The sequence below is a fragment of the Oncorhynchus gorbuscha genome, linkage group LG22 (genome assembly GCF_021184085.1).
Source record: "Oncorhynchus gorbuscha isolate QuinsamMale2020 ecotype Even-year linkage group LG22, OgorEven_v1.0, whole genome shotgun sequence".
Taxonomy (NCBI): domain Eukaryota; kingdom Metazoa; phylum Chordata; class Actinopteri; order Salmoniformes; family Salmonidae; genus Oncorhynchus; species Oncorhynchus gorbuscha.
Window position 1 is genome coordinate 48,578,253 of NC_060194.1, and position 288,358 is coordinate 48,866,610.

General features: G+C 45.8%; 5 protein-coding genes across 15 annotated transcripts in view; 1 reads left to right on the forward strand and 4 right to left on the reverse strand.

Moving 5' to 3' along the window:
• LOC124009950 (twisted gastrulation protein homolog 1-A-like) overlaps positions 1–23,719 on the reverse strand; it is a 71,476-nt gene extending 47,757 nt beyond the window's left edge. The window contains exon 1 of the mRNA XM_046322210.1: positions 23,396–23,719. The gene's annotated coding sequence lies outside the window, so the exon portion shown is untranslated. The remainder of the gene's footprint in view (positions 1–23,395) is intronic.
• An 8,145-nt stretch (positions 23,720–31,864) lies between these two features.
• LOC124010040 (ankyrin repeat domain-containing protein 12-like) lies at positions 31,865–121,585 on the reverse strand. 5 transcript variants are annotated; one of them, XR_006834350.1, is made up of 15 exons: positions 121,440–121,585; positions 79,975–80,131; positions 75,514–75,670; positions 67,908–67,991; positions 60,635–60,781; positions 60,023–60,226; positions 58,540–58,682; positions 57,555–57,702; positions 47,856–52,417; positions 46,346–46,579; positions 45,909–46,007; positions 44,519–44,695; positions 44,153–44,251; positions 33,719–35,773; positions 31,865–33,681 (listed from the first exon to the last, which is right to left on the reverse strand). XR_006834350.1 is itself a non-coding variant. In XM_046322362.1 (14 exons), exons 2-14 carry the CDS (start codon positions 80,032–80,034, stop codon positions 35,588–35,590), a joined length of 6,267 nt encoding a protein of 2,088 aa, XP_046178318.1. In that variant the 5' UTR covers positions 80,035–80,131; positions 121,440–121,585; the 3' UTR covers positions 31,865–35,587. The 5 variants fall into 5 exon arrangements, 4 of the variants coding, with proteins under 4 accessions (XP_046178318.1, XP_046178317.1, XP_046178319.1 ...); XM_046322362.1 differs by having other exon boundaries at positions 31,865–35,773; positions 44,552–44,695; XM_046322361.1 differs by having other exon boundaries at positions 31,865–35,773.
• Positions 121,586–122,096: 511 nt separating this feature from the next.
• On the forward strand, positions 122,097–217,395 carry LOC124010170 (acetyl-coenzyme A synthetase, cytoplasmic-like). Of its 7 annotated transcripts, XR_006834374.1 has the most exons (20): positions 147,771–147,929; positions 153,112–153,277; positions 153,391–153,586; positions 158,909–159,000; positions 159,251–159,354; positions 162,575–162,647; positions 165,146–165,221; positions 165,919–166,003; positions 167,371–167,508; positions 168,398–168,568; positions 169,671–169,804; positions 170,210–170,342; positions 171,845–171,901; positions 172,216–172,296; positions 209,413–209,521; positions 209,678–209,746; positions 210,600–210,776; positions 215,061–215,135; positions 215,247–216,969; positions 217,022–217,395. XR_006834374.1 is itself a non-coding variant. In XM_046322559.1 (19 exons), exons 2-19 carry the CDS (start codon positions 153,154–153,156, stop codon positions 215,372–215,374), a joined length of 2,022 nt encoding a protein of 673 aa, XP_046178515.1. In that variant the 5' UTR covers positions 122,097–122,166; positions 153,112–153,153; the 3' UTR covers positions 215,375–217,395. The 7 variants fall into 7 exon arrangements, 6 of the variants coding, with proteins under 6 accessions (XP_046178515.1, XP_046178512.1, XP_046178510.1 ...); XM_046322559.1 differs by lacking the exon at positions 147,771–147,929 and adding an exon at positions 122,097–122,166 and having other exon boundaries at positions 215,247–217,395; XM_046322556.1 differs by having other exon boundaries at positions 147,756–147,903; positions 215,247–217,395.
• LOC124010171 (NADH dehydrogenase [ubiquinone] flavoprotein 2, mitochondrial-like) lies at positions 123,406–147,632 on the reverse strand. The gene is made up of 8 exons (XM_046322561.1): positions 147,308–147,632; positions 146,744–146,806; positions 136,676–136,738; positions 136,307–136,423; positions 131,243–131,411; positions 127,873–127,982; positions 125,502–125,578; positions 123,406–123,594 (listed from the first exon to the last, which is right to left on the reverse strand). Exons 1-8 carry the CDS (start codon positions 147,410–147,412, stop codon positions 123,501–123,503), a joined length of 798 nt encoding a protein of 265 aa, XP_046178517.1. The 5' UTR covers positions 147,413–147,632; the 3' UTR covers positions 123,406–123,500.
• Positions 217,396–256,696: 39,301 nt separating the features above from the next.
• The window catches only part of LOC124009837 (microtubule cross-linking factor 1-like), a 271,598-nt gene continuing 239,936 nt past the window's right edge, over positions 256,697–288,358 (reverse strand). Inside the window, 1 exon segment of the mRNA XM_046322025.1 lies at positions 256,697–257,629. Coding sequence (XP_046177981.1) covers positions 257,138–257,629 — 492 coding nt within the window. The 3' untranslated portion in view covers positions 256,697–257,137.

Here is a 288,358-nt window from a genome sequence, read left to right on the forward strand (position 1 = left end):
CATATACCAGACAGGGGGGTCTATAGACATATACCAGACAGACAGGGGGGTCTATAGACATATACCAGACAGACAGGGGGGTCTATAGACATATACCAGACAGACAGGGGGGTCTATAGACATATACCAGACAGACAGGTCTATAGACATATACCAGACAGACAAACAGGTCTATAGACATATACCAGACAGGGGGTGTCTATAGACATATACCAGACAGACAGACAGGTCTATAGACATATACCAGACAGACAGAAAGGTCTATAGACATATACCAGACAGACAGAAAGGTCTATAGACATATACCAGACAGACAGACAGGGGGTCTATAGACATATACCAGACAGACAGACAGACAGGTCTATAGACATATACCAGACAGACAGGGGGTCTATAGACATATACCAGACAGACAGGTCTATAGACATATACCAGACAGACAGGTCTATAGACATATACCAGACAAACAAACAGGTCTATAGACATATACCAGACAGACAGGGGGTCTATAGACATTTACCAGACAGACAGGTCTATAGACATATACCAGACAGACAAACAGGTCTATAGACATATACCAGACAGGGGGGTCTATAGACATATACCAGACAGACAGACAGGTCTATAGACATATACCAGACAGACAGACAGGTCTATAGACATATACCAGACAGACAGGGGGGTCTATAGACATATACCAGACAGACAGGTCTATAGACATATACCAGACAGACAGGTCTATAGACATATACCAGACAGACAGACAGGTCTATAGACATATACCAGACAGACAGACAGGTCTATAGACATATACCAGACAGACAGACAGGTCTATAGACATATACCAGACAGACAGACAGGTCTATAGACATATACCAGACAGACAGGTCTATAGACATATACCAGACAGACAAACAGGTCTATAGACATATACCAGACAGGGGGGGTCTATAGACATATACCAGACAGACAGGGGGGTCTATAGACATATACCAGACAGACAGGGGGGTCTATAGACATATACCAGACAGACAGACAGGTCTATAGACATATACCAGACAGACAGACAGGTCTATAGACATATACCAGACAGACAGACAGGTCTATAGACATATACCAGACAAACAAACAGGTCTATAGACATATACCAGACAGACAGGGGGTCTATAGACATATACCAGACAGACAGGTCTATAGACATATACCAGACAGACAAACAGGTCTATAGACATATACCAGACAGGGGGGTCTATAGACATATACCAGACAGACAGGGGGGTCTATAGACATATACCAGACAGACAGGGGGGTCTATAGACATATACCAGACAGACAGGGGGGTCTATAGACATATACCAGACAGACAGGGGGGTCTATAGACATATACCAGACAGACAGGTCTATAGACATATACCAGACAGACAAACAGGTCTATAGACATATACCAGACAGGGGGTGTCTATAGACATATACCAGACAGACAGACAGGTCTATAGACATATACCAGACAGACAGAAAGGTCTATAGACATATACCAGACAGACAGAAAGGTCTATAGACATATACCAGACAGACAGACAGGGGGTCTATAGACATATACCAGACAGACAGACAGACAGGTCTATAGACATATACCAGACAGACAGGGGGTCTATAGACATATACCAGACAGACAGGTCTATAGACATATACCAGACAAACAAACAGGTCTATAGACATATACCAGACAGACAGGGGGTCTATAGACATTTACCAGACAGACAGGTCTATAGACATATACCAGACAGACAAACAGGTCTATAGACATATACCAGACAGGGGGGTCTATAGACATATACCAGACAGACAGACAGGTCTATAGACATATACCAGACAGACAGACAGGTCTATAGACATATACCAGACAGACAGACAGGTCTATAGACATATACCAGACAGACAGGGGGGTCTATAGACATATACCAGACAGACAGGTCTATAGACATATACCAGACAGACAGACAGGTCTATAGACATATACCAGACAGACAGACAGGTCTATAGACATATACCAGACAGACAGACAGGTCTATAGACATATACCAGACAGACAGACAGGTCTATAGACATATACCAGACAGACAGACGGGTCTATAGACATATACCAGACAGACAGATGGGTCTATAGACATATACCAGACAGACAGATGGGTCTATAGACATATACCAGACAGGGGGGGTCTATAGACATATACCAGACAGGGGGGTCTATAGACATATACCAGACAGACAGACGGGTCTATAGACATATACCAGACAGACAGACGGGTCTATAGACATATACCAGACAGACAGACGGGTCTATAGACATATACCAGACAGACAGACAGGTCTATAGACATATACCAGACAGACAGACAGGTCTATAGACATATACCAGACAGACAGGGGGGTCTATAGACATATACCAGACAGGGGGGTCTATAGACATATACCAGACAGACAGACAGGTCTATAGACATATACCAGACAGACAGACGGGGCTATAGACATATACCAGACAGACAGGTCTATAGACATATACCAGACAGCCAGGTCTATAGACATATACCAGACAGACAGACAGGTCTATAGAAATATACCAGACAGACAGACAGGTCTATAGACATATACCAGACAGACAGATGGGTCTATAGACATATACCAGACAGACAGATGGGTCTATAGACATATACCAGACAGACAGATGGGTCTATAGACATATACCAGACAGGGGGGTCTATAGACATATACCAGACAGACAGGTCTATAGACATATACCAGACAGACAGACAGGTCTATAGACATATACCAGACAGACAGAAAGGTCTATAGACATATACCAGACAGACAGACAGGGGGTCTATAGACATATACCAGACAGACAGACAGACAGGTCTATAGACATATACCAGACAGACAGGGGGTCTATAGACATATACCAGACAGACAGGTCTATAGACATATACGTAAGTCGCTCTGGATAAGAGCGTCTGCTAAATGACTTAAATGTAAATGTAAATGTAATATACCAGACAGACAGGTCTATAGACATATACCAGACAAACAAACAGGTCTATAGACATATACCAGACAGACAGGGGGTCTATAGACATATACCAGACAGACAGGTCTATAGACATATACCAGACAGACAAACAGGTCTATAGACATATACCAGACAGGGGGTGTCTATAGACATATACCAGACAGGGGGGTCTATAGACATATACCAGACAGACAGACAGGTCTATAGACATATACCAGACAGACAGACAGGTCTATAGACATATACCAGACAGACAGGTCTATAGACATATACCAGACAGACAGGTCTATAGACATATACCAGACAGACGGGGCTATAGACATATACCAGACAGACGGGGCTATAGACATATACCAGACAGACAGGTCTATAGACATATACCAGACAGCCAGGTCTATAGACATATACCAGACAGACAGACAGGTCTATAGAAATATACCAGACAGACAGACAGGTCTATAGACATATACCAGACAGACAGATGGGTCTATAGACATATACCAGACAGACAGATGGGTCTATAGACATATACCAGACAGACAGATGGGTCTATAGACATATACCAGACAGGGGGGTCTATAGACATATACCAGACAGACAGGTCTATAGACATATACCAGACAGACAGACAGGTCTATAGACATATACCAGACAGACAGAAAGGTCTATAGACATATACCAGACAGACAGACAGGGGTCTATAGACATATACCAGACAGACAGACAGACAGGTCTATAGACATATACCAGACAGACAGGGGGTCTATAGACATATACCAGACAGACAGGTCTATAGACATATACGTAAGTCGCTCTGGATAAGAGCGTCTGCTAAATGACTTAAATGTAAATGTAAATGTAATATACCAGACAGACAGGTCTATAGACATATACCAGACAAACAAACAGGTCTATAGACATATACCAGACAGACAGGGGGTCTATAGACATATACCAGACAGACAGGTCTATAGACATATACCAGACAGACAAACAGGTCTATAGACATATACCAGACAGGGGTGTCTATAGACATATACCAGACAGGGGGGTCTATAGACATATACCAGACAGACAGACAGGTCTATAGACATATACCAGACAGACAGACAGGTCTATAGACATATACCAGACAGACAGGTCTATAGACATATACCAGACAGACAGGTCTATAGACATATACCAGACAGACGGGGCTATAGACATATACCAGACAGACAGGTCTATAGACATATACCAGACAGCCAGGTCTATAGACATATACCAGACAGACAGACAGGTCTATAGAAATATACCAGACAGACAGACAGGTCTATAGACATATACCAGACAGACAGATGGGTCTATAGACATATACCAGACAGACAGATGGGTCTATAGACATATACCAGACAGACAGATGGGTCTATAGACATATACCAGACAGGGGGGTCTATAGACATATACCAGACAGACAAACAGGTCTATAGACATATACCAGACAGGGGGGTCTATAGACATATACCAGACAGACAGGGGGGTCTATAGACATATACCAGACAGACAGGGGGGTCTATAGACATATACCAGACAGACAGGGGGGTCTATAGACATATACCAGACAGACAGGTCTATAGACATATACCAGACAGACAAACAGGTCTATAGACATATACCAGACAGACAGACAGGGGGTCTATAGACATATACCAGACAGACAGACAGACAGGTCTATAGACATATACCAGACAGACAGACAGACAGGTCTATAGACATATACCAGACAGACAGGGGGTCTATAGACATATACCAGACAGACAGGTCTATAGACATATACCAGACAAACAAACAGGTCTATAGACATATACCAGACAGACAGGGGGTCTATAGACATTTACCAGACAGACAGGTCTATAGACATATACCAGACAGACAAACAGGTCTATAGACATATACCAGACAGGGGGGTCTATAGACATATACCAGACAGACAGACAGGTCTATAGACATATACCAGACAGACAGACAGGTCTATAGACATATACCAGACAGACAGGGGGGTCTATAGACATATACCAGACAGACAGGGGGGTCTATAGACATATACCAGACAGACAGGTCTATAGACATATACCAGACAGACAGGTCTATAGACATATACCAGACAGACAGACAGGTCTATAGACATATACCAGACAGACAGACAGGTCTATAGACATATACCAGACAGACAGGTCTATAGACATATACCAGACAGACAGGGGGGTCTATAGACATATACCAGACAGACAGGGGGGTCTATAGACATATACCAGACAGACAGGGGGGTCTATAGACATATACCAGACAGACAGGGGGTCTATAGACATATACCAGACAGACAGGGGGTCTATAGACATATACCAGACAGACAGGGGGGTCTATAGACATATACCAGACAGACAGGGGGGTCTATAGACATATACCAGACAGACAGGGGGGTCTATAGACATATACCAGACAGACAGGGGGGTCTATAGACATATACCAGACATGTCTATAGACATATACCAGACAGACAGGGGGGTCTATAGACATATACCAGACAGACAGACAGGTCTATAGACATATACCAGACAGACTGTTCTATAGACATATACCAGACAGACAGACGGGTCTATAGACATATACCAGACAGACAGGGGGGTCTATAGACATATACCAGACAGACAGGGGGGTCTATAGACATATACCAGACAGACAGGTCTATAGACATATACCAGACAGACGGGTCTATAGACATATACCAGACAGACAGGTCTATAGACATATACCAGACAGACAGGGGGTCTATAGACATATACCAGACAGACAGGGGGTCTATAGACATATACCAGACAGACAGGGGGTCTATAGACATATACCAGACAGACGGGTCTATAGACATATACCAGACAGACGGGTCTATAGACATATACCAGACAGACGGGTCTATAGACATATACCAGACAGACAGGGGGGTCTATAGACATATACCAGACAGACAGGGGGGTCTATAGACATATACCAGACAGACAGGGGGGTCTATAGACATATACCAGACAGACAGGTCTATAGACATATACCAGACAGACAGGGGTGTCTATAGACATATACCAGACAGACAGGGGTGTCTATAGACATATACCAGACAGACAGGTCTATAGACATATACCAGACAGACAGACAGGTCTATAGACATATACCAGACAGACAGGGGGGTCTATAGACATATACCAGACAGACAGGGGGTGTCTATAGACATATACCAGACAGACAGGTCTATAGACATATACCAGACAGACAGGGGGGTCTATAGACATATACCAGACAGACAGGGGGGGTCTATAGACATATACCAGACAGACAGGTCTATAGACATATACCAGACAGACAGGGGTGTCTATAGACATATACCAGACAGACAGGTCTATAGACATATACCAGACAGACAGACAGGTCTATAGACATATACCAGACAGACAGGGGTCTATAGACATATACCAGACAGACAGGGGGTGTCTATAGACATATACCAGACAGACAGGTCTATAGACATATACCAGACAGACAGACAGGTCTATAGACATATACCAGACAGACAGGGGGGTCTATAGACATATACCAGACAGACAGGGGGGTCTATAGACATATACCAGACAGACAGGTCTATAGACATATACCCGACAGACAGGGGGGTCTATAGACATATACCAGACAGACAGGGGGGTCTACAGACATATACCAGACAGACAGACAGGTCTATAGACATATACCAGACAGACAGGGGTGTCTATAGACATATACCAGACAGACAGGGGTGTCTATAGACATATACCAGACAGACAGGTCTATAGACATATACCAGACAGACAGACAGGTCTATAGACATATACCAGACAGACAGACAGGTCTATAGACATATACCAGACAGACAGGGGGTGTCTATAGACATATACCAGACAGACAGGGGGGTCTATAGACATATACCAGACAGACAGGGGGGTCTATAGACATATACCAGACAGACAGGGGGGTCTATAGACATATACCAGACATGTCTATAGACATATACCAGACAGACAGGGGGGTCTATAGACATATACCAGACAGACAGACAGGTCTATAGACATATACCAGACAGACTGTTCTATAGACATATACCAGACAGACAGACGGGTCTATAGACATATACCAGACAGACAGGGGGGTCTATAGACATATACCAGGCAGACAGGGGGGTCTATAGACATATACCAGACAGACAGGTCTATAGACATATACCAGACAGACGGGTCTATAGACATATACCAGACAGACAGGTCTATAGACATATACCAGACAGACAGGGGGTCTATAGACATATACCAGACAGACAGGGGGTCTATAGACATATACCAGACAGACAGGGGGTCTATAGACATATACCAGACAGACGGGTCTATAGACATATACCAGACAGACGGGTCTATAGACATATACCAGACAGACGGGTCTATAGACATATAGACAGACAGACAGGGGGGTCTATAGACATATACCAGACAGACAGGGGGGTCTATAGACATATACCAGACAGACAGGGGGGGTCTATAGACATATACCAGACAGACAGGGGTGTCTATAGACATATACCAGACAGACAGGGGTGTCTATAGACATATACCAGACAGACAGGGGTGTCTATAGACATATACCAGACAGACAGGTCTATAGACATATACCAGACAGACAGACAGGTCTATAGACATATACCAGACAGACAGGGGGGTCTATAGACATATACCAGACAGACAGGGGGGTCTATAGACATATACCAGACAGACAGGGGGTGTCTATAGACATATACCAGACAGACAGGTCTATAGACATATACCAGACAGACAGGGGGGTCTATAGACATATACCAGACAGACAGGGGGGGTCTATAGACATATACCAGACAGACAGGTCTATAGACATATACCAGACAGACAGGGGTGTCTATAGACATATACCAGACAGACAGGTCTATAGACATATACCAGACAGACAGACAGGTCTATAGACATATACCAGACAGACAGGGGGGTCTATAGACATATACCAGACAGACAGGGGGTGTCTATAGACATATACCAGACAGACAGGTCTATAGACATATACCAGACAGACAGACAGGTCTATAGACATATACCAGACAGACAGGGGGGTCTATAGACATATACCAGACAGACAGGGGGGTCTATAGACATATACCAGACAGACAGGTCTATAGACATATACCCGACAGACAGGGGGGTCTATAGACATATACCAGACAGACAGGGGGGTCTACAGACATATACCAGACAGACAGACAGGTCTATAGACATATACCAGACAGACAGACAGGTCTATAGACATATACCAGACAGACAGGGGGTCTATAGACATATACCAGAGAGACAGGGGGGTCTATAGACATATACCAGACAGACAGACAGGTCTATAGACATATACCAGACAGACAGACAGGTCTATAGACATATACCAGACAGACAGACAGGTCTATAGACATATACCAGACAGACAGACAGGTCTATAGACATATACCAGACAGACAGACAGGTCTATAGACATATACCAGACAGACAGGGGGTGTCTATAGACATATACCAGACAGACAGACAGGTCTATAGACATATACCAGACAGACAGACAGGTCTATAGACATATACCAGACAGAAAGACGGGGTCTATAGACATATACCAGACAGAAAGACGGGTCTATAGACATATACCAGACAGACAGACAGACAGGTCTATAGACATATACCAGACAGACAGACAGACGGGTCTATAGACATATACCAGACAGACGGGGGGTCTATAGACATATACCAGACAGACAGGGGGGTCTATAGACATATACCAGACAGACAAGGGGGTCTATAGACATATACCAGACAGACAGGGGGGTCTATAGACATATACCAGACAGACAAGGGGGTCTGTAGACATATACCAGACAGACAGGGGGTCTATAGACATATACCAGACAGACAGGTCTATAGACATATACCAGACAGACAGACAGGTCTATAGACATATACCAGACAGACAGACAGGTCTATAGACATATACCAGACAGACAGACAGGTCTATAGACATATACCAGACAGACAGACAGGTCTAGACATATACCAGACAGACAGGGTCTATAGACATATACCAGACAGACAGACAGGTCTATAGACATATACCAGACAGACAGACAGGTCTATAGACATATACCAGACAGACAGACAGGTCTATAGACATATACCAGACAGACAGACAGGTCTATAGACATATACCAGACAGACAGACGGGTCTATAGACATATACCAGACAGACAGACAGGTCTATAGACATATACCAGACAGACAGACAGGTCTATAGACATATACCAGACAGACAGGTCTATAGACATATACCAGACAGACGGGGCTATAGACATATACCAGACAGACAGGTCTATAGACATATACCAGACAGCCAGGTCTATAGACATATACCAGACAGACAGACAGGTCTATAGAAATATACCAGACAGACAGACAGGTCTATAGACATATACCAGACAGACAGACAGGTCTATAGACATATACCAGACAGACAGATGGGTCTATAGACATATACCAGACAGACAGATGGGTCTATAGACATATACCAGACAGACAGATGGGTCTATAGACATATACCAGACAGGGGGGTCTATAGACATATACCAGACAGACAGGTCTATAGACATATACCAGACAGACAGACAGGTCTATAGACATATACCAGACAGACAGAAAGGTCTATAGACATATACCAGACAGACAGACAGGGGTCTATAGACATATACCAGACAGACAGACAGACAGGTCTATAGACATATACCAGACAGACAGGGGTCTATAGACATATACCAGACAGACAGGTCTATAGACATATACGTAAGTCGCTCTGGATAAGAGCGTCTGCTAAATGACTTAAATGTAAATGTAAATGTAATATACCAGACAGACAGGTCTATAGACATATACCAGACAAACAAACAGGTCTATAGACATATACCAGACAGACAGGGGGTCTATAGACATATACCAGACAGACAGGTCTATAGACATATACCAGACAGACAAACAGGTCTATAGACATATACCAGACAGGGGGGTCTATAGACATATACCAGACAGACAGGGGGGTCTATAGACATATACCAGACAGACAGGTCTATAGACATATACCAGACAGACAGGGGGGTCTATAGACATATACCAGACAGACAGGGGGGTCTATAGACATATACCAGACAGACAGGTCTATAGACATATACCAGACAGACAGACAGGTCTATAGACATATACCAGACAGACAGACAGGTCTATAGACATATACCAGACAGACAGACAGGTCTATAGACATATACCAGACAGACAGACAGGTCTATAGACATATACCAGACAGACAGGTCTATAGACATATACCAGACAGACAAACAGGTCTATAGACATATACCAGACAGGGGGGGTCTATAGACATATACCAGACAGACAGGGGGGTCTATAGACATATACCAGACAGACAGGGGGGTCTATAGACATATACCAGACAGACAGACAGGTCTATAGACATATACCAGACAGACAGACAGGTCTATAGACATATACCAGACAGACAGACAGGTCTATAGACATATACCAGACAAACAAACAGGTCTATAGACATATACCAGACAGACAGGGGGTCTATAGACATATACCAGACAGACAGGTCTATAGACATATACCAGACAGACAAACAGGTCTATAGACATATACCAGACAGACAGGGGGTCTATAGACATATACCAGACAGACAGGGGGGTCTATAGACATATACCAGACAGACAGGGGGGTCTATAGACATATACCAGACAGACAGGGGGGTCTATAGACATATACCAGACAGACAGGGGGGTCTATAGACATATACCAGACAGACAGGTCTATAGACATATACCAGACAGACAAACAGGTCTATAGACATATACCAGACAGGGGGTGTCTATAGACATATACCAGACAGACAGACAGGTCTATAGACATATACCAGACAGACAGAAAGGTCTATAGACATATACCAGACAGACAGAAAGGTCTATAGACATATACCAGACAGACAGACAGGGGGTCTATAGACATATACCAGACAGACAGACAGACAGGTCTATAGACATATACCAGACAGACAGGGGGTCTATAGACATATACCAGACAGACAGGTCTATAGACATATACCAGACAGACAGGTCTATAGACATATACCAGACAAACAAACAGGTCTATAGACATATACCAGACAGACAGGGGGTCTATAGACATTTACCAGACAGACAGGTCTATAGACATATACCAGACAGACAAACAGGTCTATAGACATATACCAGACAGGGGGGTCTATAGACATATACCAGACAGACAGACAGGTCTATAGACATATACCAGACAGACAGACAGGTCTATAGACATATACCAGACAGACAGGGGGGTCTATAGACATATACCAGACAGACAGACAGGTCTATAGACATATACCAGACAGACAGACAGGTCTATAGACATATACCAGACAGACAGACAGGTCTATAGACATATACCAGACAGACAGACAGGTCTATAGACATATACCAGACAGACAGGTCTATAGACATATACCAGACAGACAGACAGGTCTATAGACATATACCAGACAGACAGACAGGTCTATAGACATATACCAGACAGACAGACGGGTCTATAGACATATACCAGACAGACAGACAGGTCTATAGACATATACCAGACAGACAGACAGGTCTATAGACATATACCAGACAGACAGGTCTATAGACATATACCAGACAGACGGGGCTATAGACATATACCAGACAGACAGGTCTATAGACATATACCAGACAGCCAGGTCTATAGACATATACCAGACAGACAGACAGGTCTATAGACATATACCAGACAGACAGACAGGTCTATAGACATATACCAGACAGACAGACAGGTCTATAGACATATACCAGACAAACAAACAGGTCTATAGACATATACCAGACAGACAGGGGGTCTATAGACATATACCAGACAGACAGGTCTATAGACATATACCAGACAGACAAACAGGTCTATAGACATATACCAGACAGGGGGGTCTATAGACATATACCAGACAGACAGGGGGGTCTATAGACATATACCAGACAGACAGGGGGGTCTATAGACATATACCAGACAGACAGGGGGGTCTATAGACATATACCAGACAGACAGGTCTATAGACATATACCAGACAGACAAACAGGTCTATAGACATATACCAGACAGGGGGTGTCTATAGACATATACCAGACAGACAGACAGGTCTATAGACATATACCAGACAGACAGAAAGGTCTATAGACATATACCAGACAGACAGAAAGGTCTATAGACATATACCAGACAGACAGACAGGGGGTCTATAGACATATACCAGACAGACAGACAGACAGGTCTATAGACATATACCAGACAGACAGGGGGTCTATAGACATATACCAGACAGACAGGTCTATAGACATATACCAGACAGACAGGTCTATAGACATATACCAGACAAACAAACAGGTCTATAGACATATACCAGACAGACAGGGGGTCTATAGACATTTACCAGACAGACAGGTCTATAGACATATACCAGACAGACAAACAGGTCTATAGACATATACCAGACAGACAGACAGGTCTATAGACATATACCAGACAGACAGACAGGTCTATAGACATATACCAGACAGACAGACAGGTCTATAGACATATACCAGACAGACAGACAGGTCTATAGACATATACCAGACAGACAGGGGGGTCTATAGACATATACCAGACAGACAGGTCTATAGACATATACCAGACAGACAGACAGGTCTATAGACATATACCAGACAGACAGACAGGTCTATAGACATATACCAGACAGACAGACAGGTCTATAGACATATACCAGACAGACAGACAGGTCTATAGACATATACCAGACAGACAGACAGGTCTATAGACATATACCAGACAGACAGACAGGTCTATAGACATATACCAGACAGACAGACAGGTCTATAGACATATACCAGACAGACAGACAGGTCTATAGACATATACCAGACAGACAGACGGGTCTATAGACATATACCAGACAGACAGACAGGTCTATAGACATATACCAGACAGACAGACAGGTCTATAGACATATACCAGACAGACAGGTCTATAGACATATACCAGACAGACGGGGCTATAGACATATACCAGACAGACAGGTCTATAGACATATACCAGACAGCCAGGTCTATAGACATATACCAGACAGACAGACAGGTCTATAGAAATATACCAGACAGACAGACAGGTCTATAGACATATACCAGACAGACAGACAGGTCTATAGACATATACCAGACAGACAGATGGGTCTATAGACATATACCAGACAGACAGATGGGTCTATAGACATATACCAGACAGGGGGGGGGGGGGGTCTATAGACATATACCAGACAGACAGGTCTATAGACATATACCAGACAGACAGACAGGTCTATAGACATATACCAGACAGACAGAAAGGTCTATAGACATATACCAGACAGACAGACAGGGGGGTCTATATACATATACCAGACAGACAGACGGGTCTATAGACATATACCAGACAGACAGACAGGTCTATAGACATATACCAGACAGACAGACAGGTCTATAGACATATACCAGACAGACAGGTCTATAGACATATACCAGACAGACGGGGCTATAGACATATACCAGACAGACAGGTCTATAGACATATACCAGACAGCCAGGTCTATAGACATATACCAGACAGACAGACAGGTCTATAGACATATACCAGACAGACAGACAGGTCTATAGACATATACCAGACAGACAGACAGGTCTATAGACATATACCAGACAAACAAACAGGTCTATAGACATATACCAGACAGACAGGGGGTCTATAGACATATACCAGACAGACAGGTCTATAGACATATACCAGACAGACAAACAGGTCTATAGACATATACCAGACAGGGGGGTCTATAGACATATACCAGACAGACAGGGGGGTCTATAGACATATACCAGACAGACAGGGGGGTCTATAGACATATACCAGACAGACAGGGGGGTCTATAGACATATACCAGACAGACAGGGGGGTCTATAGACATATACCAGACAGACAGGTCTATAGACATATACCAGACAGACAAACAGGTCTATAGACATATACCAGACAGGGGGTGTCTATAGACATATACCAGACAGACAGACAGGTCTATAGACATATACCAGACAGACAGAAAGGTCTATAGACATATACCAGACAGACAGAAAGGTCTATAGACATATACCAGACAGACAGACAGGGGGTCTATAGACATATACCAGACAGACAGACAGACAGACAGGTCTATAGACATATACCAGACAGACAGGGGGTCTATAGACATATACCAGACAGACAGGTCTATAGACATATACCAGACAGACAGGTCTATAGACATATACCAGACAAACAAACAGGTCTATAGACATATACCAGACAGACAGGGGGTCTATAGACATTTACCAGACAGACAGGTCTATAGACATATACCAGACAGACAAACAGGTCTATAGACATATACCAGACAGACAGACAGGTCTATAGACATATACCAGACAGACAGACAGGTCTATAGACATATACCAGACAGACAGACAGGTCTATAGACATATACCAGACAGACAGACAGGTCTATAGACATATACCAGACAGACAGGGGGGTCTATAGACATATACCAGACAGACAGGTCTATAGACATATACCAGACAGACAGACAGGTCTATAGACATATACCAGACAGACAGACAGGTCTATAGACATATACCAGACAGACAGACAGGTCTATAGACATATACCAGACAGACAGACAGGTCTATAGACATATACCAGACAGACAGACAGGTCTATAGACATATACCAGACAGACAGACAGGTCTATAGACATATACCAGACAGACAGACAGGTCTATAGACATATACCAGACAGACAGACAGGTCTATAGACATATACCAGACAGACAGACGGGTCTATAGACATATACCAGACAGACAGACAGGTCTATAGACATATACCAGACAGACAGACAGGTCTATAGACATATACCAGACAGACAGGTCTATAGACATATACCAGACAGACGGGGCTATAGACATATACCAGACAGACAGGTCTATAGACATATACCAGACAGCCAGGTCTATAGACATATACCAGACAGACAGACAGGTCTATAGAAATATACCAGACAGACAGACAGGTCTATAGACATATACCAGACAGACAGACAGGTCTATAGACATATACCAGACAGACAGATGGGTCTATAGACATATACCAGACAGACAGATGGGTCTATAGACATATACCAGACAGGGGGGGGGGGGGTCTATAGACATATACCAGACAGACAGGTCTATAGACATATACCAGACAGACAGACAGGTCTATAGACATATACCAGACAGACAGAAAGGTCTATAGACATATACCAGACAGACAGACAGGGGGTCTATAGACATATACCAGACAGACAGACAGACAGGTCTATAGACATATACCAGACAGACAGGGGGTCTATAGACATATACCAGACAGACAGGTCTATAGACATATACGTAAGTCGCTCTGGATAAGAGCGTCTGCTAAATGACTTAAATGTAAATGTAATATACCAGACAGACAGGTCTATAGACATATACCAGACAAACAAACAGGTCTATAGACATATACCAGACAGACAGGGGGTCTATAGACATATACCAGACAGACAGGTCTATAGACATATACCAGACAGACAAACAGGTCTATAGACATATACCAGACAGGGGGGTCTATAGACATATACCAGACAGACAGGGGGGTCTATAGACATATACCAGACAGACAGGTCTATAGACATATACCAGACAGGGGGTGTCTATAGACATATACCAGACAGACAGACAGGTCTATAGACATATACCAGACAGACAGAAAGGTCTATAGACATATACCAGACAGACAGACAGGGGGTCTATAGACATATACCAGACAGACAGACAGACAGGTCTATAGACATATACCAGACAGACAGGGGGTCTATAGACATATACCAGACAGACAGGTCTATAGACATATACCAGACAGACAGGTCTATAGACATATACCAGACAAACAAACAGGTCTATAGACATATACCAGACAGACAGGGGGTCTATAGACATTTACCAGACAGACAGGTCTATAGACATATACCAGACAGACAAACAGGTCTATAGACATATACCAGACAGGGGGGTCTATAGACATATACCAGACAGACAGACAGGTCTATAGACATATACCAGACAGACAGGTCTATAGACATATACCAGACAGACAGACAGGTCTATAGACATATACCAGACAGACAGGGGGGTCTATAGACATATACCAGACAGACAGGTCTATAGACATATACCAGACAGACAGACAGGTCTATAGACATATACCAGACAGACAGACAGGTCTATAGACATATACCAGACAGACAGACAGGTCTATAGACATATACCAGACAGACAGACAGGTCTATAGACATATACCAGACAGACAGGTCTATAGACATATACCAGACAGACAGGTCTATAGACATATACCAGACAGACAGGGGGGTCTATAGACATATACCAGACAGACAGGGGGGTCTATAGACATATACCAGACAGACAGGGGGGTCTATAGACATATACCAGACAGACAGGGGGGTCTATAGACATATACCAGACAGACAGGTCTATAGACATATACCAGACAGACAGGTCTATAGACATATACCAGACAGACAGACAGGTCTATAGACATATACCAGACAGACAGGGGGGTCTATAGACATATACCAGACAGACAGGGGGGTCTATAGACATATACCAGACAGACAGGGGGGTCTATAGACATATACCAGACAGACAGGGGGGTCTATAGACATATACCAGACAGACAGGTCTATAGACATATACCAGACAGACAGGTCTATAGACATATACCAGACAGACAGACAGGTCTATAGACATATACCAGACAGACAGGGGGGTCTATAGACATATACCAGACATGTCTATAGACATATACCAGACAGACAGGGGGGTCTATAGACATATACCAGACAGACAGACAGGTCTATAGACATATACCAGACAGACAGTTCTATAGACATATACCAGACAGACAGACGGGTCTATAGACATATACCAGACAGACAGGGGGGTCTATAGACATATACCAGACAGACAGGGGGGTCTATAGACATATACCAGACAGACAGGTCTATAGACATATACCAGACAGGGGGGTCTATAGACATATACCAGACAGACAGGGGGTCTATAGACATATACCAGACAGACAGGGGGTCTATAGACATATACCAGACAGACAGGGGGTCTATAGACATATACCACACAGACGGGTCTATAGACATATACCAGACAGACGGGTCTATAGACATATACCAGACAGACAGGTCTATAGACATATACCAGACAGACAGGTCTATAGACATATACCAGACAGACAGGGGGGTCTATAGACATATACCAGACAGACAGGGGGGGTCTATAGACATATACCAGACAGACAGGTCTATAGACATATACCAGACAGACAGGGGTGTCTATAGACATATACCAGACAGACAGGTCTATAGACATATACCAGACAGACAGACAGGTCTATAGACATATACCAGACAGACAGGGGGGTCTATAGACATATACCAGACAGACAGGGGGTGTCTATAGACATATACCAGACAGACAGGTCTATAGACATATACCAGACAGACAGGGGGGTCTATAGACATATACCAGACAGACAGGGGGGTCTATAGACATATACCAGACAGACAGGGGGGTCTATAGACATATACCAGACAGACAGGTCTATAGACATATATCCGACAGACAGGGGGGTCTATAGACATATACCAGACAGACAGGGGGGTCTACAGACATATACCAGACAGACAGGGGGTCTATAGACATATACCAGACAGACAGACAGGTCTATAGACATATACCAGACAGACAGACAGGTCTATAGACATATACCAGACAGACAGGGGGGTCTATATACATATACCAGACAGACAGACGGGTCTATAGACATATACCAGACAGACAGACAGGTCTATAGACATATACCAGACAGACAGACAGGTCTATAGACATATACCAGACAGACAGACAGGTCTATAGACATATACCAGACAGACAGACAGGTCTATAGACATATACCAGACAGACAGACAGGTCTATAGACATATACCAGACAGACAGACAGGTCTATAGACATATACCAGACAGACAGGGGGTGTCTATAGACATATACCAGACAGACAGACAGGTCTATAGACATATACCAGACAGACAGACAGGTCTATAGACATATACCAGACAGACAGACAGGTCTATAGACATATTACACTCAACTGAACGACTTGATTAGTGTAGTGTTAGCTAGCTACATAGCTGTCTTTGCTGTCTTCGTATCATCGTATCCAAGATAATTGTGTTGTTTAGGTTTAGAGTGTGTAGTCTTAGAGTGATTATCTTAATTTACCGAGGTTAGCTAGCCAGCTATTTGTCGTCCTTAACGTAGGTGACTCTGCTAGCTAGCCAACGCTAGCCAACGTCTTCTGTATAGAACTCAACTACCCGGTCGCATTCACAGGTAGTATCACATTTTCACTTCATTTCATTACAGTACAACGGTTTGATTTGTTTGATCGTAGCTAGCTACTTAGCTAGCTACATAGCCGTCTTTGTATCAAAGATAATTGTGTAGTCTAGAGCGATTTTCTAGGTTCGCTAGCCAGCTATTGTCGTTCTTTTAACGCAACGTAACGTAAACAACACTGCTAGCTAGCCAGCTAGCCCCCGAATAGCAACACTGCAGAAACTATTACACTCAACGGAACGACTTGATTAGTGTAGTGTCAACAACGCACCCACTGCCAGCTGGCCTACTTCAGCAGTACTGTATCATTTTAATCATTTTAGTCAATAAGATTCTTGCTACGTAGCTTAACTTTCTGAACATTCGAGACGTGTAGTCCACTTGTCATTCAATCTCCTTTGCATTAGCGTAGCCTCTTCTGTAGCCTGTCAACTATGTGTCTGTTTATCCCTGTTCTCTCCTCTCTGCACAGACCATACAAACGCTCCTCACCGCGTGGCCGCGGCCACCCTACTCTGGTGGTCCCAGCGCACACGACCCACGTGGAGTTCCAGGTCTCCGGTAGCCTCTGGAACTGCCAATCTGCGGTCAACAAGGCAGAGTTCATCTCAGCCTATGCCTCCCTCCAGTCCCTCGACTTCTTGGCACTGACGGAAACATGGATCACCACAGACAACACTGCTACTCCTACTGCTCTCTCTTCGTCCGCCCACGTGTTCTCGCACACCCCGAGAGCGTCTGGTCAGCGGGGTGGTGGCACCGGGATCCTCATCTCTCCCAAGTGGTCATTCTCTCTTTCTCCCCTTACCCATCTGTCTATCGCCTCCTTTGAATTCCATGCTGTCACAGTTACTAGCCCTTTCAAGCTTAACATCCTTATCATTTATCGCCCTCCAGGTTCCCTCGGAGAGTTCATCAATGAGCTTGATGCCTTGATAAGCTCCTTTCCTGAGGACGGCTCACCTCTCACAGTTCTGGGCGACTTTAACCTCCCCACGTCTACCTTTGACTCTTTCCTCTCTGCCTCCTTCTTTCCACTCCTCTCCTCTTTTGACCTCACCCTCTCACCTTCCCCCTACTCACAAGGCAGGCAATACGCTCGACCTCATCTTTACTAGATGCTGTTCTTCCACTAACCTCATTGCAACTCCCCTCCAAGTCTCCGACCACTGCCTTGTATCCTTTTCCCTCTCGCTCTCATCCAACACCTCCCACACTGCCCCTACTCGGATGGTATCGCGCCGTCCCAACCTTCGCTCTCTCTCCCCCGCTACTCTCTCCTCTTCCATCCTATCATCTCTTCCCTCCGCTCAAACCTTCTCCCACCTATCTCCTGATTCTGCCTCCTCAACCCTCCTCTCCTCCCTCTCTGCATCCCTTGACTCTCTATGTCCCCTATCCTCCAGGCCGGCTCGGTCCTCCCCTCCCCGCTCCGTGGCTCGATGACTCATTGCGAGCTCACAGAACAGGGCTCCGGGCAGCCGAGCGGAAATGGAGGAAAACTCGCCTCCCTGCGGACCTGGCATCCTTTCACTCCCTCCTCTCTACATTTTCCTCCTCTGTCTCTGCTGCTAAAGCCACTTTCTACCACGCTAAATTCCAAGCATCTGCCTCTAACCCTAGGAAGCTCTTTGCCACCTTCTCCTCCCTCCTGAATCCTCCTCCCCTCCCCCCCCCCTCCTCCCTCTCTGCAGATGACTTCGTCAACCATTTTGAAAAGAAGGTCGACGACATCCGATCCTCGTTTGCTAAGTCAAACGACACCGCTGGTTCTGCTCACACTGCCCTACCCTGTGCTCTGACCTCTTTCTCCCCTCTATCTCCAGATGAAATCTCGCGTCTTGTGACGGCCGGCCGCCCAACAACCTGCCCGCTTGACCCTATCCCCTCCTCTCTTCTCCAGACCATTTCCGGAGACCTTCTCCCTTACCTCACCTCGCTCATCAACTCATCCCTGACCGCTGGCTACGTCCCTTCCGTCTTCAAGAGAGCGAGAGTTGCACCCCTTCTGAAAAAACCTACACTCGATCCCTCCAATGTCAACAATTACAGACCAGTATCCCTTCTTTCTTTTCTCTCCAAAACTCTTGAACGTGCCGTCCTTGGCCAGCTCTCCCGCTATCTCTCTCTGAATGACCTTCTTGATCCAAATCAGTCAGGTTTCAAGACTAGTCATTCAACTGAGACTGCTCTCCTCTGTATCACGGAGGCGCTCCGCACTGCTAAAGCTAACTCTCTCTCCTCTGCTCTCATCCTTCTAGATCTATCGGCTGCCTTCGATACTGTGAACCATCAGATCCTCCTCTCCACCCTCTCCGAGTTGGGCATCTCCGGCGCGGCCCACGCTTGGATTGCGTCCTACCTGACAGGTCGCTCCTACCAGGTGGCGTGGCGAGAATCTGTCTCCTCACCACGCGCTCTCACCACTGGTGTCCCCCAGGGCTCTGTTCTTGGCCCTCTCCTATTCTCGCTATACACCAAGTCACTTGGCTCTGTCATAACCTCACATGGTCTCTCTTATCATTGCTATGCAGACGACACACAATTAATCTTCTCCTTTCCCCCTTCTGATGACCAGGTGGCGAATCGCATCTCTGCATGTCTGGCAGACATATCAGTGTGGATGACGGATCACCACCTCAAGCTGAACCTCGGCAAGACGGAGCTGCTCTTCCTCCCGGGGAAGGACTGCCCGTTCCATGATCTCGCCATCACGGCTGACAACTCCATTGTGTCCTCCTCCCAGAGCGCCAAGAACCTTGGCGTGATCCTGGACAACACCCTGTCGTTCTCAACCAACATCAAGGCGGTGGCCCGTTCCTGTAGGTTCATGCTCTACAACATCCGCAGAGTACGACCCTGCCTCACACAGGAAGCGGCGCAGGTCCTAATCCAGGCACTTGTCATCTCCCGTCTGGATTACTGCAACTCGCTGTTGGCTGGGCTCCCTGCCTGTGCCATTAAACCCCTTCAACTCATCCAGAACGCCGCAGCCCGTCTGGTGTTCAACATTCCCAAGTTCTCTCACGTCACCCCGCTCCTCCGTTCTCTCCACTGGCTTCCAGTTGAAGCTCGCATCCGCTACAAGACCATGGTGCTATAGACATATACCAGACAGACAGGGGGGTCTATAGACATATACCAGACAGACAGGGGGGTCTATAGACATATACCAGACAGACAGACAGGTCTATAGACATATACCAGACAGACAGGGGGGTCTATAGACATATACCAGACAGACAGGGGGGTCTATAGACATATACCAGACAGACAGGGGGGTCTATAGACATATACCAGACAGACAGGGGGTCTATAGACATATACCAGACAGACAGGGGGGGTCTATAGACATATACCAGACAGACAGGTCTATAGACATATACCAGACAGACAGGGGTGTCTATAGACATATACAGTTAGACAGAATATAGTGCAGTCTGAAGGCACATTGGACTTACAGACAGACAGGGGGTCTATAGACATATACCAGACAGACAGACAGGGGGTCTATAGACATATACCAGACAGACAGGGGTGTCTATAGACATATACCAGACAGACAGACAGGTCTATAGACATATACCAGACAGACAGACAGGTCTATAGACATATACCAGACAGGGGGTGTACAGTTAGACAGAATATAGTGCAGTCTGAAGGCACATTGGACTTACAGACAGACAGGGGGTCTATAGACATATACCAGACAGACAGACAGGGGGTCTATAGACATATACCAGACAGACAGACAGGGGGTCTATAGACATATACCAGACAGACAGGGGTGTCTATAGACATATACCAGACAGACAGACAGGTCTATAGACATATACCAGACAGGGGGTGTACAGTTAGACAGAATATAGTGCAGTCTGAAGGCACATTGGACTTACAGACAGAACACAGACGGCTTTCATGGTGCTAAATTAACGTGGTGAATTTTAATTTTCTATAACAAGAGACAAAAAAAGGATCTATGACAACCTTTATAGGGGAAAGATAAAAGGTTATATATATATATATATATATATATATATATATAAGTTCAATAACTCAAACAGGATTGTTTTGAAATCCAATCGTGCTGCAACACATTGATAATAATGTTGCCTGTATTATATGTAACAAATAATCATTTCTTAGCTGTGGTGACCTCAAATATGTTGTGTTTTCAGCATTTCAATATATTGTAGTTGCCTACAGGAAAACATCGGTCCTAAGTTCACATGCATTCTTTTCTAACAGGAGTGGTTTGACTAACGTTAGTCATTTTTGTCACAACGGACAGAGGAAAAGACCGTTGTTGAAAACCACAAAGTTAGAAATTGTGTTAATTACACTGAAAACCACAAGTTAGAGTCATTTCGTTAATTACACTGCACTAGCAGTAGATTTAACCTACGTTTCTCTACCTCCGCACAAAAACGCTCCCTAACGTTTTCCTCGCAAACACACATAACACCGATTCATCAAGTAGCGCACGCCACAAGAGTCAAAACGAGATTATTCATATTTACCGTTACAATGGTTCGAATCCTTCCGTTTGATTGACGGCTGTACCCCCTTTAAATCCAACACCGCCGCTTTCCTCACAAGGTCCAGGATGAAACTATGCCGTCTATAATAACCGTGCAGTCGGAGGGCGTCAGTTTCTCAGCCACAACGCCGCAGACAGTCGGGCGCCTTACAGATACAGGCGTCCTTTTCAACATGATCCACGAACTAAGCAGTTAGTTGGACTGGAGACGGCTGGCTGGACCAGTAGCTTAGGCAGAACGAAGAGACACAAATCAGTGAGGCGTGGCGGGGCTGGGCAGCTCTTCAAGATAACAGAAGCCAGCCACTCAGGGGTCAGGAGGAGGAGAAATATAGACTCCCCTTACGATACCGTTAAAAACCCGATGCAAGGAGGTGAATGTGTGTTCAAAACACTCCTGTCTTGTTTCACAATATTGTCAAGTCAGAGTCCAGATACTATGGGCAACGTTGAATTGATAAAATAATCATTCCCCAATGTCCTCACTGACTTCTAATGTATAGAAACTGAACCACTGAGTCAAATCTTAACCATTGTCAAGCCTGACACAAACCTTTCCCACAGCCATAACACTCCCCATTCGGCAGCTATTTGTTGTTGTAGTCATCGTAGTGAGCAGGTCCAGCCTACGGTGCTCTTTAGGTGTGAAAGGGCCAGAAGCCATCAAGTAGCGGTATAGGCTATGACGGCCTATAGACCGGCCAAAACCGGACAACGCTAGGCCAATTATGCACTGCCCTATGGGACTCCCAATCACAGCCGGTTGTGATACAGCCTGGATTCGAACCAGGGTTTCTATTGTAGGGGAAGGTAGGCAATCTAACAACTCAGTATGTGACAGATGCATCCAGGAGCACAACATCTGGTTGAACCCACTATAACAGAAACGTCTGGTTGAACCCACTTATAACAGCAACGTCTGGTTGAACCCACTTATAACAGCAACGTCTGGTTGAACCCACTATAACAGCAACGTCTGGTTGAACCCACTATAACAGCAACGTCTGGTTGAACCCACTTATAACAGCAACGTCTGGTTGAACCCACTTATAACAGCAACGTCTGGTTGAACCCACTATAACAGCAACGTCTGGTTGAACCCACTATAACAGCAACGTCTGGTTGAACCCACTATAACAGCAACGTCTGGTTGAACCCACTATAACAGCAACGTCTGGTTGAACCCACTTATAACAGCAACGTCTGGTTGAACCCACGTATAACAGCAACGTCTGGTTGAACCCACTATAACAGCAACGTCTGGTTGAACCCACTTATAACAGCAACGTCTGGTTGAACCCACTTATAACAGCAACGTCTGGTTGAACCCAATATAACAACAACGTCTGGTTGAACCCACAATAACAGCAACGTCTGGTTGAACCCACTATAACAGCAACGTCTGGTTGAACCCACTATAACAGCAACGTCTGGTTGAACCCACTTATAACAGCAACGTCTGGTTGAACCCACGTATAACAGCAACGTCTGGTTGAACCCACTATAACAGCAACGTCTGGTTGAACCCACTTATAACAGCAACGTCTGGTTGAACCCACTTATAACAGCAACGTCTGGTTGAACCCACTATAACAGCAACGTCTGGTTGAACCCACTTATAACAGCAACGTCTGGTTGAACCCACTATAACAGCAACGTCTGGTTGAACCCACTTATAACAGCAACGTCTGGTTGAACCCACTTATAACAGCAACGTCTGGTTGAACCCACTTATTACAGCAACGTCTGGTTGAACCCATTTATAACAGCAACGTCTGGTTGAACCCACTATAACAGCAGCGTCTGGTTGAACCCACTATAACAGCAGCGTCTGGTTGAACCCACTATAACAGCAACGTCTGGTTGAACCCACTATAACAGCAACGTCTGGTTGAACCCACTATAACAGCAACGTCTGGTTGAACCCACTATAACAGCAACGTCTGGTTGAACCCACTATAACAGCAACGTCTGGTTGAACCCACTATAACAGCAACGTCTGGTTGAACCCACTATAACAGCAACGTCTGGTTGAACCCACTTATTACAGCAACGTCTGGTTGAACCCACTTATTACAGCAACGTCTGGTTGAACCCACTTATAACAGCAACGTCTGGTTGAACCCACTTATAACAGCAACGTCTGGTTGAACCCACTTATAACAGCAACGTCTGGTTGAACCCACTATAACAGCAGCGTCTGGTTGAACCCACTATAACAGCAGCGTCTGGTTGAACCCACTATAACAGCAGCGTCTGGTTGAACCCACTATAACAGCAGCGTCTGGTTGAACCCACTATAACAGCAACGTCTGGTTGAACCCACTATAACAGCAACGTCTGGTTGAACCCACTATAACAGCAACGTCTGGTTGAACCCACTATAACAGCAACGTCTGGTTGAACCCACTTATAACAGCAACGTCTGGTTGAACCCACTATAACAGCAACGTCTGGTTGAACCCACTTATAATAGCAACGTCTGGTTGAACCCACTATAACAGCAACGTCTGGTTGAACCCACTATAAAAGCAACGTCTGGTTGAACCCACTATAACAACAACGTCTGGTTGAACCCACTTATAACAGCAACGTCTGGTTGAACCCACTTATAACAGCAACGTCTGGTTGAACCCACTTATAACAACAACATCTGGTTGAACCCACTTATAACAGCAACAGGAGTACAATACCAGGGGCAGGCTACCCACCATTGCGACCTGTACGCTCTCGTTGGTTGGCCCTCGCTTCATACTCGTCGCCAAACCCACTGGCTCCATGTCATCTACAAGACCCTGCTAGGTAAAGTCCCCCCTTATCTCACCTCGCTGGTCACCATAGCAGCACCCACCTGTAGCACGCGCTCCAGCAGGTATATCTCTCTGGTCACCCCCAAAGCCAATTCCTCCTTTGGCCGCCTCTCCTTCCAGTTCTCTGTTGCCAATGACTGGAGCGAACTACAAAAATCTCTGAAACTGGAAACACTTATCTCCCTCACTAGCTTTAAGCACCAGCTGTCAGAGTAGCTCACAGATTACTGCACCTGTGCACCTGTACACAGCCCATCTATAATTTAGCCCAAACAACTACCCTGTACTGTATTTATTTATTTAGCTCCTTTGCACCCCATTATTTCTATCTCTACTTTGCACATTCTTCCACTGCAAATCTACCATTGCAGTGTTTTACTTGCTATATTGTAGTTACTTCGCCACCATGGCCTTTTTTTTGCCTTTACCTCCCTTCTCACCTCATTTGCTCACATTGTATATAGACTTGTTTATACTGTATCATTGACTGTATGGTTAAATAAAATAAAAAAGCTTCCTGCCATCCAGGACCAGGCGGTGTCAGAAGAAAGGCCCTAAAGGACCAGGCGGTGTCAGAAGAAAGGCCCTAAAGGACCAGGCGGTGTCAGAGGAAGGCCCTAAAGGACCAGGCGGTGTCAGAGGAAGGACCTAAAGGACCAGGCGGTGTCAGAAGAAAGGCCCTAAAGGACCAGGCGGTGTCAGAGGAAGGCCCTAAAGGACCAGGCGGTGTCAGAGGAAGGCCCTAAAGGACCAGGCGGTGTCAGAGGAAGGCCCTAAAGGACCAGGCGGTGTCAGAGGAAGGCCCTAAAGGAGGAAGGCGGTGTCAGAGGAAGACCCTAAAGGACCAGGCGGTGTCAGAGGAAGGCCCTAAAGGAGGAAGGCGGTGTCAGAGGAAGGCCCGAAAAGACCAGGCGGTGTCAGAGGAAGGCCCTAAAGGACCAGGTGGTGTCAGAGGAAGGCCCTAAAGGAGGAAGACGGTGTCAGAAGAAGGCCCTAAAGGACCAGGCGGTGTCAGAGGAAGGCCCTAAAGGACCAGGCGGTGTCAGAGGAAGGCCCTAAAGGACCAGGCGGTGTCAGAGGAAGGACCTAAAGGACCAGGCGGTGTCAGAGGAAGACCCCAAAGGAGGAAGGCGGTGTCAGAGGAAGGCCCTAAAGGAGGAAGGCGGTGTCAGAGGAAGGCCCAAAATGAGGAAGGCGGTGTCAGAGGAAGGCCCTAAAGGACCAGGCGGTGTCAGAGGAAGGCCCTAAAGGAGGAAGGCGGTGTCAGAGGAAAGCCCTAAAGGAGGAAGGCGGTATCAGAGGAAGGCCCTAAAGGACCAGGCGGTGTCAGAGGAAGGCCCTAAAGGAGGAAGGCGGTGTCAGAGGAAGGCCCTAAAGGAGGAAGGCGTAGTAGACCTTACATTGGAATGCTGAATACAACAGGTGTTGGACTCTGTACCAGTACCCCCTGTATATAGCCTCCACATTGACTCTGTACCGGTACACCCTGTATATAGCCTCCACATTGACTCTGTACCGTAACACCCTGTATATAGCCTCCACATTGACTCTGTACCGTAATACCCTGTTTATAGCCTCCACATTGACTCTGTACTGGTACCCCCTGTTTATAGCCTCCACATTGACTCTGTACCGTAATACCCTGTATATAGCCTCCACATTGACTCTGTACCGTAATACCATAGGTGGTGGAAAGAGATATCCCTCTAGTGGTGTGGGGGCTGTGCTTTGACAAAGTGGGTGGGGTTATATCCTGCCTATTTGGCCCTGTCCGGGGGTATCATCGGATGTGGCCACAGTGTCTCCTGACCCCTCCTGTCTCAGCCTCCAGTATTTATGCTGCAGTAGTTTATGTGTCGAGAGGCTAGGGTCAGTTTATTATATCCGGAGTATTTCTCCTGTCTTATCCGGTGTCCTGTGTGAATTTAAGTATGCTCTCTCTAATTCTCTCTTTCTTTCTCTCGGAGGACCTGAGCCCTAGGACCATGCCTCAGGACTACCTGACATGATGATTCCTTGTTGTCCCAAGTCTACTACACCTGTTGTATTCAGCATTTAACTGTAAGGTCTACTACACCTGTTGTATTCAACATTTCACTGTAAAGTCTACTACACCTGTTGTTTTCAGCATTTCACTGTAAGGTCTACTACACCTGTTGTATTCAGCATTTCACTGTGAGGTCTACCTACACCTGTTGTATTAAGCATTTCACTGTGAGGTCTACTACACCTGTTGTATTCAGCATTTCACTGTGAGGTCTACTCCACCTGTTGTATTCAGCATTTCACTGTGAGGTCTACTACACCTGTTGTATTCAGCATTTCACTGTGAGGTCTACATACACCTGTTGTATTCAGCATTTCACTGTAAGGTCTACTACACCTGTTGTATTCAGCATTTCACTGTGAGGTCTACTACACCTGTTGTATTCAGCATTTCACTGTGAGGTCTACTACACCTGTTGTATTCAGCATTTCACTGTGAGGTCTACTACACCTGTTGTATTCAGCATTTCACTGTAAGGTCTACTACACCTGTTGTATTCAGCATTTCACTGTAAGGTCTACTACACCTGTTGTATTCAGCATTTCACTGTGAGGTCTACTACACCTGTTGTATTCAGCATTTCACTGTGAGGTCTACTACACCTGTTGTATTCAGCATTTCACTGTGAGGTCTACTACACCTGTTGTATTCAGCATTTCACTGTGAGGTCTACTACACCTGTTGTATTCAGCATTTCACTGTGAGGTCTACTCCACCTGTTGTATTCATGTAACAAATACAACTCGATTTGAACAGCAGCTAGATTTTTGTACGCCATTAGTGGAATGATTTGTCGCCACCTACTGGAGAGACACAGTTCTGCCATCGGCAGAAATTTTGCTCAAAAGAATAAACACTCCTTCGCTGAACACATGAAACACCAGCCGGACGACTCATCAACATCGCTGCGGCCAAACGCCACGCCCACTAGCGTTTATTGCACGGAGATTTGAGGGTTTATTTAGTCGCAAAAGAAGCGAAAGACAAAACAGCACAGATATGTCTTAAAACAGTGTTGCAGGTTGGAAGACCTAAAGGGTTGATATGACAATCACACCACATATAGTTGTACACAAATATAAAACATTTGTTCAATCAGTTTAACAAATCATATTCATTATAAAATTGTACATTAGTATACAAGAAAAAAAAACTGTTTGATTATGTGTGTGTGTGGGAGTGTGTAAATCAGGCTAGATGGAGGGGAATATTGGGTAGTTTGGTTCATCAGGCTGACCCCCAGTCTCCATGGAGATTACTGAGTAGCTTGGTTCATCAGGCTGACCCCCAGTCTCCATGGAGATGACTTAGTAGCTTGGTTCATCAGGCTGACGCCCAGTCTCCATGGAGATGACTGAGTAGCTTGGTTCATCAGGCTGACCCCCAGTCTCCATGGAGATTACTGAGTAGCTTGGTTCATCAGGCTGACCCCCAGTCTCCATGGAGATTACTGAGTAGCTTGGTTCATCAGGCTGACCCCCAGTCTCCATGGAGATTACTGAGTAGTTTGGTTCATCAGGCTGACCCCCAGTCTCCATGGAGGAGATTACTGGGTAGTTTGGTTCATCAGGCTGACCCCCAGTCTCCATGGAGGAGATTACTGAGTAGCTTGGTTCATCAGGCTGACGCCCAGTCTCCATGGAGATGACTGAGTAGCTTGGTTCATCAGGCTGACCCCCAGTCTCCATGGAGATTACTGAGTAGCTTGGTTCATCAGGCTGACCCCCAGTCTTTGCTTGAAGTTCGAGGGATGATGATGTTTTGGCGATATGAAGATAAGAATGGTACCTCTGTATGTATCTAATAGAGAATTGACCATGTGAGGTGCAGCATTGTGAAGGTTTTCACAATGTCTCGTGTTACACAGATGGATTTCAGAATTAACCTGGAAGAATCCATTAAAGGGTAAACTGCCTGCGGTGGTATAAGTATTTGTAGATGAAAGTGCAGCAATTAATAAAACGCTATATCGCAACGGTTTGGCAATACGACACTAGAAAAAGGTTGAGACACAAAAAAAAAACCAGCAAGACATTATTTGGATTTACAGCCAATAAAATTTATTCAATTATATATTACAAATATGTACATGTCATGTAACGAGTAAAATATTAAAATAGACATTTTTTAGAACGATCGTTCAAAAGGCAATATGTTGAAAAAATAGTTTTTCTGTTGTGATCTCACATCGAAACTGTAAAAGTTTAGCTTTTTTTTTTCTCTCTCTAATCTCCTATTTCTATAGAAGAATTTTTGCCACAACAAAATGGGTATTCTTTTAACGTGTGCGAGACACCACCTAAAAAGAACAACACACAGGAGGTTGAGGAACTGTACAGTGACGTGTCCGAAACAGTACCCTAGTCCCTATATTAGTTTAGACCAGGGCCCGCGCATAGTTCACTACAACTTGGAATATTTTAATATTTTTTAAATGAGTACCACTTCAGCGCTGTGGCGACACTCTAGACCCCAACGGCACCCAGACTGCTCAAATCATAGGCCTAACAAATCCGATTTTAGCCTAATAATGATGTAAAATGCCTCAAGAGGAATTGTAGGCTATAGCCAGCTATGGGTTACTTGGTAATTAGCTGTTTTCTTTCACTAGCTAACTAGAAATACATTTAAAAATGTACAAATCAGGGCTTTCTGACAAGGTGGGACTGATGTAGGACTACGGTTGGGGTGGTGGTGGGGGTCAGTCAACTTCCCCCTCAGGAAATTGGAGCATTTTTGAAAAACCTGTAACTGTCATCTCCCGAAACCTGGTCTTAAATTATAATCAAACAAGAAGTCTTGTGTTTGCTCTTAATTTAAATTGTGGTGGTCTCAGTAACACATTTTTCTAGGTTCAATTTAGGGGTAATGACTATTATTTTATTTGTAAATCTAATTTTCTTCTTTTCCCCAATTTCATGGTATCCAATTGGTAGTTAGTCTCATCCCTGCAACTCCCGTACAGACTCGGGAGAGGCGAAGGTCGAGAGCCGTGCGTCCTCCGAAACACAAACCAACTAAGCCGCACTGCTTCTTGACATAATGCCCACCCAACCCGGAAGCCAAACCGCACCAATGTGTCGGAGGAAACACCGTACACCTGGCCACCGCGTCAATGTGCACTGCGCCCGGTCTGCCAGAGGAGTCGCTAGAGCGCGATGGGACACGGACATCCCCGCCCGGCCAAACCCCTCCCCTAACCCGGACGACACTGGGCCAATTGTGCGCCGCTCCATGGGTCTCCTGGTCACAACCGGCAGCGACAGTCTGGATTTGAACCCAGAAGCCTTAGACCATTTACACTGCGCCACCCCAGTAATGACTATTCTAACAAATAACTGTTTTTATGTCCATAGTCAGTCAAATGTAAACTGGCTTCTTCATTTTGTTGTTTGTGGAGAAAATTCAGAATAATGAAATTACTGGATGCAATGTAGTCGTTAACATAATGCCTGCTAATGTTTAACAGTCTGAGTAGTTAGCTCCTTCGCTAAGGGGTTACTGGATGCTAATGTTTAACAGTCTGAGTAGTTAGCTCCTTCGCTAAGGGGTCTGCTAAATGACTTAAATGTAAATGTAAATGTAAATGGGTCACTGGATGCTAATGTTTAACAGTCTGAGTAGTTAGCTCCTTCGCTAAGGGGTTACTGGATGCTAATGTTTAACAGTCTGAGTAGTTAGCTCCTTCGCTAAGGGGTTACTGGATGCTAATGTTTAACAGTCTGAGTAGTTAGCTCCTTCGCTAAGGGGTTACTGGATGCTAATGTTTAACAGTCTGAGTAGTTAGCTCCTTCGCTAAGGGGTTACTGGATGCTAATGTTTAACAGTCTGAGTAGTTAGCTCCTTCGCTAAGGGGTTACTGGATGCTAATGTTTAACAGTCTGAGTAGTTAGCTCCTTCGCTAAGGGGTTACTGGATGCTAATGTTTAACAGTCTGAGTAGTTAGCTCCTTCGCTAAGGGGTTACTGGATGCTAATGTTTAACAGTCTGAGTAGTTAGCTCCTTCGCTAAGGGGTTACTGGATGCTAATGTTTAACAGTCTGAGTAGTTAGCTCCTTCGCTAAGGGGTTACTGGATGCTAATGTTTAACAGTCTGAGTAGTTAGCTCCTTCGCTAAGGGGTTACTGGATGCTAATGTTTAACAGTCTGAGTAGTTAGCTCCTTCGCTAAGGGGTTACTGGATGCTAATGTTTAACAGTCTGAGTAGTTAGCTCCTTCGCTAAGGGGTTACTGGATGCTAATGTTTAACAGTCTGAGTAGTTAGCTCCTTCGCTAAGGGGTTACTGGATGCTAATGTTTAACAGTCTGAGTAGTTAGCTCCTTCGCTAAGGGGTTACTGGATGCTAATGTTTAACAGTCTGAGTAGTTAGCTCCTTCGCTAAGGGGTTACTGGATGCTAATGTTTAACAGTCTGAGTAGTTAGCTCCTTCGCTAAGGGGTTACTGGATGCTAATGTTTAACAGTCTGAGTAGTTAGCTCCTTCGCTAAGGGGTTACTGGATGCTAATGTTTAACAGTCTGAGTAGTTAGCTCCTTCGCTAAGGGGTTACTGGATGCTAATGTTTAACAGTCTGAGTAGTTAGCTCCTTCGCTAAGGGGTTACTGGATGCTAATGTTTAACAGTCTGAGTAGTTAGCTCCTTCGCTAAGGGGTCACTGGATGCTAATGTTTAACAGTCTGAGTAGTTAGCTCCTTCGCTAAGGGGTTACTGGATGCTAATGTTTAACAGTCTGAGTAGTTAGCTCCTTCGCTAAGGGGTTACTGGATGCTAATGTTTAACAGTCTGACATACCTTCCTTCATAGAAAGTTATCAACGGGAAACAGCAGCTCTCTGCCATGTCTGTTTCCATCCACACTGCGACGCGCACTGAACTTCAGCAACACGGTTCCCTTTTCTCGTTAATGCCGACTTACTACCACGACGGAAATCAAAATGTGCAGGCAAGAAAGTGATCTCGCTTAGTTGTCTAAATGCTGTAGCTAACTACATTCGCCGTAGTGACCCCTTAGCGAAGGAGCTAACTACCTTCGCCGTAGTGACCCCTTAGCGAAGGAGCTAACTACCTTCGCCGTAGTGACCCCTTAGCGAAGGAGCTAACTACCTTCGCCGTAGTGACCCCTTAGAGCGAAGGAGCTAACTACATTCGCCGTTGTGACCCCTTAGCGAAGGAGCTAACTACCTTCGCCGTAGTGACCCCTTAGAGCGAAGGAGCTAACTACATTCGCCGTAGTGACCCCTTAGCGAAGGAGCTAACTACATTCGCCGTAGTGACCCCTTAGCGAAGGAGCTAACTACATTCGCCGTAGTGACCCCTTAGCGAAGGAGCTAACTACATTCGCCGTAGTGACCCCTTAGCGAAGGAGCTAACTACCTTCGCCGTAGTGACCCTTAGCGAAGGAGCTAACTACCTTCGCCGTAGTGACCCTTAGCGAAGGAGCTAACTACCTTTGCCGTAGTGACCCCTTAGCGAAGGAGCTAACTACCTTCGCCGTAGTGACCCCTTAGCGAAGGAGCTAACTACCTAAAAAAAACTCATTCTGCAAACTAGAAGCCTGTTCAAATGTATTTATAAGGTTGTTTTTCATAGCAGAGTACTTTGACTAAGTTACGCAAACTGCACGCAGGTTGGCAGGTCTGCAATACTTTTTGACAAGAGCCTGCATAGGGCCCTGGTCTAAAGTAGCGCACTATATAGGGAATAGGGTCCCATTTGGCGTCAAAAGTAGCGCACTATATAGAGAATAGGGTCCCGTTTGGGGTCTAAAGTAGCGCACTATATAGGGAACAGGGTCCCGTTTGGGGTCTAAAGTAGCGCACTATATAGGGAACAGGGTCCCGTTTGGGGTCTAAAGTAGCGCACTATATAGGGAACAGGGTCCCGTTTCAGACAAACTTTGTTGAAAGGACAGAACAAAACAAAAAGGGAAAGAGCTGAGTGACTTCAGTTAAACCTCCATCACAACAGTCCACGGTAGAGCTTCTTCTGGGATCAGGAAATAAGAACTACAAACGGCAACAGCATAAAATAGAATAAAAACAAAAACAAACATGATAGAACCAAAAGGAACAACAGAATCTGACCCCGACATTCTCAAAGAGTTACGCCAACAACATTGATTTCAACAACAGTAACAACCACAAGGACCTTGACAGAGAGAAAGAGCACACGGACTCAATAAAAATTTAAAAAATAAAACTTTCGGTCCATTAAAAACAGACGAAAACTTCTAAAAAAAAAGTAAAAAAAAAAAGTTTTACAATCAAAATATTTATTAGTTATTTTTTTTCTGTACAAGTTTCAAACCATCATTACATGGGTTATTTACAAATGCACAATCTGTCTGTAGAAAATAAGTTAAAAAAGCAAAGTCTGTGTACGATGTAATAAACTTAAAAACAAAAGCTGAATTTAAATGTTTTTTTCTTTTTTTCTTCTCCTGTTGTTTTGTAACCCTGCTCGACGAGGGAGGTGCAGGGGGCAGAGAGATGGTCGACTCCATAGAGAACATCAGGAGGTGTAGAGAGATGGTGGACTCCATAGAGAACATCAGGAGGTTTAGAGAGATGGTCGACTCCATAGGGAACATCAGGAGGTGTAGAGAGATGGTCGACTCCATAGAGAACATCAGGAGGTGCAGAGAGATGGTCGACTCCATAGGGAACATCAGGAGGTGTAGAGAGATGGTCGACTCCATAGGGAACATCAGGAGGTGTAGAGGGCAGAGAGATGGTCGACTCCATAGGGAACATCAGGAGGTGTAGAGGGCAGAGAGATGGTCGACTCCATAGAGAACATCAGGAGGTGTAGAGGGCAGAGAGATGGTCGACTCCCTAGGAAACATCAGAAATGGAATCCTATTTTCTATACACTTCACATAGTGCCCTATATAGGGAATAGTATCCATGCTTGGTCTCTCTCTGGCGCGCTCTCTTCTCAGCAGACAGCAGCAGTTGGCGCTGCCCCAACCTTTACCCAGCCTCGGGCCCTAGCTCCTGGGGTAAGTGAATGGTCTGGGCCCCCGAGCCTTGGTGGAGCTCCAGGCCTGTCCAGAACAGAACAAGCAGTCAGTTTGCCACTAGGGAGGATAAGGCCAGGCCTCTTGGTGTAGAAAGGAGGGAGGTCTGTGGTAAAATAGCCACATGTCGAGAAGTGCTGCTCAAACACACAATAGTGGTGCTCTCTACACATATCCATGTTCCAAGTGCCTCACGTTTTCCATCCCGCCATCTCCTCATCACCGGTAGATGGGCCACTAGATGATTCTTCCTAATCATCGGTCCCCTGACTGCCGGTCCTATCCTAAAGGTCACGGGTCATATGGGCGTGAGGTCAAAGTCATCGTTGACCTCTACCAGTGGGATGTAGAACTCGGGTATCTCGAAGATGGAGGTGGACTTGTACACGACTGGATCCAGCTCCTGGAGCTTCAGCTGCCAATGGAGACGCTGGACAGCATTAAGAGCTGCTGCCTCGTGCTGCTGTCTCATCAGAAGACATGTCTGGGGGGGGAGACACAGCGAGAGAGAGAGAGACACAGCGAGAGAGAGAGAGAGACACAGCGAGAGAGAGAGAGAGACACAGCGAGAGAGAGAGAGACACAGCGAGAGAGAGAGAGAGAGAGAGAGAGAGAGAGAGACACAGCGAGAGAGAGAGAGAGACACAGCGAGAGAGAGAGAGAGAGAGAGAGAGAGAGAGAGAGACAGAGAGAGACACAGAGAGAGAGAGCGAGAGACAGCGAGAGAGAGAGCGAGAGACAGCGAGAGAGAGAGCGAGAGACAGCGAGAGAGAGAGCGAGAGACAGCGAGAGAGAGAGCGAGAGACAGCGAGAGAGAGAGCGACAGCGAGAGAGAGAGCGACAGCGAGAGAGAGAGCGACAGCGAGAGCGACAGCGAGAGCGACAGCGAGAGCGACAGCGAGAGAGAGAGCGACAGCGAGAGAGAGAGCGACAGCGAGAGAGAGAGCGACAGCGAGAGAGAGAGCGACAGCGAGAGAGAGCGACAGCGAGAGCGACAGCGAGAGAGAGCGACAGCGAGAGCGACAGCGAGAGCGACAGCGAGAGCGACAGCGAGAGAGAGAGCGACAGCGAGAGAGAGAGCGACAGCGAGAGAGAGAGCGACAGCGAGAGAGAGAGCGACAGCGAGAGAGAGAGCGACAGCGAGAGAGAGCGAGAGAGAGAGAGAGACAGCGAGAGAAAGCGAGACAGCGAGAGCGACAGAGAGAGCGAGAGAGACCGCGAGAGCGACAGCGAGCGAGCGCGACCGACAGCGAGAGAGAGGGAGCGACAGCGATAGCGAGCGACAGCGATAGCGAGCGACAGCGATAGCGAGCGACAGCGATAGAGAGCGCGACAGCAGAGAGAGAGAGCGCGACAGCAGAGAGAGAGAGCGCGACAGCAGAGAGAGAGAGCACGACAGCAGAGAGAGAGAGCGCGACAGCAGAGAGAGAGAGAGAGCGACAGCAGAGAGAGAGAGAGAGAGCGACAGCAGAGAGAGAGAGAGAGCGACAGCAGAGAGAGAGAGAGCGACAGCAGAGAGAGAGAGACAACAGAGAGAGAGACAGAGAGAGAGAGCGACAGAGAGAGAGACAGAGAGAGAGCGACAGCAGAAAGAGAGACAACAGAGAGAGAGAGAGACAGCAGAGAGAGAGAGAGACAACAGAGAGAGAGAGAGAGACAACAGAGAGAGAGAGACAACAGAGAGAGAGAGAGCGACAGCAGAGAGAGAGAGAGCGACAGCAGAGAGAGAGAGAGCGACAGCAGAGAGAGAGAGAGCGACAGCAGAGAGAGAGAGAGAGAGAGAGAGACAGAGAGAGAGAGACAGCGAGAGAGACAGCGAGAGAGAGAGAGAGAGAGACAGCGAGAGACAGAGCGAGAGAGACCGCGAGAGAGACCGCGAGAGACAGAGCGAGAGACAGAGCGAGAGAGACAGCGAGAGACAGAGCGAGAGAGACAGCGAGAGAGAGAGCGAGAGAGACAGCGAGAGAGAGAGCGAGAGAGACAGCGAGAGAGAGACAGCGAGAGAGAGACAGCGAGAGAGAGACAGCGAGAGAGAGACAGCGAGAGAGAGACAGCGAGAGAGAGACAGCGAGAGAGACAGCGAGAGAGAGAGACAGCGAGAGAGAGACAGCGAGAGAGAGACAGCGAGAGAGAGACAGCGAGAGAGAGACAGCGAGAGAGAGACAGCGAGAGAGAGACAGCGAGAGAGAGAGAGAGCGAGAGAGAGCGAGAGAGAGAGAGCGAGAGAAAGCGATAGAGAGCGACAGCGATAGAGAGCGACAGCGATAGAGAGCGACAGCGATAGAGAGCGACAGCGATAGAGAGCGACAGCGATAGAGAGCGACAGCGAGAGAGAGAGAGAGAGAGCGACAGCGATAGAGAGCGAGCGACAGCGATAGAGAGCGAGAGAGAGCGACAGCGATAGAGAGCGAGAGAGAGCGAGCGCGACCGACAGCGAGCGAGAGAGAGCGACAGCGATAGAGAGCGACAGCGATAGAGAGCGACAGCGAGCGCGATCGACAGCGAGCGACAGCGATAGAGAGCGATAGAGAGCGAGAGAGAGCGACAGCGATAGAGAGCGACAGCGATAGAGAGCGACAGCGATAGAGAGCGACAGCGATAGAGAGCGACAGCGATAGAGAGCGACAGCGACAGCGATAGAGAGCGAGAGCGACAGCGATAGAGAGCGAGAGCGACAGCGATAGAGAGCGATAGAGAGCGAGAGCGACAGCGATAGAGAGCGAGAGAGAGCGAGAGAGAGCGACAGCGATAGAGAGCGATAGCAGAGAGAGAGAGAGCGACAGCAGAGAGAGAGAGAGCGACAGCAGAGAGAGAGAGAGACAACAGAGAGAGAGGGAGAGCGACAGCAGAGAGAGAGAGAGAGAGAGAAACAGAGAGAGCGAGAGAGAGAGCGAGAGTCAGCGAGAGAGAGAGCGAGAGACAGCGAGAGAGAGAGCGAGAGACAGCGAGAGAGAGAGCGAGAGACAGCGAGAGAGAGAGCGAGAGACAGAGAGAGAGCGAGAGACAGCGAGAGAGAGAGCGAGAGACAGCGAGAGAGAGCGAGAGACAGCGAGAGAGAGAGCGAGAGACAGCGAGAGAGAGAGCGAGAGACAGCGAGAGAGAGAGCGAGAGACAGCGAGAGAGAGAGCGAGAGACAGCGAGAGAGAGAGCGAGAGACAGCGAGAGAGAGAGCGAGAGACAGCGAGAGAGAGAGCGAGAGACAGCGAGAGAGAGAGCGAGAGACAGCGAGAGAGAGAGCGAGAGACAGCGAGAGAGAGAGCGAGAGACAGCGAGAGAGAGAGCGAGAGACAGCGAGAGAGAGAGCGAGAGACAGCGAGAGAGAGAGCGAGAGACAGCGAGAGAGAGAGCGAGAGACAGCGAGAGAGAGAGAGACGAGAGACAGCGAGACAGCGAGAGAGAGCGAGAGACAGCGAGAGAGAGAGCGAGAGACAGCGAGAGAGAGAGCGAGAGACAGCGAGAGAGAGAGCGAGAGACAGCGAGAGAGAGAGCGAGAGACAGCGAGAGAGAGAGCGAGAGACAGCGAGAGAGAGAGCGAGAGACAGCGAGAGAGAGAGAGAGCGAGAGACAGCGAGAGACAGCGAGAGAGAGAGCGAGAGACAGCGAGAGAGAGAGCGAGAGACAGCGAGAGAGAGAGCGAGAGACAGCGAGAGAGAGAGCGAGAGACAGCGAGAGAGAGAGAGAGCGAGAGACAGCGAGAGAGAGAGCGAGAGACAGCGAGAGAGAGAGCGAGAGACAGCGAGAGAGAGAGCGAGAGACAGCGAGAGAGAGAGCGAGAGACAGCGAGAGAGAGAGCGAGAGACAGCGAGAGAGAGAGCGAGAGACAGCGAGAGAGAGAGCGAGAGACAGCGAGAGAGAGAGCGAGAGACAGCGAGAGAGAGAGCGAGAGACAGCGAGAGAGAGAGCGAGAGACAGCGAGAGAGAGAGCGAGAGACAGCGAGAGAGAGAGCGAGAGACAGCGAGAGAGAGAGCGAGAGACAGCGAGAGAGAGAGCGAGAGACAGCGAGAGAGAGAGCGAGAGACAGCGAGAGAGAGAGCGAGAGACAGCGAGAGAGAGAGCGAGAGACAGCGAGAGAGAGAGCGAGAGACAGCGAGAGAGAGAGCGAGAGACAGCGAGAGAGAGAGCGAGAGACAGCGAGAGAGAGAGACAGCGAGAGAGAGACAGCGAGAGAGAGAGCGAGAGACAGCGAGAGAGAGAGCGAGAGACAGCGAGAGAGAGAGCGAGAGACAGCGAGAGAGAGAGCGAGAGACAGCGAGAGAGAGCGAGAGACAGCGAGAGAGAGAGCGAGAGACAGCGAGAGAGAGCGAGAGACAGCGAGAGAGAGAGCGAGAGACAGCGAGAGAGAGAGCGAGAGACAGCGAGAGAGAGAGCGAGAGACAGCGAGAGAGAGAGCGAGAGAGAGAGCGAGAGAGAGAGCGAGAGACAGCGAGACAGAGAGCGAGAGACAGCGAGAGAGAGAGCGAGAGACAGCGAGAGAGAGAGCGAGAGACAGCGAGAGAGAGAGCGAGAGAGAGCGAGAGAGAGAGCGAGAGAGCGAGAGAGAGAGCGATAGAGAGCGACAGCGATAGAGAGCGACAGCGATAGAGAGCGACAGCGATAGAGAGCGACAGCGATAGAGAGCGACAGCGAGCGCGACCGACAGCGAGAGAGAGCGACAGCAATAGAGAGCGAGAGAGCGACAGCGATAGAGAGAGAGACAGCGAGAGACAGCAGAGAGCGACAGCGATAGAGAGAGAGACAGCGAGAGACAGCAGAGAGCGACAGCGATAGAGAGAGAGACAGCGAGAGACAGCAGAGAGAGACAGCAGAGAGAGACAGCGAGAGACAGCAGAGAGAGACAGCAGAGAGAGAGAGAGAGAGACAGCAGAGAGAGAGAGACAGCAGAGAGAGAGAGACAGCAGAGAGAGAGAGACAGCAGAGAGAGAGAGACAGCAGAGAGAGAGACAGCAGAGAGAGAGACAGCAGAGAGAGAGAGCGACAGCAGAGAGAGAGAGCGACAGCAGAGAGAGAGAGAGAGAGACAGCAGAGAGAGAGAGACAGCAGAGAGAGAGAGACAGCAGAGAGAGAGAGACAGCAGAGAGAGAGAGACAGCAGAGAGAGAGAGACAGCAGAGAGAGAGCGACAGCAGAGAGAGAGCGACAGCAGAGAGAGAGAGACAGCAGAGAGAGAGAGACAGCAGAGAGAGAGCGACAGCAGAGAGAGAGAGACAGCAGAGAGAGCGACAGCAGAGAGAGAGCGACAGCAGAGAGAGAGCGACAGCAGAGAGAGAGCGACAGCAGAGAGAGAGCGACAGCAGAGAGAGAGCGACAGCAGAGAGAGCGACAGCAGAGAGAGAGCGACAGCAGAGAGAGAGCGACAGCGAGAGCGACAGCGAGAGAGAGAGCGACAGCGAGAGCGACAGCGAGAGAGAGAGCGACAGCGAGAGAGAGAGCGACAGCGAGAGAGAGAGCGACAGCGAGAGAGAGAGCGACAGCGAGAGAGAGAGCGACAGCGAGAGAGAGAGCGACAGCGAGAGAGAGAGCGACAGAGAGAGAGAGACAGCAGAGAGAGACAGCAGAGAGAGAGAGAGAGAGACAGAGAGAGACAGCAGAGCGAGAGCAGAGAGAGAGAGAGAGACAGCAGAGAGAGACAGCAGAGAGAGAGAGAGAGAGACAGAGAGAGAGACAGCAGAGAGAGAGACAGCAGAGAGAGACAGCAGAGAGAGACAGCAGAGAGAGACAGCAGAGAGCGAGAGAGAGACAGAGAGAGAGACAGCAGAGAGAGAGACAGCAGAGAGAGAGACAGCAGAGAGAGAGACAGCAGAGAGAGAGACAGCAGAGAGAGACAGCAGAGAGAGACAGAGAGAGAGACAGAGAGAGAGACAGCAGAGAGAGAGACAGCAGAGAGAGACAGCAGAGAGAGAGAGAGACAGCAGAGAGAGACAGCAGAGAGAGACAGCAGAGAGAGACAGAGAGAGAGACAGCAGAGAGAGAGACAGCAGAGAGAGACAGCAGAGAGAGAGAGAGACAGAGAGAGAGACAGCAGAGAGAGAGACAGCAGAGAGAGACAGCAGAGAGAGAGCGACAGCGAGAGCGACAGCGAGAGAGAGAGCGACAGCGAGAGAGAGAGCGACAGCGAGAGAGAGAGCGACAGCGAGAGAGAGAGCGACAGAGAGAGAGAGACAGCAGAGAGAGACAGCAGAGAGAGAGAGAGAGAGACAGAGAGAGACAGCAGAGCGAGAGCAGAGAGAGAGAGAGAGACAGCAGAGAGAGACAGCAGAGAGAGAGAGAGAGACAGAGAGAGAGACAGCAGAGAGAGAGACAGCAGAGAGAGACAGCAGAGAGAGACAGCAGAGAGAGAGAGAGAGACAGAGAGAGAGACAGCAGAGAGAGAGACAGCAGAGAGAGAGACAGCAGAGAGAGAGACAGCAGAGAGAGACAGCAGAGAGAGACAGCAGAGAGAGACAGAGAGAGAGACAGCAGAGAGAGAGACAGCAGAGAGAGACAGCAGAGAGAGACAGCAGAGAGAGACAGCAGAGAGAGAGACAGCAGAGAGAGACAGCAGAGAGAGACAGCAGAGAGAGAGACAGCAGAGAGAGACAGCAGAGAGAGACAGCAGAGAGACAGCAGAGAGAGACAGCAGAGAGACAGCAGAGAGAGAGACAGAGAGAGAGAGACAGCAGAGAGAGCGACAGCAGAGAGAGACAGAGAATACATAAAATATTAAACAATTGGATGACACTGGATATGTGTGACTCTAAAGGAATACATTTGAAATTTGAGGTTGTTTCTGAAATTTTGATGGATCAAATCATCTTAAAACTCATGTGGTTATATAGGATGAATGACCCATGCCATTGGCTACATGGTTATAGAGGATGAATGACCCATGCCATTGGCTACATGGTTATATAGGATGAATGACCCATGCCATTGGCTACATGGTTATATAGGATGAATGACCCATGCCATTGGCTACATGGTTATATAGGATGAATGACCCATGCCATTGGCTACATGGTTATATAGGATGAATGACCCATGCCATTGGCTACATGGTTATATAGGATGAATGACCCATGCCATTGGCTACATGGTTATATAGGATGAATGACCCATGCCATTGGCTACATGGTTATAGAGGATGAATGACCCATGCCATTGGCTACATGGTTATATAGGATGAATGACCCATGCCATTGGCTACATGGTTATATAGGATGAATGACCCATGCCATTGGCTACATGGTTATAGAGGATGAATGACCCATGCCATTGGCTACATGGTTATATAGGATGAATGACCCATGCCATTGGCTACATGGTTATATAGGATGAATGACCCATGCCATTGGCTACATGGTTATATAGGATGAATGACCCATGCCATTGGCTACATGGTTATATAGGATGAATGACCCATGCCATTGGCTACATGGTTATATAGGATGAATGACCCATGCCATTGGCTACATGGTTATATAGGATGAATGACCCATGCCATTGGCTACATGGTTATATAGGATGAATGACCCATGCCATTGGCTACATGGTTATATAGGATGAATGACCCATGCCATTGGCTACATGGTTATATAGGATGAATGACCCATGCCATTGGCTACATGGTTATAGAGGATGAATGACCCATGCCATTGGCTACATGGTTATATAGGATGAATGACCCATGCCATTGGCTACATGGTTATATAGGATGAATGACCCATGCCATTGGCTACATGGTTATATAGGATGAATGACCCATGCCATTGGCTACATGGTTATATAGGATGAATGACCCATGCCATTGGCTACATGGTTATATAGGATGAATGACCCATGCCATTGGCTACATGGTTATATAGGATGAATGACCCATGCCATTGGCTACATGGTTATATAGGATGAATGACCCATGCCATTGGCTACATGGTTATATAGGATGAATGACCCATGCCATTGGCTACATGGTTATATAGGATGAATGACCCATGCCATTGGCTACATGGTTATATAGGATGAATGATCCATGCCATTGGCTACATGGTTATATAGGATGAATGATCCATGCCATTGGCTACATGGTTATATAGGATGAATGACCCATGCCATTGGCTACATGGTTATATAGGATGAATGACCCATGCCATTGGCTACATGGTTATATAGGATGAATGACCCATGCCATTGGCTACATGGTTATATAGGATGAATGACCCATGCCATTGGCTACATGGTTATAGAGGATGAATGACCCATGCCATTGGCTACATGGTTATATAGGATGAATGACCCATGCCATTGGCTACATGGTTATAGAGGATGAATGACCCATGCCATTGGCTACATGGTTATATAGGATGAATGACCCATGCCATTGGCTACATGGTTATATAGGATGAATGACCCATGCCATTGGCTACATGGTTATAGAGGATGAATGACCCATGCCATTGGCTACATGGTTATATAGGATGAATGACCCATGCCATTGGCTACATGGTTATATAGGATGAATGACCCATGCCATTGGCTACATGGTTATATAGGATGAATGACCCATGCCATTGGCTACATGGTTATATAGGATGAATGACCCATGCCATTGGCTACATGGTTATAGAGGATGAATGACCCATGCCATTGGCTACATGGTTATATAGGATGAATGACCCATGCCATTGGCTACATGGTTATATAGGATGAATGACCCATGCCATTGGCTACATGGTTATAGAGGATGAATGACCCATGCCATTGGCTACATGGTTATATAGGATGAATGACCCATGCCATTGGCTACATGGTTATAGAGGATGAATGACCCATGCCATTGGCTACATGCTCAAAAATGAATTACAGATATTCTTTTTCAGAGAAATCTTACCTTGAGTTTCTCAAACTTGTCGTCCACATCTTGTAACCAGGACATGAACTGGCGGGCGTTGAAACGATCCCGCACCGACGTCTTGCCATCTTGGTCACCCTGGAAACCAAAACAAAACACACAAACGTAAACAACGTTACTCAGAACTGTCAGTGTTTGAACGTTTAGAGTTACAGTTACAGTCCCCATCATGGTCTAAAAACACAAGCAAGTCTGTCTGAATGAAAGAGAAAAGACATTGAATGGAAACGTAACTGCTGTTGTCAAAATAATTTACAAATACATTTGATGGGTTGATTGTGGCCAACTTCTCCATTCTACAGTACATTATAAATTCTAAATAAATGTGATTGATGCCAAACTTACTGATTCTACAGTGCGTGACATCATGCCACTTGCCTGGGCATCCTGAGGCATGTTGTACACCTCGGCGTCCAATAGCACGGTGCACGCACTAAACGGGAGCGTCTGATTGGCTAGCGTTCTGGCGGCCCGGTAGTGGACTCGTAACACTTCCTGCTCGTTGGAAACAATCAACTTTTCCTGAAGGAGAAAAAAAGAGGGAGTTGAGTTCATTAGGACGAAGGGGCATTTTGAGTTAGAATAAGGAATGAATGAGTTGGGTTTAATAGTTGAGACAGAATGATGGTTTGGGATGAGTTAGACAGCAGAGTGAAGGAAAAGCAGCCAACATCTAGTGGAAAGCCTTCCCAGAAGAGTGGAGGCTGTTATAGCAGCCATGTTCCTACATCTAGTGAAAAGCCTTCCCAGAAGAGTGGAGACTGTTATAGCAGCAATGTTCCAACATCTAGTGGAAAGCCTTCCCAGAAGAGTGGAGGCTGTTATAGCAGCAATGTTCCTACATCTAGTGGAAAGCCTTCCCAGAAGAGTGGAGGCTGTTATAGCAGCAATGTTCCTACATCTAGTGGAAAGCCTTCCCAGAAGAGTGGAGGCTGTTATAGCAGCAATGTTCCTACATCTAGTGGAAAGCCTTCCCAGAAGAGTAGAGGCTGTTATAGCAGCAATGTTCCTACATCTAGTGGAAAGCCTTCCCAGAAGAGTGGAGGCTGTTATAGCAGCAATGTTCCTACATCTAGTGGAAAGCCTTCCCAGAAGAGTGGAGGCTGTTATAGCAGCAATGTTCCTACATCTAGTGGAAAGCCTTTCCAGAAGAGTGGAGGCTGTTATAGCAGCAATGTTCCTACATCTAGTGGAAAGCCTTTCCAGAAGAGTGGAGGCTGTTATAGCAGCAATGTTCCAACATCTAGGGGAAAGCCTTCCCAGAAGAGTGGAGGCTGTTATAGCAGCAATGTTCCAACATCTAGTGGAAAGCCTTCCCAGAAGAGTGGAGGCTGTTATAGCAGCAATGTTCCTACATCTAGTGGAAAGCCTTCCCAGAAGAGTGGAGGCTGTTATAGCAGCAATGTTCCTACATCTAGTGGAAAGCCTTCCCAGAAGAGTGGAGGCTGTTATAGCAGCAATGTTCCAACATCTAGTGGAAAGCCTTCCCAGAAGAGTAGAGGCTGTTATAGCAGCAAAGGGGGGGCCACCACCTCATATTAATACCCATGATTTTGGAATGAGAAGTTTGACATCCATATACTTTTGGTCATGTAGTGTAGCTCAGTATGTGTGTTATTTCTTTGTCCTTTTTGCTCGTTTTTAAAATCAAGAAACACAATAATTTTGGACCTGACTGTAGATCAAGCTGTCAAGGGAGATTGAAGAGGCTTTTGAGTTACATTACTCCACATACCCGTTCAATGCTGTGTTGCAAGCGTAGCTTCATACGAACAACTTCCTGTTGTCTAAACATCTCCTTCAGTTGGTCCGGTAGAGACGGAGGGGGAGTTATCTGTTAACGAGACACAAATAAACATAACAAATAAGTTCAACATCATGAAACTTTAAAAGATTTGTTTAATAAAACCCTTTTTTTAATGCTGATGTCTTGAGTCGAAGGACTTTAGCAATTAAAATAAAACGTTTCCCAGAAATCTACTTTTTTTATTTATTTATTTATTTATTTTTTTTTAATGGAGGAAACAACCAGAAGAGTGGAGAAGAGTGGAGATGCACTCAAGTGTCCGTAGAGCTTTTTAGTCAAAGAGCAAAACGAATAAGTCCTGGACACTGAACCCTGACTCATATAAGAGGAGACGACTAAATGACAGTTAACAACTCCAGACTCACAGTTGGAATACAGAGTTTGCTGAGCGGGTTCCCGTCCAGCAGGTACGAGCCTGTAAACATCCTGTATTCGTCGTAATACTGCGGCGGCTGGGGGGCGACGCTCAGCAACACTTTACGCTTCTCCTCGATCTTCTTACGGATGTGCAGGAACTCGTAGTAAGGGTTGGCCCTCTCCGTCTGGTACGGCTGAATCTCCTCCAGCTTCAGAGAGTCAACGATGGACGCCAGAGACTCCTGATGAGGAAGGAGAGAAGAGATGTATGGTAAGGTAGAGGAGATAACTTTCCTGTCCCCCAAGGTAAGATATGTTGTCCCGAATGTCCACTCTCACAACTAGACCGGCCTCTCCTTATCCCTGTCCCTCCTCCCTTTCACCTACCCACTCTCCCCCTTCTCTTCAAAGGGCAATACTCCTCTACTTCCCTTCCCTTTCCCTCCCTCCCTCCTTCCTTTCTCATTCCTATTCCTTTCCTGTATCCTTCCCCCCTTCCTTTCCCTTCCCTCCCTTTCCTCCATCCTTTCTCATTCCTATTCCTTCCTTCCCTCCTTCCTTCCTTTCCTTTTCCTCTATCCTTTCCTCCTTCCCTCCTTCTTTCCTTTCCCTTCCCTCCCTTTCCTCCATCCTTCCTTTCCCTTCCCTCCCTTTCCTCCATCCTTCCTTTCCCTTCCCTCCCTTCCCTCCATCCTTCCTTTCCCTTCCCTCCCTTTCCTCCATCCTTCCTTTCCCTTCCCTCCCTTTCCTCCTTCCTTCCTTTCCCTTCCCTCCCTTTCCTCCTTCCTTCCTTTCCCTTCCCTCCCTTTCCTCCATCCTTCCTTTCCCTTCCCTCCCTTTCCTCCATCCTTCCTTTCCCTTCCCTCCCTTTCCCCCATCCTTCCTTTCCCTTCCCTCCCTTTCCTCCATCCTTCCTTTCCCTTCCCTCCCTTTCCTCCATCCTTCCTTTCCCTTCCCTCCCTTTCCTCCATCCTTCCTTTCCCTTCCCTCCATTTCCTCCATCCTTCCTTTCCCTTCCCTCCCTTTCCTCCATCCTTCCTTTCCCTTCCCTCCCTTTCCTCCATCCTTCCTTTCCCTTCCCTCCCTTTCCTCCATCCTTCCTTTCCCTTCCCTCCCTTTCCTCCATCCTTCCTTTCCCTTCCCTCCCTTTCCTCCATCCTTCCTTTCCCTTCCCTCCCTTTCCTCCATCCTTCCTTTCCCTTCCCTCCCTTTCCTCCATCCTTCCTTTCCCTTCCCTCCCTTTCCTCCATCCTTCCTTTCCCTTCCCTCCCTTTCCTCCATCCTTCCTTTCCCTTCCCTCTCATTCCTTTCCCTTCCCTCTCATTCCTCTTCCTTCCCTCCCTCCTCTCCCTTCCCTCCCTCCTCTTCCTTCCCTCCCTCCTTTCCTCCCTCCCTCCATCCTTTCCTCCCTCCCTCCATCCTTTCCTCCCTCCATCATTCCCTCCTAAAAACATCTCCTCACCCTTCTGAGATGTACCCTTTTCCCTCTCCCTTTTCCTATCTACCAGAAGAGCCCACCTGCTGCATGCTGCCTCCAGCCTGGTTGGAGGTAGACAACCTGGGCATCTTCCTCTTCCTGGGGTGGGTCTGCTGGAAGTCCTGGTCCTCTTCCATGGTTAGGGAGAGGACCTTGGCCTTAGCCCCGGAGGAGTCAGAGTCTCTGTCCCCAGAAAGGGGGGAAGAGCTAGCAGAAAACCCACTGCAGCTGTAACTACCACTACTACCACTCTGGTCTGTCCGGGAGCCCTGCTGGAAGTTACAACTCTGTCCAGAAACACTCTGGGTCTGGTCTGATCCAACAATCGAGGGTGTCTGTCCTTCTGGTCTCTCCTCGGAGGTAGGCTCTTGGCGTGGCTCTGACTTCAGCTCGAGGATGGTGACCATACTACTGCCCTCTGATGAAGACCAACAGCTAGCCTTTTCTGTTGACATGGCCTCAGGACCTCTCCACTTCTCAGGAGCGTCAGAAGGTTCTACTTCTTCCTTGTGTTCAGGGCTCGAGCAGCGCGACACAGTGGATGATGTAAGCTGGCCAGTAGGATGGTTTTCGTCCGGCTGAGGATCGCTATGACCCACAATGTCACTGGGGAATCTGGATTTATTACAGTCTTTACTGGTCCCGTCAGTGTCCGTCTCCTCTTGAGAGTCCTTGGGTTTGCTGGTGGTCATCGTGGAGTCCTCTGAGCTAGCGCTGGGTGGTGGGTGTTTGCTGGTGGAGGCTACTGGGTTGTCCAGCCATCCGGGTCTAGACGCTCCTAACGCACTCTGAAGGCTCTCTACAGCTGCTCTGTTTTCAGCGCTGCTAGCTCCACTCTCAACTGGAGTTTTATCGTTAGAATCAAGAACCAGATCTCCATCAATATCCGTCTTCGTCGGCTGTGAGGTCACCGTACTGGTGTTTGGAAGGGTTTCCCGTGACTGGCTCGCAGAGAGATATGAGGTGGTTTCGGTGCTGGAGAACGGCAGTTGACAGGACAGAGAAGATAATGTCACCAGTGGCGTCATGTCCTCAGAGGGAAGGTCTTTCATGCTACATTCAGGCACCGCACTGGAGGTCTCCACAGGGATACACTGGATGTCCCGTATTAGGAGAGGATCAGAGGTGGAAGAAAACCCTCTCTGTTCTGGTGTAGCTAGCTGTTGGACACTAGCCTGTTGATGTGTTGAGGAGTCCTTTACGTGAGGATCTCTGGTGTTGGACGCTTGAGGTGGGAGATAGACACCTGAAGCGGTGTTCCCTTCACGCTCAGTGTTGAGATCTGCATCTGTTATTGCATTAGGAAGATTCGGAAGCATCTGAATTGGATCACTTCGACTCTGGCTCTCCTCTGGATCCGCACAGGTTTCTAAGGGCTGAACACTTGTGGACTCTTCACTGGGTTGAGCAGCAGCAGGCACCACGGCGACCTTGGACAGAGTTTCGTTAGGTTTGCACTCAGACGCCGTCGCACAGTTAGCGTCTTCGTCCAGAATAGCCCTAAGGCAAGGGGAAGCGTGTCTGCTCTGCAGTGGAGTCTGGTTGCCTTGCCCCGGCTCTTCTGGAAGACTGTTGTCGTCTTTGTCGTGAACGGCAGGATATGGGAGGAAGGAAGACAGGAGGAAAGGCAGCTGAAAGTCCTGGGAGGTTTCCAGGGTCATATCCGAGTCGTACTCAATAGGTCTCTGTGTCAGCAATGTAGCCTGACAGGAGTCTTCAGAGCTGGCCACAGAGATCATAGACACAGACCTGGACATAAGACCCGACCGCTCGCTTTCTGGCCTGGGTGACCTGCTCAAGCTGTTCTCCATACCAGCCATCAGCTTCCCACTGAGGCAGGAGAGTGTCTTCCCGTCCAGAGACATGGTTCTGGAGCTGGAGCTGTCCTTAAGTGGTTTGTCTCTGTCCCGACAGTGAATGTCGGTGGAGCCTTCAGAGCTCTTGGAGCGAAGCAATTCTTTGCTCAAGCACAGTTCTCCAGAAGACGAGGACGTAGTCTTGGCTTTGGCTTTGCTTTTAAGCTTCCCTGTGTCCGTCATCGTAGAGGAAGGCCGTTGTTTCATCCTCTCCCGCTCCTTCTGTTTGATCTTTTCTAGATGCTTCCGGTGCCACTGTTCAATCTCCTGGTCCTTCAGACTCAGCATGCGTTCGAAGCTGGTCTGCCTCAGGTCTTCGTTGACCAGACGTTTCTCTTTGGGCTTCTGCTCTTCCCGGGTGGCAGGCGAGGCTTTAGCTTTGGACCGGTTGTCTCGGTCAGTCTCCGTCTCGTTGGGTTTGGTCTTACTGGCCTTGCCACCCTCCTTGGAACGGTCCTTGGAACGGTCTTTGTCCCGATCTCGGTGCTTGTCCGAGTCTCTGGATTCTCGGTCTCTCCTGTCTCGGTCTTTCTCTGGCGTCTTTGGGAGGTCCTCTGTCTTTAGTAGTTTTGCTGGCAATGTCTTGCAACTTTCAGACACATAGCCCTTCTCCTCCAAGAGGAGCTTCAGGTTAGAAGAGGAGGAGGAAGATGAGGAAGCGCTGTCTTTAGATTTTTCCCTTTTCCTCTTATCGCAGTCTTTGTCTTTCTCCTTTTCCTTAGAGCGATCGGCTTTACTGTGGTCCATGGAATTCTCTAAAGGTGGTTTTCCTTTCTTATCAAAGCTTGTCCTGTCTTTGTGTTCTCCCGCGTTGTACTCCCTCTCCTGCCTCTCCCTGTCACTCCTCTTATCTGGCTTGTCTTTGCTCTTCTTGTCCTTGCTCTCCTCGTATTTTTTAGTCGAGGACAAGGCTCTGAGCTTCTCGATCTCTTTATGGTTCTTGTCACCAGGGGATGCCATCCTTTCCTTCTCCCTCTCTTTCCAGCGATCCATGGAATTCTGTGAATTCTCTGATTTCTCAGGGTGCTCAATCTTGACTTTCTTTTCTCTGTCGGGATGCTTTTTAGCAGTCTTGTCAACCTCACGTTCCTTTACAGAAGGCCTCCTGTCGTATTTGTCCCGGCGGCATTTCTCAGAGGCATCCAGCTGGTCTGAATCAGCTGTAGACATGGTCCCCGTTGACGGTTTCTCCTCCGGTTCGTCATTCACACTGGTGGAGTTACGCTGCGTCTCCTCAGGAACCGAAACCCGTACAGAGCTTAGGCACTCAGTCCTTTCCTCACGCTCACTGAGCTTCCCGTCCTTTCCCGCCCTCTCCTCTTTACAGACAGCCGAGGTCTCTTTCCTCTCCTTCTTCAAGCGTTCCTCTTCTCTTCTCGGCCTTTTCTCCCTGCTGCTGATGCTTGTGGGGTGTTTTTCTTTCGTCTCTTTTCTCTCTTCCTTCACAGGAGAGCTGCCCGACGTTGAAGTATTCTGAGGAGATCCGCAGTCCTCCCTTTCCATTTTCCCTGGAGGCAAAGGGTCGTCGTCGTTGAAGAAGTTCTCTTTCCAGAACTCCCGGTCGAACTCCAGGTTCCTGTGGCCGTCCTTTCTGCCGCCCTCCTTCTGCCGGTGGCGGTTCCTCTCTGGCTCATACTCCCTCCTGGGCTTGTCCTTCTCCTTGTGTTTTAACTTGTGCTTCTTGACCACCTTGCCATCCTTATCCGTCTTCCGTAAGGCACCACCTTCAGAGATGTCCACGCTGTTGGCAACGCCGCCATCTTTATTATACGGACTGGAGCCTCCATCTTCCACCCCCGCACCACCACCAGCGTCCATGATGACGTCATTCTGGTGGTGCTTGCTCTTCTCCTTGTGCTTGCATCCTTTACTACTGGAGCTCTCCGTGCAGAACTCAGACTCTGGGTTGTAGTGGTTGTACTTGACACCATCCGGCGGACAGGGGCCTTCGGCAATCGAGACGCACGTCATCTTGGCGTTCTCCTGTTTGAGCGGGTTGGAGGACGGCTGCTTGTCGGCCAGGCCGTGGTTGAGCTTGGGGGACTTGACGGTGGCAGACAGATGGAATAGGTGGACGGATGAGTCATCCTTGGGACTGAAGGACATCTTGAACGAGTCTTCGTCCCCACAGAGTCCCCGGTTGTTCTTGTCCGCGTGCGTCTCCGACACAGACACGGTGGCTACGGAGAACACCAGAGCTTTGCTGTTTTCCTTCCCATCCTCCTGGTTCTCCTTGTTCTTACTCTTGCTCTTGTTCTTCTTCTTTACTTTGCTTCCTTTGTCTTTCTTTTCGGAAGTCGTGAGGTTCTCTTTCTTCGTCCTGCTGGCGTCTGACGCCTTGTGTCCCTCCGAGCCGTGGGAACAGGTCGGAGAGCTCTTTCGCTCTGACGGCATCTCCATCTCATCACTGGAACTATCCGAGGTGCAATACAGGACACGGGAGGACGTCTTCGTCTTCTTAGACTTCGAGGACTGGACTGAGACGCTTCCGTCTCTTTTACCGCTCTCCTTCTCTTCCTGCCTCAGCTCTCTCCGGAGGATGTGTCTGTCGTTCAGGGCTTTACTCAGGTCTTCTTCTTCTTCCTCCTCGTCGTCTTTGAACTCATACTCGTCCAGGCCAGACATGGGGGGTGAGGCCTTCACGGTGCTCCGTTTGCCTTCGGAGACTTTCTCCATGTCAGAGTCATCCATGTTGTCATCATCCACGTCCACACTTGAGGGGTTAACCGAAGGAGGGTCTTCAGACTCTGTAGAGGAAAAGAGAATCATAATTCAAATCTTGAAAAACAGAATAAAAAGCCTTGTTTTCTAATCAAGTTTGATTACAAGTAGGGACGGGCACTTGAATTGATTTCACCATGCGAATAATATAATATTTTTTCTCCAGATATCCAGATTTTGGAAATACATGCATTTTACAGAATGGGGACTTGCTCACGTAGCTCAGGAGGCAGTGCACTCTGCTTGTTGTTTCAGCACAGACTTGTGGGGGAAAAGCCCACAACTCACTTCACCCCTACCTACATGTACAAATTAACTCGACACCCTGTATATAGCCTCTATTGGAAAAGCCCTACTCACTTCACCCCTACCTACATGTACAAATTACCTCGACAACCTGTATATAGCCTCTATTGGAAAAGCCCTACTCACTTCACCCCTACCTACATGTACAAATTACCTCGACAACCTGTATACAGCCTCTATTGTAATTTTCTTGTGTTACTATTTTTATTTATTTTTTTTAGTTAATTTAGTAAATATTTTCTTACATTTTCTAAAAACGGCATTGTTGGTTAAGAGCTTGTAAGTAAGCATTTCACGGTAAGGTGACGAATATAATTGGATTTCAGAGAAAGTTAGACAAACGTGTTCCTGCGATAGGTAATCTCATCTGGTAAGTGTCGGTCTTGGCCTCATCAAATTGATGTAAATAAGCTAGTTAGTGAGCAAGCAACACTACATTGCCAAAAGTATGTGGACAAAACTTCAAATGAGTGGGTTCGACTATTTCAGCCACACCCCGTGGCCGACAGGTTTATAAAATCCATGCAATCTCCATAGACAAACATCGGTAGTACAATGGTCTTACTGAAGAGCTCGGTGACTTTCCATGTGGCACCGCCATTTGATTGGCACCTTTTCAGATGTTCAAATTTCTGCCCTGGTCATCTGTAAGTGCTGCTATTGTGTAGTGGAAACGTCTAGGAGCAACAACGGCTCAGGCGCAAAGTGGTAGGCCACACAAGCTCACAGAACGGGGCCGCAGAGTGCTGAAGCGTGTAGCGATTAAAAATAGTATGTCCTCCGTTGCAAACTCACTACCGAAATCCAAAATGCCTGTGGAAGCAATTTCAGCACAATAACTGTTCATAGGGAGCTTCATGAAATCAGTTTCTATGGCTGAGCAGCCGCACACAAGCCTAAGATCGCCATGCGCAATGCCAAGCGTCAGCTGGAGTGGTGTAAAGCTCGCCGACATTGGACTCTGGAGCAGTAGAAACACGTTCTCTGGAGGGATGAATCACGCTTCACCATTTGGCAGTCCGACGGAGGAATCTGGGTTTGGCGGATCCCAGGAGAACACTACCTGCCCCAATGCATAGTGCCAACTGTAAAGTTTGGTGGAGGAGGAATAATGGTCTGGGGCTGTTTTTCATGGTTCGGGCCCCTTAGTTCCAGTGAAAGGGAATCTTAACGCTGCAGCATACAATTAAATTCTAGATTATTCTGTGCAACCCCATCCAACAAATTTGGGATGAATTGGAACGCAGACTGTGAGACAAACCTAAATCTCCCAACATCAGTGTCTGACCTCACTAATGCTCTTGTGGCTGAATTGAAGCAAGTCCCTGCAGCAATGTTCCAACATCTAGTGGTCCTTCTGTAGCTCAGTTGGTAGAGCATGGCGCTTGTAACGCCAGGGTAGTGGGTTCGATCCCCGGGACCACCCATACGTAGAATGTATGCACACATGACTGTAAGTCGCTTTGGATAAAAGCGTCTGCTAAATGGCATATATATATATATATATATATATATATATATATATATAGTGGAAAGCCTTCCCAGAAGAGTGGAGACTGTTATAGCAGCAATGTTCCAACATCTAGTGGAAAGCCTTCCCAGAAGAGTGGAGGCTGTTATAGCAGCAATGTTCCTACATCTAGTGGAAAGCCTTCCCAGAAGAGTGGAGGCTGTTATAGCAGCAATGTTCCAACATCTAGTGGAAAGCCTTCCCAGAAGAGTGGAGGCTGTTATAGCAGCAATGTTCCAACATCTAGTGGAAAGCCTTCCCAGAAGAGTGGAGGCTGTTATAGCAGCAATGTTCCAACATCTAGTGGAAAGCCTTCCCAGAAGAGTGGAGGCTGTTATAGCAGCAATGTTCCAACATCTAGTAGAAAGCCTTCCCAGAAGAGATTTTATAGCAGCAAAGGGGGGAACAAACTCCATATTAATGCAGATGATAATGGAAGGAGATGTTGGACGAGCAGTGGCCATGTAGTGTAAGTTCGTTAAAACGATCGCAAACTAACTGAGGATATTTTGCTGTGCTCTCTGTCCCCTATAGTAACTCCATTCAGATTTTTTTTAACCTTGATTTAAATAGGCAAGTCAGCGAAGAACAAATTCTTATTTTCAATGACGGGTTTAGGAACAGTGGGGTTAACTGCCTTGTTCCTGGGGCAGAACGACAGATTTGTACCTTGTCAGCTCGGGGATTCGAACTCCCAACCTCTCGGTTACTAGCCCAACGCTCTAACCACTAGGCTACCTGCCGCCTCTACACTCTAACCACTAGGCTACCAGCCGCCCCTACACTAACCACTAGGCTACCAGCCGCCCCTACACTCTAACCACTAGGCTACCAGCCGCCCCTACACTCTAACCACTAGGCTACCTGCCGCCCCTACACTCTAACCACTAGGCTACCTGCCCCTCTACCCTCTAACCACTAGGCTACCTGCCCCTCTACCCTCTAACCACTAGGCTACCTGCCCCTCTACCCTCTAACCACTAGGCTACCTGCCCCTCTACCCTACACTAACCACTAGGCTACCTGCCGACCCTACACTAACCACTAGGCTACCTGCCGACCCTACACTAACCACTAGGCTACCTGCCGACCCTACACTCTAACCACTAGGCTACCTGCCGACCCTACACTCTAACCACTAGGCTACCTGCCGCCTCTACACTCTAACCACTAGGCTACCTGCCGCCTCTACACTCTAACCACTAGGCTACCTGCCGACCCTACACTCTAACCACTAGGCTACCTGCCGCCCCTACACTCTAAACACTAGGCTACCAGCCTCCTCTACACTCTAACCACTAGTCTACCTGCCGCCCCTACACTCTAACCACTAGGATACCTGCCGCCCCTCCACTCTAACCACTAGGATACCTGCCGCCCCTCCACTCTAACCACTAGGCTACCTGCCGACCCTACACTCTAACCACTAGGCTACCTGCCGACCCTACACTCTAACCACTAGTCTACCTGCCGACCCTACACTCTAACCACTAGTCTACCTGCCGACCCTACACTCTAACCACTAGTCTACCTGCCGACCCTACACTCTAACCACTAGTCTACCTGCCGCCCCTACACTCTAACCACTAGGCTACCTGCCGCCCCTACACTCTAACCACTAGTCTACCTGCCATCCCTACACTCTAACCACTAGTCTACCTGCCGACCCTACACTCTAACCACTAGGCTACCTGCCGACCCTCCACTCTAACCACTAGTCTACCTGCCGACCCTCCACTCTAACCACTAGGCTACCTGCCGACCCTCCACTCTAACCACTAGGCTACCTGCCGACCCTCCACTCTAACCACTAGGCTACCTGCCGACCCTCCACTCTAACCACTAGTCTACCTGCCGACCCTACACTCTAACCACTAGTCTACCTGCCGACCCTACACCAACATGTATTAAACAGAAGAACAACCCGGCTCGTGGGAAGTGACAAAGATCTCTTATAGGACCAGGGCACAAATAAAAACAACAAATGAAGTCCTCCACAATAGTATGGGTCTATAAGACTCTTCTAGCCCCTTCTTATTAATGGTATCTGTTGCTTTTATACATGTCTTACTACTCAAAAGTCATCTTTATTCTCGCTCAAAAAAAAACAACGTATCCTCTACAGGACACCCTACCCGAGGAGCTGTCCTCTACAGGACACCCTACCCGAGGAGCTGTCCTCTACAGGACACCCTACCCGAGGAGCTGTCCTCTACAGGACACCCTACCCGAGGAGCTGTCCTCTACAGGACACCCTACCCGAGGAGCTGTCCTCTACAGGACACCCTACCCGAGGAGCTGTCCTCTACAGGACACCCTACCCGAGGAGCTGTCCTCTACAGGACACCCCACCCGAGGAGCTGTCCTCTACAGGACACCCCACCCGAGGAGCTGTCCTCTACAGGACACCCCACCCGAGGAGCTGTCCTCTACAGGACACCCCCGACCCGGAGGAGCTGTCCTCTACAGGACACCCCACCCGAGGAGCTGTCCTCTACAGGACACCCCACCCGAGGAGCTGTCCTCTACAGGACACCCCACCCGAGGAGCTGTCCTCTACAGGACACCCCACCCGAGGAGCTGTCCTCTACAGGACACCCCACCCGAGGAGCTGTCCTCTACAGGACACCCCACCCGAGGAGCTGTCCTCTACAGGACACCCCACCCGAGGAGCTGTCCTCTACAGGACACCCCACCCGAGGAGCTGTCCTCTACAGGACACCCCACCCGAGGAGCTGTCCTCTACAGGACACCCCACCCGAGGAGCTGTCCTCTACAGGACACCCCACCCGAGGAGCTGTCCTCTACAGGACACCCCACCCGAGGAGCTGTCCTCTACAGGACACCCCACCCGAGGAGCTGTCCTCTACAGGACACCCTACCCGAGGAGCTGTCCTCTACAGGACACCCTACCCGAGGAGCTGTCCTCTACAGGACACCCTACCCGAGGAGCTGTCCTCTACAGGACACCCTACCCGAGGAGCTGTCCTCTACAGGACACCCTACCCGAGGAGCTGTCCTCTACAGGACACCCTACCTGAGGAGCTGTCCTCTACAGGACACCCTACCTGAGGAGCTGTCCTCTACAGGACAACCTACCTGAGGAGCTGTCCTCTACAGGACACCCTACCTGAGGAGCTGTCCTCTACAGGACACCCTACCTGAGGAGCTGTCCTCTACAGGACACCCTACCTGAGGAGCTGTCCTCTACAGGACACCCTACCTGAGGAGCTGTCCTCTACAGGACACCCTACCTGAGGAGCTGTCCTCTACAGGACACCCTACCTGAGGAGCTGTCCTCTACAGGACACCCTACCTGAGGAGCTGTCCTCTACAGGACACCCTACCTGAGGAGCTGTCCTCTGGGTCTGAGAGGGGCACCTCTCCCTTTAGGAGGAGCTCCAGCTCGTGGGAATCAGCGATGTCCACGGGCCGCTCCCCTCTCTTGTTGGCCTGGAACGCATTGCCTCCATGTCTCAGCAGCAGCTTCACAATCTAGACGAAGGGGGATAGGACAGGTGATTAACTCTCTCTCTCAGGGGATAGGACAGGTGAATATCTCTCTCTCTCAGGGGATAGGACAGGTGAATATCTCTCTCTCTCAGGGGATAGGACAGGTGATTATCTCTCTCTCAGGGGATAGGACAGGTGATTATCTCTCTCTCAGGGGATAGGACAGGTGCTTATCTCTCTCTCTCAGGGGATAGGACAGGTGATAATATCTCTCTCTCTGGGGATAGGACAGGTGCTAATATCTCTCTCTCGGGGGATAGGACAGGTAATAATCTCTCTCTCTGGGGATAGGACAGGTAATCATCCCTCTCTCTCGGGGGATAGGACAGGTAATAATCTCTCTCTGGGGATAGGACAGGTGTTCATACCTCTCTCTCGGGGGATAGGACAGGTACATCTCTCTCTCTCTCTCAGGGGATAGGACAGGTAATAATCTCTCTCTGGGGATAGGACAGGTGGTCATCCCTCTCTCTCAGGGGATAGGACAGGTAATAATCTCTCTCTCTCTCAAGGTCCAGCTTGTTCGTCTTTGTGAATATTTATGTCAGTGTGATTTAAAAAAATGTTTTTTTTTAAAATGTCAATCGTCTCTGATCTCCAAGAGCTCAAGGATCCCAGATAATTCCTGAATAAAGTCAATAGAAAGGGTAAGTAAGGCCGGGGGGTCAGGCCGGGGTGGGAGGTCAGGCCGGGGGGAGGTCAGGCCGGGGGAGGTCAGGCCGGGGGGTCAAGGCCGGGGGGTCAGGCCGGGGGGGAGGTCAGGCCGGGGTGGTCAGGCCAGGCCAGGCCGGAAGGGTCAGGCCGGGGAGGTCAACCTACGTCTGTATGTCCACTACTGGAGGCATCGTGGAGCGGTGTGTCGTCATCCAGACCCTGGGTGTTGACTTCTGCGCCGGCCGCGATCAGAACCTTGGCCACGTCGTAGTAACCGAGGTTACACGCCTCGTGAAGAGGGGTCCAGCCTGATGGAAGGAAGAAGTTGTCTTTTGAGTGAGAAACTAGAACAGTTCAGCGCCTAACGAGTTGCAGCCTTATGGGTCCACAGGGAGAGGAGTAAGAATTTGGGTTGAAGCATTACAGCAAGCCATTCTGGATAAGAGTGCCTGGTAATTGACCCCCCGCACACTGACTCTGTACAGGTAACCCCCCGCACACTTACTCGGTACAGGTACCCCCCCCCCCCCCCCCTGCATATAGCCTCGTTATTGTTACATCAATTTCTTGTTATTTTTATATTTATATAAATATTTTCTTAAATTATTTTTCTTGAAATGCACTGTTGGTTAAGCATTCCACGGTAAGCATTCCACGCTAAGCATTCCACGCTAAGCATTCCACGCTAAGCATTCCACGCTAAGCATTCCACGGTAAGCATTCCACGGTAAGCATTCCACGGTAAGGTTAGCCAACACCTCATTCGGCCGCCTTTCGTTCCAGTGCTCAGCTGCCTGTGACTGGAACGAATTGCAAAAATCGCTGAAGTTGGAGACTTTTATCTCCCTCACCAACTTCAAACATCAGCTAGCTGAGCAGCTAACCGATCGCTGCAGCTGTACATAGTCGATCGGTAAATAGCCCACCCATTTTCACCTACCTCATCCCCATACTGTTTTTATTTATTTACTTTTCTGCTCTTTTGCACACCAGTATCTCTACCTGTACATGACCATCTGATCATTTATCACTCCAGTGTTAATCTGCAATATTGTCATTATTCGCCTACCTCCTCATGCCTTTTGCACACATTGTATATAGACTCCCCCTTTTTTTTCTACTGTGTGATTGACTTGTTAATTGTTTACTCCATGTGTAACTCTGTGTTGTCTGTTCACACTGCTATGCTTTATCTTGGCCAGGTCGCAGTTGTAAATGAGAACTTGTTCTCAACTAGCCTACCTGGTTAAATAAAGGTGAAATAAAAAATAAATAAATAAAAAGGTAATGTGAAATGTGTGTTTGGGTTTAGCTGTTATAAGCAAGCCACTTGGGATAAAAGTGCCTGGTCAATAATTAAAATGTGTATGTACATCTTTAAAAAGTTACCCTGATCTTTCTAGTTCATAACGATCGGTCAGGTGTTCCTTTACCTGATCCTTCTAGTTCATAACGATCGGTCAGGCGTTCCTTTACCTGATCTTTCTAGTTCATAACGATCGGTCAGGCGTTCCTTTACCTGATATTTCTAGTTCATAACGATCGGTCACGCGTTCCTTTACCTGATCTTTCTAGTTCATAACGATCGGTCAGGCGTTCCTTTACCTGATCTTTCTAGTTCATAACGATCGGTCAGGTGTTCCTTTACCTGCGAAGTCTTTGACGTTGACATCTGCTCCCAGGCTGATGATCTCCTTGACATGCTTGGCATCCCCTCGTATGGCGGCCATGTGTAGCGGCGTCTCGCCACGCTCGTTCCTCTTGTTCACCTTGTCCCTCGCTCTGGAGGCCGTGCTGCTGGGGAGCTTCTTCTGCACCGGGGGGGCCTGGGACGGGTGGTTGGGCGTTGAGTCTGAGGAGGAGGGAGGGAGGGGGGGGGGGAGAGAAATAACTCAAAGAAAGTGTTTATTTTTTAAATCTGATAACCGGGCGGCCCGTTATCAACAAGGCCGTTGTACCGGGCGGCCCGTTATCAACAAGGCCGTCGTACCGGGCGGCCCGTTATCAACAAGGCCGTCGTACCGGGCGGCCCGTTATCAACAAGGCCGTCGTACCGGGAGGCCCGTGATCAACAAGGCCGTTGTACCGGGCGGCCTTGTACCGGGAGGCCCGTTATCAACAAGGCCGTCGTACCGGGAGGCCCGTTATCAACAAGTCCGTTTATCATTATGACCCTGAATCCTGATCAATATATTAACCACCCACATCTAACAGGTTATGAGAGGGAGAGGAGACAGGGCATGAATGTGTTCTGACTAACCTGGGCTGTTGTCCCTGGCGGTCATCTGCATCAGGAGGGCCATCTGCTTGCGTTCCGACAGCGGGTAGCCAAACAGGAGATTAACCGGGGCCTTCTTACTCCCCCCAGACTCCTTCTTGACTTTCTTCTTATCCGGGCCATCTTTATCTACAAACAAGAGGTAGGGCAAGAAACAGGGTTAGACTTAGAAACCCCCCCCCCCCCCCCTCCCCCCCCCCAAAAAAAAACACACACACGCCTCCAATTCTGCCAAATGAGCCCGGTGTGAATCCCAAAATGCATCTCATTCCCTATATAGCACAGTCTCTACGGACCCTAGTCAAAAAGAGCACACTATATAGGAGACAGAGTGTCATTTGGGATGCATCCAAGATGATCAACAACAGTAGTAAGGTGATGAAGCCCCCCCCCCCCCCCCCCCCTTTTGTACCTCTCAATCACGCCACGCCCCCCCCCCCCCAAAAAAGGTTATCGAGCACAGCATTCTTAAAGGGGGGCGAGCACAGTGTGTAAGGTTGGTATAACCAATGCATCACTCATAACACCATCAAGCCAACATACAGACATGCGTGAGGTGAGCTAGCGAGCTCTAGAGAGCAGGCAGAGAGTGTTGAGTGGAACATAACAGGATAGGAAGACTGGGATTAGACTAACATAGGAAGACTGGGATTAGACTAACATAGGAAGACTGGGATTAGACTAATATAACAGGATAGGAAGACTGGGATTAGACTAACATAACAGGATAGGAAGACTGGGATTAGACTAACATAACAGGATAGGAAGACTGGGATTAGACTAACATAGCAGGATAGGAAGACTGGGATTAGACTAACATAGGAAGACTGGGATTAGACTAACATCACAGGATAGGAAGACTGGGATTAGACTAACATAGGAAGACTGGGATTAGACTAACATAGGAAGACTGGGATTAGACTAACATAGGAAGACTGGGATTAGACTAATATAACAGGATAGGAAGACTGGGATTAGACTAACATAACAGGATAGGAAGACTGGGATTAGACTAACATAACAGGATAGGAAGACTGGGATTAGACTAACATAGCAGGATAGGAAGACTGGGATTAGACTAACATAGGAAGACTGGGATTAGACTAACATAACAGGATAGGAAGACTGGGATTAGACTAACATAGGAAGACTGGGATTAGACTAACATAACAGGATAGGAAGACTGGGATTAGACTAACATAACAGGATAGGAAGACTGGGATTAGACTAACATAGCAGGATAGGAAGACTGGGATTAGACTAACATAACAGCATAGGAAGACTGGGATTAGACTAACATAACAGGATAGGAAGACTGGGATTAGACTAACATAGGAAGACTGGGATTAGACTAACATAGGAAGACTGGGATTAGACTAACATAACAGGATAGGAAGACTGGGATTAGACTAACATAACAGGATAGGAAGACTGGGATTAGACTAACATAACAGGATAGGAAGACTGGGATTAGACTAACATAACAGGATAGGAAGACTGGGATTAGACTAACATAACAGGGCTGGAAGACTGGGATTAGACTAACATAACAGGATAGGAAGACTGGGATTAGACTAACATAGGAAGACTGGGATTAGACTAACATAGGAAGACTGGGATTAGACTAACATAACAGGATAGGAAGACTGGGATTAGACTAACATAACAGGATAGGAAGACTGGGATTAGACTAACATAACAGGATAGGAAGACTGGGATTAGACTAACATAACAGGATAGGAAGACTGGGATTAGACTAACATAACAGGATATGAAGACTGGGATTAGACTAACATAACAGGGCTGGAAGACTGGGATTAGACTAACATAACAGGATAGGAAGACTGGGATTAGACTAACATAACAGGATAGGAAGACTGGGATTAGACTAACATAACAGGGCTGGAAGACTGGGATTAGACTAACATAACAGGATAGGAAGACTGGGATTAGACTAACATAACAGGATAGGAAGACTGGGATTAGACTAACATAACAGGGCTGGAAGACTGGGATTAGACTAACATAACAGGATAGGAAGACTGGGATTAGACTAACATAACAGGATAGGAAGACTGGGATTAGACTAACATAGGAAGACTGGGATTAGACTAACATAACAGGATAGGAATACGGGGATTAGACTAACATAACAGGATAGGAAGACGGGGATTAGACTAACATAACAGGATAGGAAGATGGGGATTAGACTAACATAACAGGATAGGAAGATGGGGATTAGACTAACATAACAGGATAGGAAGACGGGGATTAGACTAACATAACAGGATAGGAAGACGGGGATTAGACTAACATAACAGGATAGGAAGAATGGGATTAGACTAACATAACAGGATAGGAAGACTGGGATTAGACTAACATAGGAAGACTGGGATTAGACTAACATAGGAAGACTGGGATTAGACTAACATAGGAAGACTGGGATTAGACTAACATAGGAAGACTGGGATTAGACTAACATAGGAAGACTGGGATTAGACTAACATAACAGGATAGGAAGACTGGGATTAGACTAACATAACAGGATAGGAAGACTGGGATTAGACTAACATAACAGGATAGGAAGACTGGGATTAGACTAACATAACAGGATAGGAAGACTGGGATTAGACTAACATAGCAGGATAGGAAGACTGGGATTAGACTAACATAGGAAGACTGGGATTAGACTAACATAACAGGATAGGAAGACTGGGATTAGACTAACATAGGAAGACTGGGATTAGACTAACATAACAGGATAGGAAGACTGGGATTAGACTAAAATAACAGGGCTGGAAGACTGGGATTAGACTAACATAACAGGATAGGAAGACTGGGATTAGACTAACATAACAGGATAGGAAGACTGGGATTAGACTAACATAACAGGGCTGGAAGACTGGGATTAGACTAACATAACAGGATAGGAAGACTGGGATTAGACTAACATAACAGGATAGGAAGACTGGGATTAGACTAACATAACAGGATAGGAAGACTGGGATTAGACTAACATAACAGGATAGGAAGACTGGGATTAGACTAAAATAACAGGGCTGGAAGACTGGGATTAGACTAACATAACAGGATAGGAAGACTGGGATTAGACTAACATAACAGGATAGGAAGACTGGGATTAGACTAACATAACAGGGCTGGAAGACTGGGATTAGACTAACATAACAGGATAGGAAGACTGGGATTAGACTAACATAACAGGATAGGAAGACTGGGATTAGACTAACATAACAGGATAGGAAGACTGGGATTAGACTAACATAACAGGATAGGAAGACTGGGATTAGACTAACATAGGAAGACTGGGATTAGACTAACATAACAGGATAGGAATACGGGGATTAGACTAACATAACAGGATAGGAAGACGGGGATTAGACTAACATAACAGGATAGGAAGATGGGGATTAGACTAACATAACAGGATAGGAAGACGGGGATTAGACTAACATAACAGGATAGGAAGACGGGGATTAGACTAACATAACAGGATAGGAAGACTGGGATTAGAATAACATAGGAAAACTGGAATTAGACTAACATAACAGGATAGGAAGACTGGGATTAGACTAACATAGGAAGACTGGAATTAGACTAACATAACAGGATAGGAAGACTGGGATTAGACTAACATAGGAAGACTGGGATTAGACTAACATAACAGGATAGGAAGACTGGGATTAGACTAACATAACAGGATAGGAAGAATGGGATTAGACTAACATAACAGGATAGGAAGACTGGGATTAGACTAACAAAACAGGATAGGAAGACTGGGATTAGACTAACATAGGAAGACGGGGATTAGACTAACATAACAGGATAGGAAAACTGGGATTAGACTAACATAACAGGATAGGAAGACTGGGATTAGACTAACATAACAGGATAGGAAAACTGGGATTAGACTAACATAACAGGATAGGAAAACTGGGATTAGACTAACATAACAGGATAGGAAGACTGGGATTAGACTAACATAACAGGATAGGAAGACTGGGATTAGACTAACATAACAGGATAGGAAGACTGGGATTAGACTAACATAACAGGGTAGGAAGACTGGGATTAGACTAACATAACAGGGTAGGAAGACTGGGATTAGACTAACATAACAGGGTAGGAAGACTGGGATTAGACTAACATAACAGGGTAGGAAGACTGGGATTAGACTAACATAACAGGATAGGAAAACTGGGATTAGACTAACATAACAGGATAGGAAAACTGGGATTAGACTAACATAACAGGATAGGAAAACTGGGATTAGACTAACATAACAGGATAGGAAGACTGGGATTAGACTAACATAACAGGGTAGGAAGACTGGGATTAGACTAACATAACATGATAGGAAGACTGGGATTAGACTAACATAACAGGGCTGGAAGACTGGGATTAGACTAACATAACAGGATAGGAAGACTGGGATTAGACTAACATAACAGAATAGGAAGACTGGGATTAGACTAACATAGGAAGACTGGGATTAGACTAACATAACAGGATAGGAAGACTGGGATTAGACTAACATAACAGGATAGGAAGACTGGGATTAGACTAACATAACAGGATAGGAAGACTAGGATTAGACTAACATAACAGGATAGGAAGACTGGGATTAGACTAACATAACAGGATAGGAAGACTGGGATTAGACTAACATAGGAAGACTGGGATTAGACTAACATAACAGGATAGGAATACGGGGATTAGACTAACATAACAGGATAGGAAGACGGGGATTAGACTAACATAACAGGATAGGAAGATGGGGATTAGACTAACATAACAGGATAGGAAGACGGGGATTAGACTAACATAACAGGATAGGAAGACGGGGATTAGACTAACATAACAGGATAGGAAGACTGGGATTAGAATAACATAGGAAAACTGGAATTAGACTAACATAACAGGATAGGAAGACTGGGATTAGACTAACATAACAGGATAGGAAGACTGGGATTAGACTAACATAACAGGATAGGAAGACTGGGATTAGACTAACATAACAGGATAGGAAGACGGGGATTAGACTAACATAACAGGATAGGAAAACTGGGATTAGACTAACAAAACAGGATAGGAAGACTGGGATTAGACTAACATAGGAAGACGGGGATTATACTAACATAACAGGATAGGAAAACTGGGATTAGACTAACATAACAGGATAGGAAAACTGGGATTAGACTAACATAACAGGATAGGAAGACTGGGATTAGACTAACATAGGAAGACGGGGATTATACTAACATAACAGGATAGGAAAACTGGGATTAGACTAACATAACAGGATAGGAAAACTGGGATTAGACTAACATAACAGGATAGGAAGACTGGGATTAGACTAACATAGGAAGACTGGGATTAGACTAACATAACAGGGTAGGAAGACGGGGATTAGACTAACATAACAGGATAGGAAGACTGGGATTAGACTAACATAACAGGATAGGAAGACTGGGATTAGACTAACATAACAGGATAGGAAAACTGGGATTAGACTAACATAACAGGATAGGAAAACTGGGATTAGACTAACATAACAGGATAGGAAGACTGGGATTAGACTAACATAACAGGGTAGGAAGACTGGGATTAGACTAACATAACAGGGTAGGAAGACTGGGATTAGACTAACATAACAGGATAGGAATACGGGGATTAGACTAACATAACAGGATAGGAAGACGGGGATTAGACTAACATAACAGGATAGGAAGATGGGGATTAGACTAACATAACAGGATAGGAAGACGGGGATTAGACTAACATAACAGGATAGGAAGACGGGGATTAGACTAACATAACAGGATAGGAAGACTGGGATTAGACTAACATAACAGGATAGGAAGACTGGGATTAGACTAACATAACAGGATAGGAAGACTGGGATTAGACTAACAAAACAGGATAGGAAGACTGGGATTAGACTAACATAGGAAGACGGGGATTATACTAACATAACAGGATAGGAAAACTGGGATTAGACTAACATAACAGGATAGGAAAACTGGGATTAGACTAACATAACAGGATAGGAAGACTGGGATTAGACTAACATAGGAAGACGGGGATTATACTAACATAACAGGATAGGAAAACTGGGATTAGACTAACATAACAGGATAGGAAAACTGGGATTAGACTAACATAACAGGATAGGAAGACTGGGATTAGACTAACATAGGAAGACTGGGATTAGACTAACATAACAGGATAGGAAGACTGGGATTAGACTAACATAACAGGATAGGAAGACTGGGATTAGACTAACATAACAGGATAGGAAAACTGGGATTAGACTAACATAACAGGATAGGAAAACTGGGATTAGACTAACATAACAGGATAGGAAGACTGGGATTAGACTAACATAACAGGGTAGGAAGACTGGGATTAGACTAACATAACAGGGTAGGAAGACTGGGATTAGACTAACATAACAGGATAGGAATACGGGGATTAGACTAACATAACAGGATAGGAAGACGGGGATTAGACTAACATAACAGGATAGGAAGATGGGGATTAGACTAACATAACAGGATAGGAAGACGGGGATTAGACTAACATAACAGGATAGGAAGACGGGGATTAGACTAACATAACAGGATAGGAAGACTGGGATTAGACTAACATAACAGGATAGGAAGACTGGGATTAGACTAACATAACAGGATAGGAAGACTGGGATTAGACTAACATAACAGGATAGGAAGACTGGGATTAGACTAACATAACAGGATAGGAAAACTGGGATTAGACTAACATAACAGGATAGGAAGACTGGGATTAGACTAACATAACAGGATAGGAAGACTGGGATTAGACTAACATAACAGGATAGGAAGACTGGGATTAGACTAACATAACAGGATAGGAAGACTGGGATTAGACTAACATAACAGGATAGAAAGACTGGGATTAGACTAACATAACAGGATAGGAAGACTGGGATTAGACTAACATAACAGGGTAGGAAGACTGCATAGTAGCATGCAAGGGAAACTAAGGCCACTGCACAAGTGTGTGTGTTTACAGCATGGCAGAGGGTGTTGGGTACATGACATGGAGTTGCTGCAGTTACTACAAGACACCTACACACCTACACACAACACATGTGTGTATATGTATATATGTGTGTGTGTGTGTGCATGTGTGTGTGTGTGTTAACTTCATAGCAGCATAGCGTAGACTCGAGGACCCAGGCTGCAGTGACAGTTACCTGCTAAACACATCCTGCAGGGAGCCACTAACCTCCCTTCAGACTCTCCCCAGGACTCAGTGGACTGGCCTGGGTCTGACTCATCTACTGGGCAAAGCAGAGACACGGGCGGTGGGGGGGTAAGAGGAAGGGAGGGAAGGAAGTGAGGGAAGAGGAATGGAGGAAAGAGAAAGGGAGAGAGGGAAGAGAAGGGGAGATGAGGAGGAGGAGGAGGGAGGGAGAGGAGAGCAGGGGGAAAGCAACGCATTAATGCACGCCGCTCTCTCACACACACACACACACACACACACACACACACACACACACACACACACACACACACACACACACACACACACACACACACACACACACACACACACACACCTCAAAACATATGAGTCAGTACAGGAGACGGTGAAGATCCAGGGTGGAGTGGGCTGTTGCTTTCCTTCACTACTCAAAAGCACACAACTAGCTCCTCCGTGGTAGAGATGTTCAATTCAGACGCTCACGTCAGGATGTGACCTTGAAACTCCAACCAACTGGCAGGTGTCTTCACTGACGTTTTACATTTCTCACCTGTGCCCAAGAACACTAAGGTAACCTGCCTAAATGACTACTGACCTGTAGCACTCATGTCTGTAGCCATGAAGTGCTTTGAAAGGCTGGTCATGGCTGACATCAACACCATTTATCCCAGCAACCCTAGAGCCACTCCAATTTGCATACCGCCCCAACAGATCCACAGATGATGCGATCTCTATTGCACTCCACTCTGCCCTTTCCCACCTGGACAAAAGGAACACCTATGTGAGAGTGCTGTTCATTGACTACAGCTCAGCGTTCAACACCATAGTCCCCTCCAAACTCATCACCAAGCTAGAGACCGTGGGACTGAATCCCTCCCTCTGCAACTGGATCCTGGACTTCCTGACGGGCCGCCCCCAGGTGGTGAGGATAGGTAACAACACATCTGCCACGCTGATCCTCAACATGGGGGCTCCTCAGGGGTGCGTGCTCAGCCTCCTCACCCTGTTCACTCATGACTGCATGGCCAGGCACAACTCCAACACCATCATTACGTTTGGCGACGACACAACATTATCATCAACAACAACGAGAGCCTATAGGGAGGTGGTCAGAGACCTGGCCGTGTGGTGCCAGTGTAACGGATGTGAAACGGCTAGCTTAGTTAGCGGTGTGCGCTAAATAGCGTTTCAATCGGTTACGTCACTTGCTCAGACCTTGAAGTAGTGTTTCCCCTTGCTCTGCAAGGGCCGTGGCCTTTGTGGAGCGATGGGTAACGATGCTTCGTGGGTGACTGTTGTTGATGTGTGCAGAAGGTCCCTGGTTCGCGCCCGGGTATGGGCGAGGGGACGGTTTAAAATTATACTGTTACACCAGGACAACAACCTCTCCCTCAACGTGATCAAGACAAAGAGGATGATTGTGGACAACAGGAAAAAGAGGACCGAGCACACCCCCATTCTCATCGACGGGGCTGCAGTGGAGCAGATTGAGAGCTCCAAGTTCCTTGGTGTCCACATCACCAACAAACTAGAATAGTCCAAACACACCAAGACAGTCGTGAAGAGGGCACAACAAAGCATATTCCCCCTCAGGAGACTGAAAATATTTGTCATGGTTCCTCAGATCCTCAAAAGGTTCTACAACTGCACCATCGAGAGCATCCTGACCAGTTGCCTGGTATGACAACTGCTCGGCCTCCGACCGCAAGGCACTACAGAGGGTAGTGCGAACGGCCCAGTACATCACTGGGGCCAAGCTTCCTGCCATCCAGGACCTCTATACCACACAGTGTCAGAGGAAGGCCATAAAAATTGTCAAAAACTCCAGCCACCCTAGTCATCGACTGTTCTCTCTGCTACTGCACGGCAGGCGGTACCGGAGCACCAAGACTAGTCATTGACTGTTCTCTCTGCTACTGCACGGCAGGCGGTACCGGAGCACCAAGACTAGTCATTGACTGTTCTCTCTGCTACTGCACGGCAGGCGGTACCGGAGCACCAAGACTAGTCATTGACTGTTCTCTCTGCTACCGCACGGCAAGCGGAAAGTGGAGCTCCAAGTCTAGGACCAAGAGGCTTCTAAACAGCTTCTACCCCCCCAAGCTATAAGACTCCTGAACATCCAATCAAATGGCTCCCAGACTATTTGCATTGCCCATTTAACACCACTGCTACTCTCTGTTGTTATCATCTATACATAGTGACTTTAATAACTCTACCTACATGTACATATTACCTCCATTACCTCAACTAACCAGACTATATAGTCTCTCTGTTGTTATCATCTATACATAGTGACTTTAATAACTCTACCTACATGTTCATATTACCTCCATTACCTCGACTAACCAGACTATATAGTCTCTCTGTTGTTATCATCTATACATAGTGACTTTAATAACTCTACCTACATGTACATATTACCTCCATTACCTCGACTAATCGGTGCCACCGCACATAGACTCTGTACCGGTACCCCCTGTATATAGCCTCCACATTGACTCTGTATCGGTACCCCCTGTATATAGTCTCCACATTGACTCTGTATCGGTATCCCCTGTATATAGCCTCCACATTGACTCTGTATCAGTACCCCCTGTATATAGTCTCCACATTGACTCTGTACCGGTACCCCCTGTATATAGTCTCCACATTGACTCTGTACTGGTACCCCCTGTATATAGCCTCGCTATTCTAATTTTAATGCCACTCTTAAATAACTTGTTTATTTTATTACTTTTTAGTTCTGTTTTTTTTTTTTTTTACTGCATTTTTGGTTAAGGGCTTTAAAGTAAGATTCATTGTGCTGTATTATTAGATTATGGGGTATTGTGTGTAGATTATGGGGTATTGTGTGTAGATTATGGGGTATTGTGTGTAGATTATGGGGTATTGTGTGTAGATTATGGGGTATTGTGTGTAGATTATGGGGTATTGTGTGTAGATTATGGGGTATTGTGTGTAGATTATGGGGTATTGTGTGTAGATTATGGGGTATTGTGTGTAGATTATGGGGTATTGTGATGTCATTATGGGGTATTGTGTGTAGATTGATGAGGGGGGAAAAGTATGTAATACATTTTAGAATAAGGCTGTAACGTAACAAAATGTGGATAAAGTCAAGGGGTCTGAATACTTTCTGAACGCACTACACCACGTCAGCTCGAACCAGAAGCCAGGATTTGACTTAACTTACGATTTAACCAAAGACTTATCCTTTAACACAATTAGGAATTGTCACAGTGCAACTCAAACTTCTACTCAATAGTTTTTTTTAACGTATTGTAGACTCAATACACTTCATCTGAGATAAAAATGGGGAGGAGAGTACGACCAGGGACAGGGCCAGAGCCAGGGACAGGGTTTACTCCATGGGATTATGGGAAAACATTCAGTATAAAATGTATTCAGAGCTAAAAACGTGGAGGAGACGGAGTAACGGTTCACCGAGTGTGTGTGGGTGAAGGAGTACGGTTCACTGATTGTGTAGGCCTAAGTTTGTCCTGTTTAGGCCACCTTACCCAGGGCCCTCCTTCCTTCATAGTAATTACAGATTCAACCTCCAGTTTCAACCCCGTTTCAGATCCAGGATCTGACTGAAAATGACTGGTTAAAGACTTCAAAAGAATAGCAGCACTGTGTGTGTTGTTGGGAAAGTTGCAATAAGGGGTTTCAATATCCAAACCATGGGTTGGTTGGATACAGGGGACTGTGTGTGTGTGTGTGTGTGTGTGTGTGTGTGTGTGTGTGTGTGTGTGTGTGTGTGTGTGTGTGTGTGTGTGTGTGTGTGTGTGTGTGTGTGTGTGTGTGTGTGTGTGTGTGTGTGTGTGTGTGTGTGTGTGTGTGTGTGTGTGTGTGTGTGTGTGTGTGTGTGTGTGTGTGTGTGTGTGTGTGTGTGTGTGTTTACAGGGAAGCTCAACACAGAAAGTATAAGGCCATTACACCAGATAAAGGCTTAATTATACCGGCAATGAGCAGTGCTACTATTGCCTCAGTACACCCCTCTGGCTGTTCCAGATTCGAGTAGAAGTGAAAACAAGAAGCTGAATATCTTGGTGTTGTAGAAGAACAAGGCAACCCCCCCCCACGTCAGATTCTGACTGCAGCATTTAACGTTCATATTTTAGTCATTTAGCCGACGCTCCAGTCAAGCAACGACCTTACACACTTTCAGATCATGTTGTTTACTTAACATTACTGTGAACATGTTTACATACAGTTGAAGTCGGAAGTTTACATACACCTTAAACCAAATACATTTAAACTTAAACTTTTCACAATTGCTGACATTTAATCCTAGTAAAAAATGCCCCGTTTTAGGTCAGTTAGGATCACCACTTTATTTTAAGAATGTGAAATGTCAGAATAATAGTAGAGAGAATGATTTATTTGATTTCTTTCATCACATTCCCAGTGGGTCAGAAGTTTACATTACACTCAATTAGTATTTGGTAGCATTGCCTTTAAATTGTTTAACTTGTGTCAAATGTTTTGGGTAGCCTTCCACAAGCTTCCCACAATAAGTTGGGTGAATTTTGGCCCATTCCTCCTGGTGTAACTGAGTCAGGTTTGGCCCATTCCTCCTGACAGAGCTGGTGTAACTGAGTCAGGTTTGGCCCATTCCTCCTGACAGAGCTGGTGTAACTGAGTCAGGTTTGGCCCATTCCTCCTGACAGAGCTGGTGTAACTGAGTCAGGTTTGGCCCATTCCTCCTGACAGAGCTGGTGTAACTGAGTCAGGTTTGGCCCATTCCTCCTGACAGAGCTGGTGTAACTGAGTCAGGTTTGGCCCATTCCTCCTGACAGAGCTGGTGTAACTGAGTCAGGTTTGGCCCATTCCTCCTGACAGAGCTGGTGTAACTGAGGCAGGTTTGTTGGCCTCTTATACTACTAGATATACACTCCTACACTAGATATACACTCCTACACTAGATATACACTCCTACACTAGATATACACTCCTACACTAGATATACACTCCTACACTAGATATACACTCCTACACTAGATATACACTCTTACACTAGATATACACTCTTACACTAGATATATACTCTTACACTAGATATATATACTAGATATATACTCTTATAGATATATACTAGAAATATACTCTTATAGATATATACTCTGATACATACTCTGATACTAGATATATACTATTACACTAGATATATACTATTACACTAGATATATACTAGATATATACTATTACACTAGATATATACTAGATATATACTATTACACTAGATATATACTAGATATATACTATTACACTAGATATATACTAGATATATACTATTACACTAGATATATACTAGATATATACTATTACACTAGATATATACTAGATATATACTATTACACTAGATATATACTAGATATATACTATTACACTAGATATATACTAGATATATACTATTACACTAGATATATACTAGATATACACTAGATATATATACTATTATACTAGATATATACTATTATACTAGATATATACTATTACACTAGATATATACTAGATATTACATTACATTTAAGTCATTTAGCAGACGCTCTTATCCAGAGCGACTTACAAACTATTACACTAGATATATACTATTATACTAGATATATACTAGATATATACTATTATACTAGATATATACTAGATATATACTATTATACTAGATATATACTAGATATACACTAGATATATACTAGATATACACTAGATATACACTAGATATACACTAGATATACACTAGATATACACTAGATATACACTAGATATACACTAGATATACACTAGATATATACTATTATACTAGATATATACTAGATATATACTGTTATACTAGATATATACTAGATATATACTAGATATATACTATTATACTAGATATATACTAGATATATACTATTATACTAGATATATACTAGATATATACTAGATATATACTATTATACTAGATATATACTAGATATATACTATTATACTAGATATATACTAGATATATACTGTTATACTAGATATATACTAGATATATACTATTATACTAGATATATACTAGATATACACTAGATATATACTAGATATACACTAGATATACACTAGATATACACTAGATATACACTAGATGTACACTAGATATATATACTATTATACTAGATATATACAATTATACTAGATATATACTAGATATATACTGTTATACTAGATATATACTAGATATATACTATTATACTAGATATATACTAGATATATACTATTACACTAGATATATACTATTATACTAGATATATACTAGATATATACTATTATACTAGATATATACTAGATATATACTATTATACTAGATATATACTAGATATACACTAGATATATATACTCTTATACTAGATATACACTAGATATACACTAGATATATACTAGATATATATACTATTATACTAGATATATACTCTTATACTAGATATATACTAGATATATATACTAGATATATACTGTTATATACTATTATACTAGATATATACTATATATACACTAGATATATACTCTTATACTAGATATATACTAGATATATATACTAGATATATACTGTTATATACTATTATACTAGATATATACTCTTATACTAGATATATACTAGATATATACTAGATATATACTGTTATATACTATTATACTAGATATATACTATATTTATACTAGATATATACTCTTATACTAGATATATACTAGATATATACTAGATATATACTGTTATATACTATTATACTAGATATATACTATATTTATACTAGATATATACTCTTATACTAGATATATACTAGATATATACTAGATATATACTGTTATATACTATTATACTAGATATATATACTATATTTATACTAGATATATACTATATATACACTAGATATATACTATTATACTAGATATATATACTATTATACTAGATATATATACTATTATACTAGATATATATACTATTATACTAGATATATATACTATTATACTAGATATATATACTATTATACTAGATATATATACTATTATACTAGATATATATACTATTATACTAGATATATACTATTATACTAGATATATATACTATTATACTAGATATATACTATATATACACTAGATATATACTATTATACTAGATATATATACTATTATACTAGATATATATACTATTATACTAGATATATATACTATTATACTAGATATATATACTATTATACTAGATATATATACTATTATACTAGATATATATACTATTATACTAGATATATACTATTATACTAGATATATATACTATTATACTAGATATATACTATATATACACTAGATATATACTATTATACTAGATATATATACTATTATACTAGATATATACTACTATTTCTGAAGGTACAGCACATGATTGATTGTATGATAGTATCATGCAGCCGGCATCGGCTTTATAAGACACCGTTTGTTGTGTTCAAATAAAATACAAAAGTACATTAAATGTTTTTTTGTTAAATATACCCCATCACTATCTCTCTCACACACACACACACACACACACTTGTGAAATAGCCATGTGAGACGTGGGATGTTGGTACCTGTGTCTGATTCCCTCTCCTTGTTGCGAGGGGGGCTCACGGTGAAGGACAGTTTGCGTTTCATGATAGACTTGGGTGGTTTCCCTTCCTTCCCCCCCAGAAACTCACTGCGGTCAAGCTTCGGAGTCTTGGTGAAGAGGGAAATCTCATCTTTGCTCTGGAAAAGAAAAGGGGGGGGGTGAATTACAACAGGGGTTACATTAACGCAGAATTCAGTGCCCCCCCCCCCATGCAGAAAAATTGTATAATTATTTTTTTTAAACGCTGAATGAATATATCTTACTGCGTTTTGTAAACGGAGATCTGAAAGTGTTAGATTGTACATTTCTGCTCGGCTTCAGACAAAATGTTGTGCTTCAGTTACACATCTCCACTGGGATGAGAAATCTTTGCTATCGTCTTCAGGACACACGAAAGGCACTCTTCCTCTCCGATGGCAGAGGGGAAGAGGCAACGGTTGCTTTTCTCCAGTAGATGTAGATTTAACGGCAAGCAAAACACGAGGAAAATGTAGCTGGCTACATTCCATCTAGAACCATAAGGAACCTGATGGCCATGCATCGTTCATGCAGAAAAATTTGACTTGCACTTTTCATTGTAAGCTAATTTACTTTACTTGGGGCGGCAGGGTATCCTAGTGGTTAGAGGGGAGGGGCGGCAGGGTATCCTAGTGGTTTAGAGCGTTGGACTAGTCACCGGAAGGTTGTAAGATCGTATCCTCCGAGCTGACAAGGTAATAAATAAATAAAATCTGTCGTGCTGTTCCCTGTTCCTAGACCAGTTAACCCCCTGTTCCTAGACCAGTTAACCCCCTGTTCCTAGACCAGCTAACCCCCTGTTCCTAGACCAGTTAACCCCCTGTTCCTAGACCAGTTAACCCACTGTTCCTAGACCAGTTAACCCCCTGTTCCTAGATCAGTTAACCCCCTGTTCCTAGACCAGTTAACCCCCTGTTCCTAGACCAGTTAACCCCACTGTTCCTAGACCAGTTAACCCCCTGTTCCTAGACCAGTTAACCCCCTGTTCCTAGACCAGTTAACCCCCTGTTCCTAGACCAGTTAACCCCTGTTCCTAGACCAGCTAACCCCTGTTCCTAGACCAGTTAACCCCCTGTTCCTAGACCAGCTAACCCCCTGTTCCTAGACCAGTTAACCCCCTGTTCCTAGACCAGTTAACCCCACTGTTCCTAGACCAGTTAACCCACTGTTCCTAGACCAGTTAACCCACTGTTCCTAGACCAGTTAACCCCCTGTTCCTAGACCAGTTAACCCACTGTTCCTAGACCAGTTAACCCCCTGTTCCTAGACCAGTTAACCCCCTGTTCCTAGACCAGTTAACCCCCTGTTCCTAGACCAGTTAACCCCCTGTTCCTAGACCAGTTAACCCCCTGTTCCTAGACCAGTTAACCCCCTGTTCCTAGACCAGTTAACCCCCTGTTCCTAGACCAGTTAACCCCTGTTCCTAGACCAGTTAACCCCCTGTTCCTAGACCAGTTAACCCACTGTTCCAAGGCCAGTTAACCCCCTGTTCCTAGACCAGTTAACCCCCTGTTCCTAGGCCAGTTAACCCCCTGTTCCAAGGCCAGTTAACCCCCTGTTCCTAGACCAGTTAACCCACTGTTCCTAGACCAGTTAACCCACTGTTCCTAGACCAGTTAACCCCCTGTTCCTAGGCCAGTTAACCCCCTGTTCCTAGGCCAGTTAACCCCCTGTTCCTAGGCCAGTTAACCCCCTGTTCCTAGACCAGTTAACCCACTGTTCCTAGACCTGTTAACCCCCTGTTCCTAGACCAGTTAACCCCCTGTTCCTAGACCAGTTAACCCACTGTTCCTAGACCAGTTAACCCCCTGTTCCTAGACCAGTTAACCCACTGTTCCTAGACCAGTTAACCCACTGTTCCTAGACCAGTTAACCCACTGTTCCTAGACCAGTTAACCCACTGTTCCAAGGCCCGTCGTTGAAAATAAGAATTTGTTCTTGCCTGGTTAAATAAAGATGAAATAAAAAGCAAACGTGTGTGGCTGCTAGCCAAAAAGCGTTGCACTTCTGTTTCAATCTGATGAAAACTAAGACATTTTCTGCTGAATGTTTTTTCAGTAAAATTTGTGTGATGAAAAACTAGTTGCCCGTCCCATATAATAAACATTAAAAGCAAACAAAAAAACATATGATATAAAAACTCGAGGTGAAATTGTTTTGTTTTTTTAAACGCAGCTTTATTGATGGTGTTTGTTTTGAAAAAAATGCTGATTTCTGCAGTACAATTGAATTTCAGTGGCTAGGTTAAAAAGAGTAGTTCCCGTTGTCGTCTGGAGTTGGATGCATTTATCTAGATGAGTTCCACTGATATCTTCATATCGGAGTATGTGAGCAGAGTTGAAGGGGTCGGGAAATCTCGCTTATCGCTCAGGGATAAATAAAAACCGCCGTTCCAAATGAGCTCCATTCATAAAAAATGTAAATATAAATATATTTTTTTAAATCACCATTTAACCAACACCAATCTATTTACGTGACAACCTGGACCTACCATTTGGTTTTGAAATATTGAAACCAAACCGTAAGATGTGAAAGTATTCTAATTAATATGCCAGCAGCTGAGAAACCCCTCTCTCCGTGCTTGCAGAGCCACTGGGAATTTCACGGTAAGGTTGTATTCCTGTTATATTCGGCGCATATGACATATACAATATGATTTGGACACTAAACACCCTGCAGGCCACTCTTGCCAGGCTGGGCAGGGACGTAGTTTATTTTTCTACGGGAAGCCTGAAAAAGGTTTTTAGGCAAAATGACCCTATCAGAAACAGAAACCTCCTTGAAAATGAAATTGTTAATATATAAAAAAAGGTCCAAATCAAAGTATAGCCTGTGTGTCCTTATGGGGATGTGGTGGTCCTTCTGTAGCTCAGTTGGTAGAGCATGGCGCTTGTAACGCCAGGGTAGTGGGTTCGATCCCCGGGACCACCCATACGTAGAATGTATGCACACATGACTGTAAGTCGCTTTGGATAAAAGCGTCTGCTAAATGGCATATATTATTATTATTATACTATACTATTTCTGATCGTCTTAACTCAACAAGACTTTGAGAAGCTCCACAGTGATGGTTTCTTCGCCTCCAACAGCATAAAGTGTGTTTTTAAATCCATTGAGAATGACAATAGAACCTCAACGTGGCCTATCTGGACAATCCCCTCCCAGAACCACTCAGCATGGAAAGAGGGGGAAAAATGTCATGCTCTGATCCGGAGGAAACGTCATAATTTTTATTTTATTTTAAATAGGCCTACCTGATTACTAAGTATCCCTTTGCGAAAAATATCCTACAGCTGCGCTGGAAACTGAGGGCCCAGAATATTTTATACAATATTGCAAGTATTGCTAGCATGAGTTCTGGGCCAGACCAAGTTGATACAGACAGGCCATGTGTAGCCAGAGAGGCTAGCATGAGTTTTGGGCCAGACCAAGTTGATACAGACAGGCCATGTGTAGCCAGAATGGCTAGCATGAGTTTTGGGCCAGACCAAGTTGATACAGACAGGCCATGTGTAGCCAGAGTGACTAAAAGGAAAATTATTTTTACAATCCGGATATTTTCTACCTGCAGGCTGCAAAGTTTTAATTTGTTGGCTTCATGGAGCCTATTTTTTACATATTGCCAATGGAAGTTATCATATTTTAGCTTTGTATCATTATTATTTAGATATAATGTTGATTAACCACATGACATTGATTTTGAGATATGACTTATAAATGAAACGAAACTCTTCCATGAAAACAGGCATGAAAATTACAGCTAAGATAACTTTGCACTTAAAATGGAAAAAAGGGTCGTTGGCCGCTGGTGCAGCCTAGTGCCGGTGCAGCCTAGTGCCGGTGCAGCCTAGTGCCGGTGCAGCCTAGTGCCGGTGCAGCCTAGTGCCGGTGCAGCCTATTACCGGTGCAGCCTATTACCGGCGGAGCCTATTACCGGCGGAGCCTATTACTGGCGGAGCCTATTACCAGTGTAGCCTATTACTGGTAAGTTCAGGAGAAAAGTGCTAGAATCTTATTTTCTTCTCATTAGGCTATATTGATCTCTGGCTCCATCTTTAATAATTTGTGTGTCTTCATCTGTAATATCAGTGCTTAAAGCATCAGACAAGCTCAGTAACCAACATATAGTTGATTTATTAACACATGGGGTGTGTGACTATATATGGAAGTTTTTTTAATTTTTTAGATTGGTCTAAAGAACAGACGACTCTTGGTCTGCCATTTTTTTGTTTTGTTGTCAGAGACCGATCACATGCTCTGCTTAACATCTTGTAGATCTGACCATGGACTACTTGCTAACCCAGAAACTTTATATTGTATATATAGTATTGTTCCCAGGGGGCTAGGACATAGAGATATCAAGAGAAGCCAGACCAGATGGTGCCGGACGGGTGTAGAATATATGCTGTGTGTATAAGGGTACCTTCTTCCCAGTCGGTTTGTCCACCATGGATCCATCTCTGTCGGCCCCGGGTTTCGCCATGGTGCAGTGTTGCTGGTGGTGCGGATGGACTCCCCTCCCCTCCCACCCACCGTGTGACTAGCTACGACAGCTACAGCCCAGCACACTCATCATGCTCCTACAACAGAAGACATGTTATGAAGACAACATTAACACTACATGTTATGTTATGTTAGCCGTGTGACTAGCTACGACAGCTACGGCCCAGCACACTCATCATGCTCCTACAACAGAAGACATGTTATGAAGACAACATTAACACTACATATGTTATGTTATGTTAGGTTAGCCGCGTGACTAAGCTACGGGTTAATAAGGCTCCTATAATACACAGGAAGAGAACATCGACAATTCTCACATGATCTCAATTAGCCTATCAGAAGCTTCTAAAGCCATGACATCATTTTCTGGAATTTTCCAAGCTGTTTAAAGGCACAGTCAACTTCGTGTATGTAAACTTCTGACCCACTGGAATTGTGATACAGTGAATTATAAATGGAACAATCTGTCTGTAAACAATTGTTGGAAAAATGACTTGTGTCATGCACAAAGTAGATGTCCTAACAGCCTTGCCAAAACTATAGTTTGTTAACAAGAAATTTGTGGAGTGGTTGGAAAAACGAGTTTTAATGACTCCAACATAAGTATGTAAACTTCCAACTTCATCTGTATATAGTGTTTGTCATGTTAGTTGTGCGATGAGCTATGACAGCTACGGCTCAGCGCGTTCATTATGCTCTTACAACAACACAGGAGGCCATGGTGAGAATTTCAAGTCATTCACTTAAGACATATCTCCCCCCCCCATACCAATATGATGCTTAAACTTAAGAGCCTACAATTGAGCCAAACACGTCACCTCCAAAATGAAACATTTAAATTGTATTTTATTCAAACTTCCTGGGGTCTGACAATTACAAAACCATGAAAAATAACTGCGAGAGATCAGAGGGTAATGTATTCTGTAATAGTGGTTAAAAAAAAAAAAACAGAAAGCTCATTGGCCGATACCACTTTGTATGCATTGCTACACGGTTCACGTGGAAATTTCCACAACTGTTGAAAGTGGCATTACTGTGACATGTAGAGAAATACAGTGCAACATCTATGGGGGGGAAAAACGGTGTGATTCATTAGGTTAGGGGCTCTCTCACTCTCACAGGGAAATCTCCCTCACACACACACCCACACACACCAACCTAAGTCTATGGTCATGTGTTGTCCTACGGATCATACATAGACTGACTTTCGGTTTCAGCTTCAAAACAGCTGGGGAGAAGAAAAAAAAAATACTACATTTTTTGGTTATAAAAAAATATACATTTCACAGCAGTTCAGATGGTACAATGACGAGCTACACTATACTTGCTTGTTTTGTCCTATAAACTGAAACGATTAGAATTATAGCTTCTTTAAAATTTAACTTCGAAGGGGATAGGAACGTCCCAAGGATCCCGGATAAAGCCCTTTAAAAAATAAAAAATAAACTTTTTTTTTTATACATCAGCTGATATCTCAAAGTGCTGTACAGAAACCCAGCCTAAAACCCCAAACAGCAAAGCAATGCAGATGTAGAAGCACGGTGGCTAGTAAAAAACTCCCTGGAAAGGCCAAAACCTAGGAAGAAACCTAGAGAGGAACCAGTTGTGTTTTCCACAAGCATACAGACAAATAGAAAAAACACTAGAGTGTATTTGTGGTGCTGCACCGACCAGACCGTGCTGCACCGACCAGACCGTGCTGCACCGACCAGACCATGTGGTACTGCGGAGGTCTTTACTGGGGCCTTACAAGAGAGATGAGTGTGTGGGTGAGAGCCACGTTACAGAGTGTGTGTGTGTATATATAGAAGGGAGGAAGTGGACTAGTTATGTTACAGAGCAGTACAGCTCACCTAGAAATGTATTGTATCGTGTACAGTACAGGACTGATATGAAGTCAGTGACTCTTACAGGCTTCTATATCTATGGATCCCAGACTTCTATATCTATGGATCCCAGACTTCTATATCTATGGATCCCAGACTTCTATATCTATGGATCCCAGACTTCTATATCTATGGATCCCAGACTTCTATATCTATGGATCCCAGACTTCTATATCTATGGATCCCAGACTTCTATATTATGGATCCCAGACTTCTATATTATGGATCCCAGACTTCTATATTATGGCTGTACTGTCTATTATCCCCAATAGCTGCAGCTACTCCTCCAGGGGTAAAGGCAGTTATATTCAACGTTAAAAACATTTTAAAACACACCAGATTTTACAACACATTAAGTCTCTCAGGCCACTACTCTACAACACTAAATCCATTTGTACGTGTGTGTTTAGTGTGTATGTTAACGTGTGTGTGTCCTCACAGTCCCCACTGTTCCATAAGGTGTATTTTTCATCTGCTTTAGATTATCTGATTCTACTGCTTGTATTAGTTACTTGATGTGGAATAGAGTTCCATGTGGTCATGGCTCTATGTAGTACTGTGGATTAGAGTTCCATGTGGTCATGGCTCTATGTAGTACTGTGGATTAGAGTTCCATGTAGTCATGTCTCTATGTAGTACTGTGGAATAGAGTACCATGTGGTCATGTCTATGTAGTACTGTGGAATAGAGTACCATGTGGTCATGGCTCTATGTAGTACTGTGGATTAGAGTTCCATGTAGTCATGTCTCTATGTAGTACTGTGGAATATAGTTCCATGTAGTCATGGCTCTATGTAGTACTGTGGAATAGAGTACCATGTGGTCATGGCTCTATGTAGTACTGTGGATTAGAGTTCCATGTAGTCATGTCTCTATGTAGTACTGTGGAATATAGTTCCATGTAGTCATGGCTATGTCGTACTGTGGAATAGAGTTCCATGTAGTCATGGCTCTATGTAGTACTGTGGAATAGAGTACCATGAGGTCATGGCTCTATGTAGTACTGTGGAATAGAGTACCATGTGGTCATGGCTCTATGTAGTACTGTGGATTAGAGTACCATGTAGTCATGGCTCTATGTAGTACTGTGGAATAGAGTTCCATGTGGTCATGGCTCTATGTAGTACTGTGGAATATAGTTCCATGTAGTCATGGCTCTATGTAGTACTGTGGAATAGAGTACCATGTGGTCATGGCTCTATGTAGTATTGTGGAATAGAGTTCCATGTAGTCATGGCTCTATGTAGTACTGTGGAATAGAGTTCCATGTAGTCATGGCTCTATGTAGTACTGTGCACCTCCCATAGTTTGTTCTGGACTTGGGGACTGTGAAGAGACCTCTTGTGATACATCTTGTTGGGTATGCATGGGTGTCCGAGCTGTGTGCTAGTAGCTTGAAAACACAGACACCTCGGTGCATTCATAGTAGTGATGAAGTCAAATTTCTCCTCGCTGTTGTACATTGACGGGCCAGTCGTCCTTCCCCTTGAATTTTCCTAAGTCCCTCGTTGTGGCACCTGACGACACGACAGGAGAAGCAGTCCAAGTGTTGGCTTGGTCGGTATCAAACCCTACTGGTCTTCTGTAATCTGAAGGTTAGCAATGTACATGTAAAACAATTACATGTAAAATCCCATAGAGAATGCTAACGAGAGCATAGAGAATATCTTATACGGTCTCTGAAACCATTTTCAGGACAGACAAGGTCATAAAGTTAAACAACTAAAAAAAGTTTGACAGCAAGGCTCTTGATCCAGGAGGGGATTCTCTGCTGTTTGTATTTATTATGGATCCCCATTAGTTCCTGCCAAGGCAGCAGCTACTCTTCCCGGGGTTTATTATGGATCCCCATTAGTTCCTGCCAAGGCAGCAGCTACTCTTCCCGGGGTTTATTATGGATCCCCATTAGTTCCTGCCAAGGCAGCAGCTCCTCTTCCTGGGGTTTATTATGGATCCCCATTAGTTCCTGCCAAGGCAGCAGCTACTCTTCCCGGGGTTTATTATGGATCCCCATTAGTTCCTGCCAAGGCAGCAGCTACTCTTCCTGGGGTCCAGCAACATTAAGGCAGTTATAGTGCATTCGGAAAGTATTTAGACACCATCACTTTTTCCACATTTTGTTACGTTACATCCTTATTACAAAAATGATTCAATTAAATGTTTCTCATTAATCTATACAAAACACCATCATGACAAAGCTAAAATAGGTTTAGAAATGTTTGCAAATGTATACAAAATAATACCTTACATTCAGACCCTTCCATGCCACCCATTCTGAAACTAACAGCAGTGCTTTGTTAAGTTTGCAGTAATTTCACTCGCTGAAGTAGCTAACAAAACAACTCCAAAAACAATTTGCTATTCTTAATAGTTTTAAATCTAGACATGGTGTCTTTACCAAGATGAGAAACAATTAGAAACCTCTGCATTCCAAGACCATTGGAGTGGACAGGTATTCATTGATGCAGAGAGAGAAGAACACGATCAGGGTTGAGGGCTATCATCGAGATAATACCGACACGCGGGGGACCCGATGCTGGCTGACACGCGGGGGACCCGATGCTGGCTGACACGCGGGGGACCCGATGCTGGCTGACACGCGGGGGACCCGATGCTGGCTGACACGCGGGGGACCCGATGCTGGCTGACACGCGGGGACCCGATGCTGGCTGACACGCGGGGACCCGATGCTGGCTGACACGCGGGGGACCCGATGCTGGCTGACACGCGGGGGACCCGATGCTGGCTGACACGCGGGGGACCCGATGCTGGCTGACACGCGGGGGACCCGATGCTGGCTGACACGCGGGGGACCCGATGCTGGCTGACACGCGGGGGACCCGATGCTGGCTGACACGCGGGGGACCCGATGCTGGCTGACACGCGGGGGACCCGATGCTGGCTGACACGCGGGGACCCGATGCTGGCTGACACGCGGGGACCCGATGCTGGCTGACACGCGGGGACCCGATGCTGGCTGACACGCGGGGGACCCGATGCTGGCTGACACGCGGGGACCCGATGCTGGCTGACACGCGGGGACCCGATGCTGGCTGACACGCGGGGGACCCGATGCTGGCTGACACGCGGGGACCCGATGCTGGCTGACACGCGGGGACCCGATGCTGGCTGACACGCGGGGGACCCGATGCTGGCTGACACGCGGGGGACCCGATGCTGGCTGACACGCGGGGACCCGATGCTGGCTGACACGCGGGGGACCCGATGCTGGCTGACACGCGGGGGACCCGATGCTGGCTGACACGCGGGGACCCGATGCTGGCTGACACGCGGGGGACCCGATGCTGGCTGACACGCGGGGACCCGATGCTGGCTGACACGCGGGGGACCCGATGCTGGCTGACACGCGGGGACCCGATGCTGGCTGACACGCGGGGACCCGATGCTGGCTGACACGCGGGGACCCGATGCTGGCTGACACGCGGGGACCCGATGCTGGCTGACACGCGGGGGACCCGATGCTGGCTGACACGCGGGGACCCGATGCTGGCTGACACGCGGGGGACCCGATGCTGGCTGACACGCGGGGACCCGATGCTGGCTGACACGCGGGGGACCCGATGCTGGCTGACACGCGGGGGACCCGATGCTGGCTGACACGCGGGGACCCGATGCTGGCTGACACGCGGGGACCCGATGCTGGCTGACACGCGGGGACCCGATGCTGGCTGACACGCGGGGGACCCGATGCTGGCTGACACGCGGGGGACCCGATGCTGGCTGACACGCGGGGACCCGATGCTGGCTGACACGCGGGGACCCGATGCTGGCTGACACGCGGGGACCCGATGCTGGCTGACACGCGGGGACCCGATGCTGGCTGACACGCGGGGGACCCGATGCTGGCTGACACGCGGGGACCCGATGCTGGCTGACACGCGGGGACCCGATGCTGGCTGACAAGCGGGGACCCGATGCTGGCTGACAAGCGGGGGACCCGATGCTGGCTGACAAGCGGGGACCCGATGCTGGCTGACAAGCGGGGACCCGATGCTGGCTGACAAGCGGGGACCCGATGCTGGCTGACAAGCGGGGGACCCGATGCTGGCTGACAAGCGGGGGACCCGATGCTGGCTGACAAGCGGGGACCCGATGCTGGCTGACAAGCGGGGGACCCGATGCTGGCTGACAAGCGGGGGACCCGATGCTGGCTGACAAGCGGGGGACCCGATGCTGGCTGACAAGCGGGGGACCCGATGCTGGCTGACAAGCGGGGACCCGATGCTGGCTGACAAGCGGGGGACCCGATGCTGGCTGACAAGCGGGGACCCGATGCTGGCTGACAAGCGGGGGACCCGATGCTGGCTGACAAGCGGGGACCCGATGCTGGCTGACAAGCGGGGGACCCGATGCTGGCTGACAAGCGGGGGACCCGATGCTGGCTGACAAGCGGGGGACCCGATGCTGGCTGACAAGCGGGGGACCCGATGCTGGCTGACAAGCGGGGGACCCGATGCTGGCTGACAAGTGAGGTACAAGATGCTGGCAATAATATCAGGGATAGAAGATCCACAGTGGTGGACAAGATGCTGACAATAATATTAGTGATAGAAGATCCACAGTGGTGGACAAGATGCTGACAAATGAGGGACAAGACGCTAACAAAGGAGGGACAAGATGCTGAGTATTAGATGACTACTCATGCAGTTTGGGCCGGGACATTGTCATAATATTGTCCTTCCTTCCTCCAGGTGATTCTACTGTTCGGGTCACCACCTGTTGAGTGTTATGGTCGTTGTTGCATGGCTTCTTATCCAGAGGACCAGTGTGGTGTTATGGTCGTTGTTGCATAGCTTCTTATCCAGAGGACCAGTGTGGTGTTATGGTCGTTGTTGCATGGCTTCTTATCCAGAGGACCAGCGTGGTGTTATGGTTGTTGTTGCATGGCTTCTTATCCAGAGGACCAGCGTGGTGTTATGGTTGTTGTTGCATGGCTTCTTATCCAGAGGACCAGTGTGGTGTTATGGTCGTTGTTGCGTGGCTTCTTATCCAGAGGACCAGTGTGGTGTTATGGTTGTTGTTGCGTGGCTTCTTATCCACAGAGGACCAGTGTGGTGTTATGGTCGTTGTTGCATGGCTTCTTATCCAGAGGACCAGTGTGGTGTTATGGTTGTTGTTGCATGGCTTCTTATCCAGAGGACCAGTGTGGTGTTATGGTTGTTGTTGCATGGCTTCTTATCCAGAGGACCAGCATGGTGTTATGGTTGTTGTTGCATGGCTTCTTATCCAGAGGACCAGTGTGGTGTTATGGTTGTTGTTGCATGGCTTCTTATCCAGAGGACCAGCGTGGTGTTATGGTCGTTGTTGCGTGGCTTCTTATCCAGAGGACCAGTGTGGTGTTATGGTTGTTGTTGCATAGCTTCTTATCCAGAGGACCAGTGTGGTGTTATGGTCGTTGTTGCATAGCTTCTTATCCAGAGGACTAGTGTGGTGTTATGGTCGTTGTTGCATAGCTTCTTATCCAGAGGACCAGTGTGGTGTTATGGTTGTTGTTGCATGGCTTCTTATCCAGAGGACCAGTGTGGTGTTATGGTTGTTGTTGCATGGCTTCTTATCCAGAGGACCAGTGTGGTGTTATGGTTGTTGTTGCATGGCTTCTTATCCAGAGGACCAGTGTGGTGTTATGGTTGTTGTTGCATGGCTTCTTATCCAGAGGACCAGTGTGGTGTTATGGTTGTTGTTGCATGGCTTCTTATCCAGAGGACCAGTGTGGTGTTATGGTTGTTGTTGCATGGCTTCTTATCCAGAGGACCAGTGTGGTGTTATGGTTGTTGTTGCGTGGCTTCTTATCCACAGAGGACCAGCGTGGGTGCAGGGTTGTGTTCTTACCAAGCAACAACAAACCTGATTCAACTAATCATGCCCTTCGAAGTACATGGTTATCTAGTCAACACCGCATGGCAAGTAGTCGTTAACACAGCTCTCTCTCACAGAACGAGAGAGGAGGGGGACAGAACGAGAGAGGAGGGGGACAGAACGAGCGAGGAGGGGGACAGAACGAGCGAGGAGGGGGACAGAACGAGCGAGGAGGGGGACAGAACGAGCGAGGAGGGGGACAGAACGAGCGAGGAGGGGGGACAGAACGAGCGAGGAGGGGGACAGAACGAGCGAGGAGGGGGACAGAACGAGCGAGGAGGGGGACAGAACGAGCGAGGAGGGGGACAGAACGAGCGAGGAGGGGGACAGAACGAGCGAGGAGGGGGACAGAACGAGAGAGGAGGGGGACAGAACGAGAGAGGAGGGGGACAGAACGAGCGAGGAGGGGGACAGAACGAGCGAGGAGGGGGACAGAACGAGCGAGGAGGGGGACAGAACGAGCGAGGAGGGGGACAGAACGAGCGAGGAGGGGGACAGAACGAGCGAGGAGGGGGACAGAACGAGCGAGGAGGGGGACAGAACGAGAGGAGGGGGACAGAACGAGAGGAGGGGGACAGAACGAGCGAGGAGGGGGACAGAACGAGAGAGGAGGGGGACAGAACGAGAGAGGAGGGGGACAGAACGAGAGAGGAGGGGGACAGAACGAGAGAGGAGGGGGATAGAAACATTTATTTTTTTGCATGTTAAAACAAGAACAATGCTGCTCTTACCCATAATCTGATGTTGGCAAGACGAATACGTTGCTGTGTTATCTCCCCACACACACGAGCTGAAGCCAACTGCAGCGCAGATACTTCCTATCATAACACATTCGGTTTCACAACCCGATTCACACAACTGCTGCACTTAGCCAAATACACTCCGCTGAAGGGTTGGGTGATGTCTGGAATGACATTGTCCCACCACCCTTATCCAAAACGTTGCTGATATAGGACAGTATTTTTCTTACCCTTTTTTTGTTGTTGCACTAATTTAGGTTATTTTCATACTTATTTTAGTTTTGCCAACAGTTTGATAGGCAAAAGGCCTATTAGTTTATAGCACAAGCCAACATCCATTATTTTTTAAAGTCTCATAAAGAATGTTATAAATTAGTGATGCACCAATATGACATTTTCGGCTGATACCGATATTACATTTTTTTTTTTGAGGCCTTTTAAAGCATTTTAGTACAGTTAAATAGTTAACACACACATGGTGGTCTAAGGCACTGCATCTCAAGAGGCGTCACTACAGTCCCTGGTTCGAATCCAGCCTGTATCGCATCCGGCCCCGGTGATTGGGAGTCCCATAGGGCGGCGCACAATTGGCCCAGGGCTGTCCGGGCCGCCATTGTAAATTAGAATCGGTTCTTAACTGACTTCCTTGACCAATCAGAAGCTGAATATGACTCCACGTCACATAATAATTGAACACGTTCATACATTTTTCACCTAGTTATTACACAAATTACTCGTACTTCACATATCACAACGATTCATTGATAGGTAATATAATAATATATAATAATACGTGTGCTATGATGCTGGTAAAGTTGTCTCACGCACCTACAGTGCTGGTCATTAAATAGCTAGCTAGCTGAGGGATGCAAACAATGTTCTTCCCTAAAAACATAACAAAACGACAATCTGTTTCAGTCGTTATAGTAGCTAACTATCTGGCTAGCTGTCATCATCTAAAATAACCCTGATTTATAGGACAGTTCTTATTTGATTAATGGTGGTCGGTCCCCATCTATTTGAAACTAGCCACAACAAGGATTAGCCACAATCGTGGACTTTGCGGTTAGCCTTCAAAATAAAAGTATGTCATTGACAGATACGCAAATCAATTCAAATAGTAGAATTATGCCATAATTTAATTGATCACGCTAAACGAGGTTGGAATGTTGTTATATAAAAATCAATAAAAGACAATTATTTGTTAATATGACAAAAATCTGTTGAAATTTCACTGTACAGCCTTAACCTATGGATTGTGGATCAACGACATGGGGTATCAGTCTACTCAATGACACCCAGAGAACATTAGTGTCGTAGCGCTTATTGCGGGATTCTGAAACAACTGTGAATTGAGCCACATTTATTGTTATCCTGTCAGGTAGTCCCAGGACCATGTCCCAGGACTACCGGACATGATGACTCCTTGCTGTCCCCAGTCCACCTGGCCATGCTGCTGCTCCAGTTTCAACTGTTCTGCCTTACTATTATTCGACCATGCTGGTCATTTATGAACATTTGAACATCTTGGCCATGTTCTGTTATAATCTCCACCCCGCACAGCCAGAAGAGGACTGGCCACCCCACATAGCCTGGTTCCTCTCTAGGTTTCTTCCTAGGTTTTGGCCTTTCTAGGGAGTCTTTCCTAGCCACCGTGCTTCTACACCTGCATTGCTTGCTGTTTGAGGTTTTAGGCTGGGTTTCTGTACAGCACTTTGAGATATCAGCTGATGTACGAAGGGCTATATAAATACATTTGATTTGATATTTTCATACTTATTTTGGTTTTGGCTACAGTTCGATAGGTAAAAAGCTTATTCGTTTATAGCATAAGCCCCCCATTCTCATGGACGGGGCTGTAGTGGAGCAGATTGAGAGCTCCAAGTTCCTTGGTGTCCACATCAACAACAAACTAGAATGGTCCAAGCACACCAAGGCAGTCGTGAAGAGGGTATGACAAAACCTATTCCCCCTCAGGAGACTGAAAATATTTGTCATGGTTCCTCAGATCCTCAACAGGTTCTACAGCTGCAACAGAAAGCTGGTTGCATCACTGCCTGGTATGGCAACTGCTCGGCCTCCGACGGCAAGGCACTACAGAGGGTAGTGCGAACCTGCCATCCAGGACCTCTATACCAGGCGGTGTCAGAGGAAGGCCCTAAAAATTGACAGAGACCCCAGCCATAGACTGTTCTCTCTTCTACCGCATGGCAAGTGGTACCAGAGTGCCAAGTCTAGGATAAAAAAGACTTCAACAGTTTTTACCCCCAAGCCATAAGACTCCTGAACAGGTAATGAAATGGCTACCCGGACTATTTACATTATGTGCCCCCCCCCCCCCCAACCCCCCCAAAACCCTCTTGTTACGCTGCTGCTACTCTGTTTATCATATATGCATAGTCACTATTACTATACACTCATGTACATACTTCCTCAATTGGGCCGACCAACCAGGGCTCCCACACATTGGCTAACCGGGCTATCTGCATTGTGTCCCACCACCCACCCGCCAATCCCTCTTTTACACTACTGCTACTCTCTGTTCATCATATATGCATAGTCACTTTAACCATATCAACATGTACATACTACCTCAATCAGCCGGACTAAGCAGTGTCTGTATGTAGCCTCGCTACTTTTATAGCCTCGCTATTGTATATAGCCTGTCTTTTTACTGTTGTTTTACTTCTTTACTTACCCATTGTTCACCTAACACCTACTTTTGCACTATTGGTTAGAGTCTGTAAGTCATCATTTCACTGTAAGGTCTACCTAGACCTGTTGTATTCAGCATTTCACTGTGAGGTCTACTACACCTGTTGTATTCAGCATTTCACCGTGAGGTCTACTACACCTGTTGTATTCAGCATTTCACTGTAAGGTCTACTACACCTGTTGTATTCAGCATTTCACTGTAAGGTCTACTACACCTGTTGTATTCAGCATTTCACTGTGAGGTCTACTACACCTGTTATATTCAGCATTTCACTGTGAGGTCTACTACACCTGTTGTATTCAGCATTTCACTGTGAGGTCTACTACACCTGTTGTATTCAGCATTTCACTGTAAGGTCTACTACACCTGTTGTATTCTGCATTTCACTGTAAGGTCCACTACACCTGTTGTATTCAGCATTTCACTGTGAGGTCTACTACACCTGTTGTATTCAGCATTTCACTGTAAGGTCTACTACACCTGTTGTATTCATCATTTCACTGTAAGGTCTACTACACCTGTTGTATTCAGCATTTCACTGTAAGGTCTACTACACCTGTTGTATTCAGCATTTCACTAAGGTCTACCTAGACCTGTTGTATTCAGCGCACGTTTGTATTGAACACTATTCCAGAGGAAACCCACTGTGTGGGTGTTTTGAAGTCTGATAACTGAGGACGTTGGAAAAAAAAAAATCTTGTGTATGGAGTAGACTGACATCCCATTTCATTGATCCTCAATCCTTAGGTAAAGCTGTACAGTGCAATATGAATGTCAATACACTCAATAGGCTGAGTGAGGAGGTGACAGTCACAATGCTAATATACGTAAACTCTTCAGTTGTGTTCTGTGGGTGTCACCGACTAGACTGATACCCCATTCCATTGCTTCACATTCCAACCTTGTTTAACATCTAGTCTAAATATGACATGTTTCCACCAATTGTAACCTTCTGCATCACTTTCAAAAGAGGGACTTTTATTTTGAAGGCAAACCGCCAATTCCAAAATTGTGACTAATCCTTAGTGGCTAGCTTCACAACACACATTAAAAGAAAATTATTTATATATATTCTGCGAGATCCCAAAAGGCCGAAATCCATTAAAAAAAGTCAATGGAATTCATTGGCCTTGACCAATCGACTGGTCGAGCCCTGCTACATGCTATTTTTCAGACATTACACAGTATTGTTCAAACGTACAAAGCTAAGCTAAGCATAGCTACTAAGCTACTAGTAGCGTCCTTGCTATTAGCTTCGCGACTGACATTTTCCCCATGAGCATACGGAGTCTGAGAGCACTGTGGATCGACCGGAGGATTTCGTACTGGGGAAAGCCGTATTGCTCAAGAATGTTACTGGTTCTCATACCGTTGCTGCCAGGTCAGAACATGGTTTGAAACATGAAAACACACTCTTAGCGCCATTCGGACAACTGACTGGAGAAACAAGCTCATCGACGTGATACTCAACAAAACTGCCAACACAAGACTGTAGGGTTAACACGTACAAAAAAAAGTACTCGATGCTGTGAACAAGTGATTCTCTGAGCCTCCTTACGGGGTCGCCACCGTGCTCTATGCTAGGTACAAGGACCGCTACTTCGATGCAAACAGCTGGACAAAATGGAAACGGACACTGAGGAAAGAGGTCAAAGACAGACAGAGCTGAAACTTCTTTGCTTGACATGTATGATAAAATCCTGGTTGAGAATGAAACGACTGAACAATGAAACAGCACAGCAAGTAAGTGAAAGAAATAGGTTGTGATGATGTTTTACTGGTAATGGGGACATACGTAAATGCCAACAAAATACCTTTTTGGTCAGTGTGGTGTGTGTGACCTTTATTTAACTAGGCAAGTCAGTTAGGAACAAATTCTTATTTACAATGACGGCCTACCCGGGGCCAAACCCTTACGACGCTGGGCCCAATTGTACGCCGCCCTACGGGACTCCCAATCACGGCCGGATGCGATACAGCCTGGAATCGAACCAGGGACTGTAGTGACTGAGATGCAGTGCCTTAGACCGCTGCGTCCGTGTGTGTTAATTATTTAACTGTACTAGAATGCTTCATATCGGCCAAAAACACCATATCGGCGCATCACTAGTGTGTCTGGGGAGGGGAACAGTGTGTCTGGGGGGGGGGGGGGGGGACAGTGTGTCTGGGGAGGGGGACAGTGTGTCGGGGGGGGAACAGTGTGTCTGGGGAGGGGGGAACAGTGTGTCTGGGGGGGGGACAGTGTGTCTGGGGAGGGGGACAGTGTGTCTGGGGAGGGGGACAGTGTGTCTGGGGAGGGGGGACAGTGTGTCTGGGGAGGGGGGAACAGTGTGTCTGGGGAGGGGGACAGTGTGTCTGGGGAGGGGGACAGTGTGTCTGGGGAGGGGGACAGTGTGTCTGGGGAGGGGGGGACAGTGTGTCTGGGGAGGGGGGGGACAGTGTGTCTGGGGAGGGGGGGGACAGTGTGTCTGGGGAGGGGGACAGTGTGTCTGGGGAGGGGGACAGTGTGTCTGGGGGGGGGGGGCAGTGTGTCTGGGGAGGGGAACAGTGTGTCTGGGGGGGGGACAGTGTGTCTGGGGGGGGAACAGTGTGTCTGGGGGGGGGGGGACAGTGTGTCTGGGGGGGGGGGAACAGTGTGTCTGGGGGGGGAACAGTGTGTCTGGGGGGAACAGTGTGTCTGGGGGGGAACAGTGTATCGGTGCATCACTATTCAATTTTATTTTATTTTTTAAATTCTTATTTTCAATGACGGCCTAGGAACTGTGGGTTAACTGCCTGTTCAGGGGCAGAACGACAGATTTGTACCTTGTCAGCTCAGGGGATTTGAACTTGCAACCTTTCGGTTACTAGTCCAACGCTCTAACCACTAGGCTACCTGCCGCCCCTCCCCTCTAACCACTAGGCTACCTTCCGCCCCTCCCCTCTAACCACTAGGCTACCTTCCGCCCCTCCCCTCTAACCACTAGGCTACCTTCCGCCCCTCCACTCAAACCACTAGGCCACCCTGCCGCTGGGGGGGGGGACAGTGTGTCTGGGGGGGAACAGTGTGTCTGGGGGGGGGGGGAACAGTGTGTCTGGGGGGGGGGAACAGTGTTTCTGGGGGGGAACAGTGTGTCTGGGGGGGGACAGTGTGTCTGGGGGGGGGGGGGGGGGGGGGGGGGACAGTGTGTGTGTGTGTGTGTGTGTGGTCAAAAAATGGTCCACCTGAACTCCTGGGCCATAAGGGGAGTGATGTTATTTCAGAATATTTTGTATTTTACCTGCTTTTTCTTCCCCTACTTTCGATCTCGTCTCATTGCTACGAAAACATGACCCACCAAACTGCACTTAACACCCGCCCACTTAACCCGGAAGTCAGCCGCACCAATGTGTCGGAGGAAACACCGTTCACCTGCCGACCGAGGTCAGCCTGTGGGGAATTGAACCCAGGTCTGTAGCACTGCCTTGAGACCGCAAGCGCCATTCGGGAGGCCAATTAGGTGAGAACTAAAAATAAAATAATAAAAACACTTCTATTCAAACTATGCGGACGGAGATCAACAAATTCCTCTGGTTCAGTTGTGCTTTTGACCCGTGTCGTCTCTCAGAAGTGGACTAAGACAAAGAGTCTCCGTCGACTCGTTTTCAATCTCCAAGTTATGTTTGAAGCCCAGTAAGACAGACAAATAGTCTGCAATCAAATGTTACTTGGGTGTGTTGGTTCAAAAAAAAAAACTGTTGTTGTTTGACAAATGTGCATAATAGCCTTCACGTAAGACTTAGAATATAGAGAATTAGACATGTATGTCTAGTCAATGATATAGAAAGAACCAGAAAAAAAAGAGCAGGCTAACTTGACAAAAAAAAAAAAAAAAACGGAGTTTCATGGGATTTCCCTCAGAAGCAAAAACCACGTGTTCAAAAACCTTGTAAGCTGTTATGTCATCAGAGAGAAACTAGGGAATGAGACAGAGGCTCGAGTTTCTTTCCTGTGTGTAACAACTAAACATCACAGGAAACGACTGCTTGGTGAGACCGCGTGAATGTATCACTCTGAGTTGCTTACAGCTACTTCATCGTCATCACTTAAATGAATCAGCCCAAATGTCATGAATGTGGTCTCAAAAACAAGAGCTGGCTGAGAGTGTCATGTAGAAATATATCATGTAGAACAGATGATTCTTCTTAGGAGAGAGAAACTTGGTCCAAGCCACGGGCCTAGATCTACATTACTTAGAAACTTGAACAGACAGATTTTAGATTTCCACACACACACGCAGTCGTTTTGTCCACACACACACACACACACGCAGTCGTTTTGTCCACACACACACACGCGCAGTCGTTTTGTCCACACACACACACACGCGCAGTCGTTTTGTCCACACACACACACGCAGTCGTTTTGTCCACACACACACGCGCAGTCGTTTTGTCCACACACACACACGCGCAGTCGTTTTGTCCACACACACACACGCGCAGTCGTTTTGTCCACACACACACACACACACGCAGTCGTTTTGTCCACACACACACACGCAGTCGTTTTGTCCACACACACACACGCAGTCGTTTTGTCCACACACACACACACACACGCAGTCGTTTTGTCCACACACACACACACACAGTCGTTTTGTCCACACACACACACACACACGCAGTCGTTTTGTCCACACACACACACACGCAGTCGTTTTGTCCACACACACACACACACACGCAGTCGTTTTGTCCACACACACACACGCAGTCGTTTTGTCCACACACACACACACGCAGTCGTTTTGTCCACACACACACACACGCAGTCGTTTTGTCCACACACACACACACGCAGTCGTTTTGTCCACACACACACACACGCAGTCGTTTTGTCCACACACACACACACACGCAGTCGTTTTGTCCACACACACACACACACGCAGTCGTTTTGTCCACACACACACACACGCAGTCGTTTTGTCCACACACACACACACGCAGTCGTTTTGTCCACACACACACACACGCAGTCGTTTTGTCCACACACACACACACGCAGTCGTTTTGTCCACACACACACACACGCAGTCGTTTTGTCCACACACACACACACACGCAGACGTTTTGTCCACACACACACACGCAGTCGTTTTGTCCACACACACACGCAGTCGTTTTGTCCACACACACACGCAGTCGTTTTGTCCACACACACGCAGTCGTTTTGTCCACACACACACACAGGCAGTCGTTTTGTCCACACACACACACACGCAGTCGTTTTGTCCACACACACACACACGCAGTCGTTTTGTCCACACACACACACACGCAGTCGTTTTGTCCACACACACACACACGCAGTCGTTTTGTCCACACACACACACACGCAGTCGTTTTGTCCACACACACACACGCAGTCGTTTTGTCCACACACACACACACGCAGTCGTTTTGTCCACACACACACACACACAGTCGTTTTGTCCACACACACACACACACAGTCGTTTTGTCCGCACACACACACACAGTCGTTTTGTCCACACACACACGCAGTCGTTTTGTCCACACACACACACGCAGTCGTTTTGTCCACACACACACACGCAGTCGTTTTGTCCACACACAAACACACGCAGTCGTTTTGTCCACACACAAACACACGCAGTCGTTTTGTCCACACACAAACACACGCAGTCGTTTTGTCCACACACACACACACACACACACACACACACACACACACACACACACACACACACACACACACACACACAGTCGTTTTGTCCACACACACACACACACAGTCGTTTTGTCCACACACACACACACACACACACACAGTCGTTTTGTCCACACACACACACACAGTCGATTTGTTTTCACTTGGCTACACATGCCTCTCTAATATCAATATGCCTCGTCCATTATTGTCCTGGTTAGTGATTACTGTCTTAATTCACTGTCGAGCCTCTTGCGCTGCTAGCGTTGTTCCACCTCCTACATATGTGATGACATCACCTGGTTTAAACATCTCTAGAGACTATATCTCTCGCATCATTACTCAATGCCTAGGTTTACCTCCAATGTACTCACATCCTACCTTACCTTTGTCTGAATCTATTCTCTCGTGCCCAGAAATATGCTCCTTTTACTCTAAGCTCTGAAAGCGCTAGACGACCAGTTCTTATAGCCTTTAGCCGCACCCTTATCTTACTCTGTTCCTCTGGTGGTGTAGAGGTTAATCCAGGCCCTGCAGTGCCTAGCTCCACTCCTACTCCACACGTGCTCTCATTTGTTGACTTCTGCAGCCGTAATAGCCTTGGTTTCATGCATGTTAACATTAGAAGCCTCCTCCCTAAGTGTGTTTTACTCACTGCTTTAGCACACTCTGCCAACCCAGATGTCTTAGCCGTGTCTGAATCCTGGCTTAGGAAGACCACCAAAAACTCTGAAATCTCCATCGCAAACTATAACATTTTCCGCCAAGATAGAACTGCCAAAGGGGGCTGTGTTGCAATCTACTGCAAAGATAGAACTCTGCAGGCTACTATCCAAGTCTGTACCCAAACAAGCAAGCTTCTACTTCTAAAAATGACCTTTCCAGAAACAAGTCTCTCACCTTTGCAGCTTGCTATAGACACCCCTCAGCCCCCAGCTGTGCCCTCGATACCATATGTGAATTGATTGCCCCCCATCTATCTTCTGAGCTCGTGCTACTAGGTGACATAAACTGGGACATGCTTAACACCCCGGCCATCCTACAATCCAAGCTTGATGCCCTCAGTCTCACACAAATTATCAATGAACCTACCAGGTACAACCCCAAATCCGTAAACACGGGCACCCTCATAGATGTCATCCTAACTCACTCGCCCTCCAAATACACCTCTGCTGTTTTCAATCAAGATCTCAGCGATGCCTGCATCTGTAATGGGTCTGTAACCAAACGACCACCCCGCATCACTGTCAAACGCTCCCTAAAACACTTCTGCGAGCAGGCCTTTCTAATTGACCTGGTCGGGGTATTCTGGAATGACATTGACCTCATCCCGTCGGTAGTTGATGCCTGGCTATTCGTTAAAAGTGCCTCCCTCACCATCTTAAATAAGCATGCCCCATTCAAAAAATTTAGAACTAGGAATAGATATAGTCATTGGTTCAACTCCAGACCTGTATGCCCTTGACCAGCACAAAAACATCCTGTGGCGTTCTGCATTAGCATCGAATAGCCCCCGTGATATGCTGTTTGGCCCTGTCCATATCCTTCCTGTTTGGCCCTGTCCGGGGGTGTCCTCGGATGGGGCCACAGTGTCTCCTGACCCCTCCTGTCTCAGCCTCCAGTATTTATGCTGCAGTAGTTTATGTGTCGGGGGGCTAGGGTCAGTTTGTTTATCTGGAGTACTTCTCCTGTCCTATTCGGTGTCCTGTGTGAATCTAAGTGTGCGTTCTCTAATTCTCTCCTCTCTTTCTTTCTCTCTCTCGGAGGACCTGAGCCCTAGGACCATGCCCCAGGACTACCTGACATGATGACTCCTTGCTGTCCCCAGTCCACCTGGCCATGCTGCTGCTCCAGTTTCAACTGGCCTGGGCCCTAGGACCATGTCCCAGGACTACCTGACATGAGGACTCCTTGCTGTCCCCAGTCCACCTGGCCATGCTCCTGCTCCAGTTTCAACTGTTCTGCCTTACTATTATTCAACCATGCTGGTCATTTATGAACATTTGAACATCTTGGTCCTGTTCTGTTATAATCTCTACCCGGCACAGCCAGAAGAGGACTGGCCACCCCACATAGCCCGGTTCCTCTCTAGGTTTCTTCCTAGGTTTTGGCCTTTCTAGGGAGTTTTTCCTAGCCACCGTGCTTTTACACCTGCATTGTTTGCTGTTTGGGGTTTTAGGCTGGGTTTCTGTACAGCACTTTGAGATATCAGCTGATGTACGAAGGGCTATATAAATAAATTTGATTCGATTAGATTTGATTTGATATGCAACTTTTCAGGGAAGTTTGGAACAAATATACACAAACAGTTTGAAAAAGCTAGCCTTAGCTTTCATAACAGAAATTTGCGTCCTGTAGTACTGACTCAAAAAAGTTCTGGGACACTGCAAAGTCCATGGAGAATAAGAGGACCTCCTCCCAGCTGCCCACTGCTCTGAGGTAAGGAAACACTGTCAACACCGATAAATCCTCTATAATTGAGAATTTCAATCATAATCTCTCTACGGCTGGCCATGCTTTCCACCTGGCTGCCCCTACCCCGGTATGTTGCCCTGCACCCACACAGCAACCCGCTGGTCATGGGTGCACCTCAGCCACGCTCAAAGTCCTAAATGACATCGATAAGAGACATTACTGTGCAGCAGTCTTCATCGACCTGGCCAAGGCTTTCGACTCTGTCAATCACCACATTCTTATTGACAGACTGGACAGCCTTGGTTTCTCAAATGATTGCCTCGCCTGGTTTACCAACTACTTCTCTGATAGAGTTCAAATCGAAGGGCCTGTTGTCTGGACCTCTGGCAGTCTATGGGTGTGCCACAGGGTTCAATCCTCAGGCTGACTCTTCTCTGTATACATCAATGATGTTGCTCTTGCTGCTGGTGAGTCTTTGATCCACCTCCATGCAGACGACACCATTCTGTAGACTTCCGGCTCTTCTTTGGACACAGTGTTAACTAACCTCCAGACGAGCTTCAATGCCATTACAACTCTTCTTCCGTGGCCTCCAACTGCTCTTAAATGCAAGTAAAACTAAATGCATGCTCTTCAACCGATCACTACCTGCACCTGCCTGCCTGTCCAGCATCACGACTCTGGACGGTTCCGACTTAGAATACGTGGACAACTACAAATACCTAGGTGTCTGGTTAGACTAAACTCTCCTTCCAGACTCACATCAAGCATCTCCAATCCAAAATTAAATCTAGAATTGGCTTCCTATATGCAACAAAGCATCCTTGACTCATGCTGCCAAACATACCCTCGTAAACCTGACCATCCTCGACGTCGGTGATGTCTATAAAATAGCCTCCAACACTATACTCAACAAATTGGATGCAGTCTATCACAGTGCCATCCGTTTTGTCACCAAAACCCCATATACTACCCACCATTGCGACCTGTACGCTCTCGTTGGTTGGCCCTCGCTTCATACTGGTCGCCAAACCCACTGGCTACAGGTTATCTACAAGTCTCTGCTTGGTAAAGCCCTGCCTCATCTCACTGGTCACCATAGCAGCACCCACTCGTAGCACGCACTCCAGCAGGTATATCTCACTGGTCACCCCCAAAGCCAATTCCTCCTTTGGTCGTCTTTCCTTCCAGTTCTCTGCTGCCAATGACTGGAACGAACGGCAAACATCTCTGAAGCAGGAGACCCATACCTCCCTCACTAGCTTTAAGCACCGGCTGTCAGAGCAGCTCACTGCACCTGTACATAGCCCATCTATCTACCTACCTCATCCCCATACAGTATTTATTTATTTATTTATCTTGCTACTTTGCACCCCAGTGTCTCTACTTGCACATGAATCTTCTGCACATCTACCTTTCCAGAGTTTAATTGCTATATTGTAATTAGTTTGCCACCATGGTTGCCACGGTGGTTTTGTCCACACACACACACACGGTGGTTTTGTCCACACACACACACACGGTGGTTTTGTCCACACACACACACACACACACACACGGTGGTTTTGTCCACACACACACACACACACACACACACGGTGGTTTTGCCCACACACACACACACACGGTGTTTTTGCCCACACACACACACACACACGGTGGTTTTGCCCACACACACACACACACGGTGGTTTTGCCCACACACACACACACACGGTGGTTTTGTCCACACACACACACACGGTGGTTTTGTCCACACACACACACGGTGGTTTTGTCCACACACACACACGGTGGTTTTGTCCACACACACACACGGTGGTTTTGTCCACACACACACACGGTGGTTTTGTCCACACACACACACGGTGGTTTTGTCCACACACACACACAGTGGTTTTGTCCACACACACACACAGTGGTTTTGTCCACACACACACACAGTGGTTTTGTCCACACACACACACAGTGGTTTTGTCCACACACACACACACACACACACGGTGGTTTTGTCCACACACACACACACACGCACACACACACACACACACACAGTGGTTTTGTCCACACACACACACAGGGTGGTTTTGTCCACACACACACACGGTGGTTTTGTCCACACACACACACGGTGGTTTTGTCCACACACACACACGGTGGTTTTGTCCACACACACACACACGGTGGTTTTGTCCACACACACACACACACACACACACACACACAGTGGTTTTGTCCACACACACACACACGGTGGTTTTGTCCACACACACACACACGGTGGTTTTGTCCACACACACACACACGGTGGTTTTGTCCACACACACACAGGGTGGTTTTGTCCACACACACACAGGGTGGTTTTGTCCACACACACACAGGGTGGTTTTGTCCACACACACACAGGGTGGTTTTGTCTACACACACAGGGTGGTTTTGTCCACACACACAGGGTGGTTTTGTCCACACACACAGGGTGGTTTTGTCCACACACACAGGGTGGTTTTGTCCACACACACAGGGTGGTTTTGTCCACACACACAGGGTGGTTTTGTCCACACACACAGGGTGGTTTTGTCCACACACACAGGGTGGTTTTGTCCACACACACAGGGTGGTTTTGTCCACACACACAGGGTGGTTTTGTCCACACACACAGTGTGGTTTTGTCCACACACACAGGGTGGTTTTGTCCACACACACACAGGGTGGTTTTGTCCACACACACACAGGGTGGTTTTGTCCACACACACAGGGTGGTTTTGTCATTTACATTTACATTTAAGTCATTTAGCAGACGCTCTTATCCAGAGCGACTTACAAATTGGTGCATTCACCTTATGACATCCAGTGGAACAGCCACTTTACAATAGTGTTTCTAAATCTTTTAAGGGGGGGGGGGGGTGAGAGGGATTACTTATCCTATCCTAGGTATTCCTTAAAGAGGTGGGGTTTCAGGTGTCTCCGGAAGGTGGTGATTGACTCCGCTGTCCTGGCGTCGTGAGGGAGTTTGTTCCACCATTGGGGAGCCAGAGCAGCGAACAGTTTTGACTGCGCTGAGCGGGAACTGTACTTCCTCAGTGGTCGGGAGGCGAGCAGGCCAGAGGTGGATGAACGCAGTGCCCTTGTTTGGGTGTAGGGCCTGATCAGAGCCTGGAGGTATTGAGGTGCCGTTCCCCTCACAGCTCCGTAGGCAAGCACCATGGTCTTGTAGCGGATGCGAGCTTCAACTGGAAGCCAGTGGAGAGAGCGGAGGAGCGGGGTGACGTGAGAGAACTTGGGAAGGTTGAACACTAGACGGGCTGCGGCGTTCTGGATGAGTTGTAGGGGTTTTGTCCACACACAGGGTGGTTTTGTCCACACACACACAGAGGGTGGTTTTGTCCACACACACACACACACAGAGGGTGGTTTTGTCCACACACACACACACACACACACACACACACACACACACACACACAGGGTGGTTTTGTCCACACACACACACACACACAGGGTGCTTTTGTCCACACACACACACACACACAGGGTGCTTTTGTCCACACACACACACACAGGGTGCTTTTGTCCACACAAACACACACAGGGTGCTTTTGTCCACACACACACACACACACACGGTGCTTTTGTCCACACACACACACACGGTGCTTTTGTCCACACACACACACACGGTGCTTTTGTCCACACACACACACACGGTGCTTTTGTCCACACACACACGGTGCTTTTGTCCACACACACACGGTGCTTTTGTCCACACACACACACACACACACACACACACACACGGTGCTTTTGTCCACACACACACACACACACGGTGCTTTTGTCCACACACACACACACACACACACACACACACACACACACACACACACACACACACACACACGGTGCTTTTGTCCACACACACACACACGGTGCTTTTGTCCACACACACACACACACACACACACACACACACACACACACACACACACACGGCGCGTTTGTCCCCCGCACGCGGCGCGTTTGTCCCCCGCACGCGGCGCGTTTGTCCCCCGCACGCGGCGCGTTTGTCCCCCGCACGCGGCGCGTTTGTCCCCCGCACGCGGCGCGTTTGTCCCCCGCACGCGGCGCGTTTGTCCACACACACGCAAACGGCGCTTTTGTCCACACACACGGTGCTTTTGTCCACACACACGGTGCTTTTGTCCACACACACGGTGCTTTGTCCACACACACGGTGCTTTTGTCCACACACACGGTGCTTTTGTCCACACACACGGTGCTTTGTCCACACACACGGTGCTTTGTCCACACACACACACACGCAAACGGTGCTTTTGTCCACACACACGGTGCTTTGTCCACACACACGGTGCTTTGTCCACACACACGGTGCTTTGTCCACACACACGGTGCTTTGTCCACACACACACACACGCACACGGTGCTTTTGTCCACACACACACACGCACACGGTGCTTTTGTCCACACACACACACGCACACGGTGCTTTTGTCCACACACACACACGCACACGGTGCTTTTGTCCACACACACACACACACACACACACACACACACACACACACACACACACACACTGTGGTGGTGGGGGACTGGTGGTAAGGTGGAGGACTGGTGGTAAGGTGGAGGACTGGTGGTAAGGTGGAGGACTGGTGGTGGTGGGGGACTGGTGGTGGTGGTGGAGGAGGACTGGTGGTGGTGGTGGAGGAGGACTGGTGGTGGTGGTGGAGGAGGACTGGTGGTGGTGGTGGAGGAGGACTGGTGGTGGTGGTGGAGGAGGACTGGTGGTGGTGGTGGAGGAGGACTGGTGGTGGTGGTGGAGGAGGACTGGTGGTGGTGGTGGAGGAGGACTGGTGGTGGTGGTGGAGGAGGACTGGTGGTGGTGGTGGAGGAGGACTGGTGGTGGTGGAGGACTGGTGGTGGTGGGGGACTGGTGGTGGTGGTGGAGGACTGGTGGTGGTGGAGGACTGGTGGTGGAGGACTGGTGGTGGAGGAGGACTGGTGGTGGTGGAGGACTGGTGGTGGTGGAGGACTGGTGGTGGTGGAGGACTGGTGGTGGTGGAGGACTGGTGGTGGTGGAGGACTGGTGGTGGAGGACTGGTGGTGGAGGACTGGGACTGGTGGTGGTGGAGGACTGGTGGTGGGGGACTGGTGGTGGGGGACTGGTGGTGGGGGACTGGTGGTGGTGGTGGTGGGGGACTGGTGGTGGTGGTGGTGGAGGACTGGTGGTGGTGGTGGTGGTGGAGGACTGGTGGTGGTGGTGGTGGTGGAGGACTGGTGGTGGTGGAGGAGGACTGGTGGTGGTGGAGGAGGACTGGTGGTGGTGGTGGTGGAGGAGGACTGGTGGTGGTGGTGGTGGTGGGAGGACTGGTGGTGGTGGTGGTGGAGGACTGGTGGTGGTGGTGGTGGAGGACTGGTGGTGGTGGTGGTGGAGGACTGGTGGTGGAGGACTGGTGGTGGTGGGGGACTGGTGGTGGTGGTGGTGGTGGGGGACTGGTGGTGGACTGGTGGTGGTGGACTGGTGGTGGTGGTGGGGGACTGGTGGTGGTGGTGGTGGTGGGGGACTGGTGGTGGACTGGTGGTGGACTGGTGGTGGTGGACTGGTGGTGGTGGTGGGGGACTGGTGGTGGTGGTGGGGACTGGTGGTGGTGGTGGGGGACTGGTGGTGGTGGTGGGGGACTGGTGGTGGTGGTGGGGGACTGGTGGTGGTGGTGGAGGACTGGTGGTGGTGGTGGTGGAGGACTGGTGGTGGTGGTGGTGGAGGACTGGTGGTGGTGGTGGTGGAGGACTGGTGGTGGAGGACTGGTGGTGGTGGGGGACTGGTGGTGGTGGTGGTGGTGGGGGACTGGTGGTGGACTGGTGGTGGACTGGTGGTGGTGGACTGGTGGTGGGGGACTGGTGGTGGTGGTGGGGACTGGTGGTGGCGGTGGGGGACTGGTGGTGGTGGTGGGGGACTGGTGGTGGTGGGGGACTGGTGGTGGTGGTGGGGGACTGGTGGTGGTGGTGGGGGACTGGTGGTGGTGGTGGGGACTGGTGGTGGAGGACTGGTGGTGGGGACTGGTGGTGGGGACTGGTGGTGGTGGTGGGGGACTGGTGGTGGTGGTGGTGGTGGAGGACTGGTGGTGGTGGTGGTGGAGGACTGGTGGTGGTGGTGGTGGAGGACTGGTGGTGGTGGTGGTGGAGGACTGGTGGTGGTGGTGGAGGACTGGTGGTGGTGGAGGACTGGTGGTGGTGGAGGACTGGTGGTGGTGGTGGGGGACTGGTGGTGGTGGAGGACTGGTGGTGGTGGTGGGGGACTGGTGGTGGTGGAGGACTGGTGGTGGTGGTGGGGGACTGGTGGTGGTGGTGGGGGACTGGTGGTGGAGGACTGGTGGTGGAGGACTGGTGGTGGTGGTGGAGGACTGGTGGTGGTGGTGGGGGACTGGTGGTGGTGGAGGACTGGTGGGGGACTGGTGGTGGTGGTGGGGGACTGGTGGTGGAGGACTGGTGGTGGTGGTGGGGGACTGGTGGTGGGGGACTGGTGGTGGTGGTGGTGGAGGACTGGTGGTGGTGGTGGAGGACTGGTGGTGGTGGTGGAGGACTGGTGGTGGTGGTGGAGGACTGGTGGTGGTGGTGGAGGACTGGTGGTGGTGGTGGGGGACTGGTGGTGGTGGACTGGTGGTGGTGGACTGGTGGTGGTGGTGGGGGACTGGTGGTGGTGGTGGGGGACTGGTGGTGGTGGTGGGGGACTGGTGGTGGTGGTGGGGGACTGGTGGTGGTGGAGGACTGGTGGTGGTGGAGGACTGGTGGTGGTGGTGGAGGACTGGTGGTGGTGGTGGTGGAGGACTGGTGGTGGTGGTGGGGGACTGGTGGTGGTGGACTGGTGGTGGTGGTGGGGGACTGGTGGTGGTGGTGGGGGACTGGTGGTGGTGGTGGGGGACTGGTGGTGGTGGAGGACTGGTGGTGGTGGAGGACTGGTGGTGGTGGAGGACTGGTGGTGGTGGTGGGGGACTGGTGGTGGAGGACTGGTGGTGGTGGTGGGGGACTGGTGGTGGAGGACTGGTGGTGGTGGTGGTGGGGGACTGGTGGTGGTGGTGGGGGACTGGTGGTGGTGGTGGTGGGGGACTGGTGGTGGTGGTGGTGGGGGACTGGTGGTGGTGGTGGGGGAGGACTGGTGGTGGGGGACTGGTGGTGGTGGGGGACTGGTGGTGGTGGAGGACTGGTGGTGGTGGTGGGGGACTGGTGGTGGTGGTGGGGGACTGGTGGTGGTGGAGGACTGGTGGTGGTGGTGGGGGACTGGTGGTGGTGGGGGACTGGTGGTGGTGGTGGGGGACTGGTGGTGGTGGGGGACTGGTGGTGGTGGTGGGGGACTGGTGGTGGTGGTGGAGGACTGGTGGTGGTGGTGGTGGTGGGGGACTGGTGGGGGACTGGTGGTGGTGGTGGGGGACTGGTGGTGGTGGTGGGGGACTGGTGGTGGTGGAGGACTGGTGGTGGTGGAGGACTGGTGGTGGTGGTGGGGGACTGGTGGTGGTGGTGGGGGACTGGTGGTGGTGGTGGGAGACTGGTGGTGGTGGGAGACTGGTGGTGGTGGGAGACTGGTGGTGGTGGGGGACTGGTGGTGGAGGACTGGTGGTGGTGGGGGACTGGTGGTGGAGGACTGGTGGTGGTGGTGGGGGACTGGTGGTGGTGGTGGGGGACTGGTGGTGGTGGTGGGGGACTGGTGGTGGTGGTGGGGGACTGGTGGTGGTGGTGGTGGGGGACTGGTGGTGGTGGTGGTGGGGGACTGGTGGTGGTGGTGGACTGGTGGTGGTGGGGGACTGGTGGTGGTGGTGGTGGGGGACTGGTGGTGGTGGTGGTGGGGGACTGGTGGTGGTGGGGGACTGGTGGTGGTGGTGGTGGTGGGGGACTGGTGGTGGAGGACTGGTGGTGGTGGTGGACTGGTGGTGGTGGTGAGGTGGTTTTGTCCACACACACACAGTGGTTTTGTCCACACACACACACGGTGGTTTTGTCCACACACACACACGGTGGTTTTGTCCACACACACACACGGTGGTTTTGTCCACACACACACACGGTGGTTTTGTCCACACACACACGGTGGTTTTGTCCACACACACACGGTGGTTTTGTCCACACACACACACACACACACACACACACACACACGGTGCTTTTGTCCGCGCACACACACACACGGTGCTTTTGTCCGCGCACACACACACACACACAGTGCTTTTGTCCGCGCTGGTGGTGGGGGACACGGTGCGGTTGTCCGCGCACACGGTGCGGTTGTCCGCGCACACGGTGCTGTTGTCCGCGCACACGGTGCTGTTGTCCACGCACACGGTGCTGTTGTCCACGCACACGGTGCTGTTGTCCACGCACACGGTGCTGTTGTCCACGCACACGGTGCTGTTGTCCACGCACACGGTGCTGTTGTCCACGCACACGGTGCTGTTGTCCACGCACACGGTGCTGTTGTCCACACACACGGTGCTGTTGTCCACACACACGGTGCTGTTGTCCACACACACGGTGCTGTTGTCCACACACACGGTGCTGTTGTCCACACACACGGTGCTTTTGTCCACACACACACACACACACACACACACACACACACACACACACACACACACACACACGGTGCTTTTGTCCACACACACACACACGGTGCTTTTGTCCACACACACACACACACGGTGCTTTTGTCCACACACACACACACACACACACACACACACACGGTGCTTTTGTCCACACACACACACACACGGTGCTTTTGTCCACACACACGGTGCTTTTGTCCACACACACACACACACGCACGCGGCGCGTTTGTCCCCCGCACGCACGCGGCGCGTTTGTCCCCCGCACGCACGCGGCGCGTTTGTCCCCCGCACGCAAGCGGCGCGTTTGTCCACACACACGGCGCTTTTGTCCACACACACGGCGCTTTTGTCCACACACACGGCGCTTTTGTCCACACACACGGCGCTTTTGTCCACACACACACGGCGCTTTTGTCCACACACACACGGCGCTTTTGTCCACACACACACGGCGCTTTTGTCCACACACACACGGCGCTTTTGTCCACACACACACGGCGCTTTTGTCCACACACACACACGGCGCTTTTGTCCACACACACACACGGCGCTTTTGTCCACACACACACACGGCGCTTTTGTCCACACACACACACGGCGCTTTTGTCCACACACACACACGGCGCTTTTGTCCACACACACACACGGCGCTTTTGTCCACACACACACACGGCGCTTTTGTCCACACACACACACGGCGCTTTTGTCCACACACACACACGGCGCTTTTGTCCACACACACACACGGCGCTTTTGTCCACACACACACACGGCGCTTTTGTCCACACACACACGGCGCTTTTTGTCCACACACACACGGCGCTTTTGTCCACACACACACACGGCGCTTTTGTCCACACACACACACGGCGCTTTTGTCCACACACACACACGGCGCTTTTGTCCACACACACACACGGCGCTTTTGTCCACACACACACACGGCGCTTTTGTCCACACACACACACGGCGCTTTTGTCCACACACACACACGGCGCTTTTGTCCACACACACACACGGCGCTTTTGTCCACACACACACACGGTGCTTTTGGCCACACACACACACGGTGCTTTTGGCCACACACACACACGGTGCTTTTGGCCACACACACACACGGTGCTTTTGGCCACACACACACACGGTGCTTTTGGCCACACACACACACACACACACACACACACACACACACACACACACACACACACAGTGGTGGTGGGGGACTGGTGGGGGACTGGTGGTAAGGTGGAGGACTGGTGGTGGGGGACTGGTGGTGGTGGGGGACTGGTGGTAAGGTGGGGGACTGGTGGTGGTGGTGGAGGAGGACTGGTGGTGGTGGTGGAGGAGGACTGGTGGTGGTGGTGGAGGAGGACTGGTGGTGGTGGTGGAGGAGGACTGGTGGTGGTGGTGGAGGAGGACTGGTGGTGGAGGAGGACTGGTGGTGGTGGTGGTGGAGGACTGGTGGTGGTGGGGGACTGGTGGTGGTGGAGGACTGGTGGTGGAGGACTGGTGGTGGAGGACTGGTGGTGGAGGACTGGTGGTGGAGGAGGACTGGTGGTGGTGGAGGACTGGTGGTGGTGGAGGACTGGTGGTGGTGGAGGACTGGTGGTGGTGGAGGACTGGTGGTGGTGGAGGACTGGTGGTGGAGGACTGGGACTGGTGGTGGTGGAGGACTGGTGGTGGGGGACTGGTGGTGGGGGACTGGTGGTGGGGGACTGGTGGTGGTGGTGGTGGAGGACTGGTGGTGGTGGTGGTGGAGGAGGACTGGTGGTGGTGGAGGACTGGTGGTGGAGGACTGGGACTGGTGGTGGTGGAGGACTGGTGGTGGGGGACTGGTGGTGGTGGTGGTGGAGGAGGACTGGTGGTGGTGGTGGTGGAGGAGGACTGGTGGTGGTGGTGGTGGAGGAGGACTGGTGGTGGTGGAGGAGGACTGGTGGTGGTGGTGGTGGAGGAGGACTGGTGGTGGTGGTGGTGGAGGAGGACTGGTGGTGGTGGTGGTGGAGGAGGACTGGTGGTGGTGGTGGTGGAGGAGGACTGGTGGTGGTGGTGGGGGACTGGTGGTGGTGGTGGGGGACTGGTGGTGGTGGTGGGGGACTGGTGGTGGAGGACTGGTGGTGGTGGTGGGGGACTGGTGGTGGTGGTGGGGGACTGGTGGTGGAGGACTGGTGGTGGTGGTGGGGGACTGGTGGTGGTGGTGGGGGACTGGTGGTGGTGGTGGGGGACTGGTGGTGGTGGTGGGGGACTGGTGGTGGGGGACTGGTGGTGGGGGACTGGTGGTGGGGGACTGGTGGTGGGGGACTGGTGGTGGGGGACTGGTGGTGGTGGTGGGGGACTGGTGGTGGTGGTGGGGGACTGGTGGTGGTGGTGGGGGACTGGTGGTGGTGGTGGGGACTGGTGGTGGAGGACTGGTGGTGGGGACTGGGGGACTGGTGGTGGTGGTGGGGGACTGGTGGGGGACTGGTGGTGGTGGTGGTGGTGGTGGTGGAGGACTGGTGGTGGTGGTGGTGGAGGACTGGTGGTGGTGGTGGTGGAGGACTGGTGGTGGTGGTGGTGGAGGACTGGTGGTGGAGGACTGGTGGTGGTGGAGGACTGGTGGTGGTGGTGGAGGACTGGTGGTGGTGGTGGAGGACTGGTGGTGGTGGTGGTGGTGGGGGACTGGTGGTGGTGGGGGACTGGTGGTGGTGGAGGACTGGTGGTGGTGGTGGAGGACTGGTGGTGGTGGTGGGGGACTGGTGGTGGAGGACTGGTGGTGGAGGACTGGTGGTGGTGGTGGAGGACTGGTGGTGGTGGTGGGGGACTGGTGGTGGTGGAGGACTGGTGGTGGTGGAGGACTGGTGGGGGACTGGTGGTGGTGGTGGGGGACTGGTGGTGGTGGTGGGGGACTGGTGGTGGGGGACTGGTGGTGGTGGTGGTGGAGGACTGGTGGTGGTGGAGGACTGGTGGTGGTGGTGGAGGACTGGTGGTGGTGGTGGAGGACTGGTGGTGGTGGTGGAGGACTGGTGGTGGTGGTGGAGGACTGGTGGTGGTGGTGGAGGACTGGTGGTGGTGGTGGAGGACTGGTGGTGGTGGTGGGGGACTGGTGGTGGTGGTGGGGGACTGGTGGTGGGGGACTGGTGGTGGTGGTGGGGGACTGGTGGTGGTGGTGGGGGACTGGTGGTGGTGGTGGGGGACTGGTGGTGGTGGAGGACTGGTGGTGGTGGAGGACTGGTGGTGGTGGTGGGGGACTGGTGGTGGTGGTGGGGGACTGGTGGTGGTGGTGGGGGACTGGTGGTGGTGGTGGGGGACTGGTGGTGGTGGTGGGGGACTGGTGGTGGTGGTGGGGGACTGGTGGTGGGGGACTGGTGGTGGTGGGGGACTGGTGGTGGTGGTGGGGGACTGGTGGTGGGGGACTGGTGGTGGTGGTGGGGGACTGGTGGTGGTGGTGGGGGACTGGTGGTGGTGGTGGGGGACTGGTGGTGGTGGTGGGGGACTGGTGGTGGTGGTGGGGGACTGGTGGTGGTGGTGGAGGACTGGTGGTGGTGGTGGAGGACTGGTGGTGGTGGTGGGGGACTGGTGGTGGTGGGGGACTGGTGGTGGTGGTGGTGGGGGACTGGTGGTGGTGGTGGTGGTGGGGGACTGGTGGTGGTGGGGGACTGGTGGTGGTGGACTGGTGGTGGTGGTGGTGGTGGTGGGGGACTGGTGGTGGTGGTGGTGGTGGTGGGGGACTGGTGGTGGTGGTGGTGGTGGTGGGGGACTGGTGGTGGTGGTGGTGGTGGTGGGGGACTGGTGGTGGTGGTGGTGGTGGTGGGGGACTGGTGGTGGTGGTGGTGGTGGGGGACTGGTGGTGGTGGTGGTGGTGGTGGGGGACTGGTGGTGGTGGTGGGGGAGGACTGGTGGTGGGGGACTGGTGGTGGTGGTGGGGGACTGGTGGTGGTGGGGGACTGGTGGTGGTGGAGGACTGGTGGTGGTGGAGGACTGGTGGTGGTGGTGGGGGACTGGTGGTGGTGGGGGACTGGTGGTGGTGGGGGACTGGTGGTGGTGGTGGAGGACTGGTGGTGGGGGACTGGTGGTGGTGGTGGGGGAGGACTGGTGGTGGTGGTGGTGGTGGGGGACTGGTGGGGGACTGGTGGTGGTGGTGGGGGACTGGTGGTGGTGGTGGGGGACTGGTGGTGGTGGACTGGTGGTGGTGGGAGACTGGTGGTGGTGGGAGACTGGTGGTGGTGGGAGACTGGTGGTGGTGGGAGACTGGTGGTGGTGGGGGACTGGTGGTGGTGGGGGACTGGTGGTGGAGGACTGGTGGTGGTGGGAGACTGGTGGTGGTGGGGGACTGGTGGTGGAGGACTGGTGGTGGTGGTGGGGGACTGGTGGTGGTGGTGGGGGACTGGTGGTGGTGGTGGGGGACTGGTGGTGGTGGTGGTGGGGGACTGGTGGTGGTGGTGGTGGGGGACTGGTGGTGGTGGGGGACTGGTGGTGGTGGGGGACTGGTGGTGGTGGGGGACTGGTGGTGGTGGTGGTGGGGGACTGGTGGTGGTGGGGGACTGGTGGTGGTGGGGGACTGGTGGTGGTGGGGGACTGGTGGTGGTGGTGGTGGGGGACTGGTGGTGGAGGACTGGTGGTGGTGGTGGACTGGTGGTGGTGGTGAGGTGGTTTTGTCCACACACACACAGTGGTTTTGTCCACACACACACACGGTGGTTTTGTCCACACACACACACGGTGGTTTTGTCCACACACACACGGTGGTTTTGTCCACACACACACGGTGGTTTTGTCCACACACACACGGTGGTTTTGTCCACACACACACACACACACACACAAACACACACACACACACGGTGCTTTTGTCCGCGCACACACACACACACACAGTGCTTTTGTCCGCGCTGGTGGTGGGGGACTGGTGGTGTGGTGGGGGACACGGTGCGGTTGTCCGCGCACACGGTGCGGTTGTCCGCGCACACGGTGCGGTTGTCCGCGCACACGGTGCTGTTGTCCACGCACACGGTGCTGTTGTCCACGCACACGGTGCTGTTGTCCACGCACACGGTGCTGTTGTCCACGCACACGGTGCTGTTGTCCACGCACACGGTGCTGTTGTCCACGCACACGGTGCTGTTGTCCACGCACACGGTGCTGTTGTCCACACACACGGTGCTGTTGTCCACACACACGGTGCTGTTGTCCACACACACGGTGCTTTTGTCCACACACACACACACACACACACACACACACACACACGGTGCTTTTGTCCACACACACACACACGGTGCTTTTGTCCACACACACACACACGGTGCTTTTGTCCACACACACACACACGGTGCTTTTGTCCACACACACACACACGGTGCTTTTGTCCACACACACACACACACACACACACACACACACACACACACACACACACACGGTGCTTTTGTCCACACACACACACACGGTGCTTTTGTCCACACACACACACACGGTGCTTTTGTCCACACACACGGCGCGTTTGTCCCCCGCACGCGGCGCGTTTGTCCCCCGCACGCGGCTCGTTTGTCCACACACACGCAAACGGTGCTTTTGTCCACAAACACGCAAACGGTGCTTTTGTCCACACACACGCAAACGGTGCTTTTGTCCACACACACGCAAACGGTGCTTTTGTCCACACACACGCAAACGGTGCTTTTGTCCACACACACGCAAACGGTGCTTTTGTCCACACACACACGCAAACGGTGCTTTTGTCCACACACACACGCAAACGGTGCTTTTGTCCACACACACACGCAAACGGTGCTTTTGTCCACGCACACGGTGCTTTTGTCCACACACACGGTGCTTTTGTCCACACACACGGTGCTTTTGTCCACACACACGGTGCTTTTGTCCACACACACGGTGCTTTTGTCCACACACACGGTGCTTTTGTCCACACACACGGTGCTTTTGTCCACACACACACACGCACACGGTGCTTTTGTCCACACACACACACGCACACGGTGCTTTTGTCCACACACACACGCACACGGTGCTTTTGTCCACACACACACGCACACGGTGCTTTTGTCCACACACACACGCACACGGTGCTTTTGTCCACACACACACGCACACGGTGCTTTTGTCCACACACACACACGCACACGGTGCTTTTGTCCACACACACACACACGGTGCTTTTGTCCACACACACACACACACACACACACACACACACACACACTGTGGTGGTGGGGGACTGGTGGTGGTGGAGGACTGGTGGTGGTGGTGGTGGAGGACTGGTGGTGGTGGTGGAGGAGGACTGGTGGTGGTGGTGGAGGAGGACTGGTGGTGGTGGTGGAGGAGGACTGGTGGTGGTGGTGGAGGAGGACTGGTGGTGGTGGTGGAGGACTGGTGGTGGTGGTGGAGGAGGACTGGTGGTGGTGGTGGAGGAGGACTGGTGGTGGTGGTGGAGGAGGACTGGTGGTGGTGGTGGAGGAGGACTGGTGGTGGTGGTGGAGGAGGACTGGTGGTGGTGGTGGAGGAGGACTGGTGGTGGTGGTGGAGGAGGACTGGTGGTGGTGGTGGAGGAGGACTGGTGGTGGTGGTGGAGGAGGACTGGTGGTGGTGGTGGTGGAGGACTGGTGGTGGTGGAGGACTGGTGGTGGTGGTGGAGGACTGGTGGTGGTGGTGGAGGACTGGTGGTGGTGGAGGACTGGTGGTGGTGGAGGACTGGTGGTGGTGGAGGACTGGTGGTGGTGGAGGACTGGTGGTGGTGGAGGACTGGTGGTGGAGGACTGGGACTGGTGGTGGTGGACTGGGACTGGTGGTGGTGGACTGGTGGTGGTGGACTGGTGGTGGTGGACTGGTGGTGGTGGTGGAGGACTGGTGGTGGTGGTGGTGGAGGAGGACTGGTGGTGGTGGAGGAGGACTGGTGGTGGTGGTGGTGGAGGAGGACTGGTGGTGGTGGAGGAGGACTGGTGGTGGTGGTGGTGGACTGGTGGTGGTGGTGGTGGAGGAGGACTGGTGGTGGTGGTGGTGGAGGAGGACTGGTGGTGGTGGTGGTGGAGGAGGACTGGTGGTGGTGGTGGTGGAGGAGGACTGGTGGTGGTGGTGGTGGAGGAGGACTGGTGGTGGTGGGAGGACTGGTGGTGGTGGGAGGACTGGTGGTGGTGGGAGGACTGGTGGTGGTGGGAGGACTGGTGGTGGAGGACTGGTGGTGGTGGTGGTGGAGGACTGGTGGTGGTGGTGGTGGAGGACTGGTGGTGGTGGTGGTGGTGGAGGACTGGTGGTGGTGGTGGTGGAGGACTGGTGGTGGGGGACTGGTGGTGGACTGGTGGTGGTGGACTGGTGGTGGGGGACTGGTGGTGGTGGTGGGGGACTGGTGGTGGTGGTGGGGGACTGGTGGTGGTGGTGGGGGACTGGTGGTGGTGGTGGGGGACTGGTGGTGGTGGTGGGGGACTGGTGGTGGTGGTGGGGGACTGGTGGTGGTGGTGGGGGACTGGTGGTGGTGGTGGGGGACTGGTGGTGGTGGTGGGGGACTGGTGGTGGTGGTGGGGACTGGTGGTGGAGGACTGGTGGTGGGGACTGGGGGACTGGTGGTGGTGGTGGGGGACTGGTGGGGGACTGGTGGTGGTGGTGGGGGACTGGTGGTGGTGGTGGGGGACTGGTGGTGGTGGTGGTGGAGGACTGGTGGTGGTGGTGGTGGAGGACTGGTGGTGGTGGTGGTGGAGGACTGGTGGTGGTGGTGGTGGAGGACTGGTGGTGGTGGTGGTGGAGGACTGGTGGTGGTGGTGGTGGAGGACTGGTGGTGGTGGTGGTGGAGGACTGGTGGTGGTGGTGGTGGAGGACTGGTGGTGGTGGTGGTGGAGGACTGGTGGTGGTGGTGGAGGACTGGTGGTGGTGGGGGACTGGTGGTGGTGGTGGAGGACTGGTGGTGGGGGACTGGTGGTGGTGGAGGACTGGTGGTGGTGGTGGGGGACTGGTGGTGGTGGTGGGGGACTGGTGGTGGTGGTGGGGGACTGGTGGTGGAGGACTGGTGGTGGTGGTGGAGGACTGGTGGTGGTGGTGGAGGACTGGTGGTGGTGGTGGGGGACTGGTGGTGGTGGAGGACTGGTGGTGGTGGTGGGGGACTGGTGGTGGGGGACTGGTGGTGGTGGTGGGGGACTGGTGGTGGTGGTGGGGGACTGGTGGTGGTGGTGGGGGACTGGTGGTGGTGGTGGGGGACTGGTGGTGGTGGAGGACTGGTGGTGGTGGAGGACTGGTGGTGGTGGTGGGGGACTGGTGGTGGTGGAGGACTGGTGGTGGTGGTGGAGGACTGGTGGTGGTGGTGGGGGACTGGTGGTGGTGGTGGGGGACTGGTGGTGGTGGTGGGGGACTGGTGGTGGTGGTGGGGGACTGGTGGTGGTGGTGGGGGACTGGTGGTGGTGGTGGGGGACTGGTGGTGGTGGTGGGGGACTGGTGGTGGGGGACTGGTGGTGGTGGAGGACTGGTGGTGGTGGTGGGGGGACTGGTGGTGGTGGTGGGGGGACTGGTGGTGGTGGTGGGGGACTGGTGGTGGTGGTGGAGGACTGGTGGTGGTGGTGGAGGACTGGTGGTGGTGGAGGACTGGTGGTGGTGGTGGTGGGGGACTGGTGGTGGTGGGGGACTGGTGGTGGTGGTGGTGGGGGACTGGTGGTGGTGGGGGACTGGTGGTGGTGGTGGTGGGGGACTGGTGGTGGTGGTGGTGGTGGTGGTGGGGGACTGGTGGTGGTGGGGGACTGGTGGTGGTGGGGGACTGGTGGTGGTGGTGGGGGACTGGTGGTGGTGGTGGAGGACTGGTGGTGGTGGTGGGGGACTGGTGGTGGTGGTGGTGGGGGACTGGTGGTGGTGGTGGTGGGGGACTGGTGGTGGTGGTGGTGGGGGACTGGTGGTGGTGGTGGGGGACTGGTGGTGGTGGTGGTGGTGGTGGGGGACTGGTGGTGGTGGTGGTGGTGGTGGGGGACTGGTGGTGGTGGTGGTGGGGGACTGGTGGTGGTGGTGGGGGAGGACTGGTGGTGGGGGACTGGTGGTGGTGGTGGGGGACTGGTGGTGGTGGGGGACTGGTGGTGGTGGAGGACTGGTGGTGGTGGTGGGGGACTGGTGGTGGTGGGGGACTGGTGGTGGTGGTGGGGGACTGGTGGTGGTGGTGGGGGACTGGTGGTGGTGGGGGACTGGTGGTGGTGGTGGGGGACTGGTGGTGGTGGTGGAGGACTGGTGGTGGGGGACTGGTGGTGGTGGTGGGGGGAGGACTGGTGGTGGTGGTGGTGGTGGGGGACTGGTGGGGGACTGGTGGTGGTGGTGGGGGACTGGTGGTGGTGGAGGACTGGTGGTGGTGGAGGACTGGTGGTGGTGGAGGACTGGTGGTGGTGGAGGACTGGTGGTGGTGGAGGACTGGTGGTGGTGGAGGACTGGTGGTGGTGGAGGACTGGTGGTGGTGGTGGGGGACTGGTGGTGGTGGTGGGGGACTGGTGGTGGTGGTGGGGGACTGGTGGTGGTGGTGGGGGACTGGTGGTGGTGGTGGTGGTGGGGGACTGGTGGTGGTGGTGGGGGACTGGTGGTGGTGGTGGGGGACTGGTGGTGGTGGTGGGAGACTGGTGGTGGTGGGAGACTGGTGGTGGTGGGAGACTGGTGGTGGTGGGAGACTGGTGGTGGTGGAGGACTGGTGGTGGAGGACTGGTGGTGGTGGGAGACTGGTGGTGGTGGGGGACTGGTGGTGGTGGGGGACTGGTGGTGGTGGGGGACTGGTGGTGGTGGGGGACTGGTGGTGGTGGGGGACTGGTGGTGGAGGACTGGTGGTGGTGGTGGGGGACTGGTGGTGGTGGTGGGGGACTGGTGGTGGTGGTGGTGGTGGGGGACTGGTGGTGGTGGTGGACTGGTGGTGGTGGTGGACTGGTGGTGGTGGGGGACTGGTGGTGGTGGTGGTGGTGGTGGGGGACTGGTGGTGGTGGGGGACTGGTGGTGGTGGTGGTGGTGGGGGACTGGTGGTGGAGGACTGGTGGTGGTGGTGGACTGGTGGTGGTGGTGAGGTGGTTTTGTCCACACACACACAGTGGTTTTGTCCATACACTACCATACACTGACACCTGTGGTATCCAACCTACCATACACTGACACCTGTGGTATCCAACCTACCATACACTGACACCTGTGGTATCCAAACTACCATACACTGACACCTGTGGTATCCAAACTACCATACACTGACACCTGTGGTATCCAACCTACCATACACTGACACCTGTGGTATCCAAACTACCATACACTGACACCTGTGGTATCCAAACTAACATACACTGACACCTGTGGTATCCAACCACCATACACTGACACCTGTGGTATCCAAACTAATAATGGATGTAGCCTATGGAAACAGAGAAAAGGCTGTGATGGGTGGAGAAATAAAACGAGCCAGTTTGTTTTCACCACTTATTTCCACGACTGATCAAAACGTGTTGTTTTCTCATGGCTCTCTCTTGTCCCTCTGTAGCAGACATATGGTGAGCAATATGTTAGGAACATCGAATCGCAATAAATAAATAAATGTACAAAAAAAACTAAACTAAGAAAAATCACCGTAGCGAATCGCAATACATATAGAAAATCGGCACCTGAGTATCGTGGTAATATCGTATCATGAGGTTCCTGGCCATTTCCAGCCAAAACATCACTACTCTTCAAAACATTGTCGCTTTGTTCTTGTCTCCCATTGCCACAGGAATGGCATTAGTCCAATTCTGAGTGAGGGTTAATATAATAATATATGCCATTTAGCAGACGCTTTTATCCAAAGCGACTTACAGTCATGTGTGCATACATTCTACGTATGGGTGGTCCCGGGAATCAAACCCACTACCCTGGCAGGTTGAAATCTGGTGTATAATATGTACACGTTTAAATGGAAAATGTAAGCAACTTACAGTCATGAGTACATACATGTACGAGTGGTCCCGAGAATCAAAACCACTATCGTGGCATTGCAAGAGCCATAGGAATGCCATCCTTTCTCTACAAGGCCTTGAATAGCAGTGCTACAGATGATTCTCTGCTATTGTGAAACCAGTTACCAATTATTTTATAATCAGGTAAAGCTATATAAAAAAATAATAAAAAATAAATGTCAGTTTTACTAATGATATTAAAGGCCTTAATGATAAATGAATGACCCAATTAGCCCAAAACATGGCATTATACTCATTGTGAGAGTCCAAGACGCATTTGCAAGTCATTACCATTTTGCTCGCTGGTTGCTGCTAAAAGCTTCTGATGAACTGAGATGTCAAACTGGAACATACGTCGACCAGGTGACATGGTTGCTATTAAAATGGATATGTGAATTGCTTCATAAATGTAATGTTCATGTAATCTTGACTACACACACACAAAAAAAAGAAGGATAAATCTCAAACAAGATGGAAAGCGAATGCCCGTGTTAACAAATGACTGGTCGGAATATATAGGAGAGAGTAGGCCACTAGACATGTTGTATTTGTTATTCCTCTCGTGCTGATCTTTGTCCAGCTGCTGCACTTGAACCAGAAGATACTTGTCGTGTTTAGTTCAGTGTCATTGAGTCACTGTTGTTGAGAAGTGATGATGTTTTGTGGTCTCGAAGAGGATTCGGAAAAGACCGTGGTCTTGTGGGCCTCGTAGTGAATGCCAGGGCGTAGGTTGGTACTAAATATTAGGTAGGCTAGGCTATTACAGTAAGATAAATAAAAGGCACGTGAATACTAAATACATGTAATGACATGATCATTGAAGGCAGGGTTAGAACTTATTTCAGTATATTGATTAGCGTATTCAAACCGGAATTCTGTAATTGAGCCAAATAAATGACAGTTCATGGCGTAAAGCAAATATTTCTGGTAAAATATATAAGGACTAGTAGCTGTTTTCAACATGTTTGTGATTAAGACTGAAAACCTAGGGGTTTATCCACTATGCTTTTTGTAATTAAGGTCGTTATTACACACATTTTTTCTATGCTTTTACTATTTAGGGTAGGGTTCGAGACATATTTAGTAAGAAATATAATTTCATATATAAAATATAATTTTTTAATAAAATGTTGGCCTACTTGAAACTCTATGCATAGATTGAGTGTTATCATTGCCGCCTCACTGAAAACAATAGTGTGATATCAATACCAACCTGAATTGTACCGATATTAGGCTTTACAAAATACCGCAACAGCATGGGAGGGCAGAAATTAAAATCACCCCTGATTTGATATTTCATCAGGGGGGGGGCAGTTCATTCTGCATCCATTATCGGCGAAAATCCTGTAAAAGGAGTTTCGTCTGTCATTGTCATGAACGAGAATGGTCTAAAGTCATTTTCAGCGACACATCTGCGCCCAGTGGCTTGCTTTTGCGTAGGATCCGAGTGAGTATAATATATATATATGTCTTGATACGTCCTTTTAGACAAAAGGTTTCCAGAGCGAAGGACGGTCGCACCACAGACACAGAGTTTTGTATCATCCAACACACCCCCAGATTATTGGCTGCTGCTGCCTGTAAAGGTGTCAGATAGCGCGTTTGACTGTGCAGTGGCTACAATGTGCAAATTACAGATACAATGTGGCAAATATTTTAGTTTGAATAAAAATGCATATGGACAGAACTTGCAGCTATTTTAGTTCGCGTTAAGCTAGCTTTCAGAGAATAGCATGCCTTACAGTACGTTGGGCGCAAACATTTAGTTTATTTTTTTGTCATGTGAGTTAGCTTAGCCACCGTAAAAAAATGACTTAACCTGTTTGTTTCCTAACGTAAACATGCGAACATAAGCTGGTCAATTTACTGTGCAGCATGGCACGTTTAGAGAACATTTTTAAGTCTTATGGTACGTTTGGAGAACAAAACAAGCCAGTATAAAACAAAAGGCCGCTGAGGCGAAAAGCCCCATTGCCGTTTTCCACCTCGTTACCGTCGCTATGAACATCGGCTAACTGAAGCTAACCAGCTAACTAGCCAGCTAACCAACTAGCCAGCTAACCAACCAACTAGCCAGCTTACCAACTAGCCAGCTAACCAACCAACTAGCCAGCTTACCAACCAACTAGCCAGCTAACCAACCAACTAGCCAGCTAACCAACCAGCTAGCCAGCTAACCAACCAGCTAGCCAGCTAACCAACCAGCTAACCAGCTAACCAACCAGCTAGTTGTCAACCCGTTTTGCCCTCGACACTAGCAACACACGTTACAATTCTCCATATTCTTCTGCGCAAAAAAAACAACTTAACCACAATTTAAAAAAATAATGCCTGTAACTAAATATACACATGTGTATCTAAAACACATGATCGTAACAAACTCAAAAACTACCCCGCTGTGTCACAACATTACATTTATTTGAACGCAGTTACGTCCAAAAGTTAGCTACCTTGCTAACTAGCCAGATGGCTAACTGGCTTCTGATACATTGGACAAATATTTATATATATACAAAATCTTAATTTCTGCTTACCTTCTCCAATGCGTTTTGTTTTCCGCTTGTTCATTCGTGTTCATCCATGAATATGAACAACGTGAATATAAAGAGTAATTTTCCTGACATGAACTAGTAGCTGTATTAGCCTGACGTCTGTTTTTCCAGTTGTATTGCTGTGGGTTTGAAAACAGTCCGTCCGTCTCCAAGGAGGAAACCACACCCCCCCCTCCACGCGCAGAAAAACATGCCAAACGTCTGTCCCATTGGCGGAGAGCGGTCACGTGGTCCACTTTAGCCCAGGGGGTGGGGGGGGGGGTAATGTCAAGCAGATTTACCTCATTTTAAAACATTTCACACACAAAAAAAAAATCGTATAGAAAGGCTTTGGTATCACCTTCGTTATTTACTAGCATGCATTGTATTTTTTTTTTTAAATATACATATATTAATTGATATATATTTTAAATTCTGTTTAGAGACAAGAGAATGGGGAGTAATTTTGCTTGTTGAACCTTGTTGTGTGTCATTGGTGGAGAGAGAGAGAGAAAGAGAGAGGGAGAAAGAGAGACAGAGAGAGAGACAGAGAGAGACGGAGACAGAGAGAGAGAGACAGAGAGAGAGAGAGACGGAGAGAGAGAGAGAGAGAGAGAGAGAGAGAGAGAGAGAGAGAGAGAGAGAGTCGGTGACGTCATCTTTTCCGCTCGACTCTGCGGCCGGTGGGAATGTTCTCGAACATGTCGGATGAAGAAGTAACACAAAGCAGGTAATCGGACTAGTGCAGTGGAAACGTCCAGTCTTGTTAAATTGTTTCAATACAATTATTATTTTTTTTAAATTGTAACTGAATGTATAGACTTGTATACTAGTTCCGTAAATGTGTTGCATCATTCCTGCCACTCTAGCTACATTGGATTGTTGTGGCGCAGTGATATTTGCATTAGATGACTATTAAAGCGCATGCGCGGTAGGGGAATATTACATTGCGGAAGAAAACAAGCTTAAAAATCAGAATGGGGGGGGGGGGGGGCAGTGGTTTATACACGGCGACGAGCAATCAGCATCCGGGCTTGAATGGAGATGACAGAGGCGGTTGTAACATAGAGGAGTCTTTGTTTAGGGTACGTTTAGATTATGATTGGCATGGTTTGAACATGAGGGTATTGCACCATATCTGTCAAGGCTATCCGCTTAAAGAGGCAATGCATCGCAAATGTAGGTTTTACAACAGTGTTTGTGTACGTGCATTTTACTTTACACTCCGTAGTTCAATTTCGCTCTCAATAAAATAAATCAAGTTGGTTGTAATTGCTGTGTGAAATGTAGCAGCTGACAGATTGATTCTTGATCCTATTCTTTCTCGGGTTATTTTTAAAGGAGGTTCACTTTTGTTAAATCTGCCTTGAATGTAATCTTGGCTGTTTCTAATGAATGGTACCTCCATTTTTAAGGTAAATACTGCTGTATGTATCCATTTATTATCAAGAGATAATTAGCAAGTCTTTAACCTCAACACTGACACACATAATCAATCCAACACCAAGAACAATTAAATTGGTATTTCATTTACATGATTATAAATGCTCCACTTTACATCCTAGTGAGAGAGGTCTCCCTCTCCCCGTGTTATATAGATGTACGTCTCCATATGTAGCGCACTAGTCAAGACTCTGAGTGTCCTTAAGTGGCCCGGGCCAGAGCCCGGACATGAACCCGATCTAACATCTCTGGAGAGACCTGAAAATAGATGTGTAGCAGAGCCCTATGGGGCCTGGTCAAAAGTAGTGCACTACATCCTATGGGCCCTGGTCAAAAGTAGTGCACTACATCCTATGGGCCCTGGTCAAAAGTAGTGCACTGTATAAGGTGCTGTTCATAGATACACAGTAGGTCTATGAATCGGTGCTCATTTTCAACCTAGATTTAACTTTATTGCCAAAGAAAATAGCAAGGATATGTCTTCTAATGTTCTCAAATACAAATTGACACAGTCAGACACCAAAAGCACAATTAAATGGATATTTTATTTACATTATTATTATTATTAAGTTCATACACTTTGAACACCTTAGTGAAGTTATGCCTGGGCGTTGAGGTGATTTATAAATCAGCTCTAACACCAAAGCCAGGTCCAGGAGGAGGCTCAGACAGAGATGTCAGTCCACCTGCTGGCTCACAGGAGAAACGGCCGTTCCTGGAAGATAAATAACAGCGAAGAATTATTACATTTAGGAAATGTCAAACAAACACATTGTTCTCTACTTTATATTCATTTCCAGCAACGACCCCCCCCCCCCCACAAAAAAAACATCAACAAATGTGAAAACAGCAGGTTTATGTTTTGTAGTTAAAAAAGAGGAAAAAGTTAAAATAATTATAAGTGCATTCAGAAAGTATTCATATCACTTGACTTCTTCCACATTTTGTTAAGTTACACATTTTCCCCCTCCAATCCACACACACTACCCCATAGCGACAAAGCAAAAACTGTTTTTTTTTTAAAAGAAATGTTTTCAAATGTATTCAATCTAAAAAATTAAAAATAAATAGAATCACCACATTTACATAAGCAGTCAGAACCCTTTACTCGTTGAAGCACCTTTGGCAGTGATTACAGCCTCGAGTCTTCTTGGGTTTGACGCTACAAGCTTGGCACACCTGTATTTGGAGAGTTTCTCCCATTCTTCACTGCAGATCCTCTCAAGCTCTGTCAGGTTGAATGGGGAGTGTTGCTGCACAACTATTTTCAGGTCTCTCCAGAGATGTTCGATCGGGTTCATGTCCGGGCTCTGGCTGGGCCATTCAAGGACATTCAGAGACTTGTCCCGAAAACACTCCTGCGTTATATCTTGGCTGTGTCTTTAGGGTCGTTGTCCTGTTGGAAGTTCGCCGTAGTCTGAGATCCTGAGCACTCTGGAGCAGGTTTTCATCAAGGATCTCTGTACTTTGCTTCGTTCATCTTTCCCTTGATCCTGGCTAGTCTCACAGTCCCTGCCGCTGAAAAAGATCCCAACAGCATGATGCTGCCACCACCATGCTTCACTGTAGTGATGGTGCCATGTTTTCTCCAGACGTGACACTTGGCATTAAGGCCAAAGAGTTCAATCTTGGTTTCATCAGACCAGAGAATCTAGTTTCTCATGGTCTGAGAGTCCTTTAGGTGCCTTTTCCTCAGACTGGGGCTAAGATCCACCTTCCAACAGGACAGTGACCCTAAGCACACAGCCACGATAACGCAGGGGTGGCTTCGGGACAAGTCTCTGAATGTCCTTGAGTGGCACAGCCAGAGCCTGGACTTGAACATCTCTGGAGAGACATTAAATTAGCTGTGCAGCGACGCTCCCCATCCAACCTGACAGAGCTTGAGAAGATCTACAGAGAAGAATGGGAGAAACTCCCCAAATACAGGTGTGCCAAGCTTGTAGCGTCATACCCAAGAAGACTCAAGGCTGTAATCGCTGCCAAAGGTGTTTCAACATAATATTGAGTAAAGGGTCTGAATACTTATGTAATTGATCAGTACATTTATTAAAAATGTTAAAAAACTAACATTTTTTTTTAAAACATGTGTTTTGCTTGCTTTGTCATTATGGGGTATTGTGTGTTGATTGGGTGGGGGGACAATTTAATACATTTTTATAATAAGACTAATGTAACAAAATGTTGGAAAAAATTCAAGGGGTCTGAATACTTTCTGAATGCACCACACACACACACACACACACACACACACACACACACACACACACACACACACACACACACACACACACAAAACAATAGTTTACTTAGATCTCTATCAATTTCTTTGCTCGATCCAACGATCAACCGGTTGTAAAAAGCACCAGTGTGTGTCAAAACGTCAGTCTTCACAGTTCCCCGCTGAACAACATGATGTTATATTGTATATGAGTTAGGAGCCTGTGTTTCTCGCAATCATGCCACATGCCTGGATTTTTTCAAACATCTTCATCAAACTTCCCAAATTCTTTGTCAGATGGTCCAGTTACATTTAAAATAAAGGATACAATCTTACTACGGCATACAATTGAGCAAAACAACAGGACCGTAAATATGATATGAGGCGATAGACATTCATACCTGGGTCCAGGAGGAGGGACTTGTCCAGCTTTCAGTTCGTCAATGATCTGATCAATGTCTTTAGGACTCAGGTCCTCCTGTAAAGCCAGAGGGCAGCAACACATCACAGATCCACATTCAGACAATGAAACTACCCTGATACATCAAACCAGTCTATTTACCCAGTAAAACCATCCTGATACATCGTAAAACCAGTCTATTTACCCAGTAAAACCAGTCTATTTACCCAGTAAAACCAGTCTATTTACCCAGTAAAACTACCCTGACACATAAAACCAGTTCGATAACCTAAATGAGTGAAATTTGTATTGCTATATTTATTCAATTACAAAAAAAACAATCAGTTCTGCTTAATTCTTAATTCAGCACGAGGGTTGTGGTTTACAGAGAGTGGTTTTCCAACTAACAGACAGTACTAATGTAGAACTAGAGACCAACTAAGAGACTGTACTAATGTAGAACTAGAGCCCAACTAACAGACTGTACTAATGGAGAACTAGAGCCCAACTAACAGACTGTACTAATGGAGAACTAGAGCCCAACTAACAGACTGTACTAATGGAGAACTAGAGCCCAACTAACAGACGGTACTAATGGAGAACTAGAGCCCAACTAACAGACTGTACTAATGGAGAACTAGAGAAGAGACCAACTAACAGACGGTACTAATGGAGAAAGAGAAGAGCCCAACTAACAGACTGTACTAATGGAGAACTAGAGAAGAGACCAACTAACAGACGGTACTAATGGAGAACTAGAGACCAACTAACAGACTGTACTAATGGAGAACTAGAGACCAACTGACAGACTGTACTAATGGAGAACTAGAGACCAACTAACAGACTGTACTAATGGAGAACTAGAGACCAACTGACAGACTGTACTAATGGAGAACTAGAGACCAACTAACAGACTGTACTAATGGAGAACTAGAGCCCAACTAACAGACTGTACTAATGGAGAACTAGAGAAGAGCCCAACTAACAGACGGTACTAATGGAGAACTAGAGCCCAACTAACAGACGGTACTAATGGAGAACTAGAGAAGAGACCAACTAACAGACGGTACTAATGGAGAACTAGAGAAGAGACCAACTAACAGACGGTACTAATGGAGAACTAGAGAAGAGACCAACTGACAGACGGTACTAATGGAGAACTAGAGAAGAGACCAACTGACAGACGGTACTAATGGAGAACTAGAGAAGAGACCAACTAACAGACTGTACTAATGGAGAACTAGAGCCCAACTAACAGACGGTACTAATGGAGAACTAGAGCCCAACTAACAGACGGTACTAATGGAGAACTAGAGAAGAGACCAACTAACAGACTGTACTAATTGAGAACTAGAGCCCAACTAACAGACGGTACTAATGGAGAACTAGAGACCAACTAACAGACTGTACTAATGGAGAAAGAGAAGAGACCAACTAACAGACGGTACTAATGGAGAACTAGAGAAGAGACCAACTAACAGACGGTACTAATGGAGAACTAGAGAAGAGACCAACTGACAGACGGTACTAATGGAGAACTAGAGCCCAACTAACAGACTGTACTAATGGAGAACTAGAGCCCAACTAACAGACTGTACTAATGGAGAACTAGAGCCCAACTAACAGACTGTACTAATGGAGAACTAGAGCCCAACTAACAGACTGTACTAATGGAGAACTAGAGCCCAACTAAGAGACTGTACTAATGGAGAACTAGAGAAGAGACCAACTGACAGACTGTACTAATGGAGAAAGAGAAGAGACCAACTAACAGACGGTACTAATGGAGAACTAGAGAAGAGACCAACTACTGTAATATTTTTGCAGATATCATTGTGAGAATCTCTCAGTATTATTTTGGTGCTAGTCCGCTAAGAGACTGTACTAATGGAGAAAGAGAAGAGACCAACTACTCTAATATTTTTGCAGATATCATTGTGAGAATCTCTCAGTATTATTTTGGTGCTAGTCCGCTAAGAGACGGTACTAATGGAGAAAGAGAAGAGACCAACTACTCTAATATTTTTGCAGATATCATTGTGAGAATATCTCAGTATTATTTTGGTGCTAGTCCGCTGTACCAAAACCCCAGTGTTTTTCCTTCACAACTTGTTCTCCATATTGTTTTGAAAATCGGGAGCCTGTTTGTTTTCAGTATTTTTATTTCAACGACTGATCAAAACTTGTTTACTCATTCATGTCTCTTGTTCCTCTGCAGCAGACATATGGTAAGCAATATTGTTTAAAACATCGAATCACAATAAATGTAATAAAAAATATAAAAAAATCACAATATTGAATCGCAATACATATTATATCGGCACATAAGTATGGTGAGGTTCCTGGCCATTCCCAGATCCAGTATTACTCACGTAGTAGTTGTCGTTGATCTGGACCATGGGAGCGTTGACACAGGCACCAAGACACTCCACCTCTATGAGAGAGAACATCTTGTCTGCAGTCATCCCTCCTACCTTGATGCCTGAGAGAGGAGGAGGAGGAGGAGGAAGATGTTTCGGCTTATAAGACTGATCTGATGGAAGGATTGGTGAACGGATCCCAGATCAGTTTGTGCTTTTGTCAACGACATTGCCATTGTCAAGCCAAACATGTTCTGCATGACAATTGGATAAAGAGTTGGCAAGAGAGTAGAAACCGACTGGAACCCAGCATCTTGACACTGCAAAAGAAACAACTTAATATTCACAAAAAAAATATACAGTAGGTTTAGCTATCATTACAATAGCATCATCTATCTACGACGATTGACAGCCATCGTCGATTGGTAACGAAATCGTAATGTGACAGATGATGGTTGACCCTATTTGAACTGGACTTGTGTAGAGCAGTGAAGAACAGTCTCACAGCTATAGACTATAGCCTACACCCATTCTTCATTATCTTATTTCGGACACACTAACTACACTATATATACAAAAGTATGTGGACACCCCTTCAAATGAGTGGATTCGGCTATTTCAGCCACACCCGTTGCTGACAGGTGTATACAAATCGAGCACGCAGCCATGCAATCTCCATAGACAAACATTGGCAGTAGAATGGCCTTACTGAAGAACTCGGTGACTTTCAACGTGGCACCGTCATAGGATGCCACCTTTCCGACAAGTCAGTTTGTTAAATTTCTGCCCTGCAAGAGCTGCTCCGGTAAACTGTAAGGGCTGTTATTGTGAAGTGGAAACGTTGAGAAGCAACAACGGCTCAGTCAGGAAGAGGTAGACCCCACAAACTCACAGAACGGGACCGGCAAGTGCTGAAGCGCATAAAATCACTCTGTCCCCGGTTTCAACACTCACTACTATGAATGAGTGATGGTACAGGCTATAGAAGGTTGTAGTTCAGCCTCGGAATGTCAAAGAAACTTAACAATGTCTTCTGTTGCAACACTCACTACCGAGTTCCAAACTGCCTCTGGAAGCAGCGTCAGCACAAGAACTGTTCGTCGGGAGCTTCATGAAATGGGTTTCCATGGCCGAGCAGCCACACACAAGGCTAAGATCACCATGAGCAATGACAAGCGTCACCTGGAGTGGTGTAAAGCTCACCGCCATTGGACTCTGGAGCAGTGGAAACATGTTCTATAGAGTTATCTATCTGGCTGGAGTGGTGTAAAGCTCACCATCATTGGACTCTGGAGCAGTGGAAACATGTTCTATAGAGTTATCTATCTGGCTGGAGTGGTGTAAAGCTCACCATCATTGGACTCTGGAGCAGTGGAAACATGTTCTATAGAGTTATCTATCTGGCTGGAGTGGTGTAAAGCTCACCATCATTGGACTCTGGAGCAGTGGAAACATGTTCTATAGAGTTATCTATCTGGCTGGAGTGGTGTAAAGCTCACCATCATTGGACTCTGGAGCAGTGGAAACACGTTCTCTGGAGGGATGAATCACACTTCACCATCTGGCAGTCCGACGGACGAATCTGGGTTTGACGGATGCCAGGAGAACGCTACCTGCCCAAATGCATAGTGCCAACTGTAAAGTTCGGTGGAGGAGGAATAATGGTCTGGGGCTGTTTTTCATGGTTCGAGCCACTTAGTTCCAGTGAAGGGAAATCATAACACTACAGCATACAATGAAATTCTAGATGATTCTGTGCTTCTAACATTGTGGTAACAGTTTGGGGAAAGGCCCTGTCCTGTTTCAGCATGATAATGCCCCCGTGCACAAAGCGAGGTCCATACAGAAATGGTTTATTGAGATCGGTGTGGAAGAACTTCACTGGCCTGCACAGAGCCCTGACCTCAACCTCATCAAACACCTTTGCGATGAATTAGAACGACAACCGTGAGCCAGGCCTAATCGCCCAACATCAGTGCCCGACCTCACTTATGCTCTTGTGGCTGAATGGAAGCAAGTCCCCACAGCAATGTTCCAACATCTAGTGGAAAACCTTCCCTGAAGAGTGGAGGCTGTTATAGCAGCAATGTTCCTACATCTAGTGGAAAACCTTCCCTGAAGAGTGGAGGTTGTTATAGCAGCAGTGTTCCAACATCTAGTGAAAAGCCTTCCCAGAAGAGTGGAGGCTGTTAATAGCAGCAATGTTCCTACATCTAGTGGAAAGCCTTCCCAGAAGAGTGGAGGTTGTTATAGCAGCAATGTTCCAACATCTAGTGGAAAGCCTTCCCAGAAGAGTGGAGGCTGTTATAGCAGCAATGTTCCAACATCTAGTGGAAAGCCTTCCCAGAAGAGTGGAGGTTGTTATAGCAGCAATGTTCCAACATCTAGTGGAAAGCCTTCCCAGAAGAATGGAGGCTGTTCTAGCAGCAATGTTCCAACATCTAGTGGAAAGCCTTCCCAGAAGAGTGGAGGTTGTTATAGCAGCAATGTTCCAACATCTAGTGGAAAGCCTTCCCAGAAGAGTGGAGGCTGTTATAGCAGCAATGTTCCAACATCTAGTGGAAAGCCTTCCCAGAAGAGTAGAGGCTGTTATAGCAGCAAAAATGGGAGACCAACTCCATATTAATACCCTTGAATTTTGGAATCGAGAGTCCACATACTTTTGGTCATGTAGTGCATCTTGTGTCTACTAGCAGTTAAAAACAACATATCCTATATTCCCTTCGCTCTCTATTCTATGAATAGGACTTTGGTCGTTTTATGCATGGATTTATCCCAATCAAACAATGAATGTAACGGACTTGCATCTGAAAGTTGTTTTGGATAGCTTATAAATGTACGGTAGCGAGGTGACTGACCATGTCAATAGCCCATAGAAAAATCTAAATGACAAGTTTTCATCAAGTTCAAGCTTATTAAGAAAGAAATTATCCATTCGGCCAGGATAACCCCTCCATGTGAGGTCACAAACCAAATGGCCAATAACCCGTCCTCCTACTGGCCTATCACAAACCAAATGGCCAATAACTCGTCATCCTACTGGCCTATCACAAACCAAATGGCCAATAACTCGTCCTCCTACTGGCCTATCACAAACCAAATGGCCAATAACCCGTCCTCCTACTGGCCTATCACAAACCAAATGGCCAATAACTCGTCATCCTACTGGCCTATCACAAACCAAATGGCCAATAACCCATCTTCCTACTGGCCTATCACAAAACCCCTCCTCCATGTGAGGTAAAAAACAAAAACAAATGGCCACACAGACACATGTTCATCTGTCATATAGACAATAATAAAAAATAATAAAATCAACATTTGTTTATCCATCTTCACTTTGATCCCCTTTCATGTCTGGGTCCGCCTGTCGATCTCTTACCCAGTTTGTTCTGGAGTGCCTCCAGGATGCTGTCGGAGTTGCAAAGCATGCAGGGAGTTGTAGTGCAGATCTGGATGTGGTACTTGCCCACCGGCTGCCTCAGGAACATGGTGTAGAACGTCGCTACCTCATAGATCCTCATCGGAGGGACCTCAAGCACCTCGGCCACCTGGGAGAAGAGAGGAAAATGTATGTAAAAAAAATAAAAAATTTGAGGCTCATTAACAAAAAAGGTATAGCATTGACTTAAGTATAATCAGTCCAGAAATGGATGATGGAGTCGGTTTCTAAATGGCTCGTCCCTACTGAACACGCCCCTGGTCTGGTTTATAAATGGCTCGTCCCTACTGAACACGCCCCTGGTCTGGTTTCTAAATGGCTCGTCCCTACTGATCACGCCCCTGGTCTGGTTTATAAATGGCTCGTCCTTACTGATCACGCCCCTGGTCTGGTTTCTAAATGGCTCGTCCCTACTGATCACGCCCCTGGTCTGGTTTCTAAATGGCTCGTCCCTACTGATCACGCCCCTGGTCTGGTTTCTAAATGGCTCGTCCCTACTGATCACGCCCCTGGTCTGGTTTCTAAATGGCTCGTCCCTACTGATCACGCCCCTGGTCTGGTTTCTAAATGGCTCGTCCTTACTGAACACGCCCCTGGTCTGGTTTCTAAATGGCTCGTCCCTACTGAACACGCCCCTGGTCTGGTTTATAAATGGCTCGTCCCTACTGATCACGCCCCTGGTCTGGTTTCTAAATGGCTCGTCCCTACTGATCACGCCCCTGGTCTGGTTTATAAATGGCTCGTCCCTACTGAACACGCCCCTGGTCTGGTTTCTAAATGGCTCGTCCCTACTGAACACGCCCCTGGTCTGGTTTCTAAATGGCTCGTCCCTACTGAACACGCCCCTGGTCTGGTTTCTAAATGGCTCGTCCCTACTGATCACGCCCCTGGTCTGGTTTCTAAATGGCTCGTCCCTACTGATCACGCCCCTGGTCTGGTTTATAAATGGCTCGTCCCTACTGATCACGCCCCTGGTCTGGTTTCTAAATGGCTCGTCCCTACTGAACACGCCCCTGGTCTGGTTTCTAAATGGCTCGTCCCTACTGAACACGCCCCTGGTCTGGTTTCTAAATGGCTCGTCCCTACTGATCACGCCCCTGGTCTGGTTTCTAAATGGCTCGTCCCTACTGATCACGCCCCTGGTCTGGTTTCTAAATGGCTCGTCCCTACTGATCACGCCCCTGGTCTGGTTTCTAAATGGCTCGTCCTTACTGAACACGCCCCTGGTCTGGTTTCTAAATGGCTCGTCCCTACTGATCACGCCCCTGGTCTGGTTTCTAAATGGCTCGTCCCTACTGATCACGCCCCTGGTCTGGTTTCTAAATGGCTCGTCCCTACTGATCACGCCCCTGGTCTGGTTTCTAAATGGCTCGTCCTTACTGAACACGCCCCTGGTCTGGTTTCTAAATGGCTCGTCCCTACTGATCACGCCCCTGGTCTGGTTTCTAAATGGCTCGTCCCTACTGATCACGCCCCTGGTCTGCTTTATAAATGGCTCGTCCCTACTGATCACGCCCCTGGTCTGGTTTCTAAATGGCTCGTCCCTACTGATCACGCCCCTGGTCTGGTTTCTAAATGGCTCGTCCCTACTGATCACGCCCCTGGTCTGGTTTCTAAATGGCTCGTCCCTACTGATCACGCCCCTGGTCTGGTTTCTAAATGGCTCGTCCCTACTGATCACGCCCCTGGTCTGGTTTCTAAATGGCTCGTCCCTACTGATCACGCCCCTGGTCTGGTTTCTAAATGGCTCGTCCCTACTGATCACGCCCCTGGTCTGGTTTCTACATGGCTCGTCCCTACTGATCACGCCCCTGGTCTGGTTTCTAAATGGCTCGTCCCTACTGATCACGCCCCTGGTCTGGTTTCTAAATGGCTCGTCCCTACTGATCACGCCCCTGGTCTGGTTTCTAAATGGCTCGTCCCTACTGATCACGCCCCTGGTCTGGTTTCTAAATGGCTCGTCCCTACTGATCACGCCCCTGGTCTGGTTTCTAAATGGCTCGTCCTTACTGATCACGCCCCTGGTCTGGTTTATAAATGGCTCGTCCCTACTGATCACGCCCCTGGTCTGGTTTCTAAATGGCTCGTCCCTACTGATCACGCCCCTGGTCTGGTTTCTAAATGGCTCGTCCCTACTGAACACGCCCCTGGTCTGGTTTCTAAATGGCTCGTCCCTACTGATCACGCCCCTGGTCTGGTTTCTAAATGGCTCGTCCTTACTGATCACGCCCCTGGTCTGGTTTCTAAATGGCTCGTCCCTACTGATCACGCCCCTGGTCTGGTTTCTAAATGGTCCTTACTGATCACGCCCCTGGTCTGGTTTCTAAATGGCTCGTCCCTACTGATCACGCCCCTGGTCTGGTTTCTAAATGGCTCGTCCTTACTGATCACGCCCCTGGTCTGGTTTCTAAATGGCTCGTCCCTACTGAACACGCCCCTGGTCTGGTTTATAAATGGCTCGTCCCTACTGATCACGCCCCTGGTCTGGTTTATAAATGGCTCGTCCCTACTGATCACGCCCCTGGTCTGGTTTCTAAATGGTCCTTACTGATCACGCCCCTGGTCTGGTTTCTAAATGGCTCGTCCTTACTGACCCTGGTCTGGTTTCTAAATGGCTCGTCCCTACTGATCACGCCCCTGGTCTGGTTTCTAAATGGCTCGTCCTTACTGATCACGCCCCTGGTCTGGTTTCTAAATGGCTCGTCCCTACTGATCACGCCCCTGGTCTGGTTTCTAAATGGCTCGTCCTTACTGATCACGCCCCTGGTCTGGTTTCTAAATGGCTCGTCCCTACTGAACACGCCCCTGGTCTGGTTTCTAAATGGCTCGTCCCTACTGATCACGCCCCTGGTCTGGTTTATAAATGGCTCGTCCCTACTGATCACGCCCCTGGTCTGGTTTCTAAATGGTCCTTACTGATCACGCCCCTGGTCTGGTTTCTAAATGGCTCGTCCTTACTGACCCTGGTCTGGTTTCTAAATGGCTCGTCCCTACTGATCACGCCCCTGGTCTGGTTTCTAAATGGCTCGTCCTTACTGATCACGCCCCTGGTCTGGTTTCTAAATGGCTCGTCCCTACTGATCACGCCCCTGGTCTGGTTTCTAAATGGTCCTTACTGATCACGCCCCTGGTCTGGTTTCTAAATGGCTCGTCCTTACTGACCCTGGTCTGGTTTCTAAATGGCTCGTCCCTACTGAACACGCCCCTGGTCTGGTTTCTAAATGGCTCATCCCTACTGAACACGCCCCTGGTCTGGTTTCTAAATGGCTCGTCCCTACTGATCACGCCCCTGGTCTGGTTTCTAAATGGCTCGTCCTTACTGATCACGCCCCTGGTCTGGTTTCTAAATGGCTCGTCCCTACTGATCACGCCCCTGGTCTGGTTTCTAAATGGCTCGTCCTTACTGATCACGCCCCTGGTCTGGTTTCTAAATGGCTCGTCCCTACTGATCACGCCCCTGGTCTGGTTTCTAAATGGCTCGTCCCTACTGAACACGCCCCTGGTCTGGTTTCTAAATGGCTCGTCCTTACTGATCACGCCCCTGATCTGGTTTCTAAATGGCTCGTCCCTACTGATCACGCCCCTGGTCTGGTTTCTAAATGGCTCGTCCCTACTGATCACGCCCCTGGTCTGGTTTCTAAATGGCTCGTCCTTACTGATCACGCCCCTGGTCTGGTTTCTAAATGGCTCGTCCTTACTGATCACGCCCCTGGTCTGGTTTCTAAATGGCTCGTCCCTACTGATCACGCCCCTGGTCTGGTTTCTAAATGGCTCGTCCTTACTGATCACGCCCCTGGTCTGGTTTCTAAATGGCTCGTCCTTACTGATCACGCCCCTGGTCTGGTTTCTAAATGGCTCGTCCCTACTGATCACGCCCCTGGTCTGGTTTCTAAATGGCTCGTCCCTACTGATCACGCCCCTGGTCTGGTTTCTAAATGGCTCGTCCTTACTGATCACGCCCCTGGTCTGGTTTCTAAATGGCTAGTCCCTACTGATCACGCCCCTGGTCTGGTTTCTAAATGGCTCGTCCCTACTGATCACGCCCCTGGTCTGGTTTCTAAATGGCTCGTCCCTACTGATCACGCCCCTGGTCTGGTTTCTAAATGGCTCGTCCCTACTGATCACGCCCCTGGTCTGGTTTATAAATGGCTCGTCCTTACTGACCCTGGTCTGGTTTCTAAATGGCTCGTCCCTACTGATCACACCCCTGGTCTGGTTTCTAAATGGTCCTTACTGATCACGCCCCTGGTCTATTTCTAAATGGTCCTTACTGATCACGCCCCTGGTCTGGTTTCTAAATGGCTCGTCCCTACTGATCACACCCCTGGTCTGGTTTCTAAATGGCTCGTCCCTACTGATCACGCCCCTGGTCTGGTTTCTAAATGGCTCGTCCTTACTGATCACGCCCCTGGTCTGGTTTCTAAATGGCTCGTCCTTACTGATCACGCCCCTGGTCTGGTTTCTAAATGGCTCGTCCCTACTGATCACGCCCCTGGTCTGGTTTCTAAATGGCTCGTCCCTACTGATCACGCCCCTGGTCTGGTTTCTAAATGGCTCGTCCCTACTGATCACGCCCCTGGTCTGGTTTCTAAATGGCTCGTCCCTACTGATCACGCCCCTGGTCTGGTTTCTAAATGGCTCGTCCCTACTGATCACGCCCCTGGTCTGGTTTCTAAATGGCTCGTCCCTACTGATCACGCCCCTGGTCTGGTTTATAAATGGCCCGTCCCTACTGATCACGCCCCTGGTCTGGTTTCTAAATGGCTCGTCCCTACTGATCACGCCCCCTCTGTGGTTGAACAAATCTACATCAGCACATCACTCATTCATTCTGATTATGCCTATTTAAAAAAAATCTGTTGCCACAAAAGCAAACCAGATTAACATACTCTATTCTGAAGCAAACAGATGCCTCAGTCGGCATATTGTTCATGGCTGAGATGGGGATATTGATTGATTTACCTTGTTCATGGCTGAGATGGGGATATTGATTGATTGATTTACCTTGTTCATGGCTGAGATGGGGAGCCATCCATGCTGTCTCTGAGCCAGGTCCAACACGGGGATGGTGGCGGCCTGCTTGTGGCCCTCTGGGTACATACTGATGATAGCATCGATCCTCTTAAAACAACAAACGGCTTTCATTAGTGACGCTTATATGATGCGGTTTGTTGATAAGAACAGAACATGTGATTGGTTTATGAAAGCTTCCTTTCATAAAATAACTTTCTTTTTTTTTAAAGTTAAAAGTTGTGAAATTGATGCGATTTTACATTTTAATAAACCAGGATTTTAATAGTTGTTGTTTTAGTCTTGATTTGCAGTCATTTCTTTAAATAATAAATGTTCTTGAATGTTCTTAAATCCACTCACCTTCAGGTTGTCCACAGTGAACTCAAATGGAGTATCTGGGTTGTTGTCAGGTGTGTCTCTGTGCTGCAGTGGAAAGAAAACAAGCAGATTAAATCATTCATTCATTATTCTGAAGTCAGTTTTACAGAAATCCTACCAGTACCTGCCAAACTAAAAACAATGTTGTATTCGTTCAAAATGTTCAATTAGTAAAGCTACCACCTCATCAGGAGAAGGACAATCTCCCCCCATAGATCACTATGGGGAGAGGAAAGCCCAAGGTGATTGAGATATAGCCTTTTTATCTACACCAATATGAGTGCTGTATCTAACAACATAAGCCGAGTTCACAGGCAGACCAATTCTGATATTTTTTTTTATCTCTCACCAATTGGTCTTTTGACCAATTAGATCAGCTCCGAAAACAATTTTGTACAAAATACTGATGTAATTAGTCAAAAACACCAATTAGTGGGGGGGGAGTCTCTGAATTACACACCTTGTGTAAACGCAGCCATATTGGCACGACAGGAAATGTACCACTGCCCCCTTGGTAACTGGCAGGACAGGAAATGTACCACTGCCCCCTTGGTAACTGGCAGGACAGGAAATGTACCACTGCCCCCCTTGGTAACTGGCAGGACAGGAAATGTACCACTGCCCCCTTGGTAACTGGCAGGACAGGAAATGTACCACTGCCCCCTTGGTAACTGGCAGGACAGGAAATGTACCACTGCCCCCTTGGTAACTGGCAGGACAGGAAATGTACCACTGCCCCCTTGGTAACTGGCAGGACAGGAAATGTACCACTGCCCCCTTGGTAACTGGCAGGACAGGAAATGTACCACTGCCCCCTTGGTAACTGGCAGGACAGGAAATGTACCACTGCCCCCTTGGTAACTGGCAGGACAGGAAATGTACCACTGCCCCCTTGGTAACTGGCAGGACAGGAAATGTACCACTGCCCCCTTGGTAACTGGCAGGACAGGTAATGTACCACTGCCCCCTTGGTAACTGGCAGGACAGGTAATGTACCACTGCCCCCTTGGTAACTGGCAGGACAGGAAATGTACCACTGCCCCCTTGGTAACTGGCAGGACAGGAAATGTACCACTGCCCCCTTGGTAACTGGCAGGACAGGTAATGTACCACTGCCCCCTTGGTAACAGTGCTATCCTGGTGTTATCCGGTTAAAATGGTCATCGTAAACATGCACAAGTTATGGTTGTGGCTCACGTAGGTAGGGCTTTGTTGAATCTCTTCTCTAAAAGACAATTGTCACGTAGAGTAGGCCAGAAGGCTAAACTGGATAACCTAACCTCTATCAAAATAAAAAGATGGCGGAGCCGCAAAAGTTCTTCTGTGCAAAGATGTTTATTTACAAGTGATTCCGGAACAAAAAACAACAGTACTGCCATCAACGTCTACCTTATGGGACAGCTTAAAAACAATGCTGCCCCATCCACAGCTCAATCCAAAAAATGCCTTTCCATGACTGAAAGAGAGGCTCCTTTTGTAGGGCTAGCCCCTCCCCTCAGAACAATTAACCCTAATTAATTAATCTATTAACAATACAAACCTACATTTTCCATGAACTACACATACTAAAGGATATACATTGCAGCACGGTTTTAAACAATATCACAACATAACATTTACAACATTACATCACTACTGACAATATCTTTCAATATGTCCATATGCATAAATGAGCCATTTGGGACAGGCACTATAAAGCCAACCCAATTCCCTTAGCTCGGGTCCTTTTCCAGCATACCCGGAAGCTACAGAGATGGAGAGAGAGGAACAGAACAAACAAACAATGCGCTCATCCACAACATTGATAAGTATAATAATTATTGTAACTCTCAAATATGAACACTGACAGGTGTGAAATGCATGCACCAAGACAGAAGTTAATTTGTGTGTCGACCCACATTGTTAACTTATCTTATAATGGCGCAGGGAGGAGTGATGAATATGTGTGTGCGTTAAAGAACCAAATGCTGCCCGCGGCCAGTGACGGACTTCTACGTCACAACAATATAACATGTCTCTATGCCAAGGGACTGTTACCATGTCAACATGTCTCTATGCCAAGGGACTGTTACCATGTCAACATGTCTCTATGCCAAGGGACTGTTACCATGTCTCTATGCCAAGGGACTGTTACCATGTCTCTATGCCAAGGGACTGTTACCATGTCAACATGTCTCTATGCCAAGGGACTGTTACCATGTCAACATGTCTCTATGCCAAGGGACTGTTACCATGTCAACATGTCTCTATGCCAAGGGACTGTTACCATGTCAACATGTCTCTATGCCAAGGGACTGTTACCATGTCAACATGTCTCTATGCCAAGGGACTGTTACCATGTCAACATGTCTCTATGCCAAGGGACTGTTACCATGTCAACATGTCTCTATGCCAAGGGACTGTTACCATGTCAACATGTCTCTATGCCAAGGGACTGTTACCATGCCATATTTCCATCACCTGAGTAGAAGCAACAACCATGTGCTGTTTCAACAGTAACAGCCTGACCGCTGGCTACGTCCCTTCCGTCTTCAAGAGAGCGAGAGTTGCACCCCTTCTGAAAAAACCTACACTCGATCCCTCCGATGTCAACAACTACAGACCAGTATCCCTTCTTTCTTTTCTCTCCAAAACTCTTGAACGTGCCGTCCTTGGTCAGCTCTCCCGCTATCTCTCTCAGAATGACCTTCTTGATCCAAATCAGTCAGGTTTCAAGACTAGTCATTCAACTGAGACTGCTCTTCTCTGTATCACGGAGGCGCTCCGCACCGCTAAAGCTAACTCTCTCTCCTCTGCTCTTATCCTTCTAGACCTATCGGCTGCCTTCGATACTGTGAACCATCAGATCCTCCTCTCCACCCTCTCCGAGTTGGGCATCTCCGGCGCGGCCCACGCTTGGTTGCGTCCTACCTGACAGGTCGCTCCTACCAGGTGGCGTGGCGAGAATCTGTCTCCTCACCACGCGCTCTCACCACTGGTGTCCCCCAGGGCTCTGTTCTAGGCCCTCTCCTATTCTCGCTATACACCAAGTCACTTGGCTCTGTCATAACCTCACATGGTCTCTCCTATCATTGCTATGCAGACGACACACAATTAATCTTCTCCTTTCCCCCTTCTGATGACCAGGTGGCGAATCGCATCTCTGCATGTCTGGCAGACATATCAGTGTGGATGACGGATCACCACCTCAAGCTGAACTTCGGCAAGACGGAGCTGCTCTTCCTCCCGGGGAAGGACTGCCCGTTCCATGATCTCGCCATCACGGTTGACAACTCCATTGTGTCCTCCTCCCAGAGCGCTAAGAACCTTGGTGTGATCCTGGACAACAAACTGTCGTTCTCAACTAACATCAAGGCGGTGGCCCGTTCCTGTAGGTTCATGCTCTACAACATCCGCAGAGTACGACCCTGCCTCACACAGGAAGCGGCGCAGGTCCTAATCCAGGCACTTGTCATCTCCCGTCTGGATTACTGCAACTCGCTGTTGGCTGGGCTCCCTGCCTGTGCCATTAAACCCCTACAACTCATCCAGAACGCCGCAGCCCGTCTAGTGTTCAACCTTCCCAAGTTCTCTCACGTCACCCCGCTCCTCCGCTCTCTCCACTGGCTTCCAGTTGAAGCTCGCATCCGCTACAAGACCATGGTGCTTGCCTACGGAGCTGTGAGGGGAACGGCACCTCAGTACCTCCAGGCTCTGATCAGGCCCTACACCCAAATAAGGGCACTGCGTTCATCCACCTCTGGCCTGCTCGCCTCCCTACCACTGAGGAAGTACAGTTCCCGCTCAGCTCAGTCAAAACTGTTCGCTGCTCTGGCTCCCCAATGGTGGAACAAACTCCCTCACGACGCCAGGACAGCGGAGTCAATCACCACCTTCCGGAGACACCTGAAACCCCACCTCTTTAAGGAATACCTAGGATAGGATAAAGTAATCCTTCTCACCCCCTCCCCCTTAAAATATTTAGATGCACTATTGTAAAGTGGTTGTTCCACTGGATGTCATAAGGTGAATGCACCAATTTGTAAGTCGCTCTGGATAAGAGCGTCTGCTAAATGACTTAAATGTAATGTAAATGTAACCACTAACACATGACATCTAGTGACAGGGATTTTTTGTATATACAGTAGAGTATCGCAATATATATATATATATATTTGTATATACAGTAGAGTATTGCAATATATATTTTTGTGTATATACAGTATTGCAATATATATATATACACAGTAGAGTATCGCAATATATATTTGTATATACAGTAGAGTATTGCAATATATATATTTGTGTATATACAGTATCGCAATATATATTTGTGTATATACAGTAGAGTATCGCAATATATATATTTGTATATACAGTAGAGTATTGCAATATATATATTTGTGTATATACAGTATCGCAATATATATATAAATATATACATACAGTAGAGTATCACAATATATATTTGTGTATATACAGTAGAGTATCGCAATATATATATTTGTATATACAGTAGAATATCTCAATATATATTCAGATATATCTTTTTATTTTATAACATCCTACAGTAGTTGCATGATGTGTATGAAAGGCTGGTTCATATTGTTGAGTAGGCCCGACCTTGACAACAGTGAACATGTACGAAACAAGCCATGGCCTTGTTGTTGGAGATATGGTCATATTGACTTAAGGTTCTTAGTGTTAGTCACATCATAGTCATTTGTTAGCCAGTGGTGTAAAGTACTTAAGTAGTACTTTAAAGTATTTCTACTTAAGAAGTTTTTTTTGGGGGGGGGTTATCTGTACATTACTATTTATATTTGACTACTTTTACTTCACTTCATTATTTAAGAAAATAGTCAAATTCACACACGTATCATCCCTACTGCCTCTGATCTGGAGGACTCACTAAACAGAGAATATCCCTGGTCATCCCTACTGCCTCTGATCTGGAGGACTCACTAAACAGAGAACATCCCTGGTCATCCCTACTGCCTCTGATCTGGAGGACTCACTAAACAGAGAACATCCCTGGTCATCCCTACTGCCTCTGATCTGGAGGACTCACTAAACAGAGAACATCCCTGGTCATCCCTACTGCCTCTGATCTGGAGGACTCACTAAACAGAGAACATCCCTGGTCATCCCTACTGCCTCTGATCTGGAGGACTCACTAAACAGAGAACATCCCTGGTCATCCCTACTGCCTCTGATCTGGAGGACTCACTAAACAGAGAACATCCCTGGTCATCCCTACTGCCTCTGATCTGGAGGACTCACTAAACAGAGAACATCCCTGGTCATCCCTACTGCCTCTGATCTGGAGGACTCACTAAACAGAGAACATCCCTGGTCATCCCTACTGCCTCTGATCTGGAGGACTCACTAAACAGAGAACATCCCTGGTCATCCCTACTGCCTCTGATCTGGAGGACTCACTAAACAGAGAACATCCCTGGTCATCCCTACTGCCTCTGATCTGGAGGACTCACTAAACAGAGAACATCCCTGGTCATCCCTACTGCCTCTGATCTGGAGGACTCACTAAACAGAGAACATCCCTGGTCATCCCTACTGCCTCTGATCTGGAGGACTCACTAAACAGAGAACATCCCTGGTCATCCCTACTGCCTCTGATCTGGAGTACTCACTAAACAGAGAACATCTCTGGTCATCCCTACTGCCTCTGATCGGGAGTACTCACTATCTGTTGGACTAGTTAACTGTAAGGTTGCAAGATTGAATCCACGAGCTGACAAGGTACAAATCTGCCGTTCTGCCCCTGAACGAGGCAGTTAACCCACTGTTCCTAGGCAGTCATTGAAAATAAGAATGTGTTCTTAACTGACTTGCCTAGTTAAATAAAGGTGTACAAATTAAATAAAAAGTCGGCCAAAAATACCGATTTCCGATTGTTATGAAAACTTGAAATCGGCCCTAATTAAATCGGCCATTACAATTAATCGGTCGACCTCTACTCTGGACGGTTCTGACCTAGAAAAGGTGGTCAACTCCAAATACCTAGGTGTCTGGTTAGACTGAAAACTCTCCTTCCAGATTCACATTAAGCATCTCCAATCCAAAATGAAATCTAGAATCGGCTTCCTATTTCGTCTCCTTCACTCATGCTGCCAAACATATCCTCGTAAAACAGGCTATCCTACCGATCCATGACTTCGGCGATGTCATTTACAAAATAGCCTCCAACACTCTACTCAGAAAACTGGATGTAGTCTATCACAGTGCCATCCGTTTTGTCACCAAAGCCCCATATACTACCCACCACTGCAACCTGTATGCTCTCATTGGTTGGCCCTGACTACATATTCGTTGCCAAACCCACTGGCTCTAGGTCACCTAAGTCTTTGCTTGGTAAAGCCCCGCCTTATCTCAGCTCACTGGTCACCATAGCAACACACACCAGTAGCACGTGCTCCAGCAGGTATATTTCACTGGTGATCCCCAAAGCCAACACTTCCTTTGGCCGCCTTTCCTTCCAGTTTTCTGCTGCCAATGACTGGAACGAATTGCAAAAATCACTGAAGCTGGAGTCTTATATCTCCCTCTCTAACTTTAAGCATCAGCTGTCAGAGCAGCTTACCGATCACTGTACCTGTACACAGCCAATCTGTAAATAGCCCACCCGACTACCTCATCCCCATATTATTACTTACCCTCTTGCGCCTTTGTGTCTCTACTTGCGCATTCATCTTCACATCTATCACTCCAGTGTTAATTTGCTAAATTGTAATTACTTTGCTACTATTTATTGCCTTACCTCCTTCACACTGTACATTGATTTTTATATTGTGTTACTCTGTTGTTGTTTTTGTCACACTGCTTTGCTTTATCTTGGCCAGGTCACAGTTCTCAACTGGCCTACCTGGTTAAATAAAAGTGAAATAAAATCGACACAATCCGAGGTCCTCCCGGGTGGCGCAGTGGTCTAGGGCACTAGCTGTGCAACCAGAGACTCTGGGTTCGCGCCCAGGCTCTGCCGCGACCGGGAGGTCCGTTGGGAGACGCACAATTGGCTTAGCGTCATCCGGGTTAGGGAGCGTTTGGCCGGTAGGGATATCTTTGTCTCATCACGCACCAGCGACTCCTGGTGCACGCTAACCAAGCACGGCGTTTCCTCCGACACATTGGTGCGGCTGGCTTGGATGCGCGCTGTGTTAAGAAGCAGTGCGGCTTGGTTGGGTTGTGTTTTGGAGGACTCGTGGCTTTCGACCTTCGTCTCTCCCAAGCCAGTTGTAGCGATGAGACAAGATAGTAACTACTAACAATTGGAAACCACAGAAAAAAGTATATATCTAAAAAAAAAATTGACAATCCTGTCAAAAAAACACTGGAGTTTCTGCTTCTACACTGTGCCTTTCCAAATCATGTCCAATCAATTGAATTTACCACAGGTGGAATCCAGTCCAGTTGTAGAAACATATCAAGGATGATCAATGGAAACACGATGCACCTGAGCTCAATTTCAAGTCTCATAGTAAAGGGTCTGAATACTTATGTAAATACGGTATTTCTGTTTTTTATACATTTGTAAAAATGTCTGTTTTTGCTTTGTCATTGCGGGGTATTGTGTGAGGGGGGAAAGTATTTAATCCATTTTAGAATAAGGCTGTAATGTAACAAAATGTGGATAAAGTGAAGGGATCTGGATACTTCACGAATGCACTCTCATATTTACACAAGTACTCACACCCGAGTCAATAATTCATAGAAGCACCCTTAGCAGCGATTACAGCTATGACTCTTTCTGGGTAAGTCTCTAAGAGATTTCCACACCTGGATTGTAAAACATTTGCCCATTTATTATTTTCAAAATTATTCAAGCTCTGTCAAATTGGTTGGCTAAAGAACCATTTTTAGGTCTTGCCATAGATTTTGAAGCAGATTTAGGTCGAAACTGTAACTAGGCCACTCAGGAATATTCTGTGTCTTCTTGGTAAGCAATTGCAGTGTAGATTTGGCCTTGTGTTTTAGGTTATTGTCCTGATGAAAGGTGAACTCCTCTCCCAGTGTCTGGTGGAAAGCAGACTGAACCAGGTTTTCCTCTAGGATTTTGCCTGTGCTTAGCTCCATGAAGGAAAAAATATATATCTTGAAAACCATCCCATTCCTTACCGATTACAAGCATGCCCATAACATGATGCAGCCACCACTATGCTTGAAAATATGCAGAGTGGTACTCTAATGTGTTGTATTGGATTTGACCCAAACATAACATGTATTCAGGACAAGTGGTTTCCTTCCTCTACGGCAACGGAGTTAGGAAGGACGCCTATATCTTTGTAGTGACTGGGTGTATTGATACACCATCCAAAGTGTAATGAATAACTACACCATGCCCAAAGGGATATTTTATGTCCTCTTTTTATTTTACCAATAGTTGTTGTTCTTTGTGAGGCATTGGAAAACCTCCCTGGTCTTTGTGGTTGTATCTGTGTTTGAAATTCACTGCTTCACTGAGGGACCTTACAGATAATTGTGTGTGTGGGGGTACAGAGATGAGGGACCTTACAGATAACTGTATGTGTGGGGTACAGAGATGAGGGACCTTACAGATAATTGTATGTGTGGGGTACAGAGATGAGGGACCTTACAGATAATTGTATGTGTGGGGTACAGAGATGAGGGACCTTACAGATAATTGTATGTGTGGGGTATAGAGATGAGAGACCTTACAGTATGTGTGGGGTACAGAGATGAGGGACCTTACAGATAATTGTGTGTGTGGGGTACAGAGATGAGGGACCTTACAGATAATTGTATGTGTGGGGTACAGAGATGAGGGACCTTACAGATAATTGTATGTGTGGGGTACAGAGATGAGGGACCTTACAGATAATTGTATGTGTGGGGTACAGAGATGAGGGACCTTACAGATAATTGTGTGTGTGGGGTACAGAGATGAGGGACCTTACAGATAATTGTGTGTGTGGGGTACAGAGATGAGGGACCTTACAGATAATTGTGTGTGTGGGGTACAGAGATGAGGGACCTTACAGATAATTGTGTGTGTGGGGTACAGAGATGAGGGACCTTATAGATAATTGTATGTGTGGGGTACAGAGATGAGGGACCTTATAGATAATTGTATGTGTGGGGTACAGAGATGAGGGACCTTATAGATAATTGTACGTGTGGGGTACAGAGATGAGGTAGTCATTCAAAAATCTTGTTAAACACTATTATTGCACACAGAGTGAGTCCATGCAACTTATTATGTGACTTATTGCCATAACAAAAGGATTGAATACTTATTGACTCAAGACATTTACATTTTTCATATAATTAATTTGTATAAAAACATTTTTTTTAACTAATATCTAAAAACAATTCCACTTTGACATGATGCGATATTGTGTGTCGTGGGCCAGTGACCAAAACAAATCTAAAATCAGTTTTAAATTCAGGCTGTAATATAACAAAATGCAGAAAAAGTCAAGGGTGTGAATACTTTCTGAAGGCCATGTATATGCGAGGAATGACGACGGGTGCCACTTCCTGTTTCCTGTTTCTTTTCCTTCATTTTACTTTACTTCAAGCGAAGCTTAATTGCATCTTGTACAGCTAATATTTTCCACATCATGATTTGTCTCTCGTTACGGAGTCCTCTCGAGCCACATTGAACAACATGATCTTGTATTGACTCTGCCTTCACACGAACAAATTATCGCAGCAGATCATAGCATTATTGTTTGTTGTTATTCTTTTTAAAAAATTCTCCTTTTCTCTATATTGCAACCAAATTTGCACACACCCCATATTCCATAATGTTGTCATGGAAAATATTCATGTTGTTTCCAACTAGCAATCAACAACTGTGCCGTAAATACGTCTGCATTATTGAACGTTATGATTGCCGAAACGCCAGTCTCTTTGGCAAATGACGGGAATGTTAACTAAAGAGACTGGTACCCAGACTAGCCTTGTGTGGCCATACTTCCAAATCTCCTCTTGGTAGGTAAGAAGGCTGGGCTTCTGAGGCTAGTCACATTAAGGATATAGTACAGTAAGAAATCAGCGAGGTTACAGATCCTACACAGCTGCACTCACCACAAAGATGCCCCCAGCTCCAGCTCTGGCAGCGGACTGGTGCAGACTCCTGACCTGCCTGGACTGAGAAGATGGAACATTGACAGAAAAAGAAGGATGTTAATGTGTGAATAAGGGTTGACTATGCAATACCAAACCAAAACGAATTTATTAAAGACTTCAATACCAACAGGACAATTTGGCAGTATGAGGCACCAGTTATAATTATGACCATTGTGATTCAAAACGACTAAGAAGTTGTAAGGTAGCAAACTATGCAAGGCTAACTCAGTTAGCCAGTCAGGAAGCTTTAGCTAGCGAACTGACAAGGACAAATTATACTTTCACAATCGTTCAAACAACATTATTGTTCATATTAATATTTGACTAAATCACGACACTAAATGAAAGTGTAACATTGACTGGTGTAACTAGCTACTAGTTAGCTAGCCATTCCGCTAGCTAGGCCGCTTGCCCTTGTGAAGTGTCATGCAACATATTTCATTCAATTCTCATAAAACGTAATGATTTTGATCATAAGACTGATAATGTTAGTATAACCCGAGTACGTTGTTATAACCATACCGTTTGCGATACAACAGATCGAATTGCAGAAGTTAAAAACATCTTGACAGCGTAGTTTCGTCCCGTTGATACAACACTTATTGGACGACAGCAAAGGGCTGACATCGATTTACGGTCCTCTCGATTGAGAGGGTCTGGCTTTACGCAACGTGTTTACGTCAGAAGTGAAACTAATCGACCGCAGATCAAACATGATCAGAGATGTGACGCTTATTACAATTTTTGTTTTTTCTCTGTCCAAATGTATCTCCATTTATGTGAACGATCACATAAGATTATTAGGCTGATTTAACGGTCAGTATTTGCATGGACGTGTGTGTATCTTTCTGTATACTCCATTGTTCAGCAATATGAGCGTCTTTTTTTATTTAAATGGTGACTTTGACAGTGGTGGAATATTAAAACAAGAGTTTCTATTGGACAAATGAAGTTAGGCCCCGCCCCGTTTCGATCCGTGTATTTTCATTCTGACCCGAAGTCGCCCTAGAAAAAGACGCAATTGTCTCTACAAGCCAGAATGTGGAATACAATGATATGTACAGGGTGTACGTGCTGTAGGTCCTTCTGATGACAGGAGGTGGAGATAAGGAGATAAGGTTTGCCTACCTTTTTGCTCTCGCAGGTAGGTTCTGTTGATTGTATTTTCAATCTCTTGATGTGATGCACAATATGTAAACAATAGCCGAATGTAACCAAAGCACGTTTCCTCGCAATCAGCAGGAATTGTTTGCCTTTCGGTCTGTGGTTAGATTAGTCTCAGTCATATTGTGCAAGTGTTTGTCACATGCGAATTGCATCAGTATTGAAAATAAAAAAACGGAAATAAAAACCGATGAAAAGACCAGCATACTGAAGGTCGGATTGATCGCATTTCCCTGTGGATATTTTGTGTCAGATTACCTCCGATATAGGGATTAAAATCATCAGGACAACAGGTCGAGTAAATTGAAGTTAAGTTTGTTCAACATTCTGACTGATAATGGGACTGTTTGGGAAGGCTGAGCCTGCATGTTAGAGACGAGTGTTGTAAGTATTTCACTCTCATCCAGAACTCAGATTGGAAGGCGTGGGCTTTACTTGAGGAAGCTTGTTGTAATAAATATATAGCACATTCTTAATTCACAAAACCAATTTACACCGAGAGGAACATTTTTCTGGAACACGCTTATTCCTGACATTGTCTGGAAAAATGTATGGTTGAGGCCTTTACAAATATTGTATACCAAACAAAGTTAAGGAAGTGCACTTTAAAATGTTTATATAAGATACATCCATGTAATTCTATGTTATCCAAATTTGTGGCTGTTGATGATATCTGCGCATTCTCTGAAAAAAAAAATAGTAGGTGAGAATCTCTCACTTGTACTTTTGAATGTAAATGTGTGTCAGAATTTTGGGAAAACCTTGCAAATCTATTTACCAAAATGAACACTACCCATGTTTTTGACATGAAGGATATAACATGATGTTACTGATGTTACTATTGCAATGATAACAAGACCATTGAAATGATTGTGATTTTTTTTAATTTTCTTGTTGCCAAATACTTTATAAAAACAAACAAATTCCAAATTTCTAAACCAAAATTATACATGTTTCTGATTTGAATTGAACAATCTTATTATAACAACGTGAGATGAGGAATAGAAGTCGAGGCCAGCAAAGTGGAGCTGGATCAACAACGTGAGATGAGGAATAGAAGTCGAGCCCAGCAAGCTGGAGCTGGATCGGCAACGTGAGATGAGGAATAGAAGTCGAGGCCAGCAAGGTGGAGCTGGATCGGCAAAGTGAGATGAGGAATAGAAGTCGAGGCCAGCAAGGTGGAGCTGGATCGACAACGTGAGATGAGGAATAGAAGTCGAGGCCAGCAAGGTGGAGCTGGATCGGCAAAGTGAGATGAGGAATAGAAGTCGAGGCCAGCAAGGTGGAGCTGGATCGGCAAAGTGAGATGAGGAATAGAAGTCGAGGCCAGCAAGGTGGAGCTGGATCAACAACGTGAGATGAGGAATAGAAGTCGAGGCCAGCAAGGTGGAGCTGGATCAACAACGTGAGATGAGGAATAGAAGTCGAGGCCAGCAAGGTGGAGCTGGATCAACAACGTGAGATGAGGAATAGAAGTCGAGGCCAGCAAGGTGGAGCTGGATCAACAACGTGAGATGAGGAATAGAAGTCGAGGCCAGCAAGGTGGAGCTGGATCAACAACGTGAGATGAGGAATAGAAGTCGAGGCCAGCAAGGTGGAGCTGGATCAACAACGTGAGATGAGGAATAGAAGTCGAGGCCAGCAAGGTGGAGCTGGATCAACAACGTGAGATGAGGAATAGAAGTCGAGGCCAGCAAGGTGGAGCTGGATCAACAACGTGAGATGAGGAATAGAAGTCGAGGCCAGCAAGGTGGAGCTGGATCGGCAAAGTGAGATGAGGAATAGAAGTCGAGGCCAGCAAGGTGGAGCTGGATCGGCAACGTGAGATGAGGAATAGAAGTCGAGGCCAGCAAGGTGGAGCTGGATCGGCAAAGTGAGATGAGGAATAGAAGTCGAGGCCAGCAAGGTGGAGCTGGATCAACAACGTGAGATGAGGAATAGAAGTCGAGGCCAGCAAGGTGGAGCTGGATCAACAACGTGAGATGAGGAATAGAAGTCGAGGCCAGCAAGGTGGAGCTGGATCAACAACGTGAGATGAGGAATAGAAGTCGAGGCCAGCAAGGTGGAGCTGGATCAACAACGTGAGATGAATAATAGAAGTCGAGGCCAGCAAGGTGGAGCTGGATCGACAATGTGAGATGAGGAATAGAAGTTGAGGCCAGCAAGGTGGAGCTGGATCAACAACGTGAGATGAGGAATAGAAGTCGAGGCCAGCAAGGTGGAGCTGGATCGGCAAAGTGAGATGAGGAATAGAAGTCGAGGCCAGCAAGGTGGAGCTGGATCAACAACGTGAGATGAGGAATAGAAGTTGAGGCCAGCAAGGTGGAGCTGGATCGGCAAAGTGAGATGAGGAATAGAAGTCGAGGCCAGCAAGGTGGAGCTGGATCAACAACGTGAGATGAGGAATAGAAGTCGAGGCCAGCAAGGTGGAGCTGGATCAACAACGTGAGATGAGGAATAGAAGTCGAGGCCAGCAAGGTGGAGCTGGATCAACAACGTGAGATGAGGAATAGAAGTCGAGGCCAGCAAAGTGGAGTGTGTGTGTGTGTCCGTGCAAGTAGAAAAGCATGTTGACTCGCCCTACTTGTAGTGAGACACCAATGCCCTCCTCCTCTCTTTCACGTTGACTCGCCCTACTTGTAGAGAAACACCAATGCCCTCCTCTCTTTCATGTGAACACAATGGTCTATCGCTCTGTCATAAAGTACACACTATGTTGTCGTAGGCTACCTGGCTAAAATTCATGTTCGCTAGTTATTTTAGCCTTCTACATATTGAACTTCCATCCTCTCAAACCAGGGGAACAATGTATGAATTACTGGTTGGATCAGAATTGCCGTTATAATCATTGGCCAGTATGGAAAGTTAAGTAAAACCACAAGTCCAAATCCCTATCTCCATCCATGGCTAATATAGGTAAGGGATAATTTTAGCTAGCTAGTTAGCCGCCCGAGGACAACAACGGGACGAGATGCAACAATTCAAGTGGTTTCCGTCAGTGACGTATGCTTTTACAATGATTTGATGGGAGTGAAGCCAAATCCAAAGGAGTGAAGCCAAATCCAAACTGGCTTCCGTTGACACTTTTTTTTTGGTGCGCCAGGACCAATCACAATTGAACTCGATGCTGATTGGTTATTGTTTTATACTCTCTCTTTTTTTTTTATCAAGGAGGCCAAATGCTCGCTGGCTTCCCTTTCATTCAGTGCTACGACGGAAACAATGTCATTCTCTTTTGGACCAGACCGCATCAGATAGCTGGGCCTACAGAGACAGAGGGGCACCGTTTGGCTCGGATGCTTTCTCTGGTGAGATGCGTTCGGCCTCCTGTGAATTGAAGGAACGTTATGAAACGCAGAGACGAAAGATACATTTTTTTTTAAAGTTGGGGAAGCCTGGCTTCACTTGGCATCCATGAATACACGCCACTGATGAACTTCGAAGTTGAACCATCGCAAAGGAAGGAGAAAATGTTTATGAGGGCCGGAAGCAATGTTGGGAGAAGAGAAAAGTTGGGAAAAATCTGAGGAGGAATGGAGGGGGGTGGGAAGGGGAAGAAGAGAATGAGGAAAGCAGAGGTTGGATTGGAAGAATACGGAGATAAAAAAATTATAATATGGAGTTGGGATGTCCAAGAAGATTAGTGTCAAGTGCAAACAGAGTGATCTATGCGCCAGACTGCGTTCTGGAGGTGAAATGAAAGTGGATGAGTTAAGTGAGGTGGAAGGGGTGGTGAAGAGCTCAGAACTCGGGCCTGGCATCAGTGGACATGATAAAGAATAATTTTTTTATTTATTTTACTAGGCAAGTCAGTTAAGAACAAATTCTTATTTTCAATGACTGCCTAGGAACAGTGGGTTAACTGCCTGTTCAGGGGATTTGAACTTGCAACCTTTCGGTTACTAGTCCAACGCTCTAACCACTAGGCTACCCTGCCGCCCCAGTCTGGTCCAGTAGGACTCATGTTTTTGGAGAAAGTGGACCTTTGCCTTTTGGCAGATCCATGTGTGGTTTCAGGGAGGGGGGGGGATTGGCTGCAGTTGAGTCAGTGAAGGTAACCTGTAGTGGACTTGTGATATTTGTTTGTGTTTCTTCTGACCAGCGGGAGCGGGCTCTCCTTGTCACGCAACTTTCTTTAAGAAACGTTTTGCAACACAATGAACACGCCCCTGGCCCAGCGTTTTCACAATGAGGGGATTCGATTATCTTTCCTGGGTTACTCCAGTGGAAGGACTTTCCACCGAATGAAAAGTGATTGCATGCATGACTCGGCGTGAGCCAGATGCCCCGTTCAAAGCCCAGAGAGAAATCGGCTCCAAAACAAAAGTGGCATAGTGTTAATTAAGGGGGAGGTTGTTGTTTCAGGAATACAGAATAGTCTGTCTGTCTGTCATAGTGTTTAGCTTAATTAAGGGGGAGGTTATTGCTTCAGGAATACAGAATACACTGTGCTGTCTCTCTGAATGTACTGTCTCTCTGAATGTCTGTACTGTCTGTCTGTACTGTCTCTCTGAATGTCTGTACTGTCTGTCTGTACTGTCTCTCTGAATGTCTGTACTGTCTGTCTGTACCGTATCTCTGAATGTCTGTACTGTCTGTCTGTACTGTCTGTCTGTGTCTGTCTGTCTTAGCCTAGCATTCATGGTTCTGAATAGAGGAAGTATACCTACAACCGGAAGTTAGGAGAATTAGGTTAAGGTTAGGATAATTAGGTTAAGATTGGGAGAATTAGGTTAAGGTTAGGATTAGCTCAAATTCTCTCCTAACCTGCCATGAAAAAGTCACTATCGGTTGTAGCTGTTCTGCGTCTAGTCACAACCAGCCTACCAATCCCCCTCATACAGAATATCTCTGAAAATAATGTGATCAACAGACCAGGGCCCACTCAGCCAATGAAAAGGTGGGAGTGTCATGTTGAGTGTTTTGATTTGCTCCCTTGGCACTAAGCAGGCTGTGGAAGGGACACCAAAGCTGGCAATTGGGGGTGTGGCCAGAGTGTAGGCACAATGTACTGCTCCAATGCCTGAAGCTTTCTGTAGTTGTCTGTGCCTGGCCACACTTCTAGTCTCTCCCCTCCTCTAGCCTTGGATGATAGACAAATCAAATCAGTGGAGTGACTGGCCTGGCCTCTCACCTCTATAATCTCTTTCTCTTCTCTCCAGTCAGATAGACAGACAGACGTACTGTAGATAGAGCTATCAACGATGGTGGTCCCTGGCTCTCACCACAAGCTGTATCATCCTCCGGAGGGTCTGCAGAAGGATGCTCATGTGCCTGACTTCAACCGTTATCTGGAACTTTACAAGAAGTCTATTGAGGAGCCGGACGGTAGGTTAAGAAGGCTGTTTGTTAGCCGTCCTTGTTGCTCGCAGAATAACTAAAGACTCGTGTGTGTGTGTCTGTGTGCTCTGAACAAAATCTGAATGTCCTTTTTCTTGCAGTATTCTGGAAAGAGGTCGCTAGTGATTTCTATTGGAAGAAACCTCCTACGGGTCAGATTCTGCAGTATAACTTTGATGTGACCAAAGGGAACATCTATGTGAAGTGCATGGAGGGAGCCACAACTAACATGTGCTACAACGTCCTGGACAGGAACGTGAAGGACAAGAACCTTGGTGAACGAGTGGCATTCTACTGGTAAGACAAGACAAAAGTTGACTGTTTCTACTTGTTCAGAAAAAGTTGAAGTGAATAAGAATGAGGACTACATTTTGAGCCACCGTCTGTAGCATACAAGTCTCCCTGGAGCGCCCCAGTATGGGACAGGAAGTCCTCTAGACACTACGGACCTACTATTCATTCAGTATCTACATCAACACCCTGTGTGTGTGTGTGTGTGTGTGTGTGTGTGTGTGTGTGTGTGTGTGTGTGTGTGTGTGTGTGTGTGTGTGTGTGTGTGTGTGTGTGTGTGTGTGCTCTAATGTAGTTGATTGAGCTTTTCATTTCATACGTGACCAAATATTTACTTTGTCAATGTGTGAAAATCTAACTTCTCAGACAAGTAATTCCTGTTTCTCAGAGTGCCAGGGGCTGAGATGGGGGTTTTAGGTTAATGTATACTGAGACCAACAGGTAACTAACACCTGACATCAGAGTCAGAAGATAAGCTGTTAACGGGTGTGGTTAGAGTGGAGAGGTGGGAGGTAGCCTAGTGGTTAGAGTGGAGAGGTGGCAGGTAGCCTAGTGGTTAGAGTGGAGAGGTGGCAGGTAGCCTAGTGGTTAGAGTGTAGAGGAGGCAGGTAGCCTAGTGGTTAGAGTGTAGAGGAGGCAGGTAGCCTAGTGGTTAGAGTGTAGAGGAGGCAGGTAGCCTAGTGGTTAGAGTGTAGAGGACGCAGGTAGCCTAGTGGTTAGAGTGTAGAGGACGCAGGTAGCCTAGTGGTTAGAGTGTAGAGGTGGCAGGTAGCCTAGTGGTTAGAGTGGAGAGGTGGCAGGTAGACTAGTGGTTAGAGTGGAGGGGTGGCAGGTAGCCTGGTGGTTAGAGTGGAGGGGCGGCAGGTAGCCGCGTGGTTAGAGTGGAGGGGCGGCAGGTAGCCGCGTGGTTAGAGTGGAGGGGCGGCAGGTAGCCGCGTGGTTAGAGTGGAGGGGCGGCAGGTAGCCGCGTGGTTAGAGTGGAGGGGCGGCAGGTAGCCGCGTGGTTAGAGTGGAGGGGCGGCAGGTAGCCGCGTGGTTAGAGTGGAGGGGCGGCAGGTAGCCGCGTGGTTAGAGTGGAGGGCGGCAGGTAGCCGCGTGGTTAGAGTGGAGGGCGGCAGGTAGCCGCGTGGTTAGAGTGGAGGGGCGGCAGGTAGCCGCGTGGTTAGAGTGGAGGGGCGGCAGGTAGCCGCGTGGTTAGAGTGGAGGGGCGGCAGGTAGCCGCGTGGTTAGAGTGGAGGGGCGGCAGGTAGCCGCGTGGTTAGAGTGGAGGGGCGGCAGGTAGCCGCGTGGTTAGAGTGGAGGGGCGGCAGGTAGCCGCGTGGTTAGAGTGGAGGGGCGGCAGGTAGCCGCGTGGTTAGCGTGGAGGGGCGGCAGGGTAGCCGCGTGGTTAGCGTGGAGGGGCGGCAGGGTAGCCGCGTGGTTAGCGTGGAGGGGCGGCAGGGTAGCCGCGTGGTTAGCGTGGAGGGGCGGCAGGGTAGCCGCGTGGTTAGCGTGGAGGGGCGGCAGGGTAGCCGCGTGGTTAGCGTGGAGGGGCGGCAGGGTAGCCGCGTGGTTAGCGTGGAGGGGCGGCAGGGTAGCCGCGTGGTTAGCGTGGAGGGGCGGCAGGGTAGCCGCGTGGTTAGCGTGGAGGGGCGGCAGGGTAGCCGCGTGGTTAGCGTGGAGGGGCGGCAGGGTAGCCGCGTGGTTAGCGTGGAGGGGCGGCAGGGTAGCCGCGTGGTTAGCGTGGAGGGGCGGCAGGGTAGCCGCGTGGTTAGCGTGGAGGGGCGGCAGGGTAGCCGCGTGGTTAGCGTGGAGGGGGCGGCAGGGTAGCCGCGTGGTTAGCGTGGAGGGGCGGCAGGGTAGCCGCGTGGTTAGCGTGGAGGGGCGGCAGGGTAGCCGCGTGGTTAGCGTGGAGGGGCGGCAGGGTAGCCGCGTGGTTAGAGTGGAGGGGCGGCAGGGTAGCCGCGTGGTTAGAGTGGAGGGGCGGCAGGTAGCCTCGTGGTTAGAGTAGAGTGGAGGGGCGGCAGGTAGCCTCGTGGTTAGAGTAGAGTGGAGGGGCGGCAGGTAGCCTAGTGGTTAGAGTGGAGGGGGGGCAGGTAGCCGCGTGGTTAGTGTGGAGGGGCGGCAGGTAGCCTAGTGGTTAGAGTGTAGAGGACGCAGGTAGCCTAGTGGTTAGAGTGTAGAGGACGCAGGTAGCCTAGTGGTTAGAGTGTAGAGGACGCAGGTAGCCTAGTGGTTAGAGTGTAGAGGACGCAGGTAGCCTAGTGGTTAGAGTGTAGAGGTGGCAGGTAGCCTAGTGGTTAGAGTGGAGGGGCGGCAGGTAGACTTGTGGTTAGAGTGGAGGGGCGGCAGGTAGACTAGTGGTTAGAGTGGAGGGGCGGCAGGTAGACTAGTGGTTAGAGTGGAGGGGCGGCAGGTAGCCTAGTGGTTAGAGTGGAGGGGCGGCAGGTAGCCTAGTGGTTAGAGTGGAGGGGCGGCAGGTAGCCTAGTGGTTAGAGTGGAGGGGCGGCAGGTAGCCTAGTGGTTAGAGTGGAGGGGCGGCAGGTAGCCTAGTGGTTAGAGTGGAGGGGCGGCAGGTAGCCTAGTGGTTAGAGTGGAGGGGCGGCAGGTAGCCTAGTGGTTAGAGTGGAGGGGCGGCAGGTAGCCTAGTGGTTAGAGTGGAGGGGCGGCAGGTAGCCTAGTGGTTAGAGTGGAGGGGCGGCAGGTAGCCTAGTGGTTAGAGTGGAGGGGCGGCAGGTAGACTAGTGGTTAGAGTGGAGGGGCGGCAGGTAGCCTCGTGGTTAGAGTGGAGGGGCGGCAGGTAGCCTGGTGGTTAGAGTGGAGGGGCGGCAGGTAGCCTGGTGGTTAGAGTGGAGGGCGGCAGGTAGCCTGGTGGTTAGAGTGGAGGGCGGCAGGTAGCCTGGTGGTTAGAGGGGAGGGGCGGCAGGTAGCCTGGTGGTTAGAGGGGAGGGGCGGCAGGTAGCCTGGTGGTTAGAGGGGAGGGGCGGCAGGTAGCCTGGTGGTTAGAGGGGAGGGGCGGCAGGTAGCCGCGTGGTTAGAGGGGAGGGGCGGCAGGTAGCCGCGTGGTTAGAGTGGAGGGGCGGCAGGTAGCCGCGTGGTTAGAGTGGAGGGGCGGCAGGTAGCCGCGTGGTTAGAGTGGAGGGGCGGCAGGTAGCCGCGTGGTTAGAGTGGAGGGGCGGCAGGTTAGCCGCGTGGTTAGAGTGGAGGGGCGGCAGGGTAGCCGCGTGGTTAGCGTGGAGGGGCGGCAGGGTAGCCGCGTGGTTAGCGTGGAGGGGCGGCAGGGTAGCCGCGTGGTTAGCGTGGAGGGGCGGCAGGGTAGCCGCGTGGTTAGCGTGGAGGGGCGGCAGGGTAGCCGCGTGGTTAGCGTGGAGGGGCGGCAGGGTAGCCGCGTGGTTAGCGTGGAGGGGCGGCAGGGTAGCCGCGTGGTTAGAGTGGAGGGGCGGCAGGTAGCCGCGTGGTTAGAGTGGAGGGGCGGCAGGTAGCCGCGTGGTTAGTGTGGAGGGGCGGCAGGTAGCCTCGTGGTTAGAGTAGAGTGGAGGGGCGGCAGGTAGCCTAGTGGTTAGAGTGGAGGGACGGCAGGGAGCCGCGTGGTTAGTGTGGAGGGGCGGCAGGTAGCCTAGTGGTTAGAGTGGAGGGGCGGCAGGTAGCCTAGTGGTTAGAGTGGAGGGGGGGCAGGTAGCCGCGTGGTTAGTGTGGAGGGGCGGCAGGTAGCCTCGTGGTTAGTGTGGAGGGGCGGCAGGTAGCCTAGTGGTTAGTGTGGAGGGGCGGCAGGGAGCCGCGTGGTTAGTGTGGAGGGGCGGCAGGTAGCCTAGTGGTTAGAGTGGAGGGGGGGCAGGTAGCCGCGTGGTTAGTGTGGAGGGGCGGCAGGTAGCCTCGTGGTTAGAGTAGAGTGGAGGGGCGGCAGGTAGCCTAGTGGTTAGAGTGGAGGGACGGCAGGGAGCCTAGTGGTTGGAGCGTTGGGTCAGTAACCTTAAGGTTGCTGGATCAAATCCCCGAGCTGACAAGGGAAAAAAATCTGTCGTTCTGGCCCTGAACAAGCCCCGGTAGGCCGTCATTGTAAATAATAATTTGTTCTTTAACTGACTTGCCTTGTTAAATACATGGTCAATATTTATTTTTTATTCTTTTTTTAAACATTTTTTTTTTAAACATTCTTTAAAATTCTTCTTTTTTTTAATACAAAAACTGACCATTTTGTTTTGTCTCTTTGGATTTTAAAGTGCAGACTTTAATTTCAAGTTATTTTCATCGTTTAGCAATTACAGCACGTTTTGTACACAGTCCACTCATTTTAGGGGACCAAAAGTATTGGGACAAATTCACTTGTATGTGTATTAAAGTAGTCTTGAAGTTCAGTATTTGGTCCCATATTCCCATAGCACGCAATGATTACATCAAGTTTGTGACTCTACAAACTTGATGGATGAATTTGCTGTTTGTTTTGGTTGTGTTACAGATTATTTTTGTGCCCAACAGAAATTAATGGTAAATAATGTATTGTGTCATTTAGGAGCTACAGTCTACAGCTGTAAGGTTAGCTGTAAGGTTAGCTGTAAGGTTAGCTGTAAGGTTAGCTGTAAGGTTAGCTGTAGCTGTACGGTTAGCTGTAGCTGTTACGGTTAGCTGTAGCTGTTACGGTTAGCTGTAGCTGTACGGTTAGCTGTAGTTGTAAGGTTAGCTGAATGCTTGAGATGGTCATTTTTGTCTCTTCAGTCAGACTGAGTCCTAGTCATCCTGGCCAGCTTCACAGTCATTGGTCTGCTCTTGATCGTTGTATTATCTGGGTGTCTTTAACGGTTATTATTGTAACACAGTCAGCCACGTCTCTTCGTCGTGCACATAGCGGGATGATGTTAATGTCAGCTATCTACAGTACAACAGGTGAGGTCAGATCCAAGCTTTACCCAGGCAGACTGCCATGGTAACTGGGTCGGGGCTTGGGAGTTGAGACAGACTTGTGCAACAGTGTGCCACATAACTAAACAAGCAGACAGACCGACATCGGACAGGCATTCAAACCCGAATATAGACTGAACAAGCTGCTAAAGGAGAACATCCTGTCTGAGCAAACAACAGGATGCATTGCTACATTTTAGGATTGAAATGACAGACGTTGTTTTATACATGACGCAACATGAGGACTGAGGAGAAGTCATTGGAAAGTTTAAAACTAAAAGTCCAAAATGACACAATAAGGGAATAGGTGTCCTCTTCAGGTGTGTCTTCTAACTGACTGTGATGAATGACAACATGACCTGAATTGTTGACTCGGATAATCAAAGGCTTGACGTTTTTATATTGTATTGATTCAGATAAAGCCTTGATGTTTTTTAAATGTCTGTTCTCTAGGGAAGGGAACTCACCTGATCACCACGAGGCCATCACCTACAGTCAGCTGCTTGGACAGGTGTGCAGGTGTTCCAACACTCTGAAGCAGATGGGTAAGGTGGCACACCTTAGTGTGGCATACGAAAGAAATAGGCAAGCTTACCACTTTTCCCAATTTACTGCCCTTGTGAAGAACATTCATAAATGGTGCCGCTTTTCTTTAGAAATGTTTTAAATACTGAGTTTCCCCGTCAAAACCAGCACAACATCACCTTTTAACTTAACATTATCGTATAGAGTTAAATACCATGTATTTATATCTATCTCCTCCACCATTTTGTCTTCTGGCGTGTGTGTTAACAGGAGTGAGGAAGGGAGACAGGGTGGCCATCTACCTCCCTATGATTCCAGAGCTGGTGTACACCATGCTGGCCTGCACCAGGATAGGAGCAGTCCACTCCATCGTGGTCAGTGCAGGGATTGACATTATGGGTTGCCCTATTGCCTGGGGGGAAAGTTATATATATATATATATATCTATCTATATCCCATAACAATGGTGAAGAGATGAAGTCGATCAGAAATCAATCCCGGGTTTATTCCAAGTTGCAACAGGGAGACACCACCCAGCACAGAAACAGAGGAACATGTCTAACTGGTCTTCTCTGAGAAGGTACCCCCCGTATATCCTAATCAGCAGACGACTGTTCAAACAAAAAGACACACACACACACACACACGCACGTGTCTTACGGACGACAATAACAATCAGTGTCCTCAGTCCTTGTACCTTCAATCTGGCATCAATCACATCAATCACTAACTAAACATTCTGTTAATCACCTTTAAACTGAATATGAACTTCATCTGGGCTCCCGAGTGGCGCAGCGGTCTAAGGAACTGCGTCACTACAGGTCCCTGGTTCGAATCCAGGCTGTATCACAACCGGCTGTGATTGGGAGTCCCATAGGACGGCGCACAGTTTGCCCAGCGTCGTCCAGGTTTGGCCTGGTTCTGGCCATCATTGACCTGGTTCTGGCCATCATTGACCTGGTTCTGGCCATCATTGACCTGGTTCTGGCCATCATTGACCTGGTTCTGGCCATCATTGACCTGGTTCTGGCCATCATTGGCCTGGTTCTGGCCATCATTGGCCTGGTTCTGGCCATCATTGGCCTGGTTCTGGCCATCATTGGCCTGGTTCTGGCCATCATTGACCTGCTTCTGGCCATCATTCTAAATAAGATTTTTATTTTTTATTTTTAACTGACTAGTTAAATAAAGTGTTAAATAAATATAATAATATCGTAAATATTTCCATTAAACAAGCGAACTGAGCAGTCGTTCTAGTTAAATATTGAAGTCTGAAAAGGCACTTGACCATCGGGCAAGTCAGGAGTATTTTTTGGGGGGGAGTTGCTCGAAGATTATGATTACTTAGCCAAAAATGTAAATGAGCTATTTACACTCCACTCAGAAACGACATATATTGACAGAAAGATCTGTACTGGAATTCTTTGTATTCTAGTTATTAGCAGGCTCAACTTGTCTGGCTGTGATAAATTGTCTGTCTTTCACTTAAACAATGGGGAGGAACTGGAAATATCAGTTTTAGGCTACTGGAATTCACTATAAAAACGAAATAACAATAAATCGCCTGTCCAATGGGAGAGCAGGACTAGCTCAACTAGCACTGCCTGTGTGGGTTGTTTTTTTTTTATAGCTCCGCTAATACGACTAATGTAGTCTTAATAAGGTGTGTAGATGTTCCACACTGTAATCGACTGGTTTTGTTTTCTGTTTCCAGACTGTACTGACTGACAAAGGTGGGGGGGTTCTGTAGAGAATGGGGTCATGCCTGCCCCTGTCGGTTCTGCCTGACCTCGCCTTGCAGAGTTATCAGCTGTTCAGTAGCATGTGAACACCAGTTGGGATAACACCTGCAAACGGGGCTGTGTCCCAAGTGGCACCCTATTCCCTACATAGTGCCCTATAATGGCTCCCTATTCCCTACATAGTGCCCTATAATGGCACCCTATTCCCTACATAGTGCCCCGTAATGGCTCCCTATTCCCTACATAGTGCCCTATAATGGCACCCTATTCCCTACATAGTGCCCTATAATGGCACCCTATTCCCTACATAGTGCCCTATAATGGCACCCTATTCCCTACATAGTGCCCTATAATGGCACCCTATTCCCTACATAGTGCCCTATAATGGCACCCTATTCCCTACATAGTGCCCTATAATGGCACCCTATTCCCTACATAGTGCCCTATAATGGCACCCTATTCCCTACATAGTGCCCTGTAATGGCACCCTATTCCCTACATAGTGCCCCGTAATGGCACCCTATTCCCTACATAGTGCCCCGTAATGGCTCCCTATTCCCTACATAGTGCCCCGTAATGGCTCCCTATTCCCTACATAGTGCCCCGTAATGGCTCCCTATTCCCTACATAGTGCCCCGTAATGGCTCCCTATTCCCTACATAGTGCCCCGTAATGGCTCCCTATTCCCTACATAGTGCCCCGTAATGGCTCCCTATTCCCTACATAGTGCCCCGTAATGGCTCCCTATTCCCTACATAGTGCCCCGTAATGGCACCCTATTCCCTACATAGTGCCCCGTAATGGCTCCCTATTCCCTACATAGTGCCCCGTAATGGCACCCTATTCCCTACATAGTGCCCCGTAATGGCACCCTATTCCCTACATAGTGCCCCGTAATGGCACCCTATTCCCTACATAGTGCCCCGTAATGGCACCCTATTCCCTACATAGTGCCCCGTAATGGGTCCCTATTCCCTACATAGTGCTTTAAAATGTGGACCAGCCACACTAGAACTGTCAGCATGCTATTTGGGCCAGGATCATAGCAAGAATACATGTATAGTCATTTTAGCAGCAAGCTGAGCCAGACACCATTTCGGTCATAACCTTTGCGTCTCAAGTAGAGTTTATAGCCTTGTAGTTGAACAATACCTCATGTCAGGTGTGTCCCCAAGGTTATTTTTAATGCAGTATGCAGGACTATATTTAGACCTATTTTAAAATGTAAGTGTCCCTCTTCCTGCTGGACCATTGTTCTATGAGCTGTCTAATGTTTTATGATTCATTAATGGGACATAAGAGATTGTTGCCAATGTTTTGATTGTGTTGGGCTGTTTGCAGTATCACTACTTCTATTCTGATGTAGCATGATTTCTCATGTAGTTTGAAACAACAAGGCAGATCATTTAATTTCTTTTTAATATATATATTTTTAAAGTTTAGAAATGCTTTTGTATTCAATGCCATTTTGCCGAGGACATTTTTAAACAATAGAGTCCGTCACGTTCTAAAATGTATTTCGTATTAAAACGCTATGGTCACATTGAGAGGTAGGAAGTGTTAAACTGTGAACTATTTAACTGTGTCCAATGCAGAAGTGGCTTTTCTTTTTGTTTCTTTTAAAGGAGCAGGCTTACAGTAAATGATAAAGCTGTGTGCTTTCGCTCAAGTAGATCTGGGACCAGGCTAACTCTAACATCAAATCATTTTTATTTAATATTTTTATATTGAGCAAATGTTGATTCGGCAATAACAATCAATCACAATGTTCTGTTAAATGACTCCATTAGATGTTGGCGTTTCACCCTGTTATACACATTGTACAACCTCACTGAGGCGTGTGTGGGTTCAGTTTGCAGGTTTCTCCGCTGAGTCTCTGTGTGAGAGGATCATGGATTCCCAGTGTAGTATCCTGGTGACTGCAGGTAAGGTGGAGTGGCTGACGTCCAGGGCTCTAAATAAATTAAATTAAATAAAAAATGAATTGGTAGCACTGGTGCTCCCAACTTCAAAAAGTTAGGAGCACAACATAAAATCTAGGAGCACCAGAAGATGTATTTTGTTTTAATTGATTTGAGATCTAGCATATTGGGTCTATATGAATTCTAGCTGCTTTGGAAGCTAGCCAGCCAGTTGTGCTCTAGAAACTAATTTTTAACCCTGTAAAAACGTGTTTATTATAAATAAATATATATTTTGGTGGGTATAGTTACACTTTAATTTTCACTTCTCAAAAGACAGGCTTTTGGCTGGCAGTGTTCTACATGGCCAATGGTAGAGTTTGCAAAACAAAACACCACTCAATTTGATACAAATCATCATGATATCATATTTAACCTGTACCCCTACACATTGACTTGGTACCCCCTGTATTTAGCCTCGTTATTTTTTATTTTATTATTTTATTTTAGTTTAATTTATTTAGTAAATATTTTCTTAACTCCTTTTTTACATTTTTTTAAAAACTGAGTTGTTGGTTAAGGGCTTGTAAGTAAGCATGACATGGTAAGGTCTACTACACCTGTTGTATTCGGGCGCATGTGACACAAATAACATTTTAGATTTAATTTGATATCATTATGCCAGATAATTTGAAACGTTTTATGGGAAAGCCATTCATTAGAAATCACTGTTTCATTGCGGCTTGGTTGGGTTGTGTTTCGGAGGACGCACGGCTCTCGACCTTCGCTTCTCCTCAGTCCGTATGGGAGTTGCAGCGATGAGACAAGACTGTAACTACCAATGGGAAACCATGGAATTGGGGAGGAAAAAGGGCTAAAATAAGTAATAATAATACAAAAATAAATGACTGTTTCGCTAACTGGCTAAACAAAGTGGCGGACCCTGGCGTTGCCATGACGTCATCAGAACACTGTTTCGCTAACTGGCTAAACAAAGTGGCGGACCCTGGCGTTGCCATGACGTCATCAGAACACTGTTTCGCTAACTGGCTAAACAAAGTGGCGGACCCTGGCGTTGCCATGACGTCATCAGAACACTGTTTCGCTAACTGGCTAAACAAAGTGGCGGACCCTGGCGTTGCCATGACGTCATCAGAACACTGTTTCGCTAACTGGCTAAACAAAGTGGCGGACCCTGGCGTTGCCATGACGTCATCAGAACACTGTTTCGCTAACTGGCTAAACAAAGTGGCGGACACGGGCGTTGCCATGACGTCATCAGAACACTGTTTCGCTAACTGGCTAAACAAAGTGGCGGACCCTGGCGTTGCCATGACTTCATCAGAACACTGTTTCGTTAACTGGCTAAACAAAGTGGCGGACACGGGCGTTGCCATGACGTCATCAGAACACTGTTTCGCTAACTGGCTAAACAAAGTGGCGGACCCTGGCGTTGCCATGACGTCATCAGAACACTGTTTCGCTAACTGGCTAAACAAAGTGGCGGACCCTGGCGTTGCCATGACGTCATCAGAACACTGTTTCGCTAACTGGCTAAACAAAGTGGCGGACACGGGCGTTGCCATGACGTCATCAGAACACTGTTTCGTTAACTGGCTAAACAAAGTGGCGGACACGGGCGTTGCCATGACGTCATCAGAACACTGTTTCGCTAACTGGCTAAACAAAGTGGCGGACACGGGCGTTGCCATGACGTCATCAGAACACCGACGTAGTGTTTAATATTCTGAATGAGTGCTCGATTTTCCCCTCAGCGAAGCCCATCATTACAACTATATTTATCTGGGAGTGGTTTTCTTCCGGTTCCCACTGGTGTTCCCTAAAATAAAACATGTCAGGTCACACAACAAAATATCTAGGAGCATTTTAGAGCCCTGCTGATGTCCAATGAGATGACACCGTGCATGTGGGACTGGCTGATGTCGTCCAATGAGATGACACCATGCATGTGGGACTGGCTGATGTCCAATGAGATGACACCATGCATGTGGGACGTGGCTGATGTCCTCCAATGAGATGACACCATGCATGTGGGATGTGGCTGATGTCCAATGAGATGACACCATGCATGTGGGACGTGGCTGATGTCCTCCAATGAGATGACACCATGCATGTGGGATGTGGCTGATGTCCAATGAGATGACACCATGCATGTGGGTCGTGGCTGATGTCCAATAAGATGACACCATGCATGTGGGTCGTGGCTGGTCCCGAGTGGCGCAGGGTTCTAAGGCACTTCATCTCAGTTCGATTCCAGCCACAACCGGCCGCCGTGACTGGGAGCCCCGTAGGGCGGCGCACAATTGGCCCAGCGTCGTCCGGGTTTGGTCGGTGTAGGCCTTCATTGTAAATAAGAATTTGTTCTTAAACTAACTTTCCTAGTTAAATAAAGGTTGAATAAAAACATTTTAAAGCAATTACCTCCTATATGGGCTTGGGTTTCCAACAGTTCAGACGAACACTTTATCTTATCAACTTGCATTCTCTCTCTCTCTCTCAAGATGGTGTGTACAGAGGGGAGAAGTTGATCAACCTGAAACAGATAGCAGACGAGGCTCTGGAGAAATGTAGGGAGAAGTAGGTTCTCTCTAAACCTCATGGTTCTGCCTATACCTACTGCATCCTCTCTGTCTGTCTCTGTCTCTTCATCACAGATACTGTTTACCTTAACCCCTGAGATAGGAGCAGTGGCACACACACAGAGCCAGACCCTGTTGATGGAGAGTGTTGTATGTTCTGCAAGCTGTGGGGTTGGTGGGGCAACAGCAAGAGTTTTGATTCTACAGGGAAGCCCCATCTGTCTGTTGCCCCTAGCGATCTCGATCTGTCGCCGTAGCGATTTTGTGTGTCTGTGAAACGGCACTTGTATGTCTATCGCAGCCAAAAGACATATGACAGCATATAAACACCATATGGAAGATACTCTACCATGTAGAAGCATACACTGAGTGGATGAAACATTAGGAACACCTGCTCTTTCCATGACATAGACTGACCAGGTGAATCCAGGTGAAACCTATGATCCCTTTTGGAGTCAACATGGGCCCAGCATCCCTGTGGAAACTCTTTAAACACCATGTAGAGTCCCATGTCCTGACGAATTGAGGCTGTTCTGAGGGGAAACGATGGTGCAACTTAATATTAGAAAGGTGTTCCTAATGTTTTGTCCACTCAGTGTATAGGGCATATTCAGCGGTGCTACACTGACTGCCCTTACGGACAGATAACACATCCGGTATCTATGCCGACAGCTCTGCTCTTCTTTTCTCCACAGAGCATCCGCCACTGTTACAAGGTGTTTAGTAGTGAAACATCATGCACTGAGGACACAAGATGGAGATGTTTCCAACAAATTGCAGGTAGGCCCAGATTTTGACCGGACGTTCATCTACCAGGTGCCTAAAATAGCTCTTTCTTTTTTTGTTTCTTTTTTCTTCTTTTTTTTTTTGGCGATTTGAACAACAGTTCAATCTAAAAAATAAACATCTTGAGTTTTAACCTGAGTTGTTTGTCGATGTGCTGTCCTCCTCCTGCTGTAATTCCTGGTGTAGTTTTACTGTATTCTGACTATCGTGGTCCTGCTGTAATTCCTGGTGTAGTTTTTTTAGATATATTTTGTCAGATGTTACTATGGAATACTGAAGTATAATTACAAGCATTTCATAAGTGTCAAAGGCTTTTATTGACAATTACATGAAGTTGATGCAAAGAGTCACCTTGTCTTCTCCGGACAAGCTTTGTTCCGGATGCCCCAAACAATCGGAAAGGGGATTAATCAGAGAATTACTTTACCCCAGTCCTCAGCAGTCCAATCCCTGTACCTTTTGCAGAATATCAGTCTGTCCCTGATGTTTTTCCTGGGGAGAAGTGGCTTCTTTGCTGCCCTTCTTGACACCAGGCCATCCTCCAAAGGTCTTCGCCTCACTGTGCGTGCAGGTGCCCTTACCTGCCTGCTGCCATTCCTGAGCAAGCTCTGTACTGGTGGTGCCTCGATCCAGCAGCTGAATCAACTTTAGGAGATGGTCCTGGCGCTTGCTGGACTATCTTGGGCGCCCTGAAGCCTTCTTTACAACAATTGAACCGCTCTCCTTGAAGTTCTTGATGATCCGATAAATCGTTGATTTAGGTGCAATCTTACTGGCAGCAATATCCTTGCCTGTGAAGCCCTTTTTGTGCAAAGCAATGATGACGGCACGTGTTTCCTTGCGGGTAACCATGATTGACAGAGGAAGAACAATGATTCCAAGCACCAACCTCTTTTTGAAGCTTCCAGTCTGTTATTCAAACTCAATCAGCATGACGGAGTGATCTCCAGCCTTGTCCTCGTCAACACTCACACCTGTGTTAACAAGATAATTACTGACATGTCAGCTGGTCCTTTTGTGGCAGGGCTGAAATGCAGTGGAAATGTTTTTTTGGGGTGTTCATTTGCATAGCGAAGTGGGACTTTGCAATTCATCTGATCACTCTTCATATCATTCTGGAGTATATGCAAATTGCCATCATACACACTGAGGCAGCAGACTGTGAAAATTAATATTTGTGTCATTCTCAAAACTTTTGGCCGTAACTCTACCTCTACTGTATTCTGACGATCAGGTTCCTGTTGTATTTCCTGTTTTCCAGACGCCGTGGGATGCTGCGTGTGATGTGTGTTGGGAGGAGGTGATGGGACAGGTCTCAGAGCAGTGTGAACCTGACTCCTGTTGTATTTCCTGTTTTCCAGACTCCCTGGGATGCTGCGTGTGATGTGTGTTGGGAGGAGGTGATGGGACAGGTCTCAGAGCAGTGTGAACCTGAGTGGCTGGATGCAGAGGATCCTCTCTTTATACTTTATACCAGCGGATCTACTGGCAAACCAAAGGTAGGGTACACATACACACACACACACACACACACACATATATATATATATATATACACACATATATATACACATATATATATATACACACACACACACACACAGTGGGGCAAAAAAGTATTTAGTCAGCCACCAATTGTGCAAGTTCTCCCACTTGAAAAGATGAGAGAGGCCTGTATAATTTTCATCGTAGGTACACTTCAACTATGACAGACAATGAGAAAACAAAATCCAGAATCACATTGTAGGATTTTTTTATGAATTGATTTGCAAATTATGGTGGAAAATAAGTATTTGGTCACCTAAAAACAAGTAAGATTTCTGGCTCTCTCACAGACCTGTAACTTCTTCTTTAAGAGGCTCCTCTGTCCTCCACTCGTTACCTGTATTAATGGCACCTGTTTGAACTTGTTATCAGTATAAAAGACACCTGTCCACAACCTCACAGTCACACTCCAAACTCCACTATGGCCAAGACCAAAGAGCTGTCAAAGGAAACCAGAAACAAAATTGTAGACCTGCACCAGGCTGGGAAGACTGAATCTGCAATAGGTAAGCAGCTTGGTTTGAAGAAATCAACTGTGGGAGCAATTATTAGGAAATGGAAGACATACAAGACCACTGATAATCTCCTTCGATCTGGGGCTCCACGCAAGATCTCACCCCGTGGGGTCAAAATGAACACAAGAACGATGAGCAAAAATCCCAGAACCACTCATCTTTTTAAGTGGGAGAACTTGCACAATTGGTGGCAGACTAAATACTTTTTTGCCCCACTGTATATATACACACACACTCAGTCACATATATATATATATATACACACACGAGGTGTGTGTATGTATGCATGTTCCTCTGTGTGTTAACCCTGGGTCTTCCTCTCCTACAGGGTGTCCTCCACACGGTAGCAGGCTACCTGCTCTACACCTCTCTGACCTTTAAGTGTGTGTTTGACCACCAGCCAGACGATGTGTACTGGTGTACCGCTGATATAGGATGGATCACCGGACACTCCTACATCACCTATGGACCCCTGGCCAACGGGGCTACCAGCGTACTGGTCAGTAGAACTGGTATAGAACTGGTCAGTAGAACTGGAATAGAACTGGTCACTAGAATGGGTATAGAACTGGTATAGAACTGGTATAGAACTGGTATAGAACTGGTATAGAACTGGTCAGTAGAACTGGTCAGTAGAACTGGTATAGAACTGGTCAGTAGAACTGGTCAGTAGAACTGGTATAGAACTGGTCAGTAGAACTGGTCAGTAGAATGGGTATAGAACTGGTCAGTAGAATGGGTATAGAACTGGTCAGTAGAACTGGTATAGAACTGGTCACTAGAATGGGTATAGAACTGGTCAGTAGAACTGGTATAGAACTGGTCAGTAGAACTGGTATAGAACTGGTCACTAGAATGGGTATAGAACTGGTCACTAGAATGGGTATAGAACTGGTCACTAGAATGGGTATAGAACTGGTCACTAGAATGGGTATAGAACTGGTCAGTAGAACTGGTCAGTAGAACTGGTATAGAACTGGTCAGTAGAACTGGTATAGAACTGGTCAGTAGAACTGGTATAGAACTGGTCAGTAGAACTGGTATAGAACTGGTCACTAGAATGGGTATAGAACTGGTCAGTAGAACAAACAACATTTTTTAAAACTTTTTTTATTTAACCTTTATTTAACTAGGCAAGTCAGTTAAGAACAAATTATTGGTCTGATTGGTTAACATGTTGGGTGGGTGGGAATCCTCTTGGTCTGATTGGTTAACATGTTGGGTGGGTGGGAATCCTCTTGGTCTGATTGGTTAACATGTTGGGTGGGTGGGAATCCTCTTTGTCTGATTGGTTAACATGTTGGGTTGGTAGGAATCCTCTTGGTCTGATTGGTTAACATGTTGGGTTGGTAGGAATCCTCTTGGTCTGATTGGTTAACATGTTGGGTGGGAACCCTCTTGGTCTGATTGGTTAAGGTTTTATACGTTGTAATACTAGCACTTCCTTTGTATATATTGCCTGACTGAACCGTGTGTGTGTGTGTGTGTGTGTGTGTGTGTGTGTGTGTGTGTGTGTGTGTGTGTGTGTGTGTGTGTGTGTGTGTGTGTGTGTGTGTGTGTGTGTGTGTGTGTGTGTGTGTGTGTGTGTGTGTGTTCTCCAGTTTGAGGGTATTCCAGTCCACCCTCACGTTGGGCGTTTCTGGGAGGTGATTGAGAAGTACAGAGTGACCAAGTTCTACACAGCTCCCACAGCCATACGCCTCCTGATGAAGTACGGATTAGATCCAGTACAGAAGTAAGACACACACACACACACACACACAGAGTGTTTTCTCAGTGTAAGGCCAGGATTCAATCCAATCTGTCCTTTTTTTGTGTGTTTTTCTGTTGCTCTGCATCTTTGTACGGTAATGTTCCCGGGGTTTGCCAGAGACCTCATACATGATGTCAGCTCCGTAGGAAATGACCTTTTAAATGTCAAGCAAACTATTACCGCTGGATCTACAGCTGATCAGATTGAATCCCGGCCTTTCATCTTTGCGTCGTACACTGATCTGAGCTACAGCACTTTGGCTATAATAAGTGTCCTTCTGTCCACTAGCGCCATCTATTGGACGAAAAGAGAACCAACACTCAGTTGAACCAGACCAGACTCTGCATTTTCTTCACTTATTCACCCTAAACCTGCCACTCCCTGCAGGTACGACCTGTCATCGCTGAGGATTCTGGGTACTGTAGGTGAGCCCATCAACCCGGAGGCGTGGCATTGGTACCACGAGGTGATTGGTCAGAAGAGATGCCCTGTGGTTGACACCTTTTGGCAGACCGAGACGGTGAGAGACGCTGAGTGAGCAATGTCCCAACTGGTGCCAGTCCAGAATGTCTGTTTTGAAATCGTCCTTTTTAAAATTTTAAATCGTTTAATTGTTTTCCATTACATCTATTTGACTGAAACTAAGAAAACGAGAAAATACAGTTAAAATAAAGATTTTAATACATTTGAACAATATACTGAGCAATAAAAATGAAGATTTCACTGAGCTACAGTTCATAATGATAAGGATTTGACATGACTGAGAATACTCTGTTGGTCACAGATACCTTAAAAAGGTAGGAGCATGGATCAGAACCAGTCAGGATCTGGTGTGGATCAGAAAACCAGTCAGTATCTGGTGTGGATCAGAAAACCAGTCAGTATCTGGTGTGGATCAGAAAACCAGTCAGTATCTGGTGTGGATCAGAAAACCAGTCAGTATCTGGTGTGGATCAGAAAACCAGTCAGTATCTGGTGTGACCACCATTTGCCTCATGCAACGTGACACATCTCCTTCACATAGAGTTGATCAGGCTGTTGATTGTGGCCTGTGGAATGTTGTCCCACTCCTCTTCAATGGCTGTGCGAATTTGTTGGATATTGGCGGGAACTGGAACACGCTGTCATACACGTCGATCCAGAGCATCCCAAACATGCTCAATGGGTGACATGTCTGGTGAGTATACAGGCCATGGAAGAACTGGGACATTTTCAGCTTCCAGGAATTGTGTCCAGATCCTTGCGACATGGGGCCGTGATGGTAGTGGGTGAAGGGCACAACAATGGGCCTCAGGATCTTGTTACAGTATCTATGTGCATTCAAATTGCCATCGATAAAATGCAATTGTGTTAGTTGTCCGTAGCTTATGCCTGCCCATACCAATAATCCATAGGGGCACTCTGTTCACAACGTTGACATCAGCAAACCGCTCGCCCACACGACGCCATATTCACGTGGCCTGCGGTTGTGAGGCCGGTTGGACGTCCTCCCAAATTCTCTAAAATGAAGTTGGAGGCGGCTTATGGTAGAGAAATTAACATTACATTCTCTGGCAACAACTCAGTTGGACATTCCTACAGTCAGCATGCCAGGCCGTCATTGAAAATAAGAATGTGTTCTTAACTGACTTGCCTGGTTAAATAAAGGTAAAATAAAAAATAAAAAATTTTTTTAAAATTGCACTATCCCTCAACTTGAGACATCAGTGGCATTGTGTTGTGAGACAAAACGGCACATTTTAGAGTGGTCTTTTATTGTCCTCAGCACAAGGTGCACCTATGGCATGATCATGCTATTTTAATCAGATTCTTGATATACCACACATGTCAGGTGGATGGATTATCTTGGCAAAGGAGAAATGCTCACTAAACAGGGATGTATAAACACATTTTGTGCAAAACATTTGAGAGGAGAAAAAAAAGCTTTTTTTTTGTACAAATGAAACATTTCTGTGATCTTTTATTTCAGCGTGTCGCGTTTAGATTGTTGTTCATTGTGTGTGTGTGTGTGTTCTTGCGCAGGGTGGCCATGTTTTAACTCCTTTACCTGCCGCTACACCTCTGAAACCTGGATCAGCTGTAAGTTACCATCATATATATATATATACACCGTGTACACCGTGTTTATAGCAGGGGTAGGGGTAGGGCAACCTAGTTCATGGAGAGCTGCAGGTTCCAACGAGGCCATCACACCTGACCACCTGACTACCTGACCACCTGAGATGATTGATCAGTGATCGTCTAAATTGAACACACCTGGTTTTTCAGGTCGGGTTAAATAAAATGTAACCATGAGGTGTCCGTGGTAATCCAGGAACAGGGTTTCCTTCCCCTGGATAAAAGCATTGAATCAACCTTGAATCCCATTGATTTGAATCGGTCTGATGTTGCAGACGTTTCCTTTCTTTGGCGTGGAGCCCACCATACTGAACGAGCATGGAGAGGAACTGGAGGGAGAGGCAGAGGGCTATCTGGTCAGTAACACTATACTATCTGGTCAGTAACACTATACTATCTGGTCAGTAACATAACACTATACTATCTGGTCAGTAACACTATACTATCTGGTCAGTAATATAACACTATACTATCTGGTCAGTAATATAACACTATACTATCTGGTCAGTAATAGAACACTCTACTATCTGGTCAGTAACACTCTACTATCTGGTCAGTAATATAACACTATACTATCTGGTCAGTAATATAACACTATACTATCTGGTCAGTAACACTATACTATCTGGTCAGTATTATAACACTCTACTATCTGGTCAGTAATATAACACTATACTATCTGGTCAGTAATATAACACTATACTATCTGGTCAGTAATATAACACTATACTATCTGGTCAGTAATATAACACTCTACTATCTGGTCAGTAATATAACACTATACTATCTGGTCAGTAATATAACACTCTACTATCTGGTCAGTAACACTATACTATCTGGTCAGTAATATAACACTATACTATCTGGTCAGTAACACTCTACTATCTGGTCAGTATTATAACACTATACTATCTGGTCAGTAATAGAACACTCTACTATCTGGTCAGTAACACTATACTATCTGGTCAGTATTATAACACTATACTATCTGGTCAGTAATATAACACTATACTATCTGGTCAGTAATATAACACTATACTATCTGGTCAGTAATATAACACTATACTATCTGGTCAGTAATATAACACTATACTATCTGGTCAGTAATATAACACTATACTATCTGGTCAGTATTATAACACTATACTATCTGGTCAGTAATATAACACTATACTATCTGGTCAGTAATATAACACTCTACTATCTGGTCAGTAATATAACACTCTACTATCTGGTCAGTAACACTCTACTATCTGGTCAGTAATATAACACTCTACTATCTGGTCAGTAATATAACACTCTACTATCTGGTCAGTAACACTCTACTATCTGGTCAGTAATATAACACTATACTATCTGGTCAGTAACACTATACTATCTGGTCAGTAATATAACACTCTACTATCTGGTCAGTAATATAACACTCTACTATCTGGTCAGTAACACTATACTATCTGGTCAGTAATATAACACTCTACTATCTGGTCAGTATTATAACACTATACTATCTGGTCAGTAATATAACACTCTACTATCTGGTCAGTATTATAACACTATACTATCTGGTCAGTAATATAACACTATACTATCTGGTCAGTAATATAACACTATACTATCTGGTCAGTAATATAACACTATACTATCTGGTCAGTAATATAACACTATACTATCTGGTCAGTATTATAACACTATACTATCTGGTCAGTAATATAACACTCTACTATCTGGTCAGTAATATAACACTATACTATCTGGTCAGTAATATAACACTATACTATCTGGTCAGTAATATAACACTATACTATCTGGTCAGTAACACTATACTATCTGGTCAGTAACACTATACTATCTGGTCAGTAACACTATACTATCTGGTCAGTAACACTCTACTATCTGGTCAGTAACACTATACTATCTGGTCAGTAACACTATACTATCTGGTCAGTAACACTCTACTATCTGGTCAGTAACACTCTACTATCTGGTCAGTAACACTATACTATCTGGTCAGTAACACTATACTATCTGGTCAGTAACACTATACTATCTGGTCAGTAACATAACACTATACTATCTGGTCAGTAACACTATACTATCTGGTCAGTAATATAACACTATACTATCTGGTCAGTAATATAACACTATACTATCTGGTCAGTAATAGAACACTCTACTATCTGGTCAGTAACACTCTACTATCTGGTCAGTAATATAACACTATACTATCTGGTCAGTAATATAACACTATACTATCTGGTCAGTAACACTATACTATCTGGTCAGTATTATAACACTCTACTATCTGGTCAGTAATATAACACTATACTATCTGGTCAGTAATATAACACTCTACTATCTGGTCAGTAACACTATACTATCTGGTCAGTAATATAACACTATACTATCTGGTCAGTAACACTCTACTATCTGGTCAGTATTATAACACTATACTATCTGGTCAGTAATAGAACACTCTACTATCTGGTCAGTAACACTCTACTATCTGGTCAGTATTATAACACTATACTATCTGGTCAGTAATATAACACTATACTATCTGGTCAGTAATATAACACTATACTATCTGGTCAGTAATATAACACTATACTATCTGGTCAGTAATATAACACTATACTATCTGGTCAGTAATATAACACTATACTATCTGGTCAGTATTATAACACTATACTATCTGGTCAGTAATATAACACTCTACTATCTGGTCAGTAATATAACACTCTACTATCTGGTCAGTAACACTCTACTATCTGGTCAGTAATATAACACTATACTATCTGGTCAGTAATATAACACTCTACTATCTGGTCAGTAATATAACACTCTACTATCTGGTCAGTAACACTACTATCTGGTCAGTAATATAACACTCTACTATCTGGTCAGTAATATAACACTCTACTATCTGGTCAGTAACACTCTACTATCTGGTCAGTAATATAACACTATACTATCTGGTCAGTAACACTATACTATCTGGTCAGTAATATAACACTCTACTATCTGGTCAGTAATATAACACTCTACTATCTGGTCAGTAACACTATACTATCTGGTCAGTAATATAACACTCTACTATCTGGTCAGTATTATAACACTATACTATCTGGTCAGTAATATAACACTCTACTATCTGGTCAGTATTATAACACTATACTATCTGGTCAGTAATATAACACTATACTATCTGGTCAGTAATATAACACTATACTATCTGGTCAGTAATATAACACTATACTATCTGGTCAGTAATATAACACTATACTATCTGGTCAGTATTATAACACTATACTATCTGGTCAGTAATATAACACTCTACTATCTGGTCAGTAATATAACACTATACTATCTGGTCAGTAATATAACACTATACTATCTGGTCAGTAATATAACACTATACTATCTGGTCAGTAACACTATACTATCTGGTCAGTAACACTATACTATCTGGTCAGTAACACTATACTATCTGGTCAGTAACACTCTACTATCTGGTCAGTAACACTATACTATCTGGTCAGTAACACTATACTATCTGGTCAGTAACACTCTACTATCTGGTCAGTAACACTCTACTATCTGGTCAGTAACACTCTACTATCTGGTCAGTAACACTATACTATCTGGTCAGTAACACTATACTATCTGGTCAGTAACACTATACTATCTGGTCAGTAACACTATACTATCTGGTCAGTAACACTATACTATCTGGTCAGTAATATAACACTATACTATCTGGTCAGTAATATAACACTCTACTATCTGGTCAGTAATATAACACTATACTATCTGGTCAGTAACACTCTACTATCTGGTCAGTAATATAACACTATACTATCTGGTCAGTAACACTCTACTATCTGGTCAGTATTATAACACTATACTATCTGGTCAGTATTATAACACTATACTATCTGGTCAGTAATATAACACTATACTATCTGGTCAGTAACACTATACTATCTGGTCAGTATTATAACACTATACTATCTGGTCAGTAATATAACACTATACTATCTGGTCAGTAATATAACACTATACTATCTGGTCAGTAATATAACACTATACTATCTGGTCAGTATTATAACACTATACTATCTGGTCAGTAATATAACACTATACTATCTGGTCAGTAATATAACACTATACTATCTGGTCAGTATTATAACACTATACTATCTGGTCAGTAATATAACACTATACTATCTGGTCAGTAATATAACACTCTACTATCTGGTCAGTAACACTATACTATCTGGTCAGTAATATAACACTATACTATCTGGTCAGTAATATAACACTATACTATCTGGTCAGTATTATAACACTATACTATCTGGTCAGTAATATAACACTATACTATCTGGTCAGTAATATAACACTATACTATCTGGTCAGTAATATAACACTATACTATCTGGTCAGTAATATAACACTCTACTATCTGGTCAGTAATATAACACTATACTATCTGGTCAGTAATATAACACTCTACTATCTGGTCAGTAACACTATACTATCTGGTCAGTAATATAACACTATACTATCTGGTCAGTAACACTCTACTATCTGGTCAGTATTATAACACTATACTATCTGGTCAGTAATAGAACACTCTACTATCTGGTCAGTAACACTATACTATCTGGTCAGTAATATAACACTATACTATCTGGTCAGTAACACTCTACTATCTGGTCAGTATTATAACACTATACTATCTGGTCAGTAATATAACACTCTACTATCTGGTCAGTAACACTATACTATCTGGTCAGTAGTATAACACTATACTATCTGGTCAGTATTATAACACTATACTATCTGGTCAGTATTATAACACTATACTATCTGGTCAGTAATACTATACTATCTGGTCAGTAACACTATACTATCTGGTCAGTAATATAACACTCTACTATCTGGTCAGTAATATAACACTCTACTATCTGGTCAGTAACACTATACTATCTGGTCAGTAATATAACACTCTACTATCTGGTCAGTAATATAACACTCTACTATCTGGTCAGTAACACTATACTATCTGGTCAGTAATATAACACTCTACTATCTGGTCAGTAATATAACACTCTACTATCTGGTCAGTAACACTCTACTATCTGGTCAGTAATATAACACTCTACTATCTGGTCAGTAATATAACACTATACTATCTGGTCAGTAACACTATACTATCTGGTCAGTAATATAACACTATACTATCTGGTCAGTAACACTATACTATCTGGTCAGTAATATAACACTCTACTATCTGGTCAGTAATATAACACTCTACTATCTGGTCAGTAACACTATACTATCTGGTCAGTAATATAACACTCTACTATCTGGTCAGTATTATAACACTATACTATCTGGTCAGTAATATAACACTCTACTATCTGGTCAGTATTATAACACTATACTATCTGGTCAGTAATATAACACTATACTATCTGGTCAGTAATATAACACTATACTATCTGGTCAGTAATATAACACTATACTATCTGGTCAGTAATATAACACTATACTATCTGGTCAGTATTATAACACTATACTATCTGGTCAGTAATATAACACTATACTATCTGGTCAGTAATATAACACTCTACTATCTGGTCAGTAATATAACACTATACTATCTGGTCAGTAATATAACACTATACTATCTGGTCAGTAACACTATACTATCTGGTCAGTAACACTATACTATCTGGTCAGTAACACTCTACTATCTGGTCAGTAACACTCTACTATCTGGTCAGTAACACTCTACTATCTGGTCAGTAACACTATACTATCTGGTCAGTAACACTCTACTATCTGGTCAGTAACACTATACTATCTGGTCAGTAACACTATACTATCTGGTCAGTAACACTATACTATCTGGTCAGTAACACTATACTATCTGGTCAGTAACACTATACTATCTGGTCAGTAATATAACACTATACTATCTGGTCAGTAATATAACACTCTACTATCTGGTCAGTAATATAACACTATACTATCTGGTCAGTAACACTCTACTATCTGGTCAGTAATATAACACTATACTATCTGGTCAGTAACACTCTACTATCTGGTCAGTATTATAACACTCTACTATCTGGTCAGTATTATAACACTATACTATCTGGTCAGTATTATAACACTATACTATCTGGTCAGTAACACTATACTATCTGGTCAGTATTATAACACTATACTATCTGGTCAGTAATATAACACTATACTATCTGGTCAGTAATATAACACTATACTATCTGGTCAGTAATATAACACTATACTATCTGGTCAGTATTATAACACTATACTATCTGGTCAGTAATATAACACTATACTATCTGGTCAGTAATATAACACTATACTATCTGGTCAGTATTATAACACTATACTATCTGGTCAGTAATATAACACTATACTATCTGGTCAGTAATATAACACTCTACTATCTGGTCAGTAACACTATACTATCTGGTCAGTAATATAACACTATACTATCTGGTCAGTAATATAACACTATACTATCTGGTCAGTATTATAACACTATACTATCTGGTCAGTAATATAACACTATACTATCTGGTCAGTAATATAACACTATACTATCTGGTCAGTAATATAACACTATACTATCTGGTCAGTATTATAACACTATACTATCTGGTCAGTAATATAACACTATACTATCTGGTCAGTAATATAACACTATACTATCTGGTCAGTATTATAACACTATACTATCTGGTCAGTAACACTATACTATCTGGTCAGTAACACTATACTATCTGGTCAGTAACACTATACTATCTGGTCAGTAACACTCTACTATCTGGTCAGTAACACTATACTATCTGGTCAGTAACACTATACTATCTGGTCAGTAACACTATACTATCTGGTCAGTAACACTCTACTATCTGGTCAGTAACACTCTACTATCTGGTCAGTAACACTCTACTATCTGGTCAGTAACACTATACTATCTGGTCAGTAACACTATACTATCTGGTCAGTAACACTATACTATCTGGTCAGTAACACTATACTATCTGGTCAGTAATATAACACTATACTATCTGGTCAGTAATATAACACTCTACTATCTGGTCAGTAATATAACACTCTACTATCTGGTCAGTAATATAACACTATACTATCTGGTCAGTAATATAACACTATACTATCTGGTCAGTAACACTCTACTATCTGGTCAGTATTATAACACTATACTATCTGGTCAGTATTATAACACTATACTATCTGGTCAGTAATATAACACTATACTATCTGGTCAGTATTATAACACTATACTATCTGGTCAGTAATACTCTACTATCTGGTCAGTAACACTATACTATCTGGTCAGTAATACTATACTATCTGGTCAGTATTATAACACTATACTATCTGGTCAGTAACACTATACTATCTGGTCAGTAATATAACACTATACTATCTGGTCAGTAATATAACACTATACTATCTGGTCAGTAATATAACACTATACTATCTGGTCAGTAATATAACACTATACTATCTGGTCAGTAATATAACACTATACTATCTGGTCAGTATTATAACACTATACTATCTGGTCAGTATTATAACACTATACTATCTGGTCAGTAATATAACACTATACTATCTGGTCAGTAATATAACACTATACTATCTGGTCAGTATTGTAACACTATACTATCTGGTCAGTATTATAACACTATACTATCTGGTCAGTATTATAACACTATACTATCTGGTCAGTAACACTATACTATCTGGTCAGTATTATAACACTATACTATCTGGTCAGTAATATAACACTATACTATCTGGTCAGTAATATAACACTATACTATCTGGTCAGTAACACTATACTATCTGGTCAGTATTATAACACTATACTATCTGGTCAGTAACACTATACTATCTGGTCAGTAACACTATACTATCTGGTCAGTAACACTCTACTATCTGGTCAGTAATATAACACTATACTATCTGGTCAGTAATATAACACTATACTATCTGGTCAGTAATATAACACTATACTATCTGGTCAGTATTATAACACTATACTATCTGGTCAGTAACACTCTACTATCTGGTCAGTAATATAACACTCTACTATCTGGTCAGTAATATAACACTCTACTATCTGGTCAGTAACACTATACTATCTGGTCAGTAATATAACACTATACTATCTGGTCAGTAATATAACACTATACTATCTGGTCAGTAATATAACACTATACTATCTGGTCAGTAATATAACACTATACTATCTGGTCAGTAATATAACACTATACTATCTGGTCAGTAATATAACACTATACTATCTGGTCAGTAATATAACACTATACTATCTGGTCAGTAATATAACACTATACTATCTGGTCAGTAATATAACACTATACTATCTGGTCAGTAATATAACACTATACTATCTGGTCAGTATTATAACACTATACTATCTGGTCAGTAATACTCTACTATCTGGTCAGTAACACTATACTATCTGGTCAGTAATACTATACTATCTGGTCAGTATTATAACACTATACTATCTGGTCAGTAACACTATACTATCTGGTCAGTATTATAACACTATACTAGCTGGTCAGTAACACTATACTATCTGGTCAGTATTATAACACTATACTATCTGGTCAGTATTATAACACTATACTATCTGGTCAGTATTATAACACTATACTATCTGGTCAGTAACACTATACTATCTGGTCAGTAACACTATACTATCTGGTCAGTATTATAACACTATACTATCTGGTCAGTATTATAACACTATACTATCTGGTCAGTAATATAACACTATACTATCTGGTCAGTAATATAACACTATACTATCTGGTCAGTAACACTCTACTATCTGGTCAGTAATATAACACTATACTATCTGGTCAGTAATATAACACTATACTATCTGGTCAGTAATATAACACTATACTATCTGGTCAGTAATATAACACTATACTATCTGGTCAGTAACACTATACTATCTGGTCAGTAACACTCTACTATCTGGTCAGTATTATAACACTCTACTATCTGGTCAGTATTATAACACTATACTATCTGGTCAGTAACACTATACTATCTGGTCAGTAACACTCTACTATCTGGTCAGTAATATAACACTCTACTATCTGGTCAGTAATATAACACTATACTATCTGGTCAGTAACACTATACTATCTGGTCAGTAATATAACACTATACTATCTGGTCAGTAATATAACACTATACTATCTGGTCAGTAATATAACACTATACTATCTGGTCAGTAATATAACACTATACTATCTGGTCAGTATTATAACACTATACTATCTGGTCAGTAATACTCTACTATCTGGTCAGTAACACTATACTATCTGGTCAGTAATACTATACTATCTGGTCAGTATTATAACACTATACTATCTGGTCAGTAACACTATACTATCTGGTCAGTATTATAACACTATACTAGCTGGTCAGTAACACTATACTATCTGGTCAGTATTATAACACTATACTATCTGGTCAGTATTATAACACTATACTATCTGGTCAGTATTATAACACTATACTATCTGGTCAGTAACACTATACTATCTGGTCAGTAACACTATACTATCTGGTCAGTATTATAACACTATACTATCTGGTCAGTATTATAACACTATACTATCTGGTCAGTAATATAACACTATACTATCTGGTCAGTAATATAACACTATACTATCTGGTCAGTAACACTCTACTATCTGGTCAGTAATATAACACTATACTATCTGGTCAGTAATATAACACTATACTATCTGGTCAGTAATATAACACTATACTATCTGGTCAGTAATATAACACTATACTATCTGGTCAGTAATATAACACTATACTATCTGGTCAGTAACACTATACTATCTGGTCAGTAACACTCTACTATCTGGTCAGTATTATAACACTCTACTATCTGGTCAGTATTATAACACTATACTATCTGGTCAGTAACACTATACTATCTGGTCAGTAACACTCTACTATCTGGTCAGTAATATAACACTCTACTATCTGGTCAGTAATATAACACTATACTATCTGGTCAGTAACACTATACTATCTGGTCAGTAACACTCTACTATCTGGTCAGTAATTTAACACTATACTATCTGGTCAGTAACACTATACTATCTGGTCAGTATTATAACACTATACTATCTGGTCAGTATTATAACACTATACTATCTGGTCAGTAATATAACACTATCCTATCTGGTCAGTAACACTATACTATCTGGTCAGTATTATAACACTCTACTATCTGGTCAGTAATATAACACTCTACTATCTGGTCAGTAATATAACACTATACTATCTGGTCAGTAATATAACACTCTACTATCTGGTCAGTAATATAACACTCTACTATCTGGTCAGTAATATAACACTATACTATCTGGTCAGTAATATAACACTATACTATCTGGTCAGTAATATAACACTATACTATCTGGTCAGTAATATAACACTATACTATCTGGTCAGTAATATAACACTATACTATCTGGTCAGTAATATAACACTATACTATCTGGTCAGTAATATAACACTATACTATCTGGTCAGTATTATAACACTATACTATCTGGTCAGTATTATAACACTATACTATCTGGTCAGTATTATAACACTATACTATCTGGTCAGTAACACTCTACTATCTGGCCAGTAACACTATACTATCTGGTCAGTAATATAACACTATACTATCTGGTCAGTAACACTATACTATCTGGTCAGTAACACTATACTATCTGGTCAGTAATATAACACTATACTATCTGGTCATTAATATAACACTATACTATCTGGTCAGTATTATAACACTATACTATCTGGTCAGTAACACTCTACTATCTGGTCAGTAATATAACACTATACTATCTGGTCAGTAATACTATACTATCTGGTCAGTAATATAACACTATACTATCTGGTCAGTATTATAACACTATACTATCTGGTCAGTAATATAACACTATACTATCTGGTCAGTAACACTCTACTATCTGGCCAGTAACACTATACTATCTGGTCAGTAATATAACACTATACTATCTGGTCAGTAACACTATACTATCTGGTCAGTAACACTATACTATCTGGTCAGTAATATAACACTATACTATCTGGTCAGTATTATAACACTATACTATCTGGTCAGTAACACTCTACTATCTGGTCAGTAATATAACACTATACTATCTGGTCAGTAATACTATACTATCTGGTCAGTAATATAACACTATACTATCTGGTCAATAACACTATACTATCTGGTCAGTAATATAACACTATACTATCTGGTCAGTAACACTATGATATCTGGTCAGTAATATAACACTCTACTATCTGGTCAGTAATATAACACTATACTATCTGGTCAGTAATATAACACTATACTATCTGGTCAGTAATATAACACTATACTATCTGGTCAGTAATATAACACTATACTATCTGGTCAGTAACACACTATCTGGTCAGTAATATAACACTATACTATCTGGTCAGTAATATAACACTATACTATCTGGTCAGTAACACTATACTATCTGGTCAGTAACACTCTATTATCTGGTCAGTATTATAACACTATACTATCTGGTCAGTAACACTATACTATCTGGTCAGTAACACTCTACTATCTGGTCAGTAATATAACACTATACTATCTGGTCAGTAACACTATACTATCTGGTCAGTATTATAACACTATACTATCTGGTCAGTAATATAACACTATACTATCTGGTCAGTAACATTATACTATCTGGTCATTAATATAACACTATACTATCTGGTCAGTAACATTATACTATCTGGTCATTAATATAACACTATACTATCTGGTCAGTAACACTATACTATCTGGTCAGTAACACTATACTATCTGGTCAGTAACACTATACTATCTGGTCAGTAACACTATACTATCTGGTCAGTAACACTCTACTATCTGGTCAGTAATATAACACTATACTATCTGGTCAGTAATATAACACTATACTATCTGGTCAGTAATATAACACTATACTATCTGGTCAGTAATATAACACTATACTATCTGGTCAGTAATATAACACTATACTATCTGGTCAGTAATATAACACTATACTATCTGGTCAGTAATATAACACTATACTATCTGGTCAGTAATATAACACTATACTATCTGGTCAGTAATATAACACTATACTATCTGGTCAGTAACACTATACTATCTGGTCAGTAATATAACACTATACTATCTGGTCAGTATTATAACACTATACTATCTGGTCAGTAACATTATACTATCTGGTCAGTAACACTATACTATCTGGTCAGTATTATAACACTATACTATCTGGTCAGTAATATAACACTATACTATCTGGTCAGTAATATAACACTATACTATCTGGTCAGTAATATAACACTATACTATCTGGTCAGTAATATAACACTATACTATCTGGTCAGTAATATAACACTATACTATCTGGTCAGTAATATAACACTATACTATCTGGTCAGTAATATAACACTATACTATCTGGTCAGTAACACTATACTATCTGGTCAGTAACACTATACTATCTGGTCAGTAACACTATACTATCTGGTCAGTAATATAACACTATACTATCTTGTCAGTAACACTATACTATCTGGTCAGTAATATAACACTATACTATCTGGTCAGTAATATAACACTATACTATCTGGTCAGTAATATAACACTATACTATCTGGTCAGTAATATAACACTATACTATCTGGTCAGTAACACTATACTATCTGGTCAGTAACACTATACTATCTGGTCAGTAATATAACACTATACTATCTGGTCAGTAACACTATACTATCTGGTCAGTAATATAACACTCTACTATCTGGTCAGTAATATAACACTATACTATCTTGTCAGTAACACTATACTATCTGGTCAGTAATATAACACTATACTATCTGGTCAGTAATATAACACTATACTATCTGGTCAGTAATATAACACTATACTATCTGGTCAGTAACACTATACTATCTGGTCAGTAACACTATACTATCTGGTCAGTAATATAACACTATACTATCTGGTCAGTAACACTATACTATCTGGTCAGTAATATAACACTCTACTATCTGGTCAGTAACATAACACTATACTATCTGGTCAGTAATATAACACTATACTATCTGGTCAGTATTATAACACTATACTATCTGGTCAGTATTATAACACTATACTATCTGGTCAGTATTATAACACTATACTATCTGGTCAGTAACACTCTACTATCTGGCCAGTAACACTATACTATCTGGTCAGTAATATAACACTATACTATCTGGTCAGTAACACTATACTATCTGGTCAGTAACACTATACTATCTGGTCAGTAATATAACACTATACTATCTGGTCAGTAACACTATACTATCTGGTCAGTAATATAACACTCTACTATCTGGTCAGTAACATAACACTCTACTATCTGGTCAATAACACTCTACTATCTGGTCAGTAATATAACACTATACTATCTGGTCAGTAATATAACACTATACTATCTGGTCAGTAATATAACACTATACTATCTGGTCAGTAATATAACACTATACTATCTGGTCAGTAACACTATACTATCTGGTCAGTAACACTCTACTATCTGGTCAGTATTATAACACTATACTATCTGGTCAGTAACACTATACTATCTGGTCAGTAACACTCTACTATCTGGTCAGTAATATAACACTATACTATCTGGTCAGTAATATAACACTATACTATCTGGTCAGTAACACTATACTATCTGGTCAGTAACACTCTACTATCTGGTCAGTAATATAACACTATACTATCTGGTCAGTAACACTATACTATCTGGTCAGTATTATAACACTATACTATCTGGTCAGTATTATAACACTATACTATCTGGTCAGTAACACTATACTATCTGGTCAGTAACACTCTACTATCTGGTCAGTAATATAACACTATACTATCTGGTCAGTAATATAACACTATACTATCTGGTCAGTAATATAACACTATACTATCTGGTCAGTAATATAACACTATACTATCTGGTCAGTAATATAACACTATACTATCTGGTCAGTAATATAACACTATACTATCTGGTCAGTATTATAACACTATACTATCTGGTCAGTATTATAACACTATACTATCTGGTCAGTATTATAACACTATACTATCTGGTCAGTAACACTCTACTATCTGGCCAGTAACACTATACTATCTGGTCAGTAATATAACACTATACTATCTGGTCAGTAACACTATACTATCTGGTCAGTAACACTATACTATCTGGTCAGTAACACTATACTATCTGGTCAGTAATATAACACTATACTATCTGGTCAGTAATATAACACTATACTATCTGGTCAGTATTATAACACTATACTATCTGGTCAGTATTATAACACTATACTATCTGGTCAGTAACACTCTACTATCTGGTCAGTAATATAACACTATACTATCTGGTCAGTAATATAACACTATACTATCTGGTCAGTAATATAACACTATACTATCTGGTCAGTAATACTATACTATCTGGTCAGTAATATAACACTATACTATCTGGTCAGTATTATAACACTATACTATCTGGTCAGTAATATAACACTATACTATCTGGTCAGTAACACTCTACTATCTGGCCAGTAACACTATACTATCTGGTCAGTAATATAACACTATACTATCTGGTCAGTAACACTATACTATCTGGTCAGTAACACTATACTATCTGGTCAGTAATATAACACTATACTATCTGGTCAGTATTATAACACTATACTATCTGGTCAGTAACACTCTACTATCTGGTCAGTAATATAACACTATACTATCTGGTCAGTAATACTATACTATCTGGTCAATAACACTATACTATCTGGTCAGTAATATAACACTATACTATCTGGTCAGTAACACTATGATATCTGGTCAGTAATATAACACTCTACTATCTGGTCAGTAATATAACACTATACTATCTGGTCAGTAATATAACACTATACTATCTGGTCAGTAATATAACACTATACTATCTGGTCAGTAACACTATACTATCTGGTCAATAACACTATACTATCTGGTCAGTAATATAACACTATACTATCTGGTCAGTAACACTATGATATCTGGTCAGTAACATAACACTCTACTATCTGGTCAGTAATATAACACTCTACTATCTGGTCAGTAATATAACACTATACTATCTGGTCAGTAATATAACACTATACTATCTGGTCAGTAATATAACACTATACTATCTGGTCAGTAATATAACACTATACTATCTGGTCAGTAACACTCTACTATCTGGTCAGTAATATAACACTATACTATCTGGTCAGTAATATAACACTATACTATCTGGTCAGTAACACTCTACTATCTGGTCAGTATTATAACACTATACTATCTGGTCAGTAATATAACACTATACTATCTGGTCAGTAACATTATACTATCTGGTCATTAATATAACACTATACTATCTGGTCAGTAACACTATACTATCTGGTCAGTAACACTATACTATCTGGTCAGTATTATAACACTCTACTATCTGGTCAGTAATATAACACTATACTATCTGGTCAGTAATATAACACTATACTATCTGGTCAGTAATATAACACTATACTATCTGGTCAGTAATATAACACTATACTATCTGGTCAGTAATATAACACTATACTATCTGGTCAGTAATATAACACTATACTATCTGGTCAGTAACACTATACTATCTGGTCAGTAACACTATACTATCTGGTCAGTAATATAACACTATACTATCTGGTCAGTATTATAACACTATACTATCTGGTCAGTAACATTATACTATCTGGTCAGTAACACTATACTATCTGGTCAGTAATATAACACTATACTATCTGGTCAGTAATATAACACTATACTATCTGGTCAGTAATATAACACTATACTATCTGGTCAGTAATCTAACACTATACTATCTGGTCAGTAATATAACACTATACTATCTGGTCAGTAATATAACACTATACTATCTGGTCAGTAATATAACACTATACTATCTGGTCAGTAACACTATACTATCTGGTCAGTAATATAACACTATACTATCTGGTCAGTAACACTATACTATCTGGTCAGTAACACTATACTATCTGGTCAGTAATATAACACTCTACTATCTGGTCAGTAACATAACACTATACTATCTGGTCAGTAATATAACACTCTACTATCTGGTCAGTAACGCTATACTATCTGGTCAGTAATATAACACTCTACTATCTGGTCAGTAATATAACACTCTACTATCTGGTCAGTAACATAACACTCTACTATCTGGTCAATAACACTATACTATCTGGTCAGTAATATAACACTATACTATCTGGTCAGTAATATAACACTATACTATCTGGTCAGTAATATAACACTATACTATCTGGTCAGTAATATAACACTATACTATCTGGTCAGTAATATAACACTATACTATCTGGTCAGTAATATAACACTATACTATCTGGTCAGTAATATAACACTATACTATCTGGTCAGTAACACTATACTATCTGGTCGGTAATATAACACTATACTATCTGGTCAGTAACACTATACTATCTGGTCAGTAACACTATACTATCTGGTCAGTAATATAACACTCTACTATCTGGTCAGTAACATAACACTATACTATCTGGTCAGTAATATAACACTCTACTATCTGGTCAGTAACGCTATACTATCTGGTCAGTAATATAACACTCTACTATCTGGTCAGTAACATAACACTCTACTATCTGGTCAATAACACTATACTATCTGGTCAGTAATATAACACTATACTATCTGGTCAGTAATATAACACTATACTATCTGGTCAGTAACACTCTACTATCTGGTCAGTAATATAACACTATACTATCTGGTCAGTAACATAACACTCTACTATCTGGTCAGTAACATAACACTATACTATCTGGTCAGTAACACTATACTATCTGGTCAGTAACAATATACTATCTGGTCAGTAACAATATACTATCTGGTCAGTAACACTATACTATCTGGTCAGTATTATAACACTATACTATCTGGTCAGTAATATAACACTATACTATCTGGTCAGTAATATAACACTATACTATCTGGTCAGTATTATAACACTATACTATCTGGTCAGTAATATAACACTCTACTATCTGGTCAGTAATATAACACTATACTATCTGGTCAGTAATATAACACTATACTATCTGGTCAGTATTATAACACTATACTATCTGGTCAGTAATATAACACTATACTATCTGGTCAGTAACATTATACTATCTGGTCAGTAATATAACACTATACTATCTGGTCAGTAATATAACACTATACTATCTGGTCAGTAATATAACACTATACTATCTGGTCAGTAATATAACACTATACTATCTGGTCAGTAATATAACACTATACTATCTGGTCAGTAATATAACAATATACTATCTGGTCAGTAATATAACACTATACTATCTGGTCAGTAATATAACACTATACTCTCTGGTCAGTAATATAACACTATACTATCTGGTCAGTAATATAACACTATACTATCTGGTCAGTAATATAACACTATACTATCTGGTCAGTAATATAACACTATACTATCTGGTCAGTAATATAACACTATACTATCTGGTCAGTAATATAACACTATACTATCTGGTCAGTAATATAACACTATACTATCTGGTCAGTAATATAACACTATACTATCTGGTCAGTAATATAACACTATACTATCTGGTCAGTAATATAACACTATACTATCTGGTCAGTAATATAACACTATACTATCTGGTCAGTAACATTATACTATCTGGTCAGTAACATTATACTATCTGGTCAGTATTATAACACTATACTATCTGGTCAGTAACATTATACTATCTGGTCAGTATTATAACACTATACTATCTGGTCAGTATTATAACACTATACTATCTGGTCAGTATTATAACACTATACTATCTGGTCAGTATTATAACACTATACTATCTGGTCAGTAATATAACACTATACTATCTGGTCAGTAATATAACACTATACTATCTGGTCAGTAATATAACACTATATTATCTGGTCAGTAATATAACACTATACTATCTGGTCAGTATTATAACACTATACTATCTGGTCAGTAATATAACACTCTACTATCTGGTCAGTAACACTATACTATCTGGTCAGTAATATAACACTATACTATCTGGTCAGTAATATAACACTATACTATCTGGTCAGTAATATAACACTATACTATCTGGTCAGTAATATAACACTATACTATCTGGTCAGTAATATAACACTATACTATCTGGTCAGTAACACTATACTATCTGGTCAGTAACACTATACTATCTGGTCAGTAATATAACACTATACTATCTGGTCAGTAATATAACACTATACTATCTGGTCAGTAATATAACACTATACTATCTGGTCAGTATTATAACACTATACTATCTGGTCAGTAACACTATACTATCTGGTCAGTAACACTATACTATCTGGTCAGTATTATAACACTCTACTATCTGGTCAGTAATATAACACTATACTATCTGGTCAGTAATATAACACTATACTATCTGGTCAATAATATAACACTATACTATCTGGTCAGTATTATAACACTATACTATCTGGTCAGTATTATAACACTATACTATCTGGTCAGTATTATAACACTATACTATCTGGTCAGTAATATAACACTATACTATCTGGTCAGTAATATAACACTATACTATCTGGTCAGTAATATAACACTATACTATCTGGTCAGTAATATAACACTATACTATCTGGTCAGTAACACTATACTATCTGGTCAGTATTATAACACTATACTATCTGGTCAGTAATATAACACTATACTATCTGGTCAGTAACACTATACTATCTGGTCAGTAACACTATACTATCTGGTCAGTAATATAACACTATACTATCTGGTCAGTAATATAACACTATACTATCTGGTCAGTAATATAACACTATACTATCTGGTCAGTAATATAACACTATACTATCTGGTCAGTAATATAACACTATACTATCTGGTCAGTAATATAACACTATACTATCTGGTCAGTAATATAACACTATACTATCTGGTCAGTAATATAACACTATACTATCTGGTCAGTAATATAACACTATACTATCTGGTCAGTAATATAACACTATACTATCTGGTCAGTAATATAACACTCTACTATCTGGTCAGTAACACTATACTATCTGGTCAGTAATATAACACTCTACTATCTGGTCAGTAACACTATACTATCTGGTCAGTAATTTAACAATATACTATCTGGTCAGTAATTTAACACTATACTATCTGGTCAGTAACACTATACTATCTGGTCAGTATTATAACACTATACTATCTGGTCAGTAATATAACACTATACTATCTGGTCAGTAACACTATACTATCTGGTCAGTAACACTATACTATCTGGTCAGTATTATAACACTCTACTATCTGGTCAGTAATATAACACTCTACTATCTGGTCAGTAATATAACACTATACTATCTGGTCAGTAATATAACACTATACTATCTGGTCAGTAATATAACACTATACTATCTGGTCAGTAATATAACACTATACTATCTGGTCAGTAATATAACACTATACTATCTGGTCAGTAATATAACACTATACTATCTGGTCAGTATTATAACACTATACTATCTGGTCAGTATTATAACACTATACTATCTGGTCAGTATTATAACACTATACTATCTGGTCAGTAACACTCTACTATCTGGCCAGTAACACTATACTATCTGGTCAGTAATATAACACTATACTATCTGGTCAGTAACACTATACTATCTGGTCAGTAACACTATACTATCTGGTCAGTAATATAACACTATACTATCTGGTCATTAATATAACACTATACTATCTGGTCAGTATTATAACACTATACTATCTGGTCAGTAACACTCTACTATCTGGTCAGTAATATAACACTATACTATCTGGTCAGTAATACTATACTATCTGGTCAGTAATATAACACTATACTATCTGGTCAGTAACACTATGATATCTGGTCAGTAATATAACACTCTACTATCTGGTCAGTAATATAACACTATACTATCTGGTCAGTAATATAACACTATACTATCTGGTCAGTAATATAACACTATACTATCTGGTCAGTAACACTCTACTATCTGGTCAGTAATATAACACTATACTATCTGGTCAGTAATATAACACTATACTATCTGGTCAGTAACACTATACTATCTGGTCAGTAACACTCTACTATCTGGTCAGTATTATAACACTATACTATCTGGTCAGTAACACTATACTATCTGGTCAGTAACACTCTACTATCTGGTCAGTAATATAACACTATACTATCTGGTCAGTAACACTATACTATCTGGTCAGTATTATAACACTATACTATCTGGTCAGTAATATAACACTATACTATCTGGTCAGTAACATTATACTATCTGGTCAGTAACACTATACTATCTGGTCAGTAACACTATACTATTTGGTCAGTATTATAACACTCTACTATCTGGTCAGTAATATAACACTATACTATCTGGTCAGTAATATAACACTATACTATCTGGTCAGTAATATAACACTATACTATCTGGTCAGTAATATAACACTATACTATCTGGTCAGTAATATAACACTATACTATCTGGTCAGTAATATAACACTATACTATCTGGTCAGTAATATAACACTATACTATCTGGTCAGTAATATAACACTATACTATCTGGTCAGTAATATAACACTATACTATCTGGTCAGTATTATAACACTATACTATCTGGTCAGTAACATTATACTATCTGGTCAGTAACACTATACTATCTGGTCAGTAATATAACACTATACTATCTGGTCAGTAATATAACACTATACTATCTGGTCAGTAATATAACACTATACTATCTGGTCAGTAATATAACACTATACTATCTGGTCAGTAATATAACACTATACTATCTGGTCAGTAATATAACACTATACTATCTGGTCAGTAATATAACACTATACTATCTGGTCAGTAACACTATACTATCTGGTCAGTAACACTATACTATCTGGTCAGTAACACTATACTATCTGGTCAGTAATATAACACTATACTATCTTGTCAGTAACACTATACTATCTGGTCAGTAATATAACACTATACTATCTGGTCAGTAATATAACACTATACTATCTGGTCAGTATTATAACACTATACTATCTGGTCAGTAATATAACACTATACTATCTGGTCAGTAATATAACACTATACTATCTGGTCAGTAATATAACACTATACTATCTGGTCAGTAACACTATACTATCTGGTCAGTAATATAACACTATACTATCTGGTCAGTAACACTATACTATCTGGTCAGTAACACTATACTATCTGGTCAGTAACACTATACTATCTGGTCAGTAACACTATACTATCTGGTCAGTAATATAACACTCTACTATCTGGTCAGTAACATAACACTATACTATCTGGTCAGTAATATAACACTCTACTATCTGGTCAGTAACGCTATACTATCTGGTCAGTAATATAACACTCTACTATCTGGTCAGTAACATAACACTCTACTATCTGGTCAATAACACTATACTATCTGGTCAGTAACACTATACTATCTGGTCAGTAACACTCTACTATCTGGTCAGTAATATAACACTATACTATCTGGTCAGTATTATAACACTATACTATCTGGTCAGTAATATAACACTATACTATCTGGTCAGTAACACTCTACTATCTGGTCAGTAACACTATACTATCTGGTCAGTATTATAACACTCTACTATCTGGTCAGTAATATAACACTATACTATCTGGTCAGTAATATAACACTATACTATCTGGTCAGTAATATAACACTATACTATCTGGTCAGTATTATAACACTATACTATCTGGTCAGTAACACTATACTATCTGGTCAGTAACACTATACTATCTGGTCAGTATTATAACACTCTACTATCTGGTCAGTAATATAACACTATACTATCTGGTCAGTAATATAACACTATACTATCTGGTCAGTAATATAACACTATACTATCTGGTCAGTATTATAACACTATACTATCTGGTCAGTATTATAACACTATACTATCTGGTCAGTATTATAACACTATACTATCTGGTCAGTAATATAACACTATACTATCTGGTCAGTAATATAACACTATACTATCTGGTCAGTAATATAACACTATACTATCTGGTCAGTAACACTATACTATCTGGTCAGTATTATAACACTATACTATCTGGTCAGTAATATAACACTATACTATCTGGTCAGTAACACTATACTATCTGGTCAGTATTATAACACTATACTATCTGGTCAGTATTATAACACTATACTATCTGGTCAGTAATATAACACTATACTATCTGGTCAGTAATATAACACTATACTATCTGGTCAGTATTATAACACTATACTATCTGGTCAGTATTATAACACTATACTATCTGGTCAGTATTATAACACTATACTATCTGGTCAGTATTATAACACTATACTATCTGGTCAGTAATATAACACTATACTATCTGGTCAGTAATATAACACTATACTATCTGGTCAGTAATATAACACTATACTATCTGGTCAGTAATATAACACTATACTATCTGGTCAGTAATATAACACTATACTATCTGGTCAGTAATATAACACTATACTATCTGGTCAGTAATATAACACTATACTATCTGGTCAGTAATATAACACTATACTATCTGGTCAGTAATATAACACTATACTATCTGGTCAGTAACACTATACTATCTGGTCAGTAATATAACACTATACTATCTGGTCAGTAACACTATACTATCTGGTCAGTAACACTATACTATCTGGTCAGTATTATAACACTATACTATCTGGTCAGTAATATAACACTATACTATCTGGTCAGTAATATAACACTATACTATCTGGTCAGTAATATAACACTATACTATCTGGTCAGTAATATAACACTCTACTATCTGGTCAGTAATATAACACTATACTATCTGGTCAGTATTATAACACTATACTATCTGGTCAGTATTATAACACTATACTATCTGGTCAGTATTATAACACTATACTATCTGGTCAGTATTATAACACTATACTATCTGGTCAGTAACACTCTACTATCTGGCCAGTAACACTATACTATCTGGTCAGTAATATAACACTATACTATCTGGTCAGTAACACTATACTATCTGGTCAGTAACACTATACTATCTGGTCAGTAATATAACACTATACTATCTGGTCATTAATATAACACTATACTATCTGGTCAGTATTATAACACTATACTATCTGGTCAGTAACACTCTACTATCTGGTCAGTAATATAACACTATACTATCTGGTCAGTAATACTATACTATCTGGTCAGTAATATAACACTATACTATCTGGTCAGTATTATAACACTATACTATCTGGTCAGTAATATAACACTATACTATCTGGTCAGTAACACTCTACTATCTGGCCAGTAACACTATACTATCTGGTCAGTAATATAACACTATACTATCTGGTCAGTAACACTATACTATCTGGTCAGTAACACTATACTATCTGGTCAGTAATATAACACTATACTATCTGGTCAGTATTATAACACTATACTATCTGGTCAGTAACACTCTACTATCTGGTCAGTAATATAACACTATACTATCTGGTCAGTAATACTATACTATCTGGTCAGTAATATAACACTATACTATCTGGTCAGTAATACTATACTATCTGGTCAGTAATATAACACTATACTATCTGGTCAGTAACACTATGATATCTGGTCAGTAATATAACACTCTACTATCTGGTCAGTAATATAACACTATACTATCTGGTCAGTAATATAACACTATACTATCTGGTCAGTAATATAACACTATACTATCTGGTCAGTAATATAACACTATACTATCTGGTCAGTAACACTCTACTATCTGGTCAGTAATATAACACTATACTATCTGGTCAGTAATATAACACTATACTATCTGGTCAGTAACACTATACTATCTGGTCAGTAACACTCTACTATCTGGTCAGTATTATAACACTATACTATCTGGTCAGTAATATAACACTATACTATCTGGTCAGTAACATTATACTATCTGGTCATTAATATAACACTATACTATCTGGTCAGTAACACTATACTATCTGGTCAGTAACACTATACTATCTGGTCAGTAATATAACACTATACTATCTGGTCAGTATTATAACACTATACTATCTGGTCAGTAACATTATACTATCTGGTCAGTAACACTATACTATCTGGTCAGTAATATAACACTATACTATCTGGTCAGTAATATAACACTATACTATCTGGTCAGTAATATAACACTATACTATCTGGTCAGTAATATAACACTATACTATCTGGTCAGTAACACTATACTATCTGGTCAGTAACACTATACTATCTGGTCAGTAATATAACACTATACTATCTGGTCAGTAATATAACACTATACTATCTGGTCAGTAATATAACACTATACTATCTTGTCAGTAACACTATACTATCTGGTCAGTAACACTATACTATCTGGTCAGTAATATAACACTATACTATCTGGTCAGTAATATAACACTATACTATCTGGTCAGTAATATAACACTATACTATCTGGTCAGTAATATAACACTATACTATCTGGTCAGTAATATAACACTATACTATCTGGTCAGTAATATAACACTATACTATCTGGTCAGTAACACTATACTATCTGGTCAGTAATATAACACTATACTATCTGGTCAGTAATATAACACTATACTATCTGGTCAGTAACACTATACTATCTGGTCAGTAATATAACACTCTACTATCTGGTCAGTAACATAACACTATACTATCTGGTCAGTAATATAACACTCTACTATCTGGTCAGTAACGCTATACTATCTGGTCAGTAATATAACACTCTACTATCTGGTCAGTAACATAACACTCTACTATCTGGTCAATAACACTATACTATCTGGTCAGTAATATAACACTATACTATCTGGTCAGTAACACTCTACTATCTGGTCAGTAATATAACACTATACTATCTGGTCAGTAATATAACACTCTACTATCTGGTCAGTAACATAACACTATACTATCTGGTCAGTAACACTATACTATCTGGTCAGTAACAATATACTATCTGGTCAGTAACAATATACTATCTGGTCAGTAACACTATACTATCTGGTCAGTAACACTATACTATCTGGTCAGTATTATAACACTATACTATCTGGTCAGTAATATAACACTATACTATCTGGTCAGTATTATAACACTATACTATCTGGTCAGTAATATAACACTCTACTATCTGGTCAGTAATATAACACTATACTATCTGGTCAGTAATATAACACTATACTATCTGGTCAGTATTATAACACTATACTATCTGGTCAGTAATATAACACTATACTATCTGGTCAGTAACATTATACTATCTGGTCAGTAATATAACACTATACTATCTGGTCAGTAATATAACACTATACTATCTGGTCAGTAATATAACACTATACTATCTGGTCAGTAATATAACACTATACTATCTGGTCAGTAATATAACACTATACTATCTGGTCAGTAATATAACACTATACTATCTGGTCAGTAATATAACACTATACTATCTGGTCAGTAATATAACACTATACTATCTGGTCAGTAATATAACACTATACTATCTGGTCAGTAATATAACACTATACTATCTGGTCAGTAATATAACACTATACTATCTGGTCAGTAATATAACACTATACTATCTGGTCAGTAATATAACACTATACTATCTGGTCAGTAATATAACACTATACTATCTGGTCAGTAATATAACACTATACTATCTGGTCAGTAATATAACACTATCTGGTCAGTAACATTATACTATCTGGTCAGTAACATTATACTATCTGGTCAGTATTATAACACTATACTATCTGGTCAGTAACATTATACTATCTGGTCAGTAATATAACACTATACTATCTGGTCAGTAACACTATACTATCTGGTCAGTAATATAACACTATACTATCTGGTCAGTAACATTATACTATCTGGTCAGTAATATAACACTCTACTATCTGGTCAGTAATATAACACTATACTATCTGGTCAGTATTATAACACTATACTATCTGGTCAGTAATATAACACTATACTATCTGGTCAGTATTATAACACTATACTATCTGGTCAGTATTATAACACTATACTATCTGGTCAGTAATATAACACTATACTATCTGGTCAGTATTATAACACTATACTATCTGGTCAGTAATATAACACTATACTATCTGGTCAGTAATATAACACTATACTATCTGGTCAGTAATATAACACTATATTATCTGGTCAGTAATATAACACTATACTATCTGGTCAGTATTATAACACTATACTATCTGGTCAGTATTATAACACTATACTATCTGGTCAGTAATATAACACTATACTATCTGGTCAGTATTATAACACTATACTATCTGGTCAGTAATATAACACTATACTATCTGGTCAGTAATATAACACTATATTATCTGGTCAGTAATATAACACTATACTATCTGGTCAGTATTATAACACTATACTATCTGGTCAGTAATATAACACTCTACTATCTGGTCAGTAATATAACACTCTACTATCTGGTCAGTAACACTATACTATCTGGTCAGTAATATAACACTATACTATCTGGTCAGTAATATAACACTATACTATCTGGTCAGTAATATAACACTATACTATCTGGTCAGTAATATAACACTATACTATCTGGTCAGTAATATAACACTATACTATCTGGTCAGTAATATAACACTATACTATCTGGTCAGTAATATAACACTATACTATCTGGTCAGTATTATAACACTATACTATCTGGTCAGTATTATAACACTATACTATCTGGTCAGTATTATAACACTATACTATCTGGTCAGTATTATAACACTATACTATCTGGTCAGTAATATAACACTATACTATCTGGTCAGTAATATAACACTATACTATCTGGTCAGTAATATAACACTATACTATCTGGTCAGTAACACTATACTATCTGGTCAGTAATATAACACTATACTATCTGGTCAGTATTATAACACTATACTATCTGGTCAGTAATATAACACTATACTATCTGGTCAGTAATATAACACTATACTATCTGGTCAGTAACACTATACTATCTGGTCAGTAATATAACACTATACTATCTGGTCAGTAACACTATACTATCTGGTCAGTAACACTATACTATCTGGTCAGTAATATAACACTCTACTATCTGGTCAGTAACATAACACTATACTATCTGGTCAGTAATATAACACTCTACTATCTGGTCAGTAACGCTATACTATCTGGTCAGTAATATAACACTCTACTATCTGGTCAGTAACATAACACTCTACTATCTGGTCAATAACACTATACTATCTGGTCAGTAATATAACACTATACTATCTGGTCAGTAATATAACACTATACTATCTGGTCAGTAATATAACACTATACTATCTGGTCAGTAACACTATACTATCTGGTCAGTAACAATATACTATCTGGTCAGTAACAATATACTATCTGGTCAGTAACACTATACTATCTGGTCAGTATTATAACACTATACTATCTGGTCAGTAATATAACACTATACTATCTGGTCAGTAATATAACACTATACTATCTGGTCAGTATTATAACACTATACTATCTGGTCAGTAATATAACACTCTACTATCTGGTCAGTAATATAACACTATACTATCTGGTCAGTAATATAACACTATACTATCTGGTCAGTATTATAACACTATACTATCTGGTCAGTAATATAACACTATACTATCTGGTCAGTAACATTATACTATCTGGTCAGTAATATAACACTATACTATCTGGTCAGTAATATAACACTATACTATCTGGTCAGTAATATAACACTATACTATCTGGTCAGTAATATAACACTATACTATCTGGTCAGTAATATAACACTATACTATCTGGTCAGTAATATAACACTATACTATCTGGTCAGTAATATAACACTATACTATCTGGTCAGTAATATAACACTATACTATCTGGTCAGTAATATAACACTATACTATCTGGTCAGTAATATAACACTATACTATCTGGTCAGTAATATAACACTATACTATCTGGTCAGTAATATAACACTATACTATCTGGTCAGTAATATAACACTATACTATCTGGTCAGTAACATTATACTATCTGGTCAGTAACATTATACTATCTGGTCAGTATTATAACACTATACTATCTGGTCAGTAACATTATACTATCTGGTCAGTAATATAACACTATACTATCTGGTCAGTAACACTATACTATCTGGTCAGTAATATAACACTATACTATCTGGTCAGTAATATAACACTATACTATCTGGTCAGTAATATAACACTATACTATCTGGTCAGTATTATAACACTATACTATCTGGTCAGTAATATAACACTATACTATCTGGTCAGTAACATTATACTATCTGGTCAGTAATATAACACTATACTATCTGGTCAGTATTATAACACTATACTATCTGGTCAGTATTATAACACTATACTATCTGGTCAGTATTATAACACTATACTATCTGGTCAGTATTATAACACTATACTATCTGGTCAGTAATATAACACTATACTATCTGGTCAGTAATATAACACTATACTATCTGGTCAGTAATATAACACTATACTATCTGGTCAGTAACACTATACTATCTGGTCAGTAATATAACACTATACTATCTGGTCAGTATTATAACACTATACTATCTGGTCAGTAATATAACACTATACTATCTGGTCAGTAATATAACACTATACTATCTGGTCAGTAACACTATACTATCTGGTCAGTAATATAACACTATACTATCTGGTCAGTAACACTATACTATCTGGTCAGTAATATAACACTCTACTATCTGGTCAGTAACATAACACTATACTATCTGGTCAGTAATATAACACTCTACTATCTGGTCAGTAACGCTATACTATCTGGTCAGTAATATAACACTCTACTATCTGGTCAGTAACATAACACTCTACTATCTGGTCAATAACACTATACTATCTGGTCAGTAATATAACACTATACTATCTGGTCAGTAATATAACACTATACTATCTGGTCAGTAACACTCTACTATCTGGTCAGTAATATAACACTATACTATCTGGTCAGTAATATAACACTCTACTATCTGGTCAGTAACATAACACTATACTATCTGGTCAGTAACACTATACTATCTGGTCAGTAACAATATACTATCTGGTCAGTAACAATATACTATCTGGTCAGTAACACTATACTATCTGGTCAGTATTATAACACTATACTATCTGGTCAGTAATATAACACTCTACTATCTGGTCAGTAATATAACACTATACTATCTGGTCAGTAATATAACACTATACTATCTGGTCAGTATTATAACACTATACTATCTGGTCAGTAATATAACACTATACTATCTGGTCAGTAACATTATACTATCTGGTCAGTAATATAACACTATACTATCTGGTCAGTAATATAACACTATACTATCTGGTCAGTAATATAACACTATACTATCTGGTCAGTAATATAACACTATACTATCTGGTCAGTAATATAACACTATACTATCTGGTCAGTAATATAACACTATACTATCTGGTCAGTAATATAACACTATACTATCTGGTCAGTAATATAACACTATACTATCTGGTCAGTAATATAACACTATACTATCTGGTCAGTAATATAACACTATACTATCTGGTCAGTAATATAACACTATACTATCTGGTCAGTAATATAACACTATACTATCTGGTCAGTAACATTATACTATCTGGTCAGTAACATTATACTATCTGGTCAGTAACATTATACTATCTGGTCAGTATTATAACACTATACTATCTGGTCAGTAACATTATACTATCTGGTCAGTAATATAACACTATACTATCTGGTCAGTAACACTATACTATCTGGTCAGTAATATAACACTATACTATCTGGTCAGTAATATAACACTATACTATCTGGTCAGTAATATAACACTCTACTATCTGGTCAGTAATATAACACTCTACTATCTGGTCAGTAATATAACACTATACTATCTGGTCAGTAATATAACACTATACTATCTGGTCAGTAATATAACACTATACTATCTGGTCAGTAACATTATACTATCTGGTCAGTAACATTATACTATCTGGTCAGTAACATTATACTATCTGGTCAGTATTATAACACTATACTATCTGGTCAGTAACATTATACTATCTGGTCAGTAATATAACACTATACTATCTGGTCAGTATTATAACACTATACTATCTGGTCAGTAATATAACACTATACTATCTGGTCAGTAATATAACACTATACTATCTGGTCAGTAATATAACACTATACTATCTGGTCAGTAACACTATACTATCTGGTCAGTAATATAACACTATACTATCTGGTCAGTATTATAACACTATACTATCTGGTCAGTAATATAACACTATACTATCTGGTCAGTAATATAACACTATACTATCTGGTCAGTAACACTATACTATCTGGTCAGTAATATAACACTATACTATCTGGTCAGTAACACTATACTATCTGGTCAGTAATATAACACTCTACTATCTGGTCAGTAACATAACACTATACTATCTGGTCAGTAATATAACACTCTACTATCTGGTCAGTAACGCTATACTATCTGGTCAGTAATATAACACTCTACTATCTGGTCAGTAACATAACACTCTACTATCTGGTCAATAACACTATACTATCTGGTCAGTAATATAACACTATACTATCTGGTCAGTAATATAACACTATACTATCTGGTCAGTAACACTCTACTATCTGGTCAGTAATATAACACTATACTATCTGGTCAGTAATATAACACTCTACTATCTGGTCAGTAACATAACACTATACTATCTGGTCAGTAACACTATACTATCTGGTCAGTAACAATATACTATCTGGTCAGTAACAATATACTATCTGGTCAGTAACACTATACTATCTGGTCAGTATTATAACACTATACTATCTGGTCAGTAATATAACACTCTACTATCTGGTCAGTAATATAACACTATACTATCTGGTCAGTAATATAACACTATACTATCTGGTCAGTATTATAACACTATACTATCTGGTCAGTAATATAACACTATACTATCTGGTCAGTAACATTATACTATCTGGTCAGTAATATAACACTATACTATCTGGTCAGTAATATAACACTATACTATCTGGTCAGTAATATAACACTATACTATCTGGTCAGTAATATAACACTATACTATCTGGTCAGTAATATAACACTATACTATCTGGTCAGTAATATAACACTATACTATCTGGTCAGTAATATAACACTATACTATCTGGTCAGTAATATAACACTATACTATCTGGTCAGTAATATAACACTATACTATCTGGTCAGTAATATAACACTATACTATCTGGTCAGTAATATAACACTATACTATCTGGTCAGTAACATTATACTATCTGGTCAGTAACATTATACTATCTGGTCAGTATTATAACACTATACTATCTGGTCAGTAACATTATACTATCTGGTCAGTAATATAACACTATACTATCTGGTCAGTAACACTATACTATCTGGTCAGTAATATAACACTATACTATCTGGTCAGTAATATAACACTATACTATCTGGTCAGTAATATAACACTATACTATCTGGTCAGTATTATAACACTATACTATCTGGTCAGTAATATAACACTATACTATCTGGTCAGTAACATTATACTATCTGGTCAGTATTATAACACTATACTATCTGGTCAGTATTATAACACTATACTATCTGGTCAGTATTATAACACTATACTATCTGGTCAGTATTATAACACTATACTATCTGGTCAGTAATATAACACTATACTATCTGGTCAGTAATATAACACTATACTATCTGGTCAGTAACACTATACTATCTGGTCAGTAATATAACACTATACTATCTGGTCAGTATTATAACACTATACTATCTGGTCAGTAATATAACACTATACTATCTGGTCAGTAATATAACACTATACTATCTGGTCAGTAACACTATACTATCTGGTCAGTAATATAACACTATACTATCTGGTCAGTAACACTATACTATCTGGTCAGTAATATAACACTCTACTATCTGGTCAGTAACATAACACTATACTATCTGGTCAGTAATATAACACTCTACTATCTGGTCAGTAACGCTATACTATCTGGTCAGTAATATAACACTCTACTATCTGGTCAGTAACATAACACTCTACTATCTGGTCAATAACACTATACTATCTGGTCAGTAATATAACACTATACTATCTGGTCAGTAATATAACACTATACTATCTGGTCAGTAACACTCTACTATCTGGTCAGTAATATAACACTATACTATCTGGTCAGTAATATAACACTCTACTATCTGGTCAGTAACATAACACTATACTATCTGGTCAGTAACACTATACTATCTGGTCAGTAACAATATACTATCTGGTCAGTAACAATATACTATCTGGTCAGTAACACTATACTATCTGGTCAGTATTATAACACTATACTATCTGGTCAGTAATATAACACTCTACTATCTGGTCAGTAATATAACACTATACTATCTGGTCAGTAATATAACACTATACTATCTGGTCAGTATTATAACACTATACTATCTGGTCAGTAATATAACACTATACTATCTGGTCAGTAACATTATACTATCTGGTCAGTAATATAACACTATACTATCTGGTCAGTAATATAACACTATACTATCTGGTCAGTAATATAACACTATACTATCTGGTCAGTAATATAACACTATACTATCTGGTCAGTAATATAACACTATACTATCTGGTCAGTAATATAACACTATACTATCTGGTCAGTAATATAACACTATACTATCTGGTCAGTAATATAACACTATACTATCTGGTCAGTAATATAACACTATACTATCTGGTCAGTAATATAACACTATACTATCTGGTCAGTAATATAACACTATACTATCTGGTCAGTAATATAACACTATACTATCTGGTCAGTAACATTATACTATCTGGTCAGTAACATTATACTATCTGGTCAGTAACATTATACTATCTGGTCAGTATTATAACACTATACTATCTGGTCAGTAACATTATACTATCTGGTCAGTAATATAACACTATACTATCTGGTCAGTAACACTATACTATCTGGTCAGTAATATAACACTATACTATCTGGTCAGTAATATAACACTATACTATCTGGTCAGTAATATAACACTCTACTATCTGGTCAGTAATATAACACTCTACTATCTGGTCAGTAATATAACACTATACTATCTGGTCAGTAATATAACACTATACTATCTGGTCAGTAATATAACACTATACTATCTGGTCAGTAACATTATACTATCTGGTCAGTAACATTATACTATCTGGTCAGTAACATTATACTATCTGGTCAGTATTATAACACTATACTATCTGGTCAGTAACATTATACTATCTGGTCAGTAATATAACACTATACTATCTGGTCAGTAACACTAACACTATACTATCTGGTCAGTAATATAACACTATACTATCTGGTCAGTAATATAACACTATACTATCTGGTCAGTAATATAACACTATACTATCTGGTCAGTAATATAACACTATATCTGGTCAGTAATATAACACTCTACTATCTGGTCAGTATTATAACACTATACTATCTGGTCAGTAATATAACACTATACTATCTGGTCAGTATTATAACACTATACTATCTGGTCAGTATTATAACACTATACTATCTGGTCAGTAATATAACACTATACTATCTGGTCAGTATTATAACACTATACTATCTGGTCAGTAATATAACACTATACTATCTGGTCAGTAATATAACACTATACTATCTGGTCAGTAATATAACACTATATTATCTGGTCAGTAATATAACACTATACTATCTGGTCAGTATTATAACACTATACTATCTGGTCAGTATTATAACACTATACTATCTGGTCAGTATTATAACACTATACTATCTGGTCAGTATTATAACACTATACTATCTGGTCAGTAATATAACACTATACTATCTGGTCAGTAATATAACACTATACTATCTGGTCAGTAATATAACACTATACTATCTGGTCAGTAACACTATACTATCTGGTCAGTAATATAACACTATACTATCTGGTCAGTAACACTATACTATCTGGTCAGTATTATAACACTATACTATCTGGTCAGTAATATAACACTATACTATCTGGTCAGTATTATAACACTATACTATCTGGTCAGTAATATAACACTATACTATCTGGTCAGTAATATAACACTATACTATCTGGTCAGTATTATAACACTATACTATCTGGTCAGTAACACTCTACTATCTGGTCAGTAATATAACACTATACTATCTGGTCAGTAATATAACACTATACTATCTGGTCAGTATTATAACACTATACTATCTGGTCAGTAATATAACACTATACTATCTGGTCAGTATTATAACACTATACTATCTGGTCAGTAATATAACACTATACTATCTGGTCAGTATTATAACACTATACTATCTGGTCAGTATTATAACACTATACTATCTGGTCAGTATTATAACACTATACTATCTGGTCAGTAATATAACACTATACTATCTGGTCAGTAATATAACACTATACTATCTGGTCAGTAATATAACACTATACTATCTGGTCAGTATTATAACACTATACTATCTGGTCAGTATTATAACACTATACTATCTGGTCAGTATTATAACACTATACTATCTGGTCAGTAACACTCTACTATCTGGTCAGTAATATAACACTATACTATCTGGTCAGTAATATAACACTATACTATCTGGTCAGTATTATAACACTATACTATCTGGTCAGTAACACTATACTATCTGGTCAGTATTATAACACTATACTATCTGGTCAGTATTATAACACTATACTATCTGGTCAGTATTATAACACTATACTATCTGGTCAGTATTATAACACTATACTATCTGGTCAGTAATATAACACTATACTATCTGGTCAGTAATATAACACTATACTATCTGGTCAGTAATATAACACTATACTATCTGGTCAGTAACACTATACTATCTGGTCAGTAACACTATACTATCTGGTCAGTATTATAACACTATACTATCTGGTCAGTAATATAACACTATACTATCTGGTCAGTAATATAACACTATACTATCTGGTCAGTAACACTATACTATCTGGTCAGTAATATAACACTATACTATCTGGTCAGTAACACTATACTATCTGGTCAGTAACACTATACTATCTGGTCAGTAATATAACACTATACTATCTGGTCAGTATTATAACACTATACTATCTGGTCAGTAATATAACACTATACTATCTGGTCAGTATTATAACACTATACTATCTGGTCAGTAATATAACACTATACTATCTGGTCAGTAACACTATACTATCTGGTCAGTATTATAACACTATACTATCTGGTCAGTAATATAACACTATACTATCTGGTCAGTATTATAACACTATACTATCTGGTCAGTAATATAACACTATACTATCTGGTCAGTAATATAACACTATACTATCTGGTCAGTATTATAACACTATACTATCTGGTCAGTAACACTCTACTATCTGGTCAGTAATATAACACTATACTATCTGGTCAGTAATATAACACTATACTATCTGGTCAGTAATATAACACTATACTATCTGGTCAGTAATATAACACTATACTATCTGGTCAGTATTATAACACTATACTATCTGGTCAGTAACACTATACTATCTGGTCAGTATTATAACACTATACTATCTGGTCAGTATTATAACACTATACTATCTGGTCAGTAATATAACACTATACTATCTGGTCAGTATTATAACACTATACTATCTGGTCAGTAACACTATACTATCTGGTCAGTATTATAACACTATACTATCTGGTCAGTATTATAACACTATACTATCTGGTCAGTAACACTCTACTATCTGGTCAGTAATATAACACTATACTATCTGGTCAGTAATATAACACTATACTATCTGGTCAGTAATATAACACTATACTATCTGGTCAGTAATATAACACTATACTATCTGGTCAGTATTATAACACTATACTATCTGGTCAGTAACACTATACTATCTGGTCAGTATTATAACACTATACTATCTGGTCAGTATTATAACACTATACTATCTGGTCAGTAATATAACACTATACTATCTGGTCAGTATTATAACACTATACTATCTGGTCAGTAACACTATACTATCTGGTCAGTATTATAACACTATACTATCTGGTCAGTATTATAACACTATACTATCTGGTCAGTAACATAACACTATACTATCTGGTCAGTATTATAACACTATACTATCTGGTCAGTAACACTATACTATCTGGTCAGTATTATAACACTATACTATCTGGTCAGTACAACACACATTCTATGGTACAATCACTTCATGTACAGTTTTTTAAAATTTGTATTCTTTCTCACTTTCCTTATAATATGGACTTCATATAGGGTTAATACTGTAATATTTACCGTAATATGTCTAAACTAAGAGCCACGGTCTGTATTGGTGTTTCATTAGTTACTGGTATGGTTATTACCGTAATATTTCTAAACTAAGAGCCACGGTCTGTAATGTTGTTGCAGGTTTTTCATTAGGTACTGGTAGGGTAATTACCGTAATATGTCTAAACTAAGAGCCACGGTCTGTAATGTTGTTGCAGGTGTTTCATTAGTTACTGGTAGGGTTATTACCGTAATATGTCTAAACTAAGAGCCACGGTCTGTAATGTTGTTGCAGGTGTTTCATAAGGTACTGGTAGGGTAATTACCGTAATATTTACCGTAATATGTTTAAACTAAGAGCCCCGGTCTGGGATGTTGTTGCAGGTGTTCCGTCGGCCCTGGCCTGGTATCATGCGCACCCTGTACGGAAACCAGGAGCGATTTGAGAGCACGTACTTCAAGAAGTTCCCAGGTTTCTACGTGACCGGGGATGGTGAGACTGTCCAAACAACACCTTGCATTCTCTGATTGATAAGATTTGTGTTGTATTAGATGAGATTCATCATATTCCTTGACGTTAAGCGTGGCATTGTTTTTGTTTTTGTTTTTAAAAGGGTTTCATAAAGTGAATTAATGAATTGTTTCCCAGGCTGCAGGAGGGATAAAGATGGATACTACTGGATCGCAGGCAGGATAGATGACATGATCAACGTGTCAGGTCATTTGTTTTCCTACAGTTTGGCCACTGCTGCTGCTGCTGGCTTAATCAAAGCCAGGTTACTGTGAAGCACTCTGTGATAAATGTTGCTGTAAAAACAGGCTAAAGATAGATACAGTACATGAATAGATAGGTAGATACAGTAGGTTAGATAGGTAGATACAGTAGGTTAGATAGGTAGATACAGTAGGTTAGATAGGTAGATAGATACAGTACGTAGACAGATACAGTAGGTTAGATAGTTAGGTAGATACAGTAGATACTATAGGTAGATGCAGTAGATACTATAGATAGATACAGTAGATACTATAGATAGATACAGTAGGTAGATACAGTAGGTAGATAGATACAGTACATAGATAGATACAGTAGGATAGATAGATAGGTAGATACAGTAGATTAGATAGTTAGATACAGTAGGTTAGATAGATATGTAGATTAGATAGGTAGATACAGTAGATTAGATAGTTAGATAGATACAGTAGGTTAGATAGATACAGTAGGTTAGATAGATACAGTAGGTTAGATAGATACAGTAGGTTAGATAGATAGATAGATAGATAGATAGATAGATAGATAGATAGATAGATAGATAGCTAGCTAGATAGATAGATAGATAGATAGATAGAGTAGATTAGATAGTTACAGTAAGTTAGATAGATACAGTAGGTTAGATAGATACAGTAGGTTAGATAGATACAGTAGGTTAGATAGATAGATAATAGATAGATAGATGATACAGTAGGTTAGATAGATACAGTAGGTTAGATAGATAGATAGATCGATAGATCGATACAGTAGATAGATATATAGATGGATGATGATGATAACCCACAGTGTTGTCTCCCTCCAGGTCACCTGTTGAGTACAGCGGAGGTAGAGTCCGCTCTAACAGACCACGGAGCAGTGGCCGAGGCTGCAGTGGTCAGCAGACCCCACGCGGTCAAGGGGGAGTGTCTCTACTGTTTCGTTACTCTGAAGGACTGCAGAGAGTTCAACCGCACTCTGGTGGACGAACTCAAGAGACAAGGTGTTTGACCAGGTTACCCCTTGTAGAACTAACACTAGATTACAGGTTACCCCTTGTAGATTACAGATTACCCCTTGTAGAACTAACACTAGATTACAGGTTACCCCTTGTAGAACTAACCCAAGATTACAGGTTACCCCTTGTAGAACTAACACTAGATTACAGGTTACCCCTTGTAGAACTAACACTAGATTACAGGTTACCCCTTGTAGAACTAACACTAGATTACAGGTTACCCCTTGTAGAACTAACACTAGATTACAGGTTACCCCTTGTAGATTACAGATTACCCCTTGTAGAACTAACACTAGATTACAGGTTACCCCTTGTAGAACTAACCCAAGATTACAGGTTACCCCTTGTAGAACTAACACTAGATTACAGGTTACCCCTTGTAGAACTAACACTAGATTACAGGTTACCCCTTGTAGAACTAACACTAGATTACAGGTTACCCCTTGTAGAACTAACACTAGATTACAGGTTACCCCTTGTAGATTACAGATTACCCCTTGTAGAACTAACACTAGATTACAGGTTACCCCTTGTAGAACTAACCCAAGATTACAGGTTACCCCTTGTAGAACTAACACTAGATTACAGGTTACCCCTTGTAGAACTAACACTAGATTACAGGTTACCCCTTGTAGAACTAACCCAAGATTACAGGTTACCCCTTGTAGAACTAACACTAGATTACAGGTTACCCCTTGTAGAGCTAACCCTAGATTACAGGTTACCCCTTGTAGAACTAACACTAGATTACAGGTTACCCCTTGTAGAACTAACACTAGATTACAGGTTACCCCTTGTAGAACTAACACTAGATTACAGGTTACCCCTTGTAGAACTAACACTAGATTACAGGTTACCCCTTGTAGAACTAACCCAAGATTACAGGTTACCCCTTGTAGAACTAACACTCAACGGCTGGCCATGCCTTCCGCCTGGCTACTCCAACCTCGGCCAACAGCTCCGCCCCCCCCGCAGCTCCTCGCCCAAGCCTCTCCAGGTTCTCCTTTACCCAAATCCAGATAGCAGATGTTCTGAAAGAGCTGCAAAACCTGGACCCGTACAAATCAGCTGGGCTTGACAATCTGGACCCTCTATTTCTGAAACTATCCGCCGCCATTGTCGCAACCCCTATTACCAGCCTGTTCAACCTCTCTTTCATATCATCTGAGATCCCCAAGGATTGGAAAGCTGCCGCAGTCATCCCCCTCTTCACAGGGGGAGACACCCTTGTCCCAAACTGCTACAGACCTATATCCATCCTGCCCTGCCTATCTAAGGTCTTCGAAAGCCAAGTCAACAAACAGGTCACTGACCATCTCGAATCCCACCGTACCTTCTCCACTGTGCAATCTGGTTTCCGAGCCGGTCATGGGTGCACCTCAGCCACACTCAAGGTACTAAACGATATCATAACTGCCATCGATAAAATACAGTACTGTGCAGCCGTCTTCATCGACCTTGCCAAGGCTTTCGACTCTGCCAATCACCATATTCTTATCGGCAGACTCAGTAGCCTCGGTTTTTCGGATGACTGCCTTGCCTGGTTCACCAATGACTTTGCAGACAGAGTTCAGTGTGTCAAATCGGAGGGCATGCTGTCCGGTCCTCTGGCAGTCTCTATGGGGGTGCCACAGGGTTCAATTATCGGGCTGACTCTTTTCTCTGTATATATCAATGATGTTGCTCTTGCTGCGGGCGATTCCCTGATCCACCTCTACGCAGACGACACCATTCTATATACTTCCGGCCCGTCCTTGGACACTGCGCTATCTAACCTCCAAACGAGCTTCAATGCCATACAACACTCCTTCCGTGGCCTCCAACTTCTCTTAAACGCTAGTAAAACCAAATGCATGCTTTTCAACCGATCACTGCCTGCACCCGCATGCCCGACTAGCATCACCACCCTGGATGGTTCCGACCTTGAATATGTGGACATCTATAAGTACCTAGGTGTCTGGCTAGACTGTAAACTCTCCTTCCAGACTCATATCAAACATCTCCAATCGAAAATCAAATCAAGAGTCGGCTTTCTATTCCGCAACAAAGCCTCCTTCACTCACGCCGCCAAACTTACCCTAGTAAAACTGACTATCCTACCGATCCTCGACTTTGGCGATGTCATCTACAAAATTGCTTCCAACACTCTCCCCAGCAAACTGAATGCAGTTTATCACAGTGCCATCCGCTTTGTCACTAAAGCACCTTATACCACCCACCACTGCGACTTGTATGCTCTAGTCGGCTGGCCCTCGCTACATATTCGTCACCAGACCCACTGGCTCCAGGTCATCTACAAGTCCATGCTAGGTAAAGCTCCGCCTTATCTCAGTTCACTGGTCACGATGGCAACACCCATCCGTAGCACGCGCTCCAGAAGGTGTATCTCACTGATCATCCCTAAAGCCAACACCTCATTTGGCTGCCTTTCGTTCCAGTACTCTGCTGCCTGTGACTGGAACGAATTGCAAAAATCGCTGAAGTTGGAGACTTTTATCTCCCTCACCAACTTCAAACATCTGCTATCTGAGCAGCTAACCGATCACTGCAGCTCTACATAGTCTATTGGTAAATAGCCCACCCATTTTCACCTACCTCATCCCCATACTGTTTTTATTTATTTACTTTTCTGCTCTTTTGCACACTAATATCTCTACCTGTACATGACCATCTGATCATTTATCACTCCAGTGTTAATCTGCAAAATTTTAATTATTCGCCTACCTCCTCATGCCTTTTGCACACAATGTATATAGACTCCCCTTTTTTTCTACTGTGTTATTGACTTGTTAATAGTTTACTCCATGTGTAACTCTGTGTTGTCTGTTCACACTGTTATGCTTTATCTTGGCCAGGTCGCAGTTGCAAATGAGAACTTGTTCTCAACTAGCCTACCTGGTTAAATAAAGGTTAAATAAAATATATAAATGAAAATAAAACTAGATTACAGGTTACCCTTGTAGAACTAACACTAGATTACAGGTTACCCCTTGTAGAACTAACACTAGATTACAGGTTACCCCTTGTAGAACTAACACTAGATTACAGGTTACCCCTTGTAGAACTAACACTAGATTACAGATTACCCCTTGTAGAACTAACACTAGATTACAGGTTACCCCTTGTAGAACTAACACTAGATTACAGGTTACCCCTTGTAGAACTAACCCAAGATTACAGATTACCCCTTGTAGAACTAACACTAGATTACAGGTTACCCCTTGTAGAACTAACACTAGATTACAGGTTACCCCTTGTAGAACTAACACAAGATTACAGGTTACCCCTTGTAGATTACAGGTTACCCCTTGTAGAACTAACACTAGATTACAGGTTACCCCTTGTAGAACTAACACTAGATTACAGGTTACCCCTTGTAGAACTAACCCAAGATTACAGGTTACCCCTTGTAGATTACAGATTACCCCTTGTAGAACTAACACTAGATTACAGGTTACCCCTTGTAGAACTAACCCAAGATTACAGGTTACCCCTTGTAGATTACAGATTACCCCTTGTAGAACTAACACTAGATTACAGGTTACCCCTTGTAGAACTAACACTAGATTACAGGTTATCCCTTGTAGAACTAACACAAGATTACAGGTTACCCCTTGTAGATTACAGGTTACCCCTTGTAGAACTAACACTAGATTACAGGTTACCCCTTGTAGAACTAACACTAGATTACAGGTTACCCCTTGTAGAACTAACACTAGATTACAGGTTACCCCTTGTAGAACTAACACAAGATTACAGGTTACCCCTTGTAGAACTAACCCAAGATTACAGGTTACCCCTTGTAGATTACAGATTACCCCTTGTAGAACTAACACTAGATTACAGGTTACCCCTTGTAGAACTAACACTAGATTACAGGTTACCCCTTGTAGAACTAACACAAGATTACAGGTTACCCCTTGTAGATTACAGGTTACCCCTTGTAGAACTAACACTAGATTACAGGTTACCCCTTGTAGAACTAACCCAAGATTACAGGTTACCCCTTGTAGAACTAACCCAAGATTACAGGTTACCCCTTACAGATTACCCCTTGTAGAACTAACACTAGATTACAGGCTACCCCTTGTAGAACTAACACTGAACACCTGTATGTGACCAATAACATCTGTTAACCACGTGACCAATAACATCTGTTAAACACATGTATGTCACCAATACCATCTGATTTGCTGCAAACAGGAGTACAACATGAGTTTTTTTTGGTTGGTTCTTGATTTAACACAACAACATAACATGTATTGTTAGTGAGAGAGAAGATTGGTCCGATCGCAACCCCAGACTTCATCCAGAACGCTCCTGGACTTCCTAAAACACGATCTGGTACGTGTTACCTCATTCCTGATTTCTACCACAATACTTTTATGGACATTTTGTCTTTTACATTTTTATTTATTATTTTTGTTTTTATTTAACAAAATATCTCATCCTCAGGTAAGATCATGAGGCGGGTCCTGAGGCAGATCGCCCGGAACGAGAAGGATCTAGGTGACCTTTCAACTATGGCTGACCCCAAGGTCGTAGAGGTCCTGTTCAACCACCGCTGTGAAACGGCCTCTTGAGGGGGCTGCATGTCAACACTACAGTAGCTTCCTCTCCTCGACACCTCATCTCCTCTCCTCGTCTCCTCATTTCCTCTCCATCATCAACACCGATCTGAAAACTATGAAAGCTCATTCTTGCCACCAACTCTTTAAAAAAAAGATTTTTTTAAATAATAGAACATACAGGATATATTTCTTAATTTGTAGCAGTATGTATCTATCCACGTTGCAGAGTTCAGCACAGCAGGGTGGCCGGCAGATGTGTGGCGAGCTGGCATTTACCCCAACACTTTTTCAATTCAGTTTAATAAAAAATATTGACACAAAAGCATTGAAGATTACTGTTGTTTAGAATGATTTGCCTTTATGATTTGTCAACTCGTGCTTCAGTCTGATCAACGGTAGTCTACTGATAACACCTACAGGTGGCCTAGAGAAACCTATGCACTCTGGTCTCTTCTGGCCAGGTGAAACGAAGCGGTAATGTGGTGTTTTTATAGCCAAAGCTTTGTATTTATAGCCTAAAATAGGCCTATTTTATTTGTGTTAAGAGAAAATGTGACTGATCAAATTTGATTTTTACATTTTCCGACTTCGGGTGGCTAGTCTTCCCAGACCGTATCAATCCAAAATGATTGACTGAAATCAATCGATGAACACAATAGTGATGACATAGTGTATGAGTCACTTTTCAATTACAGATGTTAAAAGGCCTACACTGTGTAACCGCGCATACAGTCAGCCCTGTCGGTTCTATTGGCCAATCACAGTTGTTGATTACTAGGAAAAACCCTCCTGTGGTGCCACCTCTGAAAATCACCCCCACAGAGAGACGGATGAAGAAGCATGCTCTATAATCTCAACCATTATTATTTTTTTGCATCTCATCATAAAAATAAATGTGGTTGGCGGGAATGGGCTTTCTGCAGAAAACACAGGTTATATAATATACAACAGGAAACATGGTGGAGGGGTATTTTCTTTCTTATCATTCTGTCACTAATTCAGCGTCATTCTAGGAAGATTGAGGTGAGGAAGCTACGTTAGACACCCAGAGAGTCCCCCTTCCAGTCCCTTCTGATGGTGCAGATTTAAGTCACAGTCCCTAAGCGATGATCCTGAATCAGTCTTAAATTATTGTTGTATGGTCTGTTTGGAGGATGGGGATTATTAGTGGTTGGAGGACAGATCCTAGATCAGATCTTATGGGAACGACTGACTTCGATGTTGTCTATGTAAGGGAATTACAGTCAATTCAAATGCCAATCCCAAGGGCTCAAACCAATGAACTCAGTTTATTTCAACACTTCTATACCCGGTCAAAAAGGACACGAAACGATCCCTTTTCCAAATGAATATTTATGCCACAGTGTTGTCATTTGCATGTAATAATGGGTGAGCCAATGTTGAGGTAAACTGGACACGGAATCAGAACTGTCCCTTGTTGCCTGGCAACCGAACCTCTTGAACATTCAGTGTTCTGATTGATCAGCTTCTGTCTTCCATCTTGTTTTTTACATGCTCCTCAGATTATTATATTATTGTTCTGTAAAGTCTAAATGATGGAAAGCTAGTTTCACCTTTTTTTTTAAAGCTATGATAATTATTCCCAGGTAGACCAGTCCGCTCTGCACAGTTCTTCCACAACATGATAATTATTCCCAGGTAGACCAGTCAGCTCTGCACAGTTCTTCCACAACATGATAATTATTCCCAGGGAGACCAGTCCGCTCTGCACAGTTCTTCCACAACATGATAATTATTCCCAGGGAGACCAGTCCGCTCTGCACAGTTCTTCCACAACATGATAATTATTCCCAGGGAGACCAGTCAGCTCTCCACAGTTCTTCCACCACATGATAATTATTCCCAGGGAGACCAGTCAGCTCTCCACAGTTCTTCCACAACATGATAATTATTCCCAGGGAGACCAGTCAGCTCTCCACAGTTCTTCCACAACATGGCTTGTATTTGTTTGGATGTCTTTGTATATTTTAACTTTGAGATTTTATGATTTGAGAATAAAACTGTTTAATTTATTTTGGTTGTTGCTTTGAATTTATTAAATGTTTTGTTGTTAATACTTGAAGAGGACAGAAAGTCTCCAAGCCTCAGATGTTCTTTTGGGGAGTTGAAGTGAAGTAATCCTCTGTAGAAAGTCGCCCTCTAGTCATATCAGAAAGGAGCTGTGCTTTACTGTAAAATCCTCTATCCTACAGCAAAGGCTTCTCCCTGTGCTTTACTCTAAAAGCCTCTATCCTACAGCAAAGGCTTCTCCCTGTACTTTACTGTAAAAGCCTCTATCCTACAGCAAAGGCTTCTCCCTGTGCTTTTCCAGCATTGGGCATTGGGATATTTTTTCGAGGGACTGACCAGGACCAACCCATTTTAGCTTCAGAAGCAAGTCAGCAGTGGTATTTGCTCAGAACGTTTCTTGAATTATGTTTCCTATAGACAAAAGTAACTTTTGGATCCCCAACATATACATATGTATTTTATTCATTCACTTCCGATAACATCGGAAAGATGTGTGGACACAACCCCAATTTATTTATTTTTTGATAAGGGTCCTGTCCACATGCTCTTAAGAAATGTTTTTATAGCTTGAGAATAAAAGTGTTTTTAATGTATTGGATTTGTTCTTTTCCAATTAATATGTAATAAAATATTTTACACTACAGCCAAGGTTTCTCTTCCTGTTGCTGTTTTGAAGGGCAATCACAGGTGCCTCAAAGGTGACAGCCAAAGGTTTCCCTGTTCTTACAAAAAACTTTTTTTTGGTAACAGCTATCTGCAATAATATTTTGGTCAGGGTAGATTAAATAAAAATTATTGATATAATACTAAAAGAGGAATGGCTACCTGCTCCTTTGGAGTTCTGCTGTTGTGCCAGAATCCCCCCCCCCCTGCCAGAATTCTCCCCCCTGCCAGAATCCCTCCCCCTGCCAGAATTCTCCCCCCTGCCAGAATTCTCCCCCTGCCAGAATCCCTCCCCCTGCCAGAATTCTCCCCCCTGCCAGAATCCCTCCCACCTGTCAGAATTCTCCCCCTGCCAGAATTCTTCCCCCTGCCAGAATCCCTCCCCCTGCCAGAATTCTCCCCCTCTGCCAGAATTCTCCCCCTCTGCCAGAATCTCCCCCTCTGCCAAAATTCTCCCCCTCTGTCAGAATTCCCCCTGCCAGAATCCCTCCCCTCTGCCAGAATTCTCCCCCTGCCAGAATTCTCCCCTCTGCCAGAATTCTCCCCCTCTGCCAGAATCTCCCCCTCTGCCAAAATTCTCCCCCTCTGTCAGAATTTCCCCCCTGCCAGAATCCCCCCCCCCCCTGCCAGAATCCCCCCTGCCAGAATTCTCCCCCCTTCGCGTTCTTCATGAGATTGAGATTTCTGCTCTTCACTCCATTGCCAGTTTAACCTACATTTCACTGATCTTAGGTAGCAGAAAGCATTTTGTCTGCAGTTTTCCATTTGGCTATTTGTTTCAAGCGTATGTGGCAGTTCTAGCTTGTATGGCGCCCTGGGCGAAACCCCTCAGCTCTATCCAGACCATTCACCCAGTCCAGTCACTCAGCCCTATCCAGACTATTCACCCAGTCCAGTCACTCAGCCCTATCCAGACCATTCACCCAGTCCAGTCACTCAGCTCTATCCAGACCATTCACCCAGTCCAGTCACTCAGCCCTATCCAGACCATTCACCCAGTCCAGTCACTCAGCCCTATCCAGCAGATGGCAGTAACCCACCTTCAATAATTGAGCAGCCTAAAAGAGTCGTAGCAGAGAGCTGGTGTAAAGAGTTGGGGCAGAGAGCTGGGGCAGAGAGCTGGTGTAAAGAGCTGGGGCAGAGAGCTGGTGTAAAGAGCTGGTGCAGAGAGCTGGGGAAGAGAGCTGGGGCAGAGAGCTGGGGCAGAGAACTGAGGCAGAGAGCTGGGGCAGAGAACTGAGGCAGAGAGCTGGGGCAGAGAGCTGGTGTAAAGAGCTGGTGCAGAGAGCTGGGGAAGAGAGCTGGGGCAGAGAGCTGGGGCAGAGAACTGAGGCAGAGAGCTGGGGCAGAGAGCTGGGGCAGAGAGCTGGGGCTGAGAGCTGGTGCAGGAGGTTAAGATTGGAGATCAAAAAGCCTTTTGAATTCACACAAAATCTGCCTGTAATCCAGTGTTTCCCAAACGCTGTCCTCTGGACTCCAAGGTGTGTACGTTATTGGTTTATGTCCTAGCACTACACAGCTGATTCAAATAGCCAACTACCTATCAAGCTTTAATAATTTGCATCAGCTGTGTAGTGTTAGGGCACCTCCAACATGCACCTCTTGGAGTCCCGAGGATTGTAGTTTGGGGAAAGCTACGTATAATCCACATCTAACAGCATGAGGGACATTACTCAGTGTTGGTCATTAAACCCACAGCTTGAGGGCCATTACTCAGTGTCGGTCATTAAACCCACAGCTTGAGGGCCATTACTCAGTGTCGGTCATTAAACCCACAGCATGAGGGCCATTACTCAGTGTCGGTCATTAAACCCACAGCATGAGGGCCATTACTCAGTGTCGGTCATTAAACCCACAGCTTGAGGGCCATTACTCAGTGTCGGTCATTAAACCCACAGCATGAGGGCCATTACTCACTGTCGGTCATTAAACCCACAGCTTGAGGGCCATTACTCAGTGTCGGTCATTAAACCCACAGCATGAGGGCCATTACTCAGTGTCGGTCATTAAACCCACAGCATGAGGGCCATTACTCAGTGTCGGTCATTAAACCCACAGCATGAGGGCCATTACTCAGTGTCGGTCATTAAACCCACAGCATGAGGGCCATTACTCAGTGTCGGTCATTAAACCCACAGCTTGAGGGCCATTACTCAGTGTCGGTCATTAAACCCACAGCATGAGGGCCATTACTCAGTGTCGGTCATTAAACCCACAGCTTGAGGGCCATTACTCAGTGTCGGTCATTAAACCCACAGCTTGAGAGCCATTACTCAGTGTCGGTCATTAAACCCACAGCTTGAGGGCCATTACTCAGTGTCGGTCATTAAACCCACAGCATGAGGGCCATTACTCAGTGTTGGTCATTAAACCCACAGCATGAGGGCCATTACTCAGTGTCGGTCATTAAACCCACAGCATGAGGGCCATTACTCAGTGTCGGTCATTAAACCCACAGCATGAGGGCCATTACTCAGTGTCGGTCATTAAACCCACAGCTTGAGGGCCATTACTCAGTGTCGGTCATTAAACCCACAGCTTGAGGGCCATTACTCAGTGTCGGTCATTAAACCCACAGCATGAGGGCCATTACTCAGTGTCGGTCATTAAACCCACAGCTTGAGGGCCATTACTCAGTGTCGGTCATTAAACCCACAGCTTGAGGGCCATTACTCAGTGTCGGTCATTAAACCCACAGCTTGAGGGCCATTACTCAGTGTCGGTCATTAAACCCACAGCTTGAGGGCCATTACTCAGTGTCGGTCATTAAACCCACAGCTTGAGGGCCATTACTCAGTGTCGGTCATTAAACCCACAGCTTGAGGGCCATTACTCAGTGTTGGTCATTAAACCCACAGCTTGAGGGCCATTACTCAGTGTCGGTCATTAAACCCAAGTCTTTGTCAGAGGAAGACTTTGTCAGAGGAAGACTTTGTCAGAGGAAGTCTTTGTCAGAGGAAGTCTTTGTCAGAGGAAGTCTTTGTCAGAGGAAGTCTTTGTCAGAGGAAGACTTTGTCAGAGGAAGTCTTTGTCAGAGGAAGTCTTTGTCAGAGGACGTCTTTGTCAGAGCTAACAAGCCACAACTGAATGAAGTATGTAATTATATTTCTAAACTCAATGAAAACATTTTTATAAAATCAAATCAAATTGTATTTGTCACATACGCCAAATATACAACAGGTGTAGAATATAACAGGTGTAGAATACAATTTCACCTTACAGTGAAATGCTTACTTACAAGCCCTTAACCAACAATGCAGTTTTAAGAAAATACCTACAAAAAATAAAGAGATAAGAATAACAAAAAATTAAAGAGCAGCAGTAAATAACAATAGCGGGGCTATATACAGGGTATTACGGTACAGAGTCAATGTGGAGGCTATATACAGGGTAATACGGTACAGAGTCAATGTGGAGGCTATATACAGGGTATTACGGTACAGAGTCAATGTGGAGGCTATATACAGGGTATTACGGTACAGAGTCAATGTGGAGGCTATATACAGGGTATTACGGTACAGAGTCAATGTGGAGGCTATATACAGGGTATTACGGTACAGAGTCAATGTGGAGGCTATATACAGGGTGTTACAGTACAGAGTCAATGTGGAGGCTATATACAGGGTATTACGGTACAGAGTCAATGTGGAGGCTATATACAGGGTGGTACTGGTACAGAGTCAATGTGGAGGCTATATACAGGGTGTTACGGTACAGAGTCAATGTGGAGGCTATATACAGGGGGTACTCGTACAGAGTCAATGTGGAGGCTATATACAGGGTGTTACGGTACAGAGTCAATGTGGAGGCTATATACAGGGTGTTACGGTACAGAGTCAATGTGGAGGCTATATACAGGGTATTACGGTACAGAGTCAATGTGGAGGCTATATACAGGGTGTTACGGTACAGAGTCAATGTGGAGGCTATATACAGGGTGGTACTGGTACAGAGTCAATATGGAGGCTATATACAGGGTGGTACTGGTACAGAGTCAATGTGGAGGCTATATACAGGGTGTTACGGTACAGAGTCAATGTGGAGGCTATATACAGGGTGGTACTGGTACAGAGTCAATGTGGAGGCTATATACAGGGTGGTACTGGTACAGAGTCAATGTGGAGGCTATATACAGGGTGTTACGGTACAGAGTCAATGTGGAGGCTATATACAGGGGGTACTGGTACAGAGTCAATGTGGAGGCTATATACAGGGGGTACTGGTACAGAGTCAATGTGGAGGCTATATACAGGGTGTTACGGTACAGAGTCAATGTGGAGGCTATATACAGGGGGTACCGGTACAGAGTCAATGTGGAGGTTATATACAGGGGGTACTGGTACAGAGTCAATGTGGAGGCTATATACAGGGGGTACCGGTACAGAGTCAATGTGGAGGCTATATACAGGGGGTAATGGTACAGAGTCAATGTGGAGGCTATATACAGGGTATTACGGTACAGAGTCAATGTGGATGCTATATACAGGGGGTAATGGTACAGAGTCAATGTGGAGGCTATATACAGGGTATTACGGTACAGAGTCAATGTGGAGGCTATATACAGGGTGTTACGGTACAGAGTCAATATGGAAGCTATATACAGGGGGTACCGGTACAGAGTCAATGTGGAGGCTATATACAGGGGGTAATGGTACAGAGTCAATGTGGAGGCTATATACAGGGGGTACCGGTACAGAGTCAATGTGGAGGCTATATACAGGGGGTACCGGTACAGAGTCAATGTAGAGGCTATATACAGTATGTTACGTACAGAGTCAATGTGGAGGCTTTTACAGTGGGGCAAGAAAGTATTTAGTCAGCCACCAATTGTGCAGGTTCTCCTACTTAAAAAGATGAGAGAGGCCTGTAATTTTCATCGTAGGTACACTTCAACTATGACAGACAAAATGAGGGAGAAAAAAATAACATTTATTGTGGACCTGGGATTCCTGGGAGTGCATTCTAATGAAGATCATCAAAGGTATATGAATATTTATAATGCTATTTCTGACTAATGTTGACTGAGCAACATGGTGAATATTTATTTTGGCTGGTTTGGGCTCTGAGCTCCGTACTCAGATTATTACATGGTATGCTTTTTCCATAAAGGCTGTTTGTAATCTGACACAGCGGTTGCATGAAGGAGAAGTTTATCCATGCAAGTTCCATGCATAACACTTGAATTTTCATCAACATTTATAATGAGTATTTCTGTGAATTGATGTGGCTCTCTGCAAAAATCACAGCATGTTTTGGAACTACTGAATATAACACGCCAATGTAAAATTAGATTTTTGGATATAAATATGCACTTTATAGAACAAAACATACATGTATTGTGTAACATGAAGTCCTATGAGTGTCATCTGATGAAGATCATCAAAGGTTAGTGATTAATTTTATCTCTATTTGTGCTTTTTGTGACTCCTCTCTTTGGCTGGAAAAATGGCTGTGTATTTCTGTGGCTTGGTGGTGACCCAACATAATCGTTTGTGGAGCTTTCGCTGTAAAGCATTTTTGAAATCAGATACTGTGGCTGGATTAACGAGAATTTCATCTTTAAAATGGTGCCTAATACTTGTATGTATAATACTTTTGATTTTGTATTTGGCGCCCTGCAATTTCATTGGCTGTTGGCGAGGGGTTCTGCTAGCGGAACGGGGTTCCCAGACAGGTTAAATATGTGTATGCGACCAATACGATTTGATTTGGATAAAAGCATTTTCTAAATTACTAAAATGTCAATTGTCAAATGTTTTACATACAGATCTCATATTACTGTATAGATTTAAAATAAATAATCATATTGATGTCACAAATGTATAATTGACTGTGTAAAACCTAGCAGTTCTACTTATTTCTCTGAGAATGTGGTGGATAGGTAGCATTTTGCAAAACAAACCACACCAATCTCTTTCATAATTTATTCAAACACTGAAAGCTAATTTACCAACATTTCAGAAAAAAAGTATATATGGCGTTTTGTAATGAAAGTCTTTCATTAAATACTACCTGTTAAATCCCCCATCAAATGAAACGGCAGGCAAAGCCTCATACACAATTCATAGGATATCACCAGCCCAAATCATATCATTCTACCATTTGTGGGTGTAGTATTTACTTCTGACCATGTTCATCACACACCTTAGCTGTTGATCTCCTGTCTATGGGATACGACATTACCCCAGGGAGTGTTGATCTCCTGTCGAAGGGCTCCGACATTACCCCAGGGAGTGTTGATCTCCTGTCTATGGGCTACGACATTACCCCAGGGAGTGTTGATCTCCTGTCTATGGGCTACGACATTACCCCAGGGAGTGTTGATCTCCTGTCTACGACATTACCCCAGGGAGTGTTGATCTCCTGTCTATGGGCTACAACATTACCCCAGGGAGTGTTGATCTCCTGTCTATGGGCTACGACATTACCCCAGGGAGTGTTGATCTCCTGTCTATGGGCTACAACATTACCCCAGGGAGTGTTGATTAGCCCAGCTGCGGGCTACGACATTACCCCAGAGTGTTGATCTCCTGTCTATGGGCTACAACATTACCCCAGGGAGTGTTGATTTGCCCAGCTGCGGGCTAGGACATTACCTCAGAGAGTGTTGATCTCCTGTCTACGGGCTACGACATTACCCCAGGGAGTGTTGATTTGCCCAGCTGCGGGCTAGGACATTACCTCAGAGAGTGTTGATCTCCCGTCGAAGGGCTCCGACATTACCTCAGAGAGTGTTGATCTCCTGTCGAAGGGCTCCGACATTACCTCAGAGAGTATTGATCTCCTGCCTACGGGCTACGACATTACCCCAGGGAGTGTTGGTCTCCTGTCTACGGGCTACGACATTACCCCAGGGAGTGTTGATTAGCCCGGCTACAGGCTACGACATTACCTCAGAGAGTGTTGATCCATCTCAATCAAATTACTCTTGTCAACACACTACTACCACTACAACACTGGACCTGGGGCTATTGGCATACGGGCCCCTGTCAAAAGTAGTGCACTACATAGGGAATAGGGTGTCATAGGGCTCTGGTTTAAAGTCGTGCACTACATAGGGCATAGGGTGTCATAGGGCTCTGGTTTAAAGTAGTGCACTACATAGGGCATAGGGTGTCATAGGGCTCTGGTTTAAAGTAGTGCACTACATAGGGCATAGGGTGTCATAGGGTTCTGGTTTAAAGTAGTGCACTACATAGGGCATAGGGTGTCATAGGGCTCTGGTTTAAAGTAGTGCACTACATAGGGCATAGGGTGTCATAGGGCTCTGGTTTAAAGTAGTGCACTACATAGGGCATAGGGTGTCATAGGGTTCTGGTGTAAAGTAGTGCACTACATAGGGAATAGGGTGTCATAGGGTTCTGGTCTAAAGTAGTGCACTATATAGGGAATAGGGTGTCATAGGGTTCTGGTTTAAAGTAGTGCACTATATAGGGAATAGGGTGTCATAGGGTTCTGGTTTAAAGTAGTGCACTATATAGGGAATAGGGTGTCATAGGGTTCTGGTTTAAAGTAGTGCACTACATAGAGAATAGGGTGTCATAGGGCTCTGGTTTAAAGTAGTACACTACATAGGGAATAGGGTGTCATAGGGTTCTGGTTTAAAGTAGTGCACTACATAGGGAATAGGGTGTCAGGGTTCTGGTTTAAAGTAGTGCACTACATAGGGAATAGGGTGTCATAGGGTTCTGGTTTAAAGTAGTGCACTATATAGGGAATAGGGTGTCATAGGGTTCTGGTTTAAAGTAGTGCACTACATAGGGCATAGGGTGTCATAGGGTTCTGGTTTAAAGTAGTGCACTATATAGGGCATAGGGTGCCATAGGGTTCTGGTTTAAAGTAGTGCACTACATAGGGAATAGGGTTCTATAGGGCTCTGGTTTAAAGTAGTGCACTACATAGAGAATAGGGTTCCATAGGGCTCTGGTCTAAAGTAGTGCACTACATAGGGAATAGGGTTCCCTAGGGCTCTGGTTTAAAGTAGTGCACTATATAGGGAATAGGGTGTCATAGGGTTCTGGTTTAAAGTAGTGCACTATATAGGGAATAGGGTGTCATAGGGTTCTGGTTTAAAGTAGTGCACTACATAGGGAATAGGGTGTCATAGGGTTCTGGTTTAAAGTAGTGCACTATATAGGGAATAGGGTGTCATAGGGTTCTGGTTTAAAGTAGTGCACTACATAGGGAATAGGGTGTCATAGGGCTCTGGTTTAAAGTAGTGCACTACATAGGGAATAGGGTGTCATAGGGTTCTGGTTTAAAGTAGTGCACTACATAGGGAATAGGGTGTCATAGGGTTCTGGTTTAAAGTAGTGCACTACATAGGGAATAGGGTGTCATAGGGTTCTGGTTTAAAGTAGTGCACTATATAGGGAATAGGGTGTCATAGGGTTCTGGTTTAAAGTAGTGCACTACATAGGGAATAGGGTGTCATAGGGCTCTGGTTTAAAGTAGTGTACTACATAGGGCATAGGGTGTCATAGGGTTCTGGTTTAAAGTAGTGCACTATATAGGGCATAGGGTGCCATAGGGTTCTGGTTTAAAGTAGTGCACTATGTAGGGAATAGGGTGTCATAGGGTTCTGGTCTAAAGTAGTGCACTACATAGGGAATAGGGTTCTATAGGGCTCTGGTTTAAAGTAGTGCACTACATAGAGAATAGGGTTCCATAGGGCTCTGGTCTAAAGTAGTGCACTACATAGGGAATAGGGTGTCATAGGGTTCTGGTTTAAAGTAGTGCACTATATAGGGCATAGGGTGTCATAGGGTTCTGGTTTAAAGTAGTGCACTACATAGGGCATAGGGTGTCATTTGGGACTTTTTTTTTATAAGCGCCACCGTTGACTTGTTGTTCCGGTAAATCAAACATTTATCATAATCACACTTCAACTTTTATTTACTTTATTTAACCAGGCAAGTCAGTTAAAGAACAAATCATTATTTTCAATGACGGCCTGGGAACAGTGGGGTTAACTGCCTGTTCAGGGGCAGAACGACAGATTTGTACCTTGTCAGCTCGGGGGTTTGAACTCGCAACTTTCCGGGTTACAAGTCGAATGCTCTAACCACTAGGCTACTCTGCCGCCCCTGAGTTCAAACGCTGAAAGCTAATTTACCAACATTTCAGAAAAAAGTATATATAGTGTTTTGGAATGATACCCTTTCATTAAATACTACCTGTAAAAACTGAGGAACCATACTTCAGCATCCCCACTAAACTAGGAGAGAGAGAGAGAATGAATGACAGATTTTGATTTCAAGAGTGTGTGTGTGTTAGTATGAAGAGTTATAACTTGTATTGAGAGACGACAACGAGCGTTCTAATTCCCCGAATAGTTAATAACACCCAGTCTATTGAGAGACGACAACGAGCGTTCTAATTCCCCGAATAGTTAATAACACCCAGTCTATTGAGAGACGACAACGAGCGTTCTAATTCCCCGAATAGTTAATAACACCCAGTCTATTGAGAGACGACAACGAGCGTTCTAATTCCCCGAATAGTTAATAACACCCAGTCTATTGAGAGACGACAACGAGCGTTCTAATTCCCCGAATAGTTAATAACACCCAGTCTATTGAGAGACGACAACGAGCGTTCTAATTCCCCGAATAGTTAATAACACCCAGTCTATTGAGAGACGACAACGAGCGTTCTAATTCCCGAATAGTTAATAACACCCAGTCTATTGAGAGACGACAACGAGCGTTCTAATTCCCGAATAGTTAATAACACCCAGTCTATTGAGAGACGACAACGAGCGTTCTAATTCCCGAATAGTTAATAACACCCAGTCTATTGAGAGACGACAACGAGCGTTCTAATTCCCGAATAGTTAATAACACCCAGTCTATTGAGAGACGACAACGAGCGTTCTAATTCCCGAATAGTTAATAACACCCAGTCTATTGAGAGACGACAACGAGCGTTCTAATTCCCGAATAGTTAATAACACCCAGTCTATTGAGAGACGACAACGAGCGTTCTAATTCCCGAATAGTTAATAACACCCAGTCTATTGAGAGACGACAACGAGCGTTCTAATTCCCGAATAGTTAATAACACCCAGTCTATTGAGAGACGACAACGAGCGTTCTAATTCCCCGAATAGTTAATAACACCCAGTCTATTGAGAGACGACAACGAGCGTTCTAATTCCCGAATAGTTAATAACACCCAGTCTATTGAGAGACGACAACGAGCGTTCTAATTCCCGAATAGTTAATAACACCCAGTCTATTGAGAGACGACAACGAGCGTTCTAATTCCCGAATAGTTAATAACACCCAGTCTATTGAGAGACGACAACGAGCGTTCTAATTCCCGAATAGTTAATAACACCCAGTCTATTGAGAGACGACAACGAGCGTTCTAATTCCCGAATAGTTAATAACACCCAGTCTATTGAGAGACGACAACGAGCGTTCTAATTCCCGAATAGTTAATAACACCCAGTCTATTGAGAGACGACAACGAGCGTTCTAATTCCCCGAATAGTTAATAACACCCAGTCTATTGAGAGACGACAACGAGCGTTCTAATTCCCGAATAGTTAATAACACCCAGTCTATTGAGAGACGACAACGAGCGTTCTAATTCCCGAATAGTTAATAACACCCAGTCTATTGAGAGACGACAACGAGCGTTCTAATTCCCGAATAGTTAATAACACCCAGTCTATTGAGAGACGACAACGAGCGTTCTAATTCCCCGAATAGTTAATAACACCCAGTCTATTGAGAGACGACAACGAGCGTTCTAATTCCCCGAATAGTTAATAACACCCAGTCTATTGAGAGACGACAACGAGCGTTCTAATTCCCCGAATAGTTAATAACACCCAGTCTATTGAGAGACGACAACGAGCGTTCTAATTCCCCGAATAGTTAATAACACCCAGTCTATTGAGAGACGACAACGAGCGTTCTAATTCCCGAATAGTTAATAACACCCAGTCTATTGAGAGACGACAACGAGCGTTCTAATTCCCGAATAGTTAATAACACCCAGTCTATTGAGAGACGACAACGAGCGCTCTAATTCCCGAATAGTTAATAACACCCAGTCTATTGAGAGACGACAACGAGCGTTCTAATTCCCGAATAGTTAATAACACCCAGTCTATTGAGAGACGACAACGAGCGTTCTAATTCCCGAATAGTTAATAACACCCAGTCTATTGAGAGACGACAACGAGCGTTCTAATTCCCCGAATAGTTAATAACACCCAGTCTATTGAGAGACGACAACGAGCGTTCTAATTCCCCGAATAGTTAATAACACCCAGTCTATTGAGAGACGACAACGAGCGTTCTAATTCCCTGACTAGTTAATAACACCCAGTCTATTGAGAGACGACAACGAGCGTTCTAATTCCCTGAATAGTTAATAACACCCAGTCTATTGAGAGACGACAACGAGCGTTCTAATTCCCCGAATAGTTAATAACACCCAGTCTATTGAGAGACGACAACGAAGGGGCCTAATTCACTTTGGGGTGTCTTTTTGATCATTTCATTAAAGGGACTCTATGGTATTATCAGACACCATGTAATTTTTGGGATCATATCAATTGACTCATGTTGTTACACAATTGTTGGTGATGTTAAGAATATTTGTTGGTCTGTGGTGTGTAATGAGGAGCAACCAGATGCTGCTGGTCTGTGGTGTGTAATGAGGAGCAACCAGACGCTGCTGGTCTGTGGTGTGTAATGAGGAGCAACCAGACGCTGCTGGTCTGTGGTGTGTAATGAGGAGCAACCAGACGCTGCTGGTCTGTGGTGTGTAATGAGGAGCAACCAGACGCTGCTGGTCTGTGGTGTGTAATGAGGAGCAACCAGACACTGCTGGTCTGTGGTGTGTAATGAGGAGCAACCAGACGCTGCTGGTCTGTGGTGTGTAATGAGGAGCAACCAGACGCTGCTTGTCTGTGGTGTGTAATGAGGAGCAACCAGACGCTGCTGGTCTGTGGTGTGTAATGAGGAGCAACCAGACGCTGCTGGTCTGTGGTGTGTAATGAGGAGCAACCACTTGACACATTTATGTAATTGCTTATTCCAGTTACTAATAAGCATCGACCTATTAAGAAAATGACTGTAACAACTGGTAAATCCATATGGATTAATGAGGAATTTAACAATTGTTTGGTTGATAGGGATGAGGCATAACAGATGACAAATAAGTCTGGTTGTACAACCGATTAGCAAATGTACTGCAAATTGAGTAATCACATGACTAAACTGAATAAAAAGAAGAAGAATCTACTCTATGAAACAAAGATAAATGACATAAAGAAGGATAATAAAAGCTTTGGAGCACCTTCAATAAAATAACCTTGAATTACATTTTGGGGGGAAAAAAGGCAAACTCCATCATTCATTAATTCAGATAGCTCATTCATCACAAAACCAACTGATGACCAACTACTTTAATGATTTTTTAAATTGGAGGACATGCCAGCAACAAACGCTGAATCGAACAAACGCTGGATCGAACAAACGCTGGATCGAACAAACGCTGAATCGAACAAACGCTGAATCGAACAAACGCTGGATCGAACAAACGCTGAATCGAACAAATGCTGAATCGAACAAACGCTGGATCGAACAAACGCTGGAATGAACAAACGTACATTCCAAGTTTATCTTATCAAATTATGAATGACAAGAATTGTAATTTTGAATTCTGTAAAGTCAGTGTATAAGAGATGAACAAATTAATGTTGTTTATCAACGATGACAAGCCCCCGGGGTCTGACAATCTGGACGGAGAATGACTGAGGATCATATCAGATGATATCGCCACTCCAATTTTCCACTACTTCAATTTAAGCCTACTAGAAAGTGTGTGGAGGGAAGCTAAAGTCATTCCACTAGTAAAGCCCCCTTTACTGGCTCAAATAGCCGAGCAATCAGCCTATTACCAACTCCTTGTAAAGTTTTGGAAAAAAAACAGTGTTTGACCAGATACCATGCTATTTTACAGTAAACAAATTGACAACAGACTTCCTGCATACTTCCAGGGAAGGACATTCAACAAGCACAGCACTTACACAAATGACTGATGATTGGCTGAGAGAAACTGCTGATAAAAAGATTGTGGGGGATGTTTTTGTTAGACTTCCGTGCAGCTTTTGACATTATCGATCATAGTCTGCTGCTGGAGAAACATATGTGTTATTGCTTTACAACCCCTGTTAAATTGTGGATAAAGAGTTACCTGCCAAACAGAACACAGAGGGTGTTCTTTAATGGAAGCCTCTCCAACATAATCCAGGTTGAATCAGGAATTCCCCAGGGCAGCTGTCTAGGCCCCTTACTATTTATCCATCTTTACTAACAACATGCCACTGGCCTTGAATAAAGCCAATGTGTCTATGTATGTGGATGACTCAACACTATACACGTCAGCTACTACAGCGACTGAAATGACTGCAACACTCAACAAAGAGCTGCTGTTAGTTTCAGAATGGGTGGCAAGGAATAAGTTAGTCTTAAATATTCCCAAAACTAAAAGCATTGTATTTGGGACAAATCATTCACTAAACCCTAAACCTCAACTAAAAATGGTAATAAACAATGTGGAAATTGAGCAAGTTGAGGTGACTAAACAGCTTGGAGAAACCCTGGATTGTAAACTATCATGGTCAAAACATGTTGATACAACAGTAGCTAAGATGGGGAGAAGTCTGTCCATAATAAAGCGCTGCTCTACCTTCTTAACAACACTATCAACAAGGCAGGTCCTACAGTGTCATGTTTTGTCATTTATTATCTTGTCTTGTCCCTGTGCTTCCCATTCTATTCGTTTCCCTCTGCTGGTCTTATTAGGTTCTTTCCCTCTTTCTATCCCTCTCTCTCCCCCTCCCTCTCTCACTCTCTCGCTCTCTCTTCTCTCTATCGTTCCGTTCCTGCTCCCAGCTGTTCCTATTCCCCTAATCATCATTTAGTCTTCCCACACCTGTTCCCGATCCTTTTCCCTGATTAGAGTCCCTATTTCTCTCCTTGTTATTCGTTTCTGCCCTGTCGGTTCCTTGTCTAGAATTCACCGTGCTGTGTTTGTGTATCGCCCTGTCGTGTCGTGTTTTCCTCAGATGCTGCGTGGTGAGCAGGTGTCTGAGTCTGTCTGGTTCAAGTGCCTTCCCGAGGCAACCTGCTGTTCACCTGCTGTTCAAGATCGAGTCTCCAGTTTGTCCTCGTCATTTCGAGTGAAAGTTGTGTTTTTTTGATTGTATTTACTTTACTGGATTAAAGACTCTGTTTTCGCCAAGTCGCTTTTGGGTCCTCTTTCACCTGCATGACAGAAGGAACCGACCAAAGAATGGACCCAGCGACTTCAGACGCTCGTTACACTGCCGTCGAGATCCAAGGAGCCATGCTCGGCAGACACGAGCAGGAATTGTCTGCTGCTCGCCATGCCGTGGAGAACCTGGCCGCTCAGGTTTCCGACCTCTCTGGACAGTTCCAGAGTCTTCGTCTCGTGCCACCTGTTACTTCCTGGCCTGCCGAGCCTCCAGAACCTAGGGTTAATAACCCACCTTGCTACTCCGGGCAGCCCACTGAGTGCCGCTCCTTTCTCACGCAGTGTGAGATTGTGTTCTCTCTCCAACCCAACACATACTCTAGAGAGAGCTCGGGTTGCTTACGTCATTTCACTCCTTACTGGCCGGGCTCGAGAATGGGGCACAGCTATCTGGGAGGCAAGGGCTGATTGCTCTAACAAGTACCAGAACTTTAAAGAGGAGATGATTCGGGTTTTTGACCGTTCAGTTTTTGGTAGGGAGGCTTCTAGGGCCCTGGCTTCCCTATGCCAAGGTGAACGGTCCATAACGGATTATTCTATTGAGTTTCGCACTCTTGCTGCCTCTAGTGAGTGGAACGAGCCGGCGCTGCTCGCTCGTTTTCTGGAGGGACTCCACGCAGTGGTTAAGGATGAGATTCTCTCCCGGGAGGTTCCTTCAGATGTGGACTCTTTGATTGCTCTCGCCATCCGCATAGAACGACGGGTAGATCTTCGTCACCGGGCTCGTGGAAGAGAGCTCGCATCAACGGTGTTTCCCTGCTCCGCATCGCAACCATCTCCCTCCTCTGGCTCAGAGACTGAGCCCATGCAGCTGGGAGGGATTCGCATCTCGACTAAGGAGAGGGAACGGAGGATCACCAACCGCCTGTGCCTCTATTGCGGAGTTGCTGGACATTTTGTTAATTCATGTCCAGTAAAAGCCAGAGCTCATCTGTAAGCGGAGGGCTACAGGTGAGCGCAACTACTCAAGTCTCTCCATCAAAATCCTGTACTACTTTGTCGGTCCATCTACGCTGGACCGGTTCGGGTGCTACATGTAGTGCCTTGATAGACTCTGGGGCTGAGGGTTGTTTCATGGACGAAGCATGGGTTCGGAAACATGACATTCCTTTCAGAGAGTTAGAGAAGCCTACGCCCATGTTCTCCTTAGATGGTAGTCATCTGCCCAGTATCAGATTTGAGACACTACCTTTAACCCTCACAGTATCTGGTAACCACAGTGAGACTATTTCTTTTTTGATTTTTCGTTCACCGTTTACACCTGTTGTTTTGGGTCATCCCTGGCTAGTATGTCATAATCCTTCTATTAATTGGTCTAGTAATTCTATCCTATCCTGGAACGTTTCTTGTCATGTGAAGTGTTTAATGTCTGCCATCCCTCCCGTTTCTTCTGTCCCTACTTCTCAGGAGGAACCTGGCGATTTGACAGGAGTGCCGGAGGAATATCATGATCTGCGCACGGTCTTCAGTCGGTCCCGAGCCAACTCCCTTCTTCCTCCTCACCGGTCGTATGATTGTAGTATTGATCTCCTTCCGGGGACCACTCCTCCTCGGGGTAGACTATACTCTCTGTCGGCTCCCGAACGTAAGGCTCTCGAGGATTATTTGTCTGTGTCTCTTGACGCCGGTACCATAGTGCCTTCTTCCTCTCCGGCCGGGGCGGGGTTCTTTTTTGTTAAGAAGAAGGACGGTACTCTGCGCCCCTGCGTGGATTATCGAGGCTGAATGACATAACGGTTAAGAATCGTTATCCGCTTCCCCTTATGTCATCAGCCTTCGAGATTCTGCAGGGAGCCAGGTGCTTTACTAAGTTGGACCTTCGTAACGCTTACCATCTCGTGCGCATCAGAGAGGGGGACGAGTGGAAAACGGCGTTTAACACTCCGTTAGGGCATTTTGAGTACCGGGTTCTGCCGTTTGGTCTCGCCAATGCGCCAGCTGTTTTTCAGGCATTAGTTAATGATGTTCTGAGAGACATGCTGAACATCTTTGTTTTTGTCTATCTTGACGATATCCTGATTTTTTCTCCGTCACTCGAGATTCATGTTCAGCACGTTCGACGTGTTCTACAGCGCCTTTTAGAGAATTGTCTCTACGTAAAGGCTGAGAAGTGCTCTTTTCATGTCTCCTCCGTTACTTTTCTCGGTTCCGTTATTTCCGCTGAAGGCATTCAGATGGATTCCGCTAAGGTCCAAGCTGTCAGTGATTGGCCCGTTCCAAGGTCACGTGTCGAGTTGCAGCGCTTTTTAGGTTTCGCTAATTTCTATCGGCGTTTCATTCGTAATTTCGGTCAAGTTGCTGCCCCTCTCACAGCTCTTACTTCTGTCAAGACGTGTTTTAAGTGGTCCGGTTCCGCCCAGGGAGCTTTTGATCTTCTAAAAGAACGTTTTACGTCCGCTCCTATCCTCGTTACTCCTGACGTCACTAGACAATTCATTGTCGAGGTTGACGCTTCAGAGGTAGGCGTGGGAGCCATTCTATCCCAGCGCTTCCAGTCTGACGATAAGGTTCATCCTTGCGCTTATTTTTCTCATCGCCTGTCGCCATCTGAGCGCAACTATGATGTGGGTAACCGTGAACTGCTCGCCATCCGCTTAGCCCTAGGCGAATGGCGACAGTGGTTGGAGGGGGCGACCGTTCCTTTTGTCGTTTGGACAGACCATAAGAACCTTGAGTACATCCGTTCTGCCAAACGACTTAATGCCCGTCAAGCTCGTTGGGCGTTGTTTTTCGCTCGTTTCGAGTTTGTGATTTCTTACCGTCCGGGTAGCAAGAACACCAAGCCTGATGCCTTATCCCGTCTGTTTAGTTCTTCTGTGGCTTCTACTGATCCCGAGGGGATTCTTCCTTATGGGCGTGTTGTCGGGTTAACAGTCTGGGGAATTGAAAGACAGGTTAAGCAAGCACTCACGCACACTGCGTCGCCGCGCGCTTGTCCTAGTAACCTCCTTTTCGTTCCTGTTTCCACTCGTCTGGCTGTTCTTCAGTGGGCTCACTCTGCCAAGTTAGCTGGTCATCCCGGTGTTCGAGGCACGCTTGCGTCTATTCGCCAGCGCTTTTGGTGGCCGACTCAGGAGCGTGACACGCGCCGTTTCGTGGCTGCTTGTTCGGACTGCGCGCAGACTAAGTCGGGTAACTCTCCTCCTGCCGGTCGTCTCAGACCGCTCCCCATTCCTTCTCGACCATGGTCTCACATCGCCCTAGACTTCATTACCGGTCTGCCTTTGTCTGCGGGGAAGACTGTGATTCTTACGGTTGTCGATAGGTTCTCTAAGGCGGCACATTTCATTCCCCTCGCTAAACTTCCTTCCGCTAAGGAGACGGCACAAATCATTATCGAGAATGTATTCAGAATTCATGGCCTCCCGTTAGACGCCGTTTCAGACAGAGGCCCGCAATTCACGTCACAGTTTTGGAGGGAGTTCTGTCGTTTGATTGGTGCGTCCGTCAGTCTCTCTTCCGGGTTTCATCCCCAGTCTAACGGTCAAGCAGAGAGGGCCAATCAGACGATTGGTCGCATACTACGCAGCCTTTCTTTCAGAAACCCTGCGTCTTGGGCAGAACAGCTCCCCTGGGCAGAATACGCTCACAATTCGCTTCCTTCGTCTGCTACCGGGTTATCTCCGTTTCAGAGTAGTCTGGGTTACCAGCCTCCTCTGTTCTCATCCCAGCTTGCCGAGTCCAGCGTTCCCTCCGCTCAAGCGTTTGTCCAACGTTGTGAGCGCACCTGGAGGAGGGTGAGGTCTGCACTTTGCCGTTACAGGGCACAGACTGTGAGAGCCGCCAATAAACGCAGGATTAAGAGTCCAAGGTATTGTTGCGGCCAGAGAGTGTGGCTTTCCACTCGCAACCTTCCTCTTACGACAGCTTCTCGTAAGTTGACTCCGCGGTTCATTGGTCCGTTCCGTGTCTCCCAGGTCGTCAATCCTGTCGCTGTGCGACTGCTTCTTCCGCGACATCTTCGTCGCGTCCATCCTGTCTTCCATGTCTCCTGTGTTAAGCCCTTTCTTCGCACCCCCGTTCGTCTTCCCTCCCCCTCCCGTCCTTGTCGAGAGCGCACCTATTTACAAGGTACATAAGATCATGGACATGCGTTCTCGGGGACGGGGTCACCAATACTTAGTGGATTGGGAGGGTTACGGTCCTGAGGAGAGGAGTTGGGTTCCGTCTCGGGACGTGCTGGACCGTTCACTCATTGATGATTTCCTCCGTTGCCGCCAGGATTCCTCCTCGAGTGCGCCAGGAGGCGCTCGGTGAGTGGGGGTACTGTCATGTTTTGTCATTTATTATCTTGTCTTGTCCCTGTGCTTCCCATTCTATTCGTTTCCCTCTGCTGGTCTTATTAGGTTCTTTCCCTCTTTCTATCCCTCTCTCTCCCCCTCCCTCTCTCACTCTCTCGCTCTCTCTTCTCTCTATCGTTCCGTTCCTGCTCCCAGCTGTTCCTATTCCCCTAATCATCATTTAGTCTTCCCACACCTGTTCCCGATCCTTTTCCCTGATTAGAGTCCCTATTTCTCTCCTTGTTATTCGTTTCTGCCCTGTCGGTTCCTTGTCTAGAATTCACCGTGCTGTGTTTGTGTATCGCCCTGTCGTGTCGTGTTTTCCTCAGATGCTGCGTGGTGAGCAGGTGTCTGAGTCTGTCTGGTTCAAGTGCCTTCCCGAGGCAACCTGCTGTTCACCTGCTGTTCAAGATCGAGTCTCCAGTTTGTCCTCGTCATTTCGAGTGAAAGTTGTGTTTTTTTGATTGTATTTACTTTACTGGATTAAAGACTCTGTTTTCGCCAAGTCGCTTTTGGGTCCTCTTTCACCTGCATGACATACAGGCCCTAGCTTCTACCTTCTTAACAACACTATCAACAAGGCAGGTCCTACAGTTCCTAGTTTCTACCTTCTAGACAGCATTATCAACAAGACAGGTCCTACAGGTCCTAGTTTCTACCTTCTTAACAACACTATCAACAAGGCAGGTCCTACAGGTCCTAGTTTCTATCTTCTTAACAACACTATCAACATGGCAGGTCCTACAGGCCCTAGTTTCTACCTTCTAGACAGCACCATCAACAAGGCAGGTCCTACAGGTCCTAGTTTCTACCTTCTTAACAGCACTATCAACAAGGCAGGTCCTACATGCCCTAGTTTTGTCTCACCTGACCCACTGTGCAGTCGTGTGGTCAGGTGCCACAAAGAAGGACTTAGGAAAATTGCGATTGGCTCAGAACAGGTCAGCACGTCTGGCTGAGAACAGAGCTGAAGAACTGAGCACCACAGCAGGTCCTTGGATGCACAGAGAGCTAATATTAATAATATGCACGTCAATCTCTCCTGGCTCAAAATGGAGGAGAGATTGACTTCATCACTGCGTTATATTTATGAGAGGTATTGATATGTTGAATGTACCGAGATGTCTGTTTAAACTGCTGGCACACAGATCAGACGCCCATGCATACCCCACAAGACATGCCACCAGAGGTCTCTTCACAGTCCAGAACAGACTATGGGAGGCGCACAGTACTACATAGAGCCATGACTACATGGAACTCTATTCCACAGTACTACATAGAGCCATGACTACATGGAACTCTATTCCACAGTACTACATAGAGCCATGACTACATGGAACTCTATTCCACAGTACTACATAGAGCCATGACTACATGGAACTCTATTCCACAGTACTACATAGAGCCATGACTACATGGAACTCTATTCCACAGTACTACATAGAGCCATGACTACATGGAACTCTATTCTACAGTACTACATAGAGACATGACTACATGGAACTCTATTCCACAGCACAACTCCATTGTGTCCTCCTCCCAGAGCGCTAAGAACCTTGGCGTGATCCTGGACAACACACTGTCGTTCTCAACTAACATCAAGGCGGTGGCCCGTTCCTGTAGGTTCATGCTCTACAACATCCACAGAGTACGACCCTGCCTCACACAGGAAGCGGCGCAGGTCCTAATCCAGGCACTTGTCATCTCCCGTCTGGATTACTGCAACTCGCTGTTGGCTGGGCTCCCTGCCTGTGCCATTAAACCCCTACAACTCATCCAGAACGCCGCAGCCCGTCTGGTGTTCAACCTTCCCAAGTTCTCTCACGTCACCCCGCTCCTCCGCTCTCTCCACTGGCTTCCAGTTGAAGCTCGCATCCGCTACAAGACCATGGTGCTTGCCTACTGTGAGGGGAACGGCACCTCAGTACCTCCAGGCTCTGATCAGGCCCTACACCCAAACAAGGGCACTGCGTTCATCCACCTCTGGCCTGCTCGCCTTCCTACCACTGAGGAAGTACAGTTCCCGCTCAGCCCAGTCAAAACTGTTCACTGCTCTGGCCCCCCAATGGTGGAACAAACTCCCTCACGACGCCAGGACAGCGGAGTCAATTACCACCTTCCGGAGACACCTGAAACCCCACCTCTTTAAGGAATACCTAGGATAGGATAAGTAATCCTTCTCACCCCCCCCCTTTAAGATTTAGATGCACTATTGTAAAGTGACTGTTCCACTGGATGTCATAAGGTGAATGCACCAATTTGTAAGTCGCTCTGGATAAGAGCGTCTGCTAAATGACTTAAATGTAAATGTACATAGAGCCATGACTACATGGAACTCTATTCCACAGTACTACATAGAGCCATGACTACATGGAACTCTATCCCACAGTACTACATAGAGCCATGACTACATGGAACTCTATTCCACAGTACTACATAGAGCCATGACTACATGGAACTCTATTCCACAGTACTACATAGAGCCATGACAACATGGAACTCTATTCCACAGTACTACATAGAGCCATGACTACATGGAACTCTATCCCACAGTACTACATAGAGCCATGACTACATGGAACTCTATTCCACAGTACTACATAGAGCCATGACTACATGGAACTCTATCCCACAGTACTACATAGAGCCATGACTACATGGAACTCTATTCCACAGTACTACATAGAGCCATGACTACATGGAACTCTATTCCACAGTACTACATAGAGCCATGACAACATGGAACTCTATTCCACAGTACTACATAGAGCCATGACTACATGGAACTCTATTCCACAGTACTACATAGAGCCATGACTACATGGAACTCTATTCCACAGTACTACATAGAGCCATGACAACATGGAACTCTATTCCACAGTACTACATAGAGCCATGACTACATGGAACTCTATTCCACAGTACTACATAGAGCCATGACTACATGGAACTCTATTCCACAGTACTACATAGAGCCATGACAACATGGAACTCTATTCCACAGTACTACATAGAGCCATGACTACATGGAACTCTATTCCACAGTACTACATAGAGACATGACTACATGGAACTCTATTCCACAGTACTACATAGAGCCATGACTACATGGAACTCTATTCCACAGTACTACATAGAGCCATGACTACATGGAACTCTATTCCACAGTACTACATAGAGCCATGACTACATGGAACTCTATTCCACAGTACTACATAGAGCCATGACTACATGGAACTCTATTCCACATCAGGCAACTGATGCAAGCAGTAGAATCCGATTAAAAAACAGGTAAAAATACACCTTATGGAACAGCGGGGGACTGTGAAGAGACACACACATACAGGCACAGTCATATGTACACACACACATGGTAACATACACACACCTACACATGGATTTAGTGTTGTAGATATGTGGTAGTGGGGTAGGGGCCTGAGGGAACACACTGACTGTGTTGTAAAATCTGCTATGAATGTATTGTAATGTTTTAAAAAATGTAGAACTGCCTTAATTTATCCATAATAAACCCCAGGAAGAGTAGCTGCTGCCTTGGCAGGAACTAATGGGGATCCATAATAAACCCCAGGAAGGGTAGCTGCTGCCTTGACAGGAACTAATGGGGATCCATAATAAACCCCAGGAAGGGTAGCTGCTGCCTTGACAGGAACTAATGGGGATCCATAATAAACCCCAGGAAGGGTAGCTGCTGCCTTGACAGGAACTAATGGGGATCCATAATAAACCCCAGGAAGAGTAGCTGCTGTCTTGACAGGAACTCATGGGGATCCATAATAAACCCCAGGAAGAGTAGCTGCTGTCTTGACAGGAACTAATGGGGATCCATAATAAACCCCAGGAAGAGTAGCTGCTGTCTTGACAGGAACTAATGGGGATCCATAATAAACCCCAGGAAGAGTAGCTGCTGTCTTGACAGGAACTAATGGGGATCCATAATAAACCCCAGGAAGAGTAGCTGCTGTCTTGACAGGAACTAATGGGGATCCATAATAAACCCCAGGAAGAGTAGCTGCTGTCTTGACAGGAACTAATGGGGATCCATAATAAACCCCAGGAAGAGTAGCTGCTGTCTTGACAGGAACTAATGGGGATCCATAATAAACCCCAGGAAGAGTAGCTGCTGTCTTGACAGGAACTCATGGGGATCCATAATAAACCCCAGGAAGAGTAGCTGCTGTCTTGACAGGAACTAATGGGGATCCATAATAAACCCCAGGAAGAGTAGCTGCTGTCTTGACAGGAACTAATGGGGATCCATAATAAACCCCAGGAAGAGTAGCTGCTGTCTTGACAGGAACTAATGGGGATCCATAATAAACCCCAGGAAGAGTAGCTGCTGTCTTGACAGGAACTAATGGGGATCCATAATAAACCCCAGGAAGAGTAGCTGCTGTCTTGACAGGAACTAATGGGGATCCATAATAAACCCCAGGAAGAGTAGCTGCTGTCTTGACAGGAACTAATGGGGATCCATAATAAACCCCAGGAAGAGTAGCTGCTGTCTTGGCAGGAACTAATGGGGATCCATAATAAACCCCAGGAAGAGTAGCTGCTGTCTTGACAGGAACTAATGGGGATCCATAATAAACCCCAGGAAGAGTAGCTGCTGTCTTGACAGGAACTCATGGGGATCCATAATAAACCCCAGGAAGAGTAGCTGCTGTCTTGACAGGAACTAATGGGGATCCATAATAAACCCCAGGAAGAGTAGCTGCTGTCTTGACAGGAACTAATGGGGATCCATAATAAACCCCAGGAAGAGTAGCTGCTGTCTTGACAGGAACTAATGGGGATCCATAATAAACCCCAGGAAGAGTAGCTGCTGTCTTGACAGGAACTAATGGGGATCCATAATAAACCCCAGGAAGAGTAGCTGCTGTCTTGACAGGAACTAATGGGGATCCATAATAAACCCCAGGAAGAGTAGCTGCTGTCTTGACAGGAACTAATGGGGATCCATAATAAACCCCAGGAAGAGTAGCTGCTGTCTTGACAGGAACTAATGGGGATCCATAATAAACCCCTGGAAGAGTAGCTGCTGCCTTGCCAGGAACTAATGGGGATCCATAATAAACCCCAGGAAGGGTAGCTGCTGCCTTGACAGGAACTAATGGGGATCCATAATAAACCCCAGGAAGGGTAGCTGCTGCCTTGACAGGAACTAATGGGGATCCATAATAAACCCCAGGAAGAGTAGCTGCTGTCTTGACAGGAACTCATGGGGATCCATAATAAACCCCAGGAAGAGTAGCTGCTGTCTTGACAGGAACTAATGGGGATCCATAATAAACCCCAGGAAGAGTAGCTGCTGTCTTGACAGGAACTAATGGGGATCCATAATAAACCCCAGGAAGAGTAGCTGCTGTCTTGACAGGAACTAATGGGGATCCATAATAAACCCCAGGAAGAGTAGCTGCTGTCTTGACAGGAACTAATGGGGATCCATAATAAACCCCAGGAAGAGTAGCTGCTGTCTTGACAGGAACTAATGGGGATCCATAATAAACCCCAGGAAGAGTAGCTGCTGTCTTGACAGGAACTAATGGGGATCCATAATAAACCCCAGGAAGAGTAGCTGCTGTCTTGACAGGAACTCATGGGGATCCATAATAAACCCCAGGAAGAGTAGCTGCTGTCTTGACAGGAACTAATGGGGATCCATAATAAACCCCAGGAAGAGTAGCTGCTGTCTTGACAGGAACTAATGGGGATCCATAATAAACCCCAGGAAGAGTAGCTGCTGTCTTGACAGGAACTAATGGGGATCCATAATAAACCCCAGGAAGAGTAGCTGCTGTCTTGACAGGAACTAATGGGGATCCATAATAAACCCCAGGAAGAGTAGCTGCTGTCTTGACAGGAACTAATGGGGATCCATAATAAACCCCAGGAAGAGTAGCTGCTGTCTTGACAGGAACTAATGGGGATCCATAATAAACCCCAGGAAGAGTAGCTGCTGTCTTGGCAGGAACTAATGGGGATCCATAATAAACCCCAGGAAGAGTAGCTGCTGTCTTGACAGGAACTAATGGGGATCCATAATAAACCCCAGGAAGAGTAGCTGCTGTCTTGACAGGAAGTCATGGGGATCCATAATAAACCCCAGGAAGAGTAGCTGCTGTCTTGACAGGAACTAATGGGGATCCATAATAAACCCCAGGAAGAGTAGCTGCTGTCTTGACAGGAACTAATGGGGATCCATAATAAACCCCAGGAAGAGTAGCTGCTGTCTTGACAGGAACTAATGGGGATCCATAATAAACCCCAGGAAGAGTAGCTGCTGTCTTGACAGGAACTAATGGGGATCCATAATAAACCCCAGGAAGAGTAGCTGCTGTCTTGACAGGAACTAATGGGGATCCATAATAAACCCCTGGAAGAGTAGCTGCTGCCTTGCCAGGAACTAATGGGGATCCATAATAAACCCCTGGAAGAGTAGCTGCTGCCTTGACAGGAACTAATGTGGATCCATAATAAACCCCAGGAAGAGTAGCTGCTGCCTTGACAGGAACTAATGGGGATCCATAATAAACCCCAGGAAGAGTAGCTGCTGTCTTGACAGAAACTAATGGGGATCCATAATAAACCCCAGGAAGAGTAGCTGCTGCCTTGACAGGAACTAATGGGGATCCATAATAAACCCCAGGAAGAGTAGCTGCTGCCTTGACAGGAACTAATGGGGATCCATAATAAACCCCAGGAAGAGTAGCTGCTGCCTTGACAGGAACTAATGGGGATCCATAATAAACCCCAGGAAGAGTAGCTGCTGCCTTGGCAGGAACTAATGGGGATACATAATAAACCCCAGGAAGAGTAGCTGCTGCCTTGACAGGAACTAATGGGGATCCATAATAAACCCCAGGAAGAGTAGCTGCTGTCTTGACAGGAACTAATGGGGATCCATAATAAACCCCAGGAAGAGTAGCTGCTGCCTTGACAGGAACTAATGGGGATCCATAATAAACCCCAGGAAGAGTAGCTGCTGTCTTGGCTAATGGGGATCCATAATAAACCCCAGGAAGAGTAGCTGCTGTCTTGACAGGAACTAATGGGGATCCATAATAAACCCCAGGAAGAGTAGCTGCTGCCTTGGCTAATGGGGATCGATAATAAACCCCAGGAAGAGTAGCTGCTGTCTTGACAGGAACTAATGGGGATCCATAATAAACCTCAGGAAGAGTAGCTGCTGTCTTGACAGGAACTAATGGGGATCCATAATAAACCCCAGGAAGAGTAGCTGCTGCCTTGGCAGGAACTAATGGGGATCCATAATAAACCCCAGGAAGAGTAGCTGCTGCCTTGGCTAATGGGGATCCATAATAAACCCCGGGAAGAGTAGCTGCTGCCTTGGCAGGAACTAATGGGGATCCATAATAAACCCCAGGAAGAGTAGCTGCTGCCTTGGCTAATGGGGATCCATAATAAACCCCGGGAAGAGTAGCTGCTGCCTTGGCTAATGGGGATCCATAATAAACCCCGGGAAGAGTAGCTGCTGCCTTGACAGGAACTAATGGGGATCCATAATAAACCCCAGGAAGAGTAGCTGCTGCCTTGACAGGAACTAATGGGGATCCATAATAAACCCCGGGAAGAGTAGCTGCTGCCTTGACAGGAACTAATGGGGATCCATAATAAACCCCGGGAAGAGTAGCTGCTGCCTTGACAGGAACTAATGGGGATCCATAATAAACCCCTGGAAGAGTAGCTGCTGTCTTGGCAGGAACTAATGGGGATCCATAATAAATAGAAAATGCATAGGAAACAACCTCCTATATATCATCTAGTGGGGCAACTTCCACTTCTCTCCTGGCATCTTCCCTGTCCTGTTACTCTTTAATTGATGTCAAATCAATGAAGTGGAACAGACAGATGGACAGTAGTCTGAGGTGTCCCTCAACCTCTTCCTCCCTTTCACTCTCTGAACAGATTCACTGCTGTTTGTGTGAATTATTTAGTGGCCCGTGGTCTTTTTCTCCTCTCTCCTCCCTTCATTGCTTCCTGTAGTGGAGGTTTCTCCCTCTCTCTCCATCTCCTCTCTCCCCCCTCTCGCTCCTCACTTTCCCTCCGTCTCTCTCCGTCTCCTCTCCCCCTCTCTCGCTCCTCACTTTTCCTGCCTCTCTCTCCGTCTTCTCTTTCTCGCTCCTCACTTTCCCTCCGTCTCCTCTCTCCCCCCTCTCGCTCCTCACTTTCCCTCCCTCTCTCATCATCTCTCTGTATCCATCATCTCTGTATCTCTGTATCCATCTCTCTCCTCCTCCACTCCTCTCTAATCTCCTCCTCCACTCCTCTCTCCTCATCTCTAATCTCCTCCTCCACTCCTCTCCTCCTCTCTTATCTCCTCCTCCACTCCTCTCTCCTCCTCCACTCCTCTTATCTCCTCATTTCCTCCTCCTCGTCTCCTCTCTCCCCCTCCTCCTCATCTGTAATCTCTTTCTCCACTCCTCCTCTCTCCTCCTCCCCTCCTCTCTCCTCCTCTCTGTATCCATCTGGAGCCTCATTCATTATTAACACCAATAGCTCCAGAAAGGGTCACCCCTGAAGCCTTCACTGTCATCAACTCTCTTCCTTCTTCACCTCCCTCCCTCTCTCTCTCTCCCTCTCCCTCTCCCTCTCTCCACCTCTCTCTCTCCTCTCTCTCTCTCTACTCTCTCTCCCTCTCTCCACCTCTCTCTCTCTCTCCCTCTCCCTCCACCTCTCTCTCTCCTCTCTCTCTCTCCTCTCTACTCTCTCTGTTCTGGATTAATGGTAGAGACAGAGACACACATATGACGTAACAAGAGGATTTGACTTCAGAGACAATCTTCTTATCCTCTGTGTGGCCCCTCTGACCTATGCAATGCTATGGTTTGTCTACTATAACTGCTGTTACGCGGGACGGAGCAGCTGAACCCAAATGCACTCAGACGCAAGGATTGATAACCAATGCATTTCTTGAAAAGCGGGAGAGGAGATGGGGTGGGTAGTTGGGAATCCGGAATGAGGCTGAGGGCAAGGAGATTAGGAAGCAGGTCTGTCAGGATTTGGCCAGGGTTGTTCCGGTTTTTGGTCACTAGATGCCCCCATTGTGCCTTTTGACCTTTTGTTTTCCCTTGATCCCCATTATTATTTGCACCTGTGCCTCGTTTCCCCTGATTGTATTTAAACCCTTTGTTTTACTCAGTTCTTTGCTCTGTGTTTGTATGTTAGCACCCAGCCCTAGTACTCTGTGAACTCTTGTTGATCCCGGTGGACTCTCTTGTGGAATTCTGTTTTTTGTTCTTGTTTGTTTGTTTTTGAGTATCTTTTGAGGCTTTTTGTTCTATACCTTCCACCTTGTGGATTTACCTTTTTGTATTGGAGGATTACCTTTGTTCTTGTGGAATTCCTTTTGAAGTTGTGGAGTTACATGTTTTCCTGAAGAACTTCACTTTTTACTTCATTAAATACACTGTCTCAAGTACTGCTGTGTCTGCCTCATCTTCTGGGTTCTGCTGACTATCCGTGGCTCAGTTGGTTTAGTGACTGTTTCTCACTCCGGAGACCCGGGTTCGTAACCGGGTCCTGACAAAAACACAGAGCCAGAAATGAACCCAGAGGCAGCCAGTTCCCAGGACCTTGTTGCCATGCTGTCCCACCACCAGGAGACTGTCCAACGCCACGAAGCCGCCCTGGTTCAGCAAGAGGCCTTAATGGCTAGACATTCTCATCTTCTGTCGGGGGTGCTGACTTCCATAAAGCAGATATCTGATCGACTTACCCCGGCAACAGTTCCCGTCCCAGTACCTCAGATTCACGTACCCATGGCAGTTAACCCTCTGGGTGAACCTCGTCTTCCACCTCCCCAACGGTTCTCAGGTGATCCAAGTGCTTGTAAAGGGTTTCTCACCCAATGTTCTCTCTCCTTCGAGCTGCAACCCTCGTCGTTCCCCACCGACCGGTCTAAGATCGCATATATCATCACCCTGCTGTCGGAAAAAGCCCTGACCTGGGCTACTGCTGTGTGGGATGCCCATAGTTCCTGCTGTGCCAGCTACTCTGCCTTTGCTGAGGAATTCAAACGAGTGTTTCAAGGCCCAAGCAGTGGTCCTGACTCAGCCAAACAGCTCCTGACTCTCCATCAAGGTCGGCGCAGCGTGACGGACTATGCCATCCAGTTCCGCACGGTGGCAGCAGCGAGTGGCTGGAACAACGAGGCGCTCACGGTGTGCTTTCTGAAAGGCCTTTCCGACACTATCCAAGATGAACTGGCCACTCGGGAACCACCGGACAATCTCGAGTCCCTGATCAAGTTGGCCTCACGCATTGACCAGCGTCAGAGAGAGAGAACTCAACCGTAGACCTCTAGCCCCTATCAGTCCCAGCTCCGAGTCCCCACCTTTATCCTCGCTGGCTCTACCGGAACCCATGCAGATTGGACGCATCTCCCAGGCTGAGAGAGACCGCCGGATGAGGGAGCGACGCTGTCTATATTGCAGCAAACCGGGCCATTTCCGTTCCACGTGTCCCGGGCTCCAGGGAAACGCTCTGTCCCGTACAGACCGGGGGGAACTGTAACGGGAAACATAACCTCCTCCCATCTGTCCAACTCCCGTCTGCTCATTCCAGTCACCCTTTCCTGGGACAACCACAAGCTTCACCTTCAAGCCTTGATAGACTCTGGAGCCGCAGGTAACTTCATGGATGGTGTCTGGGTGAAGGAGAATGGCGTTCCCTCTGAACCTCTAAGTGACCCCATGAGGGTTACTACATGCCCAGTCACGGACCAGGATGTCTTGCTCCCAGGCAGACTAAATAACTTTTTTGCCCGCTTTGAGGACAATACAGTGCCACTGCCACGGCCTGCAACGGAAACATGCGGTCTCTCCTTCACTGCAGCCAAGGTGAGTAAGACATTTAAACGTGTTAACCCTCGCAAGGCTGCAGGCCCAGACGGCATCCCCAGCCGCGCCCTCAGAGCATGCGCAGACCAGCTGGCCGGTGTGTTTACGGACGTATTCAATCAATCCCTATACCAGTCTGCTGTTCCCACATGCTTCAAGAGGGCCACCATTGTTCCTGTTCCCAAGAAAGCTAAGGTAACTGAGCTAAACGATTACCGCCCCGTAGCACTCACTTCCGTCATCATGAAGTGCTTTGAGAGACTAGTCAAGGACCATATCACCTCCACCCTACCTGACACCCTAGACCCACTCCAATTTGCTTACCGCCCAAATAGGTCCACAGACGATGCAATCTCAACCACACTGCACACTGCCCTAACCCACCTGGACAAGAGGAATACCTATGTGAGAATGCTGTTCATCGACTACAGCTCGGCATTCAACACCATAGTACCCTCCAAGCTCATCATCAAGCTCGAGACCCTGGGTCTCGACCCCGCCCTGTGCAACTGGGTACTGGACTTCCTGACGGGCCGCCCCCAGGTGGTGAGGGTAGGCAACAACATCTCCTCCCCGCTGATCCTCAACACGGGGGCCCCACAAGGGTGCGTTCTGAGCCCTCTCCTGTACTCCCTGTTCACCCACGACTGCGTGGCCACGCACGCCTCCAACTCAATCATCAAGTTTGCGGACGACACAACAGTGGTAGGCTTGATTACCAACAACAACGAGACGGCATACAGGGAGGAGGTGAGGGCCCTCGGAGTGTGGTGTCAGGAAAATAACCTCACACTCAACGTCAACAAAACTAAGGAGATGATTGTGGACTTCAGGAAACAGCAGAGGGAACACCTCCCTATCCACATCGATGGAACTGTAGTGGAGAGGGTAGCTAGTTTTAAGTTCCTCGGCATACACATCACAGACAAACTGAATTGGTCCACTCACACTGACAGCGTCGTGAAGAAGGCGCAGCAGCGCCTATTCAACCTCAGGAGGCTGAAGAAATTCGGCTTGTCACCAAAAGCACTCACAAACTTCTACAGATGCACAATCGAGAGCATCCAGGCGGGCTGTATCACCGCCTGGTACGGCAACTGCTCCGCCCTCAACCGTAAGGCTCTCCAGAGGGTAGTGAGGACTGCACAACGCATCACCGGGGGCAAACTACCTGCCCTCCAGGACACCTACACCACCCGTTGTTACAGGAAGGCCATAAAGATCATCAAGGACATCAACCACCCGAACCACTGCCTGTTCACCCCGCTATCATCCAAAAGGCGAGGTCAGTACAGGTGCATCAAAGCTGGGACCGAGAGACTGAAAAACAGCTTCTAGCTCAAGAAAGTCAATTATTCAGCATTACCACAGCATTACCACATGGTTACCACAGCATTACCTCAGGGTTACCACAGCATTACCACTGGGTTAAGACATGGTTACCAGGGTTAACAGCATTACCACTGGGTTAAGACATGGTTACCAGGGTTAACAGCATTACCACTGGGTTAAGACATGGTTACCAGGGTTAACAGCATTACCACTGGGTTAACAGCATTACCACTGGGTTAACAGCATTACCACTGGGTTAACAGCATTACCACTGGGTTAACAGCATTACCACTGGGTTAACACATGGTTACCAGGGTTAACAGCATTACCACTGGGTTAACAGCATTACCACTGGGTTAACAGCATTACCACTGGGTTAACAGCATTACCACTGGGTTAACACATGGTTACCAGGGTTAACAGCATTACCACTGGGTTAACAGCATTGCCACTGGGTTAACAGCATTACCACTGGGTTAACAGCATTACCACTGGGTTAACAGCATACACAGATACATTTTCAGTGTAAAGATCAAATGCAGCAGTTGTCAGTGTTGTAACATTGATGTTTATTACCAAATCATCTGACTTTACATCCTTACACTTTTGGACCTTCGATTTAAAACATTCATTTTTTTCCCCACATTCTTGCTTTTTCTTCTTTAAAAGAAAAACATGTAATTATATTTACCTCATAGTAACAACTGTACAAGGACAGTAGAGTAGTACAATCATCTACTTAAACATGGATCTTACTTTAAAATTAAATTGTGACAAAATGACAGTTGAAGATAGCTCATCGTGGTTCTTTTCCATCGCGGGTTTGGAGCAATTTAAAGTTTATTTTTATTAAGTCGACATATGCAGCGTTGAACATGTCTCTGCAAAATGCAGGACCTTTTAAAACGTTACGGACAAAGATCGGAGTAAATCCCGGTCCTTTAGGGCTCTATTCAGTCTGTAAAAGGTGAAACACATGCCGCGATAGAAATGTAAAGGTTCGCCCCACTTATCTCGGGAATGCAGTCTCCGTTAAAGCGGGAAACATTGCATTTCAATCACGCTGTGAAGCTGAAGTTGCGCGATGCGGGATTGAATAGAGCCCCTTAGTCGGGTGTTTACATCCCAGCGGCATGACAGAGCACAGTGACAGCAGTAGCTTGTATGTACATGCACTAAAGTGCTACAGTGGTTTTTTTTTTTTACAAAGGCATGCAGAGCAAATACGACTACATCCCAAATGGCACCCTATTCCCTATATATATAGTGCACTACTTTAGACCAGAGTCCTATGGAACCCTATTCCCTATATAGTGCACTACTTTAGACCAGAGTCCTATAGAACCCTATTCCCTATATAGTGCACTACTTTAGACCAGAGCTCTATTCCCTATATAGTGCACTACTTTAGACCAGAGTCCTATGGGGCCCTATTCCCTATATAGTGCACTACTTTAGACCAGAGCTCTATTCCCTATATAGTGCACTACTTTAGACCAGAGTCCTATAGAACCCTATTCCCTATATATAGTGCACTACTTTAGACCAGAGTCCTATGGGGCCCTATTCCCTATATAGTGCACTACTTTAGACCAGAGCTCTATTCCCTATATAGTGCACTACTTTAGACCAGAGTCCTATGGGGCCCTATTCCCTATATAGTGCACTACTTTAGACCAGAGCTCTATTCCCTATATAGTGCACTACTTTAGACCAGAGCCCTATGGAACCCTATTCCCTATATAGTGCACTACTTTAGACCAGAGCCCTATGGTGAATGCATTCAGTTGTACAACTGACTAGGTACCCCCCCCCCTCCCCCTCCTCCCGTAACCCTAACCCTATTCCCTATATAGTGCACTACTTTAGACCAGAGCTCTATTCCCTATATAGTGCACTACTTTAGACCAGAGTCCTATAGAACCCTATTCCCTATATATAGTGCACTACTTTAGACCAGAGCCCTATGGAACCCTATTCCCTATATAGTGCACTACTTTAGACCAGAGCCCTATGGAACCCTATTCCCTATATAGTGCACTACTTTAGACCAGAGCCCTATGGTGAATGCATTCAGTTGTACAACTGACTAGGTACCCCCCCCCCCTCCCCCTCCTCCCGGAACCCTAACCCTATTCCCTATGTGAATAGGATGCCATTTGGGATAGCCACCTATGTGACTGATATTGGTTACAACTTCCTCCCACGTATGCATAAGGGTTATTCAGTATCTTCCCTCTCTTCTTCTACACGTCTACAGAGTTGAACATTCATTTCAACATATAGAAATACACGAGTAACTGACATCATGGATTCCTCGGCCAACAGGAAGCAGTATTTTTTTTTTTTAATATATATTTTTTGGTTGTCTCAACATTTGTTTATTCTACAAATACACGTGAGTAGTCTGACTTCAAGCTTCGAAGGAACCAACAGTAACATAAGATGTGTTCAACTGAATAAGAAAATAGTTTAAGAGTATTTACACACAGCACAGAATATAACAAATTATATGTATATGCAAAATAACCAAAAACATAAACCATCTGAAAATGTGTGAACCTTTATGTTCATACTGGTATTATAATAACGGGTTTTCTCTCGACATCTGAACATGTGTTTATTATATGACTCATATGCACATACAGTACCAGTCAAAAGTTAGGACACAGCTACTCATTCAAGGGTTTTTCTTCGTTTTTACTATTTTCTACATTGTAGAATAATAGTGAAGACATCAACACTATGAAATAACACATACGGAATCATGTAGTAACCACAACAAGTGTTAAACAAATCAAAATATATTTTATATTGGAGATTGTTCAAAGTAGCCACCCTTTGCCTTGATGACGGCTTTGCACAACCAGCATCATGAGAAATGCTTTTCTAACAGTCTTGAAGGAGTTCCCACGTATGCTGAGCACTTGTTAGCTGCTTTTCCTTCACTCTGCGGTCCAACTCATCCCAAGCCATCTCGTTTGGGTTGAGGTGGAGTGATTGTGAAGGCCAGGTCATCTGATGCAGCACTCCATCACTCTCCATCTTGGTCAAATAGCCCTTACACAGCCTGGAGGTGTGTTTTGGATCATTGTCCTGTTGAAAAACAAATGATATTCCCAAACCAGATTGGATGGCGCATCGCTGCAGAATGCTGTGGTAGTCATGCTGGTTAAGTGTGACTTGAATTCTAAATAAATAATTGACAATGTCACCAGGAAAAGTATTCCAGGTGAAGCTGGTTGAGAGAATGCCAAGAGTGTGCAAAGCTGTCATCAATGCAAAGGGTGGCTACTTTGAAGAATCTCAAATATAAAATATATATTTGATATGTTTAACACTTTTCTGGTTACTACATGATTCCATATGTGTTATCTCATTCTACAACGTAGAAAATAGTAAAAATAAAGAAAAACCCTTGAATGTGTAGGTGTGTCCAAACGTTTGATTGGTGCTGTATATATATATATATACACATGTGGAACTATGAGTAAATCAAGTAGAGGCACATCTGATGGTAATGTTTGGATGATGTCATTGTTTTTGTTGTTACAGTACTATCCAGGTTCTTTTCATTCCAGAGTTGAACGTTTTCAGTTCCAGTTCTTTTGAGTTCCTGGTTGGTTAGCTGGTGCGACAGGGGCTCAACCCTGTTACAAATCCCCTCCCACTCGGAATCCCTACGAGAGTGGGAGGGAGGGGGGTCTGAGGTACCCTGTCTAGTCAGGCTCAAAGTGGACAAGAGAAGAGGAGGAGTAAGGAGAGAGGAGTAGAGAAGAGGAGAAGGGAGGAGTAAGGAGGAGTGGAGAAGACGAGGAGGAGGGAGGAGTGGAGAAGAGGAGGAGGAGGGAGGAGTGGAGAAGTGGAGAAAAGGAGGAGAAGGGAGGAGTGGAGAAGAGGAGGAATAGGGAGGAGTGGAGAAGAGGAGGAGTGGAGAAGAGGAGGAGTGGGGAAGAGGAGGAGTGGAGAAAAGGAGGAGAAGGGAGGAGTGGAGAAGAGGAGGTGTAGGGAGGAGTGGAGAAGAGGAGGGATAGGGAGGAGTGGAGAAGAGGAGGGATAGGGAGGAGTGGAGAAGAGGAGGGATAGGGAGGAGTGGAGAAGAGGAGGAGTGGAGAAGAGGAGGAGTGGAGAAAAGGAGGAGAAGGGAGGAGTGGAGAAGAGGAGGAATAGGGAGGAGTGGAGAAGAGGAGGGATAGGGAGGAGTGGAGAAGAGGAGGTGTGGAGAAGAGGAGGAGTGGAGAAGAGGAGGAGTGGAGAAGAGGAGGAGTGGAGAAGAGGAGGTGTAGGGAGGAGTGGAGAAGAGGAGGAATAGGGAGGAGTGGAGAAGAGGAGGAGTGGAGAAGAGGAGTAGGGAGGAGTGGAGAAGAGGAGGAGTAAGGAGGAGTGGAGAAGAGGAGGAGTAGGGAGGAGTGGAGAAGAGGAGGTGTAGGGAGGAGTGGAGAAGAGGAGGAGTGGAGAAGAGGAGGAGTGGAGAAGAGGAGGAGTGGAGAAGAGGAGGAGTGGAGAAGAGGAGGAGTGGGGAAGAGGAGGAGTGGAGAAAAGGAGGAGAAGGGAGGAGTGGAGAAGAGGAGGAGTGGAGAAGAGGAGGAGTGGAGAAGAGGAGGTGTAGGGAGGAGTGGAGAAGAGGAGGTGTAGGGAGGAGTGGAGAAGAGGAGGGATAGGGAGGAGTGGAGAAGAGGAGGGATAGGGAGGAGTGGAGAAGAGGAGGGATAGGGAGGAGTGGAGAAGAGGAGGAGTGGAGAAGAGGAGGAGTGGAGAAAAGGAGGAGAAGGGAGGAGTGGAGAAGAGGAGGAATAGGGAGGAGTGGAGAAGAGGAGGAGTGGAGAAGAGGAGTAGGGAGGAGTGGAGAAGAGGAGGAGTAAGGAGGAGTGGAGAAGAGGAGGAGTAAGGAGGAGTGGAGAAGAGGAGGTGTAGGGAGGAGTGGAGAAGAGGAGGGATAGGGAGGAGTGGAGAAGAGGAGGAGTAGGGAGGAGTGGAGTAGAGGAGGTGTAGGGAGGAGTGGAGAAGAGGAGGATTGGAGAAGAGGAGGTGTAGGGAGGAGTGGAGAAGAGGAGGAGTGGAGAAGAGGAGGAGTAGGGAGGAGTGGAGAAGAGGAGGAGTTAGGAGGAGTGGAGAAGAGGAGGTGTAGGGAGGAGTGGAGAAGAGGAGTGGAGAAGAGGAGGAGTAGGGAGGAGTGGAGAAGAGGAGGAGTAGGGAGGAGTGGAGAAGAGGAGGAGTAGGGAGGAGTGGAGAAGAAGAGGAGGAGTAGGGAGGAGTGGAGAAGAAGAGGAGGAGTAGGGAGGAGTGGAGAAGAAGAGGAGGAGTAGGGAGGAGTGGAGAAGAAGAGGAGTAGGGAGGAGTGGAGAAGAGGAGGTGTAGGGAGGAGTGGAGAAGAGGAGGAGGTGTAGGGAGGAGTGGAGAAGAAGAGGAGGAGTAGGGAGGAGTGGAGAAGAGGAGGAGTAAGGAGGAGTGGAGAAGAGGAGGTGTAGGGAGGAGTGGAGAAGAGGAGGAGTGGAGAAGAAGAGGAGTAAGGAGGAGTGGAGAAGAGGAGGGATAGGGAGGAGTGGAGAAGAGGAGGAGTAGGGAGGAGTGGAGAAGAGGAGGAGTGGAGAAGAGGAGGTGTAGGGAGGAGTGGAGAAGAAGAGGAGGAGTAGGGAGGAGTGGAGAAGAGGAGGAGTAAGGAGGAGTGGAGAAGAGGAGGTGTAGGGAGGAGTGGAGAAGAGGAGGAGTGGAGAAGAAGAGGAGTAAGGAGGAGTGGAGAAGAGGAGGGATAGGGAGGAGTGGAGAAGAGGAGGAGTAGGGAGGAGTGGAGAAGAGGAGGAATAGGGAGGAGTGGAGAAGAGGAGGAATAGGGAGGAGTGGAGAAGAGGAGGGATAGGGAGAAGTGGAGAAGAGGAGGAGTAGGGAGGAGTGGAGAAGAGGAGGAGTGGAGAAGAGGAGTAGGGAGGAGTGGAGAAGAGGAGGAATAGGGAGGAGTGGAGAAGAGGTGGAGTAGGGAGGAGGGGAGAAGAGGAGGTGTAGGGAGGAGTGGAGAAGAGGAGGTGTAGGGAGGAGGGGAGAAGAGGTGGAGTAGGGAGGAGGGGAGAAGAGGAGGTGTAGGGAGGAGTGGAGAAGAGGTGGAGTAGGGAGGAGGGGAGAAGAGGAGGTGTAGGGAGGAGTGGAGAAGAGGAGGAGTAGGGAGGAGTGGAGAAGAGGAGGAGTGGAGAAGAGGAGGAGTAGGGAGGAGTGGAGAAGAGGACGAATAGGGAGGAGTGGAGAAGAGGAGGAATAGGGAGGAGTGGAGAAGAGGTGGAGTAGGGAGGAGGGGAGAAGAGGAGGAGTAGGGAGGAGTGGAGAAGAGGAGGTGTAGGGAGGAGTGGAGAAGAGGAGGAGTAGGGAGGAGTGGAGAAGAGGAGGAGTGGAGAAGAGGAGGAGTAGGGAGGAGTGGAGAAGAGGAGGAGTGGAGAAGAGGAGGAGTAGGGAGGAGTGGAGAAGAGGAGGAGTGGAGAAGAGGTGGAATAGGGAGGAGTGGAGAAGAGGAGGAGTAGGGAGGAGTGGAGAAGAGGAGGAGTGGAGAAGAGGAGGAGTGGAGAAGAGGAGGAGTAGGGAGGAGTGGAGAAGAGGAGGAGTAGGGAGGAGTGGAGAAGAGGAGGAGTTGAGAAGAGGTGGAATAGGGAGGAGTGGAGAAGAGGAGGTGTAGGGAGGAGTGGAGAAGAGGAGGAGTAGGGAGGAGTGGAGAAGAGGAGGAGTGGAGAAGAGGAGGAGTGGAGAAGAGGAGGAGTAGGGAGGAGTGGAGAAGAGGAGGAGTAGGGAGGAGTGGAGAAGAGGAGGAGTAAGGAGTGGAGAAGAGGAGGAGTAGGGAGGAGTGGAGAAGAGGAGGAGTTGAGAAGAGGAGGAGTGGAGAAGAGGAGGATTGGAGAAGAGGAGGAGTAGGGAGGAGTGGAGAAGAGGAGGATTAGGGAGGAGTGGAGAAGATGAGGAGTAGGGAGGAGTGGAGAAGAGGAGGAGTAGGGAGGAGTGGAGAAGAGGAGGAGTGGAGAAGAGGAGGAGTGGAGAAGAAGAGGAGTAGGGAGGAGTGGAGAAGAGGAGGAGTGGAGAAGAGGAGGAGTGGAGAAGAAGAGGAGTAGGGAGGAGTGGAGAAGAGGAGGAGTAAGGAGGAGTGGAGAAGAGGAGGTGTAGGGAGGAGTGGAGAAGAGGAGGGATAGGGAGGAGTGGAGAAGAGGAGGAATAGGGAGGAGGGGAGAAGAGGAGGAGTAGGGAGGAGTGGAGAAGAGGAGTGGAGAAGAGGAGGAGTGGAGAAGAGGAGGAATAGGGAGGAGTGGTGAAGAGGTGGAGTAGGGAAGAGTGGAGAAGAGGAGTAGGGAGGAGTGGAGAAGGGGAGGAGTAGGGAGGAGTGGAGAAGAGGAGTGGAGAAGAGGAGGAATAGGGAGGAGTGGAGAAGAGGAGGAGTAGGGAGGAGTGGAGAAGAGGAGGAGGAGGGAGGAGTGGAGAAGAGGAGGGAGAAGTAAGGAGGAATAGGGAGGAGTGGAGAAGAGGAGGAGTAGGGAGGAGTGGAGAAGAGGAGGAGGAGGGAGGAGTGGAGAAGAGGAGGGAGAAGTAAGGAGGAGTAGGGAGGAGTGGAGAAGAGGAGGAGTAGGGAGGAGTGGAGAAGAGGAGGAGGAGGGAGGAGTGGAGAAGAGGAGGGAGAAGTAAGGAGGAATAGGGAGGAGTGGAGAAGAGGAGGAGTAGGGAGGAGTGGAGAAGAGGAGGAATAGGGAGGAGTGGAGAAGAGGAGGAATAGGGAGGAGTGGAGAAGAGGAGGAGTAGGGAGGAGTGGAGAAGAGGAGGAGGAGGGAGGAGTGGAGAAGAGGAGGAGGAGGGAGGAGTGGAGAAGAGGAGGAGTAGTGAGGAGGGGAGAAGAGGAGGAGTAGGGAGGAGTGGAGAAGAGGAGGAGGGAGGAGTGGAGAAGAGGAGGAGGAGGGAGGAGAGGGAGTGGAGAGGGAGGAGAGGGAGGAGAGGGAGTGGAGAGGAGGACTAGGAAAGATGGGTCTGAGGTACTGGCAGGGGTATGGTGAGAAAGAGAGTGGAGCAGGTAAAAAGGGAGTTAAGGAGAACAGGGGTATGGTGAGAAAGAGAGTGGAGCAGGTAAAAAGGGAGTTAAGGAGAACAGGGGTATGGTGAGAAAGAGAGTGGAGCAGGTAAAAAGGGAGTTAAGGAGAACAGGGAATGGTGAGAAAGAGAGTGGAGCAGGTAAAAAGGGAGTTAAGGAGAACAGGGGTATGGTGAGAAAGAGAGTGGAGCAGGTAAAAAGGGAGTTAAGGAGAACAGGGGAATGGTGATGGTTCCTGTTGTCATTCTGCTAGTCCAGTCTCATCCTGGTCTGGTATAGAGGTGGTCCCAGTCCCAGTCTTACTGGTCCCAGTCCCAGTCTTACTGATCCCAGTCCCAGTCTTATCCAGGTCTGGTATAGAGGTGGTCCCAGTCCCAGTCTTACTGGTCCCAGTCCCAGTCTTATCCAGGTCTGGTATAGAGGTGGTCCCAGTCCCAGTCTTACTGGTCCCAGTCCCAGTCTTACTGGTCCCAGTCCCAGTCTTACTGGTCCCAGTCCCAGTCTTATCCAAGTCTGGTATAGAGGTGGTCCCAGTCCCAGTCTTACTGGTCCCAGTCCCAGTCTTACTGGTCCCAGTCACCATGGGGAAGGTGAACCTCCGCTCTGTGACGTCTAGCCAGCCTCGGGGGGAGGAGGGGGCTGCCCAGCGGGAGGGGGGGCGGCGGTTGGCTGGCCTCGCCGGACGCAGGAAACACGACTCCAGGGGCGGAGCCACTGGGGAGCGAGGGAGGTCCTTCAGGAGGAAGTAGACGTGAGAGAGAGAGAGAGACAAAATAGCTTCCTATATTCATAGGTTTTTATGATGATTCTTTTAAGAATTAGAAAGACATTACCCAAGACAGAAGAAAAGAAGTATTAACAAAAGCAAGTGTGATTAAAACAGGAAAACAAATAATGACCACAGTATAGCTCTATCAGGAGGAACTACAGTGTGATGAAACAGGTGGAGGAACTACAGTGATGAAACAGGTGGAGGAACTACAGTGATGAAACAGGTGGAGGAACTACAGGGTGATGAAACAGGTGGAGGAACTACAGGGTGATGAAACAGGTGGAGGAACTACAGGGTGATGAAACAGGTAGATGAACTACAGGGTGATGAAACAGGTGGAGAAGCTAGTTAGTTAGCATGAATGATGATGATCACACAGCTACTCTACTCCACTGCGGTGGTTTAAAACGTGCCCCCTCCCCCCCCCCCCCCTCCCCCCCGGTTCTATGTATCATATGAATGGTAAATCTAAACCACACGTCTACAGATGAGGAGGTGGAAACAGAACACCGGGATGGAGGAAGTGTTTCTGCCTTCACAGATGAGGGGGTGGAAACAGAACACCGGGATGGAGGAAGTGTTTCTGCCTTCACAGATGAGGGGGTGGAAACAGAATACCGGGATGGAGGAAGTGTTTCTACCTTCACAGATGAGGAGGTGGAAACAGAACACCGGGATGGAGGAAGTGTTTCTGCCTTCACAGATGAGGGGGAGGAAACAGAACCCCGGGATGGAGGAAGTGTTTCTGCCTTCACAGATGAGGAGGTGGAAACAGAACACCGGGATGGAGGAAGTGTTTCTGCCTTCACAGATGAGGGGGAGGAAACAGAACACCGGGATGGAGGAAGTGTTTCTGCCTTCACAGATGAGGAGGTGGAAACAGAACCCCGGGATGGAGGAAGTGTTTCTGCCTTCACAGATGAGGGGGAGGAAACAGAACCCCGGGATGGAGGAAGTGTTTCTGCCTTCACAGATGAGGAGGAGGAAACAGAACCCCGGGATGGAGGAAGTGTTTCTGCCTTCACAGATGAGGAGGTGGAAACAGAACCCCGGGATGGAGGAAGTGTTTCTGCCTTCACAGATGAGGAGGAGGAAACAGAACCCCGGGATGGAGGAAGTGTTTCTGCCTTCACAGATGAGGAGGAGGAAACAGAACCCCGGGATGGAGGAAGTGTTTCTGCCTTCACAGATGAGGAGGAGGAAACAGAACCCCGGGATGGAGGAAGTGTTTCTGCCTTCACAGATGAGGAGGTGGAAACAGAACCCCGGGATGGAGGAAGTGTTTCTGCCTTCACAGATGAGGGGGAGGAAACAGAACACCGGGATGGAGGAAGTGTTTCTGCCTTCACAGATGAGGGGGAGGAAACAGAACACCGGGATGGAGGAAGTGTTTCTGCCTTCACAGATGAGGGGAGGAAACAGAACACCGGGATGGAGGAAGTGTTTCTGCCTTCACAGATGAGGGGGAGGAAACAGAACACCGGGATGGAGGAAGTGTTTCTGCCTTCACAGATGAGGGGGAGGAAACAGAACACCGGGATGGAGGAAGTGTTTCTGCCTTCACAGATGAGGGGGAGGAAACAGAACACCGGGATGGAGGAAGTGTTTCTGCCTTCACAGATGAGGGGGTGGAAACAGAACACCGGGATGGAGGAAGTGTTTCTGCCTTCACAGATGAGGGGAGGAAACAGAACCCCGGGATGGAGGAAGTGTTTCTGCCTTCACAGATGAGGAGGAGGAAACAGAACCCCGGGATGGAGGAAGTGTTTCTGCCTTCACAGATGAGGGGGTGGAAACAGAACACCGGGATGGAGGAAGTGTTTCTGCCTTCACAGATGAGGGGGAGGAAACAGAACACCGGGATGGAGGAAGTGTTTCTGCCTTCACAGATGAGGAGGTGGAAACAGAACACCGGGATGGAGGAAGTGTTTCTGCCTTCACAGATGAGGGGTGGAAACAGAACACCGGGATGGAGGAAGTGTTTCTGCCTTCACAGATGAGGAGGTGGAAACAGAACACCGGGATGGAGGAAGTGTTTCTGCCTTCACAGATGAGGAGGTGGAAACAGAACACCGGGATGGAGGAAGTGTTTCTGCCTTCACAGATGAGGAGGTGGAAACAGAACACCGGGATGGAGGAAGTGTTTCTGCCTTCACAGATGAGGAGGTGGAAACAGAACACCGGGATGGAGGAAGTGTTTCTGCCTTCACAGATGAGGAGGTGGAAACAGAACACCGGGATGGAGGAAGTGTTTCTGCCTTCACAGATGAGGTGGAAACAGAACACCGGGATGGAGGAAGTGTTTCTGCCTTCACAGATGAGGTGGAAACAGAACACCGGGATGGAGGAAGTGTTTCTGCCTTCACAGATGAGGGGGAGGAAACAGACCACCGGGATGGAGGAAGTGTTTCTGCCTTCACAGATGAGGGGGAGGAAACAGACCACCGGGATGGAGGAAGTGTTTCTGCCTTCACAGATGAGGGGAGGAAACAGAACACCGGGATGGAGGAAGTGTTTCTGCCTTCACAGATGAGGGGAGGAAACAGAACACCGGGATGGAGGAAGTGTTTCTGCCTTCACAGATGAGGGGGAGGAAACAGAACACCGGGATGGAGGAAGTGTTTCTGCCTTCACAGATGAGGGGGAGGAAACAGAACACCGGGATGGAGGAAGTGTTTCTGCCTTCACAGATGAGGGGGAGGAAACAGAACACCGGGATGGAGGAAGTGTTTCTGCCTTCACAGATGAGGGGGAGGAAACAGAACACCGGGATGGAGGAAGTGTTTCTGCCTTCACAGATGAGGGGGAGGAAACAGAACACCGGGATGGAGGAAGTGTTTCTGCCTTCACAGATGAGGGGAGGAAACAGAACACCGGGATGGAGGAAGTGTTTCTGCCTTCACAGATGAGGGGAGGAAACAGAACACCGGGATGGAGGAAGTGTTTCTGCCTTCACAGATGAGGGGGTGGAAACAGAACACCGGGATGGAGGAAGTGTTTCTGCCTTCACAGATGAGGGGGAGGAAACAGAACCCCGGGATGGAGGAAGTGTTTCTGCCTTCACAGATGAGGAGGAGGAAACAGAACCCCGGGATGGAGGAAGTGTTTCTGCCTTCACAGATGAGGGGGTGGAAACAGAACACCGGGATGGAGGAAGTGTTTCTGCCTTCACAGATGAGGGGGAGGAAACAGAACACCGGGATGGAGGAAGTGTTTCTGCCTTCACAGATGAGGAGGTGGAAACAGAACACCGGGATGGAGGAAGTGTTTCTGCCTTCACAGATGAGGGGGTGGAAACAGAACACCGGGATGGAGGAAGTGTTTCTGCCTTCACAGATGAGGAGGTGGAAACAGAACACCGGGATGGAGGAAGTGTTTCTGCCTTCACAGATGAGGAGGTGGAAACAGAACACCGGGATGGAGGAAGTGTTTCTGCCTTCACAGATGAGGAGGTGGAAACAGAACACCGGGATGGAGGAAGTGTTTCTGCCTTCACAGATGAGGAGGTGGAAACAGAACACCGGGATGGAGGAAGTGTTTCTGCCTTCACAGATGAGGAGGTGGAAACAGAACACCGGGATGGAGGAAGTGTTTCTGCCTTCACAGATGAGGAGGTGGAAACAGAACACCGGGATGGAGGAAGTGTTTCTGCCTTCACAGATGAGGTGGAAACAGAACACCGGGATGGAGGAAGTGTTTCTGCCTTCACAGATGAGGGGGAGGAAACAGACCACCGGGATGGAGGAAGTGTTTCTGCCTTCACAGATGAGGGGGAGGAAACAGACCACCGGGATGGAGGAAGTGTTTCTGCCTTCACAGATGAGGGGGAGGAAACAGAACACCGGGATGGAGGAAGTGTTTCTGCCTTCACAGATGAGGGGAGGAAACAGAACACCGGGATGGAGGAAGTGTTTCTGCCTTCACAGATGAGGGGGAGGAAACAGAACACCGGGATGGAGGAAGTGTTTCTGCCTTCACAGATGAGGGGGAGGAAACAGAACACCGGGATGGAGGAAGTGTTTCTGCCTTCACAGATGAGGGGGAGGAAACAGAACACCGGGATGGAGGAAGTGTTTCTGCCTTCACAGATGAGGGGGTGGAAATAAAGAAGGATAGATGTGTATAAAAAAATATATATATATATTTATTTGAATCTGATGTTACGAAGCCTATTTTCTAGCCTACTTTTAGAAGCATTATCCTAATTAATCCATCAATGAACCAATCAATCAACAGGTAAGTCCTACCCAGGTAATGACAGTACATAACATTAAATGATAGCGCTACCATGGAAGCATATTAGAGGTCGAACACACAACACAACAACATGTTGACTTTCAGTTTCATCACATCCACTCAGCATGCAGCCACGTTTAGCAGTAACTTCCTGTTTAACAAAAAAAAACCTCTAACCTCACGGCCCGGGGTCACAGAGTCACGTTTCGCAGTAATGACCTACTGGAACATTCAATTAAATTTGAGACGCAAGCAGACGTCACACACGCACGCTCATTTGTCCTTGTTAATGAAGCTTAGAAAGGTTGTTATTTTGACAGAGAGAGAGAGAGAGACGGAGAGAGAGGGAAAGAGAGGGAAAGAGAGGGAGAGAGAGAGACAGACAGACAGACAGACAGAGACAGAGAGAGAGAAAGAGACAGACAGAGACAAAGAGAGAGAAAGAGACAGGCAGAAACAGAAAGAGAGAGAGACTGAGAGAGGCAGAGGGAGAGAGAGACACACAGAGGGAGACAGAGAGAGAGACACACAGAGGGAGACAGAGAGAGAGAAAGAGACAGACAGAGACAAAGAGAGAGAGAAAGAGAGAGAGAAAGAGACAGACAGAGACAGAGAGAGAGTGAGAAAGACAGAGACAGAGAGAGAGAGAGAAAGAGACAGAGACAGAGAGAGAGAGCGAGAGACAGAGACAGACAGAGAGAGAGAGAGGCAGAGAGAGAGAGAGAGGTGGTGTGAGAGAAAGAGAGAGAGAGGGAGGTGGTGAGAGAGAGAGAGAGAGAGGTGGTGAGAGAGAGAGAGAGAGAGAGAGGTGGTGAGAGAGAGAGAGAGAGAGAGAGAGGTGGTGAGAGAGAGAGAGAGGTGGTGAGAGAGAGAGAGGTGGTGAGAGAGAGAGAGAGAGACGTAGAGAGAGAGAGAGGTGGTGAGAGAGAGAGAGAGAGACGTAGAGAGAGAGAGAGGTGGTGAGAGAGAGAGAGAGAGAGAGAGGTGGTGAGAGAGAGAGAGAGAGAGAGAGAGAGAGAGAGAGAGAGAGGTGGTGAGAGAGAGAGAGAGAGAGAGAGAGAGAGAGAGAGAGAGAGAGAGAGAGAGAGAGAGAGAGAGAAAGACAGGCAGAAACAGAAAGAGAGAGAGAGACGGAGAGAGGCAGAGGGAGAGAGAGAGAGACACAGAGGGAGACAGAGAGAGAGAGACAGTGACAGAGAGAGAGAGAGAAAGAGAGAGAGAGGAGAGAGAGACAGAGTCAGACAGAGACAGAGAGAGGTGGTGAGAGAGAGAGAGAGAGAGAGAGACGTAGAGAGAGAGGTGGTGAGAGAGAGAGAGAGAGAGAGAGAGGGAGGTGGTGAGAGAGAGACAGAGAGAGAGAGAGACGGAGGTGGGGGGTGAGAGGGAGATGCAGAGGAGAAAGCAGTATGTTTTGTGAACAGCAGCGGCACACAGACAGAGCAGTCGACCTATCAGAAATACAACGGTGTCACGATAAGACACCTTGGGTCATACTGTCACGCCCCTGATCTGTTTCACCTGTCCTTGTGCTTGTCTCCCCTCTCCAGGTGTCGCCCCTCTTCACAATTATCCCCTGGGTATTTATACCGGTGTTCTCTGTTTGTTTGTTGCCAGTTCGTCTTGTTTGTTCAAGCCCTGTACCCGCATGCTTGACCACTCTGCCTGTCCCTGACCCTGTACCTCTACCACCCCAGTCCTATACTACCCTAGTCATATACTACCCAGTCTAAAAACCCCACTATCCTAGTCTTATACTACCCAGTCTAACAACCCCACTACCCCAATCCTATACTACCCTAGTCCTCTACTACCCTAGTCTTATACTACCCCGTCTAACAACCCCAACACCCTAGTCCTATACTACCCAGTCTAACAACCCACTACCCTAGTCCTATACTACCCAGTCTAAAAACCCCACTATCCTAGTCTTATACTACCCAGTCTAACAACCCCACTACCCCAATCCTATACTACCCTAGTCCTCTACTACCCTAGTCTTATACTACCCAGTCTAACAACCCCAACACCCTAGTCCTATACTACCCAGTCTAACAACCCACTACCCTAGTCCTATACTACCCTAGTCCTATACTACCCAGTCTAATAACCCACTACCCTAGTCCTATACTACCCTAGTCCTATACTACCCTAGTCATATACTACCCTAGTCCTATACTACCCTAATCCTATACTACTCTAGTCCTATACTACCCTAGTCCTACACAACCCCAGTACCCTAGTCCTATACTACCCTAGTCATATACTACCCTAGTCCTATACTACCCTAATCCTATACTACTCTAGTCCTATACTACCCTAGTCCTACACAACCCCAGTACCCTAGTCCTATACTACCCTAGTCCTATACTACTCTAGTCCTATACTAACCTAGTCCTATACTAACCTAGTCCTATACTACCCAGTCTAACAACCCCACTACCCTAGTCCTATACTACCCAGTCTAACAACCCCACTACACTAGTCCTATACTACCCTAGTCTTATACTACCCAGTCTAACAACCCTACTAACCTAGTCCTATACTACCCTAGTACTACACTACCCAGTCTAACAACCCCAATACCCTAGTCCTATACTACCCTAGTCCTACACTACCCAGTTTAACAACCCCACTACCCTAGTACTATACTACCCTAGTCCTATACTACCCTAGTCCTATACCAGCCTAGTCTTATACTACCCAGTTTAACAACCCCACTACCCTAGTCCTATACTACCCTAGTCTTATACTACTCAGTCTAACAACCCCACTATACTAGTCCTATATGACCCTAGTCCTCTACTACCCTAGTCCTATACTACCCAGTCTAACAACCCCACTACCCTAGTCCTCTACTAACCTAGTCCTATACTACCCAGTCTAACAACCCCACTACCCTAATCCTATACTACCCTAGTCCTATACTACCCTAATCCTATACTACCCGAGTCCTATACTATCCTAATCCTATACTACCCGAGTCCTATACTACCCTAGTCCTATACTACCCTAGTCCTATACTACTCTAGTCCTATACTACCCTAGTCCTATACTACCCTAGTCCTATACTACCCTAGTCTTATACTACCCAGTCTAACAACCCCACTACCCTAGTCCTATACTACCCTAGTCCTATACTACCCTAGTCCTATACTACCCTAGTCCTATACTACCCTAGTCTTATACTACCCAGTCTAACAACCCCACTACCCTAGTCCTATACTACCCTAGTCCTATACTACCCTAGTCCTATACTACCCTAATACTATACTACTCTAGTCCTATACTACCCTAGTCTTATACTACCCAGTCTAACAACCCCACTACCGTAGTCCTATACTACCCTAGTCCTATAATACTCTAGTCCTATACCAGCCTAGTCTTATACTACCCAGTTTAACAACCCCACTACCCTAGTCCTATACTACCCTAGTCTTATACTACTCAGTCTAACAACCCCACTATACTAGTCCTATATGACCCTAGTCCTCTACTACCCTAGTCCTATACTACCCAGTCTAACAACCCCACTACCCTAATCCTCTACTAACCTAGTCCTATACTACCCTAATCCTATACTACCCGAATCCTATACTACCCTAGTCCTATACTACCCTAGTCCTATACTACCCTAGTCCTATACTACCCTAGTCCTATACTACCCTAATCCTATACTACCCTAGTCTTATACTACCCAGTCTAACAACCCCACTACCCTAGTCCTATACTACCCTAGTCCTATACTACCCTAGTCCTATACTACCCAGTCTAACAACCCCACTACCCTAGTCCTATACTACCCTAGTCCTATACTACCCTAGTCCTATAATACTCTAGTCCTATACTACCCTAGTCCTACACTACCCAGTTTAACAACCCCACTACCCTAGTACTATACTACCCTAGTCCTATACTACCCTAGTCCTATACCAGCCTAGTCTTATACTACCCAGTTTAACAACCCCACTACCCTAGTCCTATACTACCCTAGTCTTATACTACTCAGTCTAACAACCCCACTATACTAGTCCTATATGACCCTAGTCCTCTACTACCCTAGTCCTATACTACCCAGTCTAACAACCCCACTACCCTAATCCTATACTACCCTAGTCCTATACTACCCTAATCCTATACTACCCTAGTCCTATACTACCCTAGTCCTATACTACCCTAGTCCTATACTACCCTAATCCTATACTACCCGAATCCTATACTACCCTAGTCCTATACTACCCTAGTCCTATACTACCCTAGTCCTATACTACCCTAGTCTTATACTACCCAGTCTAACAACCCCACTACCCTAGTCTTATACTACCCTAGTCCTATACTACCCTAGTCCTATACTACCCTAATACACTATACTACTCTAGTCCTATACTACCCTAGTCTTATACTACCCAGTCTAACAACCCCACTACCGTAGTCCTATACTACCCTAGTCCTATACTACCCTAGTCCTATAATACTCTAGTCCTATACTACCCTAGTCCTATACTACCCTAGTCCTATACTACCCTAGTCCTATACTACCCAGTCTAACAACCCCAGTACCCTAGTCCTATACTACCCTAGTCCTATACTACACTAGTCCTATACTACTCTAGTCCTATACTAACCTAGTCCTATACTACCCTAGTCTTATACTACCCAGTCTAACAACCCCACTACCCTAGTCCTATACTACCCTAGTCCTATACTACCCTAGTCCTATACTACCCTAGTCCTATACTACCCAGTCTAACAACCCCACTACCCTAGTCCTATACTACCCTAGTCCTATACTACCCTAGTCCTATACTACTCTAGTCCTCTACTACCCTAGTCCTATACTACCCTAGTCCTATACTACTCTAGTCCTATACTACTCTAGTCCTATACTACCCTAGTCTTATACTACCCAGTCTAACAACCCCACTACCCTAGTCCTATACTACCCTAGTCCTATACTACCCTAATCCTATACTACCCTAATCCTATACTGCTCTAGTCCTATACTATTCTAGTCCTATACTACCCTAGTCCTATACTACCCTAGTCTTATACTACCCAGTCTAACAACCCCAGTACCCTAGTCCTATACTACCCTAGTCCTATACTAACCTAGTCCTATACTACCCTAGTCTTATACTACCCAGTCTAACAACCCCACTACCCTAGTCCTATACTACGCTAGTCTTATACTACCCTAGTCCTATACTACCCAGTCTAACAACCCCACTACCCTAGTCCTATACTACCCTAGTCCTATACTACTCTAGTCCTATACTACCCTAGTCTTATACTACCCTAGTCTTATACTACCCTAGTCCTATACTACCCAGTCTAACAACCCCACTACCCTAGTCCTATACTACCCTAGTCCTATACTACCCTAGTCCTATACTACCCTAGTCCTATACTACCCTAGTCCTATACTACCCAGTCTAACAACCCCACTACCCTAGTCCTATACTACCCTAGTCCTATACTACCCTAGTCCTATACTACCCAGTCTAACAACCCCACTACCCTAGTCCTATACTACCCTAGTCCTATACTACTCTAGTCCTATACTACCCTAGTCTTATACTACCCTAGTCCTATACTACCCAGTCTAACAACCCCACTACCCTAGTCCTATACTACCCTAGTCCTATACTACCCTAGTCTTATACTACCCTAGTCTAACAACCCCACTACCCTAGTCCTATACTACCCTAGTCCTATACTACCCTTGTCCTATACTACCCAGTCTAACAACCCCACTACCCTAGTCCTATACTACCCAGTCTAACAACCCCACTACCCTAGTCCTATACTACCCTAGTCCTATACTACCCAGTCTAGACGTGATTAAGAAAGTGAAAACAGCCAAAGCTTTGTGAGTTAAAGGTCAGTCTACAGGCTACAAGTCACATCTACTAATTCCTATTGTTGGACTACTCATCTCCGTTGGTATCCACTGTTCTCAGGGTCTGTTTTCTCCGCTGGACATCTGTTGACACGTTGGATTGACTGAGTTTGTTTATTATAGTTTGAACTGTGTTTATTTTGTTTATTTGTTTATTTTGTTTTAATTGTTTATTTTGTTTATTTGTTTATTTTGTGTGGGACCATTGATATTTGGTCAAGAAGACTTTTGGACATTTTAAGGCCTTAGTTGTGTAATGAACACGATGGGAGACAGAGAGCTGGTTTGAAGAGCAGGGCACAGCTGATGTTTATAGGTAAAGGACCATAGGAGGAGGCAGGTAGCTGGGTCCAGGGGCAGGCAGAAGGTCATACACAGGAGGAGGCAGGTAGCTGGGTCCAGGGGCAGGCAGAAGGTCATACACAGGAGGAGGTAGGTAGCTGGGTCCAGGGGCAGAAGGTCATACACAGGAGGAGGCAGGTAGCTGGGTCCAGGGGCAGAAGGTCATACACATGAGGAGGCAGGTAGCTGAGTCCAGGGGCAGGCAGAAGGTCATACACAGGAGGAGGCAGGTAGCTGAGTCCAGGGGCAGGCAGAAGGTCATACACAGGAGGAGGTAGGTAGCTGGGTCCAGGGGCAGAAGGTCATACACATGAGGAGGCAGGTAGCTGAGTCCAGGGGCAGGCAGAAGGTCATACACAGGAGGAGGTAGGTAGCTGGGTCCAGGGGCAGAAGGTCATACACAGGAGGAGGCAGGTAGCTGAGTCCAGGGGCAGAAGGTCATACACAGGAGGAGGCAGGTAGCTGGGTCCAGGGGCATGCAGAAGGTCATACACGGGAGGAGGCAGGTAGCTGAGTCCAGGGGCAGGCAGAAGGTCATACACAGGAGGAGGCAGGTTGCTAGGTCCAGGGGCAGGCAGAAGGTCAAACATAGGGGTCCAAAAGGACAACAGTACAGGCAGTGAAAAGGCTGGTAACGAGGTCCAGGAGAACATGCAATAGGTTGATAACAGAAACTCCGATAGGCTAAAGTACAGAAAAGCAGAGCTCCGACTAGAAGTGTCACAAAACAAACAAGACCTCACAATGACGGGATGCAAAGAACTGAACTAAATAGTGTGTGATAATGAAAGGCAGGTGTGCGAACAGGTGATCAGAATGCAGGTGATTGGGATCTGGAGAGTGAGCTGCGTTCAGGGGATCTACATGTTTGAGATTGTCAGTTGGAAGCAGACGTTACAGTACCCCCCCACCCTCCATGGGTAGCTCTTGATGGCCTAGGAAGCTGAGCAGGGGGCCGACCCACGGGGACGTGGAGCTGGGTGGTCAGGGCGGTTACGGTGGAAAGCCAGGATCGTGGCTGGGTCGAGGATGTCCCGGGCGGGGACCCAGGTCCGCTCTTCGGGTCCGTACCCCTGCCAATCCACCAGGTTGTGGATGCGACCACCCAGGCGCTTGGAGTCAAGGAGGGCTTGGACGGAATAAGTCGGTGCATCGCCGATGTCAAACAGAGGGGGCGCGCCGAGGTGCGCCACTGGAGGATGGAGAGGGCTGTGGAAGGATGAGCAGATCCAGTAATGGCGGGGCAACTGGAGACGGTAGGTGACAGGATTGATACGGTGTGTTATTTTGAAAGGACCAATGAACCGGGGACTGAACTTTTTGCAGGGATCACAAAGCCAGATGTCCCAGGTAGAGAGCCACACACATTACCCAGGGTGGAAGAGTGGAGTAGGTCGGGGACGCCGATCAGCAAACCGTTTCTGAGAGAGGGAAGCTTGATGTAGGTTCCCGATGTGTGGTCTCCCAAACCTGCTCACTCCGTCAAAACCACTCATCCATGGCAGGCACAGTTCTGGGCTCTGTCTCCCATGGGAACACGGGGGGAGGTGGAGTGAGATGGAGTGAGGAATACACCAGGGAGTTCTGTGTGTATTCCAACCAGGCTGTATAGCAACTCCACTCGTGTGGTTGGTTGGTACAGTGTTGGCGAAGATACTTCCCTATTTCCTGATTCAGGCGTTCCATCTGCTCGCTGGTTTGAGGATGGTATCCGGATGACAGGCTGATGGAGACCCCCAGTCGGTCGCAGAACCATTGCCACACCCTGGAGGGGAACTGGGGTCCCCGAACCAAAACGATGTCTTCCGGGATCCCATACAGACGAAACACCTGTTGGAACATGAAATCGGCCATTTCCATGTCATTAGGTAGCTGCGGAAGGGGGATGAGTCAGCACATCTTGGAGAACCGGTCCACTACAACTAAAATAGTAGTGAAGCCCAATGAGTCTGGCAGATCAGTGAGGAAATCCAGATCAGGGAAGAAATCCCGATGTGGGACCATGGTCTGTGTGGTGTCGGTAGAGGCTTGAGTTTACCGGTAGGTAGTTGGCGTGGGCTCTTTGCTCATGCACAGACGGGACAGCAAAGAACGTAATCTTAGACGCCTGCTGTTAGGGATGACCACCAGAACTTGCGTGTCAGTAGCCCTGTGGTCTGGGTGATCCCGGGATTGCCAGAACTCAGGGAGTTATGGCACCACTACATTAGTTAGGGTCTGATAGACGCGGGAACGTAGGTCTTTTCTGCAGGGGTGTCGGGAGGTGCTGGGTCGTGGCGTAAGGCCTCTTGGACGACAGATTGGATTTCTTTTTTTTAGATTTGTATGGGTTCCACGACACAAGACAGAGGCAGGATGGGCTCGGGACCTGGGTTAGAGGAAGGGGAGCCAAATACACGGGATAAGGAATCAGCCTTCACATTTTTCTTGCCAGGCAGACAGGTGAAGTAGAGTGCCCAGCGAGCCTGTCTGGGGTTGAGCCGCTTAGCACTTCTTAAGTACTCCAAATTGTGGTGGTTGGTAAGGACCAGGAATGGGTGATGAGCTCCCTCTAACCAGTGGCGCCACTCTTCGATAGCCAGCTTAATGGCGAGGAGCTCTCAGTTCCCGACATCATAGTTCCTCTCAGCGGGTGACAGTTTCTTGGAAAAGAAGCCACATGGGTGTAATTTTGGAGGTGTCCCTACCCACTGAGAGAGAACCGTTTCTACACCGACCTCAGATGCGTCAACCTCCAGAACAAAAGGAAGGGCAGTTATCTGGCTGCCTAAGGATGGGTGCAGAGGTGAAGAGGCAGTTCAAGGTCTCAAATGCAGTAAGGGCGGTGTCGGTCCACTGGAGGGTACAGGTTTTTGACTGGTGAGAGCTGAGAGGAGCTGGTTGTGCTGCTGCAGTTTCGAATGAACCGGCGGTAGTAGTCGGAAAATCCTAGGATATGTTGTAGTTCCTTTACGGTGGTAGGTTTGGGCCAGTTAAGCATGGCCATGACTTTGTCTTCGTCCATGTTGACCCCGCCTGGTGTCAACACAAAACCTAGGAAGGTTACCGTAGTAACGTGAAAGGAGCTCTTCTCAGCCTTGACATAAAGATGGTGGTCCTGTAGCCGTTAGAGGACCTGTTGCACATGCTGTACGTGCTCTGCAAGGGAGGGAGAGTAGATCAAGATATCATCAATGTACACGATGTGGATCTGGTTGGTCATGTCCTGGAAAACTTCATTCATGAAGGACTGGAAGACTGCGGGAGCATTGGTGAGACCGTATGTGGGTTGTGGGTTGGACTGGCATACTCCGATCCTTCTATAGAGGTGGCTCGACAGGGTAGACTGAAGCAGTTCTTAAAACAGGCAGGAGACCATGACCGCAGTTCCCCTTACTGCCAGGAGATGGTAGGGTCGTGAAGGCTTAGTCAGTGGTGACCGAGGATTAGGGGTTCTTTAGGCGAAGGCAACACCATTAACTGAATGACCTCAGAATGAAGGAGGCCAATCTGAAGGGTGATACTGAAGGGTCATGTGAGTCACAAGACCAGATCTGAGAGGTTGTCCGTCCAGCGCATTAATCCAAAAGGTGAGGATTAACAGGGATTAGTTTGACTCTTAACCGTTGTGCCAATTGTTCGTCAAGTAAATTACCTGCAGCCCCAACGAGTCCACTAGTCCCTCCGCAACCTAAGTCACCCCATTAGCAGAAAGAAGAGCCAGGATACCAAACTGCCTTTTGGTAATATTCACCAGTAGGTTGCCAATGGATTTAGTCATCCGGGTGTATTGGTTTAGGTCAGTTAAAAATATCCTCTGCAGGCCAGTTTGGTCTGTAACTCCCAATGCAGACCCCTCCGGTAGACTGTAAGGAGAGCTGGTTCACCCCATCCACTGCCAGCAGCCGTGGTATGGAACTCAAGGGCATACTCAGTGGTGGATCGACGGCCCTGTCGCAGCTCACATAACAGGTCCCCGGTGTGACGACCTGCAACTGAATGGTCGAAAACCTCCTTGAAGAGGGCGTGGAAACGTGATTCAGAGGACAGATCAGATCTTTGAGCGACCCACAGGGCTGTGACCCAATCCAGAGCTTTGCCTGTGAGTACGGAGATGACGAAGTCCATCCTGTTTTTATCAGAGGTGAAGTCAGAGCGGTGATGGTCTATGTACAGGTTACACTGCATGAGAAATACTTGACATTTCCCCGGGGAGCCGTCGTATTTATTAGGCACGGATATGGGGGGAGATGAACGAGAGGAGGCTGTGGCACCTGATATCGGTGAATCAGGAATGGACTGGTCGGAGGAGGTCGCAGCGTTTATCGATTCGTTCCCCCTGTCGGGGAAGACGTAGCTGCAGCTCCGCTGAATCCATCTGTTGTTTTTGGTGAGGTATTCTGTTCTGGCTATCTGGTATTCTGTTCTGGCTATCTGGTATTCTGTTCTGGCTATCTGGTATTCTGTTTATGGGCGGCAGGTGGTTAGAGCGTTGGACTAGTAACCAAAAGGTTGCAAGATCGAATCACTGAGCTGACAAAGTAAAAATCTGTCATTCTGCCCCTGAACAAGGCAGTTAACCCCACTGTTCCTAGGCCGTCATTGGTTTCAAGTGCAGCAAGTGTTTATTTGTAAAGGACCACAGGAGGAGGCAGGTTGCTAGGTCCAGGGGCAGGCAGAAGGTCATACACAGGAGGAGGCAGGTAGCTGGGTCCAGGGGCAGGCAGAAGGTCATACACAGGAGGAGGCAGGTAGCTGGGTCCAGGGGCAGGCAGAAGGTCATACACAGGAGGAGGCAGGTAGCTGGGTCCAGGGGCAGGCAGAAGGTCATACACAGGAGGAGGCAGGTAGCTGGGTCCAGGGGCAGGCAGAAGGTCATACACAGGGGGTCCAAAAAGGCAACAGTACAGGCAGGGAAAAGGCTAATAACATCGCCCGGGAGATCAGGCAATAGGTTGATATCAGGAAATCCAATAGGCTAAAGTACAGGCCAGGAATAGGCAAAAGGTGTCGTTAGTGAGACAGGCCAAAACTATCATATACAGGAGGATTAAATTACGGGAAAAAACAGAGTATAGATAGAAGTGTGTAGCAAAACAAACAAGACCTCACAGTGACGGGATGCAAAGAACTGAACTAAATAGTGTGTGATAATGACATACAGGTGTGTGAACAGGTGATCAGAATTCAGGTGATTGGGATCTGGAGAGTGAGCTGCGTTCAGGGGATCTATGTGTTTGAGAGTGTGAGTTGGAAGCAGACGTTACAGGTTGTTTTCGTTTACACACCCATCTTCATGCCACACGCACGACCGACAGGCTACACTCTAGTCTCCACTGGCTATCAGGCTACACGACCGACAGGCTACACTCTAGTCTCCACAGGCTATCAGGCTACACGACCAACAGGCTACACTCTAGTCTCTACAGGCTATCAGGTTACACGACCAACAGGCTACACTCTAGTCTCTACAGGCTATCAGGTTACACGACCAACAGGCTGCACTCTAGTCTCTACAGGCTATCAGGTTACACGACCAACAGGCTGCACTCTAGTCTCTACAGGCTATCAGGTTACACGACCAACAGGCTGCACTCTAGTCTCTACAGGCTATCAGGTTACACGACCAACAGGCTGCACTCTAGTCTCTACAGGCTATCAGGTTACACGACCAACAGGCTGCACTCTAGTCTCTACAGGCTATCAGGTTACACGACCAACAGGCTACACTCTAGTCTCCACTGGCTATCAGGCTACACTCTAGTCTCTACTGGCCAACAGGCTACACTCTAGTCCCTACTGGTTATCTGGCCAACAGTCTGTTCTGCTGATGTGTGTGTCTGGTAGTCGTAGTCTCGCTCTCCAACTCTTCTCCTATCGGCAGGGTTAATACCTAACTGACACCCCAACAGAAATGTTTATCTCTACCCCTCTCTAACAAAACCTCTACAGAAAAGGATTACAATTTAGTGCTGTAATGTTTTCATCCTATTTTAATGTACAGTATTATCATAATGCTATATTCCTTTTTCAACCCACTGTTTAACGGTCCATCTCCTAGCCCATAATGGCCTAAAAATACTATCATTACTTAAAGAATTTCAACCAAATATTTCTTAAAATGTTTTTTCAACATATTGCTCGCCTTGTGAGCCAGACCGCAAAATCCCCAGTGATCGGGATAGATCATCTCCCTCAGACTGCTGACTAACAGAAGATACTGAATGAGTGGTGAGTGGAGGCTGAAGAGACTGAAGCAGAGGGATACTGAATGAGTGGTGAGTGGGGGCTGAAGAGACTGAAGCAGAGGGATACTGAATGAGTGGTGAGTGGAGGCTGAAGAGACTGAAGCAGAGGGATACTGAATGAGTGGTGAGTGGGGACTGAAGAGACTGAAGCAGAGGGATACTGAATGAGTGGTGAGTGGGGACTGACTAACAGAGGATACTGAATGAGTGGTGAGTGGGGACTGACTAACAGAGGATACTGAATGAGTGGTGAGTGGAGGCTGACTAACAGAGGATACTGAATGAGTGGTGAGTGGAGGCTGACTAACAGAGGGATACTGAATGAGTGGTGAGTGGAGGCTGACTAACAGAGGATACTGAATGAGTGGTGAGTGGAGGCTGACTAACAGAGGATACTGAATGAGTGGTGAGTGGAGGCTGACTAACAGAGGATACTGAATGAGTGGTGAGTGGAGGCTGACTAACAGAGGATACTGAATGAGTGGTGAGTGGAGGCTGACTAACAGAGGATACTGAATGAGTGGTGAGTGGAGGCTGAAGCAGAGGGATACTGAATGAGTGGTGAGTGGAGGCTGAAGCAGAGGGATACTGAATGAGTGGTGAGTGGAGGCTGAAGCAGAGGGATACTGAATGAGTGGTGAGTGGAGGCTGAAGCAGAGGGATACTGAATGAGTGGTGAGTGGGGGCTGAAGCAGAGGGATACTGAATGAGTGGTGAGTGGAGGCTGAAGCAGAGGGATACTGAATGAGTGGTGAGTGGAGGCTGAAGCAGAGGGATACTGAATGAGTGGTGAGTGGGGGCTGAAGCAGAGGGATACTGAATGAGTGGTGAGTGGAGGCTGAAGCAGAGGGATACTGAATGAGTGGTGAGTGGAGGCTGAAGCAGAGGGATACTGAATGAGTGGTGAGTGGAGGCTGAAGAGACTGAAGCAGAGGGATACTGAATGAGTGGTGAGTGGGGGCTGAAGCAGAGGGATACTGAATGAGTGGTGAGTGGAGGCTGAAGCAGAGGGATACTGAATGAGTGGTGAGTGGAGGCTGAAGCAGAGGGATACTGAATGAGTGGTGAGTGGAGGCTGAAGAGACTGAAGCAGAGGGATACTGAATGAGTGGTGAGTGGAGGCTGAAGCAGAGGGATACTGAATGAGTGGTGAGTGGAGGCTGAAGCAGAGGGATACTGAATGAGTGGTGAGTGGAGGCTGAAGAGACTGAAGCAGAGGGATACTGAATGAGTGGTGAGTGGAGGCTGAAGCAGAGGGATACTGAATGAGTGGTGAGTGGAGGCTGAAGCAGAGGTATACTGAATGAGTGGTGAGTGGGGGCTGAAGCAGAGGGATACTGAATGAGTGGTGAGTGGAGGCTGAAGCAGAGGGATACTGAATGAGTGGTGAGTGGAGGCTGAAGCAGAGGGATACTGAATGAGTGGTGAGTGGAGGCTGAAGCAGAGGGATACTGAATGAGTGGTGAGTGGAGGCTGAAGCAGAGGGATACTGAATGAGTGGTGAGTGGAGGCTGAAGCAGAGGGATACTGAATGAGTGGTGAGTGGGGGCTGAAGCAGAGGGATACTGAATGAGTGGTGAGTGGAGGCTGAAGCAGAGGGATACTGAATGAGTGGTGAGTGGAGGCTGAAGCAGAGGGATACTGAATGAGTGGTGAGTGGAGGCTGAAGAGACTGAAGCAGAGGGATACTGAATGAGTGGTGAGTGGAGGCTGAAGCAGAGGGATACTGAATGAGTGGTGAGTGGAGGCTGAAGCAGAGGGATACTGAATGAGTGGTGAGTGGAGGCTGAAGCAGAGGGATACTGAATGAGTGGTGAGTGGAGGCTGAAGCAGAGGGATACTGAATGAGTGGTGAGTGGGGGCTGAAGCAGAGGGATACTGAATGAGTGGTGAGTGGAGGCTGAAGCAGAGGGATACTGAATGAGTGGTGAGTGGAGGCTGAAGCAGAGGGATACTGAATGAGTGGTGAGTGGAGGCTGAAGAGACTGAAGCAGAGGGATACTGAATGAGTGGTGAGTGGAGGCTGAAGCAGAGGGATACTGAATGAGTGGTGAGTGGAGGCTGAAGCAGAGGGATACTGAATGAGTGGTGAGTGGAGGCTGAAGCAGAGGATACTGAATGAGTGGTGAGTGGAGGCTGAAGAGACTGAAGCAGAGGATACTGAATGAGTGGTGAGTGGAGGCTGAAGCAGAGGGATACTGAATGAGTGGTGAGTGGAGGCTGAAGCAGAGGTATACTGAATGAGTGGTGAGTGGGGGCTGAAGCAGAGGGATACTGAATGAGTGGTGAGTGGAGGCTGAAGCAGAGGGATACTGAATGAGTGGTGAGTGGAGGCTGAAGCAGAGGGATACTGAATGAGTGGTGAGTGGAGGCTGAAGCAGAGGGATACTGAATGAGTGGTGAGTGGAGGCTGAAGAGACTGAAGCAGAGGGATACTGAATGAGTGGTGAGTGGAGGCTGAAGCAGAGGGATACTGAATGAGTGGTGAGTGGAGGCTGAAGCAGAGGGATACTGAATGAGTGGTGAGTGGAGGCTGAAGAGACTGAAGCAGAGGGATACTGAATGAGTGGTGAGTGGAGGCTGAAGCAGAGGGATACTGAATGAGTGGTGAGTGGAGGCTGAAGCAGAGGTATACTGAATGAGTGGTGAGTGGGGGCTGAAGCAGAGGGATACTGAATGAGTGGAGGCTGAAGCAGAGGGATACTGAATGAGTGGTGAGTGGAGGCTGAAGCAGAGGGATACTGAATGAGTGGTGAGTGGAGGCTGAAGCAGAGGGATACTGAATGAGTGGTGAGTGGAGGCTGAAGCAGAGGGATACTACTGAATGAGTGGTGAGTGGAGGCTGAAGCAGAGGGATACTGAATGAGTGGTGAGTGGAGGCTGAAGCAGAGGGATACTGAATGAGTGGTGAGTGGAGGCTGAAGCAGAGGGATACTGAATGAGTGGTGAGTGGAGGCTGAAGCAGAGGGATACTGAATGAGTGGTGAGTGGGGGCTGAAGCAGAGGGATACTGAATGAGTGGTGAGTGGAGGCTGAAGCAGAGGGATACTGAATGAGTGGTGAGTGGAGGCTGAAGCAGAGGGATACTGAATGAGTGGTGAGTGGAGGCTGAAGCAGAGGGATACTGAATGAGTGGTGAGTGGAGGCTGAAGCAGAGGGATACTGAATGAGTGGTGAGTGGAGGCTGAAGCAGAGGGATACTGAATGAGTGGTGAGTGGAGGCTGAAGCAGAGGGATACTGAATGAGTGGTGAGTGGAGGCTGAAGCAGAGGTATACTGAATGAGTGGTGAGTGGAGGCTGAAGCAGAGGGATACTGAATGAGTGGTGAGTGGGGGCTGAAGCAGAGGGATACTGAATGAGTGGTGAGTGGAGGCTGAAGCAGAGGGATACTGAATGAGTGGTGAGTGGAGGCTGAAGCAGAGGGATACTGAATGAGTGGTGAGTGGGGGCTGAAGCAGAGGGATACTGAATGAGTGGTGAGTGGAGGCTGAAGCAGAGGGATACTGAATGAGTGGTGAGTGGAGGCTGAAGCAGAGGGATACTGAATGAGTGGTGAGTGGAGGCTGAAGCAGAGGGATACTGAATGAGTGGTGAGTGGAGGCTGAAGCAGAGGGATACTGAATGAGTGGTGAGTGGAGGCTGAAGCAGAGGGATACTGAATGAGTGGTGAGTGGAGGCTGAAGCAGAGGGATACTGAATGAGTGGTGAGTGGAGGCTGAAGCAGAGGGATACTGAATGAGTGGTGAGTGGAGGCTGAAGCAGAGGGATACTGAATGAGTGGTGAGTGGAGGCTGAAGCAGAGGGATACTGAATGAGTGGTGAGTGGGGGCTGAAGCAGAGGGATACTGAATGAGTGGTGAGTGGAGGCTGAAGCAGAGGGATACTGAATGAGTGGTGAGTGGGGGCTGAAGCAGAGGGATACTGAATGAGTGGTGAGTGGGGGCTGAAGCAGAGGGATACTGAATGAGTGGTGAGTGGAGGCTGAAGCAGAGGGATACTGAATGAGTGGTGAGTGGAGGCTGAAGCAGAGGGATACTGAATGAGTGGTGAGTGGAGGCTGAAGCAGAGGGATACTGAATGAGTGGTGAGTGGAGGCTGAAGCAGAGGGATACTGAATGAGTGGTGAGTGGAGGCTGAAGCAGAGGGATACTGAATGAGTGGTGAGTGGAGGCTGAAGCAGAGGGATACTGAATGAGTGGTGAGTGGAGGCTGAAGCAGAGGGATACTGAATGAGTGGTGAGTGGAGGCTGAAGCAGAGGGATACTGAATGAGTGGTGAGTGGAGGCTGAAGCAGAGGGATACTGAATGAGTGGTGAGTGGAGGCTGAAGCAGAGGGATACTGAATGAGTGGTGAGTGGGGGCTGAAGCAGAGGGATACTGAATGAGTGGTGAGTGGAGGCTGAAGCAGAGGGATACTGAATGAGTGGTGAGTGGAGGCTGAAGAGACTGAAGCAGAGGGATACTGAATGAGTGGTGAGTGGAGGCTGAAGCAGAGGGATACTGAATGAGTGGTGAGTGGAGGCTGAAGCAGAGGGATACTGAATGAGTGGTGAGTGGAGGCTGAAGAGACTGAAGCAGAGGGATACTGAATGAGTGGTGAGTGGAGGCTGAAGCAGAGGGATACTGAATGAGTGGTGAGTGGAGGCTGAAGCAGAGGTATACTGAATGAGTGGTGAGTGGGGGCTGAAGCAGAGGGATACTGAATGAGTGGTGAGTGGAGGCTGAAGCAGAGGGATACTGAATGAGTGGTGAGTGGAGGCTGAAGCAGAGGGATACTGAATGAGTGGTGAGTGGAGGCTGAAGCAGAGGGATACTGAATGAGTGGTAAGTGGAGGCTGAAGAGACTGAAGCAGAGGGATACTGAATGAGTGGTGAGTGGGGGCTGAAGCAGAGGGATACTGAATGAGTGGTAAGTGGAGGCTGAAGAGACTGAAGCAGAGGGATACTGAATGAGTGGTGAGTGGAGGCTGAAGCAGAGGGATACTGAATGAGTGGTGAGTGGGGGCTGAAGCAGAGGTATACTGAATGAGTGGTGAGTGGAGGCTGAAGAGACTGAAGCAGAGGGATACTGAATGAGTGGTGAGTGGGGGCTGAAGCAGAGGGATACTGAATGAGTGGTGAGTGGGGGCTGAAGCAGAGGTATACTGAATGAGTGGTGAGTGGAGGCTGAAGAGACTGAAGCAGAGGGATACTGAATGAGTGGTGAGTGGAGGCTGAAGCAGAGGATACTGAATGAGTGGTGAGTGGGGGCTGAAGCAGAGGGATACTGAATGAGTGGTGAGTGGGGGCTGAAGCAGAGGGATACTGAATGAGTGGTGAGTGGGGGCTGAAGAGACTGAAGCAGACGGATACTGAATGAGTGGTGAGTGGAGGCTGAAGAGACTGAAGCAGACGGATACTGAATGAGTGGTGAGTGGAGGCTGAAGAGACTGAAGCAGAGGGATACTGAATGAGTGGTGAGTGGAGGCTGAAGCAGAGTGATACTGAATGAGTGGTGAGTGGAGGCTGAAGCAGAGGGATACTGAATGAGTGGTAAGTGGAGGCTGAAGAGACTGAAGCAGAGGGATACTGAATGAGTGGTGAGTGGGGGCTGAAGCAGAGGGATACTGAATGAGTGGTAAGTGGAGGCTGAAGAGACTGAAGCAGAGGGATACTGAATGAGTGGTGAGTGGAGGCTGAAGCAGAGGGATACTGAATGAGTGGTGAGTGGGGGCTGAAGCAGAGGTATACTGAATGAGTGGTGAGTGGAGGCTGAAGAGACTGAAGCAGAGGGATACTGAATGAGTGGTGAGTGGGGGCTGAAGCAGAGGGATACTGAATGAGTGGTGAGTGGGGGCTGAAGCAGAGGTATACTGAATGAGTGGTGAGTGGAGGCTGAAGAGACTGAAGCAGAGGGATACTGAATGAGTGGTGAGTGGAGGCTGAAGCAGAGGGATACTGAATGAGTGGTGAGTGGAGGCTGAAGCAGAGGGATACTGAATGAGTGGTGAGTGGAGGCTGAAGCAGAGGGATACTGAATGAGTGGTGAGTGGAGGCTGAAGCAGAGGGATACTGAATGAGTGGTGAGTGGAGGCTGAAGCAGAGGGATACTGAATGAGTGGTGAGTGGAGGCTGAAGCAGAGGGATACTGAATGAGTGGTGAGTGGAGGCTGAAGCAGAGGGATACTGAATGAGTGGTGAGTGGGGGCTGAAGCAGAGGGATACTGAATGAGTGGTGAGTGGAGGCTGAAGCAGAGGGATACTGAATGAGTGGTGAGTGGAGGCTGAAGCAGAGGATACTGAATGAGTGGTGAGTGGAGGCTGAAGCAGAGGTATACTGAATGAGTGGTGAGTGGAGGCTGAAGCAGAGGGATACTGAATGAGTGGTGAGTGGGGGCTGAAGCAGAGGGATACTGAATGAGTGGTGAGTGGAGGCTGAAGCAGAGGGATACTGAATGAGTGGTGAGTGGAGGCTGAAGCAGAGGGATACTGAATGAGTGGTGAGTGGGGGCTGAAGCAGAGGGATACTGAATGAGTGGTGAGTGGAGGCTGAAGCAGAGGGATACTGAATGAGTGGTGAGTGGAGGCTGAAGCAGAGGGATACTGAATGAGTGGTGAGTGGAGGCTGAAGCAGAGGGATACTGAATGAGTGGTGAGTGGAGGCTGAAGCAGAGGGATACTGAATGAGTGGTGAGTGGAGGCTGAAGCAGAGGGATACTGAATGAGTGGTGAGTGGAGGCTGAAGCAGAGGGATACTGAATGAGTGGTGAGTGGAGGCTGAAGCAGAGGGATACTGAATGAGTGGTGAGTGGAGGCTGAAGCAGAGGGATACTGAATGAGTGGTGAGTGGAGGCTGAAGCAGAGGGATACTGAATGAGTGGTGAGTGGAGGCTGAAGCAGAGGGATACTGAATGAGTGGTGAGTGGGGGCTGAAGCAGAGGGATACTGAATGAGTGGTGAGTGGGGGCTGAAGCAGAGGGATACTGAATGAGTGGTGAGTGGGGGCTGAAGCAGAGGGATACTGAATGAGTGGTGAGTGGGGGCTGAAGCAGAGGGATACTGAATGAGTGGTGAGTGGAGGCTGAAGCAGAGGGATACTGAATGAGTGGTGAGTGGAGGCTGAAGCAGAGGGATACTGAATGAGTGGTGAGTGGAGGCTGAAGCAGAGGGATACTGAATGAGTGGTGAGTGGAGGCTGAAGCAGAGGGATACTGAATGAGTGGTGAGTGGAGGCTGAAGCAGAGGGATACTGAATGAGTGGTGAGTGGAGGCTGAAGCAGAGGGATACTGAATGAGTGGTGAGTGGAGGCTGAAGCAGAGGGATACTGAATGAGTGGTGAGTGGAGGCTGAAGCAGAGGGATACTGAATGAGTGGTGAGTGGAGGCTGAAGCAGAGGGATACTGAATGAGTGGTGAGTGGAGGCTGAAGCAGAGGGATACTGAATGAGTGGTGAGTGGGGGCTGAAGCAGAGGGATACTGAATGAGTGGTGAGTGGAGGCTGAAGCAGAGGGATACTGAATGAGTGGTGAGTGGAGGCTGAAGCAGAGGGATACTGAATGAGTGGTGAGTGGGGGCTGAAGCAGAGGGATACTGAATGAGTGGTGAGTGGAGGCTGAAGCAGAGGGATACTGAATGAGTGGTGAGTGGAGGCTGAAGCAGAGGGATACTGAATGAGTGGTGAGTGGAGGCTGAAGCAGAGGTATACTGAATGAGTGGTGAGTGGAGGCTGAAGCAGAGGATACTGAATGAGTGGTGAGTGGGGGCTGAAGCAGAGGGATACTGAATGAGTGGTGAGTGGAGGCTGAAGCAGAGGGATACTGAATGAGTGGTGAGTGGAGGCTGAAGCAGAGGGATACTGAATGAGTGGTGAGTGGGGGCTGAAGCAGAGGGATACTGAATGAGTGGTGAGTGGAGGCTGAAGCAGAGGGATACTGAATGAGTGGTGAGTGGAGGCTGAAGCAGAGGGATACTGAATGAGTGGTGAGTGGAGGCTGAAGCAGAGGGATACTGAATGAGTGGTAAGTGGAGGCTGAAGAGACTGAAGCAGAGGGATACTGAATGAGTGGTGAGTGGGGGCTGAAGCAGAGGGATACTGAATGAGTGGTAAGTGGAGGCTGAAGAGACTGAAGCAGAGGGATACTGAATGAGTGGTGAGTGGAGGCTGAAGCAGAGGGATACTGAATGAGTGGTGAGTGGGGGCTGAAGCAGAGGTATACTGAATGAGTGGTGAGTGGAGGCTGAAGAGACTGAAGCAGAGGGATACTGAATGAGTGGTGAGTGGGGGCTGAAGCAGAGGGATACTGAATGAGTGGTGAGTGGGGGCTGAAGCAGAGGGATACTGAATGAGTGGTGAGTGGAGGCTGAAGCAGAGGGATACTGAATGAGTGGTGAGTGGAGGCTGAAGCAGAGGGATACTGAATGAGTGGTGAGTGGAGGCTGAAGCAGAGGGATACTGAATGAGTGGTAAGTGGAGGCTGAAGAGACTGAAGCAGAGGGATACTGAATGAGTGGTGAGTGGGGGCTGAAGCAGAGGGATACTGAATGAGTGGTAAGTGGAGGCTGAAGAGACTGAAGCAGAGGGATACTGAATGAGTGGTGAGTGGAGGCTGAAGCAGAGGGATACTGAATGAGTGGTGAGTGGGGGCTGAAGCAGAGGTATACTGAATGAGTGGTGAGTGGAGGCTGAAGAGACTGAAGCAGAGGGATACTGAATGAGTGGTGAGTGGGGGCTGAAGCAGAGGGATACTGAATGAGTGGTGAGTGGAGGCTGAAGAGACTGAAGCAGAGGGATACTGAATGAGTGGTGAGTGGAGGCTGAAGCAGAGGGATACTGAATGAGTGGTGAGTGGGGGCTGAAGCAGAGGGATACTGAATGAGTGGTGAGTGGGGGCTGAAGCAGAGGGATACTGAATGAGTGGTGAGTGGGGGCTGAAGAGACTGAAGCAGACGGATACTGAATGAGTGGTGAGTGGAGGCTGAAGAGACTGAAGCAGACGGATACTGAATGAGTGGTGAGTGGAGGCTGAAGAGACTGAAGCAGAGGGATACTGAATGAGTGGTGAGTGGAGGCTGAAGCAGAGTGATACTGAATGAGTGGTGAGTGGAGGCTGAAGCAGAGGGATACTGAATGAGTGGTAAGTGGAGGCTGAAGAGACTGAAGCAGAGGGATACTGAATGAGTGGTGAGTGGGGGCTGAAGCAGAGGGATACTGAATGAGTGGTAAGTGGAGGCTGAAGAGACTGAAGCAGAGGGATACTGAATGAGTGGTGAGTGGAGGCTGAAGCAGAGGGATACTGAATGAGTGGTGAGTGGGGGCTGAAGCAGAGGTATACTGAATGAGTGGTGAGTGGAGGCTGAAGAGACTGAAGCAGAGGGATACTGAATGAGTGGTGAGTGGGGGCTGAAGCAGAGGGATACTGAATGAGTGGTGAGTGGGGGCTGAAGCAGAGGTATACTGAATGAGTGGTGAGTGGAGGCTGAAGAGACTGAAGCAGAGGGATACTGAATGAGTGGTGAGTGGAGGCTGAAGCAGAGGGATACTGAATGAGTGGTGAGTGGGGGCTGAAGCAGAGGGATACTGAATGAGTGGTGAGTGGGGGCTGAAGCAGAGGGATACTGAATGAGTGGTGAGTGGGGGCTGAAGAGACTGAAGCAGACGGATACTGAATGAGTGGTGAGTGGAGGCTGAAGAGACTGAAGCAGACGGATACTGAATGAGTGGTGAGTGGAGGCTGAAGAGACTGAAGCAGAGGGATACTGAATGAGTGGTGAGTGGGGGCTGAAGAGACTGAAGCAGAGGGATACTGAATGAGTGGTGAGTGGGGGCTGAAGAGACTGAAGCAGAGGGATACTGAATGAGTGGTGAGTGGGGGCTGAAGAGACTGAAGCAGAGGGATACTGAATGAGTGGTGAGTGGGGGCTGAAGAGACTGAAGCAGAGGGATACTGAATGAGTGGTGAGTGGGGGCTGAAGAGACTGAAGCAGAGGGATACTGAATGAGTGGTGAGTGGGGGCTGAAGAGACTGAAGCAGAGGGATACTGAATGAGTGGTGAGTGGAGGCTGAAGAGACTGAAGCAGAGGGATACTGAATGAGTGGTGAGTGGAGGCTGAAGAGACTGAAGCAGAGGGATACTGAATGAGTGGTGAGTGGGGGCTGAAGAGACTGAAGCAGAGGGATACTGAATGAGTGGTGAGTGGGGGCTGAAGAGACTGAAGCAGAGGGATACTGAATGAGTGGTGAGTGGGGGCTGAAGAGACTGAAGCAGAGGGATACTGAATGAGTGGTGAGTGGGGGCTGAAGAGACTGAAGCAGAGGGATACTGAATGAGTGGTGAGTGGAGGCTGAAGAGACTGAAGCAGAGGGATACTGAATGAGTGGTGAGTGGGGGCTGAAGAGACTGAAGCAGAGGGATACTGAATGAGTGGTGAGTGGAGGCTGAAGCAGAGGGATACTGAATGAGTGGTGAGTGGGGGCTGAAGCAGAGGGATACTGAATGAGTGGTGAGTGGGGGCTGAAGCAGAGGGATACTGAATGAGTGGTGAGTGGAGGCTGAAGCAGAGGGATACTGAATGAGTGGTGAGTGGAGGCTGAAGCAGAGGGATACTGAATGAGTGGTGAGTGGAGGCTGAAGCAGAGGGATACTGAATGAGTGGTGAGTGGAGGCTGAAGCAGAGGGATACTGAATGAGTGGTGAGTGGAGGCTGAAGCAGAGGGATACTGAATGAGTGGTGAGTGGAGGCTGAAGCAGAGGGATACTGAATGAGTGGTGAGTGGAGGCTGAAGCAGAGGGATACTGAATGAGTGGTGAGTGGAGGCTGAAGCAGAGGGATACTGAATGAGTGGTGAGTGGAGGCTGAAGCAGAGGGATACTGAATGAGTGGTGAGTGGAGGCTGAAGCAGAGGGATACTGAATGAGTGGTGAGTGGGGGCTGAAGCAGAGGGATACTGAATGAGTGGTGAGTGGAGGCTGAAGCAGAGGGATACTGAATGAGTGGTGAGTGGAGGCTGAAGCAGAGGGATACTGAATGAGTGGTGAGTGGAGGCTGAAGCAGAGGGATACTGAATGAGTGGTGAGTGGAGGCTGAAGCAGAGGGATACTGAATGAGTGGTAAGTGGAGGCTGAAGAGACTGAAGCAGAGGGATACTGAATGAGTGGTGAGTGGGGGCTGAAGCAGAGGGATACTGAATGAGTGGTAAGTGGAGGCTGAAGAGACTGAAGCAGAGGGATACTGAATGAGTGGTGAGTGGAGGCTGAAGCAGAGGGATACTGAATGAGTGGTGAGTGGGGGCTGAAGCAGAGGTATACTGAATGAGTGGTGAGTGGAGGCTGAAGAGACTGAAGCAGAGGGATACTGAATGAGTGGTGAGTGGGGGCTGAAGCAGAGGGATACTGAATGAGTGGTGAGTGGGGGCTGAAGCAGAGGGATACTGAATGAGTGGTGAGTGGAGGCTGAAGCAGAGGGATACTGAATGAGTGGTGAGTGGAGGCTGAAGCAGAGGGATACTGAATGAGTGGTGAGTGGAGGCTGAAGCAGAGGGATACTGAATGAGTGGTAAGTGGAGGCTGAAGAGACTGAAGCAGAGGGATACTGAATGAGTGGTGAGTGGGGGCTGAAGCAGAGGGATACTGAATGAGTGGTAAGTGGAGGCTGAAGAGACTGAAGCAGAGGGATACTGAATGAGTGGTGAGTGGAGGCTGAAGCAGAGGGATACTGAATGAGTGGTGAGTGGGGGCTGAAGCAGAGGTATACTGAATGAGTGGTGAGTGGAGGCTGAAGAGACTGAAGCAGAGGGATACTGAATGAGTGGTGAGTGGGGGCTGAAGCAGAGGGATACTGAATGAGTGGTGAGTGGAGGCTGAAGAGACTGAAGCAGAGGGATACTGAATGAGTGGTGAGTGGAGGCTGAAGCAGAGGGATACTGAATGAGTGGTGAGTGGGGGCTGAAGCAGAGGGATACTGAATGAGTGGTGAGTGGGGGCTGAAGCAGAGGGATACTGAATGAGTGGTGAGTGGGGGCTGAAGAGACTGAAGCAGACGGATACTGAATGAGTGGTGAGTGGAGGCTGAAGAGACTGAAGCAGACGGATACTGAATGAGTGGTGAGTGGAGGCTGAAGAGACTGAAGCAGAGGGATACTGAATGAGTGGTGAGTGGAGGCTGAAGCAGAGTGATACTGAATGAGTGGTGAGTGGAGGCTGAAGCAGAGGGATACTGAATGAGTGGTAAGTGGAGGCTGAAGAGACTGAAGCAGAGGGATACTGAATGAGTGGTGAGTGGGGGCTGAAGCAGAGGGATACTGAATGAGTGGTAAGTGGAGGCTGAAGAGACTGAAGCAGAGGGATACTGAATGAGTGGTGAGTGGAGGCTGAAGCAGAGGGATACTGAATGAGTGGTGAGTGGAGGCTGAAGCAGAGGGATACTGAATGAGTGGTGAGTGGGGGCTGAAGCAGAGGTATACTGAATGAGTGGTGAGTGGAGGCTGAAGAGACTGAAGCAGAGGGATACTGAATGAGTGGTGAGTGGGGGCTGAAGCAGAGGGATACTGAATGAGTGGTGAGTGGGGGCTGAAGCAGAGGTATACTGAATGAGTGGTGAGTGGAGGCTGAAGAGACTGAAGCAGAGGGATACTGAATGAGTGGTGAGTGGAGGCTGAAGCAGAGGGATACTGAATGAGTGGTGAGTGGGGGCTGAAGCAGAGGGATACTGAATGAGTGGTGAGTGGGGGCTGAAGCAGAGGGATACTGAATGAGTGGTGAGTGGGGGCTGAAGAGACTGAAGCAGACGGATACTGAATGAGTGGTGAGTGGAGGCTGAAGAGACTGAAGCAGAGGGATACTGAATGAGTGGTGAGTGGGGGCTGAAGAGACTGAAGCAGAGGGATACTGAATGAGTGGTGAGTGGGGGCTGAAGAGACTGAAGCAGAGGGATACTGAATGAGTGGTGAGTGGGGGCTGAAGAGACTGAAGCAGAGGGATACTGAATGAGTGGTGAGTGGGGGCTGAAGAGACTGAAGCAGAGGGATACTGAATGAGTGGTGAGTGGGGGCTGAAGAGACTGAAGCAGAGGGATACTGAATGAGTGGTGAGTGGGGGCTGAAGAGACTGAAGCAGAGGGATACTGAATGAGTGGTGAGTGGAGGCTGAAGAGACTGAAGCAGAGGGATACTGAATGAGTGGTGAGTGGAGGCTGAAGAGACTGAAGCAGAGGGATACTGAATGAGTGGTGAGTGGGGGCTGAAGAGACTGAAGCAGAGGGATGCTGAATGAGTGGTGAGTGGGGGCTGAAGAGACTGAAGCAGAGGGATACTGAATGAGTGGTGAGTGGGGGCTGAAGAGACTGAAGCAGAGGGATACTGAATGAGTGGTGAGTGGGGGCTGAAGAGACTGAAGCAGAGGGATACTGAATGAGTGGTGAGTGGAGGCTGAAGAGACTGAAGCAGAGGGATACTGAATGAGTGGTGAGTGGGGGCTGAAGAGACTGAAGCAGAGGGATACTGAATGAGTGGTGAGTGGAGGCTGAAGCAGAGGGATACTGAATGAGTGGTGAGTGGGGGCTGAAGCAGAGGGATACTGAATGAGTGGTGAGTGGGGGCTGAAGCAGAGGGATACTGAATGAGTGGTGAGTGGAGGCTGAAGCAGAGGGATACTGAATGAGTGGTGAGTGGAGGCTGAAGCAGAGGGATACTGAATGAGTGGTGAGTGGAGGCTGAAGCAGAGGGATACTGAATGAGTGGTGAGTGGAGGCTGAAGCAGAGGGATACTGAATGAGTGGTGAGTGGAGGCTGAAGCAGAGGGATACTGAATGAGTGGTGAGTGGAGGCTGAAGCAGAGGGATACTGAATGAGTGGTGAGTGGAGGCTGAAGCAGAGGGATACTGAATGAGTGGTGAGTGGAGGCTGAAGCAGAGGGATACTGAATGAGTGGTGAGTGGAGGCTGAAGCAGAGGGATACTGAATGAGTGGTGAGTGGAGGCTGAAGCAGAGGGATACTGAATGAGTGGTGAGTG

What these genes read in the sequence shown, in the direction of transcription:
- LOC124010040 (XM_046322361.1), bottom strand. Translation starts at nt 80,034, where the DNA reads ATGGCGAAACCCGGGGCCGACAGAGATGGATCCATGGTGGACAAACCG. An exon ending in GGAGAGGGAATCAGACACAG is followed by an intron (nt 67,992 to 75,513) that starts GTACCAACATCC and finishes TTTGCCCAGTAG; the next exon opens with ATGAGTCAGACCCAGGCCAG. An exon ending in TGCAACACAGCATTGAACGG is followed by an intron (nt 44,696 to 45,908) that starts GTATGTGGAGTA and finishes TTTCTCCTTCAG; the next exon opens with GAAAAGTTGATTGTTTCCAA.
- LOC124010171 (XM_046322561.1), bottom strand. Translation starts at nt 147,412, where the DNA reads ATGTCAGCCCTTTGCTGTCGTCCAATAAGTGTTGTATCAACGGGACGA. An exon ending in GAGCTGGGGGCATCTTTGTG is followed by an intron (nt 136,739 to 146,743) that starts GTGAGTGCAGCT and finishes TTTCCACTGCAG; the next exon opens with CACAGAGACACACCTGACAA. An exon ending in GTCCCTCCTCCTGGACCCAG is followed by an intron (nt 123,595 to 125,501) that starts GTATGAATGTCT and finishes TTTATCTTCCAG; the next exon opens with GAACGGCCGTTTCTCCTGTG.
- LOC124010170 (XM_046322559.1), top strand. Translation starts at nt 153,154, where the DNA reads ATGGTGGTCCCTGGCTCTCACCACAAGCTGTATCATCCTCCGGAGGGT. An exon ending in CAACACTCTGAAGCAGATGG is followed by an intron (nt 159,001 to 159,250) that starts GTAAGGTGGCAC and finishes GTGTGTTAACAG; the next exon opens with GAGTGAGGAAGGGAGACAGG. An exon ending in ATGTTTCCAACAAATTGCAG is followed by an intron (nt 166,004 to 167,370) that starts GTAGGCCCAGAT and finishes CCTGTTTTCCAG; the next exon opens with ACTCCCTGGGATGCTGCGTG.